Source organism: Panthera tigris, chromosome B1, assembly GCF_018350195.1.
Source record: "Panthera tigris isolate Pti1 chromosome B1, P.tigris_Pti1_mat1.1, whole genome shotgun sequence".
Classification (NCBI taxonomy): Eukaryota; Metazoa; Chordata; class Mammalia; order Carnivora; family Felidae; genus Panthera; species Panthera tigris.
The window spans coordinates 54,969,272-55,257,629 of record NC_056663.1 but is presented as its reverse complement, the minus strand read 5'-3'; the positions used below and the strand labels follow the sequence as shown (position 1 = coordinate 55,257,629).

Here is a 288,358-nt window from a genome sequence, read left to right as displayed (position 1 = left end):
CTACTGTGGATTGTTTATTGGAAAGCCACAAAAATTAAAGCATTGTGGCACTGTGTCCAGAATGGATGGGTGGGATAAATACTATATCCAAAAATTCAATTCAATTTACAATTAAATCCAATCGGGGGCACCTAAGTGGCTCAGTTGGTTAAGCATTCGACTTCAGCTCAGGTCATGATTTCACGGTTTATGAGTTTGAGCCTCACATCGGGGTCAGTGCTGACAGGCTCTTCAGATTCTGTGTCTCTCTCTCTCTGCCCTCCCCTGCTCACACTCTGTCTCAAAAATAAATAAGCATTTTTTAAAAATTCTTTTTTAAATAAATAAAATAAAATAAAATAAAGTAAAATAAAATAATGAAATGAAATGAAATGAAATGAAATGAAATGAAATGAAATGAAATCCAATGTAAAAATTTAGTGTATAGTTAGGAAAGTACTCCCAAACAATAGGAAAGAAATATATTCTTTAACAGTCAGCAAAACAAGTGGCAAACTATTTTTTTGGCTATTTTTTAATTTTTTTTTTAAATTTTTTTTAACGTTTATTTATTTTTGAGACAGAGCACGAACAGGGGAGGGGCAGAGAGAGAGGGAGACACAGAATCTGAAATGGGCTTCAGGCTCTGAGCTGTCAGCACAGAGCCCGACGCGGGGCTCGAACCCACGGACCGTGAGATCATGACCTGAGCCGAAGTCGGACGCTTAACCGACTGAGCCACCCAGACGCCCCTATTTTTTAAATAGATTAGATTCTTCATCACATATTGTATTCCAAAATAAATCTAAAGTGGCTTGAGATTTATATATACAAAATTAAAAACATTCCATTTTAAGTATCAATAATAGTGAACATTGATAAAAATCTTGGAGTAGGGGAAGGACTTTGTGAAACATGAAAGAAAAATTGGACCCCTTAGAAAGGAATAGGCAAGTATACTTCCAAAAAGTTGTTCAAAGGAAATAATTACACAAGAAAACAGAGATATATGTAAAATCATGCTTGTGGTAGTGTTGTTGATGAATCTAAATATGTGAACTAATTTAAACATCCATTAGTAGGAATTAGTGAATAAATTACAGTTCTTCCATATATGTCACTTTTAAAAATAATGCACATTTGTATTTATTGATATGAAAGACATTCACAAAATGTTAATACATAGGAGGAAGGAGAATTATTAAAACACAGCATAGAAGAATATATATATATATACCAGTATATGATTTACCAGAATATAAAATATAAACCAGAATATATATATATACATACATAAACCAGTATATGGTTTTTTTCATGCTAGACATATAAGTAAAATTGCATTTTACTTATTTCCTCCATCACAAAGCTTCCTAATACTTACAGAGCAGCCCGACTTTCTAGCATAACATTTGAAGCTCTTTACATCAAACACTCCTTTTCCTGCCTCAGGAGAATGTGCTTTATTCACACAAATCTATTATCCTGTCCCAGAGGACTGTGTGCTGTCACATTTTCACGGAGCTCATGCTGTTCTCTCAACCTGGAAGGAGAAATCTACCACATTTGCTTCTTAAGGAAATTCTCCTCATGCTTCAAGTCTTTGCTCCAATGTCACCTTTTGCTGGAAACGATCACCGAGCCCACCCCCACTCCTTACATTCTCACAGCACAATATTTAGACGCTTTCTTTACATCAGCAGTTTTGACAAGACTCCTCCACACACAGTACTGAGCTTAATGCTCATAATAGATGCTCCACTAAGTGTTTGTTTAAATACAATGCTTATAAAATTTTCATTACTTTAACAGCTTCTCAAACAAGATAAAAAACTAAATCTATTATTTTTTGGCACTCTTGTTTTTACTAATTAACAAGGAACTGATAGAAATAAAAAAAAATAGTAAACAAAAGTGCCTCATAATTTCACTCCGATCTCCCAAGAAAACCTCTATTAAGAAATGGAGCACCTGGGTGGCTCAGTCAGTTGAACGTCCGACTTTGGCTCGGGTCATGATCTCACAGTTCATGAGTTTGAGCCCCACAAGGGGCTTTATGCTGACAGCTCGGAGCCTGGAGCCTGCTTCAGATTCTGTGTGTGTGTGTGTGTGTGTGTGTCTGTTCCTCCCCCACTCGCACTCCATCTCTCTCTCTCTCAAAAATAAAGATTTTTTAAAAAAAAAATTTTTTAATGAATTTAGTAGACATCCCCTTGGGGTGCCCAGATGGCTCAGTTGGTTAAGCCTCTGACTTCAGGTCATGATCTCAGGGCTGGTGAGTTTGAGCCCCAGCATTGGGCTCTGCTCGAATAGCGCAGATCCTGCTTTAGATCCTCTGTCTCCCTCTCTCTTTGCCCCTCCCCCATGCTCGCTCTCTCTCTCTCTCTCTCTCTCTCCCTCCCTCTCAAAAATAAATATTTAAAAAAAGAAAAGAATTTAATATACACGCCCTTTCACAATTCATTGTATGTGTGCTTTAATTTTTCTACAAAAGTGGCATCATAACAGGAAATTTTTTATCAGATTAGCAGGAGTCCTCTGCCTAACCTTCTCATCAGAAAAATGTAGGATACTGATTTTCTTCAAACTTCTTCCTGCTGCTTTCTTGTATTAGACAACCATTTGCTTTTAATTTTACTCAACTCCACCTGTAAAGCCTCAATTTGCCAGGTGCTTTCGTGATATGGAGGCAATAATTCCCAGTGACTCTGCTGGGCTGTCTGGATCTATCTGTCTGTCCGTCTGTCTGTCTGACTCAGGCTTCTCACCCTATCTTAGAACCTAGGTTGGGCTGACTTTTAGACTTTCTCATTGCTAGGTTTAAGTGGTCCTGATGATGTATTAATGAGGCACACACAGAAATTGTCCAGCAACTATCTCCTGAACAGTATCTTAAAGCTTTACCGTAAGAGAACTTGGCTGGTGACCACATCCAGGGTCTTCTCGAGCTCTGTTTCCCACTATCTTTGTCACAGTGAACCTTTAGTGCCTTAGATCTCTGAATTCCAGTTTCCTGATCAATGAGTAATTGGAAGGACAGCATCAGGAATTTTCAAACTATGCTCCAAATAGTGCTAGGACCCTGAGAACATGCCCCCGAGGCCTTCAAGAGAAGGGTAGAGAATTGTTTAAATGGATAATTAATTAATTAACAGAAAAATCACAGTTAATCAATTAACCAAATATCTCATCCTAGAAATTCCTAAACATGACAAGAAAACGAAAAGCGGCATCTCTAGAACCCAGGTGGTACTGGGCATGTAGGAGAAACCCAGTATGTATTTGTTAAGGAAGGAAACTTAGGTGCCCTCGAGCCTAACTTGTCAGTATCTTTAAACTTTAAAACACATCCTTTTATCGTTGTCATTGCTTCACTTGATCTCGATACCCCTGGCCTCCAATCCCTTTCAGAGGAAGCTTTCACACCAACTCAGCCTCATCTGAGTATTCCGTTTCTAAGCATGATACGAATAATTAAAGAGGAGAAGTACTGGACTCGAAAGGGCGGGGAATCTGAATCTGAGTCTCAGGTCTGAGACCTTTGGACCTTGACCAAGTCACTTACCTCTCTGGGGCGGTTCCTTCATGCAATCACTTATCGATCAATTTGGAGCGCTTACGACATACCTACCGATACTAAAGCGTTGGGAATACTGTGATTAATATGACCCAGCCCACTCTCTGGGAGCTCATATGGTGATAGGGGAGGGCAGGAAGGCACATAAACACAGATATGCAAAAATCAGTGAGATAGCCTTGACACTGTGTGACCACAGGATTGCCAAATCCCTTTCAAACCCCAAAAGGTTACAGCTTCCTGGAAAGAAAGTAGCTCCTTCTTCATGATCCTAAATATTGTATGGGTTTCTTCCTCAAATCACTGAAAAACAGGGATAGAATTTACAAATATGGAATATGGGTTGACCAGCACCTTCTCCAAAATATCCCTTCCGAGTGTGGTCTGAAACTGCCGCCACCGATCAGACAACAGAGGTGGGGATCTCGTCACCAGGATCCAGCATGTGGGAGGGGCTCAATAAATATTTGTCGAATTTGTAACTAAGCAATGTCTAGCAGGCAGAATAGGCCAGAGCAGAGGAAACCTTCCAGCTTTTTTTTTTTTATTGGTATGGATTTAGCAAAAGCTTAGACATAAAAAACGTGACTCTGGGGGCAAGAGTGGAGCATGAAAGTCACTCCTTGGAACATGAACCTGGGCAGTTGTTACTCCCACTGATTTTCCAGCAAAATGAAAATAATAGTGATGGTGATGAGAACTCTGCAAACTTGGAAATAATTGCTGTCCTCATGGAGTTATAGATGAATGTTTCAGTGCCTGACAAAGAGAAAATTTTCCAAACATGACTATGTCTTCACATTAAGCAGGTATATCTCAGATCTCTAACTCAACATAGACATTAGTTTTTGGCAAATCGTTTACAGATGTCTGTGAGTTTCGGGCGTGTCAAGGAAGGAACGCTAACAGACTTTTCTGGGGTGTGCATCACCTAGCTCGACTCGTCCAGTGACATTCTGGGCTTCCAGGTGTGGCATCAAAGCAGGAGAATGTTCCGGCAGGATGGCAGCACACAGCAGCTGCCTGGCGAGCAGCTGTTTGGCTCAGAGAATGGCAGATAGAAAGAACACTCCGCCTGCCACAGCAGTCAGCTGGGATATCTCCTCTTCTTGCAAATTGGTCTATATTAAATACGTAATTCAAGGGCTAAAATTAAAACCAAAATGAGCCCACAATTTCTGGAACAGTCTTCAAACATTCCAGTCATAGCAGCGTTTCTTTTAATACAGCCAGCCATCTTCTGAGGCTCAAAAGGAATTTCCTCTAAGCAGAAAAGTCTGAAGAGAGTTCTTCAAAGATCCTTGAGGGAAACTCACTCTGATAGCAGGAAAGGGAAGTTCAAGATGCCTCCGAGACTACATGTGTGGAAAAATACTTTAGACTGTCAAAGCGAGAGGAATACAGTATTGGGTTAGAAATCCTGCTCAAAACTAAAGGAACAAGGGTGCTATTAAAGGCATAAACCTGTAAAGCCAGGACCCAAGAACACAAATACACATACAGAATGCATTATGTGTATTACTGTGTATGTGCATATATATTAATGCGGGGGTGGTGTCCAATGTTTTTAACAACTGCTATGCCTGCATAGGATGACCAACTGTCCCAGTTTGTTTGGAACTAACAGGTTTCCTAGGACACAGAACTTCTGGTGCTAAAACATCGGAACAGCCCTGGGTAGCTAGGATATTTGGTCGCCCCATATAAAGGCGCTAACGAACTGGAACAGATATCACTATACACACCCAGGTGGCCTTGTGGACATCATATCTGTTCTCTCATCCTTGGTGTCTGAGGATGTTTGAACTGGATAAACCCTGGGAATCCTATAGTCCTGTCATCAGTTCTCCTAAATTTCTTATACTTTCTCCTGCCTCTGTGCCTTTGCACAAACTGTTCTCTCCACCTAGAAAATCCCTGCCCAACATCTGGAACTTCCTGCAAGAAGACCTCTTGACCCTTCAAAAACTGAATTAAATACATCTCTGGGGGCGCCTGGGTGGCTCAGTCGGTTAAGCGTGTGACTCTTGATTTGGGCTCAGGTCATGATCTCAGGGTTGTGGGATCAAACCCTGTGTTGGGCTCTGCACTGGCAATGCATACCCTGCTTGAGGTTCTCTCTCTCTCTCTCTCTCTCTCTCTCCCTCCCTCCCTCTCTGCCCATCTCCACTCTCTCTCTCTCAAAATTAATAAACTTAAAAAAGATTTTAAAAAGCAAAGTTTTAAATACATCTCTGAACATCTTGCCTAGGACTCTTTATTTACTCCTATATTCAGAATTTGAGGGAAAATTTGAAGCAGAAAGACAACTCCAAAGAAGTAAGATTGTTTATCTCAATTACTTATGAACAAGAAAGAATCAGTGAGCATCTCTCTAAATCTCCACTCCCAAATTCTGAATCAGAGTAATTTTTATCACAGTTGGTAACATTCTCCAGGAAGCCACTAAAAGCCATTACGGGCTCTTGTTCATGCTGCCAGGGCCCCAGGCAGAGCAGAAAAGAATCTAAATGTGAGGGGCTCCTGGCTGGCTCAGTTGGTAGAGCATGAGACTTTTGATCTCAGGGTTATAAGTTCGAGCCTCATGTTGGGTGCAGATATTATTTAAAAATAAAAATCTTAAAAAAAAAAAAAAAGAATCTGAATCCAATGAGTTTAGGCACAATAATGAAGATCCACTGTTTCTGCAAGTCTGGACCACAGCCCTGCTAGTAAGAGAAATCATCTTCCTCAGCTTAGGTTAGGCCATGTTCTCTCTGAGAAAATAATGACTTCAAGTTCTTGAGAGGTGTAATTAGTTAACAAGGCATCAGCAGACCCAGAAGCCCTCTGGGTAGGGAGACAGAACTGGAACTGGAACTGGAGGCAAGTTTTGTACCTTCTCCTTCTCCCAAGGCCCACCACCTTCCCAACTACTCGAGCCTGCAGGAATCAGGAAAGAGCCAGAGTTGAACATTCTCCTTCCGTGCAGAGTTTACTCAGAGGGCACAGGAGCCAGGAGTGTGCACTGAAGTTCAAATCAGGTCGGGGATGGGGGAACGCCCACAGAGACTGGATCAGTTAGGCTGCCAGCAGGAAACACACGGCACACTCATAACAGGGAAATCCGAGGAGAGTTTAATGAAAGGTCAATCTACAAAGGTGTGGGCAGGGTGTAAAGAAACCATAAGGGATTAGTGTACCTCCTAGGGCTGGCACTGCAGGTGTTACCACCCCTAGACAGAGTGGGGGATGGTTGCCAGAACCCGGAGACAGAAAGTGCTGAGTGGAAAGAGCCATATGACAAGAGCTTCACACACCTGTAGTGGCAGGACTCAGCCAGCAGGCAATGAAGAGGGAGGAGAGAGCTGACCTCTCTCCCCCTTCTCCCTCCAATCTCTTGTTGGGGCGAAGGGTAAGGGAGCCATCAACACAATTCAAGGTCAACTCCTGGTAGCCAAGACAGAGTGGGAAAATGTACAGAAGATCTGGAGGACAAACAGAATATGTCCAGCACATGGACACTCACGTTGTGAAAACCTGCATCTTGTGGTCATTTCTTTTAAATGTACAAAGAAAACTCCAAACTCAGGGTCCCTGGCTGGCTCAGTTGGTGGAGCATAAGGCTCTTGATCTCAGGGTTGTAAGTTCAAGCCCCTGGTTGGGTGGAAAGCCTACATGAAAGAAAGAAAAGAAAAGAGAAGGGAGAAAAGAAAGGAAAGGAAAGGAAAGGAAAGGAAAGGAAAGGAAAGGAAAGGAAAGAACATTCCAAACTACAGTTGACCCTTGACCCTTGAACAACACAGGTTTGAACTGCCAAGTACACTTATATGTGGATTTTTTCAATAAATACTGTACAGTACTGTAAATGTATTTATCTTATTTTCCTTATAATTTTCTTAAAAACAATTTCTTTTCTTTAGCTCACTTTGTTGTAAGGATAAATTATATAGTGCCTGTAACAAAGTATGTGTTAATCAACTATCCACGTTATCGGTAAGGCTTCCAGTTGATAACAGGCTAATAGTTGTTAAGTTTTGGAGAAGTCGAAAGTGATATATGGATTTTTGACTGATTGGGGGTGGGAAGTTGGTGTCCTCTCTGACTCCCACGTTGTTCAAGGGTCAACCATATTTATAATTTGCATCTCGGCAGTGGTTAAGAACATTTCTGAGACTGCCTAGGATCTGGGGCAAGTTGGTTTACTCACATATAAAATAGGCACAATAGTAGTACATTTTCATATCGTTGTTGAGATTTAGTAAAACCTCCAACATAGTGAAAGGTAACTAGTAAGCACTTAATAAATGTTAACATTCATTTTCCATTTATCACTATGACTAGGCTTTGCTAGATATTATATATGTCGTGCCATCTGATGTTTTCCTGTTGAAGAGACTAAAGGGTCAAGGGAACAGGGGGAAGAATAAAAAAGTCTTCTCCATCCCATTCTCTCTGGCACCAAGAGAAAGAGGAGTCAGCTGACCGCTGGATGTGCTAAGACACAGAGGCCATTGTGCCAGTCAAGAAACCCAGAATGTCAGAGACACTAGAGACAATATTTGCAAGAGTGATGGTGAACCCAAACTTGCCAGTTGACTCATGTAGGTTAAAACGTCCACCCCCAGGAAAGGGTTCAAGGCTCATACATTTCTATTATACTTAAAAAAAAATAGACCAGAAAAATGAAATTGGGGCACGTGGATGGTTGAGTCGGTTAAGCGTCCAACTTCAGCTCAGGTCACAAACTCGCGTTTCTTGAGTTCGAGTCCTGCATCAGGTTCTGTGCTGACAGCTCAGAGCCTGGAGCCTGCTTTGTATTCTGTGTCTCCCTCTCTCTCTGCCCCTCCTCAGCTCTATCTCTCTCAAAAATAAATAAAGATTAAAAACATTTTTTTAAGAAAAATGAAATTAAGTTTATGTAGAACAACCTATTATTACACAGGGAAATGAAAACTCTTCAGCAATTCGGTGGTGATCTTAGCATGTGTCTGAGAGAGTGAAGAAGGCAGAATGCCTCTGACAACAACAGTCATAGTCTGCCTACACTTTCTTTCATGTAACTGGCCACAATTTATGCACCTTGGGAGAAACTGACGCCATTCAAGTGTTCTCGATGGTTTGGAAGCACAGGATTTTCTTCACTATATCTCACCATAAATAATCCTTTATGGTAAAACTTTCTGTTTGACAACCTGAAATAGCTAAGTTAAAAACAGAGAATTAGTATTGGCAAGTTAATAGCATTCTATGGATCCATGAGTCACCAAGTTCAGTGTCAGATAAGAAGACAGAAGGAGAGAAAGCAGAACAGTTTCTGCCAGGGGAATAAGAATGAATTGGGAGCCAATAACGGACTAAACACCAAAAACATGCATGGTACAGTTCCTGGACTTAACATTTTAGTCTCTCATTATCTTATCAGTTTTGACTCAAGAAACTTGAAAAAAACATTGGCAGACTATGGATCTTTTTTTTTTAATGGTTACTTGGGTTTTGAGTTGTTGGGTACTTTTAATTCATTTTTTGTTGTTGTTTTCTTTGTTTAAATAACAGCTTTACTGAAATATAATTCATATACAGTACATTTCGAGTGTATAATTTAAAGTGTACTATTTTAGTATATTCATAGTTTATATGCAACTATCAGCACGATTTTAGAACATTTTTATCACCTCAAAAAGAAACCTTATACCCTTTAGATATCACTCCTTTGTCCCCATCTTCCCCTTTCCCCAGCCCTAAACAACCACTAACTTATTTTCTGTCCATATGGACTTACCTATTCAGGCCATTTCATGTAAATGGAGTGATATGATATGAGACCTGCTGTGACCATCTTCTTCCATTTAGCATGAGGTTTTCGAGATTTATCTGCATTGTAGCATATATCAATACTTCATTCTTCTCTATACGGAATAATATTCCACTGAAGGGACATACCACATTTTCCTTGTCCATTCATCAGTTGAGGGACATTTGGGTTGTTTCCACATTTTGGCTAAGATGAATAATACTGTAAACCTTCATGTACAAGTTTTTCTTTGGACATACACTTTCATTTCTCTTGGGTAATTGCCTAGGAGTGGAATTGCTGGGTTACATGGTAACTCTATACTTAACTATTGGAGATATTACCGGACTATTTTCTAAGGTGACTGCACCAGTTTATATTCCCATAACTCCATCTTTTCTGCCACACTTATAACTATTACAATGGTAACCAACCTGATATCTAAGTGAAAGTACAAAATGCTGGGTTGGTCCCTGTTCCAGTCACATCCACAAATAACTTCTCCAGAATAAAGATTCTGTTCTCATTTCCCCAACTATTCCCAAATATATGCTGACCATCTATAGCAAGTCACCATAAATCTTCTGAGGATTCTAATAACAACCATGTAATCCTGTGTAGTATCCCTATAAGGTGAATTCATTTTATTTATTTTATTCTTGAAAAAACAAGCAAAATAGGCAGGAAGGTCATGGCTACTTCCATTAAGCGAATCAGAAAACAGAAACACAAGAAAATTCATAACCTGCCTAAGACATGTCTAAGTGTTGATGCCAGGGATAGTATCATGTGCTTCAATCTTTTCCCTCTGGTTGGAATGATAAGATATTAAGATAAATCATAGTAATGCAAGGTGTACGTGCTATGAATCAAATGGCTGACAAGTGCCAAAATGTAATACAAGTGTTGTTAAAGGTGACAGCAAATGAGGATAAGGGGATACTGGGGACAAAGGAGGAAGGCACAAGGGATATTTCCTAGGGGAAAAGGGAAGGTGCGCTGGAGCTCGGCCTTTGAGAATGTGTAGAAGTTTGAGGGTGTGATGGGTTGAGTTGAGAGAAGACAGTGCTGGCCTACAAAGCAGCCAGGCCAACAGCTTGGAAAACACAAGCAGAGCCAGGGAACATTGGGTGGTCCAGTTTGAGTGCAAAACACTCCTTTTTGTTGAGCTGAGTAGTAATAGGTCATGGGTTCAAATATAGATTTCAAATTAAGGAGTCTGGTCTTTATTCAGTGGGTAGTAGAGAAAAATCAACAAAAATTTTATTAAAGGATTTTCAGTGTGGTGCTTTAAGGATACTATTGTGGCAGTACCATATAGAAAAAAAGTAAAAGGATAATGGGAAGAGAAACACTAGTTAACAGACTACCATGATAACCCAGGTATAAGATAACAAATGTCTATATATGAGGTTCTTAACCAGGACATATGTTACCCCCCACACACACACAGGAGATATTTGCAATGTCTGGGGACATTTTTTGTTACCCACACAGTGCAGAGTCCTTCTGGCATCCATTGGTAGAGACCAGGGATGCAGTTAAACATCCTACAACATGCAGGAGGACACCGTACAACCAAGAATATCTGGCCCACAATGTCAATTGCACCAAGGATGAGAAAATCTGGTCTAAATTAAAGTAGTAACAGTGAAAATAAAAGCAAATGACAGATAATAGAATTATTTTCAAGGAAGAAGTTATAGGGTTTGAGGATTGTTTGGGTCTGGAAGCAAGAGATAGGGACTAGGTGGTTTATAACATGCTTGACAAAATTCTAGTAACAAAAACAAAAAGATTTTTTTAAGAAATTAGGAGGAGGAGAAAGAAGGAAGAACGTAATGAGTGCATGTTTTTTATCTTCTCAGTGTCCTTTTCTTTGGAAACAACCTGCTCCTCAAACTGTAATGGCATTTGGATGGGAAATATCACACCCTCAACCCGTCTACAAGCGGTACTTTTCTGATCCAGGTCTAGCTGATCAGAATCTACCACAGACTTGGCCCTGCTGAATGGTTCTCTAAGTGAGCATGTGATCCAAGCCAACCAATGAGAGCTCTTTCTTAATTCTACATATGTCACCCAAGAAGCCAGCATGTCTGAGAATTAAAGACAGAAGAAAAACCAAGAAACAGACTCTTAACTATAGAGAACAAGCTGATAGTTACCAGAGGAGGGGTGTGTGTGCATGGTGGTGGGGGGGATGGATGAAATAGGTGATGGGGATTAAGGAGTCCCCCTTTTGTGATGAGCACCGGGTGTTGTTTGTAAGTGTTGAATCACTGAACTGTATACCTGAAACGAATATTACACTGTATGTTAACTAACTGGAATTTAAATTAAAACTTAAAAAAAATAAAGGCAAGCATAGCAGAGTTAGAAGAGGTAGAGAAAAAAAAAAAAAACAGAGACAGAGATAGAAACAAAATTTAAGCGATACCTTTTAAATTCCTGGATCTAGCTATGCCTGAAATGCAAGATTTAGATTTCCCAGTTAGATCAAATCAATACATTGCCTGCTTTGCTAAAGCTAGTTAGAGTTGGATTTCTATTTCTTTCAGATGAAAATGTCTTAGCTAATAACAAAAGAATGAGATTAGCTTCAATATGCTAACAGGTGGAAAATTTATTAAGTAGGTATCAGTGAGGGAGTAGCCAGAATTTAGAGAACTAAGTTAAAAGATGTATTTTGGAAATTATTTCTTTAGAGGTGACAGGTGCCAGAATAGTTGTAATCCTTTGGACCAACAGGCCAAATATAGAAAATCTTGGCATTTCTTTTCAATCATAAATTGTTATTTAAGAAGTCTAAATTAATCATTGTGATCATTCAGAAATGGTAATCCTAACAAAGATATTAGAAACTAGTTACTTAGGAGTTTCTTTGAACTATTTGTAGTTTCACCACATGTAGAATAGCTTTGGATTTGTTCAATTCTGGCCTATCAATTGTTAATCATTCGTCTATTTATTCTTAGATTCCTTTCCTCTGCTTCTCCTGCTCCGTTCTGTACCGCAGGGGTTTGATTTCTGCAAAATACATTGCCCAGGCTTCTTTGCCAATTGGCTTCTGGTTAGTTTGGCCAATAAAAGTCATTAGCAGGAGTATGGAGTATGGGAGGTGGGGAGAAGCCAGAGTATGCCTTTCCTTCTTTCCTTGCTTTGGACAATATTTCCAGCAATGGTTGTGTCTTCTCCATGGTCCCAGCTTCTCCCACGCAGCCCTATTCTTGGTGGCCCAAGCCCCAACTCCTAAACTCTGGTGAAAGCACCTCCTCTTTCTCTTCAGCCATGGAAGTGCTGGAAAATTCTTGCTATTACTAATCTCTAACTTTACCATTTGTTGTTTGCCTTTTTAGCTCTTCCAACACTTTTGTAACTAGTTCTCCATATTAAGTCCTTTCTATTAAACCACCTGGTTTGGGTTTTCTGTTCTCTGATTCATTTGCTAAGTATTTTAGTCAGTTTGGAATGCTATAACAAAAACACCATAGCGGCACCTGGGTGGCTCAGTCAGTTGAACATCCAACTCTTGATTTTGGCTCAGGTCATGATCCCAGAGCCCTGGGATGGAGCCCTGTGTTGGGCTCATGCTGAGCATGGAGTCTGCTTAAGATTCTCTTTCTCTCTCCTTCTGCCCCTCTCTCCTGCTCACGCTCTCTCTAAAATAAAAAATAATTTTAAAAAATACCATGGACTAAGTGGTTTAAACATTTATTTCTTGAGGTTCTAGAGGCTGAATGTCTAGGATCAGAGTGCTGCATTGTCAGGTTCCTGGTGAGAGCTCTCTTTTTGGTTTACAGACAGCCACCTTCTTGCTGTGTCTTCACATGGTGGGGAGAGATACCCTCTCATGCCTCTTCTCATAGGAGCACTAGTTCCATTCATGAGGGCTCTACCCTCATGACCTATTTACTTTCCAAATGTCCCACCTCCAGGTACTCATACTGGGGATTAGTGCTTCAACGTTTGAATGGGGGGGGGAGGGCAATATACAAACATTCAGTTTATAACACTTAGTTTCCTCAAAAGGAGCCCATTGACCATTTTTAACCCTTTGATTCAATTAAATAAGATGTGTAAAATTATTATGTTTCAGGTGGATATAAAAGAATAAAATATGGTTCGTAAGGCACATGTGATGTAAAGCCATATATAAACAAAATAAAAATATAAAATAGCATAGGTGTAAGTTTCAGAGTTCACAGGACAGAGAGACTGACATTAATTGCAGGCATCAAAGGAAGGCTTAATGAAGGAGATAAGACTAGAGCTTACAGGTCATGATATGGTTTGTGACATTGAGTCCCACATTAGGCTCTGCACTGACAGCTCGGAGCCTGCTTAGGATTCTCTCTCTCTCTCTCTCTCTCTCTCTCTCTCTTTCTCTCTGCCCCTCCCTCCACAATAAATAAATACACATTAAAAAAGAAAAAAAGACCAGAGCTGAACTCCCAGGGGTGGAAAGCCAAACAGGGAAAAGCAGAATTACAGACAGCATTATTTGGAAAAAGGGTGGGGCATTAGCAAAGAAGCAGGAATAAATACACTGCCCTGCGTTCATGGAAAGTCTGACAAGTAGAGGCATTCATGGGCAACTTGGTTCAAGTACGTAAGAAAAGGTCATATTGCAAAACTCCTTTAGTAGACAGAGAACTGTGAAGTCTGCAATCAATCCCAGAAAAACTCAGTAGAGAGAGTATGTTTTTAGAAGATAAAGGCTAGAGCCCCCTTTTATCTGGTCAACGAAACACAGAACAAAGAGTCTGAAGGCTAGTTTTTAATTCCCATTTCCTGACCCATTTTATAATCTTAAAATTTTCTTAGATTTTAGGTCTCAGTTGCCTAATTGCAGAGGTGTTAATAATATGCAAGATTCATCTGAAAACTGTTAAGATTTTTGTTGTTTTTCAGGTGGCTAAGTATTTTTTAGGTATTTATCCTACACCTCATCTACTAAGCCTAAGGTTATGACGTCAGTTTTGTTTTTCCCAATGCCCACTTTCCTCCTTCATAATAAGGAAAATGACTCGACATTCCATTAGAAGAACCAGAAAGAAGGGTGTTTCTCCCAGCACCTAGCTCTGAAACACACTGAATTTAACTCTGACCTTAAAAAAACCAGACTGGAAGAAATGAAGCAATACTTCAACAGAGTCTGTTAATTGCTTTTAAAAAGGGAAAGTACACAAAAACCCAAGAATGGGCACGTCATTTTGTTTGGGGGAATGAAAGTAGAAAGAAACATTATTGCAAAGATTAATATTATTTTAGAATGATAAGTGGCTCCACTTGGCAGGTCGCTGATCAAATGAGATTCTACGTTCCATTTTGTATTAAGGCGAATTTGTTTTGTCATGTGTATTATGATTCACGTGAGAAAAGCCAGTAATCATTCTGCTGTTAACTCCACTTTTCTTGTGGGGAGAATGGGCAGAAGCAACATCTTAGCTCTTTACCCAGTGCCAGGAATGAACTGCAGCTGAAGCACAGAAAAGACTGAATTATAGCCTATAAAGGAAAGCAGGAATGTACACGTGGAAATGAAATCTTAGCCGAGACAAATTTTTTTGGAGAAAACAAAAGTGAACTGGAACGTTAGCGTTTGGAAGAAGAAATCAAATTTAGCTTCCACCCTTCTGTACGCTCATGTCAGTAAGAATTTGGTTAGCACTTTGAATCTGTGAAAGGATTTTCAGCTGAGTTTGAGGACGGTTTGTTGATTTCCTCCCAAATAGCGTTTCAGTGTTGATAAGAAAAACAATTACAGGGGCGCCTGGGTGGCTCAGTCAGTTGAGCGTCCGACTTCGGCTCAGGTAATGATCTCACAGTTTGTGGGTTTGAGCCCCGTGTTGGGCTCTGTGCTGACAGCTCAGAACCTGGAGCCCGCTTCGGATTCTGCATCTCCCTCTCTCTGCCCTTCCCCGGCTCATGCTCTTTCTCTGTCTCCCTCTCAAAAATAAATAAACATTAAGAAAAAAAATTTTTTAAGAGAAAGAATTGCATTAGATATAGCCAACATAACTTTATGAAGTAAAGACATCTGTGACTTGAGCACAGTTTACCAAAATGTATCATTTCATTCACAGCGTAAGCTGGGGGCAAAGGGCACTTAACAGAAAACACATAAAAATAAACCTCTTAACAAAAAGCAAGTCAAAACCTATCAGTCACCTAATCTTGTCATTTGGTAAAATGAGCCTGTCGGGAAACGGGGAAACATGAATCCAAACGGCGGTTTCAGTTCTGAACAAGCACATGGCGGGGCAAGTCGGCTTAATTGTTGCACTTCTATCTACGTGATGATGATACTGAGCAGTCTCCTGAGCTTAACAAGATCTTCAGCTAACCCTTAATTGTTAAGTCATTATGACAACTCCTGATGTGTCATCCCTGCTATAATTGCTGCAGGCTCTTTCCAGCACCTGTTTGGCATTTACGGTTGTATTCTGAGCCTCAGCGCAAACGTAACGTGAGACTCTTCTGTCAAGTGCACGTATGCATTTGTTACAAAACATTTTTGAACACACACACAACACAATGGGAATAATCTACTCATGTTGTCCAGATGAGACCGGTTGTTTGAGCTCTGCAGGTCAAAAACTGTGAAAACAGAAGAATGCAAACAGCAACAAAGAAAATCGTGTAGTCGATCCAGGAGCAATTACATAAAAATCTTGAAAAGAGAAGAAAGCAACGTGCACAGTTTTCTCTTAGGGACGAAGATTCGCCTCAGTATCCGCTACACATCGTCCACACCTCCTAAAAAGCCTGTTCCCCAACATTACTGATGTGGCGGAATCTGCTTCCAGCTCAACTTTGCGGCCTGTGGAAAGACTGGAACACAGAACCTGAGGAATCATGGAAAATGGGCTGCTGGAAGCAGAAGTGAGCCACTTTCTTGCCCACGTCTGCTCATCTCATCCCATCCTTACGTACCTGGCAGGCAGCTCCTAAAAAGAAAGCCCTCGGTAGCCACCTTTTCACATTCTTGAGCTTTCTCTGAAAAACACTGGTCCTTATCTGAATGTGTTTAAACCGAACTTAGGCAGAACATTTACACACGTATTTTGATCTCTACTGACTGAAAGGGAGGTTTATGGGACCTAACCATACAGCCTCAGTTGTCAAAGATGAAATACTCTTTGTTGGTAACACAGAGTAGCTCATTCCCATGACAGTTTTAAAAAGGTATGTAGGGGGCCCCTGGGGGGCTCAGTCTGGCAAATGTCCGACTCTTGATTTCTACTCAGGTCACGATCTCATGGTTTGTGAGATGGAGCCTCCTGACGGGCTGGGCTCTGTGCTGACAGTGCAGAGCCTGCTTGGGATCCTCTCTCCTCTCTCTCTCTCTGCCCCTCTCCCGCTTGCACGTGCTCGCTCTCTCAAAAAAAGAATATTCAAAGCAAAAGCTATGTATGTATCAGGATGTCCCTGTGAGATCAGCACAATCGATTTTGAGTTCTCCTTTCCGTCCATCTCGAGAGAAGCAAAAAAAAAAAAAAAAAAAATGCCTTCCCTCTGACCCCCGGCGGCGTAAAGCCACCGACCTGGGAGTCTGGTGACAGCACTTCCATGAGAATAGTTAAGTTACAGGTTGGCCGGACTGACCTGGAGGACTTGCAGAGCTCCATCCACTCCACCCTGGTCACCACCTTCATTTGATGCCCCCCGTGTGGGTGTGTAACTGATCGTCTACAGAGGGAAGGTTTTGAAATCCTTCTGGTATCAAGACTACCCAGCAGCTGGCTGGCTTCCTTCGTGCTGGCGCTGGAGTTATCTTGTTTTAGGGCTGATGTCTTTACCATGGAAGCACAGTGGATCAATAGGAGTTTTGAACATCTATACACAGAAAGATTTATCAAATCTAGTCAATTTTATCATTGCTGGAGAGGAATTTAGAAAGTATACCTTCCAACATGGACAATCTGGAAAAGAGAGAAGTTAAAATAAACTGCTTAATAGAGGTATTACATTAAAGAGAAACATCGAGATCTGTGGTGGCCATTCAGGATCTAATTTTTTTTTTTATTAGGCCACAAAAAATAACATGGAATTGTGTCAGTTAGCTAAAATAGCGGATATACAGGGACTGCGAATGTAAAGCTACAACACAGCTGATATCTGGAAGTAAATGAACTTGTGCTCCTTAAAAAAAAATTGTTTTAAAAAACCTTAAAGTTCTCATAAAGCACCAGGCTGAGAGTTCTCTGAGATTATTTTTCTATTCTTACTGTAGTAGATAAAAGGCAGTGTATGTTTTACAGAAAGAGAAATCAACTCACAGGACCCCAAGAGAAGAGAACTGTTAAAAATTCCAGAGCAAGGACATTCTTGATTTTTACTCTCCAAACACACTATTCTAACCCCATTACTGTACTGTTGTTTTAGAGGTCATTTTACCTAACAGCATGGTTTCTTTCGTCACCAAAAGAAAAGGAAATAAAAGATTCCACAAGATATATTGGAGCAGGTTTAGGTAGTAGAGGGGGAAAAAACGTTTATTGTTTGTTGTAGTTGACTTAATGCCCTATGATCTTGCTTTCTGAATGCCACAAGCTACTAAAATATATTACCTAGCGCCTTCATGGAAAGCCAGTTGAAAGTCAGCACATGGTTTCTTTCACAACAGTTTTGATAGGCACTTTTTCTGATCTCTAACTCTGTGATGGATGAGGTATAATTTTTAACACAAAAGTTGTATGGCCAACCGTGAGGATAGAAGAAAGAAACAGGTGTCAGGTGATATAAAGACACCCAAGGTCAAGTTAGACTTAAAACACCATTTTCTTTCTTTCTTTCTTCCTTTCTTTCTTTCTTTCTTTCTTTCTTTCTTTCTTTCTTTCTTTCTTTCCTTGAAAGCCAAGAAAAGGGCTAACTCCCTACAGAGAGGAGATTTTGAAGATGAAAATGCAAACTTGGGCATTTCATACTAAAACTGTCTCTCCATCATAGAAAAATGCATGAGTGTTACGGCTTTGGGAGAAGATTAAGGGAGAGATGGGTCTCTGTGAAAGACCTGTTAAGGATATGAATTGTTCAGATAGAATAGTGCAAGAGTGGCAAATTCTTCTACTCTCTGTGAACAGCATGGAGAGAGATATATAATTGTATCTGTGGACTGAAAACGGCACTCTAAAGATTTATGAGTTAAAATGAATGTAAAATATGAGTCTAGCAATGTCTGCTTCTTTGCAGCTACTGCAGGGTTTGATTTGCAAATGCATTTGATTCAGAGAAATGGAACTTTGTAATTTACCCAGTGGCAAAATAGATGATCCAACATTCATTTAGTCCCTTTCCCCACACTACTAACAAAATGTAGTATGATTTAGTAAAATTACCTGGTATTTGGAGTGGGGGCTAGGGAGATTTAGAGGTGAGAACGGGTTATATTACAGAATGATGTCTTCTAGGAAATAATCTTGCCTTAGGGTGATATAAAATGAGCAACTTGTGAAGGCAGGTACGTGTTTTGTTTTGTTTTGTTTTTTTCAGCTGAGTCCACTAAGACTTGACGACTGGAATTATCGGTACACACACATAACTATATTGCATTTCCCTTGGCTTTGCTCTCATCTTATTTAATATTCCTTCATAACTTTTCACTTAAAACATAGCAAGGAGATGTCGAAAGAAAATCATATGGGTGCATAAATAATTCATATGCACCTGAAGGCACAAAATCATGCTAGACAAAAACAAGTAGTAAGAAAAGTGAACAAGAAGTTAAATTTAAATGTTGTTAAAAAAAAAAACACCCCAGTGGAAAATCTAACTGAAGGAGTCTGAAAACTAATATAAAATGGTATTTCTCTCTCAAAAAGGATGTATGTAACCTTGCTCTTTGGCCCACATCACAGTAATTGAACTAATTCATCAGGGATTGTCTTAAGCTTGAATACCTTGAGCGTCTGTAAGATTGTTACCGTACTGAACGGCCAGCTCAATACAAAGAGATTTGCAACTCCATTTACACAGTATTCTTCTTTATTTTCTAGGATAATATTCTGAACTCTGCCTAGGCTTAGAAGCACTCGTCAACCCATTTACGAACCTCCATGGCATTATGTCCCCAGACTTCAGAATAACAAAGTTTCTGGTACTGAATAAAAGATAGTGACTGCACTCTTTTTTTAAGATTTTTTTTTTTTTTTTTTTTTTTTTTAGTAATCCCTACACTCAACATGAGGCTAGAACTCACAACCCTGAGATTAAGAGTCACATGCTCTACCGACTGAGCCAGCCAGATGCCCCTGACTATACTTTCTAGAGATAGTATATGGGTTTAAAATATGCCAAGTACTTTACAAGATTTATCCCATTTAATCCTCCTAATAGCCCTCTGAGTTATCCCCATTTTATAGATAGAGATGAGAGAACCTAGATCAGAAACTTGCTCAGTGTGATAAAGCTGATAAGTGATGGAGCTGGATTCCAACAGTCTCAAACCTGAATATACACTCTTTTTTTTTTTTTAATCTTTATTTATTTTTAAGAGAGAAAGAGAGCATGAGTCGGGGAGCAGCAGAAAGGCAAGGAGACACAGAAACTGAAGCAGGCTCCGGGCTCTGAGCTGTCAGTACAGAGCCCAATGTGGGGCTTGAACCCATGAACCGTGAAATCGTGACCTGAGCTGAAGTCAAGACGCTGACCCAATTGAGCCACCCAGGCGTCCCTACACTCTTAAACACTCTGTCATTTTCTCGGCCTGTCAAAGAAGAAATGATCACTGGTCCTATTGTTTTGAAGCAAAATTAAGATTTTGAGTTTGTCTTAGATCCTTATTAATGAATCTACACAACTGAAAGGACTTGAGTTTTAAGGTGGTTTCACTTACCAGGCAGTTATCTTAAATATGGATATCAAGGATTATGGAGTTATAATCACCTGTACAATTATAATTATCTCTACCATTATCTCCCAATCATGATATATCATTTGTTTATTCAACAAGCATTTTTTGATCACCTGTCTATGATCTGGCTTTTAAAAAATAGTAGGAAAAATGCGACAGGAAAGAAATCATATAGATGTTTTATCTAGGTAGACATCATTCAACAAATTTTATTGATATTTTTTGTGTTCACCTTCATTTAACAAATGATCAATGCTATTAATGACAGAATTATCTAGAATCCAGATCCACTAGACATTCCCTCTGTCTTCGATCATTCTTCTTTCCTTGTAAGGAAGGATACTGTTAGTCAAGAAAAAGGGAGATCATTTGCAAGTGATTGAACAGTCACATCCCTATTTAGAATTTCCTTCCCTGTGATGGTTTAGATTTTGTCTCTTAATCACCTTTGGTTTTGGAGAATGAAGATCAAGGAGATAACATTTACAGTTCCAAAATCATTTCAGACTCTTTGTGGGACTCCTAAAGAAAGTAAAGAGGAGGGGCACCTGGGTGGCTCAGTCGGTTAAGCATCTGACTTTTGATCTCGGCTCAGGTCATGATCTTGGGGTCCGTGAGTTCGAGCCTGGCATCGGGCTCCATGCTAACAGCTCAGAGCCTGCTGGAGATTCTGTCTCCCTCTCTCTCTGCTCCTCCTCCTGTGCTCTCTCTCTCTCTCTCTCTCTCTCCATAAATAAATAAACATTTAAAAAGAGACAAAGAAAGAAAGGAAAGAGGAGAGAGAAAAGGCACAAAGCCTGGGAGAACATTGGTAGGGGATAGCAAGCAGAGATGCTGGCTGGTCTTCCATGTTCTCTATACCACGTCAGTGGCAAATTATTTTAATCTCTCAAGGAAACAAATATTCTTCTTTTTTAAAAAATTTGTTACTGTTTTTGTTTGTTTTTGAGAAGAGAGAGACAGAGCATGAACTGGGGAGGGGAGAGAGAAAGAGGGAGACACAGAATCTGAAGCAGGCTCCAGGCTCTGAGCTGTCAGCACAGAGCCCGACGCAGGGCTCGAACTCACAAACCGTGAAATCATGACCTGAGCTGAAGTTGGAAGCTTAACCAACTGAGCCACCCAAGTGCCCCTAGGATATAAATATTCTTCTTAGAGAACCCTTGATTTATCAGAGTAGTTGCTATTCTAAAGTAAAAACTGGAAGTGTGTTTTTTAAAGAGGTGGTGGGGAAATGAAAAAGGTATTATGCCCTCTTTAAAAAAAAGAGGAGAAAATCTGAAAATAAATACAGTGCTTTCTCTTACACATACCAACAAAATCACATGAAATAAACACTTAAACCATTCCCCAAAGTAGGACAATCTATGGATTTCAAGATTTCTTGCTAATTGGTGTCCATTCACTTCTTTGGGAAGACTTATGGAAAGTAATGGATACTCTTTGGTCCATCTCAGTCCTGCGGTGGTGGGAGTTGCAGACTGTATTTTGATTTTTCAGAAGGAAAACTCCAGGCCCAGGCCCTGGAAGGTGCAGAATAATAGGGCAGTCTTCTAACAAAGGCACTTGTAAACTCTTTGGAGAATTATTGATCCTTCTCTCTTGGATCAAGAACTCAAATGAGCTCTTCATCCACCTGTAGTTAATCTAAAATACAAATCCCTCCTTAGAAAGTTCATGTAAGAGAACCGATATTTGTAAAAGGATCTTCTCATGCTTTTTATATTCCAATAACATCATACTCTTGAAGTTGGAAGGAAGCAGAGGTCGTCCAAACAAGAGTCTCCTCTAAAATTCCCTAAGAAGTAATCACTTGCTAAATACCATATGGGGGGAGTTCTACCTTCATGAGATTATCATTTCTTCCTTATTCTGAGGTAAAGCCTGTCTTCCTTCACGATTCCACTCATAGCTACTAGCTTGACCTCCTACAGTATTAGAATTTTCTATTCTCTCTGTCACATAAGAGTCCTTTAACATTTGAAGACACTTAGGCACACAGAAGCCCCTTATGTCCTGCTGTTTGCGGAGTAAAGAATGTGGGATTTGGGGGTCCGGCCTAGATTCAAAACACGGCTCTGGCATTTACCACTCCCATGGACCCGAATATAACACTAAATGTCTAAGCTTCGATTTCCTTAATGGAAAGGAAAAGAAATAACACCCATCCCATGTAGTTGTTAAAGGGGTTAAATAAGCCAATACGTGCAGAGTGCCTTTTATTGGAGGTAATTAATTAATTGAGGCTAGTCTAATTATTAAGGCTGTGGCTTCAAGGCCTCTCCTTCCATCTCACTTGTTTTTCTCCGGACACAACAGAGCAGAACTCCGCAAACAGTGTATCACAAGTGTGCCAAAATCTCATCATTTCCTATGGGTGCTGTGGTGATCTTGGCATGTACGTGACAGAAGCACCCTGTTCATTTGTATGTCCTCTCCTGGGTCCTGAAGAGTTCGTCAACATAACAAAGGTCTCTCTCCTCGTCATGTAAATATTCTCTCGTTATCAGCACTCAAACAACAATTTCTGTTAGAAACAAAAGACTCTCTAAGAGAAATACGTTAGTTCTTGACAGTGTATTAGTCCCTCAGGCCTAAGAGTGGCCCAGCAAGGCATTTCCCCCCGACTTGTATCCTACAAATATTATCATTTTCTGGGGTCACCATGGTATTAAAAACAAGTTCAGACAACACTGCAGTTGAGTTTATTAATGTCGGTCTTAGGGTGCGGTACTAGAATTTAACTAAATGTTATACTCCAGAAGGTTAAGAAGAGTAGAGAGCCTTCATTTGTTCTAGACACAATACAGGATTCCTCTGCTACCCCAAAGTAGAGTGTACCCCCGAAAGCTTTCAGAACCCCAAGTGACAGAAAGCAGAGAAGCAATTACCGTTAATGTCTGTGGAAAATTGTTTTGAGCATTCCCAGACCCAAAAAATAAACTCCCTTAAGCTTTTCTGATTCCTTAGGACACATCTTGCTAACGGATGCACAGAATAAATTAAGCCAAAACACAGACGCTCACCGTCACAGTTCAAAGCCACGGTGGCTTGAGGCTGAGCTGCTGAGTGTAGATCCCAGGAAGGGGTTCGGGGTGGCCACTCTTCCTCTCTGCTCAGGGTGCAAGCTGCTCCTGGAACAGCTCACTGCAAAACAAATGCCGAATGCTATTTTCGCTCTCCGCCTTTTCTGTAAAAGCAAAGTCCTCCTGAGGTTTCTTTTCTTTAGTGAAAACAGGGACAGTACCATACTACTAATGTAGGTTTTTCATAAAGGAAAAGTAGTGGAACGTGAACATTCAAAAAGTGAAAGATACCTGTACTTCTCTGACTGAAGTTTAAAATGGTATTTGGATTGTGGGAGAGCCACTTCAGACCGTGAGCTAACATTGACCTTGCAGTTAGTGAAAACTTCTAGCAAGAATATAGATTCACTCATTCATTCAAAAAATACTTAAGTCTATTTATTATGTGTACTATTCTAGGTTATGGGGGACAGAGCTTTGAACAAAACAGTGATGTTCCTTCCCTCATAAAGTTAACATAATAAAAAAAAAACCCTTAAATAAAGTCAATGGGTATCTACAATATGATTTGAATTTTAAAAACAAAGCAAAAAAAGGATGCCCAAATTGCTGCCTTGGCGCATTTCAGGACAATAAATATCGGAGCCCAAATGGAACGAGAATCAATTACTCTAAAAAATAAACTCTTAATATTTTTTCCTATGCATTTAATATAAATAAACGCAAAAGAATGCACAATAGTTGCCTGGGACATGACAAGCATTGTCCCTTTTATTGTGTATCATAACATATACCATCTATACTCCACTTACTTCACCAGCCACATCTTTGTTACATCCAAACAAACTGACGTGATTTGGAATATCTTTCTCCTAACAACTACTAGTCATTCTTCAAAGAGAATAAACACCAAAAATCTCTTTATTTCACTCTTGATAAGGATGTTTTTGCATACTTCTGCCTATGGTATCGCGGCAAGATTGGTTAGGTTGTGACACAGTGACAGACTCCAAAATCTTAGTGGCTTAAAGCATCAATTTTACTTATTTCTTGCTTCTGCTCTATTTCTAGTGCAGGTTGAAGTCGGACTCTGCCTTTGATAATCTCTCCGGGCTCCCAGCTGGCTGAGCAGCTGCCGTCTTAAATATTGTCAGTCACAAAGCCGGAGGGGAAAACGGATGTGGGGAAGGAGACACTGCCTTTTTTGCTTTCTCTAGCCAAAGAAATCACTTGCCACACCTAATTCCGAGCACACAAGGAAATACAATCCTACCGTGTGTTGAGAAAGAGAGACAGCCTGGAATATGTGAACCACCATAATGATTATCACAGGAGTTCCATTCACTGATTAGATTCTTCCCTCCCAAAGTAAGATTACTTTCAGGTATTCAGAATCTTACTTTGACATTTATGCTAATATGATCAATTGGTACAATTTATAATAGTGCATTAAGTTTAGGAAGTTCTTTTATTATCTGTCAGGTGTCATCATAAATCTTGAATATATTCTCTAATTAGACATTTCACTTTTTTAGTGTCAAAGAAGTAAATCATTTTGTACATTTAAAATAGAATGATATTGATGTAAGATACTTAGGTCCCTGAAAGGTGTGAATAAGTCTAGAATGATGTGGGCTTTTCACCTTGAGCTGGAATTTTCTCAACCGCTATAATGACATTAATTAACTGTAATAAGGGATTATTAAGCCATCTTTGGAATTTTTCTGATGCACCCCCATCCGTAAACCATCTAAACCCTAATCGTTTTAGAAAAATGTATGAGATCCTCATGATTTTTCCATAAATTCGTTTTTAGCAGTTTACTGATTGTGGATGATTTGGGTTGGTCTGAATATGCTAGGGGCAGAATATTTTTGTGAACTCCTGCTCAGTATTGTATGTGGTACTGCTGGATTCCTTGTAACTTGAACCACTGTCTGAAACTCAGTTTGTGAAGAAGTGTCTAGCTAATAATAGTCTATTCAGACTTGTCTCTCTTTTGTAAAAATTCGGTTGCAAATAACATTGCATTTTCTTTGTACCATTCACCTTCTAAGAATCTGATTTTGATCTTCCTCCCATGGTTTCCTATAGGCTTTCTGGCTGATGCTTGTTTTGTTTGTGTTGATGCTCCATTGCTTGCACCTTTGATAGAAGTGAATATTTTTTCTCTTATTCTTTGTTTAATCCAGAAGGCTGCACTGTGCACTCTCTTCTGTTACTCGAACGAATTTCAAACGGTCTTTCAGAACTCCCACATGGGGATGACAATGAAAGTAGTCAGTAATTGTTGATGAAAGCTTTGTAACTTCTGCATCATATAACAAACTGGAATTGTGAAGAACAAAAGCTGGTCCCTCATCCTTCTTTGTATTCTGAGAAGGCTTACAGGAACCTCAGGTAAAGTTTGAGTAGCTAGTCTTCCATTTAGCAAATGCAATATAAGACACAACCTGATAAAGTTAACGACATAATCTAACAAATTGAATCCTCAAATGACTAGAAAATATTATCTCTTACTGATAGGTTTGGTATTCTGTTTTTGAGATTATAAGGAGTGTGGATATTCCAGAAGTTATTTGTTGGAGACAATTGACCCATAATTGTATTCATTGCTGCCACAAAGTCTCCATAAATTATCCATTGTTCATTATGAAATTGTTATAATTTTTTGAAGGCTTGAGTTATAAATGGTTATTTGTTGGGAGCATAAATTGAATCTAATGGTTTGTTCAAATTATTTATTTGTTCCCTACTTCATTAGTTTTGATGTAACTTACAAAGATACTACAGCACCAAAAGAAAATAATAATTGAGAAAATCCAGAAAATAATTGAGAAAAATATGAATGAGGAAAATAAGGCTAGGATAGCCATTACAACCGAGAATATCACACACACACACACGCACACACACACACACACACACATTAAACTTAGAGCCCCATTCCTTATTTTGTATTATTAAATTTTATACCCAAATTGCAAAAATAATGAAGCTTATTAAATCACATTGCTCTCCATAAAAATGCTTATTAGTAATGTAATATTTAAGAGTAAAAACAGAGAGAGAGAGAGAGAATAGTTCATGATGCAGTTAAATTTTCTCATCTTTTTCTTTATGATTTGCAACATTTGTGTTTTTGATAAAGACATTCCTCCAAGGTCATAAAGATAATTTTTACATTTGCTTTTAAAATTCTTGAAGTTTTGCTTTTTACATATGAGCCCTTGATTCATGTGGGGAAAAAAATGTGTTTTTTTAGATTGTGAAGTAAGAATCCAATTTCTTTTTCTACATGGAAAAATCAATTACCCCTAGTCCTTCTAGTTGAGGGAAAACAAGTGGGAAAATGAAATTACCACTGTGGCCAAGACTGAGACAACTTAGTACCAAAAGCTGAATTCCAGCCTTAGTGAAGCATGGAGAATGCCGGGGATATCATCCTGGAAGGGTCACAAGGCGGCTGGGAACTATTGCCTTGACTCATAACTTGGGATTTTAGACTTTTCTAATTCCCTTAAACATAATAAATCTTCATTATTTGGGGCTTCACTAACTCAGACATTGTTAGAATTCACACAGCTACTCTGCTAAGTTTGACTTTCTGCCAAGAACAGTGACAGAGACTGCAAACCATCTTAGTAACATAAAGGAGGATGTTTACAAGAAAATGACTATCTTCAAATACTGCAGGCGAACTTGTTTGTCTATAGTATTATGCTTAAATATATGTTAAAGTCAGTCCATCTCTGAACTCCCACTAAGCAATTATGATATTATTACACGTTGCTATGAAAGAAATGAGAGTTTTCAGACTAATTTGCAATAGCTTTTCTCCCGGAGTCCAATATCATGTTTTTTAATAGAAACAAATACACTGCAATACTATTTAATGAGTTTAATAAAATGGAAAATAATGCTGTGGTTACACTTTAGTCCCCAAAGCTAATTGTTAATTTTTCTAATGTCCTGTTGGTAACCACTCTTAACACTTTACCCAAAGGGGACGCTTCGGAGGAAAACAATTAAGATGCAACAGAAGTGTCAAAACCCGTCAAAGCATCTAACTTACTAATCACTGACCCACCCTGGTTTTGTTGATTTCACTTATATGCCATGTGTTTTAATTATCTACTGTGTAACCAATTACCCCCAAACTGAGCAGCGCAGCTTACAACAGCAAACAGTTATCGTCTCCCACGGTTTGGGAGGGTTAGGACCCTGGGAGCGGCAGAGCTGAGCATTTCGGGGTCAGCTGTCACTTGAACGACAGTCATCTGAAGGCTCAACTGTGGGAGGATCCACTGCCAAGCTCACTCACATGTCTGCTGGCAGCCTCAGTTGCTTGCTGGCTGCCAGCTGGAGCCCTCGGTTCCTTGTCACATGGGCTGGTCCAGAGGCTGCGTGGAGCCTCCTCTCATACTACAGCCTGCCTCCCCAGAGCAAGTGATCCAAGAGCACTGGGTGTGAACCCGGAGATGGGGAATATTGGGAGCCTCTTTGGAGGCTTTGCTAGTGCACTATGGTATTACTAGATAGATAGATAGATAGATAGATACAGATATAGATGATATAGATGTAGATAGACATAGATAGATATAAATGAAAGGAAATAAAACATAATATAGGGAACCAGAGATGTTCACTCTGAAGGCTCAGAAACACACACACACACACACACACACACACACACACACACACACGTTTTTTGTATACATTCAGTATACAGAACAGTGACATTTATGTATACTTGAGTTTGCTTCTGGGTCTTCTACTTCAATCCATTGATCTGTCTGTTGTGGCATTATCACTATTCTGGTTTTGATTACCATAACATTATAACATACTGTAATATCTGGTAGAAAAAAAAACAGGAAAAAAAGTTATTTTTTAACGATAAAAAATTGTGATTTTTAAAAACTGGCTTTTATTTCTATGCTGAAAAAATTGATTCCGTCTTCCTCCCCTTGCAAATTCAGTGGTTATCAACAACTTATGAAAAACAGAAAATAATTTTATTTATTTATTTTTCTTTTAAGTTTACTTATTTATTTTGAGAGACACAGAGACAGCATGAATGGGAGAGGGGCAGAGAGAGGGGGAGACAGAGCATCCCAAGCAGGCTGTATGGGGTCAGAGCAGAATCTGATGTGGGGCTCGACCCCATGAAACCATGAGATCATGACCCGAGCCGAAACCAAGAGTTGGACGCTTAACCAAATGAGCCACCCCGCCACCCAACATAGAAAATTATTTTAAGCACTTAGAAAAGGAGTGGAGGATAGGAGCTAAATAATCAGTGGGGGGGGGGGGAGGAATACTGAGTGAAGACATGAATAATTGCTTCCAAGGACAAGTCAGCAGCTATATATGTTTGGGGAAATATGCAGAATTTGGATATGCAGACACAGGTATGTCTGCAGACACAGATATGCAGAACTTGGTTGAAGAAAAACAAAAAACAAGATGGTAGCAAGATACTCAACTATATTCGAACCTTAATATATTGGTTTAGTAAGTTTTTTATTTGTGTCTGGCACTCATATCACGTGATTTCGCTGTTGCTCTATTCATTTCCACACAGCAATAAAGCATTAGTGGCAAACTAGAAAGCAAGGATATTTGCTTTCTCATTCTCCTACCCACTATCTCCCTTTACCAACTGTATCACACGTCGTGTATTGATTGCTATGATAAACAACCCCTAACCTCAGGGACCTAATGCAATACAGGTTCATTTCCTGCTCCAGTCACAATCCAGTGCAAGTGCAATGGGAGGGAGAGGGGGGGAAATATTCCATGTACTGCCTCAGTGTGGCCTCTTTCCATCCCCCAAACCTCAGTCTTTCCTTGAATTCTGTGCATCTGAGGCTCAAAGGAAAAGACAGAACTTGGAGGCCTGTGCAAGATGATTTTTAGGGGCAAACCTACAAATGGTGTGCATAATTTTCATTGGCCAGAACTCAGTCACATGACGCCAAGAAGAGAATCTAGGAAATGTGCTAAAGTTGTATGTGTCCAGGAGGAAAAGAGGAGGGAGGAGTCTCTGTGAGGTACCACCATTAGGCTCCCTGCAGGATGTGAATGTGTGCTTCGATGAAATTCCTCTCATAAAACTCTAGTATTCAGTTTTTCAATGTATAATTTTCTGGTATTTTATGCTTTGAAACAATTATTCTTAAAATTTATAGAATTAAGAAAGGACTTTACTGAATCTTGGTTAAAACTACCAATAATCTCAGGGGCATCTGGGTGGCTCAGTTGGCTAAGTATCTGGTTCTTGACTTTTGCTTGGGTCATGATCTCACAGTTCGTGGGTTCGAGCCCGGCAACAGGCTCTGTGCTGACAACATGGAGCCTGCTTGGGATTCCGTCTCCCTCTCTCTGCCTCTCTCTCTCGAAATAAATAAATAAACTTAAAAAACTACCAATAAGCTCTGAACTGGGTGGTAGACAATAGGACCCAAATAAAGACAAAAGACGAGTCTGGAGCCGTTGTGAGTTACTGAGTGAGGTTGTGATATTATTAAAATCACTTGTGCTTAAACTCTGGGCAATCAGTGAATGCAAGTTTATGGAAACTCTAAATGGTAATGTTCCTCTTTTAACTCACTAATCCGAAAGTATGAGGATGCATATTTAAAATGATGCACAGTTTTGGGGGCACCTGAGCAGCTCAATTAAGTGACTGACTTGATTTTGGCTCAGGTCATGATCTCATGGTTCGTAGGTTTGAGCCCCACATTGGGCTCTGCACTGATGGTGTAGATCCTCCTTGGGAGTTTATCTCTCCCTCTCTCTCTGCCCCTCCCCTGCTCTCTTTCTCAAAATAAGTAAATAAACTTAAAAAAAATAAAATGATGCACAGTTTTTAAAAATGCCTACTTGTATGCAGTTACGAATTCTTATCCATAGCACCTTCTATCTGCAATCAACATTTTTCAAAGCACATGAAATAAAAACAATTTGCACTTTAAAATTTACATATATAACACAATGGATTCAATAACTCGGCACTTGAGACTGAAGAAAAGAGAAATGTAATGAAAAATTCTGATTTGTAATACCGGGATTTTAAAATTAAAGAAGCAAAACAAAATTCACAGCATCAACACAGATTTGAACTATTTTTCCCCTTGATTGATTTGCTTGTCTTATTAAGCATTAAACGACTTATGAAATCAGATATCACATATTCATTTGCAATGTGTTATTTAATTGACCTATTTCTAGGCAAGAGACATACTTTTAGTCACTAGGTGGATTTCAAAAGGGCAATTGGTGGCTGAAATATGATTTAATGCTGAATTAAGGAATTGCAGTAAGTTATTTCCTCTCGATAACATGTCTTATTTAAGATCTTAGCTTATGTAATTGAGGATTTTCTTTAGATTGTAGGGACAGATTATTAATCTCCTGTTTTCCCAACTTTGGTTAACAGTAACTGATTATTGTACAATTCTATTTATTATATTTCACTTTTCCTTTCTATGCTCTTAAATTGCTGTTCCCCAAAAAATTTGCTTAATTTTTTTCTTATTATACATTATCCATAAAGAGTTTCATGGAGAGCTATGCTTATTAGCATTTTCTTTCTATTTTTCTTTCTTTTTTTTCTTTCTTCTTCCCTCCTTTCTTTTCTCCCTTCCTTCCTTCCTTCCTTCCTTCCTTCCTTCCTTTTTAAACATAAAGAATTAACTAAGATGAATCATGGCAGTGAATCTCCTTGTTAATTCATGAGGTGAGCCTCTGTGGCATAACACTAAGTGAAAGATGCCCAGAAAAAGAGCATTTTCACACAATTCTAAGAGAAAAAAAAGAGAGAGATTTGAAAATGTTTATAAAATGCAACTTTAAATTTTTTATTAGAGGTAGTAGTAAGAAGAATGGCTAAGAAATACTTTCCATAACCATTAATCATTTCATTCCGATTTTCCAGGCTATAAACCCCTTAAGAACAGGACTTTGTATCTTCAGTCTGGTACAACTAGGCACTCAGTATTTGTTGAGTGAATGTATCAATGAAATCCTATAAGAATGGTAAGACATGACACCTTAGCATGTTTCAAACACAACAAGAAACCTGTTCGTGTTGAGATGTGAAAATTGGTGTATAGCATGTTAAGAAGAAAGCTATATAAATTCCCTTAATACTATGAATAGGTTATTTAAGTCCTTTTAAAAAAGAAGGCAAACTTGGGGCATCTGGCATATGGTTGGCACTCTTATCTTTCAGCAAAGAGTAATTTGGTACCATAAAATTGAAATTCAGGGGTAATCTTTTTTAAAAATCGAAACTCCCCAGTTCTCTTATCCTTGGATATAATCCGGAGACCAACTTAGTTGCTTATTAAAACATTAAGCCATCTGTAGAATGTCTGTTTGCAGACAGACCATCTCATTTAGTTTTGTCCTCTTTTTTCATCGCATTGGTGTAAACAAGCCCTCCCGTAACCACAGCTCTGAGAGTGTCATGAGCAAGCAGACACTCAACACATAATTCACTTACCCATTAAATCTTCGTTAGCGCCCGGTGCAAGGCGTGTATGCCTTTGAATACAGCAGCTATTCATAGACATATGTTGAAGAAGTTGAAGAAGAGCGTCAAGTAGGAGAGCACTGGCTTCTCTTTCCCCCACTCTACATTTAGGAAAATAACTGTGTGTGCATTCTTCACATTATCAGGTGAGATGCGGCCGAGGGGATCTAAGCTGAAACATGCATATTCTGGGGTATTTAGCTAATGCTAGCGCTCTCTGCGGCTTTCAATCCGTACCCATTGGCAACCTGTTTCCCTCCCTCTCCCCTCGTCTTTAGGATTACTTCCAAAGGCCTTGGTTTGGTGTAGTGATTGCCCATCCTGGAACACTCACGCCAACCTTAAGGACTTCTTTCTCTTCTTTATCTCATCTCGGGCAGTCTGCATAGGCTCCGCCCCACACCACCTCCTTGATTGGGTAACGCCCATTAGTCTGTCAGTGTTCTTTTAAACACCATGTCTTTCAGAAGGTCTTTGGATATACTAGATTAGGGATCATTAGGCGCCTCCACGGAATCATGCCCGGGATCTGAAGTATTTCTTATCATAATACACGTTATATAATTTAAAGCCTACCTCCCCTCTGGGCACATATGCTTTGCGAAAGCAGGGGATTTTCTGTCTTGTCCACAGCTGTATCTCCAGCACCCATGCCCAGTTTACAACTACTTCACTAAATTGAACAAATGAAACATGTCTTCAGCTTGAAATAGAAGTAAAGGGAACCCTGGACTGGAAGTTTGCAGGAATGGGTTCAAATCCTTACTACCAGCACAATGTGCTTTCAGGCTAGGTTACTTTGACCCTGGTCCCCCTCTTCCAACAAAGCAAGTAAAATAGCTTAATTTAGCTTGCTCGTATCCACGTTTGTGAAGGTAAGAGACTCTTGCACTCTAATAAATTGAGGAGAGATACTTTGGTGCAATGTGGCTGAGAAGACCGACAATCAAACAATAGTCTTTCCCACAGTCTTTCCCACATTGTGAGGACTGCCCTCGATCGTGCAGTTGGAGCTGCTCAGTGTTAACAGGCTGGGCTGCAGGTCTGCCTGTTGGGGATACACAGCCCAGTGATTTCCCGGCTTCCTGACCAGAATGGGCCAAGGACTACATCTCTCTGTTGCTTCCCCTGCGGTGCACGCAAGACAGAATCATTTTTGTTATTTTATTTATGAACTCTAGCCATTACCCCTCGGCACCAAAGCAACTGAAATGTACATTTGTGGGTCTCTATGATTCCCATTTAAAGTCTAACGAGGTCAGTCAAAACTGGCCAAATTCACCACTTATTATTTATAATTTACATCCTACTTCAAAAAAGACGAAGCAATTTAGAGTAACGCATGGAACAGGCTGTTTAAATCAAGCAGCGACAACAGAAAAGCTCAGATACCGTTAGACAAGAGGGAGAACAGTACACAGGACATCTGATCACTGGAACAATCAACATATAATAGGGCTTAGGGTCCAAGCATGTAAAACATGGGGTACATGGAACACTTACTGTAGGTCCTCAATCCAGAGTGTTTCCTTCCTCTATTTTCCTGCCCTTTACCTCTATCTTGTAGATGTATGAATATTTTTTTTTAGATAAGGGGGAAAAAACCAATTCGTAGTTCTTCAGTGGTAGGCCAATCCAGAAAAATTTGTATTAATTTCTTCTTAGGTGTCATCCTTTCCAGTTATTCATTTCTTGGTTCAATAATTAAAATACGCCCAATGGTCAAATTACATGATGGAACGAGTTATATATATAATGGAAGTTCAGTCACATCTAATTTGTAATAATAACAAATAGCTCAGCTGGTGTGTTTACGGTCATCAGTATTCAGGAAAGGGTTTATTCCCAAAGTCTGTGTCCCACAATGAATGCTAATGTACATCAGCCGTTGTTCTATGGAATCATCCAAAGTCTTTGTAGATGGGATTTTTGTTGAAGATTCTCATTTTCTTTTAAAAATACCAGAAAAGAAAATATTGTAGGTTTTTCGCCTTAACCTACCTAATGTAACCTACTAAGTCATTCTGCTTTGCTATAGATCTCAACTATTATTTTGCTGACTTTGCCCTGTCTTTACTTGTTCCCATCCCTTTCTTAACACTTGGCTTTAAAAAAATGAGAAACTTAATAATAATGACTACTGAGCCAGAAGTAACAAAGAAACCATGCCCTTACTTTTGAACAAGACATAAATCATCCCAAACAGGTTTCTAGCCTAAATATTTCCCCAGACATAGATTCTACAATTCCCTCTGTATTTTTTATTTTAGTGACAGAAACCCCAAAGTTTGTCTCTTGTCATTCAAAAGGAAACCTCATATAAAGTTGATTATGGACCAGCTTTTATGGCTATTGTTGTTTGTTACTTATCATCTCTGGGAATAGGATTATGATCTCAAGAAACAGATATCTCTTTTCTCATTTCAGCTATGTGCAAACCAAAAACTTATGGTCTTTAAAACATGCTCCATAGGATTCTCTTTCTCGGGGCACCTGGCTGACTCAGTTGGTAGAGCTGTGACCTTTTCTTTTTTTTTTTCTTTTCTTTTTTTTTTTAGAGAGAGAGAGCACGAGTGGGGGAGAGGGTCAGAGGGAGAAAGTGAATCTTTTTTTTTTTTAATTTTTTTTAATGTTTATTTATTTTTGAGACAGAGAGAGACAGAGCATGAACAGGGGAGGGGCAGAGAGAGAGGGAGACACAGAATCTGAAGCAGGCTCCAAGCTCTGAGCTGTCAGCACAGAGCCCGACGCGGGGCTCGAACTCACGGACTGTGAGATCATGACCTGAGCCGAAGTCGGACACTTAACCGACCGAGCCACCCAGGCGCCCCGAGAAAGAGAATCTTAAGCAGGCTCCATGCTCCATGCAGAGCCTGACACAGAGCTTGATCCCATGACCTTGGGATCATGATATGAGCCAAAATCAAGAGTTAGATGCTCAACCGAGACACCCAGGCACACTGAGCATGTGACTTTTGATCTTGGGGTTGTGAGTTTGAGCCCCACATTGCGTGTAGAGATTAAGTAAATAAAAATTAAAATAAATGTCCCATATATAACTAACTTATTCTATTTTGTCATGGGAACATTCTATGTCACACCAGTGGGCTTCCATTAAAAATGGGGTGGGTGTAGGGGAGATAGAGTATTCACTGTTCAAAAAAATGCCAAAAAGATAAGTTAACTTATATAACGATTGAACATATATATATTAAACATATGTAACGATTAAACATGGGGAGATAGAGTATTCACTGTTTAAAAAAAAAAAATGCCAAAAAGATAAGTTAACTTATATAATGATTAAACATTCACTGTTTGGTATCTATATATAAACAGAAATCACAAAACTAGTTCATAAATCATAAAACTAGATACTCTATTGGGTGGAAAAACCCTTCTACACATAGAAGCTTGAACCTAAAACATGCAATAGGAAATATAACATATGATTGGTCAGTTATTTCTACACTTGATCTTAGCCAAAGGACTGAGAAGTGATGATAGGTTAGTTATTTCTAAAGGGAGGTAGACTTGGGGGGTAGGGATAATATTTTTTATTTTGCTAATTATGTATTTATTTTAATATGTATAGAAAAATTAATACCACGGGGTGCCTGGGTGGCTCAGTTGGTTAAGCGACTGACTCTTCATTTCTGCTCAGGTCATGAGATCAAGCCCCGAGTTGGGCTCAGTGCTGAGCATGGAGCCTGCTTGGGATTCTGTCTCTTTCTCCCTCCCTGCCCTTCCCCTCTGCTCTCATTCTCTCTCAAAATAAATAAATAAACATTAAAAAACTTAATACCACAACCCCATGATTTTACTCGTATCATTGCTTAGTACAAATCTAATTTTATAAAAGTATATAATTTTAATAAAAAATATTGAAGCAATAATATATATATTACTCCAGGTATGACTAAATGGTCATATATATTACTAAATGGTGTAAACAGTACCCTAGAAAGTGTGGTAATTCAGCTAATCAGTTGCCACATTTAAATAGCATCACTAAGGAAATAACTGTTCCTTAATGTTTTATTCTAAGGCTTTTCCATTTAATTATTCCATTCAGTCATACTGGTTCAATCAATGAATATGCATTAGGTATCTACTGTGTATAAGGCCTCTGATGGGTAATTTCCAGGAATATAGAAATCTTTTAAAGACACACCATTTTCTTTCTTTTTACATTTTTTGATGTTTATTTTTAAAAGTAACACTTCCATTATTAATAATTTAGATAAGAGAGAAAAGTGTTGAGAAGATTCCCAACAATCCCACTATTCACATAGAGATCAAAATGCTAATGGGTTATTACCTTATAGTCTCATAAAAGTGAAAATCATCATTTCCCTTATTAATAGAGTTGGAACCAGGGTGCATTTACTTTTGTATCATGTTTCCCCCCCACTTAATATTCTATTGTTTCCATTTTCCCATGTTACCAAATATTTTCTAGAGCATGGTTTGAAGGACCAAATACACCATTTACCTATTCACTTACCAATAGACATGTAGCTGAGTTCTAGCCAATAAAATCGGGCAAAAGGGATATCCACCACCCCCTAAACCTGGCTTTTAAAACACCTCCTAGGCATCCTGTGTGTGCTCTTTTTACCCTAAATTACCAGCTGGATGCAAAGAATACAGTAGAGAATGTGGATGATTTAGGAGATGGTAGATTCACTGAACGGGAAGAGCCTGTATCTCCAAAGGAGATCTGCATGGAGGCAGAGTCCCTTCCTCACCCCTCAACCAACCCCCAGAGAGGAAGGGACTGTGACATGATACATTTTTATTGTCCGAAGTCCCTGAAATTTTGGAGTTGTTTTTCATAGTAATTAGCCCACCCAAATTCATTTACGTTCTTCCCCTATGTCTTGAAAACTTCCAAACTCGTGTTCCCTCTTTCTGTAGCACTTCCTCTATGGGCCTTACCTTGACCTTTTCAGTTTACTTACTCTCACTGAAGTCATTTATCTAGTGGTCAACTGGTTGCGTGAATGCACTTGATTTCACTCACTGCCACTTCTCAAATCCAAAGCAGGAGAGTAGATTGCTGTGAATGATTCTGCCCAATAAAACACATTTCCTATCAAAGATTTATCTGATAAGATACCTCAGGATCTTCTTCTCCACCATCTATCTAGTTTTCTAACATGCCGTGTCAAAATGTTCGTGAAACATACAATCTTTAGGAGGTACTCCAACCAGGTCACTGATACTACACTTGACTCCTTTATTTGAGGGGATTATACTTCCCAGGATGCAACAAATTACCACCTTTGAGGGTGAATCTCTAAAGGTTTTGTTTCAGGAGTGAAATGATTGAACTTATATTTAGAACAATTCTAGTAGTGGTTAGAATGGCTTTAAGAAACAAGAGATGGGGCGCCTGGGTGGCGCAGTCGGTTAAGCGTCCGACTTCAGCCAGGTCACGATCTCGCGGTCCGTGAGTTCGAGCCCCGCGTCAGGCTCTGGGCTGATGGCTCGGAGCCTGGAGCCTGTTTCCGATTCTGTGTCTCCCTCTCTCTCTGCCCCTCCCCCGTTCAAGCTCTGTCTCTCTCTGTCCCAAAAATAAATAAAAAAACGTTGAAAGAAAAAATTAAAAAAAAAAAAAAGAAACAAGAGATTGTAAGATGGGAACATGATAAAGAAACTGCAAGGGACACTGAATCATAGCAGCGGGAACAGATAGATGCAAAAGGAAATATCAGTGATAGAGCGGTCCTGACTTGTTAATACCTGAGTCTGGAAGGAAAAAGTGAAAGGAACTATGGAAGTTGTCTTAGAAATTTCTTTTTAAAGTGTCAATGGCTAAGTCAGGAGCCTAGGGGAAATAAGATGACTTGGTGAGAAAACAAATGAATTATACTCTGGAAAGCCTGACTCATAAGTTCCAGGTAGGAAATGTCCTGTGGTCTAATGCTCAGAAAACAAGTCTGTGCTAAAAGTTCAGGTATGGCAATTATTAACATAGTTGAAATCTTGTAAATGGGTCAATCTAGGCAAATATTAAAAACTGAGGAAACGAAAAAGAACTAGAACTGAGTTCTAAATGATGCTGTCCTTTTAGATTATAGAATTTAGTGAGCAAGACAGAATGAGTGGCTGAAAGATGGAAAAAGAACCAAGAGTTCAGAAGCCAAGGGATGAGAAAAGTCAATAACAATTCTAATGTGCTGTTCAATCCATCCATTAACTTAAAATTTTTTATCTATATTTTTTTGTTTCTGGAAATTAGATCTTTTCTCAATTTCATTTGTATTTTCAGAGCTCTTTTCATTTCTTAAAATGTATTAAATATGATTATTTTATAGTGTCCGATAATTCCAAATGCTAAATTTTTTATGCAGCATATTTTGCAGTATATTGTTTCAGCTGTGAGCAACTCATTTTCTTAGGGACCACAGGAACAGAACATTTTTTTTTTTAATGTTTATTTTTGAGAGAAACAGAGAGCGTGTGAGCGGCAGAGGGGAAAAGAGAGAGAGAGAGAGGGAGACACAGAATCCGAAGCAGGCTCGAGGCTCCAAACTGTCAGCACAGAGCCCCACAGGTGGCCCAAACCCATGAACCACGAGATCATGACCTGGGCTGAAGTCGACCGCTTAACCAACAGAGCCACCCAGGCACCCCCAGAACATTTTTCAAAGCACGAGGTAAAGAGGGTTCTTTCAAAAAGGAGTTATGTTTGCTTTTCAGATGCCTTATGACATGATTGGTCTGGGACCACTTTAAATTAAGTTCTTGGTTTGAGAATTTTCTAGGTGGTCACATCCAGGTGGTGTGAATTCTGGCTGCAAACCAGCATGATGGCTCATATATAATGACTGATTTCTTAGATAGCTGGTGTGGGATGTGTGCAGAGGAAGGTTTCTCTTCAGGTGGTAAGGAGAATGGGTTAATCCCCCCTCACCTGGGGGATGAAACCCTTTGCGGATCCTAGTTTTGGGGGTACCATTAGACTCTTCATTGGTGGGTCCTGAATTTATTTTCTGTTCCTAAATCCTTTAACTCAGCACGTAAGTGATACTCAGGCACCTCAGGTTTGGACTGAGCCCTTAAGGCAAAACACCAGCTTCGTTGTTTAGCTTACCCTCTCTCCTCCATCTTGACCTTAATATTCTCTATTTTCTTGTTACCCAAGGATGCATTAGAAAGATTTAAAAAATGTTTTACCTGGCATTTTCAGTTGTTTTCATCAGATCGGTTGGTCCTGACATCTAAACTGCCATTGTTGTATGGGAGATTTTATTTCCAAACACGAGTGGTTCCACTTAAAATATACTGTATATATGAAACTCTAGAACAAATTGCCGAGTAATTGCTTACACAGCTTTTTAAAATAATGTGTACTGCCAGAGCATTTAAAGAGTTTGTTTTACAGACTATTAATTTAACTACTTGCAGAGTCTGGAAGCAAAACAACAAGCTCGATTATTTGGAAACATAATAGTTGAAGAATCATCAAAATATATCCATATTCTGGCCTATTTTAACCATCTCCACTGTCCTAATCCTAGTCCATACTACCGGGAAGTCCCATCCGGATTATTCAAAATAGGCTCCTTCCTTTTATCTTTCTTCCTTCCCACACTAACTCCAGAAGCCAGAGGTTGTGAGACTATTTACATGTAAATTAGATCAGCCACCCCTCCACACTGTCAATGGCTTCCATATGTCTGTAAATTAAAGCCACCGTCATTACTGGGTTCTAACAGTCACCCCTCACTTTCTCAGTTATAGCTCTCCTTCGGTCCTTGCTTTTCCCAAACCGAGAGGGAATGTTCTTCTTAAGGGCCTTTCTACTTGTTGCTCTTTTGGCCTGGGGCCATCTCCCTCAGATATCCATTTCATTTGCTGTCTCATCCCTTTAGGTCTTGTTCAGGTATTGTCTTCTCAATGACCTTCTCAGACTCCTTAAAATTGAAACCTTCCCTCACTCCCATCCAGCATGATAAATCCTGCTTCCCTGCTTTAGTTCTCTCCCTAGCATTTATCTTCTGTGATGCTATCTAAATAGATGAGTTAATCTTGTAAACTCTTGGAACAATGCTTGGCCCATAAGTGATGCACCAGTTTATTGGATAATAATAGATAATGATTTACATATCTTGTTTATTGTCTGACTCCATGAGAACAGAGATTTCTGCTCTTATAGCTTACTGCTATATCCCATCATCTAGAATAATGCCTAGCACGATATATGCTCAAAAAAAAAAACTTGAATAGAAATATCCACAAATATACAATAAAAGATCACAGAAAGTGATTCAATTTGCTAAAAGTCATTTTAACACAGTTTGAGAAATAGAATGACATCCTATGAGACCAAGTCCTCAAAGACCAGTCTCCAAAAAGAAATGCAATTAAAATCCAAATTTCAAAACTCCTTGCAATATGCCAAAAGGTACCTTTCTCTAAATGACAGTATTTTGAGCTTCTCTGAAGATCAGCACTCCTGGCTCACATCTCCCAGGTGTGACTCCCCAAATAGTCATTTAATGTAGGACCACACGTTCAAATAAAGAGAAAATGTACTTACTCATTGTTCAGTTGTTAGAAAATAACTGTGAAGAAGATAAAGTTTCCAGGCATCAGTAAGATGCAGTGTGGCACAGTGGGGAAATAATAGGTTTGGAATTCCTAGATATCTACTCCTGGCCCAGCCCCTAATTCCTGGATCATTTAGGATAATCTTTCTGCATGTGTCTCTGTAGTCTACACAGGCTGTAGTAAGACTATAATCTGTAGTAAAATCACGTTATTTTTAGTGATGGATTATTCGCATGCAACGTCAATTTAGCTCCTTTGAAATGTCTGAAACAGCTTTGAGGCATAGTCCATTACTTAAAACAACCCACTTATAATTAATAAAAAAAATTCAGAATATGATGCAAAGAACTTCTTCGTTGTTCCTGCCACATGCCTTTTAGGTTGTAGTTTGCCTCAGACAAACACAAAAATGTCCCTTCCTCCTTGGTTCCTCCCTCCTGGTCTACCCATCTTCACATCCTTCTAGAGGTCCTGTTATCCAGCTACAGCCATCACGGTCAGACCAGCGAGATTCAGCAAAATGCATTGCTCAGAATCTCACATTCTTTAAGCAGAGTTGCACACACACAACCTGATACCTTCAAGACAAACTAGCCTCTGTTTCTGTAATACTGATAATGTTTCAGAGCATCGTTTTGATGCAACAGGGATGGGATGAAAAGACACTATGTCAGAAGAGGGACAGAGAACCCCACCTGTCATATGTAAAATGGGAGATTCGGCTAGACTCTAATGTCTAATTTCCCTTCAAGTGCTAAAATTTGAAATTCACTGAAGAAAGACTGAAGTTCTCAGCAGAGTGTGGTTAAATGACATGAAAGAAGCCTTTAAAACAAATCTGTGAAGGTATCACTCCAAGTCCTATTACAGTTTGTGCATATAAACCTTGGCATCAGTGAACACACAGGTAGTTTCAAATAGCTATCAGTTTATTATCTAGGAATTAAAGTACTCATTTTGGTCAGATAAAAATGTAAAACAGTGTCCCCTCCTATCCCAGCTCCCAAAAAAGGGCAAAGCCACTCAACTCTAAAAAATGCAAAAACATTTAGCTATTATCCTCTCTTGAGATCTGTTTATTAGAAATTATTAAAACATGGGAAAGAAAAAGTATCTCCATTTCTAATCACACTATCAAGCTGTACTGAAACTCCTACTAGAGATTAGGGAAAACTAAGGCAAAGATTTTCAAAGCTGAGGGGACGTGGGGGCAGTGTGTAGCAAGAAGGGAGCTTCAGTTCCTAAGATCTGTATTTTTAGTGACAGAACTACCTGGCATATTTTTAATTAGTTATAAGTAAGATTAGGTTATTTTTAGTGATGGACTATATCCAGAAGCTTTTTTCAGACATCTCAGAGGAGGTAAGCAGAGTTGCACACACACAAAAAGATTTTTAGACTACAGAGAGATTATGCAGAGACATCACCGTGAGTGATCCAGGAATTGGAGGCGAGACAAGACTACGGATCCAGTAATTAATTCCAAACTTTGTATTTCCTCACTGTGCCATACTGCATCTTGCTAGTGTCTGGAAATTTCACCTTTTCCTCAGTTATTTAACAACTGAACAATGAACAAGTACATTTTCTCTTTATGTACCTACATGCAATATCTCTTCTATTACTCAACGCGTCCAGACTTCTCTATGCCTACAACCCAGAGTGAGCATGTGAAATACACTTTCACCCATTTGCTCTCACATTCTGAGCATCTCTTGTGTGCTGGGCACCGTGAACATCTAGGACTACAACAACCCATGGAAAGAACACGGCCCTTGTCCTTAAGAAACTTGGTCTAATGGGGGTGACAGACCACTGAAAGAGCAATTACAAGAAGAGCTCTATGTGCCAGGACGGAAGATGTACTGCGTGCTCTGAGAGCACGAAGCAGGGGCCCCTAATCTCGCAAAGGGTGGGTGGGGTCTGAAGAGAACCATCAGGAGGTTTCTGAAAGAACTGATACATAAATTGAATTGAAGGGATGATCAGAAGTTTGGTAGGAAGGAGTCAGTGCTGAAAAGAGTGCTCCAGGTAAGGGAATAACACGCGCGAAGACCTAGACGTGAGAGAGAACTTGGCCTGTTCCAGAAATGGGGAGAAGGTCAATGTAGCTATAGTTTAAGTTGGAAACGCGAGGTCATTGACCAGACACGAGGCTGTGGGGGTAAGTAGAGGCAAGCTCACAAAGGTCTTTGTAATAAGTTGAGAAATCTGGGTTTCATACTACAAGCAGTGGTAAGCTGCTGAACAGGTTCCACACAAGAGAAGTAAGAGATAAAATTTGTTTCAATCACCTCTTAAATAAATGGTTAAAATCGGAAGAGCACTTCTGAATTACCGGAGTCCAAAAACAGTGCTGAATTATGAGGAGTCTGCTAGTGTCAAATCTAAGAGGGCTTCTAAATAAGCGTTTTTGCCTTCAAAATAGAAACAGTAATCCATGTCAGAAAAAAAATGTCTAAAGGCAGAATTTTACTTTGCTGTATTCACACTAGATTGAAATAAATAAATAGATTTACAAGTTTCAACCATGCATTAACATGACAGGACAGTCTTAGAATTTCAATATTGAAAGGAGTTAAAGATCATCCAGTCCAACTCCCTTATTTTATAGTTGGAGACAGTACACAGACTATTTCTCTGCGAGATAATCAGAAATAAGTAATTATTTAAGATCTGGATTCCTTTTGAAAGATTTCAGCATCTCATAATGAAAACCACATAACTGAGTCGCTACAAATAAATGAAAAAAACTACTATTCTGACCCAGATACTTGATTCCCAGTGGCTTCTGTTTTGAGGTCTCTGTCTCTTGCCTTCAGATCTTTCATTCTGGAGGAAGACAGCTGCCACGTCATAAGCAGTCTTGTGGAGAGGCCCTTGTGATGAGGAACTAAAGTTTCCCACCAATAGCCAGTGAGGAAGTGAGACCTGCCTGTTGGCTTTTTGTTTTTGTTTTTTATTTATTTTTGAGAGAGAGAGAGAGAGAGAGAGAGAGAGAATAAGTGGGGGAGGGCAGAGAGAGAGGGAGACATAGAATCTGAAGTAGGCTCCAGGCTCTGTGTTGTCAGCACAGAGCCCGATGCAGGGCTTGAACCCACGAACCATGAGATCATCACCTAAGCTGAAGTCCAACACTCAACAACTGAGTCACCCAACCTCCCCTCAATTGTCTATAATTCTGAGTTACATTTATAAGCCAATTAAACTTTTCTCTTTTTTAATTTTAACATTTATTCATTTTTGAGAGACAGAGAGACAGAGTGTGAGCTGGGGGAGAGGCAGAGAGAGAGAGACAGAATCTGACGCAGGCTCCATACTCGATGCAGGGCTCAAACCCACGACCCCTGAGATCATGCCCTGAGCTGAAGTCAAACGCTTAACCGACCAAGCCACGCAGGGCCTCTGCCTGTTGGCTTTGTGAGTGAACCTAGAAGCAGAGCCTCCAAGCCCAGTTGAACCATGCGATGACTGTAGCCCCAGCTGATTGCCTGGCAACAACCTCGTGAGGGACCCTCAGCCAGAACCACCCAGCTAAACCACTCCGGCTTTCCTGACCCTCAGCAACTGTGAAACAACAAAAGTTTGTTATTTTAAAGTGCTAAATTTGGGGGTAGTTCTTTACGAGGTAAGACATAGCTAATGGACAGGGCACAAATTAATATATTCTTAACAAACTAAAAATATCAGCACGTTAAAAATACCTAAATAGTAATTCTTTTCTAAAAGATAAAATACATTCTTGGGGTGCGTGGGTGGCTCAGTCGGTTGAACTTCCAACTTCAGCTCAGGTCATGATCTCACAGCTTGTCAGTTTGAGTCCCACGTTGGGCTCTGTGCTGACAGCTCAGAGCGGGAGCCTGCTTCTGATTCTGTGTCTCCCTCTGTCTCTGCCCCTCCCTGCTCATGCTCTCTCTCTCTCTCTCTCTCTATGTCAAAAATAAATAAAACATTAAAATTTTTTTTAAAAAAAAAGATAAAATACATTCTTGACTTAAAAGTACTATCACTGGTGTTCATCTTTGAAAAGAGGTGATTAGATTGTTTACAGAGTAGATAATAGGAGATTTAACCAGTAATTTATAGGTCACTGATTCTAATTTAACCTAAGTTATTGGCAGCCAGACAAAGTGAAAATTGAAATTTGGTTGCAGATGGTAATTGCCCATGGCTACATGTTGCCATTTCAATACAACTTAATTTCTTTCTTTTTTGGGAGGGTTGGGTGGGGGGGGGGAATCTTAGTAGATACAAAAATCTCTATTTAAATTAAACTACCCCTTTCCTTTTGTCCTGAGTGGCCCTAGTAGGATGCGGATTAAAGGGGAAGCATCAGTCTACCAGCTGCTGCTGTTGACAACATGCAAAGTAATCAGTTTTCTAATTAAATAAAACCTCTAAAGTTTTACCTTCAGAAGGAGAACCTCCAGCTAAGGAGGAAGAGCAGGTAACATAACCCTGACTCCTCATCTACCTTTCTTCTTCACTTCATATTCTCAATCCAATTATTCATTCAGCATTTCATCAGAAAATATTTACTAAACCCTTTCTGCACACTAGACACAGGAATATAATGATGAATTAGATAGACATCTATCTACCTATCTAGACATCCACCCTCATGTACCTTTTAATCTGGGAGTGGAGAAAGAAATTAAGCAATTACAATGTAGCGGTCATTCACAGCGAAGGAAAAGTGCAGGGTGCAGCCAGAGCACCTAGTAGGGTACCTATCCCAGTACATCGGTTAGAGAGGGACATGGGGAGTGGTGGGACGGATGTGGGAGGGAGCAGGGGAAAGCCTTCTATTAAGGTGTCATTTCAGGGGAACTCCTGTACAAAGGCCTGAAGGCAAGGAGTTCAAGATACATTTAGAGACTCAGGTTCAGCTTGATTGCAGCATGAAACAGGTGTGGTGAGGGCCCCGGAGGTGCACTGCACCTTTAAACTGTAGCCCAAGAATGGACACAATTCCTTCTGGTGGGTTCTCCTTTAAAAGAGCAGACACCAGGAAGAATTTTTAAAAAAATGAACAAATCTTTAGGCCCTGACCTTTTGCATCCTGTCTGAAAACACTTATTTATATGCTAGTACAGCTTGGTGAGGAGTATGCATGTAGTGGCAAGAATTTCAAGGTTAGAAAGATCTGCTTTGAACCCCAGATTGAGACCAGTAATACCAGCCACACTCAAGGGTGTGCAAAGGTTAAATGAAGCATCTTGCACACATTGGGTATTCACAAAAATTCTCTTCCCTCCCCTTACCTTGCTTCTGAGCCCTCTCTGCTGGCCTCCTAGCCAAAGGTACCATGTCCGGGCCTACCACCTGACTGAGAACAATGGTGTCTTGGCCATCTTTTATGTCCCTCTGGTGCAGTTCTAATCTCTACCCTCTTCCTCAGTGAACCCGGATTAGACAACCCAGAAGTATTCCAGCATAAAAACCCTTGTCATACAACTACTATAGCATTCATTAAAAAAAAAAAAAAAAAAATTATGCCCATATACAACTGAGACTTGTTCTATCCCACTATCCCTACATTGTACATCTTTATATTTTATTGCATATGTACTTGACCTCCATTATTCCTTTTAATAATATTGTGAAGTATTATAATCACTGCTAAGCAGATAGGAGTCCTAGGTTCAGAGAGGTTAAGTGACTAACCTTGACATAAGCTTTGAATGTAGCTCATTTTTTTTTAAGTTTATTTATTTATTTTGAGAGAGACAGAGACAGCACGAGTAGGGGAGGGGCAGAGAGATAGGGAGAGAGAATCCCAAGCAGGCTCCGTACCGTCAGTCAGTGCACAGCCCGATGTGGGGCTTAAACTCACGAAACCGTGAGATCATGACCTGAGCCAAAACCAAGAGTTGGACACTTACCCGACTGAGCCACCCAGGCGCCCCATGAACGTAGCTCATGTTCTAAACAGAGGTGTGTCAACTCTACAGAGGCTACCTCCCAGCAAATGTTGCGGTGGGCGTATACGTATGTATATATATATATATATATATATACACACACACACACATTTATTTATTTTTGAGAAAGAGAGCGGGAGAGGGGCAGAGAGACAGGGTGGGAGACTGAATCCCAAGCAGGCTCTACACTGTCAGTGCACAGAGCCTGATGCAGGGCTCAACTTCACGAGACCCATGAGATGGTGACCTGAGCTGAAATCAAGAGTTGGACACTTAACCGACTGAGCCATCCAGACACCCCAGTGCGCATATATTTTAAGGTATACTTTTAGTTTCTTTTAAGCATTGCTAGGACTCAGAGAAACATGGGCTTTTACAACTATATATCCACTTGTCGATTTCTAACTTTATGTCCTTTCACAGAAATTTTAAGTTCTCTATGTGCAAAAGTAACGGGGGATTGCAGGGTCTTCTCTGAATGCTATTTTGACCCAAGAATCATTCCCTTTACTTTAGTGAGTAATAAGTACCACTTTCAATTTGCCTATCTGCCAAGCTATGCTCATAACAGTAAAAATGAAACTTCCTAGTTTGGTAATAATAATAAACTGTCTCCTCGGACTGTGAAAATGAGAGCACAAATGAAAGGTTTAACTACTGCTGGTGGACTACAGCTGCTGATTTCAAATGGAATTATTCTCTCATGTGATCAGAATGAGATCCCTTGAAGGTCACCTGTTCTAAGCCCAGTCTCTGTCTAGGGAACTGTCCACTTTGCAAAAGGAGTCCCTCCTCCCTTCTGAGTAGCTCAAGTTGGGTCCACAATTGATCCTATTCAAACCTACATAAATCTTTCCCCAAGCACCTCTTTCTTTCACTGTTTCTCCAAAGGTGATGCACAGCTTATCTGGATCAGAATCACCTGAGTCCTTATTAACAGGCAATTTCTGGGTTGCAACATTGACCTGAATTGACCCAGCAGCGGGCGTTAGCTTTTTATATTACCCAACAGGTTCATACTTAATCAATTAAATATCCAGGTCTTTTTCACCAAAAAAAAAAAAAAAAAAAAAAAAAAAAGTCTTCAGCAAAATCTCCCTCATCTTACATTAAAAAGCAACTGGTTTTTAATTTCAGTGGTTGATAAAAATGCTGAGTCAGATGGGGATGTGTGGTCAACACTTGATCTGCCTCTTCCAGGTGGTCTGTATATTAGGCTTATACTTCAATTGTGTACAATGATTCAGCCAGACGAGAATATACCTAACTCTGTTGTAACCCATTCTACATTTCCCCATTTTGTTCACAAGGATATCACTTCAGATATTTTGTGGAAATTCTGAAATTATGGCATCCACGAAATTCCCCAATATACTAGGTAGTGTAACCCAAATTACCGAAGCACATAAAGTTAGTTTGTTACAAATCTTTTTCTGGATGATTCAAATTCTCTACTTCATTTAAAAAATTTAAATAACCAGGTTTTCCTTTTCTTAAAGTCCTTCTGATATGAGTCAACATTAGGGAAAAGGATCGACTTTTACCATCCTAAATATTAGGATAAAATATTAAACATTCTGCTCAACTTAAACAAGGCAGTTTAAGATACAGCACACTGATAATGTAATCACATGCACTTGGCAATAAAGTGATTGGCATCTTTATTGGAAGATGTGGGCACAGAATTATTCCCTCAGCGTGAAGCATTTGGCTAAACATTTGTCAATATCCTTTCCTGTATAATTTAGGAAGAGGGGTTGAAAAACAGAAATCAAGGAACCTTCATCAAGTGGCAAAAATCAGGTCTGAGGGAGGCAACGAGGGTAGAGCATTGTTTAAAAAACCCCAAATCCTCTGCCTCAGAATACAAACAGCCCAGGAACCAGGTTGATATCTATTAGCACGAGATTGGCTTTCTTCCAATTAGCTCAAGACAAAGTGAAATATTGGCTTTCCAAGTGAGTCCCTCCAGTCCAGTGATATTTGCACATCACACTTGGGCCTTTCGGTTACAAATCCACCTCCTTAAGGAGTCGTGTGAAAAAGCAAGAACAATCAATAAGAAAAAACCCTCCCAGCAATAAATCAGCCACGTGGAGCTGCTGCTGCGGCAGCGGTAGCCCTGACTTCCTGGTTTGCTTCCTGCAAGCCTTGCGGCAGGGGTCTCCGGGTAGTGGGTGTAAGAAAAGGAGGGGCAGCCGAGAGCGGCTCCCGGTCCTCTGGGCGTAGAGGGGTGGGTGGCGGCGGGGTGGGGGATCCTGGAGGGCACGGATGGTAAGGACAGAGTTATGGCCCATAATTAAACCAAAAGTTTGGGAATCTGGAAGCTTTAAGAGCTGAGCGGTGGGGCAAAGGCTAAGGACCAGACCTGGGGAAAGTGTAAGTTAGTTCTAGGGTAACAGGGAATTGTGAAGGGGGTTCTTGGGCACAGTGGTGAGAGAAGAAGGGGACTGCGGACCGGGAAGGGAGTAGGTACACAGAAAGCAAGCTTCGAAGAGCGAGGAGCGAGGCACAAGGGTCGGTTGGAGCTCTGCGGAGGCCGCCGGAGGGAGGCGGGGGGAGCGGCGGCGGCGGAGCGCGGTCCGAGCCGGCGAGCCGCGGGGAGGGGGCGGAGGGAAGAGCCCGGGGGAAGGTAGAGCCAAGGGGAGTTCCGGATCTGGAGCTGGAAAGGGCAGGCAGCGGAGAGGGCGGCAGCCGAAGCGGTAGGGGTGGGGGAGGGAGGAGGTGGAGAGCCGGAGGAGGGGGAAGGAGGGAGGGGAGAGCTGTGGCGGCGGCTGCGCCGGGCTCTGTGTCTCTCGCCGGCGGAGGAAGATGAGGCTGAAGATTGGGTTCATCTTACGCAGTTTACTGGTGGTGGGAAGCTTCCTGGGGCTAGTAGTCCTCTGGTCTTCCCTGTCCCCGCGGCCGGACGACCCAAGCCCGCTGAGCAGGATGAGGGTGAGTGACCCGCCCGCCCCCTCCGGCGGCGGCGACCTGCAACTTGTTTTGTTTGCGCGCGCGCGTGGCGGGAGCAGGGGCGGCAGGGTCGGGGCGCGGCGTTGCGCTGCAGCTCCGCAGGTGGTGCTGGCGCAGCGCGGGCCGATCTGGGGCGCCGAGCCCCGCGCACCGGGTCCCCCGCTACCAGCCGCCGGCCCGCCCCCTCGCCGCCCCTTCCTCCCGCGCTTCCCCGCCCCGGGGCTCCGCTGGCCGCGGCCGCGCTCCACGCCGGGACTGCGGGGCGGAGCGGGAGGAGAGCGGGGGCCGCGGCCGCCCGACCCCCGACTCCAGACTCCTCAGTGCGGGGACCGCCGCGGTCGCGGCCGGGGGACGCCAGGTTGGTCCAGGCTGCGGCCTGTGGCGCGTGCAGGCCCGAAGGAGGCGAGATGCTGCCGCTACCATCACCGCCGTTCGGGACCAGGCCCCTCGGTGTAGTCTTCCCTCCCGCCACCGCCCGTCCGGGATGCTCGCAGCCCCGGGCTCCCCCGGCCCGCCTGCCTGCCGGGAGTGGGAGGGAGATGGCGCCCCGCCTCCGGCTCGTACGGAGAGCGCCGCCTCCCCCTCCCAACTCCGGTCGCGGGGAGACGGGGTGCGATGTGCGGCGGAGGCCTCGCCCTGGACCGGCCCTTCCTCTCGCTTCCCCGGCGAGGGGAGGGACGGTTGGCCCCGGGTGGCTGAGGGGCGTCCCCGGCGGCTCGGGGGCCCCTCCACCGCGGTCCACGCCGCGCGGGGAAGTCCCTTCTTCCCGAGCGGCGTTGCCCTCCCGCTCGCTCGCTCCCGGCGGCTCTGTCCGCGGGACGTGGGGCCGGTTCCTCTTCCCGGGCGGTGGCAGGGCTGCTCGGGCCGGAAAACTAACTTGTGCCGGCGCCCCGCCGCTTGGCGTTGGCTGCCGCCTGCTCGCCCAGCCCGACGCCGTGGGGCGCCGCGGCGCGAAGCTCCCGGCTTCTCCGCTGGGACGCATTTGTCTGCCGCCCAAGGCGCGAGTGTTAGCTTTGACACTCCCTTGCTTTTGAGGGTTTAGTCAGGCGCCTCGGAACGTTAGTTACCGCGAGCCGCGCCGGGAAGGGGCCGCGGCGACTGCGGCTTCGCCGACCCAGCTGGTTGGCTGCGTACCGGCCTCGGCCCCCGGCCTGATCCGCTCCCAGAAGAGAACCCGTCGCACCCCTCCCCTTCCTCATCCCGGAGCCCGGAGAGCCCCCTGAGCCAGCTGCCCTTGGCGGGGTGAGACAGGGCGTGAAGAGTTCAGGGACACTGAAGCGGCCCAAGGGCCTTGGGAGGAGTTGTGCTTTGTAGTAAATAGTACCTACTTGCGTCTGTGTGATCTCCTTTATTAACTTAGCACTAACAGCATCAGGAAGTTGGGTGAGAAGGCTCTCTTTCAAGAATAAGAATGCTAGGAAGAGATTTCCGTATCAGTTTCACCCTATATGATGAAATTAGATTTACCCTTTTAAGTTTTAGTATTTTTTAGACTTCACTGCCTTGGAATCTCTTTATGGTATCTAGAGTGGATTCCTATCTGTATCATCTAAGTTAATGATAATGCAAAGTACCAAGTTTCCCTCTTCATTGTCTTTGTGGTTTCAAGCCTCTCCGATCTCATGGACCCATGGTGACCTCTTTGATTTTGCTTTCAAAATGATTGATAAAAGATAACAATATTGCAATGGAGAGTAATTTACGTCATCAAATGACCTTTTTTCCAGAGAGCTGGAAAGGCTAAAGCCCCATTTTCTGGGAGAGAAACTGAGGAAAGTTTGACAAAACTTGCCATATTCAGAATGTCTTGCAGTTCAAATGACAAGTCTTTTAAAGAGGCGGTGGAGGATCTGTACCAAAGCCTATCTCTTTTGAAATACCTTATTATAGCGGATATATAATAAGTGCCCAGCCACGATGCTAATCGCTCAGTAGCAGGTGGTGATACCTGATTTTTGGTCCAACTTGATAGTTTGTCATTGGGTCCATCGTAATTTCTATCATTTGCCAAAGACCGAAGCTAGCTTATTAAGACTTTTAAATGTAATTAACACTGAAAAGAATGATCACGTATCAGGAAAGCCAAACCATTTTATTAATTTTACAGACAAACGTTAACTAAGCAATTTAAGGCATAGCTTATAAATCATTAAGAGCATAAACAAGGGACCTTTGCCTCCTTTTACTAAGAACTGTCCTAAGAACTTCTGAGATCTAGCTCTAGAAGAACGTTTCTTTTGGGGAAGATTCTGACAAGTACTCAGATTTTGACTCCCTCCCTTCCCCCTTCTGTTTCTTTTCCTTTGATTATGATTGCAGACATCTCCACCCACTGTGAGACACCTGCCTCTCCTTTAATGCTGATCCACATGTGGGCTTTTTGGATCCCTATAAATCCCTGTAAATGGCTTGAAATAGGCTAGAGCAATCTACCAAATAAAGGTTCTGCCTCTACTCTGGCAAGCTTGTTCTCATGGCTCCACCCTGTGCCACTTTTTGTCTTGTACTTTCAATGTTCTAGGCAACAAAGTCTGTAGCAACCTGGTCTTTTTTCTTTTTTTTCTTTTCTTTTTCAACCTGGACTACTTCTTTATATCTGTCCAGCGGATGAGGTCATTATTGCAAAACATATTACCCACGGTCAGGATGAGAGACCCATTTCTTTTTTTTTTTTTTTAATATATATATGTTTTACTGTTTATTTACTTTTGAGAGACTGTGAGTGGGCGAGAGGTGCAGAGAGGGAGACACAGAATCTGAAGCAGGCTCCAGGCTCTGCTCCAGGCTCTGAGCTGTCGGCACAGAGCCCGACGCAGGGCGCAAACTCACGGACGGTGAGATCATGACCTGAGCTGACGTCAGTCTCTCCACCGACTGAGCCACCCATGTGCCTGGAGAAACACATTTCTTATTTCCTTCCTATCTCTAAGCCTTTTGCCGTTTCTCTGAGGTGAATGACGTAAAAGGTAATCTTACTGTTCAAATTGTACTGTGTTGTGTTTGACTTGATTTATTTAACAGTTTTGAGTGCCTACTATGTAGTAATGCTAGTTGTTGAGGAAATATGCCTTACCCCAAGCTCCTAGATTTTACAGCTTTGTGGGGAAATAAAAAACACATGAATAAGACGACACAAATCTGCAAATAAAAATTAATACTACATGCTGTGAAGAAAAGCCATAGGGAATAAGAAAACAGGAACTTGATCATAAAAGTCTTACCTGAAGAAATGACTTTTGAGTTGAAATCTGAAGATTTGAACAGATAGTTGTTGATCTGATGTGTGAGGAGGGCATTCCTGAGAGGGAGAAGTATGTGCAAAGATCCTGAGGTAGGAGAAAGTATGGTGAACTGAGGGACTGGAAGAAGACCAATATCATTAGAACACAGAGAGTAAGAGGGAGAGGTGGAGGGAGGATGCAAAGGTAGTATGGGTCTTGTAGACACGCTAAAGATTAGGCCTTTAGAGCCACAGGAAGCGATTGCAGGATTTTTAAGTAGGGGAGATGTGATCAGATTTGTGTTTTGGAAAGATCATTTTGGCTGCCCGCAGGAAGTAGGAATTGATTTACAGCCAAAGCAGATAGTAGGAGCCCTGTTGGAGGTTATAATAGTTCAGGTGGGACATGGTACTGCTTGGCTTGGCCGGGTGACAGTGGAAGTGGAGAATTGATTCAAGAACTATTAAAGATGCAAAGGTGTCAGGACTAGGTGATTGGTTGTGGGAGGAGAGGAGAAGGTGTCAGGAGGTTTAGGATGATGGATTAGTTGCTACACTGAAAGTTCTGAGGACAAGCACTCCTACATTTTTGTTATATTTTACTGTGGGAAGGCTTGCTTTTTTTAGGCTTTGTCTTCTGGATAGTTTCAGGTCAGCATTTATTAAGGCCATCTGTTTAGTACTTGCAAGGTGCAGAGCATTCCTTTAATTAAATTATAGTATCTCCAGACCCCATATCCCAGGTTTTAGCCGGGAGTGTTTCAAGTTGAATCCTAAGCCTCTGACAGTAAAGGTTTGTAATGGAAATATTGAGAGATCTTCAGTGGTTTGGTTATAGCAAATTCGGCGCTGATGAGAAGCTGCAGGTGTACTGATGATTCTATGTACTGCATAGTGGGGCTAATTCAGGAATCATCTCTGGGCTGAGAGGTTTTAGGTGATAAGCAAGGTAAGACCCTTTGAAAGGAGTATTGCTTGAATGAGGAGGAGTGACAGAATTCGTTACCCAGTCACAGTCAAGTTCTACCTTACCAGACCCTTTATCTCCATGGTGATTTGTTGCAACCTGAAAGAGTGCCCTTGACCTTAAGATTTTATTCCAAATGAAAGCTCCATTTATGTTATTAGGAATGGAGCTATCACTTAGGAGAAGTGTAGCGTCTTAAGTGGTCACTGTTGTCTCACTTCCCCAGTGGAAATGCCTCAGAATTGGTTTTTGTTCTGTTTTGCTGTCCTGCCTCCACACCTGCAGTGAAAACTCCCACATTGCCAAGACCAAGAAATCTGAGGTTTATAGATCTCCTGAAATTCATGCAGACTTTTATGTACATGTGCTTTCTTCTGTGTGGAGAATCAGAAGCATTCACATATCCCTGCGAACCACTGACGAGTCCCTTGAAGGCAGGATTTATGTTTCTTGGGGTAGCTCATTCCATGAGTATCTCCCCCACCTACCAAGGTGCTGAAGCATTCATTTACGTCTCCCCCTTTAGGTCTGGACATCCTAGAAATGCACAAATTCCTAAGCATTCTAAATCTGTGGATTTTGTGGAAGTGTTGCCCACCCATTGGTCAAAGGTCAGGCATCAATCCTGTTAACTACCACAATCTTCACCTCCCTTCCAGGAAGACCCCATTGGAGAATACCAAGAATACCTCAAATAAAAGTCTCTGCTGTAAAGGGATCTCATTCTAGTTAAAGAAAAAGGTGCAGTACTCTCAGAGCCTGGTTTCTTTCCTTTCTTCCTTAATCCAGTAGCAATATAAGGAAACACTAAGAGGGTTGTCACAGAATATGTTTTGTTAATAGCCAGGTCAGTAGGTGGAGAAGGTGGAGAATAGTCATCCAGGGAGTGCACAATTATTAGAAAGGGAAGAATGAGAACTGTTAAATAGTGGTTGAATTTGGATAACTATTTTGTGACTGAGACTGGCTGCATGGAATGGGAGATAAGCTGTAGGCTATGATTTGGTTTTAGTATAAGCTGTGTTAGATCAGCAATCGCAAATTGGAGACAGAAGGAGAAAGAAAATAATGCAACGTGAAAAATCAGAATTCTGAGCTTGGGCCATTTGTAAACAGAATGTTTGTAAATTCTAACTCGAGTTAGAAGAACAGCAAGATTTGAGTGGCTCTTGAATGGAGGAAAATGATTGTGATTACTTGACTTCCACCTTAGATCATTGTCTTTGTTCGTGTTTTGAATTCTGACTTTTCATCCCTGAAGAATGAATGTACAATCTGGCAGAAGGAGAGAAGTGGTTAAATTAAGAATTTAGAGTTTCTAGGATAAAAAGGACATAGCTTGAGTCTATGGAAGGAATGATTTTATAGTTGGATTTTGTATGGTGGAAGAGGGGGGATGGGTGAGAGGGTGAAATACGTATTAACGATGTGGACAGAATCCTTTAAGAATTAGGATATATATATATATATATATATATTTTTTTTTTAGCGTTTATTTATTTATTGAGAGACAGAGCATGAGAGGGAGAGGGACAGAGAGGGAGACACAGAACTTGTAGTAGGTGCCAGGCTCTGAGCTGTCAGCACAGAGCCCGACGCGGGGCCCGAACCCACCAACTGTGAGATCATGACCTGAGCTGAAGCTGGAGGCTTAACCGACTGAGCCACCCAGGCGCCCCTACGAGATGTCACGTATTTATTGTTTACTAAATGCCATCCGTGGCTTTAGACATTAGAGATGCTATACGGTACAGTGGAGAGGGTAAAATGTATTGACATAATAAAGACGCTCCTCAGGTCTTGACCTAATAACCACACAGTAGGTGTGTTCGTAATAATTGCAGTTTTCTTTTGATATATAAGGCTGGTTAATCTATAAGCCTTTTTACAGAGGCTCCCAACTTCCAACCATCCATTTGCTCAAAATAATGTGTTGAGGGCTTTCCACAAGGCACTGGGCTGGGCAGTGGAGATGGAGAAATGACAAAAGGACACAGACTCTGAGCTCTTCTCATAAGTGAGATCATCTGTGTGAATATGTAACAGTCATAAAAAGGAAGTTCTCGCCCGGTTGTGGGAGGCGGGTGTTCAGAGGCAAGAAGCAGGAGCATGGCATTGGGCTAGACCTGGGTGGCGGTGGGATTTGGGGGAGAGACGCAGGGAAGAACATTGTATACTAAAAGAATATGGTGAGACCAGAAGAAAAGTCTGGTTTTTACTGGAGAAAAGCGATGGAAGGTAAGATTGGGAAAGTAAGTTCGGGCCACATTTTGAAGGTAGGCCAAGGAACAGGGTTGGGGTGTCATTAATTCAGCACTTAGAGGAGCTTTTTGGAAAGCTTGGAGTTAAGGGGGTGGTGACATCCATTTACTTACCAACTCTCAAGTATTTCAAATATTTATTGCTTGTCTACTAAGTACCATCTATTGCTCGAGGCATTGGAGATGCCATTGAGCAGCAAGTAATAATAGCAGTGATAATAGATAACATACCTTGAATCCTTTGTGCCAGGTAAGCATTCTACCTGTATTATGTTGTTTAATTGTAACAACAGCCCTCTAATGCAAGTCTGATGTCATCATCACTTTATGGAGGAGACCACTGAGTTAGAGAGGTGAGCTCTTTGCCTGAGGTCACTTCCTTCGTAAGTGGTAGAGCCAGATTCAATCTCCCATTTTTGGACCTCAGAGTGATGCTCTCTGACCAAACACCGCAGATTTTAACAAAGTAGACTCGCTTAAGTGTACTACATTGAAAAGGGGACATAGAGACAGTAGGGAGGTAATTTCAAATAGAAACACTGAAGACAATACAGGATAACATGAAGGAGAAAGGGGCATGGGGATCGTGCAGGGAAGGTCAGGAGGCAGTGGCTGAGCAGAGGCCCAAAGAATAAGTCTCTAATGTAATTCTGAGGGAAGAATGTCCTAGGCAGACGGAACAGGAAGTGCAAAGCCCCTGAGGTTGGCATGGTGAGTTTAAAGGGAGTACAGTACTTGATAAGCTTGCAGATGTAAGCAGGGCCTTGGATTGAGTGATAAATTGTATGGCCCTCTCACTCACTGTGTGGTCCTAGATAAACAAAACGAGTAATGACTTTTTGAGCAACAGGTTGCAGTGGTGAGGCAAGAACTGTGTTAGCTAAGTCCCCTGGGTTCTGTGGGATCACAGAGAAGGCGGCATCTAGTCCGTAAGACTGGATGCAGTCAGACCCTTAGAAAGGGCATGTTGGAGGGACAAGTGTGTGAGGCCAGAGGAATGGTATGTACAAAGGCATGAAAGATTGAAGCAAATCCTGGGGAGTGTGTGGCCGGAAGATGGGATTCGGGTGTGGAAGAATGGGAGAGAGAACCCTAGAAAGACCAACACAATCTGAACCCTGGAAGACTAAATACTGTGAATGGCCAGAGCTGGGCTTTGGGGAATAATCTGGAAACAGTACAGGCTGAATTTCAGTGAGGAGAGAAATGTTTCATAGGACATGATGAAGCCTAAGATAGGAGAGGGAACAAGACAGTGAATATAAGGAGAGAGATTATAAAAGCAGACTTAGCTGGTGGGAGGAGGAAGCTTTGGATGGACCTAGAAGGGGAGGATGCTGATGCCTTTAAGGAATAGAACTGTCTAAAGCAGGGTTTTTCAAATTTCATTAGGCCTCACCTCACCTATAGGGTGTGTTAAAGTATTTGCCTCCTGCCCAGAATCAGTAGGCCTGAGGTAGGGCAGAGAATCTGCATTTGTATCTAGTTCCGCCATTGCTGGTCCAGGGATCATATTTTGAGAAGTGCTGGTCTAGAGGCTGTGTCAATTTGGAGGCTGTAACACAAAACTTTGGTTTGGTTTGGGCATGTAGTATTTGTAGGGGGGAGGGGCATGTCATATTTTGTAGGCGGTGTCTACCAGGTAGATGGAGCTCAGAATAGGATCAGGACTGGATGCAAAGTATGCAGATCAGTGGTAGGAATACGTCTGAAGCCTGAGGACTGGATTGGTAAATGAAGGGCATATGCACGGTTAGAGGAGAAAAACATGGGTAGGAAAAAAGAAACCTGGAAGATGCCTTCCTTCAGGTCCTGGGAGAGGGAGGGATGAAAGGAGGCATAGGCTGAACTAGAATGATTTAGAGAATATTGCCCTGTAGAAAACATTGGGCAAAGATAACTTAAGGACAGGACCATCAGCAATTTCAAATATCGCAACATTTGGGCGAGAATTGATCACAGTTGAGGATATCGTAAGTGGCTGTGGAAGCTCCTTTACCTGCCTGCTAAACTAACCTGTACGTAGTCCTGGGGTCTAGGGAGGGGCTGCAGTGGCCTCTTAAACAACGACCCAGGAAAACTGGTTCAGAAGGAAAACAAGTTCGAGTGTCTCATGAATAATCACCTTCACTAGAGGAAAAACACAAAAAGAAGGGAAAAGGTTTTGTTTTTGTTTTTTGTTTTGTTTTGGTTTTTTGAGAACCTTAACTATCAAAGAGGAACTTGAGACATTTTGGATTATATCTGCTCTGCCTTAATTAGGTTCCTCTCTACACCCCTCCTGCACTGTGTGTGTACTTAGACGCATCTGTACATATATATTTTAAGCTAAACCATAATCATGTGGTTGTGGTAATATATACTTCCGTACACATGATATTAAAATGATCGTAATTCATCGTAGGCATTTTTTGCACCTTTCTGGTCTGGAATCCAGTAACTTCTAAACAGCTGTGGCCAGAACAGCATTTTAATATTTAAAGTTGGAAAAGAAACTTCATCCATGGAATATTAAGTGGTTTTTGTTCATACGTTAATTTGCCTGATGTATAACTAAAGGGAAAAAACAAATAGCAAATTCCCTGCTCAGCACTTCAGGTAACATTTGTTTTTTACAGTGAGGTCTACTGTTTAATTCTAGTTCAGTCCTGTGATCCCGAAAGCAGTGCAATTTCAGTTCAGTAACGTGTGCTGCGGTTACCCAGGGCTTAAGGCTGCTCTGGAGAGGGAAGGACTAGCTTTCAGTTGCCTCATTTGCTAAGAATCCTGAATATTTCAAAATGAGAAATGTTCTCATTTCTGCTCCATTATAAATTCCCTTCTGGGCTTGGTAGCATTTTAAAGCGTTACTCCCGAGAAGCATTTAAACATGCCAACAGGGAGACCTGATTCAGTTCACCGTCTATAAGAACTAGTACGCTGAAACTTGAGGAAAAAAAATTAACTTTGCATTATCTAATTAGGTTTATAGAATTGCTGCGGAGCAGCCTGGTTTCCCAAATCTAGAAGGTACAATTAACTGCAGTATTATATCAATACCAACTAGTCTGCTAATAGGCTTCCAAGCAAAGCAATTGGAATTTGTTATTACCAAGGATATTTTAAAATGGGTGAATTAAAATTAAATCACATACTGTTGGGAGCAGTTCTGTAGGAGAATAAAATAAATGACCAAATCATTTTTTAATCTTTTATTGAGTCCCTGGGTTTAAGAATACATTTGGGCCTCAAGAGGTATGCTACTTTTCTTCAATAGTAAACTTACATGCTTCATGATTATCTGGCTTAAACATAATTTTAGCATTTGTAGTTCTTACCTTTATAAAATATTTTACAATATTCATTAGCACTTCAGTATTGAAGTACTTCAAAAACTGCTATGGGGGCGCCTAGGTGTCTCAGTCGGTTGAGCGACCGAGTTTGGCTCAGGTCATGATCTCACAGTTTGTGAGTTCGAGCCCCGTGTCAGGCTCTGTGCCGACAGCTCAGAGCCTGGAGCCTGCTTCTGATTCTGTGTCTCCCTCTCTCTCTGCCCCTCCCCTACTCCTGTTCTGTCTCTCGCTGTCTCAGAAATAAATAAACATTAAAAAGAAAAAATTACTACTACATGTTCACTGGTAATGTTAAAGAGTAAGCCTTAAGGAGACATTAACTGAGAAATTGCCAAAGCTTTTTTTAAATCACTCTTATGAGAAGGTGGGTGTGCCATGATTTTTATTCTTTAGATTGTCTATAATTATCCTTTGACTTGATTTTCTTTTTAATAGAAACATCACACACACACACACACACACACACACACACACACACACACTGGTTGATAAGGTTGATAAGATACTCTTTTTGATGTGAGCAAGGTTTACAAATAGCTTTTACAACTGTATGAATGCCTAACTCCTCCAGCTAGAACCCTTGATATCAAACTAACCCATTGAGTCTAGCTATTGAAGTGAAACAGTAGTCCCAGGTTCATAATGTAGTGTAAGAGACACTTTTGAACAGTTTCATAGAATTTTAAGAATTAACACTTGTTGAAGTAATATCATTACAATATCTTTATGCTTCTGAGAATTTCTTTTTGATAATTTTTTTAGAAGGCTAAATAGGAAAAAAAAATAGAACAATACCCAATTTATATTCTAAAAAAAAGTCCTTAAGTCATGATATTTGAAGTGCTTTAGGGGTTCTTTGTCAGCACTTACTACTGCATTTTAAATTTTATTCTGTTGAATTTAAAGTAAATATTTCATATACATTTTATTAGCATCTGTTATTGGAAAAGTGGTTCTCTTAAAACCCTTGCAAAAACCAAAAATGATCAGTATACTAAAGTGAGTCATGTAAGTGTCGTTTTGCCAGATTATATCAAAGATATCTTGATAAAGATGTTCAGATGCAGAAAACTGGGAAGAAGCATGATCTGTGGGTTCCATTTCTCTTGAGACATATAGTTTACTAGTCAGTTGTGTAAACATTTCAAAAATGACTCAGGAAAAAACTAGTAAGGGCTAAATCAGTTAGGAATTTTTTATTTGCTTGATTTTAAATGCAGCTATGGTACATATCTGTGATGGGAGATGTTTGCTTTGAAAAATTTACCATGCAATATATTATACCAACTGGAGTTTTTTTTGTCGATAACAGCCCATGTACCTATGCAATCAAAGGTTCACTTTAGCCATTTCGAAACTGGTCTTAAGCCATTTTCTCAAACAGTTGGCTTATTAAGTATAGGTTTTAATTATGCTTACTTGGGAGGACTTCCATCCAAACCTCTCTGGCAATTGAATATTTTGCTATGCGATTCTTGTTTTTTTTTTTCAAGTATTAATTTAAATTCTAGTTAACATATATGGTAAAATTGGTTTCAGGTGTAGAATTTAGTGATTCATCATTTACATACAATACCCAGGCTATGCAGTTCTTATTAGACAATTTGATCATTACCCTTCTTAAAATTTAATCCGACAGGATTAGTCTTTTAATCTTTAATACAGTAAGGTATCTCCTATGTAAGTCAGTATTTGTTACCTTTACAGTCTGTTTGCAGGATTTTACATCTTTTCTTTTGAAAGAAAGCGTTTAAAACCTCCTGTTCAAAAGAGTGCTAACTCTTGCCAGGGTGATTTAAAATGAATAAAAAATCCATTAGATTTTTGGCAAATAAGCTCTCAATTATGGTACAGAATAATGACTACAAAGTGCTTTTTAGAGTAATGGAATGGAAATGACTGAAATCTTACTACATTACACATGCAGGGTTTTTTACTATTGTTGAGTGTTTAGCTTTTTAAACTAGAAGATCACTGTCAAAATTGGAAATTTTGATTATTTAAAATACATAATTATATTTTAACATTTAAGCAAAGGATTGATGGAATGGGGAAATTAGGCATGCAGTTTCATTTACTGTTGTTCTCTGTGATGGTCTGAGGAAAGTTGAAGTCCAGTGTTTGTAAAAGAAGGTTGGGGAAGAGTGTTGCCATTGTGGTGGTCAATTAAATTTGCTTACAGTTCAGGGAGACCTTGGTGGGTGGCAAAGAGAAAAATACTTCTCACAAAGAGTTTTCTGAAATTGTCTTCTAAAAATGTGCTAAAATAGCGTGATTTCCAAATGCCTCGGTATTTTAAAGAAATACATTTTCTGTATGAAATTAGGATAACTCTTACTCTTTTTATCATAGTTAACATTTAGATTCCAAACCATGACACATGGTTTTAACCTTGTTTCTTCTGTTTTAAAATAAATGTAGAGTACAACATCTGCATGGCCTGGAGGGTTTGGGGACGAAGCCTGGAGCTGACCACGGTGGGCCCCAAACTGATAGCAGGGAGCATCTTCCGGGCTTAGATGATATCCAGCTGAGCAGAGCTCTCAGTAACTGAGAGCAGAGCTCTGGCTTGTGATAAATAAAGTTCATTTGCCTGGAAAACAAGCATTGAAAGCTAGTTTTTAGAATCTTTGTGCAAATTTCCAAAGCCATTGACTTGGCCAGCAAAAGGTGAGATAAATACATTTTTTCCACAATGAATGAATACATAAATGTAGAGTACATGTGATCATAGTTATTAACTGCAAGTTTTGAAGAGTGGTATCAAACCTGCAAAGATAATAGCGCCCAAAATACCACACCTTTTCCCAGATCATGCTCTTTCCTAAAAACTGGCATCATCGCAAGTATGGGTCAAAATACGTCTATACTACGTGGGTCTTCTCATTATTTTTTTCAGCGTCCTCTTTGAAATCTGAGCAAGGTTTTAATGAACGTGGCTTCATTTTACTCTCCATGAATTACTACCCCAGGAAGAGTGCCAGCCACTCTTGCCTGAGCAGCCTACACCTGTGACTAAACCAAAGACCATCTCAGCCAGAGAGTGTAATAAATAGTTCCACCGTGGTACGATCATGTTTCATAAGCGGCAGTTGTCATCCTTGACCTCTGCTCAATTACCTGGTAACACTAAGAGAAAAGTAAATGTTAAAATCTTTGTTCAGTGTTGGCAAAATTCACTTCCTCAAGATACAGTGAGTGGTTTGAAACATGTACTCATTTGCGTCTACTTCTTTAGCTCAAATAACAGGTGCTTATGTTTAAAAGCAAATCTATCTTGTGCAATGATTTATGACTTAGAAGGGCTGGTGAAATGAAGAAAGAGTAGGTCAAAGGAAATTGTTAGTGGCAATTAAGGAATAGATTTTTAATCTAGAAAATCAGAAACTTAAGGTGACAATAAAGGCAATCTTTGTAGTCAGTATTTTCTAATGAATTGCAATAACTCCCCTAGTATTTTCTTTCATTTCTTCATGAAAATAACGGAAATCTATTTTTTTTCTCCCTTGGGACATATGATTCCTTTTGCTGATTATGAGGCATTTGTTGAGCAATTGGTCCATTTCTTTGGGTCCCAGTGGGTGCCTAATATGAGTATGATTCCTTCAAGCTTTTAAAGGTCAGCCATATATTTTGTTGACCTTGAGGTGGCTAGAAAAACCACGCCTGCCATTTGGGCACACAGCATGCTGCTTCTGAATGATGAAGCCAGCAGCTTACTCATAGTTTTCTAACACACTGGTTGCATTTTCTGAATATACCCAGATCTTTTTAATTAAAGATAACTAAACCTTCACAGTCCTTTATCATACCTGTAACTCTTGTGGTGAATCAGCACTCATGAAAAAATAAAATCTCATTTCTCAAATAGAGATAATGAACTTAAGAAAACAACTTTTTGCTATTTCTGTAATTCCTATATTCCCTGCCCACAGTTCTCTTACGTGTCTCATTTTAACAAAATGCCCTAAGAAGCTATTGCATTCTTTGAGTATTGACTAGGAATGGAAGAAAAATCAGAGTTTTGGTTTTCATGCAGGAGATTGTTTTCAGTCAGAAGATGGCAGATGGACTTGGTCAGCATGGACTTAATTTAAAATTGCCTTATAGGGGCACCTGGGTGACTCAGTCAGTTAAGCATCAGATTCTTGATTTCGCCTCAGGTCATGATCTCACAGATTGCCAGTTCCAGCCCTGTGTTGGGCTCTGTGCTGACAGCATGGGGCTGCTTAGGGTTTTCTGTCTTCCTTTTTCTCTGCCTCCTCCTCCCTGACCCCCTCCTCCCTCAAAAACAACATAAAACAAAACAAAAAAACGAGTAAAAAAAAAAAGTCTCGTATATGCAGTGATGAAAATCAAATCAAACTTAAAATACTAGGTGGAACATTTTCCTGAAAAAACTTAGAATAGTGATGTTGATACTTTGAAATGTTAATATTTTGAAAGTTGAAGTTTCAATCTACTTTTTTCCATTCCTTTCATCCCTTATCAGGTGACTATAAGTGGTGGTCCATTTGTCAGAGTTCAAGTGGTGTAAAAAAAAAAAAATCAGAAAATTCAGTGTGAATTTAACTCAGTTATTAACTCAGGTTCCTGATTTATTTCTAGTGCCTTCCATTTAGATATATATTTACTTATTTCCTAAATTCATGGGCCAGTACTGATACTCATAGTTGTTTTTGTTTAGGATATCCCAAGTGTACACTTAAAAACATTTGTCTTTAATTTGTTAGATGACTCAAAAAAAGTAAAACAACAACCAAAACCAAAACCATCGTGCTTTCACTGGTTTGTGGTAAAGTAAAAAGCATGAGAAATTCGCTGTGTTTCAATCTGCTCAGTTATCACTTGGAAATCACCTTTGCCTTGCCCAGAGAAGACTTAGGTTGGTTGAATTCTCTTGACTGTTCTGTGAAAGCATGTAGCAGTGTGCATGACTTCATTAAATAGGTTTAAAGGTGAATGGTGCACTTAATGGCACCTGGAATCTTGAAAGGACAATGTCTGTTATATGCCTAACTTCTTGCTAGGAGTGAAGATGAATCGGTCTCAAAAAGAAAAATAGAAAAATTCCTTCTGGGGAGGGGAAGCTAATGTCCTCTAGGATTTGGATTACTACAATTTCTTCACTAAGAAAATTCCTTGATCTTCTAAGAATACGGGTACTACATTTGTGTGATTTTTATAATACAACATTGCTTCCTGTCTCAGGCAATGGAGTGAAGTAAAATGTGTTGGCTATTTAGCACAAGCTACCGCTCAGGAATACTAAATGTAGAATTTCCTACTCTAGGCTAGTTATCAGGAAGTAGGGAAGGTCAAATCTGTGCTGCTGGGGAAATTTTTTATTTCCTTGTTTGTAAGCCTTAGCCCCTGCCCATCTTTGATTTTACTGTTTTGTGAACTGTAACAGTTTCTGTTATGTTTAGGGCACGTGAGTCCAGTAAGAGAGCTAAACTCTGTTTAGGTTTGAGAAATTCAGCAATCTCATGGTTTTGGAATAATCTGATATCTTAGTGGTATTTTCTTGCCACTGTCTCATTGAGATTTTGAAAAACCTAAGTAAGTCCATAATTAATAACAATAATAAAAGATTTGTAGGGAAGGCACATTCAAGTTGGTTATAGTATTCCTTACCAGAGCTTGAGGGAAGGGCGGAGCATTTGAGCGTGAAGGTGTAGGAAGAAGAGAAGGTGTGCCATCTAAAAGGATGAGCTTTGTATATATATAGTACAAGGACATGGCTTAGGACAATCATTTGTATTGGGAGTGTGTATTAGGAAAGATGGGGATCTAAAACCACATACCTTTTTTTTTTTTTTTTTTTTTTAACAGTCGGGTTGAGCAGTGCCTGAGTGGCTCAGTTGGTTAAACGTCGATTTCGGCTCAGGTCATGATCTTGTGGTTTGTGGGTTCAAGCCCCGTGTCAGGCTCTGTGGTGACAGCTCAGAGCCTAGAGCCTGCTTCAGATTCTGTGTCTCCCTCTCTCTGCCCCTCCTCTGCTCACGCGCAAGCTCTCTCTCTCTCAAAAATATTAAAAAAAAAACATTGGGTTGTTAACTGAATATTAATCCCCATAATACTAAATGTCTTGGGGAAATTATATTGATATTTAAAATCACTGTGTGGTATGTAGTTCCTTCAAGCTAGTGGATTTAAAATAAAAGCTGATCTCCTTGTATACGAGTTGAATTCCTGCTGTAAATACTGTTAATAGCTTCAGTGAGCTTGGCCTGGTGGCTTGACTTCTCCAAGGCTCCTTTCCCTCATCTGTAAAGTGGACGCAGCACTCTTCCTGTGTTTCCATCAGGTTAAGGTTACCAGAGCTCCTAGGAGAGCATTTAAATTGCAATTTTACAGTTGTTTCCCCTTCTTTGTCTTCTTGGATGAGCATAATACTTTGTACACAGCATCAAGAGTGCTTAAAAGAAGGAAAATACTTACACGAATTTGTTATGAATTCACAACTTTGAATTATAAGTGCAAAAGGGACGAGTCTTCTCTCCTAGACTGTGACTTTTGTCACAGGACAAAAGGAAGAGGACATTAAGGGAAAAAGGAAAAAAAAAAAAGAAAGAAAGACCCGAGTTGGGAATTACAGATCCTACCTGGTTGTGTGCACTATATTTGCAAAATTGTTCTCCCACCTGCCCCTTTAAAAACGAAAAGAAAAAAACAGGTTGATTCCAAGTGTTGCTGTTTAAGTAATTTTAGGTGCTTCTGGCTAACCTACCAATTAAATGGAGCAAAAGAAGTGATCTAAGGCAGAGCGAAACTGGAAGAACAACTACTGAAGTTATTTATTTTCACTGTCTCTTCCTTATTCTTCCCCCAAGCAGAGTCTACAACTTAATTCCGAGCTGTGGTTGCTGAACATTCCAAAGCTTTAAAACTTCTGCTTAGTGGAGAAGTATTAAGAAATCCAAGTCCCTGCCATGGGTTTAATTATGAGGCTTAGTAAATACATTGTTTTCTTAATTTTATTATCTTTGTTCCTATTGTCTCTGTTGTGAAGAGTAATTTTTCTCCCAGCTGATTCAACTCAGCCACTCCTGGATTTTCTTAGAGATTATTCTCCATATTAACATTTAAAAGTTAAACTTATGCCCCTTCTTTTAGTCATCGCATAGTTGGACTCCACCTATGTCACTGAGCAGTGATAAGGCTCTTTCTTTTCCTTGAAACTTGTTTTAAGGACACACACACACATACACACACAGTTTGTTTATTCTTGTACAATATAGTAACAGTTCACCATGGGGCTGGAAATCTAGTCTGAAAATGGATTGAACATCAAATACTGACAAGGAACTTTTACTGAGATCTTACTATGCCTTCTGCCAGGTGTGTTTACATTCCCAATTTAACCTTCTGGCATTTTACAGATGAGGACATTTGTGGCTTAGCGAAATTAAATGCCTTGCCTGTCACCTGGCCTTGTAGGTAATGGAACTAGAGTTCAAACCCGGTCTGACAGAAGAGTCCACCCCTTCAGGCTGCCTTCAGTACCACCAAGTAGCATTTCCTGAGCCATGTTCTGTGAACCAAGATACATTGTGGGAGTTACTTTAAAAAGGGTTCTTGGGTCAATAAGGTTGAGAAATGTTGCGTGCAGAGATTCTCAGGGCACATCAGGATGTTAAAAGCTCTGAAAAGTCCTGTAGGAAATAAATTTTAAGATTTTTAGCTCATCTTTCACAAATTGACCTGGTAACTGACTCAGTCTATAAAGAACTCTAGTGTCCTGAGAAAAGAGTTTGCTAATAGCCGAATCAAAGTCAGGGAGTTATTTCGGTGATGTTACTGGCACATGCTGTGTGGACAGATACACCTGTCTCCAGAGGAAGAATCTAGCTGCCTGGACTGGTTGAATTCTGCCTTTAGGCTGTTACTTACATGTTCATATTTGGCACGTCCTTTTCCAACTGTCTGAATTTTACCATCCTTTAAGATCCATCCAGGTTTTACCTCTCTGAAGCTTTCTTTCTTTTTAATTTTTTTTGTTTTTATTTCATTTCTGAGAGAGAGCATTAGCGGGGGGAGGGGCAGAGAGAGGGAGACACAGAATCCGAAGCAGCCTCCAGGCTCTGAGCTGTTGGCACAGAGCCCAAAGTGGGGCTCGAACTCACGGGTGGTGAGATCATGACCTGAGCCTAAGTCGGACGCCCAACCGGCTGAGCCATCTAGGTGCCCCTCTGAAGCTTTCTTTAATTACTTCAGTCTGCTCGGATATCTCTAATATCAGAAAGGTTCCTCATTGTGGAACATGATTATAAATAACTATAATACTGGTTAGCACATAGCTGTTTCCCCAGTTGGTCGTAAGCTCCTTGAGGGAAGGCCCTGTTTTACAGTGCTCTCTTGGTTTTCTGCCAATTAGCCTCTGGTCCTACTGTCCTAGAAAAGAGAGATCCAAGTTGTTCTAGTGGCTTTTGTTCAGTTGGCAAATCCGCATTGTCCCCTGGTAGTGACCTCCCAGTGAGACCTGCATTCATTCTTAATCCTCAGACTTGAACTCATGGAATCCTCCCACACTGGCGTTGGTGGGCCTGCTCCCTGTGTTGCTTTCCACTGGGACACAACTCCATGATCTTGCTCTATTCATCAAAAATGATTTTAGTTCTGTTGCAAATTCTCAGGCACAGTAAGTATTTTATAATTGTAGAAAAATCCTACTGATCATCACCATTCGTATGGAAATGTCCAGTGCATAAATTGTGTTTCAGTTACTGGAAACTCATTTCGTATCATGAAAATATCAAAAACAGTTTCCCCCAAACCAGTTAAATGCTTTTGTAAATATTTTTCAGGCACATAAAACCCAAGTCATATTGAGTATGTTATGTGGATAAATTTTTCTGCATAGGCAAGATTGAGGGAGGCTTCTTAAAATATGAGTCTAATAAAGTTTACACTGAAAGCACTACCTTTTCTTCCAGAAACTCCCTGTAGTAATTAAGGATATTCTTCCTTTATTCCAAGCAACTTTTGTGTACAAAATTAACATCATCTGTCTTGACTGTTTTCACTCTCTATTTGGTGTGCACAAATGCCTCCGGAGGTCTTTGAGTGGTACCTGCTGGGAAACAGTGATTTCTACCACCACCCCAACCTTCCCTGGGGAAATATGGGAAGGGCAAACCAAAAGTCCAGTTACCAGTTGGTTTTGTTGGCTCTCTGTGAATTTCAAGGGATGGTAACTAGATGTTTGGTGTTTATATCAATTAAAATACAGATTTGACTTTCAGAGAAATCCAGAAAGCTGGATTTTTTTTCCCTCTTATGTAAATAGCCAAACTGATCTGGCAACTCTTCAGAGACCTATGTGATGTCATCAGGGATCCATGCCCCTTCTCCCTTGTTATTCTGTCATTCCTAGAGAGTTGCTATCCTCTACGTGGTCTGAGATTTCACCACCTTGCCCACATTCCAGTAGTAGGAAGGAAAGAAACTGAAAGGGGAGTTTCCTTCCATCTTTCCACCTGTATATAGCACGTTCAGCCACATGCCATTGGCCAATAGGTAGTCACTTTGAGGGAAGTTAGAAATGTATATTCTGGGTGGCCATCTGCATAGCTAAAAATCAGAAGTTAGGGAGGTGGTAAATAGAGGAAGAATGTTGGGAGGTATAGGAGCCTTTCCCACAAAATAGCATGTAAGTTTTTTAATTATAAAGTTATAAGAGCAAACATCAAAAGTCCCTTGGTAGCTCAACTTTTAGTTCTACTCAGCTTCTTCCCTAGAAAGATCAGAATTATCTTGGTATCTGGTATAAGTTTGGTTTTCTCACCCAAACGTAAAATGTATTTTTGCATTACTTCATTAACTGTTGATCCAAGACTCTTTTCAGACTTGTCTGCTAAACTCCTATCAACAGGACCAGATTTTAAGTTTCTCTTGCACACCCATTATCACCAAACAATGTTTATGGATGGTCAGTAATTTTATATCACGTTGAATCATGGATTATTAAAATTCTGCCTCTTCTCTTATTTGATAATAGATTCAATGGTTTCTTGCCTCTCCCCCCGCCCCACCCCCCCCCCCGAACAATGGGAACAGTCCCTACCCTTTGCATCAGAACTCTCTATCCACTGTCAAAAATCTAGAAGAGGCATGGAATTGTCAGGGTTGGTGATGTGTTGCTAAAAAGTCACTTTTGGGCCCCTTTGCTGTTTACAGGGGACCAGGGAAGGAGTATGGATCATTGGAGGAGCTAGCGGAAGTCTATAATTTCCCATAGTAACATTAAGAGGTAGGGCTCAGGGTGGTCAAGATGTAGTGGAGAATTGAAAAAGCAAAATTGGGATATAGAGGAAACACAGGGATAGTGATTAAAAGAGCTACCATCTGCAGGGCAGGTCAGTGGGGGAAGGCATGGTAAGAGGAAGAGGTTGGGATGGTCAGAATTCAGAAGCTTGCAGGAAGGCCCAGCAGATTGGATCTCTGGGGGTGGCATGGTGGGACCCTGGCTAGCTACCTGTTGTAACTCTAGAATGTAATGAGGCTGTTTGGGAGAAATCCGTAATGGAGCCGGGTTGGATAAATGCTGGAGACCAGAACCATTTCAGCTGCCCTGGCAAAATGCCTGGACTTGGACAGCAAGCAAGCAAAGGAGGAATCTGCTGTCTCCCTCTCACGACCCCTGTTGGCGAAGCCTAACAGGGTGGCAGTTGGTAAAGGAGAAATGTTTGCAGAGTTCCAAACCACAAAGAAGAATATAGAACTACATATGTCATATGTACATAAATATGTGGATATATGTGTATATAAATATAGTGGGTTTGGAGCTGAGAGACAATAGTTTAATAGTTAAACGCTATTGGATATAGAGCTAACGTACTGGATATAGAGTCTTCCTTTGGAAACTTCATGCTGGAAGGTTTGGGGCCAAATAGTACTGTGAGAGAAATTAGGTAGATCTGGACTGGACGTGATATGGATCTGACTTCTTCATATAGACAAGAATAAACTTTCTTTGCCAAGTGCTGCTTATTTGCACCCTAAGGAGAACGGTGGTCTGCCCAGTCTGAAACTCTGTCTCACAGCCACACCAGAGCTATTTTTTATGCACGAGAGCGTGGCTCCCATCCTTTTATTCTCCTGGGTTAAGGACGCAGCTTAGGTTTTCTTTTCTTTCCTTTTGAAACCCGTTATGAAACTGTTATAAATTTCCTTGAGGCTTTCTTGAGTTTATTTCTAGTATCTGTGACTCATTAAAAAACTAGACTTTTTAGGTGTCTTGCGTTGTGTTGGGCCTTGAGGATACAGAGATGACTAAGATACAGTCTGTGTCCTCGGGGGAAGTAACAACCTAGTTTGTGGTACAAGGCACTTGGGAAGATAGTAATATTACATGTTAAATATTAAAATAGAATGAATTGTACCTGGAAAGTGGAAAAGAACAGGCCTGGGGAGGAGAATTAGCTTTTGAGCTCCTGTTCAAAAGTAGGGCTTTGGCAGGCTCTGGGAGGAGCGTGTATAGGTTGGCGTGTCTTGTGGGGGAGGGCAGCAAGCAGAAGCTATGAATTTGAGAGGAAAGAAGGAAATAATTATTACAGTGGCATTTGCCATATATTTACCAGTTTCTGTACGAAGTAACATTATTCACTTGCTCTAAAAATGTCCTTGTTTTGTCTTCGAGGGATTCTCCTTGTGTCAGAATTTTGAATTTTCTAGGCATCCACCCTCCTGCCCCCATCTATTACAATTTTCTGCGCTTCAGCCATATTCTTGCTGAGATAAGCCCCTTTTATAAGCAAAGAATTCTTATCTTACTTTACTTTCAAATTGAAGCTGGCTCATCTGTTTGTATATTACTTGTCCCTCACAAAGTGGTTTTGACCATCTATATGTGGAGCCTCCCTCTATATAAAAGGTTATCTTGAGTATCAGAATCTCTAACCAGTGAAATATTGGCCCTGGCTGCTGCCATGTCACTAGAAGAGGCAGGTCACTTTTATATGTACAGTTCTCGAGTGGTCATCATTGTCTTGAAAGGGAGCAGAATTAAATTGTAGCGAAAGAATAAAAATTCACCTGCCTGAGCCTTTCTCCCTCACTATTCCTGTTTGTGCCAGTGGTTAATATTCTCTATCCTCTGTATAACATTACAATTAAGGAGATCTTATACCATCTTAAGCCACATCCCGGTCTCAGTTCTCTGTCCCTATCCGTGGCACGGAAGGGACAGGTCTGTCCCATAGACACAGGTAATCGAACAGGGGTATCTAAGCTAAACCAGTTATATTCTTGGTGCTAGGATTTTTAAGTCATGTGGTGTTGTCTCCTAAGAGATGATGCAGAGTTGGTCTGTAAGACACAGCACCATGGTCAGCTCCTCAGGCATCGAAGTCACATTTGTATGTGACTGAGGAAACCCATCACCAGAGAAAGGAACGAAGTAAACTTTATTTCTAGAAGCAGAGAAGAAAGATGTTATGGAGAGGGACAGAGAAGAAAGATGTTATGGAGAGGGACAGACAAAAATACTCTATTTCTGCTATTTCTGCCTTAAGATCCTCCAATTTCCATGAGACCTACCTGTTCTAACTACAGATTAAGTTCTGTGACATTTGCCTGAGTCCTAACTTAGAAGTCCCCTTTTACTTAAATGAGTTTCTGTATCTTCTATAACAAATGGGTACCATCATAGAAATTTCATCTATAAGCCAGAGAGGAAGATTTTGAGTAAGGCTCTTAAGTCACATACAGAAAGTTGTTTTGCCCGTGCCTTATATCTGTTGCTATCTCTGTCTTGTCTCAAATTTGTTTTTGAGGTATGATCAAGGAAGATGAAGCATGTTTTTGTACAAGAGTAAAACTTGTTTTTCTATAATTTAGGATGTATGGCTTTTTGTTTATCTTTTTTGACAATACAGTCATTAACTATGATATACAGTATGACTCTATAAGTGTATATCATAGGAAATTTGGAGAAATTTTTGTGTAAGTGAATGATAACCCAGAAGACAACAAAGTAGAAAAAAAGAATTCATAACCTCCCAAATTATTGACATTTAGTTTATTGCTGATGAGTAGCGTACTTGCTTTAATCAAAATCCCAAAACTTTACTTATTTGTTTTTTTTCTGGCTGAGGAAAAGTATCAGTTTCTTTGAAAGAAATCTGTCATTTACTAGGGAGGTATCTGAGTGGCTTATAAGATAGATGATTGTACCAAAAACTGTAGACTCGTAAGTTTTTAAAAAGACTAAATATATTCAGTTGTTAACAATAATAATACTTTATTGCTGTATTTACTCCGAGTTTGGGCTAATATAAATTTTGTTCATATGCTATGTAGTTCTAGAATTGTACTGTGAAAGCAATTAGACTTAGTTTTCAATTTTCCTATTTGTAAATGGGTTTAAGTTCTTTTTTTGTCTAGGAACCAATTAAATATTTCTTTAATAGTTCGACTAATTGTTTCATGACTTTATTACTTATTTTACTGTGTTCATTTTGCAGAATGTTAAAAGCATTAAGAGGTAATGGAATGTTAAGGAGACTTATGATATAAACTAATTGGAGTTCTTACTGTCAGATTTAATGTAATATGTTAATAAACAGTATTTATAGAGGCCTGTTTTGTACATGTCTTGGGTTGTTTTAAGGGGCATTTAAAGTAGGCAATTTACTTATCAACATGGAAAGCTTGTCTAACTGCCTGAGGGTTAGTATACAGCACAGTGCAGCTCTTTAAAAACTGGAAAACTGTTGGGAAATTTTGTTTGCCAATACTTTTTACAATCAGTCATATTCCATGGCTTTGCGTGTAAATTTAAGAATTCATTATCTTCAGAAACAAGGGAGAGATGATGTTGCCGATAATAAAATGAAATTAATATCAGGTTTTGAATCAAATTACTTTTGGGGAGGTGGTTTCATGTGAGTCTTTGATTAAGATTTTATCTTATAGGAGGTAAATGCAGTCTGGCTTTTAGCCATAGGAGCATCCAATCTGAATCCTGAAAACATCCTTTCCGTCTTTTGTTGCTATTAAGAAATCAATGGAAGGTTTTGTAAACCTGAAAACTTCTGGCTCAGATCTCCTTCACTAAATTTCAACCTAGAATCAGTGGTTAAATAGCATATGTTAATTTTCAGTGCTGGTTTAGTAATGCACTTGTTTATAAAATTTGTTTTCACACACACTAAAAGTATCTATAAAACCATTTATTTCCTTTTTTGTTTGAGAGAGAGTGTGTGCAAGTGGGGCAGAGGGTGACAGAGTATCTTTTTAAAAATTTTTTTTTATGTTTATTTTTATTTCTGAGAGAGAGAGAGAGAGAGAGAGAGAGAGAGAACATGAGCTGGGGGTGGGGGTGGGGGGGGGGAGAAGGAGCCACAGAATCTGAAGCAGGCTCCAGGCTCTGAGCTGTCAGCACAGAACCCAACACAGGGCTCAAACCCAGGAACCGTGAGATCATGACCTGAGCTGAAGTTGGACGCTTAACCGACTGAGCCACCCAGGCGACCTGAGAGGGAGAATATCTTAAGCAACTCCATGCTCAGCACAGAATCTGGTGCAGGGCTTGATCCCACAACCCTGTAATCATGACCTGAGCTGAAATCAAGAGTTGGACGCTCAACCGCCTGAGTCACTTAGGTGCCCCAAAACCATTTGGTTCCTTCAATTTCAAGACCAAAATACAAAGTGCCTTTGGGATTTGGAATTGACTGTTGGGCTTGATGAAGTATCCTTCAACAAGTTTGTCATACTTTATTTTTACTTGTATGTCCTCATCTCTGAGTATTTATAACTAAATTTAGTTCTTTCTTGAAGCATACTAAAATGATCGATAACATGGATAGGCAACAATCTTCCAAAAATGGAAAGGGATCTGAGTGAGTGGGTCTAGTTCTAGGCTTACTTTGAAGGGAGTTGTATATTTGGAACAGTTGTCTGAACCTAGTGCCTTTCATTGCAGAAGACCTGTAAATGCTTGAGTTGGTTCTCTTTGATCACTCTTCCAGGATCATAGGATCATTCTGCAAAGGAATAAAAACAACCCCTTCCCAATGACTTCAATATCTGAATATAGTCCAGAAACATTTTCTTCTCTAGGAACATTGGGTCCTGAAGATAATTTCTCAGTGTAGAAACAGAGTTGTTCTTACCCTGATGAATCTCTTTGAACAATCTGTAATTACCATTAAGAATTTGTTTCATGCCACCTCTGGGATGCAGCAAAGGCAGTCATAAGAGGGAAATGTATAGCAATCCAGGCCTTCCTAAAGAAGAAAGAAAGATTTCAGATACACAACCTAACCTTACGCCTTAAAGAGCTGGAAAAAGAACAGCAAATAAAACTCCAAACCAGAAAAAGACAGGAAATAATAAAGATTAGAGCAGAAATTAATGCTATCAAAACCAAAAAAAACCAACAACAACAACAACAAAAAACCCCAACAGATCAATGAAACCAGAAGCTGGTTCTTTGAAAGAATTAACAAAATTGATAAACCACTAGCCAGTTTGATCAAAAAGAAGAAGGAAAGGGCCCAAATAAATAAAATCAAGAATGAAAGAGGAGAGATCACAACCAACACAGCAGAAATAAAAACAATAAGAGAATATTATGAGCAATTATATGCCAATAAAATGCGCAATCTGGAAGAAATGGACAAATTCCTAGAAACATATACACTACCAAAACTGAACAGGAAGAAATAGAAAATTTGAACAGGCCCATAACCAGTAAAGAAATCAAATTAGTAATCAAAAGTCTACCAAAAAACAAGAGTCCAGGGCCAGATGGCTTTCCAGGGGAATTCTACCAAACATTTAAGAAAGAGTTAACACCTATTCTCTTGAAGCTGTTCCAAAAAATAGAAATGGAAGGAAAACTTCCAAACTCTTTCTATGAGGCCAGTATTACCTTGATTTCAAAACCAGACAGAGACCCCACTAAAAAGGAGAACTATCGACCAATTTCCCTGATGAACATGGATGGAAAAATCCTCAACAAGATATTAGCCAACTGGATCCAGCAATACGTTAAAAAAATTACCACAATCACGTGGGATTTATACCTGAGATGCAGGACTGGTTCAATATCCGCAAAACAATAAATGTGATACATCACAACAATAAAAGAAAGGACAAGAACCACATGATACTCTCAATAGATGCAGAGAAAGCATTTGGCAAAATACAGCGTCTTTTCTTGATAAGGGTTTTTTTAAAGAAAGTAGGAATAGAAGGATCATACCTCGAGATCATAAAAGCCACATATGAAAGACTAAACACGAATATCATCCTCAATGGGGAAAAACTGAGAGCTTTCGCTCTAAGGTCAGGAACAAGACGGGGATGTCCACTCTTGCCACCGTTATTCAACATAGTATTGGAAGTCTTAGCCTCAGTCATCAGACAACAAACACAAAGAAATAAAAGGCATCCAAATCGGCCAGGAGGAGGTCAAACTTGCACTCTTTGCAGATGACATGATACTCTATATGGAAAACTCAAAAGCTTCCCCAAAAAATCTGCTAGAACTGATCCATGAATTCAGCAACGTGGCAAGATATAAAATCAATGCATAGAAATCGGTTGCATTCCTACATACCAACAAGGAAGCAACAGAAAGAGAAATCAAGGTATCGATCCCATTTACAATTGCACCAAAAACCATAAAATATCTAGGAATAGATCTAACCAAAGAGGTGAAAAATCTATACACTGAAAACTATAGAAATCTTGTGAAAGAAACTGAAGAATACACAACAAAATGGAAAAATATTCCATTCTCCTGGATAGGAAGAACAAATATTGTTAAAATGTCGATGCTATCCAAAACAATCTGCATATTCAATGCAATCCCTATCAACACCAGCATTCTTCACAGAGCTTCACAAATGTATGGCCAACTAATCTATGACAAAGCAGGAAAGAATTGCCAATGGAATAAAGACAGTCTCTTCAGCAAGTGGTGCTGGGAAAACTGGACAGCGACATGCAGAAGAATGAACCTGGACCACTTTCTTATACCATACACAAAAATAAACTCAAAGTGGATGAAAGACCTAAATGTAAGACAGGAAGCCATCAAAATCCTCAAGGAGAAAGCGGGCAAAAACCTCTTTGACCTTGGCCGCAGCAACTTCTTACTGAACACATCTCCAGCAGCAAGGGAAACAAAAGCAAAAATGAACTACTGGGACCTCATCAGAATAAAAAGCTTCTGCACAGCGAAGGAAACCATCAGCAAAACTAAAAGGCAGCCAACAGAATGGGAGAAGATATTTGCAAGCAACATATCAGATACAGATTTTGGATATCAACCCTTTAAAGAATTCATCAAACTCAACACCCAAAAAACAAATCATCCAGTGAAGAAATGGGCAAAAGACATGAATAGACAATTTTCCAAAGAAGACATCCAGATGGCCAACCGACACATGGAAAAAATGCTCAACATCACTCATCAGGGAAATACAAATCAAAACCACAATGAGATACCACCTCACACCTGTCAGAATTGCTAACACTAACAGGCAACAACAGATGTTGGCGAGGATGTGGAGAAAGGATCTCTTTTGCACTGCTGGTGGGAATGCAAGCTGGTGCAGCCACTCTGGAAAACAGTATGGAGGTTCCTCGAAAAATTAAAAATAGAACTACCCTACAACCCAGCAATTGCACTACTAGTTATTTATCCAAGGGATATAGGTGTGCTCTTTTGAAGGGACATATGCACTGCCATGTTTATAGCAGCACTATCAACAATAGCCAAAGTATGGAAAGAAGCCAGATATCCATCGATGGATGAATGGATAAAGAAGATGTGGTATATATATGCAGTGGAGTATTACTCAGCAATCAAAAAGAATGAAATCTTGCCATTTACAACTACGTGGATGGAACTGGAGGATATTATGCTAAACAAAATTAGAGAAAGACAAATATATGACTTCATTCATATGAAGACTTTAAAGAGACAAAACAGATGAACATAAGGGAAGGGAAACAAAAATAATATAAAAACAGGGAGGGGGACAAAACACAAGAGACTCTTAAATATGGAGAACAAACAGAGGGTTAGTAGAGGGGTTGTGGGAGGGGGGATGGGCTAAATGGGTAAGGGGCATTAAGGAATCTACTCCTGAAATCATTGTTGCACTATATGCTAACTAATTTGGATGTAAATTCAAAAAAATAAAATTAAAAAAAATTGTTTCATGCATACTATGAATGTTGTTCCTCTTAAACAGCTATTTAAACTGATGACGTGGATGAGATAGGTAAAGGAATTTATATTTGGTTTCCTCAGATGTGCAGTCTCTTAGACAGTAGACAGACGCTAGATCTGACATGGAATCCAAAGAAGCTTTCAAAAATGTCACATGGGGTTTAATAATGAGGAAAAAGAATACACCTCACCATGTGCCTTCTGTTGACATTTTAATGTAAACCCTAAAACTAAAATGTGCATCTTATTGACATTATACAAAGAGTAACTGTCTTCCCATTGATAATGGAAATTGCTAATAACTGCAAACTGCTTACTCTACTTGCTTTCCCGTGTGAACGAGATACTTAGTTTTGATAATTTACTAATTAATAGGAAAAATGAACTCTTGGACAGTGCATTACATTATATTGCATATAACTGCCTTATAGTTTCCTAGTTCACGTTGTAATGATGGAGACATTAAGTGGGAATGTGTCCAAGTTGTTTGAAATGAAAACTTTTTATGTGTTGCGTAACACCTCCTAAAAAGAACTTGGAATTTGGAGCAGCGATAGGTCCTACTAGTTGGTAATATGAAGATTGTTGTTTGGTTGTCATGAAAACAAATTAGTTTGGTGATTATGGTGCCGTAGTGTAATAATGGCCTAATCTCAGAGCACTTTCCATGCGTGTTTCCATGTTTGTAATTTGCTTTACTTCCTGAATATTATCATCATTTATTCCTGTTGTTTAAATATCAGATTGAGGTATATCAAAGTTGGGTTCTTTGCCCAGACAGCCAGAGGTACATTTGAGAGGCATATGTGTTTCAAAGAAGGTGAAATTTTTAAAATTTTCCTCCTGCTCCTCGTCATCGTCGTCATCCTCCTCCTCCTCCTCCTCCTCCTCCTCCTCCTCCTCCTCCTCCTTGTTTTTTAGAAGGGAAACAGAAGGAACTATATTGTTTGGGATTGTCAAGATATGGATAGTCGGGATCTAATTCCATGAATGCTTTCTTTTTGCAAACTCTGGAAAGTAACCCGAGAGTTTCAGACTCTTATCACTGAAATTATATTCCTCTTAAACCAAATAATACTGCCATGCAGGATTTCTGTAATCTAAGCTTTTATAAATTTATATGGCATCTGAAGCCTATTATAACATGTTCTCTTTTTTAGAAAAACATTTTTTTTTTAACTTTACGGTGCAAGCAGAGGGAAAGGGACAGAGGGAGGGAGAGGAAGAGAAAGAAAGTTAAGCAGGCTCCACGCTCAGCCCCCTGTTGAGATCTGCACTGTATCCCATGACCCTGGGATCATGACCTGAACTGAAATCAACAGTCAGATGCTCAACTGACTGAGCCACTCAGGTACCCTACTAACATGTTCTCTGAGAACAGTAAAGAAATTTCATGTATATGGGGGGAAAGAAAAAATAGGGATAGCTTTGATAAATCCTGGACCAGACTTTTATGATAAAAGTAATTCATTTCCTAATTAACTTAATTCAGAAATGTGGAAAAGACCTTTCTCTTCTTTCTCAAATCTTGTCCTGTAAAAGGATGAAAAATGTCTGTTGTCATCAGAGGTGTTCCTTTTTTTTTTTTTTTTTTTTTTTTTTTATGAGCTTAGATTCCATAGTACCTAATGTTGTCAAATATTAAACTCTGGACACAGTTTATTCTTGTCTGGGACCCTTACACGCAGCAGCATAAGCACAAGGGGGAGACGTGATCCTCTTTCTGCTGCTTCATGGCTAGCCAGCTTCACTCGGGTTCTCCCAAATCCCAGACCCAGGGGTGTCCAGGCTCTGGTTGGAGAGAGGCTGGGAGACGAAGAGGTGGAATGTGCAATAGTGGGAGGTGGATGGGCTTTCGAGCCAGAAAATTCTGATTATGAGCCCTGGTCCAGCCTTAGTTCCTAGGTGTAATGGGAGATCTTACTTAATCTTTGAGTCTTACCCTCATGATCTGTAAAATGGAGATTGTACCACCTCATATTGCTGCCAGGAGGATTAAACATTGCTTGATGCATGTTTCCAGGTTAAGGTTCCTGGCCTCCCTTACCCCTATTGCATTCTGGGAAGTGGTTAGGGGAAGCAGGAAGCAGGTGTAACTGGGTGTAGCAGAAGCCCAGGGCTCTGTGTGTGCGAAGAAGGAAAGGGAGAAAGTGAGAAGTGGTCGGCAGGAATATAAACCCTAGCTTAACCCTACTTTTCATAACTTCCCAACTGTGGAAAATAACACAAAGAAGTGGCATCTACGAGTCAATACTTCCAGTTGAGAGGAAAATAGTCTTTCTTGCATTTAGCTATTATTAGCCAGCTATTATTTGGCTGTTCTCCCCGCCTTGAGAAAAATATCTAAAGGAAAAGCCCTCCTTTCTTTGGTTGGTTTTGAGTTTTCGGAGTAATAAAAATGTGAGAAAAGGGAAGTATATCAAGGTTAGATAAGGAAGTTTATCAAGTGGGAGATATATGAATAAGTTAACTGACTATTCAGCTTTGCGACCCCCAAATTCTCTTCCTTAGACTACTGCTAACTTACTTCAGTGATCTTACTTAACCTGTTCCTTTAGTGAAAAAAGGCTTGAGGAAAAAGCCACTCTTTAAGCAGTGTCCAGAGTCTCTCATAGAGTAGATATATCTCTGTGGTACTTCCCAGCGTGCCCTCCTGTGAGGGGCTCCATTAACAATACAAAATATTGCTAGGGCTAGATAAGTTGGGCAAAAACTGTTTACTATACCCCCATCGCTTTTATTTATTTATGACTATTTATTTTTTATGTTTATTTATTTTTGAGAGAGAGAGCATGAGCAGGGGAGGGGCAGAGCGAGAGCAAAGAATCTGCAGCAGGCTCCAGGCTCTGAGCTGTCAGCATAGAATTCGATGAACCCACAAACCATAAGATCATGACCTGAGCTGAAGTCGGATGCTTAACCGACTGAGTCACCCAGGCGCCCCAAATGTTTATTTTTGGGAGAGCAAGGAAAAGCGGGGGAGGGACAGAGAGAGGGAGACAGAGGATCTGAAGCGGGCTCTGTGCTGACAACAGAGAGCCTGATGCGGGGCTTGAACTCACATACCTTGAGATCATGATCTGATCGAAGTCAGGCACTTGACCGTCTGAGCCACCCAGGCACGCCTCCCCATCCCTTTTAAATTAACAAGTCTGAAAAGTCTTAAAGACATTGATTTAACTTTAATCCCATTATTTTAATAAATATTGTTTGAGAACTTGCCGTGCGTGTGCTGCAGACACCGTCATAGGCTGCCCCAGAGAGGGCTGGGGGAGGTGGAGAGAGACCAGTAAAAGATTGAAATGATGATTTCAGATAACGATGACTACTTTGGACATCTTAAAGCAGTGTGAGTGCTGTGGGTGAGAGGTGAGAACCATTTTTTTTTTTTTTAATGTTTATTTATTTTGAGAGACAGAGTGCAAGCAGGGAAGGGGTAGAGAGAAAGGAAGAGAGAGAATCCCAAGCAGGCTCTGCGCATGGTGCTCCGTCTCCTAAACCACAAGATCATCACCTGAGTCAATGTCAAGAGTCGGACACTTAACCGGCCGAGCCCCCCGGATGTTCCGGAGGTGAGAACCGTCTTTGAGCGATGTTCAGCAAAGGCCTCTTGAAGGTGATACTTGTGGGGCGCCTGGGTGGCTCAGTTGGTTGAGTGGCCGGCTTCCGCTCAGGTCCTGATCTCACGGTCCATGAGGTCGAGCCCCGCGTCAGGCTCTGTGCTGGCAGCTCGGAGCCTGGAGCCTGCTTTGGCTTCTGTGTCTCCCTCTCTCTCTGCTCCTCCCCTGCTTGTGCTCTGTCTCTGTCTGTCTCTCAAAAATAAATAAATGTTTAAAAAAAAAAAAAGTGATCCTTGAGCTGGAGTCTGCATGATAACTGGAATCATGCAGCTGAATAAGACTTGCAAAAATCTTTGAGGATAGAACACTCTAGCAGAGAGAAAATCAAAACAGGAATTCATGTCTTCTGAAGCACACTTTGAGGAGAATAAAGGCAAAGAGCCTACATGTGAGAAAGATTTCATAATCCCAATTTTGTGTGTCTCATAAATCGTTCATTTCTGTTAGCGTTGTGTGCTAGGTACTATGTGCTACAGACACAGGACAGTTGTTTTTTTTTAATATTTATTTTTGGAAGGGTGCAAGCGGGGGAGGAGCAGAGAGAGGGGACAGAGGATCTGAAGCGGGCTCTGCGCTGACAGCAGTGAGCCCAAGGTGGGGCTTGAACTCATGAACTGAGAGATCATGACGCTCAAGTGACTGAGACACCCAGGTGCCCCAAATACAGTTATGTTTTAAAGAGTAGAGTAGTTCAAAGGCGAAAGACTCCAGATTCAGGGGACAGGTGCTAAGATGTATGATGGAGGCAGCATGTTGTAGTGGTTGAGGCCAGAGGGAGCCTGACTGCCTAAGTTGAAATCCCAGCACTGTCTCATTCTAGTTTTATAACTTTGGACAAGTTATTGAACCTCTGTGACTGAATATTAGGGACCCTGAAGTGTCTCTTTCAGCTGATTGTTAGTTTTTGCAAAGTTCTTGGAATAGTGCCTCCCCTAATGTAGGCACCACTTGCTAAAATAGATGATGATGGTGTGATATTCCTATCAAAATCATTGCCATGGTCGTTGTCAGCATCATCAGAGGGTAATGATATCATCATCATAGAAGACTTCCTGGTGACATGGCACAGCCCAGCTGCCTGGATATCTTTCATTCCCGACTAATAGTGCCCAGGCTTGTCCATGAGTGTCCTATATGATATGATCACTCATTATGTATGAACTATTCTTACTCAGCAAAGGAGATCAAAACTTGCTTTGTCTGCTTTCTACCCAAGTTAATTTTTTTTTTTTTAACAACAAAAAGTTCTGAAGGATTCATAAGCCTTTTGGTGGGGGGGGGTAGTGGTGGGTGGGCAAGGGGAGAGTTGGTAATAGGGTTGAGGGTAGGAAGGAACAAATTAGAATCTGCAGTCAGCCTTGCTGGAAGGGTTAGGTTAGATGAGAATCCTAGTTCTGTAATAATGATGATCAAAGTGACCTTAAGACACTAAAAGATTCACCGTGTCCCTTCTGAATCAACCAGAGTTAAAATCTATCTGGAATAGTTGTAGCATTTTATTGATTTCTAAATCTTAGAAAATTGGCAATTCGTGTATAGAACAAAAAAACACCAGTTGTTGCAAACATTCATAACCTGAAGAATTCATTCCCTAACCATTTAGATAAAAATGAGAGATTTTTATATAGCTAAAGAAATTATTAAACTTCTATTTTGTACGTGGAGGAAGCCATTTAGCTAACCAATTATATATCTAACTCTGTAGCAGCCCTTGGAATTCATCTAATTGCATTCTATTGAAAGTCACTCACCTTTTGCAACATGACAATTTTATGCCAAGAGAACGAAAATGTCAGGTCTTTCCATTACAGAGAGCCAGATCTTCCCTTGCTTAGTTAAGGCAGAAAGAAAGCCACTGAGATTAATCTGTTTTAAAACTATTTTCAGCTATCTGTATGTCATACATGCTGTCATGTTCTAAGACCACTTTGTTCTTGGACACTGCTTTCTAAAATCTGTAGGTTTCTATTCTTTAAAGAAAGAAAAAAAAAACAAATGAATATCTCACTTGACATATCATTTTATTCTAGGGAATCCTAATTAACACACTAATATCAAAGAACTGACAACCTCCTACACATTTTTTTAGGGTTCCATGTGCAAGACTGTGTTGTTCTAGTTATTTGAATAGCATGTATCCTTCACAGCTTGCTAATAGCATTTTTTTTTTTTTATGCCTGTCTGGTCTTTAGAATATGCTAAGGAGTGGGAGTGAATGTCTACTCATAAAGGACGTTGCAGGAAGTATATTTTGTAGGGTAGAGTTATTTCCATATTTTTAGTACAAGATTCTGTAATCCTGAAATTCTAGATGGTAGACGGTTGAGTGTTGCTTTTTATTTCAGTGAGACAAAAGTAATGTTCGAAATGGGAAAAAGATTAGAAGAGTCTTTCTCAAATACCACTTTTGAACCTCAGCTTAAAATAGATGTATCACAGAGAATCTTAAGTGAAAGGAAAGAAAGAACATTTAGGAGACAGCTACTGTGTCCTAGGGATTATGATAGGTGTTTTCATTGAGGATTTAATTCTTACAATAAACCGTCATGATCTGTGATCCATCTCAAATTTATTCAGATTAAGTGGTTTACCTAATGGCTTTGTAAATTATTTTTTTGACTTTAATGTCTTTAAGTTCAGAGCCATTTTGTTTTTTTTACCTACCTTTCACAACTGTGTAATATCTTTTAGAATGAATTTTGTATTTTTTCCCCTGATTTTCTTGCCTTCATTTCTCCTTTCTGCCTAGTATTTTTTAAATCATAGTTTAACGAACTGTTTTTAGGTAGGTCACCTCATATTCTTTTCAGTATGAGGTAGAATTTTTAAACTAATAAATTAACTAATTACAAACTTGGCCAAAGTTACACAGATCGGAAATGGAAGAGCCAAACATTAATACAAACCCACATATGATTAATTGGAAAGTACTTGCTATTCTGAAGGCACCTTGTTGCCTTATGGAATCCGGACAAAAATAAAGAAGAAATTTTAAATGCTTTGAATGAATTCACAGCTATTTGTATGACTAGAATATGATCTATTTTGAGCAAAGAGAACTGGGTTATATTCTATTTCTATATTGAGCCAAACTAGTAGTCATTTTCAGTCTATAGGATTCACTTCAACATTGTATTAACCTAATGAAAATGCCAACTCCCATTCAGAGCATATAACCAACAAGTGATATCAAAGAGGACATTTTAGAAAAAACACCCTTCTTCTAGTAATTCCTGATTGTGTCTTACAACCTTCCCTGTTAATTGGCTTGGAGTGCCTAGTAATGCTCTGGCCAGGTTGTCCAGAACCCTACAAATATCTTTTTATCAGCTCTCATTAGGATGCCATTTTGCAGCCTTTCCTCAACAGGAAGGCAGAGAACTTTCAGACTTTGGTGTCCTTGTGCCTTTTGAAGTTTTGAGAAAAGGGACAGCCCTATTATAAATGGAGGTCTGATCTTGCGCTTCTAAAGTGAGGAAGAGAGGAAAATCTTTCTAAAAGAAAATACAACAGATCCTATCTTTATGAATTATTGATCAGGAAGTCTGATTTTCAAGTTCATAATATGCATTGATTTTTTTTTTTCTGATGGTGATTATTGCTATTTCGTAGCAGCCTTGATATTGTACGATACCAACCATTTTCCTTTTGAGAAATGGAAACACTCTTGTATTTCTGAAAACTTGGGAAGCAAACATTACTTAAAAAGTGCTTTTCCTGACTCATCCTCAACGCCAGGCTACTCAGACAGCTAGGGTGAATGAGAACTCTCTGAAAGAGAAGCACAGATTGTTGTGGGTCCAGCCCTGCACCATACGTTGTAGAAGGCAGAAACCACTGCCACCTACCTCTCCCCTAGCCTGTGAGTTGATTCCTAGTGCAGATCTACAGGGGTTAGAGCCTGAAAAATCACTTAAAGAGGGGCTGGGCCTGTCTCCCCGCCTTTGATCATGCAGTCGCCTTTTGTGCTTACCCTCTTTACTTTGTTTCCTGCCTTTTCCATTCTTAGCTAGCTGGCAAAGTCTAGTTCAAATCCTCTCCTCCAGGAAGCCTGACCTGTGCATTCCGGCTCGCAACAACTTCTTCTTTTCTGGGCCAGTTACGGCATCTGTTCCGCCGTATGATCTGGCCCTTGACAGGATGCTGCCCAGTCTCTCCTCATAAAGGCTATTGTTTTGTCGGATACACACTAGGAGCTTGTGTTGATCTCACAGCATCCTCTTGAGATTGGTACCATCGTGGCCCCAGATTTACGGATGAAGAAACAGAGGTTCAGAAAGATGACCGCTCTTGCCAGTCCCCAAACCACGAAGTAGCATTCAGAGGCCTGCTTGCTTCCACTGTGTGCATCTGGACTCTCAGACTCATCTGTAGGTTCCTCAAGAGTGTTCTGCCTTTCTGGGTTCTAAGAAATGGCAAATATAGAAAGGAATCTGGAAAGATGCGGGGGAGTTACCCTTCTCACATCTGCACAGTGTGCAGTAGCCCCGAGAGGCCTGTTGCTGGGGGTGGGGGTGGGGTGAGGACAGGTTGTCCTTACTGACCAGTCCACGGTCTCCCTCCCACTGAGTAGTTCTGGATTTAGACAACTCAGCTGGCAGCCAAGATGTGACATAGCCTCTGCTGCTGCTGTCTTTGGAAACCACTGTTGTCGTCACCTGGGCCCTCCGTGGAAGAGGGCGCTTTGCTGTCTGTCACTGTGGCCGTCCCAGCTTCTCCATTTACGTCTCCTGTCCCTGGGTCGCTGGAGTTTACCATCCAGTAAGCGGACTCCACGTCTGCTGTCTTTCTGTGTTGCCCCGTGTGTTGACTTGAGTCTGGAATGCGATAGTTTGCCCTCTCCTTCTTTCTCCTAGCTGTCCCAGTTATAACTGTTTTCAGTACCTGGGACTGTCGTAGGCTCTAGAACTTCTCCAAAGGGGACCTGTTGCCCTGTCACTGAGGCTAGTGATGTGCCTGCTACTGCAACACGAAAGTGATCCTGCCGTGAAAGTTGCCCCATCATAAATGTTTTCTCGGTTCAAAATTTTGTAGAAACTATGAAGAAGAAGAAAATAAGAATTATTAACCGAAGGTAACTTGCTAAATTTGGGTGTATATTATTCTAACATACATCTATGTATTTTTTATGTATTTTTTCATCTAGAATACATAAACACTTTTGAAAAAGGGGAGGTGACTCATTTTACATCCATAATTCAGTCTTTTTCTTTTAAAACTCTTATCTTCCATATCATTAAATACTTTTTTTTAATGTTTATTTTTGAGAGCGAGAGAGAGAGAGACAGAGACAGTGTGCAAGTGGGGGAGGGACAGAGAGAGCGGGAGACAGAATCTGAAGCAGGCTCCAGGCTCTGAGCTATCAGCACAGACCCCACACAGGGCTCAAACTCATGGACCGCAGGATGAAGTCGGACGCTTAACCAAGTGAGCCACCCAGGCACCCCTCATTCAATACTTTCTAAATTATTTAGAAGTAAAGTTATTAAGTCAAAGCTCTATTTAGGTTGTTTCCCACCCCTCTGCTGTTGTAAGCCGTTCTGTAAGAGATATAGCTCATTTTGTATACACGTTCTTTTGTTGTTGTTGTTTTAAATGTTTTGTTTATTTTTGGGAGAGAGAGTGGGAGCAGGGGAAGGGCAGAGAGAGGCGGAGACACAGAATCTGAAGCAGGCTCCAGACTCCAAGCTGTCAGCACAGAGCCTGACACGGGGCTTGAACCCACAAACCATGAGATCATGACCTGAGCCGAGGTGGTTTGCTCAACTGACTGAGTTATATGTATATATGTGGTACATAGGTTGCCTGTCTCCCCTCATCCGTAGCCTTATAATTTCCTGAGGATAAATTTCTAGAATTTTTTTTTTAAAGTTGGCTCCACGTCCAATGTGAGGCTCAAACTCATGACCCCAAGATCAAGAGTCACATGTTCTACTAACTGATCCAGCCAGGCACCTCCATTCCTAGAATTTTAATTGTTGGGTCAAAGAGTATGCCTTTTACACAGGTGTAAGTTTATTCTCTTACTAATAAATGAAAACCACATTATCATTTCATATTGTGTCTATTTTGTAGGTAAAGAAATCTTGTTTTTATATTACTAATAAAGTCAGGCAGGGGCACCTGGGTGGCTCAGTTGGTTAAGTGTCTGACTTTGGCGCAGGTCATGATCTCGCAGTTTGTGGGTTCGAGCCCTACATTGGGCTCTCTGCTGATAGCTCAGAACTTGGAGCCTGCTTCAGATTCTGTGTCTGCCTCTCTCTTGGCCCCTCCCTGGCTTGCACTCTAGCTCTCTATCTCAAAAATAAATAAACATTTAAAAAATTTTAGGTTGGACATCATTTTTATTGCTAACCTTTTGAAGTCATCTTTGGTAAATTACCCGCTTATGTTTTCCCCCATTCTCTTCCATAGATGTGTTTATTTTTTCCTAAAAATTCGCAAGAGATTTTTTTTGTGGAGGGTTGAGGGGTGTCTGGGATTTAAGACTATTAACACTTTGGTTGCCATATATATTATAAATACTTGGACAGCTTTTTGTCTTTCATTTTTATTTTTATTTTTTTATATGTTAAAGTTTATTTATTTTGGGAGAGAGCCTGGGTGCACATGCATGAGCATGGGGGAGGGGCAGAGAGAGAGAATCCCAAGCAGGCTCCACAGGGTAGAGCTCAATACAGGGCTCTATCCCTCAAACCCTAAGATCATGACCTGAGCCAAAATCAGGAGTCAGGCACTTAACTGACTGAGCCACCCAGACACCCCATTTTTTCATATTCTAAATTAAAATATTATTCATGGTTAAAGATTTAAATCTTTAAAAAGTGAAACAGTCTAGACTGTTTCTCCAATAGCATCAGAAAATAGGCAATTCTTCCTGTTTTTGATTTAACAATGGAAAATTTCTATTTGCTCCTTGATATAAAAGATGCAAATTTGACCTACTCTTTTTTTTTTTAACCTCTGATTCTAGTAAAAGTTGAGATTTTTTTAAAATTTTAATGTTTGTTTATTTTTGAGAAAGAGAGACCGAGTGCGAGTGGGGAGGGGCAGAGAGAGAGGGAGACCCAGAATCTGAAGCAGGCTCCAGGCTCTGAGCTGTCAGCACAGAGCCTGATGCAGAGCTCAGACCTACGAACCATGAGATCATGACTTGAGCTGAAGTCTAACACTCAACCAACTGAGCCACAAGGTGCCCCTAAAAGTTGAGATTTTTAAATGTTCTTCTCTTTATGACTCAAAATAACACACCTCATCTCCTGTTTTTGTATTACATTCTCAGCCTCTCTCAACCCCCAACTTTATAAAATGAGAATATTAGCATCTGTACCCTTTCGACCCACCTTCACTCTCCTGCTCATCTACACCTGGGCATTCTGAGACCAGAGCTTTTCCAGAAGTTTCCCTGTCCTCTGTAGTCTTCAAGGGACTGGCATCCATCTCCAAAGCCCCTCTTTCAGCCTGGTTCATGTCTCAGCCCTCTCTCATTTGCTTCCTGTCTTCCAGAAAGACTCCTTTCTGCTTATGCCTTTCTCTTATTACAAGTTTCCTTTCTTGTACCTATGTCTTAAATTAAATTCTCAGGAAGATGAGAATGTGCCTAGCCTGCCTTCTCCAGCTAAACTTTACAGTGGCTTTGGATATAGAGAATTAAAAAAAAAAAATTTTTTTTTTCTATAATCAAACCTACCAATGATTTATTTTGGTTTCTACCTTTGGTGCCGTGTGTAGAAAGTCCTTCATTTAAGATTGTTTTCTTTCAATACCTCTATGAATTCTTTCTTACATTTAAATCTTTATTCATTTCCAGAATTTGTTTTGGTGGGTGGAATGGTTTAGAGTTCTTTTACCCAGTTGCCCCAATATAATTTATTAAATAATTTAAAGTTTTGAAGTACTGCCTTTTATTAAATACTTAGTTCTTACATGCATTTGTGTCTGTTTCTAAACCGTGATTCATTAATCTGTCTCTTACCTACACTGGTGCCACACTTTTAATTGTTGTGATTTCAAAATCCATTTTAATATCTGGAGGGCAAGTCTCTCCCCCCACCTCCATCCCCCCCATCATTGTTCTTTTTTCTAAAAATATTCTTAGCTGATGTGTTCTGTCTTCCCTTCTATAAGAAGAAAAGGTTGCTGTATTATTATACAGTTTGAATGAGGTTGCATCGGGTCAACCCATTTCTTAGCTATTCAGTATTTTTTTTCCTGCGGGGCTGGAGAATTAGAACTTCTATGTTATACCAGTTCCTTGTCGGTTTTGTTCTCACTTGCTCCCAAGACCAGCATTGGAAAATGCAGTACGTTGCCAATAACCCTGCTCCTCTCTGATTCTGTGAACATGTACAGTGTCCCACTGACATTTTTGAGTAGTTACCTGGCCCCAAAAGGAAGATGGTCACTTAGCCGGATTTCACTGTCAACACTGCAGGTGTGTCTCCACTCCCTGGCACCTGCCAGTACTTCCCCAGCACCTAATCTGCTCTCCCTATCGCTGGCAGCCTTACCCAGCCTCCGTCACTGCCTTCCTCGGGAATGTGTAGATGACCTTGAGGCCATTTTATCAGGTTCCTTTCTCACCTCCTCTGACAGCCCACGCCTAGCCTACCTGCATAGGGTACCAGCACAGAAAGTTTTTGACCTCGCATGCCTCTGTGCCCAGGCGGAGCCGGGCACCTAACAATTCGAGAAATACTTATTTAATTATACTTACACAGAAACATTGTAGCATAAACATGACTCATTCCAGCCAGAAGAATGAGCACTTGTTTCCTGGCAGGAAGGATGCCGAGAAACCTATGCTTTGGAATCCCTGTGGGCAGAGAGCATGTGTTTGAGGCAGATAGAATTTCAACGGTTGGAAACTCACCTACATTGACTCTTTCATAAACCTACCTAAAGCAAAATGAAAAATGGTATAACCTTTGCCCAAATCTTTATCAGGAGCCCAGGAGAGCAGAAAATCACATTTATCCTTTTTATTCTTTTCCCTTTTCTATTTGCTATATTAGTCTCATCCCTCTGTTTTGATTCTTCAACAAAACATTAAAATGTTGAAAATGAAATGTTTTCTGTAAAGATACTTTATTGAAACACTATTCTGGTGCTGCCCCACAGAAAAATCAATGCACGTCACATACACGATGTAAGTTTCTAGTAGCCGCATTCAAAAGTTTTGAAAATCGAGGTGAAATTAATTTTAACATACTTTATTTAACTTAACATATCCAAAGTAATGCCAGATCAGCATGTCAATATTAAAAAATTGAGATCCTTTAAATTCTTTTTTCCTTTAAAATTTGGTGTGTATTTTACACTTACAGCACATCTCAAGTTGGGACTCGTCCACGTGTTAAGTGTTCAATAGCCACATGTGATGATTTTCTAAATTTTGCGTTGTCTTACTTTGTCCTTGTATTGAAAATAACCATTTCTAGGAGTTCTTAGCTGAGGGTGCTTGTCTACAGCCACCTCAAAACTTTTTTAAAATATGCATTCCTGGGGAGCCTGGGTGGCTCCATTGGTTAAGCCTCTGACTTTGGCTCAGGTCATGATCTCACGGTCCATGGGTTCGAGCCCCACATCAGGCTCTGTGCCGACAGCTCAGAGCCTGGAGCCTGCTTCGGATTCTGTGTCTCCCTCTCTCTCTGCCCCTCCTATGCGTTCTCTCTCTCTCTCTCAAAATAAACAAACATTTAAAAAATTTAAAAAAATATGCATTCCTGTCTGTACCCCCCCGCCCCCACTAGTTCTACTGAGGTAAAACTCTGTGTGTGAGTCTGGGCATGAAGAAGGTACATCGTTGATTATAACCTTTAAAAACCACTGAACCAGTCCTGTTTCTTCATTTTACCTGTGACTGAATGTGTCCATACGATGAGCTTTCCCACAGAGTAATGATATATAAACCTGTCTTCCACTGACAAATCGGACATCCCAGTATTCTACCACACTGCTCATCATGTCTAACATACCCGATAAGAAAGTACCATATACTAACATTGTGTGGATTTTCAATAACAACAGGGGTTGGCAACAAAATGGATTGTCAGATTAATCTTTAGTTTCTGAGGAAATTAAGTGTAGAATAAGAATACCACACTGGTGACGTGTGCAGGCATGCACACACACGCACACATTGCCTAAATACTTTTGCTAATTGAAATTTCATTGTGATGGGCATGACTGGATTTTATATGTACTTTCATTCTCCACGTCTTTTAGACGTTAGCATGAGTCTATGTAGCATCATGGGCTACTATTTTGAAACGTCTTAAAAAAATCTGTAACGAAATAGCAGTTGGATTTACTGTAATTATTTTAATGTATCCCTGGACATCATGATCCGGTATAAAAGTTCTTCAGCCTATCCATTTTCAAAGTGCGAAAAACACATTCAAGCCTTGAATTTCAGGTTAAAATTTCCTATCTTTAATGACAAGACTGCCAGCTATCAGCAGGCAGTATGGTTGACTGCTCTGTAATTTTATGGGCATTCTTTGTAGGGTGAGTCACAATAGCTTTCTTTTTTCTTTTACGTCGAGCTGACAAGGGCAGCACAAGTACTACACTGAAAAATAATAAATCTCAGGTCATCCAAAGGTAACGCCAGGATTATTTTAGATTAGTTGAGGATATGGAGAAAAATGTGTGGTTTTTAACACTAATTTTATATATGAAGTGACTGCACTTTAATAAAAGTTAAATTTTGGGCGAGTGAATTTAACAATTAAATATTTGCAACTTATTTAATTGATAATTGTTTTCTTAATCATTGTAAGTCTACAGAAATTATAAGTAATTAACAAGGACTATTAAAAAAAGTAATGGGTATCCATAGTGCCCTACAAGTAACTACTAGATTTTAAAAAGCATCTTAAAGTTCCAGGTTGTTGAAACAGTCTGTTTAAGCAGTTTTTTAAACAGTGATCAGGATGGTTATGTGGCTTCTAGTTCAGAGTCTTGAATTTAGATTATCTAGACACATATATATAGTGTATATGTATATACATATACATATGTAATAAAAGAATATATACATAAAAGAATACATACATAAATAAAAGAATGTATATATTCTTTATATAAGTAAAAGAGTGTATATATATATTCTTTATAAGTAAAAGAATATATATATACATTCTTTATATAAGTAAATGAATATATACATTCTTTACATAAGTAAAGGAATATATATACATTCTTTCCATAAGTAAAAGAATATATATACATTCTTTACATAAGTAAAAGAATATATATACATTCTTTACATAAGTAAAAGAATATATATATACATTCTTTATATAAGTAAAATAATATATATATATTCTTACATAAGTAAAAGAATATATATACACACACACACACACACACACACACACACACACACACACACATTATATAAGTAAAAGAATATATATTCTTTCTAAGGACTTCTTCTAAAAAAATTTTCTTATGTTTATTTCTTAGAGAGGGACAGAGCATGAGTGGGGGAGGGGCAGAGAGAGAGGGAGACACAGAATTCGAAGCAGGCCCCAGGCTCTGAGCTGTCAGCACAGAGCCTGACGTGGGGCTCGAACTCACAAACAGTGAGATCATGACCTGAGCCTAAGCCGATCACTCAACTGACTGAGCCACCCAGGTGCCCCAAAGACTTCTTTTTAGAGCAACTTTAGGTTCACTGTCAAATTGAGAAGAAAGTACAGAGACTTCTATACCCTCTGACCCCACACTTGCATAGCTTCCCCTATTACTAACACCTCCCCCACCAACGAGTTGCACATTGTTATAATTGATGAACCCACAATGACACATCATAATCAGAGTACATAGCCTACATTAGGATTCACTCTTGGTGTTACACACTCCTTGGGTTTGAACAATGTATAGTTGATTCTTGAACAGCATGGGGCGGGGGGTGGGGGGTTTAGTAACTCCAATCCCTGGGCAGTGGAAAATCTATATATAACTTTTGACTCCCTTAAAACTTTACTGATAGCCTACTGTTGACCAGAGGCTTTGCCATTGATGTAAACACTCGTTTGACACGTATTTTGTATGTTATAGGTGTCACATTTTAAATTTATTTATAATAAAATTAGCTAGGGAAAATAAAATGTTAAGAAACTTCTAAGGAAGAGAACATAGTTGCAGCATTGTACTCTATTAAGAGAAAAAAGTCCATGTATAATTGGGCCATGATAGTTTAAACCCTTGTTGTTCAAGGGGCAACTGTATAATGACCTGTATCTATCATTATAGTATCATAAAGTATTTTCACTGCCCTGAAAATTCTCTGTGCTCTACCTGTTCATCCCCACCCAACCTCTGGCAACCACTGATTTTTTTTTTTCTTTTTTACCATCTAGTTTTGCCTCTCTTTTTACAAATGTAAAGTTCAGACTGAGATCCAAAGAGATCAAGGGATTAACTGCAGGTCACACACAGACTCCTCTGTTCTGCCACTATCTTCTGACTCACTTCACTGACTTCTCTTTTTTATTGGCTATGATGCCCTCTTTTGTTGGAATGTAATAGCTTATTAAGATATGATTTGCAATAACAAAATGATTAAAAATGTTTTAAGATCTATCTATTCAACTTATAAACACAATACAATGAAGATAATAGCGTGACTTCAGTGTTTGAAAATTCCATCTGTATTCTGTTCATCATTGGGCATGAAATAGAGAATGATTATTTCTTCAAAAATAGGTTTCTTAAGACTGAGTACAGGAACCAGAATTTTAAAATACTTTTTAGGGAAAGTACTAAATCTTGGGACCACAACCCTGATTTTCTTTTTTAAAATACTTGCTCACTTCAGGAAGAAATCACACTGGGCAAGGGTACATAATTGTATATATAATGTACTGGGACATAAGGGTTGCTTAAGTTACTGCTAACATATTATCTGAGAATATGTACATATTAGTTTTCAGTTGACCAAATGATAAACGGAAGACACGCTGTTTGAGTGCTCTGGTGTATTCTTCATATTCAAGATCCTTAAGCTAAATAAGAAAAAAATTGATTTCTCTTTTTTACGTTGTTTTCCTATCCAGTGGTATTTTTCTTTTTCTTCTGGACAGAGTCTTTACTGCAGACTTAAAGCTGATAAACCCCATCCTCAACTCTGTGCTATTCAGGCTTCTTCAGTGAGGAACGATTCCCCACAAACCTGGGAGTTTGTTAGAAGCTAAGTATTTGCCATTTATGAATGTTAAAGAGAACTAGGCTGAAAGCCGGCAAGAAAAAAGGAGTTATTATTTTTCTGGCAGTGTTTGTAAAAACTGATCAGGCAATGAGCAGTAGTCTCTAATACAATCGAGCTGTGATGAACAAATATGAATAATCATACATTGTCTTAGAAGAGTCCCAGATTGATATTTTTATTATGCACTGTACTCCACAATCAAATCAAGGAGACTGTTTGCCCATATCTTGAAAACTATAATTTGATAACTACATGGTGATTACTTTTTAGTAATATTTGAAAGGCTGCCAACCAAGAAATTTGTAATAAAATTCAGTCTTACAAAATTAAAGATTAAATGACAAAAATACAACTGTTCCGATAAATAGTAAAGCACTGCTATGCATACAGCACGTCAAATCTAGTTGTTTTTACCAACTTTAGTTTTAAAAGTCTTTTTTTTCTTTAAGTGAATTACGTGAACATCCTTTGCTATTATTTCTAAGAAGGATTCTTCGTAATATTTCATAGTAACTTTAATTTTAGACTGAGGGCTTTTTAGAGAAGTTTAAATGGATTCTTCATTTTCTGAAATGTTGATACTGTACTTTATTAATGTTGAGTATTTTACTTTATAAAGTTAATATATAGGCTTTAACACTACTCCGGTCAAATTTAGTAAGCCTCGGTCTCTGGTTTGCAAAAAAGATCAGGATGCCTCTGAAAATAGTACACAACCCAATGTTATTTATTTTATTTTATTTTTTGCAAAGCATAACTAAGATGTAATCATTAGACTATATCCTTTATTCTTGATGTTTTAATAGAAGGTCAAGTGTTTCCTTTAAAACTGTTCAGTTCAAAAGACAGAGTACAAAGCTCTTTAAAAACTCTTAAGCGTCCACATTGTGATATTTCAGTCTTTGGATTTTGATAACCTAAGAAGCTTTATTTAGAGAAGTCATTAACTTGTGATTTGACCCAGATCACTCTGTGAGGTTATGGTGGCTTCAGGCTTCTTATCTCTAGCTAGCCTGCTCCCTTGGGCCACAAAGTGTGTTCCGAGAGCAAGAACAAGATCTTGGTGTGATTAAACGGAGTCTGCAGGGGACTGAAGGCACTAAGAAGACACCAGAGTTTAAGAAATCTTCAAACAGAAGAAAGACACAGGCCCAGATGAGCCCTTATAAGAAAAAGTGACATGTTTGGTCCATGTACACATTACGTACACTCTCAGTAGAGCTGTTCCAACCAAGAATCCAAAGCCAGGTTCTCAAGTCTGGTAGGGAGTCACGTTCCTGGCACTTGGCAGCAGAAAATTTGTAGAATACCTTGAAGGAATCGAGCAGTAAGTAGTAACCTGTCACCCTTGTCCTTTGCTTGCTCCCAGATTTGCAGTTTCATGGATTTTTTTTCCATTATATTCCTTCTGGCCCCAGTGGTTGGATGGTATTTTCCAAAATGTTATTCAACACTTGTCTAATACCAGAGGCAGTACCAACACATACTGGCATCTCGCCATGCTCGTACTTCAGGAATACCTGTAGCCTCACTGATGGCCACATGCCAGTTCATGTAGCCAAGTTGTGGTTTGGACGCGTGGACCCATTCCTTTCTGTAACCCTATCATAATTGCCTGCTTTCTTTCTCCCCCATCAGAATCTAAGCTCCTAAAAGGCAGATGCTATGACTTTTATCTCTGTTACCTCCAGAGGTGAGTCTACCAGGAACATAGCGGGTGCACATAGGAGGTTAGTTGAAGGAGCCAATCCAACTCTCCAAGAGGTTCTGAATTAACCCTCTGAAACCTGTTTTTCTCTCTTTTTTTTTTTTTAATTTTTGTTTTTAACGTTTATTTATTTTTGAGACAGAGACAGAGCATGAACGGGGGAGGGTCAGAGAGAGGGAGACACAGAATCTGAAACAGGCTCCAGGCTCTGAGCTGTCAGCACAGAGCCCGACGCGGGGCTCGAACTCACAGACTGCGAGATCATGACCTGAGCTGAAGTCGGCCGCCTAAGCGACTGAGCCACCCAGGCGCCCCTGTTTTTCTCTTTTTAATACACTTGAGTTGTAGGGGAACTGAATTAAGTAAGGATCAGAACTGCTAGCTGGGGGAGAGCACGTTGCTGACCCGAATACCTGAGAAGTCTGGGATTTGGAGACTGTTGGGCTCAAGGAATCCTTTCGAGGAGCATTCTGGGATTACAGTTCCAGCGGCGGTGATCTTAGTATCTTTTTCTAGCTGTGAGGACAGTAATCTTATATTTAAAAAAACAAGCAAAACAGAAAAAGCCTTTGTGTGAATCTGTTTCTCCAGACAACCTTACAAAACATAGGCATGTTTTCATTTATGAGAAGGATAAAGTTACATGCAACTGAAATTGATATGAAAAAAAATCAACCTTGGGAAGTAAGGTCACTTAGAGAAAATTTAATACTGCTGTAGGTTTAACTATCTTGACAGGATGCCAGTCTCAAGAATTCTTTAGTTATGTGATAGAATAAACCTTTACCTTTTAAAATCAAGAGGCTCATTTCTGTCTAATGAAATGTTAGAATTACAGAACCATCCAAAAACTGTAATTTTTCTTGTCAATTATTTTGAAACTGTTGTAGTAATTAGGTTTGATAGACAGTATCAACTGTTCTTATCTTTGAAGCTGGCTTTAATGATTACTGAGAATGATGTCCATATGCTGTTTCTATCTAAGATGGTTCAATATTAGCTCTTCCCTTTAATATTTTTGCAACCACTGATTTACTTTAGCAAACACTTAATTTGTAAAAAATTCAAAGGTAAATTTAAACCTTGTTACTAATCGACAATTCCAAATAAGTAGAATCTAAATGAATGAAGTGTTTTATCCATCCTACGTCCGTCAAAAATTCATTTTTATATCATGTGACAGTATAATCCATTAGTTTGTGTCTACTAATAACTAGTGAATATAGGCATACCCCAGAGATATTGTGGATTTGGTTCCAGACCACCACACTAAAGCGAATATCATAATAAATTGAGTCACAAGAACTTTTTGATTTCCTGGTGCATATAAAAGCTATATTTACTCTATACTGTAGTCTATTAAGTGTTCAGTAGCATTTTATCTTTAAAAATGTACATACCTTGAGGCGCCTGGATGGCTCAGTCGGTTGAGCGTCCGACTTCAGCTCAGGTCATGATCTCGCAGTTGACGAGTTCGAGCCCTGCGTCAGGCTCTGTTCTGACAACTCAGAGCCTGGAGCTGCTTCAGATTCTGCGTCTCCCTCTCTCTCTGCCTCTCCCTCACTCACACTTTGTCTCTTTCTGCTCAAAAATAAAGATAAACATTAAAAAAATTTTTTTAATGTACATACCTTAATTAAAAAATGACTTCATTGCTAAAAAAAAAAAAAAAAGATGCTAACATATTCTGAGCTTTCAACAAATTGTAATCTTCTTGCTGGTGGAGGGTCTTGCCTCAGTGTTGATGGCTCAATGTTGATGACTGACCCTTTCTTAAAATAGGACAGCAATGAAATTTGCTGCATCAATGGACACTTCCTTTCATGACCGATTTCTCTGTAGCATGTGATGCTGTTTGATAGCATTTTACCCCCACGAACTTCTTTCAGAATTGGAGTCAGTCCTCTCAAACCCTGCTGCTGTTTTATCAACCAAGATATGTGATATTCTGAGTCCTTTTGTTGTCATTTCAACAGTCTTGACAGAATCTTCATCAGGAGTAGAGTCTATCTCAACACTTTCTTCGCTCATCCATATAAGCAATTCTTCATTCAAGTTTGATCATGAGCTTGCAGCAATTCAATCACATCCTCAGGCTCCACTTCTAATTCTAGTTCTCTTGCTGTTTCCACGACATCTGCAGTTACTTCCTCCAATGAAGTCTTGAACCCCTCAAAGTCAGCCACGAGGGTTAGAATCCACTTCTTCCAAACTCCTGTTCATGTTGATATTTTGACCTCTTTCCATGAGTCATGGATGTTCTTAATGGTACCTAGAATGGTGGATCTTTTCCAGAAGGTTTTCAATTTACTTTGCCCAGATCCATCAGAGGAATCCCTATGTATGACAGCTATAGCCTTACAAAATGTATTTCTTAAGTAATGACACTTACTTCTTGATCTATGGGCTGCAGAATGGACGTTGCATTAACAGACATGAAAACAACATTAATCTCATTGTCCATCTCCATCAGAGCTCTTGGGTAACCAGGTGCAATGTCAATAAGCAGTCCTATTTTGAAGGAATCTTTTTTTCTGAGCAGTTCTCAACAGTGGGCTTAAAATATTCAGTAAACTATGTTGTAAACAGATGTGTTATCATCCAGACTTTGTTGTTCCATTTTATAGAGCACAGAGTAGATGTAGTATAATTCTTAAGGGTCCTGGGATTTTTGGAGTGGTCAGTGAACCTTGGCTTCAACATAAAGTCACCAGCTAATCAGCCTCTAATAAAAGAGTCAGCCTGTCCTTTGAAGCTTTGAAGCCAGGCATTGACTTCTCCCCTCCAGCTATGAAAGTCCTAGATGGCATCTTCTGCCGATAGAAGGCCATTGCATCTACATGGAAAATCTGTTAATGTAGCCACCTTTTCTAATTCTCTTAGCTAGATCTTCTGGACAACTTGTTCCAGCTTCTACATTAGCCCTTCTGACTTTACCTTGCACCGTGGAGATGGCATCTTTCCTGCAACCTCATGGACCAACCTCTGCTGGCTTCCAACTTTTCTTCTGCAGCTTCTTCACTTCCCTGAGCCTTCATAGAGTTGAAGAGAATTAGAGCTTTGCTCTGGATCAGGCTTTGGCTTAAGGAAATGTTGTGGCTGCTTTGCTCCTCTATCTAGACCGTTGAAGTTTCCCCCCATCAGCTATAAGGCTGTTTCACTTTCTTATTTGTGTGTTCCCAAGAATAACACTTTAAATTTTTTTCAGGAACCTTTCCTTTGCATTCAAAGCTCTGCTAACTGCTTGGCACAAGAGGCGTAGCTTTCAGCCTTTCTTGGCTTTCGACATGCCTTCCTCACTAAGCTTAATCATTTCTAGCTCTTGATTGAAAGTGTTCAATGTGTGAGTATTCCTTTCACCTGAACACTTAGAGGCCTATTAGGATTAGGGTTAATAGTTGACCTAATTTCAGCATTGTGGTGCTTAAGGGAATAGGAAGGCCTGAAGAGAGGGAGAGAGGTGAATGGATCATCAGTGGAACAGAACACACACATTTATTAGGTTTGCCCTTATCTGGGTGTAGTTCATGGTGCCCCCAAACAATTACAGTAATAACATCAAAGATGATTGATCACAGATCACCATAACAAATAAAATGAAAAAGTCTGAAATATTCTAAGAATAACCAAAATCTCACACAAGACACACAAAGTGAGCAAATGCTGTTAGAAAAATGACACCGATAGACTTGTTCATCACTGAGTTGCCATAAACCTTCAATTTGTGGTTTGTTTTTTTTTTAAATGCAGTATCTGTCAAGTGCAGTAAAACCAGGTATACCTGTATTTGACATGTCTAAGAACATAATGTTGAAGTGAAGTCATGTTTTAGTTCTGCAGAAAATTGTTTTAAAATGCACAAAGAGGGGCTCCTGGGTGGCTCAGTTGGTTAGGCGTTCGACTTTGACTCAGGTCATGATCTTGTGGTTTGTGGGTTCATGCCCTGCATCAGGCTGTCTGCTGACAGCCTGGAGCCTGCTTCGGATTCTGTGTCTGCCTCTCTCTCTCTGCCCTTCCCCTGCTCATGCTCGCTCGCTCTCTCTCTCTCTCTCTCTCTCAAAAAAATAATAATAAATAAAAATAAAGTTAAATTAAAAATAAAATGCACAAAGAAAGCAGCCTAAATCTCCTTGAAAAGCCTTATTTAAATTGGGTTTAGGGGCGCCTGGGTGGCTCAGTTGGTTAAGCGTCCGACTTCGGTTCAGGTCATGATCTCACAGTTCGTGAGTTTGAGCTCTGCATCAGGCTGTGTTCTCACAGCTCAGAGCCTGGAGCCTGCTTCATATTCTGTGTCTCCCTTTCTCTCTCCTGCCCCTCCCCTGCTCACACTCTGTCTCTCTCTCTCCCTCAAAAAATAAACATTAAAAAAATTTTTATTTTAATTGGGTTTAATATCTGCGTTGCCTAGAGATTCAGGTGGTAGTCTTCTCCATTTCTTTACCTAAATGTCAGGAGGTGGTGTTTTTGCCATTTGTCTTTTTTCTTAAACCTTTCTCCCCACGTTTCCCCGTATGCACTTTAGGGCACACAGTGAGGATGAAATTTAATACAGAACGAACTTCTGTGCAGATTTGGTGAGGCACAAATGTTTTGCAGCCTGACTTCCCTCTGACAGTCATTGAAGGTGGGGCTGAAAAACTTGCAACCTTGCTTTTTGAAGATAGTCCCTACTATTAGATACTCTGTCTTAATGGGAAAAAATGCTAAGGGTGCTGACAGTTGTTTATAAAATACTGTCATAAAGCCATCAGGCTCCAGAGGGTTCTGATTAAATTTCATAACCTTAATTTCTCTGACTGGATCACTTCAGTAAATTGTCATCTGGCTTCTGGAGACAGGATAGGAAGACCGATTAAATTCCAATACCTTAAGCTATTGGCATTGGACTTGGCAGAGTTTCTTTAAAAGTTTAAATGATAATAAAGATAGATAAACAGACTGGTTTATCTCAAATCTTAGCATACACGTTTTCTGTAGATTAGAAGTCATCTCATTTTGAATGAAATATGGCTTCTTACATTAAAAAAAAAAAAAAGTCTTCTGCAAACCCAGGCTTAGAAACAATTGTTGGAATTCAGAGGTTGGGTGAGTAGTTTTATTTTAACCATTTTCTAATTGAATAAATGTGAGACATTTTCAGAAAGGTATAAAGCTTTATTTTAAATTTGAGAGGATTTTTTTTGTTTTGTTTTCTAATTACGGAGATCAAGATAGTATCACACTTACCTAAAATTCCCCCTGAATATTTTGTGTCCTTTGCTATAGAAACTACATCTGACAGTAGCCATTGAGAAGGGTGTATGTGTATGTGCATGTTTTGAGTGCTGTTTGAAGGGAATTGTATACATGTACTCTAAGAAGATTAATTTAGGGAAGTTGCACAGCCACTAAGATTTTGTTTCTTTTTAGTTTAAGCATCACGGTTCACGTGGTGTTTGTTGATTGTAGAAAGATTGATAGTATTCAGTATAAATAATAGTAAAATAAAATTTCTGCACAGTTACAGAGTAAATACTAAAATATCTTAAGTAGAGGCTGAAAAGCATATTCTTTTAAATTTTGGCAGTTGTCTCATGATCCCATTCATTTATTCGTTCATTCATTCATTTCACTCAACAAGCGTTTACCAACCGTTGCTGTTTCTAGGTCCAGCTTGTTGCTCAATGTGCAAGGATGAATGGGTCATGGTCCCTCATCACAGGGAGCCACCAGCTTCCAAAGACTTGGTCATTTTGGTTGTTTTATTTTTACTTCTTTTCATCAGTATCTGTCTTCTTGGAGATATGCTTAGTACTAAGGATATAACAGAAAGATACAGTACTAAGGATATAGTCTCTTCCTTTATGGAGTTTTTCTCCAGCCCACTAATAAGTCAATGTGAATGAAATAACAAAGTAACTAGTACTGAGCTAAACTTTTTAAATAGAGTGAGCTATGAATAATATGAGTATACAGACCTAACCTTTTGGTGAGAGGCTAATTAATAAGTGAAATATATTGTAGGTTGTTTTTTTTTTTAAATAGGCTTTATTTTTGAGAGTAGTTTTAGGTTCACAGCTAAATTAAGAGGAAGGTGTAGAGATTTCTCATATACCCCCTGCCCTCCCCCCATGCACAGCTTCCCCCATTATCAACATCCCTCACTAGTGTGGTACATTTGTTAGAATCGATGAACCTACATTTATACATCTTTATCGTCCAAAGTTTGTAAAACAGGGTTCATTCTGGGTGTCCTACATTCTATGGGGTTGGACCAGTGTACATATCTACCATCATAGTAGCATGTAAAATATTCTCACTGCCGTAAAAATCGTCTGTTCTCCACCTATTAGTCCCTCCTGCCCCACCCCCTACCCCCGCCCCAATCCCTGGCAACCACTAATCTTTCTCCCCTCTTTATGGTTTTGCCTTTTCAAAAAGGTCATATAATTGCAATCATACAGCCTTTTCATACTGGTTTCTTTCACTAATATGTATTTAAGATCCTTCCATGTTTTCTCATGGCTTTCTCAAGCTTCATAGCTTATTTCTTTAATCAAGTTAAATAATACTCCATTGTCTGGATGTACTGTAGTTTGTTTTTTCCATTCATCTACTGAAGGACATCTTGGTCGTTTCTAAGTTTTGGCAATTATGAGTAAAGCTACTGTAAACTTCTGTGTGTAGGCTGCGTGTGGACATAAGTCTTCAACTCCTGGGTAAATACCAAGGAGCATGATTGCCGGACTATGTGATAAGCGTATGTTTAATTTTGTAAGAAATCGCCAACCTGTCTTCCAGAATGTACCATTTTGCATTCCCACCAGTAATGAGAGTTCCTGTTGTCCCACATCCTTGCCAGCCTTTGATGTTGTCAGTGTTCTGGATTTTGATCATTCTAATAGTGTGCAGTGGTATCTCACTTCTTAAATTTGCATTTCCCTGATGACATATATTATGGAACATCTTTTCATGTGCTTATTTGCCATCTGTATATCTTCTCTGGTGAGGTGCCTGTTAAGGTCTCCAGCTCATTTTTTTTCAATGGGGGGCGGGTTATTTTTATTTTTATTTTTTTGAGAGAGAGAGAGAGAGAGAGAGAGAGAGAGAGAGAGAGAGAGAGAGACACACACACACACAGAAAATCTGAAGCAGGCTCCGGGCTCTGAGCTGTCAGCACAGAGCCTGACCCGGGCCCGAACTCACAAATGGTGAGATCGTGACCTGAGCCGAAGTTGGACGCTTAACCGATTGAGCCACCCAGGTGCCCCAGGGAGAGTTATTTTTTTTAAGGGACTATTTGAAGTTATGGTACCACCAATAGAACAAAACCACAATCTAAACTAGCAGTCTCGGGGCGCCTGGGTGGCTCGGTCGGTTAGGCGTCCGACTTCGGCTCAGGTCACGATCTTGAGGTCCGTGAGTTCGAGCCCCGCGTCGGGCTCTGTGCTGACAGCTCAGAGCCTGGAGCCTGTTTCGGATTCTGTGTCTCCCTCTCTCTGACCCTCCCCCATTCATGCTCTGTCTCTCTCTGTCTCAAAAATAAATAAACGTTAAAAAAAAATTTTTTTTAAATAGCAGTCTCTAGAGGCAGACTGGGGAGAGTCTTTACGTAGCATTGCTCTCTTGAGAATTTTAATATTTCAAGAATATTTCAGTAGTATTGACTATTGAATAGTTATTAGATTAACTGTTTTAATTTTATTTTAAAAAGGTAAAAGGCAGGTTCCAGTTTTAAAACCCATCTCTGATTCAAATGTTGGCAAGTTTTGCCGTCACATCAGGCTTTACTAAATAGGCAAGGATATTAATTGATTGCAGTTACCTCAGTGGCGTGTCATTCTGACTTATCTGACTCCTCCCACTCTTTAATTTCTACTCTTGAGGGAAATTGATCTAGTGAGAGAGATACTGAAATTTTTGCATGAGTCATAGGAGGGGGCAGGCAGTTTTCATCACTTTATGCTCTCCAGTACGGCTCCAATACGGCTCCTCAAACAATCTGTTTGGGTTTTTTTGGTTTGTTTCTTTCTATACAGTCACAAATGGATACTCTGTATAATACAGTAAAAGTGAATCAATAGAAAAACGACTATTTTAAAAAGCAAAATACAAAATGTGAGCCTGAAAAGACTCAAAAAGTGAGATTGAAAAGACATAAAATTAAGACATAAAATTAGCTTAAAGGTTGTGAATGCTGCCTTTTACCTTTGTACCTACCTCCTCATGGAGCCCTGACACGGTTTCCACAGAATTGTTCTGTTCTGTAGTGTCAGTACCTCCTTAGTAGCCCCTTAGTGAACTTTTTCACGAATGGAGGGTTTGTTGCACATAGAAGATCTCAATATTATTTTAATGATCTGTACCTTATACTTAGGTTTGGTGTTGATTTGCTTTTAAATTGGCTATTTGGAAAAGTTATGGGCATAAAACAAAGATTTTTACATTCTGAGCACTTCTTTAGGAATTTTAAACTATTCCTACCCATTCTAGATTAATTTCAGTAGGACTTTAAATAAAATGCTGTCCCACAGATTAATTCATGTGATCCTCTTGACAGACCTGTGAGGTTGGATACTTATTATTTTCCCAATTTTACCAATGACTTAACCGCGATTTGCCTGAGATTATATAGCTAATTAGCGGAAGACACTGGCCAGAAATCAGGTTTCCTGACTCCTCCTTTTGAGCTGAGATTGAACTCCTTTATCATTGACTTCCATCAGTGTTTTAAATAAAATTGCTGCTGAAGTCAGAAGCACCAAACATTAGTTTCTGGCTCTGGCTCTTTTTGGCAATAGTACTATAATTTTTTTTCACAGACAGAATCATCCTTTAGGGGAAAAAAAATTTCTGTTCTAGCCTCAGCACTTCTCTGAATCCATTTTGGGAGACACTTGTACTTTTAGATGGAGCTTCCTAAGGATATAAGCAGTCTTTCAATTTTAACAAAAGGGGAGCCCTTCAAAGACATCTACCAAATGATTCTGAGAATTTTGATCATTGATACTTGCTCTGATCATTTAGAAGTCCAGTCAGACAGGGGTGCCTGACTGGCTCAGTCAGTAGAGCATGCAACTCTTGATCTCAGGGTTGTGAGTTTGAGTCCCACGTTGACGGTAGAGATTACTTTTAAAAATGTAGAATAAATAAATCAGTTAATCATTTAAAAAAATAATAAAAAATAAAAGTCAAGTCAGACAGTCTCTGTATTCTGCATAGGATTCCTTTCGTTGCTTTTTATTTATTTATTTATTTATTTATTTATTATTTTAATGTTTGCTTATTTTAAAAGAAAGTGCAAGTGGGGGAGGGGCAAAGAGAGACAGAATCCCAAGCAGGCTCTGTACTGTCAGCCAAGAGCCCAGTGCAGGGCTTGATCCCATGAACTATGAGATCATGACCTGAGCCGAAATAAAGAGTGGGATGCTTAACCAACTAACACACCCAGGTGCCCCCTTTTGTTACACTTTAAATGACGTAGTCCTTCCCACCCCTTTTTTCCTCCTATATCTTGCCTCGATCCTAACCCATGTTAAATGTCAATAAATTCAGTGAGTAAATTTAGTAGGGTTTTTTTTTTCTTATTAGTACAGCAAGATTTGTATGCTTTCATTGTGATAGTTTAGTTTTGGTCCAAGAAAAGCAGACCTGCTGGTTCTCATATAAAACAATTGTGTAATTCTTGAGTATGTCTGGTCAATAATGTAAATGTTACTGAATTAAAAAGAATTATGCAATGCATTATGTTGTGTATGCTTTTTTTTTTTTTTTTTTTAGGAATTCCTTTACTTCCCTTTTGGACTAAAACTAACACTCCCATGAATGAGACCCCCAGTCCAAAATATGTCAAACTAAATTATTCAAAAAACTAAAAAAAAAACAACAAAAAACCACCTTTTTACTCTCTAGCGTTTTATAATAAAAGTTTTCTTCAAATATGCAAGAACGGGGCAGGGGATGGACAAAATGGGTGAAAATGAGTGGGAGGCTTCCAGTTATAGAATGAATAAGTCATGGGGGTGAGAGGTCCAGCGTAGGGAATATAGTCAATGGTATTGTAATAGTGTATGTTGTATAGTATAGTTGTATGGTGACAGGTGGTGGCTACACTTGTGATGAGCATAGCAGAGCATATAGACCTGTCTAATCACTATGTTCTACACCTGAAACTAATGCAACATTGTATGTCACCTTAAATGCACACACAGGTTGAAAAAACAATACAACGAGCATCCATGTGAACACCTCTTGGATTCAACAGTTGTTCATCTCTTGACAAATTTGCTTGCTTTCTCTTCTCCCTCCCTTTCTTCCTGTATACGTAGACTTACCTCTATAGGTCTTGATTTGATTTGGTAAAACATTGTTAAAAATACTTCTTTGATGCGTGGACTTCATATTGCCTCACTTTGGGAGGCAAATTATGTCAGATGATTCCATTATTAATGATGCTATTGAATCACTTATTTATAGTGGTAGCTGCCAGATCTCTTTTTTTTTTTTTTTTTTTTTGGTAGCAAATGCATGTGAGCACTACTTTGGGACCATGTGAATATCCTTTTCCCCCAACAACCTTTTACCCAAAGGTTTCAGCATCCTTTGGTCGCTGCTGGAGACTGTTGTTCAGTCAGAATTGATGGTTTCATCTACATGGTTAGCTGGCATTCTTCTGCAAAGGTGAGCCTCCCTTCATCAACCGTGGATGGTCTATAGCTCATTCTAAAAAGTCAAGGTGTAAATGTCTAATTCTTCCCTCATAATTACCCTGTTTGGAGTAGATCTCACTAAACAAATTTCCCCATTTTTTTTTTCAGTGCTACTTTTCTTTCTGACACAACCAGGTTGACTTACCTTGTGATTTCTTGCCTCAGACATAGAATCAGCCACTTCTCCAAGCAGCTCAGTTCCTTTCAGTGGGGCATGGTATTTCGTAATCAAGTTCTAAGGATTGGGCATGTTCGTTCTTTTATATCACTGCTTTTTTTTTTTTTTTCAATATATGAAGTTTATTGTCAAATTGGTTTCCATACAACACCCAGTGCTCATCCCAAAAGGTGCCCTCCTCAATACCCATCACCCACCCTCCCCTCCCTCCCACCCCCCATCAACCCTCAGTTTGTTCTCAGCTTTTAAGAGTCTCTTATGCTTTGGCTCTCTCCCACTCTAACCTCTTTTTTTTTTCTTTTTCCTTCCCCTCATTGCTTTTAAGCCCTTTCGGCAGATGGGGCTAGGAAATATGTTTACTTTTTTTAATCATCATATTGATGTTTGTAATTAAATTTAACTTCAGCTTTTTTGAATACATTTGTGTCTCTTATTCTGAAAACTGTGGTCCTTATTAGTAGATTTGCCTACTTCCTTCGTATATATGTATGTTTAAAGTTACTGTATTAGTGGAAATACTGATACTGTGTCAGTATTATTGCTAATGATATAGTATGAGTATTATTGCTACTAAAAATAAAATTCTGAACTTTAAGATTTCTTTGCAGTTTTTCTTCTACCTGAGGAGTTGATAAACCTATTAATTCCTATACCCCCAGACCCTTTGCCTGAGAATCTTGGGGAGAAATCGGTGTCAGTTTGTAGGTGTGTGTTTGCAAATAACAAATCCAGGACCTACCGCCCCCGTCAGTCTCAGGAGTGTTGGACCGTGTGAGATCTGTTTTGCTTTGGGTAATATCCCCACTTCCATTTTCTCCTCCTAAGACATTTTCATAATTTGATTACAATGTAATGTGGAATAACTGGCACAGAGAGAAAAATGTGAAGAAATAGGGAAAATGTTGACTGGGAAGCAAAAAATGAACGATAACTTTTTTTGTATTTTCAAAGTCCCATTCTCTACAACATCTTCCCTACATTTCTTAGAAGGTTTTAAACAGTAATCCTGACTTGAAAACCATTTTAATATTTAATAATGATGTGACATTATATTGCATATCTGGTGTTGCTAGGCACTCAGTATTTTATACGTGACTGCATTTAATCTTTGCAGTAACCCTGTACTGCCATATTATTCCATTTTTATAAGTGAGGAGATGGATTTAAATATATGTAGTGTCTGCTTCTGGAATGACTTTTCGAGGAAAATGCAAGTCTAGCCTTCTGCCACAGGTTGGGTTATCCAGGAAGCCAACTCTGAGATGGAGGTTCAGATGCGGGTTCTATTGGAGAGGGTGTCTGGGGCTCAACACCTCTGAGGGAACGGGTTGGAAGCACAAATACACCGAGAAGTTGAGCTGTAAACCGTCTCTGCAAAGTTCTCAGCCAACCCCATGGAGGGCTCTCAAGCTAGGACGGTTCTTCAGAGTTGTTCCAACTTGGAGCAGGGAGGCTGGCCCTTTTAACCTCTGCAGCGACCAATGACTGTATGCAGACTGTCCCTGAAGGAGGCTTGACTTTGGGCAAGGCTGTTTCTTCAGCAGGGGTGATCCCAACAAGGGCCGACAGTGAGGGCCGTTCTCCACCAGCAATCTCAGCAGCTGGGGGAATTAAGTCCGTAAGTCCTGGAGGGGTTCTGGGTGATTATTGCAGTGTTCACAGCGTGTCCAGTGGATTTGCTATAGTTTCTCCAAAGCAAATTGTTCTTGACAAAGACCATTGTTTTCTTCCTGGCTATCCTTTTGTTTTTCCTGTTGAAGAATTCACATTCAGAGAAGTTTGTTCTCATGCCATTCAACATAAGCCTAGTCTTTTTTTTTTTAACCCAATTTAATCAGCTTTCAGCTCCTTACCTTGTATGCTATTGACTGGGCCAAAATTCTTACGTGCAGATAACTTTCATACTGTTCATTTGAGGCATCGCGTGGTTGTCGTCCCTCATTCAGTCGTCAGAATTTTACTCTACTTCACTTGGTAACCATGTTTGGGATGGTTCTCAGGTCAGTGCAAGAGATAGTCTTCCCATTAACTCAAGTTTGGGAACTCCTGAATTTCAAGGCGTTCTTTGGTAAACTGTTCCTTTTTGACGCTCAACATGCATCCGTCATCCCGTGATGTTTTCCTTGCTCTCTTAGCCTGCTCCCCAGTTGTCCCAGCAGTCTGTCCTCCGTGTGAAGTTGGAGACCGAGAAGTGGCCTGGTTCACAGAGATCCCAGAGCTGTGGATGGCAAGGGCTGGAATAGGGTGTCATTGACAACCAACTGCCACTTCCCTCCTACTGGGTGTACCCCGTCCCTTTGCGGGGGCGTAAGTGTTCTCAGCACAAGAAATGCTTGATTTATATTTGAATTAGGTCAGCCTGCCTCTGTAAGTACACTATTTGTTATCTTCTTGCTTTAGGCATATATCTGGTCTTCATTTTTGTTGGAGGAACTCGAAATACTTTCAGTATGTTCGTTCCGCAGTTTTTAAAACTTAATCATTTCTCCTTGCACTGAATTTTGGGAACCAGCAACATTTCTTTGCTTTACAGTATTCTGTAAGCTAGAAATGAAGTGCTTTTAATTCAACCTCTTTAATTTAAAAAAAAAATTAATGTTTTATTTATTTCTCAGAGAGAGAGGCAGAGAGAGAGAATGAGCAGGGGAGGGGCAGAGAGACGGGGAGACACAGAATCTGAAGCCGGCTCCAGGCGCTGAGCTGTCAGCACAGAACCCGACGCAGAGCTCGAACTAGTGAACTGTGAGATCATGACCTGAGCTGAAGTCGGACACTTAACCAACTGGACCACCCAGGCACCCCACAACTTCTTTAATTTTTTTTTAACTTAATTAAAAAATTTTAAATTTAACTCCCTTTAAAGAAGTATCTTGAGGATGAACTGGAAGCAAGAATAAGCAAGAGAGATCAATAGAGAACAGTGTGATAAAGTATTCTTTTTGAAAGAGATGTATGCATGTTCACATAAAGCACTTGGGCTTCTACCTCATGAATGACTTGTTTTAGAGGATATCCTCCAACATAATTCTTTCCTCTTTGCTTTTAAGGAGTTGATAACTGACCAAGTGATTAGTCATTGAATTCCCTGTGCTCTGTTTTTTGTACTTTTAAAAAATTTAAAGCTGTCCTTTGGTTTTGTTTTTCTTTTTTTTTAATTTTTAAAAAATGTCTGTTTCTGTTTGAGCGAGAGAAAGAGCGGAGAAGGGGCAGAGAGAGAGAGAGAGAGAGAGAGAGACAGAATCTGAAGCAGGCTCCACGCTGACAGCAAAGAGCCCGATATGGGGCTTTAACTCACGAACTGTGAGATCAAAACCCAAGCAGAGACACTCAACATACTGAGCAACCCCGGGTGCCCCTGGTTTTGTTTTTTTAACGCTCCCTAAAGTTTGGTAGTGTACTCAAATGAGAAATATGCTACCTGCACCTTGTGTATGAACTTTCGGCTTAATCTTTTTGTGATCATAAGTATTCTTTCTCTGAGCCATCTCTCAGCTGAGCTTGTAGTATATCCCCTCTTTATCACTAAATTATGCACAGTGACCTCTTTGGCAGTCAACCAGCTCTACAGTTTATTGATGTAGATCCTCCTAATGGAAAACAAAATCTCAAGTTACTACTATCAACTGTTTTTAATGGATTTTTGTCAGTAAATTTTAAAACAAGTTTAGGAGGAAACTAATAATTTTTAACAACTTTATACAAACATATGCTCAGTATTGGAAATAAGGAAAACCAAGGGATGAGAAAATATCATCTAAAATCTCACCTCCAGAGACAATCACTACTTTTAACTTTCTTAGTAGTCATTTTTGGGTTTTTTTTTTCATGTTTGAGATTATATGGTGTAAGCAGTATATATATTCAAGGTATGTATTCTACTTTTTAACATTTTATTCATTTTTGAGAGACCGAACAGAGTGTGAGCAGGGAAGGGGCAGAGAGAGAGGGAGACAGAATCCAAAGCAGGCTCCAGGCTCTGAGCTGTCAGCACAGAGCCCAATGCGGGGCTCGAACTCACAGACCGCGAGATCATGACCCGAGCCAAAGTTGGACTCTCAACCGACTGAGACACTCAGGCGCCCCTGTATTCTACTTTTTAAAAACTGACATTAAATCATAAGAATTTTCCCAAAGAATTATTTTTCTCAAACATTTGTATAGTTATAGACTATCCAGTGGTATGAAGGTAACATCATTTTCTTGGCCATTCTCTCGTTATAAACATTCTATTTGTTTCTAGTATATTTGCTAGTATATGCTGCAGTGAATATTTATGCATACTGTCTTTTCTGTAACTAGAGTTATCTCCCTAGGATATATTTCCAGCTCTGAAATCTGGCAGTTAGAGAAAAAAATGAATGTTTTAAAGGATTTTGATACATACAGTCAGATGGCTCTACAAAGAACTCTACCAACATTGTACTGGTTTTTTGGGGTTTTTTTCCCCCTAGGAGAGTGTCCAAGATCTTCATGACCCTAAAAAGATTGAGAACCACTGATATGTTGCTAAAAAGACTTTATGATTCTTGAGGTCATCACTGACTTTTAGCCTTCTAGAAGGCTAGCAACAAGCAGAGCCTGAAGAAGCTGTGCCAGAAACTTGTTGAAAATGTGATCTTAGTGAGACCTGCATGTGATCAGACCGAGGGTGCCTCTCAGAAACTCTCACATGCCTCAGGGAGTAGAGATGATGGTAACTCTTCCTTAGTGTCAATTTGAAAAGCCCTATTTTATTTACTTCATATTCGCCAGTGGCAGACAAATAGACGATATTTGAAAACGATTCTCTCTCTGAAATCAGAAGAGCAAGCATAGCAGCTCAGTTTGATTGTCTTAGGTGCCAAAGTGACTAACTGGAAATCATTTCTTTTTTTCTCTGTAGAAATAAAATCATATGAGTGTATCGTTCTAAGGTATATTACATTTACCTTCATCCTGGTATTCACCTAGGCTAGTGGGCCTCAGTTAGTTACTACTACTTTCTGAAGTGTGAATCGGATTTCCAGAAGTTTACTTCTATTAAAATAGCCCTTTCCGAACTATCTTTCTACGAATTCTTGTTAAGAGCATTATATTGGTTTTAACATAAAGGAAACTTTATTAAAATGAACTGGGGGTGCCTGGGTGGCTTAGTTAATCATCCAACTTCGGCTAGGGTGATGATCTCTTGATTCGTGAGTTCGAGCCCCGCATCAGGCTCTGCGCTGACAGTGTGGAGCCTGTTTGGGATTCTCTACCAGCCCCCCCACCCCCCCCCATGAATAAACTTAGGAAAAAAAAATGAACTTCTGAAATGAACTGATTCTAAGGAATATATTTAGGTTTTGGTATTTATAAAATCTTAAAGGTACCTACCACTTTATGTAGCTAAAAGTTATAAAGACCTTATGGATGCCTTCCCCACCCCCCACCCCCGCACCCCCCGTGAGGGTAATAGTTAATTGCATGGGCTCTGAAGCCACAGACCCTGGATTTGAATCCTGTCCCTACTGCCACCTGAGTGTATGGTTTTCAGCAAGTTACTTAAACTCTGTGCCTCATTTTTCTCATCTGGAGAATGGGATAATGACGGTACCTGGCTAAAAGGGTTATTTCAAGGATGAAAAGAGATGGGTGGAATGCACTTGAAATAGTGCTTTTAACATTGTAAGGATTCTTCAACCTCCTTCTCACCCTATCATCATCATCGTGAATTGAATCAGCATTCAATAAAATACTTCCAATGATAAGCTGATTTTATCACTGTTTTTAAAATCTGTTCCATTTTTCTGCTTAAGGCTTTGGAGGTTCTTTGCTAATTTTGCTACTTTGACAATGCTTATGACTGACACCTTAGCAGGCTATCTTTAGCAAGCTATCTTTGGATGTACTATAGTAACAGTAAGCCTCCTTTTTCCATTCATTCATAGATGCAAAGATAAATGTGTTGCTTACCTTAATTGTGCCAGGTAAAGGGAAATCTTGTTTATAGAAAAACAAAAAAATAATGACTTAGGGTCATCAGAAGGTTATGTCAAAATAAAATTGAGGTATTGGGTGAAACTTGACCATTCCAAGTACTGTGCATATTTTTTGCCACCATTTCACCTTCAGTTGCAAAAGGATCTCAGATTTCAGCTGTACTACTTTGGTAGCTTATGTGTGACCAAATGAAGTTGGTTGGAATGTGTTAGAACAGCTAAACTTAGCATATATCTGCTTGACCGGCTTCTCTCAGCTAACTGGTGGGATTGCTTCCTGTTGCTCAACAGCTGCTGTGGTGCCTTCTCCCAAAGTGCCAAAAAGTTTCTTGGGTTTATCATTTTAAGGTTTTCCAGAAAGACATGTAAGCATTACAAACATAGTTATGCTAAAATGAGAATACTGCTTTTCACTTCTAAAAGATGGTGGTGAGCAAGATTAAGAGATGGAACTGGGAAGAAATGGAAAGTTAAAGTTGACTGTGTCCTATTTTTCATGTTCTAATGTAAATATAACCTACCTCATGCTGTAGCAGAATAGGTGAGGGAAACACCCTGAATCCTCTCTGAAAGCAGTGACTTGATAAGCGACTCCTAATCCTCCTTGGAATTTCATAGTGAGCACCCTCCCATATCCTAGAAGACAGACTGTGGTGTTTGTGGATACATACTCTGGGAGGGTTTTTCCCTCCTGTCCCTAAGTGAGACCTCTTACATCGTAAAAGAAAAAAAAAAAAAAAATGGAGCTCTGGTCTTGTATCTGGGCAGCACGTCCTGAAAAATGTAGGAGTAAACTCCTCCCTGAGGGTAGAATTCTCTCTGGAACCATCTTCATGGAGCCATTTGATAAGTTTTCAGTTAGAGTAGACTATTAGTGAAGCCACAGTCACAGGCTTGTGAGGAATTTGGTTTTATTCCACGGCTTGTAGCAATGCTTTTTAGTCACAAAAAGGCCAAGAGTATTGTTTCGCGGGAGTCTGAACAGCTCAGAATACACAGTAGTACATTGGTTACAAGAGTCAGCTTAGCAGGACCAAAAATACTTCATCCCTTACTTATGAGACTGATTTAATTCTTTGTGTAAAATTAGTTCAAAATGTCTTCCCCTTATTTCACACGCTGTCAGGGGAAATCATCTAACACGTTAAAGGAGCGAAAAAGCCTTTGACAAGGCAGATCTCATTGTTTAGACTGTCAGAATGGGCCATTTCTTTGGTGTAAGAAGTTGCCAAAGGCAGACTTTATAAATGCGATGAAAAAGGAGAATAAAGAGACATTAAAGTGTCTATTAGTTGAACATTTTTAAAGGCCTCTCAACTGAATTTTTTTAATAAATTTCTAGAAAGTGGAAGTGATCACCAAGCATTTGTATGTCAAGTAGCTTAGCATTTGTGGCTAAACGCTCAGGACTCGTAGTTATGAGGGTTCAAATCCTAGATTAGTCACTAATGAATTATGTGACCTCGGACATGTCAATCTCTCTAATCTTTGACTACCTCAACTATAAAATGTGAAAATAAAATTATAGGACCTATCGTAGGATTGTTGTGAGCCCCCTGAGAATGTAACATAATTACCTATGTCTGGTTATGTGTTTTTAATTTTTTTTTAATGTTTATTTTTGAGAAAGAGACAGAGTGCAAGCAGGGGAGAGTCAAAGACAGAGGGAGACACAGGATCCGAAGCAGGCTCCAGGCTCTGAGCTGTCAGCACAGAGCCCAACGCGGGGCTCGAACTCACACACCGTGAGATCATGACCTGAGCTGAAGTCGGACGCATAACCGACTGAGCCACCCAGGCGCCCCCGGTTATTTTCTTTTTTTAAATCAAACTTTTCATTGCTGTTCACCTAAGATCCGTCTAAACCACATAAGGCAGAACTCCCCTCTAAAATACGGAACCCAGGGAACATGTTTCCTATAGAATAGGTGTTATTTTGCATATGGGTTTAAGAATAAGGAAAATAGAAATGTCAGAGAATTTAGGAGAAAGGAAGATACATAATACAAACTCTTATTGCTCAGAAGGAGTGAAAGACTAAGACTCTCCTCATCCAGAGCTTTTCATCGGATTGGAGAAGAAAAACTAGCACATGGGATAATCAGAGAATTATGAAAGTATTAAGGAGGCAAAATTCATGAGAGGGAAAATATCACTGGAACCGGAACAGATGGCAGGGATGAATCTTCATCAAAGGAATTGGAACCGAACCCTAGAGAGAACGAGGCGGGCGACAGGGCAGTGCTGGGGGCTAAGGCTGACAGCGTGAACCAAGCTAGAGGCTGGGCTGAAGATGTGCTTTTATGATCTCCTGAAAGGGTCCAGCTGACTAGAGTATGGGGGACAGCTTGAATGAGTAACCAAGAGTGACAGTTAGAAGGCCAGGCAAAGGATTTTGAACCTGATGTGTTAGAAAAAGATGGGAAGACTTTCCATTTGTTTTGTTTTGTTTTGTTTTTTGAAAGAAATCTCTGACCTGCACTGTGAAAAGCATTGTTTAGCAGAGGTAAGTCTGATTCCAGGTAGTAGAATAGGTTAGATCAGGAAGGCTGTTGGAGTAATAAAGACAGCAGCAGAGAGGGTTTGGATCCCAAGGAAGAGCAAAGTACCCGTGTCTGCACCCATTTCATCCCTGGCATTACAACAGAAGGGCTGCCCTCCGCCTGACCTGGCTAATCCCACCTCTGCTTTGGCTCCCACCTATCCCCAGTGTCAGAAACTCCCTACCCTTTGATGATTCCTCCTCTCACATGTGTTTGAATATTTTACTCTTGCCTTTCTTTTGCAGACGCTCAGGAGTTGCCCATTAAAAACAAACCAAAACCTCTCACCCCACCTCATTTCCTCCAGCCACCTCTCCATTTCTGTTCTCTTTACCGGCCGACTTTTCACAAACGTAGCCTACTTTTGCTGGTACCGTTTCCACACCTTCCACCCCACACCTCAGCCCAGTGACTCTGGGCTGTTGACTCCATTACGCCACTGGAGTGGGTCTTGCTAAATCCAGCCCTCCTCTTATGTGGGCTGCTTGGTAGTCCCACACTCCTCCACCAGTCTCTTAAGGGTTGGATTTCTCAAGGAGAAGGTCCATGGCCCTCTCCTCTTCCCATCTTACGGCCTCTCAACGAATAGACTCATCTAAGTCCTTATGTCAGTTATTACCTATATAAAGATGTCTGCCAAATGTATCTTCTCCAGTCCGGTCACTGAGATACACACTCTGTTTTTCCATCTTCTCTCGAATGTTTCAGAAGCACTTTAACGTCCTCATGTCCAAGAATGGCATCATCATCTTGAACTTCTGTCTTCTTCAGAGCTTCCCCTCTCAGTGAATAGACAGTATCCAGTTGTACGTGAGACACCTTAGAGCCATCCCTGACACTGCCCATATCCAGCCCTTCATGAAATTTCTCCTTTTCCTAACTAACCCTCATCCTCTCTGGCCTCCTTCCAGTCTCTTCTCTTACTCCCCAGCCAGTTGGCTCTTTTCAGAATGTTCCCATCTCTTGTAGGAGCATTAAAAGTGACCTGGCTGCTCAGGGCCCCATATGACAACCAAGGTCAACCACCACGACACCAGACCCCGCTTGGTCTGGCCACTACTTAACGTTCTGCCTCATCTGGCGCCAGGCTTGCCTAATTCTTTGCACTCCAGCCGCGTGTAGTCCTCCCTCCTTACCATAGACTTCTTGCCGTAAAGACTTTGCGTGGCAGGTCCTCTCCCTGAATATTCTTTCCTCTTTTCACTGACTTCACTTCTCCTCCTCCTTCAGACCTCTGCCCAGCAGTGCTTCATTCTCAAGGAAGGCTTTCCTCGAGTAGGGTGGATCAACCCTCCCCAAAAGGCTCTTACAACAGCATATTTTTATGACTAGTTCTGTGCGTCCCCCACTGGACAGAAAGCTCCACGAGAGCAGGGATGTGTCTGCGCATCACCGTAGCCCTGTAGCCGGGTACAGCATAGGTGCTCAGTACATATTTGGCATCCATCAATTAAACTATTCCAAAGGAATGTCTTGAGCAGAACAGGAGGATCACAGAAATGCCTCAGGTGCTCTGGATGATAGAAAATAGGATAGTTCCATCTGCAGCTGGGTAGGAGAGGATTGTGAGGAGTCCCGAGGCCCCTCTAGATCCACACTCCTGGGGCCTCTGCCAGCGTTGTAGAGCACAGAGCTGGTGAGTGACTCATGCTGCAGAACCGAGACTAAAATACCTCCATCGCCCGTACCTTCAGACCTTGGAATTCTCATTGATGTAACAACTTGCCTGCAGTTTTTAGCCCCGTTGTCCACTCCTTGAAATTCTCTCCTGCGTTACTTTCTCCCGTATTTTCTAAGCTTTTGTTTTTCTTCTCCCACTGAAAACATCTTGGCACCTCTTCCCATTCATTTGCTCCATCAGAGTACTCATTCCAAAATTCAGCTCTGCTCTGGCATGCTTCCCTCTCAGGGCTCCCATTTCTAAGGGGATAAAGCCTGAACTTCTTGGCAGTTCTTAAGAGGCACTCTGATACTGCCAGTATCTCAAGTCTCCTCTCCTGCCACCTCCCCATATGTCCCCTGCACTCGTTACACCAAACCATTTGTGCTTTTATGCTTTTGTGCTTTTGCCTCCGTCTAGAATAGCTGCCAAACTCCACTTTCTACCCCTGCCTCCTTGCCTACCAACCGTTCACCGTCTTCGTGCTGGGGGAGCGTGCGCTGCTTCGAAGCAAAGATTCAGTCACTTACAGCCCGCTCAGACCTCCCTTCCACCTCTGTGTCTCTCTCCGTGGTAGGGCACGCAGTGCCTGGCAGGCGGTAGCCCTGTAATATTTGGAAAACTCAAAGAACAGTTCTTTTACCTTTAATGACACATGTAAATACTAATCTGAATGCCAAGAAACACTTGGGATAAACCAGAGCATCATGGGATAAGCATTCTCCCTTGAAATCAGTAATTGATAATTGAAAAGTAAAATGCCACAGTTTATTACGTAAATAACCTCCGTCTACTCTGAATGTATTTTTCCTGTCTCACAGAAAAAAAAAAAAAAAAATCCGTTTCCTTGACCCATCCTCCTAAAGTGGATATCTAGTCATGATGTGGTAGTAAAATGTTGTGTCACGCTTTAAAATGACAGCTCCATGGAGCGCCTGGGTGGCTCAGTCGGTTAAGCATCCAACTTTGGCTCAGGTCACGATCCCGCAGTTTGTGAGTTCGAGCCCCGCGTCCGGCTCTGTGCTGACAGCTCAGAACCTGGAGCCTGCTTCGGATTCTGTGTCTCCCTCTCTCTCTACCCCTCCCCTGCTCACACTTGGTTTCTCTCTCTCTCTCAAAAATAAACATTAAAAAAAATTTTTTAAATGATAGCTCCACCCTGAAAACTTTGAGGTACTCTTGCTCTTGAGGAGATTTTTCTTCCTAAGATTCACAAGAGAAGATTATCTGACACCAGTCAAAATGTATGTGTTCTGAAGCTGTGCATTAAAGTACCTTTTCCTGAGTTGTTATGAAAGCCAAGCTTCAGGGCAATGCAAGGAAGCACTAGAGGAAAGGCTGTTGTTTTATGCATTTCCAGCTGCAGAAAGTAGTAACACTTCATGTGGGAGTGCTGTATTCATTCTAGAATTTCTCCCCTAGAGGGATAATAGGACATTGCTTTTTCAGCTTTCAAAAGGGTATTACAGACCTTCTCTCCCAACACAAATACCGCATTTGACCTCATTCTGCTCTCACTCGGTAAAATGTTTTCCTTGGTGTCATAAGAATTATTAATGGTTCTGTTGGTGACATAATTTCCAATAAAGTTTTCAGGAGGATTTGGAAATCATTATATGCTTTCCCTGGGATTGCTAGATGTGAAGGAGAATTAAGAATTAAACTGCTTAGCTTTGGCAGGTATCTGATTCTGAAGTGCATTGTACTGGAACTATGAATCAAAGGATAGGACTAAATAAACACTTTCCTCGGTTTAAGAAAAAGTGTTAACACTGTGATCCCCCAGGATTGATGTAGGGATTGCTCTTTTGAAGATGATCGAAGAAAGAGAGTAAAGAATAATTCTTAGCTCTTCTAGGTAAAAAACTAAAATTGGCATAAACTGAAAGAAGGTTCTAGAACATCAAGTGAGTGGGCAGAAGAGGAGCAGATGGGACCTCATTTTCAATCAATTCAGCTCTTAAGTAGTTCTTCCTTTCTCCACCTGATGAAATGTCGTAATGTTCTTTTGAAGGGTCCATTCAGCCTGATTAATTTCTTATTTCTTATCCCACTAAGCTATTTGGTTTTTAAATGTGTATTTCCTCTCTCCATGTGCATATATCATATATATGCGTGCATAAATTATTCATGTGTTTAAAAATCTGCACAGATTTCATTTTATAATCTTGCTCTCATTGCTTTGCTCTCATTTTTTTTCCTCCTTTTCAATACCTTTCTTATTTTTAGACGGGCCATTTTGTAGTAACAATGTACTAGAATATTTATTGTAAAATATTGACAATTTTATTAAAATATTTTATGTAACTTATTATTTGCTATTTTTAGAATGAAAATTTTTAGAATGAAAAAGCTCCTCTTAGGAGCTTTCTTTTCAAAACTCAGTAATTGCTTAGCTCCCAAACAGAGAGAGTTAAAATCTACTCTCTACATCCTTTTATGATTTCTAAGAGGTATTATAATCTGCCTTTTAGTACCTATGGGAGTTGGAGCTTTTAAATGATATTGGTGTACCTTGTATTTATAGCCTTGTCTTGACATCAGCGCTCTTACCACTGAAATGATGGCATAAACTTTGACAGCTATGGCTTTGTTCAGTATATTTTGAAATATACTGAAAAATGATCTCTTGACCATTGCTTGATATTCATGTTCGATTCTTAAAATTCAGTTCAAATCAGTTAAAGATTTAATATTAAATATTCACAAGAGAAGTATTTGTTTTAAGCCTGTAAATATACATGACTCAGTTCATGAGCTAAGGCATGCATTTTCATAAGGTCTCTGGAAAATAAAAAATATTTGGATTGCATAAAGATGTTTAAAATTCACGTTTCATAGACAGGTTACTTGTCTGGACCATTAAACAGTCTTCCAAATAAAAATGTTTTGTTTTTTGTAAAAGGATAACCAATTTGTTCTTTTCCTGTTGGAGACATTAACCTATATTTTGGTCCTTTAGTTGCTTATTTCTCTTAACTTATTCCCCCTTGAGTATTTATTATCTGATATCTTTCTGACCTGATTTAGAAGCCCTATCTTATTACTGTTTTAAAACAAGCACCAAATTTAGCTGGAAACCATTTGCAAGATAAATTGGCTTAGAGGACTAAGACGAACACCAGCAGATTTACTTTCTCGTGTTTAAATAAAGTACTCATTTTCCATGAAGTAACAAATTTCACTTGCCGACATGATTTATCCAAATCTGAAGAAGAGAAGCAACTAAAAAAAGGATTATTCGAATTTTAGATTTGCAATGTTTTTGTAGGGAAAGTAATGTTTTTAGTTATTTCATTTGGATTCTCAAAATGCTAGCTTAAATCAAGCCAAGCAGTGGCACAAGACAGTGGCTCCAAAGTTCGTTTACATTCCGTTAACATAGGAAGAGATGACCCACAGCTCAGTGTTCTCCCTTTACTCAGTCTGTGACGAACATGAACTGGGTACCTACTGTCTACCCTGTGTGGGGACACGCAGATCCACACTCACTGTCTTCAAAGAGCCCTCAGTCTGACTGGGAGAAGCATGTAAACAGATATTAAGGCAATTCAGGAAGAGCGGTGTTAGAAATATTCATAGGACTGCGGGGGCATTTATCCGGAGCCGATTCCTGAGTTTAGAACTGCTGGCTTGAACTACTGGTGCTGAATGGTCATTTCACATTTGCGACATAGAACATTAGAGATAATAGTATTCATATGGAGAAGGATTTTGCGTGAACTCTCCCTTTTTTCAATTATGGTTTGAACTTCTATGTTGAAAATTGAAAATGTTTATTACTGAGGACTTTGTACTTTAGCCTGATACCTTTAAAAATGCAATGCATTGACCTGGTTTTTAAAAGTAGATTTTATAATTTCACCAATTCAATCATTTACTTTGGTCGAGCTAAATTTTGTTTTGAATTTTGAAAAGAGCCCAAGACTTAAAATTTGCCATATCCAGATATTCTGTTGTTGACCGTGATTATTCAAGATGTGCAGAGATCTTCAGAAAATTATGTCGACGCAGAAATAACATGTGATATGCATGGAAATCCAAATCTGCAAAAACCAACTAGTTGCACAGCTATGGAGTTTATTGGGAGGCTCTTTTATAATGGAAATCTCTTTTATTAAGATGACTAAATGTTCAAATTATGACCTAGTCAACTTTTTAGGAGAACACCTGTTAATTTCAGTAGTGTTCACAATAGTACAGGATAGATCTGTATTATATACTGCACTTTGTATTTTGCTTATTTGGTTAAGGAGGGGTGGCATTTAATTGACTCAAAATGCCCCCGTATGAACCTGGTAAAATCTTTCCATTAGGTGGTTAGAACAACCACACTAACTTACCCATTTGTAACTATGGTTGCCGTAGGGTATCGTAAGTTTTGAGAGAAAATAAAAGGACTAACCATTAGCTATATGTGATAGGCTGGTCTCCACGGTCCAGTCTCGATGTTGTGGTGCCTAGGCGAAGTCTGGGTCAGTCTGGCTTACTGTACAGTACTTAGCTTAGCCTGTGACTAGTAGCTACCCTGCCAAAGCCTAACATAGTATTAGAGGTGCTGACCTGGATTTCTTTCAGTGGGGCCGTTATTGTGATGTCAAACATGTTGTTTTCTCTATTCTGTTACCTTTTGGTTTATAACCTGGCCTGGTACTTACAAAGGGGTCATAGGGGGGTAGAGAATAGAAATCCCTACTATGTGAGTCTGTTTCTTTCAGAAGGGTGATACACACCCTCACACCCTTCTCCATTTTCAATTCTACCCGAGTTGCTAACAGAGGCCTTGCCATTGGCCTTAAAATCTCTTCCTAGTTTATGGGTCTTCAAACATACTCGGAATAGGTCTCTTGCCATAAGGGAGAACCTCTTAGGAATTGAAGGACTGGTAAGGTCTCGGTTTAACCTTGGAGTTTTCTAGTTTCAGCTCTAATTAAACGCAGACAAATCACTTGACCCCTGCCCCTCCTCTCATGACCAACAGAGCCACTGACCCCACCCCCCAATGCAGTCACTATCAGTCCTCTGAAAGGAGCAAGAGTGAATGGAATTCAGTCAGCGCAAAACGTCAGCGGGGATGAGTTAGCAAAGAATCCAGCTCTAGCTAATCAGAGAGAGACAAGGATACCGAGGCTGGAGCACCCACTCTCCCACCCACCTTCTGCCACATATGATGAGAGTCTGGAGAGGTCCAGCCTACAGGCATACCCTGTGTCTTCTGAACTTAGGCACCTCCTTGTTTTTACTACCTCCGTCCCTGATCTTTGTCCCCGTTACTCACCTAGAAGGAGCAGAAGAAAGTGGAGCTAGAGAAAAGATGCTGATGTAATTTTTCTAATTAAAAGTGTTTTTTATCAAGAGGGTTTTTAAACCGTAAAATTAAATTTGACTTATGTTTTTAAGTTCGGTGGCTCATGCAGCATGATAACCAAATAGTGTGAATGTTGTTAGCGGTGACTACTTCCTAAAGCTAAATTATAATTTCTCAGGCGACCATGTGACTGCAGAAGCTTGTCAATGAGAGCTTAAGTCTTCTAGGTTCACCTATAATTTGAAATCCAAACAAGCTTATATCTCAAGACTATTTCTCTAAATCCCTTTGTATTCATATTCCTACCAAGGCATGGCCATCTTGGACAAATACCACACATAAGTAGAATCTGGGGGTGAAGGGGGAACTTTGTAAATTGTAAGATGGAAAGTAAATAGTCTGACCTGATTTCTGGTAATCCCATAGTTCCGTCTGATGATGAGTGATTATCCTTTTTAGTTTCCACCTTTAGGAGCATAGTGATCTTAAGCAGTTATCTACCGAGTCTCTTTTCCATGTCTAGTCAACAGTGATTTATTGATTTTTGACCATAGAGTAAATCAGCTTGTGCTTATGAAGATGATATAGTACCAGTGAGTCACAAAGGCATCTACTGATTCTCATTCACGCTCAGGAAGAAGTACTATGTAGTTTTCCTTCTCGGGGAAATTGAGTGTTACACTGCTTTGTGGCCATTTTTTGAATCCTATAACATTAAGACTTGACATGACTATTTTTAATTGGCTTGGGGTTAGACCATTCTCCTATTTGCTTTCAGATTTAATGACATAACAGGCTTCAAGAAGGGAGCAAATTCAGTTTTTCTGGCTTGGAGGGATCCAAGCCCCTCTTCCCCATTCCATATTCTCCATTCTCTCTTTTCCTTTTCTTCTTAGAGTCTCTCTCATAACCAAAGGAGAAATTTGGGGACTCATTAATTTATTCAGTAAATATAATTGAGGAATTATGTGCCAGGGTAAGCACTGGGAATGTGATGGTGCATACTTTAGACATGGCGCCTACCTTTTCACAGAACTTAGTCTAGTGCAGGGGTTGGGAGGGAGTGGTGGCTTTACATCCATCCTACTGCCTGTCTTTTTGTAAGTAAAGTTTTATTGGAACACAGCCATACCCACTCATTTATGTATCTGTGGCTGCTTTTGCATTATAATGGCAGACTTGAATAATTGCATTGGAAACCCTGTGGTCTGCAAGGTATGAAACATTCACTACTTGACCCTTTACAGAAAAAGCTAACTGACTCCTCCTCTAGAGGGTATGGTGAAGAAGTAAGTGCAGGCTGGACCCTGAAAACCTTTATTAACCTGGTTAAAGAATATAACTCTCCTGAGGGAAGTGGACCAGCAGTGGAGTGTTGTAAATTGGGAAGGTAACATGGTCATATTTGAATTTTAGGAAAGTCACTATGGCTGCTGTGTAGAATAAATAGTGAAGAGAGACAGTAAGTGCATGCATTAAAATGAGAAGCACTACAGTAGAGTGGTTAAGAGCATGGACTCTTGACCCAGACTTCTCGATTCACATTTTGGCCCTACGATGTACTGATTCTGATGTTAAGTAACTTCGCTGTCAGATTTTCTTTTTTTTTTTTTTTTTAACGTTTATTCATTCTTGAGAGACACAGAGACAGAGCATGAGTGGGGAGGGCAGAGACAGAGAGGGAGACACAGAATCCGAAACAGGCTCCAGGCTCTGAGCTCTGAACTGTCAGCACAGACCCCAATGCGGGGCTCGAACTCATGAACCATGAGATCATGACCTGAGCTGAAGTCTGACGCTTAACTGACTGAGCCACCCAAACGCCCCTCTGTCAGATTTTCTATCAGTAAAATAGGGATGGTAATCACAGAACCAACTCTTGGTGAAAAAAAAAATGTATATATATATTTCATATCTATATTTCATATATATATGGAATATATATATATATTTCATATATATAGGAATATATATATTTCATATATATAGGAATATATATATATATTTCATATATATAGGAATATATATATATATTTCATATATATAGGAATATATATATATTTCATATATATAGGAATATATATATATTTCATATATATATATTTTCATATACATGTATTTCAAATATATATTTTTTCCTATATATATGAAATATATATATTCCCATATATATGAAATATATATATTCTTATATATATTGAATATATATTTGAATATATATGAAATATATATGAAATATATGAAATACATATGGAATATATGAAATATATATATTAAATATATATATGAAATATATATATGAAATACATATGATATATATGAAATATATGAAATATATATGATATATATATGAAATATATGATATATATATATGAAATATATGAAATATATGATATATATATGAAATATATATGAAATATATGAAATATATATGTATATATATATGAAATACTTAGAACATAGTGTTTGTAGTCATCAGTTATCACTTTTATAGTAATCCTGTTAAGAAGTGAGGGTGGTCTGAACTCAAACAGTGGCAGTGAGGGTAATGGAGAGAAGTGGCCAGATTCAGGAGCTACAAAGACAATAGCAATTAATAGGTATTAGTGATTGATTAGATACCAGTAGGGTAGATAAAAGAGAACAAGAAGCTGCGGATGAAATGCAGGCTCTGGATCTGATCAGTTGAGTGGATGGTGCTTCCAGTTTCCAAAGTAGGGAAGACAGTAATTGAAATGGGTTTGTGATGTGAAGTAAATGTAAGTTCAGTTTGGGGTATCTTAAACTTAGGTACTAGATTGATATAAGTAGAAATTTAGGAAGTAACCAACTGTAAGATTTGGAGATCAGAAGTGTGATGTGGGCTGAGGAAATGGGATGCAGGAATGGTCAGTGTAAATCGGGTCGTGATGCTTGGAAAAGAATGACCTAACCCAGAATAAAGGTGGAATGATAGGTAGACTTCTAAATATTTTTCTCAACATTTTTATTTATTTTTGAGAGACAGAGACAGAGTGTGAACTGGGGAGGGGCAGAGAGAGAGGGAGACACAGAATCCAAGGCAGGCTCCAGGTTCTGAGCTGTCAGCACAGGGCCTGATGCGGGGCTCGAATCCATGAACCGTGAGATCATGGCCTGAGTCGAAGTCAGTTGCTTAACCGACTGAGCCACCCAGGTGCCCCTGGAATGATAGGTAGACTTCTAAGAGAACTAGAAAGGACACCAAGAGTGGAATATAAGAGAACCCTTAAAGAAAAGATCAACTTTTGGAGGAAGATAAGCATGACATTTAAATCCGTTAAATATTCTCTTGTTGGGGTGGGCGAATTTGAGAAATATTTAAATTTGCAAGTTTTGCATTAGCGTAGGCCAGCTTAAACCATAGTATGCATTTATTCACATACTATGATTTTAGGTACTATTGTGTGCCATACTCTTCCAATATGCACTTTTCCCTTTATGGAATTTTAGGCAACATACAGAGTGGATGCTATGGTTATGGATGTTGACATCCAATGACCTGTCCAATCTACTTTTCTGTATTTATTGGCATTTCCTTCTCCTCATTTTTTACCTTTCCAATTAATGACTCACTAGAGTCTTGATGTGAAAAGTTGGGGTTGGGGAGACTGTCTTTCTTCTGTACGTGCTATACTTCATTCAACATCAACAGTTTGGGTCCAGTATCTTAAGAGTTTTGTAATGATTTTTCTATTTGAATTTCCTTACAACACTGCCACAACACTTCTCTTCTGGAAAGAACCAGGAGATGAATTGGAGACATGGAACACTTTTTCCATCATCAGAATCAGTAGGGCTCACAGGTTAGGCTCCAGCTAAGTCCTTGCTCCTGAGGTGTGTGAAGATTAGAAGGCTGATCCAGAAGCCTTATCTACCTACACATGCCTGAAGAAAGGTATCACATTTCTGTAATCAGGCTGAGTGTGAATTTTATAATTAGTTTTGTGTTACAGGAGGAACATTCTGGAAAAGCTTTGAAATGTGCCCAAAAGATTACTAGGTGTACTATCGGGCTCAGCTTCTAGGTTATCTTGCCCTTTCAGTATCTTTGGGCTGTTTTACCGTGCTAGAAATGATGGAAGACTGATGGTAATGCAAAAGATTCTTGTCCACTGAAATTGAAATTGTTTACCGTGGAGTACAATTGCCTATTGCCTCATAGATATTAACCGATGTTACCAGTTTTGTGTCTATTTGTAAATTCTTTGCAGTATTCTTGATATTTTTTTTAATTTTTTTTAACGCTTATTTATTTTTGAGACAGAGAGAGACAGAGCATGAACAGGGGAGGGGCAGAGAGAGAGGGAGACACAGAATCTGAAACAGGCTCCAGGCTCTGAGCTGTCAGCACAGAGCCCGACGCGGGGCTCGAACTCATGGACCGTGAGATCATGACCTGAGCCGAAGTCAGACGCTTAACTGACCGAACCACCCAGGCGCCCTATTCTTGATATTTAGATATTTGTTCTTTGGATTCACCTTTGAACCACTTGTAACATCGTACAGGTTTCCTTTTTAATTAATGAGCCAATTAAAATCTACATCCCATGTTAAAATGTTGTGTTACATATACATATGTACGTTTATACATGCATATAACCTCTCTAGAAAGATTCACTGAGTGCTGGCTATGGTTGCCTCTATAGAAGGGGGGTCAGGAAAACTTGTTTTTCGCTATATGCCCTTTTGGATCCTTTGAATTTTCTATCATGTGCTTACATTACCTAAACAAAGACATTTTTTTTAATTCCTTTTTGACACCCCTCAAATCAATCGTTAGCCCTTATTACCAACTCTTGAACTAAGTTCACATTTGAATTTACTGGCTTTCTTTCTTTCTTTCTTTCTTTCTTTCTTTCTTTTTTTTCTTGGTTTATTTTTGAAAGAGAGAGAGAGCACGTGAACAAGGGAGGTGCAAAGAGAGAGGGGGACGGAGGATCCAAACTCGGCTCCACGTTGAGAGCAGAGACCCCGATGTGGGGCTTGAACCCATGAAGCCCGAGATCATGACCTGAGCCAAACCAAGAGTCGGACACTTAACTGACTGAACCACCCGGGCAACCCAGATTAACTGGCTTTCTGAAGAGATCTTTGTTTCTAGAACTGCCAGCAGATAGCATCTTATGCTGCAACATCATACCTAGCACCTTCTGTACTCTTTAAAATAAAGTCTTTAAACTTAACTCTTCAAGGTAGCTCTACCACTGTCGACACGTCTTGGTCCGATGGCACTAACTCGATTATGAATCTATGAAGGAATCAGATAATTGTAGTGTGCAGTGAAACGGCCGACCTGCTAGCCTATTTTGCGGTTCTAAGTTCACCTTGCCTCCCCAGCTGTGCATACTCAATAATCCTCTTGTCTAATTATAGCTCGCAGCTCTTCCTTTAAGGTAGAGGTTCTCAAGCTTGGAGGCATAGTAAAATCACTTGGGGAGCTTTTAAAACTCTGAATGCCCAGACCAATTAAATCACAAAGCCTGAGGGGTGTGGGACACAGACCTCAGGATTGTCTAAAGCCACTGAGGTGATGCTAATGTTGAGAAACACTGCTCTGTGCAAAGAACGGTAGCGATTTAGCAAAAACTTCACATAGAATAGCTCAGAAGCAGAAGCACTCAGGATTTCTGACGGAAAGCTTGGCATTGGTGATGAGGAAGGTCCACACAGAAAAGCGAGGCAGCCCTTAAGGAATATCCTGATGTGCAAAAGCTGTTTTGACTTGGGCTGCCTCTGGAATGGGGCAAACTAGGTATTGGGTGTGGTCTAAAAGCCTGAACTGACTTGCTTAGTCATTAGCGTTTTTGTTCATTTTTTTATAGTTCTGAATTCAGCTACACTCTCACTCAGTAGAAAATACTGACTGCATATCCTTGCCTTTCCCTCTGCCATTAGAGGCACGAAGCCAGCCTAGTGATGGGTGACATCTAACACCACTGCCACCATATGGCTGTATTACTGACAAATAGTTCTATTTATCATATACCAGACATCTGGGAAAACCACATATTGTACATGACCTATTAAATGTCCTTTTTTTGTCAAAGTTCCTAGAATCCCATTGCTTTAATCCATAACTATGTGCTTTATTAAGAAGTCTTTGATAGAAAGTTTGTTTTAGAAGGGGAGAAGTAAAAAAAAAAAAAAAATGCATCCATTCATTTATTTTGGAATGGTAAGGCAAAGAAAGAGTCCTTCTTGGGATGTCCTCCCCCCACCAAAAGATATCTTTTAATGGGAAGTCCTGATCAATAGCCTGCTTCTGTTTAACATTTTAAATCATTTTATTGTTGCCTCAGCCTTTTATGAACATGAAAATTCGTATCATAAACTCTGCTGTGGTTTGCCTTCATGTACTCATTGTATATCCCCCTCCCTTTTGTATAGGAAGACAGAGATGTCAATAACCCCATGCCTAACCGAGGAGGCAATGGATTAGCTCCTGGGGATGACAGATTCAAACCTGTGGTACCATGGCCTCATGTTGAAGGAGTAGAAGTGGACTTAGAGTCTATTAGAAGAAAAAACAAGGCGAGAAATGAACAAGAGCGCCATGCTGGAGGAGATAACCAGAAAGACATAATACAGAGGCAGTATCTCACATTTAAGCCTCAGACATTCACCTACCGAGATCCTGTGCTACGCCCAGGGATCCTCGGTAACTTTGAACCCAAAGAACCTGAGCCTCATGGAGTGGTTGGTGGCCCTGGAGAGAAAGCCAAGCCATTGGTTTTGGGACCAGAATTCAAACATGCAGTTCAAGCCAGCATTAAAGAGTTTGGATTTAACATGGTGGCAAGTGACATGATCTCACTGGACCGCAGCGTCAATGACTTACGACAAGAAGAGTAAGCACACATCCTCTTCTTTCTAAAACTGGGGCAACTATTGTTTTGATAGATATTTAGTTAGGTTGTTAGGATGGAGAAAATAGTTTTGCCTTTATTTCAAGGAGGTAAAAGGCTCTTCGGTCCGCAAAATGGCCAGAAGGAGGAGATCACTTCATTTATGCCATTAGATTGAAGGTATGACATATAAAATTCTGGGGGTTTTACATCAGTGCTACGCAAATGTCGCTGGACTGGCACCGGTCTGTGAATTTTTTGTTACCAATCCACAATGAGAACGTGAACTTGTACCAAAGTGTAAACCAACCGTTAAATACTTTGTTTAGTACAAGTGACAATTTTTTAATGACAAAACTTTCTTGATGTGTTGATTTTCATTCTGGATCAAGCTCCTTGTCTTGTTGTGGAATAATAACAAATAGTAACGCTGCTTTAGATGTCTTACATAATTAACTAGATACTGATGTTTCCCTTAATTCTTTTTCTTAGTACTGCAACTGGAAATTGAAACTCTTGAGCATATGCAAAAGGAGCGCCCAAACAGATAAACTTTCACATTATTTTCATGTAGTTTGATTTAAAATAAAGGATTTCCAGCTCTTAACTTGTGATAGACAGTGGTTATGGGATGAACTCAAAGCTTTTTCTGAACAGGTTCTACTCATACAGGATCTAAGTAGCCTCCATTAACATAGATGCAAATTTAATTCCATGCTACTAGAAAACTCTCAATGTATTCTGCTGTGTTGTTCATATATCCTTATCTTAAGAGGTTGACACCTTTATGCACACACATGCAGACCCTTTTGTCACTGTCACTGCATTCTTTTGTCACTGTCACTGAAAAGATTCTGTACCTAACATAGTCCTACTTAGTAGACTTTGGCCATTCATATATTTATTGGTTTTTTTTTGTTTTTTTTTTTAACGTTTATTTATTTTTGAGACAGAGAGAGACAGAGCATGAACGGGGGAGGGGCAGAGAGAGGGAGACACAGAATCTGAAACAGGCTCCAGGCTCTGAGCGGTCAGCCCAGAGCCCGACGCGGGGCTCGAACTCACAGACCGCAAGATCATGACCTGAGCCGAAGTCGGACACCCAACCGACTGAGCCACCCAGGCGCCCCCATTCATATATTTACTGTAAGAGTGAGATGGGGTGAATGAAATGTGCAAAGAAAGTTGGAGGAATAGAAGTATAGAACCATGGTGGTGAGATACCTAACCTCTTTTCCAGAGAAGAGCTAGAACATCTCAAGGGACTGTGAAGGAAGAATTCTCCTGGTTCAATTTATTCCAAATCAAAGTAGAGGCTTGCCTAGTCATAAGGTTGCCAGATTTAGCAAATAAAAATAGAGGGACACCCGTTAAATTTGAATTTTAGATGAACAATGAAAAACATTCAGCCTAAATATATCCCAAACAGTGTATGGGACATACTTATACTTTGATGTTTATCTGAAGCCTGAATTTAACTGGGTGTCCTGTACCTCCCCAGTCAGGGGCTAAGGGTGGCTCTTAACAGAGTTGGAACTGCCACGCCAGTATTCTTTAGGACCCAGAAGAGGCTCTGCAGTCCCTTATCTGGAGTGTGTCCCAGTTAACTAAAATATAGCACTTAATCATACTGTTGATCTGTGTTGTAGAAGGTTCTCTGAGAACCTATTGATGGCATTCTCATCACTGAGAAGGGAAGGGAAGGGGGTGGGCAGCGAGTAACATTTATTGACTTTCTACTCCCTGCCAGGACTTACTATAGTTTCTCTTAATTCTCACAACCAAACTGTGAGAGAGTTCTTACCTGTGTAAGTCAAGTCTGAAGCTTAGAGCTCTGACTTCTTTGTATTTGCCCCGTGGTTCAGCGCAAGGCGGTTTGGTGTGAAAGCCCTATCTTTCCACCACACCTCACCTCACCTCACCTCACCGTATGTCTTTTCACAAGTGATATGCCTCAGTGCGTTGTTACAGTCAGTGGGTGAGCTAAGTGTAGAAACAGAGATTTTTAGCACGTGAACTATTTATAAAAGATTGTTAAAAACACCAATATAAATCTAGCTCGTTTTTCCATATAAGAAATATGCTAAGAAAATCATATGTCCTATAATGCAGAAGCACACAGGATTAGAGTCTGCCTCTGTGTCTCCCTGTCCTTCACCCCTCACATCCGTTCTAATCTGCAAGGCTTCTAGCTCCTGTCACCAAAATATGTCTCCGATTATTTCTGAGGTGCATTCACCCAAGTCCTCCACCCAACTCCAAGCCACCATCGTCTCCCTTGGAATCCTGTAGGAGTCTCCTTCATGGTTTCTCCTCCTCCATATTCACACAGAAGCCAGTGTGGTATTTTGAACCACATAGATCTAGCTTATCTTCAACAATGCTTTGCCTTCCCAGTGCACTTAAATATAACCCCGACTTCTAACCAGCAGCCTCAACCCTTCCCTCCCTTGACGACCTCCTCTTGTTACTGTGCCGCCTGGCCCAGCATGCTCTAGCCAGGCTGACCTTTTCCGGTCTCTTTGATGTGTTCTTCCCTCCTCTTTGAATGCTTTTCCCCTTCTTGTGGCTGGCTCCTTGCCATCGTTTAGGTCTCAGTGGAACCTCTCCAACCATGCTGCCTAGTTGAAAATGCCATGCTTTATTTTCTAATACCGCTCTCTGGCCATTTCATTCATAGTATTTGTCTAATTTTATAATTTATCAAATTTATATAGATCCTGATTTATTTAGTTGTTTATTGACTGTCTTTCAGTAACTGACACCCAGTTAGTAAATATCTGTTGAGACCATGAACGAGTGAATGAATGAATGGAATCTGCTGGGTTCAAACCTTGGCTCCATTACCAGATGTGAGATCTTAGATCAGTTACTTACCCTCTCTAGCCCTCAGTTACCTAATCCTTAAAATGGGTCTAACAACACCTGTCTCCCAGGATTGGCACTAGAGTTAAATGACGTAATAGGTTAAAAGTGTTTTTTCACAGGCCTGGTGTTAGAAACTTAAGTGTTCTTGACTTCATTATTATGATTTTTGTATTATTGTGGTGGTACTTTCTTCAGATCACATATCTTCATGTCAAAATTTTAATGGTTTCAGTTACTATTAAGTTTGAGGTCCTCTGTTGGCTTTTTGGAAAATGTAAATGTCACACGCGGCCTTATCTTCATCTCACTTCTACTTGTACCTTCCATGATGGCAAAGCCTTCACCTCTCCTTTGATAAATGTTTTAGACACAGCAATTGCCACTCGAACCTCCCATCTCTCTGGGTCCTCCTTGCTCTCCTATAATGTCCGTCCTTCCTTCCTTCCTTCCTTCCTTCCTTCCTTCCTTCCTTCCTTCCTCTCTCTCTCTCTCTCTCCCTCCCTCCCTCCCTCCCTCCCTCTCCCTCCCTCTCCCTCCCTCCCTCCCTCCCTCCCTCTCCCCCCATCCTTTCTTTCTTGCTCTCCTCATTGCATCTGTCCTTCCTTCTTTACTTTCCTCTCCCTCCCTTCCTTCTTTCATGTCATCGGCTGATTGTTTTCCATGTTCTTTTGTCTTGCATAAGTGCTTAGAAATAGGATATTGCATGTTTCTGTGTATCATTCTTGTAAGTGTTGTGTCCCCAGTCAAGCCAAAGGACCCAAGGCTATCTCATCAAATGCTCCTAAGCCCCTCTTAAATATTTCTATGTTAGTGAGAACACCTTTTTTTTTATGCTTCAAAATACTCAAAACATTATAACCCCCGGAAACTTTTTTTTAACTGAGTCCAGATTATTTTTTAAACTTGAGTTAAAAAAGAGAGATAGGCTTCGTTCCTCTCTGAACACTGAAAATTCAGTGTAGAATAACAATTTCTAAGAGTTATTCATAAATTAGGATGTAAATAGTCTTAAGAATTTATAAACAGACCGACAACAAACAAAACATCCCTAAATTTGGCGTCTTATCCAATTTGCGTATTAGCACTTTTCTTCTTTTAGTGGAAACATACTGAAAACGTAGCATGCATCCATATCACACAGACACAGGGTCCCTCACGTGCATCCCTCACGGAAAATACGCTACACAGAGCCCACCAGAGACTGAGCCCACCAGAGACTGGCTTGGTGTTGCTGACTTTCTGCAGCTTTGGCAGATAGACCTTATCAGCCTTATTTTCTTGCTTCCATCAGACGTTTAAATGAGCCACCTGCCATACTTAGAAACCAAGCTTTGGGGCTGTTTGTCCAGCTGTGGCATCTGACCCTGTGGTTAACTTGTTCATTCTTGTGGCTGCTCCACAGGCTTTTCAGATGAATGTTCTCTACCTTAGAAGCAGGACAGAACTGCCCAGCTGCCAACATGACTCATACTTATGTATGTTACAGCTTTGAATTACATGCACTGGCTGAGTAATTTACTGGCTGTTGATTGCTCGTTAAAAGAGTGAGTAATTGTATTTTGAGTGAACTGGAGGCCTGCTTCTTTTTTAGAGACTTGATCCAAGGATGACTTCACCTGCCTTCACACGTATTTTCTATAAAAAACACATTCCGTTTTCTTCACAGTTCAACAGATATTGAGTATCTCCAATGAGCAACACACTGTGCTAACCCATCAGGAGACAAAATACAGCAAAGACAAAATACAGTCCCTGCCTTCAGGGGGCTCCCCATCTGCCCCTGGGGAGAAGGGCAAGAAATACATAGCATATGGGTCGTAGGACAGGGCTGAGCAAAATGATATGGTTCAGAGGAGTGAGGGGCATGTCAAGTTACGGGAGAGTCAGAAAAAGTTTGATGGGGCGGACACCAAAGCAAAGCCTGGAGGATGCGTAGGGTTTCCCCAGGAAGAGTTACAAGTTTAGAAGACGTAAAGGTAGGCATTGACTAGGAAGAAAGAAGACGTAAAGGTAGGCATTGACTAGGAAGAAAGAAAGCAAGTGGTATAGCATACCTGGATCAGGAAGTATATGTAGAGAAGCTGGTACGATAGGTTTGGTCATGTGTGGAAGATCACAGTGCCATTCACAAAGTCTATACCAACTGGTGGTCAGGAAAGACCCGCTGAAGGTTACAAAGAGAACTTTAGGAATATCAGACCGGTAAAAGTGTCAAGAGTAGATTGGGAGTGGAGACCTGTTGGTGGGTTAGTAGCATCAGAGCCGGAACTTCAGCGAAGATTACAGAACCAGAAGAAGGAGACTTGAGGTAGGAGAATAGAAGAGTTAGAATCAGTGGGTCTTGGCAGCTTGACAGAGTGGAAGGAGGAATCAAAGATAAATCCAAGGGCAGTAACACAAAGGATGGCACTATCCACTGCTCTGCCCAGAGCTCAGTTATCTAAACCACTTTTCCCCTCCAGCTTGCTTGCTTGCTTGCTTGCTTGCTTTATATATATGTTTGTTTGTTTATTCATTTGGAGGGCACTAGTGAGTGAGGGGCAGAGAGAGAGAGAAAGAGAGAGAAAAGCAGGGCTCACCCGAAGCGGGGCTGGAGCTCACCAGATGTGGGACTTGAACTCCCAAACCGTGAGATCATGACCTGAGCTGAAGTCAGATGCTTAATGACTGAGCCACCCAGGCGCCCTGCCCCCCAGCTTTAGATGAATTCATGCAGAACCAACCCATCAGGATGAGGAGCCTGTTCCGGGGAAGAGGTAGAAAAGTCTGTTCGATTTCCTTGAAATAAAGCTCCGGATTTTCTTTCCCCGACTATGAACTAGCTGCTGATACAAATACATGGAAATTATTCTTGCCCTTTTTCTGCCCAAGAAGGCAGACAATCAGAGGTGTATATCATCTGAGCTATTTTGTTTCAAACAAATGAATCAAATATTTTGACTTGCTGAGCAAATTCATCTGCTTCTAATATTTAACCTTTCCTCCTACCTACACACCAATTGCATTTTTATTTTGTAGAAAGCTATCTTCATTGCATTTACAAAGATGTTAAAGTGCTCCAAAAATTCTAAGAGCTATACAAATGTTAATATGATTAATTGTTAATACCTTTCTTAAGCTTGTCTGTGGGAAATTGAAGGGTTTTTTTTTTGAAGATATTTTACATTTACACTCATGACTTATATACCAAACAGTTGTCTTTTTACCTGATAGCAAAATATTCATGCTTCTACTCTAATTTTAAGGTGAATTGTGATCATGAGCTTTTTTCTTTCTCTGTTCGTGTTAACAGCTTTCACTCACTGATGTGTTTGTTTAGAATATAGTGCTATAATTTATAAAACAGATGCTATTTTGGGGGCGCCCAGATGGCTAAGTGGGTAAAGTGTCCAACTCTTGGTTTCAGCTCAGGTCATGATCTCACGGTTGTGGGTGTGGAGCCCGCTTGGAATTCTCTCGCTCTCCCTGGCTTGTGCATATTCTTTCTCCCTCTCTTGAAAATAAAACATTAAAATAAAAAATTCAGAAAAAGCAGATGCTATTTTTAAAACATTGAGTTAATTGAAATGATATAGTTATTTTTAAATTTCAGTTTCCACGTACAACCCGTAGGTTTCAGTGAGAGGTAACTAAAACTCTAAGGAGCTGGTCATAAGAGGTCAAAACGAATTATTAGAATAATATGTAAATCATATATATATTTATATATACATGTATATGTGTATATGCACATATATACCTGTGTATATGTGTATATATGCACATGTATTTCAGCACTTTGTCCCAAATTCTATTATCATAATATATGGTGGACCCCGTTCACACTGCACTGATCACAATCATTAACACGTTGTCCTTTTCTCTCATAGATGGCCCAAGATATGTCTCATTTTTCAAACCACAATTTGGCAACCTTAGATCCAGGCCATAAGAAGCACATTTGAAATTGCTTTCAGATGACCCATGATGGACATATTCCTTCTTTTTTGTCCCAAAAATATTACTTTCTAACTGGCTTGAAAATGCTTGCCCTCAGAAGCTACTTTTTATGAGTTCGGAGGTTTTCCAGATTAACTTTAAAAATAAGTTGTGCTGTGTTGCTTAGTTTCTCTTTTTCCTTTTCCTTTAAACACCTACATATGAACACACACACACACACACACACACACACACACACACACACACACACACTTTGCACTTCGGAGTTTTCTCAATGATGGTGGCACAGCTGATTTTTGTCTAAGCTCCTGGCTAACGACATGGATTTAGCCCAAGCGGAATTATTACAGAGATCGGGGGTAACTTATGTCACCCCAATTTCAACAGCAGTTGAGAAGGTAGCACGTTCATAAAGTGAGCCTACAAAACCTGGAAATGGAGGGAATGTGCTCTAAGCCACGATTACCAGAGTAGCAGCCATCTGGAGTGCCCCTCTCTCCTTGCTAGAGTCCTGGGATGGCTCACTTCCCTTGCTCGCGAGATTCTCCTGCCAAGACCTCATTTGGTTGAGAAGGTCCTTCCCATTCTTTAGTCATTTTCCAAGTTGCTCTTTTAAAAGGGGACTTAGCTTCATTTCCCTTGCCCTTATCTGCGACCCCCTCCCTCTCATCCCCACCACGAGCCTTACAAAACTGTAAGATATGCCTGATGAAAAATTATAGACTCAGGTTGCTCGTTTTTGTTTTTTCACAGCCCTCCGCCCCCAACCAGCAATTCAGAATAAGTTCCCTGCAGGCTAGTTAGAAAAATATTTATGGAGGGGCCCCTCGGTGGCTGTTGGTTGAGTATCCGACTTCGGCTCAGGTCATGATCTCGCAGTTTGTGGGTTCGAGCCCCGTGTCGGGCTATGTGTTGACAGCTCAGAGCCTGGAGCCTGCTTCAGATTCTGTGTCTCCCTCTCTCTCTGCCCCTCCCCTGCTCATACTATCTGTCTGTCTGTCTGTCTCTCTCAAAAGTAAATATTTTTAAAAAAGAAAAAAATAAGGAGGCACCACTAGATATCCCATAACATCCCAATGACAATTTCAGGAAAATCTTGCCTTTTTTTTTTTTTTTTTTTTTTTTTTGAATCCTCTTTATGATAAGTTTCCCACCCATGAGGAGCACTGCCATGGTTCAGGGATGGTTTTTGTTCCCTCTCCTACTAAAGCATCTCAGTTTTGGAGCTACCAATCATTTCAAAGTGTTTAGTCCTTGTCCTCTGCCACAAGGTTATCACTTCCTCACCAAGGAGAGTTCCAGACGTAGATCCAGGCCTGCCACGCGCAGTGTGGCTGTCAGAACACACAGCCCTTCCCGCAGAGGGTTGGCATGACCCGCTCTGGTAATTTAGCAGCTCAGACTGGCAGATGCAGCCAGGACCATTAGCTACAGCCTGCTCATTACAGCGTGTGCCTCCTTAATGCATGTGGGCTCTCGTGTGTTCAGTGAGTAAGAGAAATGGTATCAATTCAGTGGGGAAGTCCTGACGGTTCCTAGAGCTCCTGCATGTTAATGTTTGGAAGTGATCGAGGGCGAGGCTTCTCACAAAGTGGCCACCGTAGCAATATATTTATGAAGACCTTAAGAACAAAGCCGACAATCCTGCTGAAATACTTTTCTTTCGGGCAAGAAATGGGGGGTTTAATGGCTTCAAGATGCACTACACTTGCCACTATATTAAGCTGTCCAGGGAAGCTGCCGGTGCATCCAAAGAAGCTGAGAGGAAATTGATTGGTGAAGGTCCCGGGACCTACAGGAAGGAAAACACAAGCCCGTGGGCTTACAGCCTGCAAAGGAGGCCTTTGGTGCTAAGTGCACACATCAGTGGTGATTTTTAACTACACTGATTGATTTTGTTTTCCTCGGGGAATGTGGTCCCAACATTCCCTCAGTTTTGAGTGGTCTGGTCCTGTCCCTATTTTTCCTTTAAGTCCTATTTTCTTTTCCTTTCCTTTTTTTTTAAAATACACGATTTTGCAAAACAGAGTTTTACCGGGAGTTGTCTGTCTGCCTATCTAGTAGTGTAGCAGAAGTGTCTGAATTTTTACCTAAATGGTAGTTAGGGCTAAACTTCTGGACATAGAAGCATAGTATGATTGCAAAGTCATTATAAGGTGTTTCCACATTTAAGATAAATTATGTACATGAAACTGGTTAACTGCTAAGCCACACATAAATCAACATTTAAGGAAAAGAAGAACCTTACCCCTTATTTATTCTGGAAACCCCACAACCATTCTGGAAGATAGCGCTCAGTAAGGGAATACTCTCGTTGTGCCACACACTCAGGAAAAACTTTGCCCAGTTTAGAGCCAGAACTCAGGAAAAACTTTGCCCAGTTTAGAGCCAGAACTCACTACTGCCACGATAAGCTATAAAAACCACAGATGACAGCCTCACGCCTTTCACACATACACATGCAGATACCTCTGGGATATCTGATAAAAAGGACCAGTTTGGGAGAGAAGCAAAAAGTAGGATCTGGGAGAGATGACAATCTTTAAAAGTGGTTGAACCAGCTTAAAACCTTCCTTCCTCTTGATTGAGTTTCCAACTGATATCTACTCCTCAGTCTGTGGAGCAATTTTGACCACTCCCTCAGGGTAAAGACAAGTCCCTGGGCAGAGCTGTAAAGCAGGATCATCGAGTACCAATATATTTTTCTTAAGCAAGGATTGTAGAAGTAGTAAGATGAATAATTTGTTATGCAACTCTTAAAATGCATTTATAGGGGCACCTGGGTGGCTCAGTCGGTTAAGCGTCCGACTTCAGCTCAGGTCATGATCTCACGGCTTGTGGGTTCGAGCCCCGCATCGGGCTCTGTGCTGACAGCTCGAAGCCTGGAGCCTGCTTCGGATTCTGTGTCTCCCCTTTCTCTGCCTCTCCCCAGCTCGTGCTGTCGGTCTCTCTCAAAAAAATAAATATTCAAAAAAAATTTTTTTAATGCACTTATAACGTACCTTTGCTCACTTTAAGCTGACCATGTAAAAAATGCACTTAGTATGTCATGAATAGAATTGCTTTGTTATCATTCTTGCGACATGTAAGGTGGACGTGCTAAGAAGTAAAAAGCAGTCAAGGTAATTGCGTGAGTTAAATTATGTAAAACCGCAGTTTAAATTCAGTAATACCTTCTAGCGTATCACTAGGAAATGGCCCATAGTTTTGCTTTCCTCCTTATGCCATCAGACAGGGAGATTCCACTCTCCAAAACGTAGTCCACGTGTAGGAGGAAAATCACATTTTTAATAACCCAGTAACTTATTTCAGAATGAGCACTGCCATTCTAACCAAAAGAAAAAATATCCACTCATTCTTCAGGATAGCAGGTCCCAGTGAGCAAATCAAAAGCCAGGCTAAAGGGCTCTGGAGAAAGATTTGAGCATCTAAACTGCATGTTAAGACCCTGGAGATGCACTGCTGTCTCTTTAAAGGAAAGAGCTGTAAAGTCTTCACCGAAAGCAAATGTGAATGGCCGGCTGCTGTTTCATCTTTTGTGAGGCAGGAGCTCCCTCCAGAGCCCCAACACACTCTGCTACAGGGCTGCTGGTGCGGGTCCCTTCCTGGGAAGATCTTTATCCCTCTCTTTCTTCTCTGAAGGAGAGAATAGGAAAGGAGGATTGAAGGAAAACAGAAAAACTCTTTCATAGAAGTTTTTGTTGAGGTGTGTGTGAACCACATCTTATTAGGAAAGTACCATCAGGTACTTATTTAAATTTAAGTGTGTGTATTTTGAGAGAGAGAGAGAGAGTGTGCGCGCAGAGGAGGGGCAGAGAGGGAGGGAGACAGTCCAAGTAGGCTCCATGCCGTCAACACAGAGCACCACACAGAGCTTGAACCCCTGAACCATGAGATCATGACCTGAGCAGAAACCAAGAGTTGGACGTTCAGCCGACTGAGCCACCCAGGTGCCCCCAGGTCGTCTTACTTAAAATCAAGCAAAGAAGAAGCACAAACTCAATCAGTGAAACCGTCTAGATTAGATCTGGCTACTTCTTAACCTTCTCTGTCTTCTGTCATGTGACGCTAGCCTCTGCCTCCACAGTCATATGCCTGACATTGGGGGTGGGGGGCCGGGGCAGGACGGGTTGGAGTTAAGGGTGTGCTGGGGGACATACGCCATAGACCTAAAAAGACACAGAAGGGCAGGTTCCAGCCATTGGGCATTTATTTATAGTTGTTTATATGTAGGGCGCTTTTTTGTTTTTTGGGGTTTTTTTGGAAAGATTTCTCAGTCCCTTGAAATGCAGTGTAAGCATGTCTTCCACTTGCACGGAATTAGTTCTGTCACTGTGACGGTGCTTTGCTCCCTTCTTTCTCTGATGTAGCAGGTAGTGAAGACAGAAGGTCCTCATTAAATGACAGGATCAATAGCATTATTGTCCATTTATTGAGCACCTACTGGATGTCCGGCAGCGTGCTAGGGGCTTTAATGCACTATCTCCAATCTTTATCACCATATTGAAACCTCATATATTTTTTTTTTTCCACTGTATTTTTAGGTGCCATAACTGAGGCTCAGAGGACTAGGTAATCTGAAGGTCACGTAACTGTACAATGGTGGCTCCGGGATTCAAAATCTGGCTTCTAGAGCACACTGCCTTGTTGGTGATGCTCAACTAATCAATGGCCAAGGGGTTACGTTACCGGACACCACAGTGTGTTAACTTTCTTAAAGGGAAAAACAGAGAAAGTTAGGAAAAGGTAAAAGGCAAAGACTTTCTATTTCATTCTTGCAGACCTTTTTTTTTTTTCCTCTAAGTCAGGGTTTCTCAGTCTCTGCTCTATCACATTCTTTGTCACGGGGGCTGTCATTGTAGGATGTACATCAGCAGCTCTGTCACCTACCCACTAGATGCCAGTAGCACACACACCCCTGTCTCTGGTTGTGACAAGACAAACATGTCTCCAGAGTTTGCCACATGTCCCGGGTAGGGCAAAATCTCTCCCCTGATTAAAAGGCTCTAAGGTAACATGGGGGGGGGGGGGGTGGTAATACAATGGAAGGAACCAAGATCACGTTTATAGCATTGTGGATAAGAATAAGCACAGGTTGATCGAATGAGCCAAACAAATAGGAAAACCTGGTCCTTGGTAAAATGCAATCAGTTGTTAGATACTGGAGGGTTCTGTGAGGGGCCTTGGGCTACATCATGGCAGAATATATCTGAAGATGAGCAGTGGCATTACAGTAATCATTCACAGATATAGGATACCTCTTTCTCTCACTTTTTTTTCTGTGTAACAAATACCGGGGGGTTCGATGCAGGGAGCCACCCTTTATTCCACTATTTAAAACAAAACAAAACAATCCTGCCTTTTATCTAATCCCACCTTTCAGTCAGTGGTGGCCACTGATGACACTTTCAGAATTTGGTGCATTTTGTCTGAACGTTTTTCTAAGTTGCTCAACCCATTCTCCTCTTGAATTATCTCTTATTTCTATCCCCCCGCCCTTTTTTTCAAAAAATCTGGATAATTACTAATACTTGTTGGAGGGAATTATTCTAAGTAGTAGGAAAAATATTGACAATGCTTATATATTAACCTGTGAAGATAATTTTATAATATACTTATTAGGACGATTGTAAGGCACTGATACTTTCTTTTTTTAGTTATTTTTTAAAGCACTGATAATTTTAATTACGTATCAGCAGGTATCAGAATGAATGATGTAAAAGTAAAACATATAACAAAATACCTATTGAGTGACGGCCTGTTCGGATCCTATGGACCAAAAGTTCTTCACCTTTTGGTCTCAGGCCCCTTTTACATGCTTAGAAATTACTAACAGCCCCACATTATTAGGCTTTTATTACGTGGGACCTACCTATCAAAATTGACCATATTGAAATTCAAGCAGAAGTTTTATTCAATTAATAATAAACCCATGACATGTTAACACATTTCTTGAAAAATAAAATTTCCAAAATAAAAAAAAAAAGTATGATAAGAGTGGAATGATTTTGCATTTTTACCGATTTCTTTAATGCCTGGCTTCTGGAGGGTAGCTAGACTCCAGTATCTACTTCTACATTCAGTCTATGCTCGTATGTCGTTTTGGTTGAAACATATGAAGAAAATCTGGCCTCGCACATATACGTAATTGGAAAAGAGGAGTATTTTTAATCGCCTTTTCAGATAATTGTCGATATTCTTCCTTGACACTGTACCAAAACGCAACAGGTAGTAGTAATTGCAGTGTAGAATCTGAAACCATACCGGTGAACAGTAATACTCTGTTGTTAGTGTATCTTGCACGTTAGTGAGCCTTCTCCCCTCGAGTGATGTAACATCATGTGTTCGTCACTGGGAAAATACTGGTATCACAAGTAACGCAGATCTTCCAAATATTAGCATCCCGCGTAATGCAGATTTTCCAAATACTCAACTGTAATGAAATTTGACACTTTCATTATATATAGCCTCATCAGTCTCATCAGAAATGGCTTTATCTCCTGGGAGGCTGGCATAATTCCAAAATCCTAAGTTTTGCTCGAAAGCTCAAGTTTTATCCTCAGAAACAAATGATGTCAGTTGTTTTCCTTGAAGTGACAGGTTCCTTTCATTCACATTTGAGAAAATGCCAGATAACCGCGTCTGAGTGACCTTAGTTTAATCCACTGCGTCTTTCAAGTGAACATTGCAGGCTGTGAGAAAATTGACGAGTTCACCTTGGAACTCAGTTACACAGGTGCTTTTCCTTGCCACAACCATCATAGTTAGATCTGTAGCAGAAGTCCTTTTGGCATCCTTCCCGTTTTGTCTCACAGAATATTAAGAAGGCATGGGCTTAACAAAATTAATAAATTAAAACTCTAGGAAGAGTTATTGCTTCATCAAGGACATTCCGTGTAGATGGCATTGTTTTTGTTTTGTGTGTTGATGAGGAATATCATGAACACAAGTACCTTTTGGTGCCATTACCTTGATTTGTGCTGGGATGCCAGCAGTTGTATCCGCCAAAGCCCCATCACAGTGAGTGTCAACACGGTGAAAAGGGCATCGAGGTCATAATATCATGAAAATAATTTTGACCTAACCAAGCTCGTCAAAGGGTCTTGGGGACGCTAGGGATCTGTGTGGATCATACTTCAAGCAGCGCCGTCATAGATTTTAGAATAAATTAGATAAATAATAAAAATGAGCCTTCAGAAAAACAATTGTCACGTTCAAGTCTTCGGTTTGATCACTGACAGATCATAATGTTATTTTATAAAGTTAAGTTGGAATTCTTCTACCTGATTCATGGGAAGTTTCACCAGATTCCATGGTTAGTGACGATTCAGATAATTAAGATGCTTACCTAATCCAAAACTTAATTGAACGCTATTTTAATTAACTGATAAAGAAGAACTTTATATTACAGAAGTGCTAGAACATCTGCAGAAGGGTAGATGACCTGATAGTTTGAGATCCTATCACCGGACTAATTACGTGGGACTGATGGATAAAGTAATAAAAAAAAAAAATGGCCAGCCTTACCATTCCTGGGACAGAAATGTTTTTAGACGGTACGATGCAGCCAGCCTCCAAATTTGGAGTAGCTTATTATCATAATCATTTAAATGATTCAGAAATTATCTCATGGGAGTAAACAGGGATTCAGACCAAGGATTCAAAGTTCAACAATGTATTGGCCAGATACTTCATTATAATAATATTTTTGTATTGAGCATTTTTTGATATTTCAGGAATTCACAGCAGAGGGCCGAGAAGTTATTTATATTTATTAAAGTCTAGAGCAAATACTAGGATAAATATCAATACATCATCTAAGTGCATCATAAAATGAGGCCAATAGCAGTAACGTGGTAATTTCTGATCAGCCATTATACAGATGAGCTAAGTTAGCTTCCAAACTGCCAGCTCTTTGGTTCGGCACATGTGCTAAGCCATTCCATTCAAAACCTTACTCTTTAGCAAATTACTAGACCAAAAAAAAAAAAAAAAAGCCATTTTATTGGTATTTTATCCTATGTATTGTAATTAAGTTATGAAGTTAAAATTAGTCTTAGGACAAATTTTTTTAGGTTTATTTTTATTTTGAGAGAGAGCAAGTGGGGGAAGGGCAGAGCGTGAGGGAGACAGAATCCCAAGCAGGCTCCAAGCTATTAGTACCAGAGCCCAATGCAAGGCTCCAACTCACAAACCCTGAGACCATGGCGTGAGCCAGAATCAAGAGTCAGATGCTTAACCGACTGAGCCACCCAGGCACCCCAGGACCAAATTTTTAATGAGGAAAATCTAGTAACTGGAGGGGATCCTTTAATTTTTTTTTTTCACTCCATCCTACCCTTCCATTTTTGAAAGAATATCTTTTGTATAATACCTGAGTAATCAGACGGTGCTTATTATTCCTATTCTAATAATTATAAAACTTTAATTTTTTTAATGTTTATTTTTGAGAGAGAATGAATGAGTCAGGGAGGGGCAGAGAGAGGGAGACACAGAATCCGAAGCAGGCCCCAGGCTCTGAGCTGTCAGCACCGAGCCCGACACGGGGCCCAAACTCATGAACCACAAGATCATGACCTGAGCCTAAGTCAGACACTCAACCGACTGAGCCACCCAGACGCCCCATGACTGTAAAACTTTAAATAGATACACAACGAAATCAGAAAAAGCTAACTCTACAAGACAGTTGAATTAAGTCTTATGTTTCTCATCAGCGTTCATTATAAAGTACAATATATGTGTATACACTTTTGTTATTGATTCTCATATCTCTGTCCTCATATAGAATGAGTTGAGAGCACACCCCACGTAGCCCTCTCTGAGTCTCAATTTTCCTTATCTGTAAAAAGGAGTTTTCCGTGTTTTTGGCTACACAACCCCCAGAATCCTTCCTTCAAGTGACTTTCTTCATAACTCTCCGCTTTGGGTCTTTGCACCTTCTTGAAACCCCAGGCTCCTGAATTCAGTTTGGAAACCACTAAACATCTTCCAAGGCCCCTTCCCTTTAAAAATTACTTTTTTCTATGTTACTACATTCTCCCCTGGGTCTTCCACAATGTTTCTCTAGATACAAAAGCTGAATAGAACCAGCCAGCAAAGCAGCTGGTGTGCAGCTGTTCCCACTCTAGCTTAGCAGAGTGCTTTCTGTTCTGGCATTGCCTCTTCTTCCTGGAAGAGCTGAGGAGCCTGGCAGCTCCTGGGCCGGTGCCAGGTGCGACAGCTCTTCTTGGAAAGTAACAATAGATACCGGATCTGTTAGCTTAAGCGGTGCAGTAGCCAAGCAGAGGCAAGCGCTGCTTTGATTCCTGCACCTTAGCAGTATATGCTCTGTTTGGCAGAACTTGCACTTGATATCCAGCCCCTCAACGCTATGCCCAGCCTGGCAGAGAGAACAGACTGGCTGCCAGGATACCAGGCTCAGCCCTCTTTGGTTTCCCCAGGAGCAGGAAGGGGAGCGGGACGGATTAGCGAGGAGGCACTCAGCCGTTTTATTTTGCCAAACTCAACCCTGCTGGCACCTCTAGGATCTAATCCTGCTGTGCGAATGTCTCTTCCTGTTGACCTTTGTCACCTCCGGGGAGTCGGAGGAAACCCATTTTGCCACCTTGATTAAGAAGTGAAAGAGAGTCCCCTCTCTCCCATTCCAGAGGCAGCTGCTGTTTGCTGAATATTCAAGTTCTTTTCCCATACATTTATGTACATATATTCACACTTTTTTGAACCTAAACAAACAAAAACAAAAACTTGTTGTATAAGCTCATCACTCTCTATACTTCCCTCTGTACCTTGTGCTTCGGCCTCACCAGCCTTTTCTTTTTTTTTTTTCTTTCTTTTTTTTTCTTTCTTTTTTTTCAATATATGAAATTTATTGTCAAATTGGTTTCCATACAACACCCAGCGCTCATCCCAAAAGGTGTCCTCCTCAATACCCATCACCCGCCCTCCCCTCCCTCCCACCCCACCCTCCTCTCCCTCCCTCCCACCCCTCACCAGCCTCTTCTACTTGACCTAAGTCTCGTGGTACGATTAGCGCCCTGCTAACACCACGTAGGCAGCAAGGATGCGCTGTTTATGGCTGTAGCGATGGCGGTGTGGGCCCTTATTTCTCCTCCTCCTCCTCCTCTCACGCTGCCTTGGATTCCCACACACTCCCGTCCTTGGTTTTGCCCCTTCCGTCACCATCCTGCGTCCGGGTGTCTGATTTCCTCTCACGCCTCAGACGGCACAGATAAGCTGCTGATCACGACGGATGGCAGCCAAGTGCGCAAGATGGCACTTTCAGAGCCACGTGGCAGCTTCTAAAGGGCATGGCTTGGACACTTCAAGAAACATGCTCGTAAGAAACATGCTCGTAAGACATTACGAATTTCATAGACTCAAAATTTTAGAGGTAAATGGAGCCAGGGGGGTCTCCGGTACCATTTCTTCATTTTGTGGACGAGGAACCGGAAGTCCAAAGAGTACGCGTCCGGGATTATGTGGAGGCCAGGGGTGCATGTAAGTCTCTGGGATTATTTACCACACCAGGTAAAGGATCAGGAAGGTCTGTTTATCAGATCAGTTATTTTGATTTATTTTTTTTTCAATTTTTTAAGTTTATTTATTCATTTTGAGAGACAGAATGAGTTGGGGAGGGGCGGAGAGAGAGGGAGAGAGAGAATCCCAAGCCGGCTCTCCTCTGTCAGCGCAGAGCCCAATGCAGGGCTCGAACGCAGGAAACGCAACAACAGCATGACTTGAGCCGAAATCGAGAGTCGGACGCTTAGCTGACTGAGCCACCCAGGCACCCCCAGAGCAGTCATTTTAAATTTAATATTTGAGACATTTTTATAGTACTAACGTTTTTATACTTAGAAACAAAAGGAGAGTATGTTTCCAAGTTCCAAAGTGACTGTCCCCTCAAATGTAGGCGTTTAAAATCCCAACTATTTGCAACAAGGGTCTCTGCTTAAATCTAACGTAGAAGCAGCCATCATAAGGAGAGAACAGAAAGGCACCTGAGTGTGGTCCCAGAGCAGAGGAGCAGTGTTTGTACAGTGCCAGTCATTTAGATCGTGCTCCCTGCCTGGCCCCTGCACTCATTTATACTCAAATACCAAGGAGATGATACAAAAAAACATCTGCTAGAATGTCTGCAGAACTCTGGGACAGCAGATTCCCACACTCGAGGGTGTGTCGAAGCTGGGGGCAGATCATCATCCAGTGGGTCCTGAAACAACACGAAACCATGGCCTTGGAACAGCCTGGCAGGTGTCCTCGACACGTCCCTAACTTATAGCAGGTGCACCGGTGGGACCAGCCTCACAGGAGCTGAGTCCCCTTTGCCACAGGGCACCCCCTGATGATCCTAAGCTAGAGGCAAAAGGGGGCACTATGTTGTACCTGAAAGTGCTGAGCTCATGAGTGCACAGGAAGTACCTCTTGGAGATCCCACACAGAGTTGAACGATAGTTGACATCTAGAGAACCTTGCTGGCCTCTTCTAGCAAATAGGGGTAAAATACTTGGCTCATAACATTATCGTGAGGATGAAATGTGCCAAAGAACGTGAAGGCGTAAAACAGTAGGTAACATGAGCCCTGCTGCTTGGATGGAGGTCCCAGTGGTTGGAAGCCACCCTCGTCCTTGGGGGGTAAGAAGCCTACAGAAGCTTTTTCTCCTACATAGGTCTCGTCATGCTAGGTGTGCGCTCCCAGCCTCATCTTTGTCTTTCGTCCTGCCGTTCTACTGTGCAAGAGGAGGAATAGTCCTAAAGACAGTGAGAAAACATAAAGGGAGTCCCTGATGTAGCACACAGTAAAGAAGCACTTGCTCAAAAGTACTGGGTGATGAATCTATCATTGGTATCATTAGGTGAAGAAAATAGGAAGATGCATCAGGGCTGTAGGGCTTAGGTCTGTAAATATTTCATAATAATAAGCACCTTTGTCATTTCTAAACTTAGAAATGTTTTAACCCGATTTTTCTTTTAACTCTAAGCATCTCTTTATAGTGTAGACCGTCATTTAAGCAAGAGACCACACTGTTCTTTAAAGGGTAGGTTTGTCTGTGTAACAGATGCATTTCTGAGTGGCAGGCTCTTGGTTACTCCCACCGCTCAGTGGCGAAGACCTCTCTTTCTCTGACTCTGTCCTGCTTCTCTTCTTTTGGCAGCTTCCTGTAATTCTCAGGCACCTCCTTATTATATAAGGTATCCCTGAATAGTTTACAGAATGTTCCTCACTTACCCTGCCTTTTTATGGCCCTCCTGGTTAAAGTCCTATTCTCTGGCATCATCATAATTGTTTTCAAAGCATGAATTTCACTTTAATTGAGAGAATGTGATTGTCTCTGTCTCTTACATCTTTGCAAGTTGCTTGCAGTTACAACGCAGCCGGCAGCATTAGCCCATAAGACAAAAATTCATCCACCTATCATGCTTTCCCTTTATAGTGGGTGGTGCAAAGGCATGACAGACTTTATAGCTGACTTTTTGTAGCCGTCCTTATTGGTGAACTTGAATTTCTGTTCGTGTGCATTTTGCTATGCAGTCAGTCCTTGTTACCAAGGTGTTTGTGTTCTCTGAAGTCACCGTGAGCATGGGGCTAGGAATACATACAGACAGAGGCACTGCTCCTAGGGCAAGCACAGGGTTAGGTTCTTGTGAGACTCCGGTCACATCGGTTCATTAGCTGATCAATACCTAACCTTGATATATATGTGTTTTGTTTCTAAGAACACCCTATTTAACATATAGTGTTGCAGCTTAACATTGAACTCATGGCCAGCAGCGCTGGAACTCATGTCTTAAGGAAGTCAGTCTAACACCAGTATTTTCTCCATAAGGCACGGCACAGTCTTCTCACACTTCCGAGCGCTAGACGGCCCTTAACCACTATGTTTGGGAGCCATTTTAAACCATGAAATCACCAACAAAAAGCACAAAACCGAGAAGGAGATGGCCCTAAATAGACTATGAAAAGGACACTATTTTTTTTTAATTTTTTTTATGGCTGAATAATTTTTTTATTGTATATTTATACCAAAGTTTTTTTTATCCATTCATTCATTGACAGACATTGAGGGTTTCCACATCTTTTTTTTTTTTAATATGAAATTTATTGTCAAACTGGTTTCCATACAACACCCAGTGCTCATCCCAACAGGTGCCCCCCTCAATACCCATCACCCACCCTCCAAAGAAAAGGACACTGTTTACAGTTGTCAGAGTGACGACAAGAAGGCAGAGTACCCTCTAGTGTCTTCACATAGGCAACTCAATTGCAATTCACGTTTTTTTTGGCTGCTGTGCACATGTTCTCAAATGACTGTAACCATGTCCCAGGAATTGATTTGGGGGTTGAAAATAAAATTTAGGGAGTACGCAAATTAACAAATACAGATTCCACGCATAATATGTTTGAATATATTTGTATATATGAATCTGGAGCTCAGGTTATTCACAGAAATATTTCATACATCGTTAAAGAACATCGTGCTCACTATATCATTAATGGTAAATGCAAATTTCAGGACACTGAAAATGGTAATTCTAGTAAACCAAATTTTTTTACCTAATTTATGCCGGAAAGGAATTACGATAATGGCTTTTAGAAATGTCAATACCAAAAAGTATAGAATATTAGGTTTTTCTTTTTAAAGAATGGACATAAACTGGCCTAGTTATTATAAATATACCTCCACAGTTCATCTTTTTTGCCTCCTTCCCACCCCTCCTTCCCCACCTCACTCCCACTTCCTTTACTACATCTTACTACTAAAATGATCTTGGGAAGGAATCTGGAATCCTGCCAGGATGTGCTCAACAGAGGCTCCTGCAGTCAGTGGCATGGGCAATGAAACATGGGAGGTTTTCTGCACTGTTCAGAATATTTATTAGGCAAAGTGATGAAATAGTCTCTGTTGATGAGCACACCTAATCTGAGTTTCAAAGGTACTGGTGGCCATTTAATGAGATAGGACACTCTCAGGCAAGTGCATCCCCTTACCTAAATGTTTAGATGCTGTACTCAATCTGTTTAATTTCCTAATAACTAGCCTAGACTAATATCAGGAATACTTACTAATCTTATCTCCCCTCCTCAGGAGAAGTGACATAAATTCTTTCCAGGAAGCACATAGTTAAAAGAATATCACACCTGTTACCTCAGTCTTGGTCTCAGAGAAACAACAAAGTCTAAAAGACCATGGCCATGAAGTCTAATTGTAATAATGGCAGGGGAAGGAATGAATGGTTTTTGAGGATCAGAAGTAGTTGCAGGGATGATCCGGGAAGGGTTTATATACTCCTGGGGTCCAGTAAAACTAGAGAGACCTTGTCCCACAGCTGATTTGGGGGAAGTTATTGACATAACTCCTGTGGATAAAAGAACAAGATAATGTAAGTGTGTGCATACTACCAGAACCTGAAAATATAAAATGCTAATAAAATGTGCTTTGAAGTATAGTCACTAGTTTTAACAATGTCATTGCCAATAGGTAAGGATATGGATAATTTCATAGAGAAATTTCTTAAAATTAAGGTGGGAATAATTTGGAGGTAAATAGAAAGAAGTACACTTTTTTCTCCTTTAAAATATTTTTTGACGTTTTTTTTATTTATTTTTGAGAGAGAGTGAGACAGTGAGAGAGCGAGCCCACAAGTAGGGGAGGGGCAGAGAGAGAAACACCAAATGGGAAGCAGAGCCCATCGCTGAGCTTGAACTCACGAACCGTGAGATCATGACCTGAGCCCAAGACTGACGCTTAACTGACTGAGCCACCCAGGCGCCCCTTTTTTTCTCCTTTAAATTTTTTTTTTAACCTTTATTTATTTTTGAGACAGAGACAGAGCATGAATGGGGGAGGGGCGGAGAGAGAGTGAGACACAGAATCGGAAGCAGGCTCCAGGCTCTGAGCCACCAGCCCAGAGCCCGACGCGGGGCTCGAACTCACGGACCGCGAGATCGTGACCTGAGCCGAAGTCGGACGCTTAACCGACTGAGCCACCTAGGCGTTTCTCCTTTAAAAGGTGGCAGTAACCCTTACAGTTGTCTGTGCTCCCCAGAAAAAAAGCTTCAATAGATTGGCATCAGCTTCAAAAAGCAAGACTTCAGGTATCCAAGAGATTCAATTAAATTACTCCTGTAAGGTCTTGAGTTTAGCAACTGAAAAAAAAATTGCTTTTTATTTTGGCGACAAGCATTTTGTAAATAAAAATGTTAGGAGGAAAATGGTGTTCTGCGTCCTGGTATCTCAGGTAATGAGGAAGCTGCAGAAATGGCTTCCTTTCTTTCATGAAGGCTTCAGTACAAAAGGTCACCATGGAGGTTAGCACCGTGACATTAATCTGGGGCCCTCAGATGCAAGCAGGCTGTCAGCAATGGCACAGTGGATCAGAGGAGCCCTCGGAGAGTGGAGGAACTAAAAAGGCAGTCGATGTATTAAATCACTACAGTTCTTTAGATTCCTGGGAAGTGATGTCCACTCATAGCTCTAGAAAGGAATTGAAAAGCCAAACTGTTTTGCTCTTGAGAAACGTAATTGGACTTGCCTGAATTGCTTCGGAATATTCAGGATTTCTAAGGCTGTTGGCAGATTTTAAAGAGGTATCATTTTTGCACCGCGTGAAATGCTTTATTTCTGAAATGGTGATAATCAAGCATATCTAGTAATATTGGAAACGCCATACTGGAACTGAGAAGAACTGGCTTTCCTATTTAGATTTATAAACTTCCCTAAGTTGACCGCTGGCCCTCATAAAAGATTTCTTCCAACAGAGCTCTTATATCTTTGTGTTTTCCTTTCCCACTTAAGCCCATTTGTCTAGACGTAGCAGCTCTGCTCTAAGGGGGCTTTTGCTCTATCATGACATGATAGCAACTATCTAGAAGGGTTTTATAGTCAGGTGGAATTTGGTGGAGTAACCAACTAGTATCAGGAAGGAAAAAACTGGCAGAAATGAAATGCAGAGGCACCTTAAGTATGATTTGCCAATCCCTCAAATAGCCTATTATTGAATCAAAATGTAAATGGGTACAAACAGTAATGTTTTTTTTAAAATATGCCCTCACTTTTTGGAAGAGATGCATTCTGGCTACAAAGCTAGTGCCGAAAGTTGGTCTAAGTCTGTTACACAGGTAAAGCTCTGGTTCCGGGGAAAGCCTTAATGTGATAGTTTTAATAAGAAAAGAGTTATCGGGACAGACCACTTGCCCAGGGGTTGCCGATTACAAAGCTGCCAAGTAACGTTCTTTCACTTGTACTTGCTGCTTCAGTAGCAATTTTATTTGTAAAGGTTTCAAAAAAGGAAAGCGTATGTTTAATAGAAAATTTAAAAGAAGAAAATAAGAATCACCTACCCCTGGTAGGGTTTAAAAAAAAAGATTGCACTGCATGGATGACCAGAATTTATTCCACCAGTCCTTCATTTGGGGACATTTGGGTCGTTTCCAATTCCTCACTATTACAAAGGATGCTTCATTGGGCAAGCTTGTGGGTCAATTATTGTGCCCACTGCTGATTACTTCAGTTGGACAGATTTCTTTGTGGAATCACTAAATCAAAGGATTAATTGCTGTTTCCTTTTACTTGGTAGTGTTTTTCGACTCTGGAGTCTCCCCTCCATGGTCTACAGCATCCCTGGTCTATGCTGTTCTGTTGGCTTCCATCTCACACAGAACAGATTTGTTTGGCTTTCTTTTCTTTTTCCTTTCCTTTCCTTTCCTTTCTTTTCTTTTCTTTTCTTTTCTTTTCTTTTCTTTTCTTTTCTTTTCTTTTCTTTTTCCTTCCTCGCCCACCCCCTTTTTTTTTCTTCTTTTTCTTCCCCTATCCTATCCGCAGGGACTCTGAAGAGAGAAGGTAACCCATTGGTAAGAGTACGGTCTCCAGATGACAATTGACTGTACCTTACTTCTAATGTTCACATGTGTTCAGTTCTTGGGTTTCCTGCCAAGGAAACTAAAACTAAAACCAAAACTAAAATGTTTTCCAGAATTGAGGTTTGAGGTTTCCTGTCCTCTGCCGTCTTTAGAGTAGGAATTAGCATATCCTTTCAGTTCTTACTTTATAATTCTATCTCATGTTTGAGCCATCACTTTTTTCTTTTAGAGAGTGCACGAGCAGGGGAGAGGTATGTGGGGGCAGGGGAGTGGGACAGAGAGAGAGAGAGAGAGAGAGAGAGAGAGGATCCAAAGTAGGCTCCACACTCAGCGCAGAGCCCAACACGGGGCTCGATTCCACAACCCTGGGATCGTGACCTGAGCTGAAATCAGGAGTCAGAGGCTCAACCAACTCAGTCACCCAAGTGCCCTTAAGCCATAAACTTGTTGATAACTAACTCCAACTCACTTTTGGTGACTCATCAGCCTCCTAATTGACGATTTGATTTTCTAGAAAATGGCAACGAAGCAAAGATGTAAGAGAGAAGTAAAGGTAATTCAGTTAATGCAGGAAAAGAGGTAGACTACTTTAATGATTTCTCAAAATAGTATTACCAGATTTCTTCACCACAATACTTATTAAACATCTCGTGTGTCCATTACATTACATGCTAAATGAACAACCTACCTTCCTAATACCTTAAATAAGATAAATTACTGAAGAGTTAATATATTCTTATTAGCTCCAGAAATTGCATATTCTGTGAATTTATAAATGGTAACTGTTGTACATTATGTACTCTTTTCCACATCTGTAATCATAGTTTTATAGTTGAGAGTCTTTAAAAAATGATCTAGTGCATCTCCTCATTTTGCTGTAGGAACATTAGGATCAGTCCCTGTTTAAGACTTCCACAAGTAAATACCATACAGCCTATATTGATAACTCTCTCAATATCTCACAATTCTTTGTTGGGAAATTATTTACTAACTCCAACCTAAAGTTACCATGCTACCACTGTAAGCTCATACCTCTTTAGTCATTAGCAGTGTCGAAATTTGCTCTTAGAAATACAAGTCCTCCATATGGTCGATGTGATTTCCTGCTTGTAATGCGAGTACATTGAGAAGGCATATACTCACTGAACGATGAAACATGGAAGAGGAGATGACTCAATAAACATTTTAAAGAATGTTTGCAAAGTGTGATTTTCAAATCTGTGTTGAACTTAAATTCCCAACTTGGTCTCTGCACAACTGTTTTTACTAACTTGTATTTTGGTGTAATGCCATTGGTCTCCATTGACAGCCTTCATGAATAACAGCCCAGTGAAACTCACTGCTGCGTTTGCCATAAGGAGGACCCCTTAGAAAAAACTCCCATCTGGTCTTCACAGCAAGAATATTGTACTTCTGAACAACTGGTTTGTTAAACACGGATTAGACCAGGTTTCCCTGCTAGGAAATTCAAGCCAAATTGTGGCCTGTCCATTAATAAGGAGGGACTGGAAGGCACCCAAGGCTACCATGTTGGTTAGCTCAGGGCAGTGCTATTCATAGGGTATTCTTTGTGAACCGTGCCTCAGAATTGTGCACACAGGAGTCCTTGGCCCACTGGTATGTAGTTTTAACACGTTGTTCTTGATTCCTCCTTTTTTTTTTTCCCTCATTCTTTCTTTATCCATTTCCCCCCTCCTATTTTTAACATTCATAATATTTTTGCGTTCTCTGTGTTTGTAAGCTGCTCAAAGTCCTTTGTGGAATAAGGCACAGCATAAATGAATAACTAAGCCGCAAATGCAAACCTGTGTTGGTTCATGCTGTTAGTGTCATTACCCACACACTGGCACCCACCCAACTTGATCCTTACTCCTGTTACTGGTTGTTTCAGCTCAGAGGTATTGGTATTTGATAAGCTGGTGCCTCTATAAAATCAGAATATGGCATGTAAGCTCATATTTGAAATTAGAGTCCAATATAGCTAGAAACATATGGCTCACACTGTGAAATGTTCATTTTCCCTTCCCAGAGAGTTTCAGAGATATGCACATGAACATATGTCCATTCATGGGATTCCTTGCCAGGTTTTTTCTTAAATTATGGTTTGACATTTCAGATCATTAAGTGGACACATCTGTCCATGTACGTTTTCCTTTTCAAAAAAAAAAAAAACATTTGAAGACCTTTACCCAGTGACATAGTTCAGCATTCTTAGCTTGCCCTGATGTCTTATTTAGTATTCTCAATCCTTAAAATCAGGCAGAAATCTACAGAACTGTGTGCAGTCATTTTGTTAGTGACCACGAAGCCCCTGGGTATTGAGTGAAAAGAAAGAAGTCATTTCCCCCCCCCCCTTTTTTTTTTGTTTTAAGTATATATTGTGTGAGTAATCCTTTTGTAAGTCTTTGGCTTAAAGGAAAGAACCTTAAAGTTAGAGTCAAAGGATTCGTTTTTAAATCTCTCCTCTGTCACTGATGGTGACTTTGAGCAAGTCCTATAACCTCATGGAGCCTCAGTGGCCTGATGTAGAAACTGAATAATACTAACGCCTGTCCTGTGTACCCCGGAGGGTTACTGTGCAACGCAGAGGAGATAGTGATGTGTATGGTGGTGCTTTGGAAACTAGAAGAGCTGTTAGAACTACGTTTCTGGGATAAAATGAGATCACAATAATCAATAGCAGAAACACTCTTTGGCTCAGGTACTGTCCACTCTGCTAGAATTGTAGAGCCCTCAAATTCTCCCACCAAGTTCCCGGAGTCCACTGAGATTGTTGAACCCACGCTCGGGAATGAATCACCTTGGGTTGCTCAAGGTCATTCAGGTTCCTTCTCTGTGGCTCGCTGAGGTGAGGGGCTTTCCATTGCTGCTCACACAGGCCGTGCTCGCTAAATCCTTGGGCTGAGGTCCTTGGGCTAAATCCTTGGGCTGAGGCCAGCAGCGTCTTCACCAAAGGGACATACACTCATCCCTGCGGAACCACTCTTGACCCCTGTCGACTGTGACCTTCTCTCCTCCATCACCTCGGAGAGTATCTCAAAATGGAGAAAATGCCCTTCACGCCTGGCTCGTCTGTCAGGACACTCGTTGAGGAGGAACATGGGTGGAAAGAGCTGAAATGGAGGTATTCTCCAAAGCCACGCTCGAAGGTTTCCGTCCCAGGCTTTGTACATATTATCTAAGGTTGTCACAGAGACCGTACGCTGAGTGGCCCAAAGATGATGTAAGCTTTAGGAGGCCTGCGGCGGTTTTGGAGCTGTGAATTCTAACCATACTGTGGCTGTGTTTAGAGGATCACTGGCAGCTGAGCTGTCGTGGCTAATGACTGGACAGCTGTCTCCCACTAACTTGGGGTGCCAGGAAACTGGCAACCTCAGAGGTTAGAGAGAATGGAAATAAATACAGATTTATTTAGCCCTGGGTACCAGGAGCTCACAAGTGGTCTGGACAGATAGATAATGGCCCTGTTCTTTGTTACGTAAGCTATGTAAAGCAGTGGTCTTTACTAATGTTTTTTTGTGGCTTCTTGCCTTAAGAATCAGCTGAGATGAGCTAGAGTGTTTCTGGTCCTAGTCATTCTGCTCTGCCAAGAATCTCCCCCCTTTTCCTCTAACACGTTAATGGTTTAGACATGATAAAAAGCTGCACACCTTATCTCTACCCTGGGAAATGAGATCCATCCCAAGAAAAGTTTAAATATACTACTTGCTGGGGCACCTGGATGGCTCAGTCGGTTAAGCGTCCAACTTCGGCTCAGGTCATGATCTCGTGGTTTACGGGTTCGAGCCCTGCGTCAGGCTCTGTGCTGACAGCTCAGAGCCTGGAGCCTGCTTTGGATTCTCTGTCTCCCTCTCTCTCTGCCTGTCCCCTGCTCATGCTGTCTCTCTCTGTCTCTCTCAAAAGTAAACATTAAAAAAAAGAATTAAGGGGCGCCTGGGTGTCTCGAGGGCGCCTGGGGGTTCGAGCCCCGCGTCGGGCTCTGGGCTGATGGCTCGGAGCCTGGAGCCTGCTTCCAATTCTGTGTCTCCCTCTCTCTCTGCCCCTCCCCCGTTCATGCTCTGTCTCTCTCTGTCTCAAAAATAAATAAAATAAACGTTAAAAAAATTTTTTTTAATTAAAAAAAAAAGAATTAAATACACTACTTGAACAGAACTGGGGGCACTTGTCCTAAAACCTGGCACACACAGCAAGCCTGTGGGGTTTTTTAATTTAGATTGAGCTGATTGGGAGGGTGGACCTGATAGAGATTATGGGTATTCTGAGCTAAAGCAACCCATTTTCCTTTCCTTCATACCCATTCTGGTGTCCCACATTCCAACTATGGCACCATGCACCAAACTCCAAAACAAGTGTGGCAGACAGCTGTGTGTTTTCAATTTACCTAATTTAATCCTGAAAGGTGGTCTACTTGAAAAAACTTTTGTAGACCCGACCATTAATTCTGTGTTCATTGATTTTGACCTTTAACCCCAATAGAGCAGAAGTTAAAGATTATTATTCTCTTGTTCATTAATATCTAATTCACTAAGTAAGAGAATGGGTGGTATTCTGTAATATAGTACAACATGGAGAAAAGGGGTATTCCTAGAAAATTTTTTGAGATCAAATCATCCGATATGTATTAACAAAATACATGAAAATTCTGTTTTGGCTGAGAGCAGAACCTCTGACGATTAGCTGTGCTGACATTTTCATGTTGTAGATGGTTAAGGAAGAGTGGGTTCTATTATGATAGGCTTAATTTTGACCTTCAAGGGAAGAGCAACTAATACGAGGAATTGATAAGAATATTGAAGGAAAGGAAGTAGATCATCTTAGAGCTTCTAATAATCAAGGAAGGGAATACAAGCTCTTGAAGGCATCGAGGTATTCTATTGTTTAAAAGCTTCAATTTTATTGTGCCTTGTAAAAGAAAGAATACATTGCTAAGAAGGAATTCATCTCCACGGGATGAGAATAGAGGAGCCAAAGAAACTATGTGATCATTATACCCCCAGCTATCCATGGGAGAAGGGACCTGAGTCAGCCAATAGGAATTTACTCTGTTCAGCAAACCCTATTGTGGATGAAGATGCATGGAGCTTTCAAAACCAGTAAGACTGTCAGATTCCATCTCACCAAGCAACATTCCAATTGTAATCAGAATTTGTAGGCAGATTATTGTAGTGGTGACTACATTACATGAAAATTTGTGGGGTTTTTTTTCACATCAGTTTAACATATCAGCCTCCTATTTGGTTAGCATGTGTAATTCTCTTAAGCTCAATTTTGTACGTTCATACAAGTTATTTTTAGGACGTACCAGATAATAGTGGCCTGTAGTAAGGCCATCTGTACTTCATCTTTCTGTGACTTCAACAATGATCATTGAGGAACATCTCCGGTAATTTCAAATTTTAAGAGATTGATTCATTGATTCAATGATAGTGAAAAATCTCTAAGTTTAATTCTGTGAAGACATATACATAATGAACGAAAGTTTACCAAAATATCAAGACTAGCATGTTAAACATGAATTATTTGCCAGAAACCAATCTACTCAAGTAGCTTAAGCTAAAAGAAAAAAAAGGAAAAAATGGTGGAGGTGAGGGGTGGCAAGCAATTAACTGAAAGGATGTAGGAGTATCTCTTGGGTGCCTTGGGTGCCCCGGGTACCTCAGTCAGCACCCCCAACTCTTGGTTTTGGCTCAGGTCATGATCTCACGGTTCATGGGTTCAAGCCCCACATCGGGCTCTATGCTGACAGGGAGCTCTCCCTCTCCCTCTCTTTCTGCCCCTCCCCTGATCGTGCTCTCTCGCTCTCTCTCAAGAATAAATTATATTTAAAAAAATTTTTAAAAATAAAATAAAACTCTACTTTCACACATTTGAAAAAAAATTATTCTTAATGTTCTAAGTAAAATCCTTCTATTGAAGTAAAAAACAAGGAAATACTCTGATAGTATAATCGTGACTGTATCAGAATTTACAAAAATGTCTTTTGAGTGTAAAAAAATAAAATCTCCCACAAAGCACCTTTAAAAATAATAAATAAGCATTAAAAAAAGAAGAAAGGATGTAGGAGTATCTCATGGAACCTAAGGTCAGGAAATACACTTGACTGAACTAGGAAATGAAAAGTTGCGAACCAAAGTCAGATGCTCTTTCTTTCTGCAGTTCATAGACTGTTATCTCTACTTCTCTCTTTCTCCATGAAAATAGCTACCCGGCCTATGCCTCACAAGATCATTCAAGAGCCCAACTAGAATCTCAGAAGCTCAAAGTCCAGAAAGGGGCCTCTGGCCCAGCTTGGGCAAGTATTTGCTGCTATGCCTAAGGAGTGATCTCCATATTGAAAGTTTTATAACAGCATGTTAAGAGGGAATTAAATTCAAATATAATGAGCACAGAATAAGGAGGCACCTAAGTATATTAAATTTTAGTTGAGGCTTTTAAAGCATCGTCTAGCACTAGATACTGAGGAACTTACCAGATGAGTTTGAAAGGAAGTACCATCAATAATCCGGAGGTATTGTGAAGAAGAGGAGAGATTTTAGGGAACTGGAGGTGGGAAAATACTGCCTTAAACATTTTCCAGAGGAGAGAGAATGTTTGGTTCTGGAAACTTGACACTGATGGACGACTCTTAAGATCCTAGAAGAGACCACTTATTCATACTTAAAAAGTCACCTTCACTAGGTACCAGTGTGAGTCTATGAAAAGGAATCAAACCAACTAGTAACTGTATCTTAAAAAAAAAATGCGTTTACATTAGTGGACCAGGAGACTGTGTGATACCTAATTTGTCTTGATTTAGTAGGATAGCTGAGTAAAGTTTTCAGATCCCTGTGGACTAGGTAAAGAAATATAGTGTGAATGATAGTGCAGTTAGATGAAATTGATGAGTAGAGTGATAGCAACCTCTTAAGGATTACACATAGCTTTCAAGCACTATATTTGACCTTCTCATATTCGTCCATATAAACAGTGGCTCCAGAGATAGAAACCATACTAATCCAATTTTCCATATAGAAAACGAGGAAGGATGGTAAGAGAGCAGAGACTGCTGGAGCTCATACCCAACCAAAAATGCAAAATAAATATAAACAAGGTATTTTATGCTGAGTTCAACTGCAAAAACACAGAATGAGAAACACTAGGCTTAGCAGTAATTGGGGGAGAAAAGTTGTAGGGGTTTGTGAGCTAGCAGTATGATATTGTTGCAGAAAATATATCCAGTACCAGTGTAATTTTAAGTTGTTTTTGTAAAGGAATTGTAGCCAGATTAAGGGTTGTAAGATTGCACCTTTATGTCGGCAATTCCACATCTGGATTATAGCAGGCTTTTCTGGGAAATACATTGACGAAAAGAGCATATCCAGAGAATGGTGATCAGGAAGTGTAATTTATAAATTTCTTTGACGCTCAGATTCTCTATTTTGGTACGTGTAATGAACTGCAAGGAATAAAATCTACCATAGCATGTTCTTAAGGGGCTTACTTTGTGTCATTTCCAATCAAAGTACGTAGAAACTGAACACTTGGGTAAAATTCCACTCCCCCCAGTCTGTTGAGTTTGAGTGATTTGGTTTAACAGTGATAATTCTCCTTTCATTGAAAATGTATATTGGTTTCTGAATGCTGAGTTAAATTTTATATTCTACATTACTAATTTATTCAACCATTAGGTGTCAGCACTGTTTCATGTAAATCATAAGCAATTTTCCACTTCCTTTTATCATGGGAATGAGCAAAAAAGGTTTTAGATGGAGACAGGAAAGATTCTTAATTGATTTAAAAATAAAAGTAGGTAGTGTATAAAGAAAAACAGTGTTTCCTAAATTGAGAATTTGTTTCCTATGCCTAAAAAAGCATGCATATATGTGCGTGCACATGCACGCACATACACACACCCCTGTAGATTAATGATAGTTTCTGTGGATTGCAGAGGTTTGCAGCCTAAAATACTGTTTTTCATAGTCTGCTGAATTAGATATTATTTGTTGATAAAGTCTAGACACAACAAGGCCATGTATCAAACTACTGATCTTAAAAACATCTGGTACTGAGGGAATACAAGTAAATTATACACAGGCATTTCACTTTTGGGTTGAAATTTACTTTTTTAAGTTCTAGAAGAGTCACTGTGAGAATTTTTATTCCCATCTTTTCTTCTGATCGCCAGCACCTGGCCCACATAGCCCCCATGAATACTGTGTTAAATGACTTTAAAGAATAACTATAGCATTAATCACTGCAAACCCATAATCTGAATGTGAATATTTGCGACCAGAACAGTCTCTTGATGATGCTAAAGCACTACTGTCCTTGACGTTAGAGGATTTTTAAGCTCTCTTGGAAGATGAGGCGCCAGAGAGCAGACATTAGTCCAAAGTCTATAACATAACCCATCCACTTAAATGTGGCATTCTTGCTTCAGTTGGCCTTCCTTCTTACTAGAACTGATTACAAATTCTCCACCAGTAAAGTGAGAGAAAGGATGCAAAATAGGGGGTTTTATAGTACCATGGGGGCTTCTTTCAATAACAAGTCTTAACATCAAGTCTTTGTATATTATAAGGTCTCTTTCTGTATGCTCCACTCAATGGCTTCATCTCACAATGGAAAATCAGAGAAGCTGCCAAAGAGCTAAACTTTCTCATGAACCTGCATTCAGGCTGATGGTGGCCAGTGAAAGCTAGTAATTAAAAGTCACCCAATCTGCATTGGCTTAAAGGTCTCCTTTCGGCTAGTGGCCAATCAGCCTGAAGTTCAAACTCCCTCTCTGGGCTGTTTCTCCTCCATAGGGTCTCATCTCGTCTTCCTTTCTTCTGTAGCATCCAGATGATAGAAGGGTCCTGCATCCTTGAGGTGCTATGGGTACTTCTGGTCTGTTTACCCTCCATCTCTGCTGCCTTCTCCTGTCTTCCCAGGTGTATGACGTCTTTGCACTTGCTGCTGAAGGAACCCCTGCCGTAGTAACTTCTGGTCAATTCTCCTGCTGCCCTTGGGACACATGGTCCCTTCCGACATCTGCCCCACTCCAGGGACTCACTCCACATTGGCTTCCACTGATACTGTGGATCCTCTGAACCCCACGGCCCAGTCCCTGGCTAAGCCTTCTACCCCATCACTTTGCTAAATGTCATCTTACCCCTTACCATGGTGACTCCCAGCAGGCCCGTGGATCTTAACTCTAAGCTACCTTCCATGTTCCCATGGAAAGCATGTGGACATCCTAGGCTCTCTGGCTCCAACCTAGAGCCAAGGGAGCCTGCAGAGAATAGGTGGAAAAGGGAATTGTCTTTAACTCTCTCTGCCTGAATACACATCAGAATTATTTCTGTTCTGTGCTGTAGCCACACCCTGTGGGGTGGTCTCCTCCTAAAGGTCAGAACTGGAGGCCAGGCACAAGTCCCTTTCTCCATCTGCTTTTATTCCCATCTTGTTCCCTCCAGATTTTCTACCCATCCTCACTAGAAAAGCTTCTCCTTCCCTTTTCTGTGGAAAAGTAAGCAGATGGTTAAATAATGGACCAGCCATACTATGGAATATTATGCAGTAGTTAAAAAGATTTAGATAATATGATAAATCTGTACATATTCACATGGAAGAAGAATTTATACATATTCATCTGAATATGTTGTGTTTGTGTATATATATATATACTCACACATACATACTCATTTATATGCCTGCATAAGAAAAATTTACAAATACACAGCCAACTATTAACAGTGATTTCTCCTAGGATGTGAGATTTGGCATAGTTGAGGAGAGGTAAGGGAGGGAACCTCCACCTTAATAACCTTCTGTGTTGCACAAGTTATATAATGCTTTTGTAATTTTTGAGACAAATAGGAAAAGTATACACCAAGAGATGTTACTGGCACACAATCTCATTTACATCTTTGGAGTTATTTCCAAACTGTACGTAGGCAAGAGGAGATGGAGAGGCGAGACAACACTCTCTATTCCGGTTCTCTTCTCCCCTTGTCCTGTGGAAGAAGGCAAGGTAGCATGCCCAGATCTTTAAACTGTCTCCACTTATGCAGTTCCCCAGGACAGTGACGGTGCCCCTCATGGGACCCAGTCTCCCATCTTCACTGTACCTCTGCCTTCCCTCCTCTAGTCTCTGTGTGTTTTCAACTCCTTTCTGTCTGCCATTCAGAGTCCCTGTCTGCTTATTTCCCCAAGTTGTCATCTTCTGCCTTAGAAATCAGCAAGTCCCAAATGTCCTCCCATGTCTTGAATATTTTCACCAATTCTCGTGTCTGTTATAAATTGATTGGTGTCTGTGCCATCCGGTTCTGCTGTGTTAAGCCCAGTGGTTGTCCTCAGAGAAGGAACAAGGTTGCCTGAGCCTCCATCTATCTGAGTTACAGTTTGTTTTGGGGGACTGTTATTCCTACCGTGTAAAATTAGACCTATCTGCCTGGGTTGCTTCTCTCCAGAAGCACTCATCACATCTTCTTTCAAGATCTGCATTCCTCCACTGCTGTATTTTTTAAGTTGCTATTCTGAAAGAATATTTGGACCCTCTCAACTTTGGGTTACACTAGAAAGCCCTCTTGGTTTAACTTGTCGCTATAGGGTGCCATACCCCACCAGTCCTTCCCCATTCCTGGGGCCATCTCCTGGCTGCAAAGGGGAGGAGAGGAGAGGGCTCCCATCACATAACAATATGCTCCATGGGTGCCTTGTATTGAAATGATATTCAATATCATCAACAGTTCTTAGATCAGTTCTTAGCCATTCATACATAGGAATAGCTAGTATTTTTTCTTTTACGTTTGTTTTATGTTTAATAAGATTTCTTGTGAATTCACGATAGCCTAGGTTTATTTCCTGCCTTCACTACTTACTAGCTGTGTGATCTTAGGCAAATCATTTCTTTCTGAGCCTCAGTCCCCTTATCTATAAAATGGGGATATTAAGGGGTGCCTGGGTGGCTCAGTTGGTTGAGCGTCCGACTTCGGCTTAGGTCATGATCTCATGGTCTGTAAGTTTGAGCCCCACGTGGGGCTCTGTGCTGACAGCTCAGAGTCTGGAGCCTGCTTCGGATTCTGTGTCTCCCTCTCTCTCTGCCCCTCCCCCACTCATGCTCTGTCTTTCTCTCTCTGTCAAAAATAAATAAACATTAAAAAAAAATTTTTAATGGGGATATTAATAGTACTAACCTCATAGTGGTATTCGCAGGTTAAATAAGTTACTAAAAGTAAAACAGAATAGTGCCTGGCACATAATAAGTAGATGCTGTTATTTCCTCTACCGCAAATGTCCTTTGTAACTTTTCCTCTTTAACTTATGTTTATTTTTCGTATTTTAATTACATGTTCCAAAGATATAGATCTTCCAAGTTCCCATAATACCTGCAATCATATGCACACGATTCATTCTTGTGCTCTTATCTTTTCCTCCCCACTCCCTCCCCATCTCTTGGGGCTTAGTACTTTTTTTTTTTTTTTTAATCATCTTTAATCAAATCACTAGCTCCAGGGGTCCTTCCTGACCACATGTCTCGAGGCTAAGCGAGGTCCACCTGTCGTAGGCACCCTGGTTTTTGCATCAACACTCTTGGAAAGTACAAATATTTGCTCTGTGTCTTAATTCCCTTGTAGGACCATGGCTTCGTAAGGGCAGAGACCGTGCTGTCCTCTCAGTGCTGCAGCTCTGGTGTCTAGCTGAGAGCATGAGCATAATGGGTAATTAATACTCCTTTAATGAGAAAATGCAGATATAGGAAATAAGATTTAAGTGGATTACCGGACTCAATCTGCATTTGTATAAAAATCAACCTTTAAGAACATAGATAATTTAGAACAATTTTGAAAGGAAAATACACACTTGGAGAAAAGGTTGTTTCCATCTGAATCAGACCAGGACCTATTTTAAATAATGGTTCCTATTCTAATTCCCAGTATAGGTTATCAAGCTGATAAGGTTAATTACTGCTTTTATGGCTTTAAATTTAATCTTGGGAACAAGCTTATTTACTTCGTGAAAAGCTTTGGCGTTAAAAAAACAAACAAATATAAATGTGTGTGTCTATGTACACACATATATACGTATATATGCTTTGTGTGTGTGTGTGTGTGTGTGTGTGTGTGTGTGTGTGTGTGTGTGTGTATTTTTTGTGAAACTCACTAAACCTTCCCTGGCTCCTTGAGTCTTTATCAGGCCCTGTTCTGAGTTTCCTTTCAATTAGAAAAAGGCTCCTGGCAACTTTATTCCTACTGTAGTTGTGTCAAATAGTTTTGTGTAAAATAGCTAAATATCTTCTTTAGCTAATCTAATAACTAAACGTTTCTAGGAATTTTATTTTTTTTCAAGTTTATTTATATTGAGAAAGAGAGCAAGCACGAGCGGGAGAGGGGCAGTGAGAGAGGGAGAGAGAGAACTCATGAACCATGAGATCACGACCTGAGTCGAAATTAAGAGTCGGATGTTTGACTGAGCCACCCGGGCACCCCAGATTACTAGGATTTTTAAAATTCATTCAACAGTTAATTTTTTAATGTCTGCTATATGCCATAGGTCAGCCTATTTCATTTTTTTTCCTGAGGGTTTTGGCCACATTAGAACAGGACAGCTTTCAAATCCAGCTGTGTGGTGGTTCATACACAGCAAGTGAAATAAATCTGTGCACTAGAAACTCAAGTTTTAAAAAGGAAAGTAAACTGAGATCTAAGTCATGGGGGGGGAAAAAGCCCAGCTCTGATTGCTGTGAAAATCTGGAGTGCCCCCGGCGGGGACGCATACATTCAGAAATTAATTCTCTTTACCACACAGCAAGTGCCAGTGGTTAGGGAGCTGCTCTGTGAGTGACTTCATCTCGTAACATCTTCTCTCTTCCATTTTGCGTTTCTGTCAAAATGTAAAAGGTTGCATTTCATCCGCTTCCCTCGTTTAAGTCAGTAATATTCAATCCAACCAGAAAACCTAATCGCAGTGAGTTTGCAGAGGCATTACCAATTGCCTCTAAATAAACATGACTAAATGTTCCTTTCACAGGTGCAAGTATTGGCATTATGATGAAAACCTGCTCACTTCCAGCGTTGTCATTGTCTTCCACAACGAAGGATGGTCAACCCTCATGAGAACGGTCCACAGTGTCATTAAAAGGACTCCAAGGAAATATTTAGCAGAAATTGTGCTAATTGATGATTTCAGTAATAAAGGTAATGGCTGTGGAAAATTGACTTTCTGTCTATGAAATAAGCTAATTATGAAGACTTGCAAAGTGTGATTTTAAAATAATTAGTCTTTAAAAATTAACAATTAGCATCTATTGATAGCATCTGGTACCAAGCTGGCACTGTGCCAGGCATCATACATAAATTATTTTGTTTCATCCTGGCAATAATCCTTGAGATGGATACTGTTGTTATCTTTATTTTACACAGGAGCCTCAGAGATGTTCAGTAACTTGTCAAACGTCACAGAGGTACTAGTTAACAGATCCAAATCTACAGGCTCATAAGTCTGTGTATTTAACTGCCATCTTACACTACACCAATTCTTTGGGCCTTGGATTTTGCAAAAATGGGGCCATGAAGATCATTTATTGAAAGACTGAAAAGGGCAATTGTGTTATGTTGTATTGCTACGAGACGCTCCATCCATAGCCGTCAACCTGAAATCCATATACCTATTTAATAGCCTAATTTTTGCATTTGAACAATGATACAAATATTGAATTTGACCAGACACCGCGGACCATTGTTATATATAATAGAAGTATCTACTAAAGCTTATTTCGTTCTGTATTTGATTTAGTATGTTGAATAAAAGGAAATTGTGTTGTATTTTTTTCTTCTTTTTAAGGAGCCAGCTATTATAGCGTTTAGGGAGGTGTTGGTTAACCTAGGTTCAACTTGGCAAGAGAGAGATTGAGCAGTGGTTTCCCAGATAAGTGGGTTTTTTAAATTAACATTTATTGTAAGCGGAATATATCTTCTTAATGGCACAAGTATTAGAAGATAGATAATGTTATAGTTCAGGCCCCAAATCAGCATGCTAAATAAGAAAAGGAATGGTGCTGCTGAAACCCAGATCTGGATATTTATTTACTAGTCTTTGCTTGTCATAAAACTGAATTAGATTCTTTGAAAATTGACCAAAGCACTCAGGCTACTCAATAACAACAAGGTATTTGCTTTTTTTTTGGCAAATAAGTCTCGCAGAGAATTTTTGTGTACAAGTGAATATATTAGAGGTGAAGACAGACCATGGGTAGCCTGAAAATACCATTCAGAATGGCTTTACACAAGCTTTCTCCAAAACTTAATTTGTAACTCTCACAGTCTAGATAAACCTCTGCTGTTTTTGCAAGGACATGATCGGAATATTGATCTACACAGATGTCAGCACGGAGAAGAAATAGAAATAAGGCCTATTTCCTTTTCCCCTCATCTTTGTACAACTAAGCACTTTTTTCAACTAATCACTTTTAATTACACTAAAAAGTGTAATCTTTTAAAATGTTTAGTCCTATCAAATGCCCTCTACCTTAGACATCTTGACTGCAATTTTCTATGACAGGAGGGCTTTCATTAAGAATACGATTCCTGTCTCAAGATAAATATTTGAAAATACATTTTGAAGTGATATTGTTGGTACCAACAGTGTTTTAGATTTACGAAAACCTACATCTACAAAAATGACTTTGGGAAATCTCGTGTATGTGATTATGTGGATTTTAAGAAGCCTTATGTTATTAATACAAGCAGAGGCTTAGCATATCCTTTAATAAAAAGTGCAGATACACCAAAATGTGTTCCCATCCTAAAATAACTGCTTGGCTTCAGGAGAGGAGAACAGAATTTGGACTTCAGTTTTTTTGTCCATTTGACTTTAATTATTTTGTGTGATTAGTGCTCTAACATTCAGCCTCTTATAACGCAGTTTAATAGCAGTCAAGTGCAGGACCTGCTTATCTTGCAGAGTGCAGAGAGGCATTGTTGGCGCTCCCCTTGAACAGAAGTACAGAAGGCCTTTAATTTTCCCCATTTCATAACAACCGTAAAATTTGTCAGCCCTATCCTTAATGAGCGAACATTTGGTTTGTTCTTTCCCCGATATACTCAGAAACTAAAAGTTTGAGTTACCATTTTTCCTTTAAAGACAAAACACTTTACTAACATCAAACCTCACAAGGAGCTGGCTGCTTATAACACTGGGGTTTCTGGAAAACACAGTGTCCTCTCTAAACAAGAGTTGGGGCCTTTAAATAGAGCACACTCCTCTATGCTTGTACGTCAGCCAGCTGAGGCCAAGTGGGGCCGAGGTAAAATGGGTCTCCACACTCTCAGTGGCTCATGACAACACAGAGTTATACAGTTCTCTGGCTCATACTACGCATTTTCTGTGGCTCAGCCCCAGCAATGCCCCACACCTTCACTGCAAGGCAGCCTGAACTCATGCATTGCCCGCCTCGTGCAAAGGAAGAGAGAATGGTGAAACACTAGTGGGATTTTAACACTTCCGCTCACAAGTGCCTCACATCATTTTGTCCACAGCAGGTTGGCCATGGCAAACCACATGGTCTAAGCCTACTTTCAGCAGGCTGGGGAGAATAATCATTCCCCGAGGAGAGGCGAATGTTTTGAACATGATTAGAATCTACCACGGTGTGAGATCCCAAAGAAGCCAGAAGTCATTTGACTGACCAACTTACCTTTTGGACCATCTTGACTAAGAATCTAAATTTGAAGCACAGGCCATCAACTCATTTCTGGCCATAACAATTTATTTTAAATTTATTTAGATTGCATAGTCAAAAGAGCACTGAAATGCAGAGAGACAAATATCATATGACTTCACTCATATGAAGACTTTAAGACACAGAACGGATAAACACAAGGGAAAGGAAGCAAAAATAATATAAAAACCGAGAGGGGGACAAAACATAAGGGACTCTTAAATATGGAGAACAGAGGGTTACTGGAGGGGTTGTGGGAGGGCGGATGGGCTAAATGGGTAAGGGGCACTAAGGAATCTACTCCGGAAATCATTGTTGCACTAAATGCTACTTAACTTGGATGTAAATTTTAAAAATTTTTTAAATTAAAAAAACGTGGAAATGCAATTCAGAGGGTGCTTTTAAAAAGTAATTTAGGATTGTACCAAGCTGAAAAAAAATAAGGTAAGATTTAAAAAAAAAAACAGTCACTTAAATTGAAGGGAAAAATTACCTAGATTATTCTGGGGAAAAAATATAATTCAGCGTGAGAATTTTATTTATACTACTCATGAAAACTGGATGCCAAAATAGAAAAAGGTTGATTTTTTTCTTCTCAATCCTGAATACCCATGTATAAGTGTATTGCTCCCTAAAAATGAGTCAAGTATTAAGTGTACAGTCTGACTAGTTCATCTCTAAATATATCTTCTTTGTTATTTATGTATTCATGGTCCAAAGTTTTAAACAACTTAAAATAATTTTTGTGTCCCCAAGAAACATCTTTAGAGATCCAAGAGCTAGTTGTGGCTGTGATGGACCAATTTCAAGGGCTCATAGTGACACAGACAAGTTATTCTCTTGCTGGGAATTCAAGCTGGTGCAGCCACTCTGGAAAACAGTATGGAGGTTCCTCAAAAAACTAGAAATAGAACTACCCTACGACCCAGCAATTGCACTACTAGGCATTTATCCACAGGATACAGGGGTGCTGTTTCGAAGGGACACATGCACCCCCATGTTTATAGCAGCACTATCAACAGTAGCCAAAGTATGGAAAGAGCCCAAATGTCCATCGATGGATGAATGGATAAAGAAGATGTGGTATATACACACAATGGAGTATTACTCGGCAATCAAAAAGAATGAAATCTTGCCATTTGCAATTACGTGGATGGAACTGGAGGGTATTACGCTAAGTGAAATTAGTGAGTCAGAGAAAGACAAAAATCCTATGACTTCACTCATATGAGGACTTTAAGAGACAAAACAGATGAACACAAGGGAAGGGAAACAAAAATAATATAAAAACAGGGAGGAGGACAAAACAGAAGAGACTTATAAATATGGAGAACAAACTGAGGGTTGCTGGAGGGGTTGTGGGAGGGGGATGGGCTAAATGGATAAGGGGCACTAAGGAATCTACTCCTGAAATCATTGTTTCACTATATGCTAACTAATTTGGATGTCAGTTTTAAAAAATAAAAAAAAGTTATTCTCTTGCAACTGGGAAACCAAGGTGGAAACTTTGGCAAATGTGTCTTTGTTTTGACAAAGTTTCCTCTACCAGATTGCAAATATATGTATATATTTATTTGTTATACATAAATCTTATATTTAAATATTTATGTATGTATACATGGTAGTTATATATATACATACACATGTACATGAAGCCATACATATACTTGTTGATACCCACAATACAGAGAAAATTGGATCCTTTGGTTATTATTTGGCAACTTGATGACTATATTTATCACACCAAGACCTCAACCTTCACCACTGAGTATAGCTAGAGAAAGATGGCCCGGAGACCAATTTTAACGTATACCCTATGTAGATTCCAGTAAAGTTATATAATGTTGTTTATAGCCCGTGTATCTTCAGAATTCTGGAACCATTACTTCTGCTAAAGTAACCAAAATGTTTGCCTGAAGGATTTTAGATATGACATTAATATGCAGATTTTTTTTTTTTTAAGTTTTCATGTCAGTTGACATAGTCATCATATGTTTAACATTTGGAGAGGTGTTTGATGACTGTCAGGCTAACCAGCTCTCTGTAGGCATATTAAGCAAAAAATGAACTCAAATAATACACTTTACCTTGCTTCCCTGTAAACATTCAATCTGTTTGACCAGCTGGACTGCCCAAAGTACCTGTTGCCTATTCCTGTTTTTTGAGAAAATTTAGAGTTTAACCGGTTTATGTACATAAATATCATTTATGTTGATTGAATTCTTTTATCCATAGAACACTTAAAAGAAAAACTAGATGACTATATTAAGCTGTGGAATGGCTTAGTGAAGGTATTTCGAAACGAAAGAAGAGAAGGTTTAATTCAAGCACGAAGTATTGGTGCCCAGAAGGCTAAACTTGGGCAGGTAGGAAACATTCGCTATTTCACAATGTTAACATCTTGGATTTGGTAACTAAAAGATCGTATCCGTTTTTAAGTACCCTTCAGATTTTTTTTTTTTTTTAATTGAAACGAAATGCTGGCTTTATTAAACCGATACCTTCTATGTCAGAATGGACTCTAATGCTAATGTATTACTAGCATCTAATGTTAAATTGCGTGTGATATGCAATGTACCATATGTGAAGAGTGTTCTTTCTCCCTGCCTCTGTTTTTTAAGGTTTTGATATACCTTGATGCCCACTGTGAAGTGGCAGTTAATTGGTATGCACCGCTCGTAGCTCCCATATCTAAGGACAGGTAACGTTACTTGGCTTTTTTTTTTTTTTTTTTCTTTCCTGGGTGAAAAGTAAACCTTGCCCGAGAAGGACAAATAATATTCTTCTCCTTCTCCTGATTCTAGTTCCATTCAGCGCCTCAAGCGCTGCGTTTTAAGCATTGTCATTCGGCCGGTGGTTCTCTGGGCTGGAGCCAGACGGATCCTTTGGGCTGATTCGGATGCAGGCAGTCCAGCATTCGGGATAAGTGTAGGGTGTCTCACTTAAGAATCATCTTGTGGTTGGGTTAGTGAACAGAAAACCCTGTAGCTCCAAAAGCTTTGTCTGAGAGTGACGTTAATTGTTCCCTCTACACTGTGATAACAGTGCTAAAGACTTGAAGGCGCATGCTTTGAGATGATACCTCTTGGTTTCTTATGCCTTTTTGAATTACGATTTTAGATACAAAGGAGCAGCTGTTACTCGTGTCAAAGCTTTGGGTTCCTGTAGAAACTTTAAAGTTTAGAAATAGATAGCCATGCGGTAGAAATGTGGCGATGACCACATTTACAGAAGCGTCTGAACAATAGAAGGCAGCATTAATCTCCTAGTTCCAAAAGCCTTCGCTGCTTTTAGTCCAGAATTCTGACTGTTTCAGAATCGAGGGAAATAAAATCTGTCCCTGGGGCGAATGGTGTGAATCAAAGGAAGAACTTTGGGGGGTTTAATTATCCATGGATTTGGTCTGAAAGCCTGTCATGAACATTTTTCACACGCTGATTCAATCTTCACAGCACCTCTGCAAGATAGATATTATTAGCTCCATTGTATTGAAGAAGATACTGAGGCCTAGAGGAGTTAATTAATTTGCCCCAATTCAAACAGCCAATGAACTCTCAAGCCGAGATCTCTCCGGCTTGAGATAAATAGCTTTACACTATTTATTTAGAAATCTGAGAATCGTGAGAAGTAAAGAAAGATAACACACCTTCACCTCTTCAGGTGAAAACGAGCAGTCCTCAGGCACCATAAGGAGGTGGTTTTCCGCAGGGTCCTGTGGCATTCCCACATACGCCCCGGTGACCCCCCACCCTCACCGTCCCATGGGAATCCACGGTCCGCAGAGAATACCGCATCTGTCTCAAGTCCACTTCCCCCATGTCAGAATTCTATAGGTTTTTCTCTTCTCCTTGGTTTCTAAACATCTAAAAAGCACCTTAACATGGTTATGTAAAGCTGTAATCTCTGTTTGGGGAACTGCATGTTAAAATCCTTTCTGATAGGATGACTATTGAAACAAGCCAAATTGTCTTTGCAGACTTGATCCTCCATCTAATTAGTCGTATAGAACTAGCATTTTATGAAGCCCAAATATAAGATATTTTTTTTGCTCCAAGTTCTCAGGCCACTACTTAAGTTTGTCAGCAAGTTTTAAGGGTTTTTAAGAGTTTTTTCCCCTCTTCTTTTTTAAAAAATGCAGGAATATAATACAGTAGTTATTTTGTTTTTTCTTTTTTCTTTTTTCTTTTTGGCAGTGTTTTTTGTTTATTGCAATAAAAGGAGAGGGAAAAGAAGATCACGTAAAGGAACAGGAACAGGTTTTCATAGTAACTGTTTCCAAAGGAATAGAAAGCAACAGAAAGTTGGGAGAACCACTAAGAACATAGTGGGTTTTATTTCTCTATGCACACACTCATTCACACACATTCGCGCTCACACGCATTCACATTCACGCTCATAGTCACGTTTATATTCATTTTTTTTATTTAAAAAAATGTTTTTTAATGTTTATTTTTAAGACAGAGAAACAGAGCATGAGCAGGGGAGGGGCAGAGAGAGAGGGAGACACAGAATGTGAAGCAGGCTCCAGGCTCTGAGCTGTCAGCACAGAGCCCGACGCGGGGCTCGAACTCACGAACTGTGAGATCATGACCTGAGCCGAAGTCGGACGCTTAACCGACTGAGCCACCCAGGCGCCCCTGTATTCATTTTTTTTTAATGGAGGGATAAGGAGGAAAGTAACAGTCAAGAAAATCTTGTAAATAATGCAAAACCACCAAGAGAAAATTGCCCACAGGACCAAAGTAAATATGAGAAAACATGATTAACTTCAGCATTTGTCTGTAAGCTGAGAGAAAAATCTGCTGTGTCCTTCCGTTACAGAAAAGGGCTCCTTGACTTTTAAAGACATTGATTTACTTCTGTTTCCCATTAGATATTAAAGTTCCCTAATGGGGGAAAAAAATCAACAGTAAAAAGAGATAATACAGCTAGGCATGCTAAACTAGTCAGTGTTGGGTTCTTAAATGCTTTTTCATTTTCTGTAAATGTTTCAGAACTACATGTACTGTGCCTCTAATAGATTACATAGATGGGAATGATTATTCCATTGAACCACAGCAAGGTGGGGATGAAGATGGTTTTGCCAGAGGGGCCTGGGACTGGAGTTTACTATGGAAACGTATTCCTCTAAGCCACAAGGAAAAGGCCAAAAGAAAACATAAAACTGAACCTTATCGGTAAAGACTACTACTTTATTTTCTTATGTGGAATGTCTATCTAAGTACTTTTTTTTTTTTCCTTCCCCATGTACTTGTATAAATATGTGGGTCCATACATACCTTCCATTTCATCTTTGCTGCCATCATCAACACAATACAGAACCATTTGCACTGTGCCGATTATAGATGTCATAAATGGCAACACATATGAAATTGTACCCCAAGGGGGTGGTGACGAAGATGGGTATGCCCGAGGAGCATGGGATTGGAGTATGCTCTGGAAACGGGTGCCTCTGACCCCTCGAGAGAAGAGAATGAGAAAGACAAAAACTGAACCATATCGGTAATCACTAAATCACTTACATGTTTTTCTTTTCTCCAGTTGCTGCTAACCTATTAACCTTTTGCCAAGCTAAAAAATGTGTTACTAACACTGTAGGTGCTGTCTCAGATTCTGTAACAGTTTTTCCCCTAACATTAGTTCTGAAGCTTGAATTCACCTTTACTACTTTGTGATTGTTTTTTTCTCTAAATGCAAGCTCCACTTTTGGGGGGATGGCAGGGGGAGGTTATATGGCATTAGTTGCGAATACGAGTGAAAAAAACTTTAGCCCTCCTTTCCTAGTAGACTAGACATCGAGTTTTATTCTTTTGACCATAATTTCATTCTGTAAATTTAAAATGCATAAATTACTTACAATCCTGGTTTTATGTCCACTTTGATCCCTTGGTTGTAGCGTTAACAATGAAAGAGAAATAGCAAGAGATTTCTTTGGTTTTTTTTTTCTTCTTCTTTGTGTTTTGTATGCTAACTCGTAAATACTAATTTTGTACCGGTTAAATCTGATGAATAAAAAAAAAAAAAATACATGACTTTGGAAAATGTTACACGAAATCCTTTATCACTTCCTTCTCAGAAGAGCACTTGATTAAAAGGAAACTTTATTCTAGAATCAGCTTTTGTCCCTTCTTACGGGATAAAATAGAACAGTTCTGCTGCTTTATTCGTTTGGTCTCCAAACCGAAACATTTTACGGTCCTTCAAAGTGACTCCAAATGAAATGTTTGGTCAGATGTTAGCAGAGGCTTCTAAGTGTGTCTAATTTTGTTTTTCTGATCTTATGGTTCTGCTTTTGGTCTCTCTCTCCTTGTTATACTACTGATGATGCTAGAACTCTTTTGGGAAGGTGTTTCTAATGTCATGCAAATGCTGCTGGGATCTGGGCATGCCGTGATACAAGATACTGAGATGGCAAACATAAGGAAATTATAGAATTTTAATCTTTGACACTTTCCAAATTTCTCTTTCAAGTTCTGTTTTGAAACAATTCAGGAATTTACTGCTTACCCACTTGATTTAACGAATACTTCTGGGTGTAAAAAATAAAGGGTAATGATTATATTTACATTTCTGCTCATTCCCTGGGTTTAGCTAATAAAGACATTTTTTTTTAAGTGGTTTTCATGTTAAGATGCATTTGAAAAGATATACTGAGATAAGTGGGGATATGTTTAAAGATCAAAAAGGCATAGTTATAATAATTGTAAACGACAGTTAAATAAATGTGACAAGGAAGTAACCAAGAACATGTTGGTGCTGCTTATTACCAGGTTAGGCAGCATGTCTTGAGAAGAGAAGGCATAAGAGAATGACTTTCACTTGATGTGATTTCCATGCATATTGAAAGTATTACTTGATTTATTATTTATCCACTCAACAAATATTTAATGAGTACTTACTATGTGCCAGACATTGTTTTCCGGGGATAAACTTTTAAAAAGTATGTTCTCTCGTGGCACCTAAAGTGTAATGAGCGAGACAGAAATTAAACAGATAACTACACAAATAACTCAGGAACAGCACCTGCAGTAAGTCACGTGAAGAAAAATCCCAGGGTACGTGGAGCTTCTGGGAAGGAGAACCTCATCCAGCCGGGAGGAGCCAGAACAGCCTCCCTGGCAAAGGCCCCCCTGCAGGCTGAGGCTTGAAAGGTGAGGCGTCAGCCCTGTGGAGAAAGAGGAAGAACGTTGCAGGAGAGCTAACAGCAGAGGTGAACCCCTGAGATAGAAGAGAGTTGGTTTTGTTGGAGATGTGAGCAGAGCAGTGAAGAACTCAGGACGAGGAAGCCCACTCAGGAGTCGGGAGAGTCTGGCATCACCTGGGCCCAGCTTGAGTCCACTCTGCCTGCTGTATGATTAGATTGGGATGGGGGCAGCATAGAAGAAAAGACCCCGTCGGGGTGTTCCCGTAGCAGTCCAAGCAGTGGTAGCTTGGTCTAGGATGGAAGCAGCAGTGATGTTGGAAAGTAGAACACGGGCTCAAGATAGATGTTCAAGGTAGAATCGGTAGGATTTAGTGACATTAAATATCAGGTGTGGCGAGGAAGAAAGTACTCTGACGGAGAGTCTACTTAAGAGCCATGATACATAGTAATTAATTGGGGGTGGGGAACAGGATGAAAATGATTCCCCTTATCACTTGCTCTAGTGATGAGAATGGCTCGTCCCTAGAAAGTGCCCAATTCAAGATTCCATTCAGGAAGCTCCGCAGATCACCGTTTTGCATTCCTGCCTCCTGACACAGTAAATAGCTAATGTCTAATTCCCTGGTGTCGTTTCTTTGCTACATTTGCAAACTCTGAATGAACTGTGGCTGTTCCACAATGATTTACACCCTTATTTGGCATGCCCCTGAGCTATAAAATTAAAAAATGACAGACTACTTCCATGGTCTATGGTTTCACTCATCCTAGAATGACTCATAAATCATTGTAGGAGCAGTTAGCAGGCCATGGTTGTATGGCTCGGGATTTTTAGGAGTGAAAGAAAATTCTGTCTTAACTAACTCTCAAGGCTTAATTTTCAAACCAACAAAGGAACTAAGGCACCCTCTAATGGCAAGATGATGCAACGCCCTAATTTGTAGTGAACTATCAATTGAATTTCAGACAAATTGTAAATTCATTAATGAATTATAAACCGATTATTTTGTGAAGGCTTTGTAATTTCTTAATGTTTGGCCATCAGTTTTGTCTCTTCTGTGCATTACTTAGACTATGTTCCAAAAAGGCTTGTTGTCTATTAGTGAAGGGATTCTGAGATTTATCTTTATTAGTTATTGCACTGTTTCTTTTCTTAGGTCCCCTGCCATGGCTGGTGGATTATTTGCCATTGAACGAGAGTTCTTCTTTGAACTGGGTCTGTATGATCCAGGTCTCCAGATTTGGGGTGGTGAAAACTTTGAGATCTCATACAAGGTAACGTTTTCTTTAAACAAATGCAGTTTTCTACGTAGTTATTACTGACTTTGGTGACTTTCAGATAAGGCTGGTTTTTCTGGGAAAAGATCTATTTAATGCATTTCTCCGAATTACAAAGAATGACTAACAAAAATGCATGCCTTTGGGGGGAAATAGGGCAAAATGCAAAATCCAGACTTGTTGCATATTTATATGGCTCATCTCAACATTGAGGCCAGCAAACTTCAAAAATGAAAATACCTCCTCCTCCCACTCCCCACCTCACCCCCCAGGCTTTCTGTGCATTAAAGTCTTTGTTTGTTATAAAAGCCCTTTGGAGAACCTGCACTGTATGGGAGCCACATTTGACCATCCACTGACACAGTTACCCTTTACCTCTATGGGACATGATGATTCAGGAAAGAAACCGATCCCAACCATGACTTTGCATCCTCAGACTGACCCTGGAGCTGCCTCCCTGCAGCACCCGCCCTGTTGCTGAGGCAGCCCTTGAACAATGATACCTTCCATGCTCCGACCCATCCCCACCCCCATTTCCCAAAAGAGAACTGTAACTGGGTTTAACTGGGTTAAATAGATATTTATTGTCTCTTGTCTTAAATGTCCAGAGACGGAAGAACAACTCAGTCGTTGCTCTCAAAGAACTTAGAGTTCATAAGAAGAGATTAGAATTGTACTCAAATTCATAATATGATGAGAAGGTAAAGAGCATTCAATTGGTATGATTAAGAAACAGCATTGTGGGGGCACCTGGGTGGCTCAGTCGGTTAAGCGTCCAACTCTTGGTTTCAGCTCAGGTCATGATCTCATGGTTTATGAGTTCAAGCCCCATGACGGGCTCTGCGCTGGCAGCATGGAGCCTGCTTGGGATTTCTCTCTCCTCCTCTCTCTGCCCCTGCCCAGCTCACTCGCTCTCGCTCTCTCTCTCTCTCAAAATAAACATAAAAAATTTTCAAAATGAAACAGCATCTTACTGGAGGTAGCATTTGAGGCAAACTAGAAAGGCGGGCATGGTATTGATAAGCAGAGATAAAAGGAGAGGAGAGAGACCTGGGAGCAAATAGAATGGGGAAAGGTACAAAAGTGGGCACATGAAGATTATACTCAGGAAACAGGAGCAGTTTAGCAGAATCAGACAGCATGGAGAAAGACATCCAAGAAGATAAAGTGGACAAGTATGTTAGGACTGTATGGAAGAGAGCCTTTAATGCTGAGCCAAGAGATTTTTACTGAACTTGATAAGTAGTGGCAACCTATTGAAGATATTAAGCAAGGGAATAACATGACCCAAAGCTGCCCTTTAGCTAGAATAATCTCTTACTATAAATAAGGATAGCATTGAGTAGAGAGAAGCTGGAGGTGAAGAAGCCAGTTTGGAGGTTATTATACCAATCACCCAGGTGGGAAATACATTAGCAGTGGAAACAGTGAATAGTATCAGGAGTCAAGAATCTGCGTGACTTTGAAAGGTTATGCTGGGGAAAGGGTGTTTAAAGCTGCAGGTACACAAGAGGCCCTTAGTGGCTGAACGTGACTGCATTCACGATTGCATTCTTCGTTATTATAAGAGTTTGAAAAACAAGCAAATCACTTTAGGACTTATTTAGTTTATGAATTCCCCATGGACACTGTATCTAATTTAGATTTTATATTTACCTTGATAAGACAAATTTTCAACTATATTTTATCATTTGAAACAACTTGCGTGTTTTTTTTTTTTCCCCGATAGATATGGCAGTGTGGCGGCAAATTACTGTTTGTCCCTTGTTCGCGCGTTGGACACATCTACCGTCTTGAGGGTTGGCAAGGGAATCCTCCGCCCATTTATGTTGGGTCTTCTCCAACTCTGAAGGTGAGTCTTTGGGTAAAAGGAGAGAAGCCTAGGGAACTTTGTACCACACGTGGCACATTTATGTACCACATGCTGTGGTGGTCACTTAAATGTCAGCTCCCTGAATGGGATAAATCGTTTAAGCACTCATGCTGGTTCCCCCTTTTAATTTAAGCTGAACTTATTCATGAAACACCTTATTGTTTTGTTTTGTTTTGTTTTGTTTTGTATTTATTTGAAGTATGGTTGACATATTATATATATTTGTTTTATATTATATAAGTTACCGGTATACACAGGCATTCAACATTTATGTACATTATACATTATGCATTATATATATTATGGAATGATCACCACAGTAAGTCTAGCTGCCATCTGTCACCATATGTAACAGCTACCATCTGTTACAATAATATTGTAATAATACAATATTATTAACTATATTCCCTGTGCTGTACACACAGGCTTCCCCTTCCCTTATTTTACCCATCTGCCCTCCACCTCTGGTGATCATCAGTTTGTTCTCTGTATCTATGAATCTGTTTTTCTGTTTTGCTTTGTTTGTTCCTTTGTCTTTTAGAACCCACAGAGGAGTGAAATCATATGGTATTTGTCTTTCTCTGCCTTACTTATTTCACTTAGTACAACACCAGCCATGTTGTCCATCTAGGTCCAGCCATGGTCTCACAAACAGCAAGATTTCATTCTTTTTTGTGGCTGAGTAATATTCCATCCTGTGTGTGGGAGAGGGGAGAGAGAGAATATATCTATATACCCCACATCTTCTTTATCAATTTTGTCAATGGATACTTAGGTTGTTTCCATATCTTGGTTGTTGTAATTGTAAATTGTATTGTAAATAATACTGCAGTGAACATAGGGGCACATATATCTTTTTGAATTAGTGTTTTTGTGTTTTGGGGGTAAATACTCAGAAGTAGAACTGCTAGGCTGTAGAGTAGTTCTATTTTTAATTTTTTGAGGAATCTCTGTACTGTTTTCCACAGCAACTACACCAGTTTGCATTCTCGAAAACAGCCACATGAGGGTTCCCTTTTCTTCATATCTTCACCAACACTCGATATTTCTTGTCTTCTTGACAAGAGCCATTCTGACAGGTGTGAGGTGATATCTCATTGTGGTTTTGTTTCCCTGATGATTAGTTATGTTGAATATCTTCTCATATGTCTGTTGGCCACCTGTTTGTCTTCTTTGGAGAAATGTCTGTTCAGGTCATCTGACCATTTTTTAATTGGACTGTTTGTTTTTTTATATTGAATTGTGTGAGTTCTTTATATATTTTCGCTATTAACCCCTGTTTGAGTGGATCGTTCGCAAATAAATATTCTCCCATTCAGTAGGATGCTTTTTCATTTTATTGATGGTTTCCTTCACTATACAAAGCCTTTTTAGTTTGATGTAGTCCATCTGTCTATTTTTCTTTTGTCGCACCTGCCTGAGGAGACAGATCCAAAAATAATATTGTCCAAGAGCTTAGCCCTGTGTTTTCTTAGAAATGTCATGGTTTCAGGCCTTACATTTAAGTCTTTAGTCATTTTGAGTTTATTTTGTGCGTGGTGTAAGAAAGTGGCCCAGTTTCATTCTTTTGCAGGTAGCTGTCAGTATTCCCAACATTCATTGAGAAAACTGTCTTTTCCCCTTTTCCTTCTTTGTCAAAGATTAATTGACCATATAAGCATAGGCTTATTTCTGGACTCGCTATTCTGTTCCATTGGTGTCTATATCTGTTTTTGTGCTAGTACCATACTGTTTTGATTGTAACTTTGTAGTGTAGTTTGCAGTCAGGGAGCATGATACCTCCCAGTTTGTTCCTCTTTCTCAAGATTGCTTTGGTTATTTGGGGTCTTTGGTGGTTCCATGCAAATTTTAGGATTATTTGTTCTCATTCTATGAAAAATACTATTGGTATTTTGATAGAGATTGCACTTAATCTGTAAATTGCTTTGGGTAGTGTGGACATTTTAATAATAGTGATTTTTCTAATCCATGAGTGTGGTATATCTTTACGTTTATTTGTGTTGCCTTCAGTTTCATTCATCGGTGTCTTGTCTTTTTTTTTTTATTTCAAGTTTTTATTTAAATTCTAGTTAGTTAATATATGGTAAAATCATCAGTGTCTTATAGTTTTTGGAGTATGGGTCTTTCACCTCCTTAAATTTATTTCTAGATTTTTTTTTGATGCAATTATAGATGGGATCGTTTCCTTAATTTCTTATGGAAATGCAACAGATTTATGTATATTAATTTTGTATCCTGCATCTTTACTAAATTCATTTATTACTTCTAATAGCCTTTTGATAGAGTTTTTATGGTTTTCTATGTAATATGTCATGCCATCTGCAAATAATGAGTGTTACTTCTTTTCCAATTTGGATGCTTTTTGTCTCTTTCTTGTCTGATTGCCATGGCTAAGACTTCCAATACTAAATTGATTAAAAGTGGCAAGTGTGGGCATCCTTGTCTCAGATCTTAGAGGGAAAGTTTTTGGCTTTTCACCATTGAGTATGATGTTCACTTATGGGCTTGTCATATAGGGTCTCCATTATGTTGAAATATGTTCCCTCTATACATACCCACTTGAGAATTTTTATCATAAATGTTGAATTTTATCAAATGCTTTTTCTGCATTCATTAAAGTGATTATATGATTTTTATCCTTCTTTTTGTTAATGTGGTGTATCACATTGATTGATTTGTGGATGTTGAACCATGCTTGCGTCCCCAGAATAAATCCCACTTAATCGTCATGGATGATTGTTTCAATGTATTGTTGAATTCAGCTTGCTGATATTTTGTTGAGGCTCTTTGTATCTATGTTTGTCAGGGATCTTATTATTTTTTAAGATTATTCATTGTATCCCACTCAGATTAAGATTTCTATATTGAATGCTCTCCACAAAGACATCTCAAATAAATTGAAAAAGGACTACCACTCTGTAGGAAAGTAGTTGAAACGAAAATATCAGCTTCTATTATTCACACTTGAGTAAAATATTATTTTTGTTTTGTTTAAAAAAATTAAAGTAATCATATTAGAAGTTTGTATAGTAAACAAAATCAAATTTTTGAACAGTGCTTGCAAAAGATTAATATCTTTTGTCCCTCAAACCAGGGGCAAACCAGAAAAGCTTCACACAGAGGCTAAGAAGATGAAGTCCTTTATTCTCGACCAAACAACTTTGAAGATTTTTTAATTGTGCTGTTTCCATAAATTCTAAGAGCGTAGGACTCTGATTCCATTCATTTTCTGGAGCCCCTAACCAAGTCAAAAGGAAGTCAGAAGGAAGTTTATTATTGGCTACAGATGCAACTTGGGATAGTTCCTTAAAGGGAAATAGATAATCGAAGCAGAGATGACAAGGCTTAAAGAATGAACAAAGCTTTCTAACCAGCCAAATTATCATAGAAATGGCCAAAGGGAGCCCCAGCCAGAATAGGAGATGAGATTAAAATGTCCATGCTAAAGCAAAGGGCACCATATTAACACCAGGCCTGACTGGCATTACAGGAAAGAACTTGCCCTTGGATTTGGACCCATAATCACGAAGAATGAAAGATCACATTGATTCATGAAGGCCTGTGCTACAAGGAAGAGAGATGTGAGGGAAATATTTATCCACTCTAAAAATGAACTGTACATATCATAAAAACTATCTGATAAATGTAACATTCAGTCTACACTTAGTGAGTGCTAGAGTGTGCCAGGTGCTTTTTTTCCCTCCAGCTTTAACATCATCCACTTCAACCACAGTGTGCTAATAATGGTTTATGTCGACTTATTCAGCTCGTGTGTCTTCTCTGAGCCTCAGACTTTAATGGTCAGTTGCCTCTCAGAATTATGTTCTCAGATGACCCTCAGACATTTCAAACTCAATGGAGTCAAAGCTGAACTTTTTAACTTTTTCTCAAAAGCATTTCCCTTTCCTATATTCTCTGTTTGCCCACGAATGAAACTTACGGGGCATGTTGGGGTAGTCCTCCCTTCCCTCCCACTGAACCAAGCCCTGAAGAGTCTACCTCATACATTATCTCCGAAATCCATTCCTTCCTATACTTAGTGCAGGTCCTCAGATCTCTCCCATATAGATAATTGAATTGCCTCCTGTTTGGCTCTCCACCATCAGGCTCAATCCCCTTTAATCTGTCTTCCACTCACCACCAGTGTGGTTCCCCTGATCATTAAATCTCATACCTGTACCTGCTTAAAACCTTTCGATGACTGTCAGCCAAAAGATAAAATTCAAAGAATTTTAGAAAAGAATAATAATCATAGCTAACACTTTTTGACAACTTATTATGTACCAGTCACGAATCTAAATGCTTTGCTAGATGAACTCCTTAATTTTCGCAAAACACAAGGTAAGTTGTGGTAAACTACTTTTAGGACTACAAATGCACCATGATTTGCCATACTTCATTTGGGTTCCTCTTTGCCCTGACTACCGTTCACACAGAATTAACCACTCCTTCAAGACACAGCTGTCCAGTGCCCTTCCATGGTGGCCCTCTGGATTTCTCCATCCCAAACAAATAAATGCTCCTTCTTTGTGTTGCTATAACCTTATGTATGCACGTTTCATTCTTCGTGTTCATTAGTATTTAGCTTCGTGTTCATTAGACACGGGCTGTGTCTAATTCTGGATGAATTTGCAAAAATTAAAAATACTTAGCAATGGGGGCACCTGGGTGGCTTGCGCGATTAAGCATCCGACTCTTGGTTTTGGCTCAGGTATGATCCCACGGTATCATGAGTTCGAGCCCTGTGTTGGGCTCTGCGCTGACAATGCAGAGCCTGCTTACGATTCTCTCTCCGCAACCCCCCACCTCTGCCCCTCCCCCACTCGCGCTATTTCTCTCTCAAAAATGAATAAAAAAAAATTTTTTTAAACATATTCAGCAATATTACACATTTAAAACTTTTTTGAACCCATGGGCTTTTGCAACAGCATGCCTGTGGGAGCATGTTCGCCTTTTGGTAGTTATAGCCTAGGAGAATTTTAGTCTGAACGCAAGGTATTTTCTACTCCTGATGTAACACAGGGGTCAGCAACTATGGCCTTTAGGCCAAATCCAGCCCTTTTCAGTAAATAAAGTGATTGCTATTGGAGCACCACCACATCCTTTTGTGTGCGTATGGTCTCCAGCTACTTCCTCAGTACAACAGGGCTAAGTAGTTGCTACAGAAACTGTATGGCCTGCAATGCCAAAGGTACTTACTCTCTGGCCTTTTACAGAGAAAATATGCTGATGAATAACGTACAAGACCAAGGGACTAGATTGAGAATGCACTCAATCTGTCACAACGTTCATGCCTACAGACATTTGTTCAGTTAAGCCTTAGCAGATAGATCTTTGTCAGTTATCACAATATTAACTTATTTTATTGTTCTTTAGTTGCTTTCCCTTAAAGTGCATCAACTGGTGAAAGTATCCTATAAATTCTGGGTTATAGCAAAATGGTTCTAGTACAGTCATAATGTGACCAAAAAAGCCACTTGCAAACAAAATGTGTTTTATTCAACAGAGCTCTTGTTTTTCACGCTGGTTCCTGAAATGAGCCTTTTCCCTACACATGCTGGTAGTGTGGTTCTAAATGAAAGAGATTGTTCTGAGCAAAGGAGCACCCATTTTCCGCCAGCCTCCCCTAAACCCTCTCTGGGCTTCACCTTCTTCCTCTAAAAGCAGGATAGAATATATGATCTTAGAATATGCGATCTTACAGCTCAGTGACGTCAGATTCTGTGTCCATCACTTCTTAGTTGAACATGCATCACATTCTACCCTTAGCAATTGACATATTAGAGTCGTTAACTCACTTGCGTTTGTTTTATTAAATATCAGGTCCTATTGAAATGAGTTTATTATACGTTGGTCATATTTAATGTGTCTAAGATGGGCTGCTGACAGCATTGCAGATCTTTTCCTTTCTCATCATCTTTTCTTTTTCACAGAATTATGTTCGAGTTGTAGAGGTGTGGTGGGATGAATATAAAGACTACTTCTATGCCAGTCGTCCTGAATCAAAGGCATTAGCATATGGGGATATATCTGAGCTGAAAAAATTTCGAGAGGATCACAACTGCAAAAGTTTCAAATGGTTCATGGAAGAAATAGCTTATGACATAACTTCACACTACCCTTTGCCACCCAAAAATGTTGAATGGGGAGAAGTAAGTACCAGCTGGTATTCAGATCTCAAAAACTATGTGTGTTTGGAGACTTGAGTTTGGGAGAAGGCAGAGAAAGATGGAAATGTGTGAGTGAAAGAGAAAAATTCTTGGGGAAAAGTTTCTCTAAAAACTGTCCTCCCCCACCTTTCTACCAGACTGTTAACACCTCCCCTGACCACCTGACCACTGTGTCCCCTGCTCTCAGCTTTTGGACTCCTGGCTCTCCATCCTGGAGCACTGTCCACTCCCTGCAGCCTCTGCCACTTCCCTGCCCCTCACTCTGACTCCTTTTCCTGACCAATTCCAACTTACCCTATTGCTCGCAATTTAGAGAGCACCAGTTCTGAAAAGCCACTCTTATCCTTCCCCACTCTGTCAGAAAAACTGAGTTCTGGATCTTTCCATGGGTTCTCATAACATTCAAAATTGCCTGTCTCTCAGCCAGTCTCTCGACCCAGGACCTGGTTCACCATTGTGTCCCAATGGACTAACACAGAGACCTCCCCATACACAATAGACACTCAAACAATGCTTGTCAAATAAGTGAATGGATTGATGGTAACTGAAAATAAGTAAGGTCAGGCATTGGTTGCTGTTGTCATTTTTTTGTTTCTTCAGACTTGCGTTTGTAATCTCATTTCTCATGTCCCCCCACCCATGAGCCTAATGCTGCTGCCTCATGGGTATATTAAACATGCCATGAACTTTCAAACTTATGTATCATTGTGTAATTAAGTATTCAACAAATAGTGGTCAAGGGCCTACTATGTACCAGTCACTCTTGTAGACATAAGACAAGCAGGTCCCTTTCATCAGGTCTTTCCCCTTGGGGGGAAAAAGACAACAAAAGGGAAACAAAGAAGATAATGGCAGATGGTGGTAAGGACCTCAAAGGAAATAAACAGGTGATGGTCAAGAGAATTTAGGGACAGATTAAGGAAGCCACCTTTGAAGAGGTGACATTTAATCTGAAATCTGAGTGATCAACCAGAGAGCCAGGAGGGAGTGTTCCAAGTAAAGAAAATGGTGAGGTTGAAGGCTCTGAGTCAGGAAATGCTTTGCCTTTATGATAATCAGAAAAGAGATTAATGAGGAGGGAGGCCTTTATCCTATAGGTATGGGAAGCCGTGGGAGGGTTTTAAGCAGGTAACATAAGTTGATTGATGCCTTGCTTTTTAATCACCCGGTTGTGAGGATTTAGAGTAGAAACAAGGATGCCAATTAGGAAACTAGTAGAGTAGTTCTGGTAAGAAAGGACGATGGTGGCTGAGACGAGGATGTCAAAAATGGAACAGAGACAAGCCGACAAATGCAAGGTACATAATTTATCTGGAGGCAGATCGCTGACAGACGGGTATGTGAAGGATAAGGGCCAAGATGACTAGTTGTGTTTTTTTATTTGAGTAGCTGATTCGGTGGCAGCTGAGATTGGGATGCTGATGGAGGGGATGAGGGGGAAGCATGGGGGAATAGCAAGTTCTTTATTGGCTTTCTGATTGTGGGAAGTGCCTACTGGACATCCAGGTGCGGCTGTCAAGTAGATAACAGACTACGTGATATTGAAGCCCAGAAAAGAGGCAATGTACATTTGGAGCCATCAGCGGGTAGATTGTCTCATGAAACTGAATGAACTCACCTAGGGAGAAAACAGAGATGGATAAAAGAAGATGGGATCCATCCCTAAGGAACCCTGACATTTAGAGTTTGGGAATAAAAGAAACCGACACTTACGCTGTGCACATCTTGATTTAATACGTACCTCCCCATACTCTTTATTTCATCTCTATGTTCTATCATAGCATATTATAGCAAACTGTGTTACCTTCTCAATGAGAACTGCCTGCCGTCCCCCAAACAGTCTTAGCCACCACCTTTAACTTGTTCTTTTCTTTTCCCCCATGGCACTTACTGCTTCCAAACGTGTTTGTGTTTTTTGCTTATAGTCTCTTTCCCTACCTAGAATGTAAGTTCGCTGGGGCGAGGACCTTTTATCTATTTTGCTCACTGGTGTATCAAAGCCTGCCACATGCCTGACACAGTAGTCACTTAATATTTGATGAATAAAGACATGAGTGAATGGATAGATGAAATTTTCTGTTCTCCCTTTAGAAGTTCACCCCCAAATATAGCTTCACCCTAACCCCTATCCCCATCCTGGCCCCTGTACCTTACACCTCACTTCTCAGCATTCCTTCCATTTTGCAAGGTAAACCCCTACCCGTTTAGACCGCATGTCCCCTTGAGGCAGTCTTTAGAGTTCCTCCAGGCAGGGCAAGAGCCTCCTTTTTTCACATGCCCAACCCTCCATCCTGATTGACACTTAGCCTTCAGTCTCTCACGGACATGAGGGTCCTGGACCATGACTTGATTCTCCTTGTATCTGCTAAAGCACTCATCATCATAGGTGCTCAGTCAATATTTGCTGAAAGAATAAACATTTTTTTTAACATTTTATCCAAATACTATAGTAATTTATAATTGAGATACGAATATATAGTGTTTCCAAGAAAGGAAAAAAGGTGATTTTTACACAAAATGTGCGTCCCAAAGATGATCCCCTGCGTTTGCTTCTCACCTACATTATTCACTGTCAGGGAAAAGTCTTACTGCCTGGCCCATTCGCCATAATCTTTGCTCCCTAGGCCCCTTTGAGACAGCTGCCAAAATTGTCACAGAGCCATTTGGAAGAGTTCCCTTACATACTCAATTCTGGGCCAGTGTCTCTTACCACTGAGGTAATAGGTAACTGTACTCTATTTGCTTCTCATCCACACGAATCAGCATGAATCTGGAATTGTATTTAATGATATCTTTTTAATTTTCTTTCCTCTGTGGTATTTTATCGAAATCTATAGACCAGTGCCCATAGTTGGGATGAGCCCATTCCAGTGTTGACTTCAAGATCATAAACGATTTCAGAGATGACTGGTATGCTGTAAACTACTCCAAGACTGATAGTACCGTCAAAACCTGGCATTACACACACCCAGATTTCCACCGTGAACAGCAGTATTTAGCATGAAACCCTCTTTCTCTGAAGCTAGAGTGCATTACAGCTAACCTGTTGCCTGCTCTTTGGCTCTTTGTTCATTTTTGTAGATCAGAGGCCTTGAAACTGTTTACTGCATTGATAGCATGGGGAAAACAAATGGAGGCTTTGTTGAACTAGGACCCTGCCACCGGATGGGAGGGAATCAGGTAAATAACCATATTTCTATGTTTTTATAGGTCTGCTGCATTGGAGCAGAATGTCTTACTGATCACGGGGCTTAGTTTGCTTTTTAATTTGATAATTTTGTTTGGGTAAAGTAAAACATTGTATAAAAAAAATTGACAGTGCTAAAACATTTATTTAGATGAGGAGGATGACAGCATTATTGGTTTTCACAGAACCAATCTGAACCTAGAATTTATGTCTGATATAAGAGATTAGAATATATTCCTGTGTGAGTATAGAATCATGTAAGCCAACTCTCTGAACAATTTTATTTGCAAATATTGTTCAGTATTCCACATTTCCCCCTTATAAGCTAGGATGTTACTGCCAGTAAGTATATTTCACTAATATATTTTATTTCCTTATATGGGTATTGTTCTTGTCTCTGACTTAGACTGTGAAATGTCATCAGCTCTGTTTCTACTTTTTCATCTGCTTACATTGTTGGTACATAATAAATATGTGTTAATGACCCATTCTATATCCAAGAGGCTAAAGAACATAATCCTTTAGGTGTTAATAGGAGTCTTCGTTAATATCAAAATGAATATAGTTCTTCTCTCTGGACTTAAAATTCTGAACATACAGAAAAATTATAGAAAAGTAAGATAGTCACTGAATTTAATTTTGAGTTAAGTCTTTCTTTCTTTCTTTCTTTCTTTCTTTCTTTCTTTCTTTCTTTCTTTCTTTCTTTCCTTCCTTCCTTCCTTCCTTCCTTCCTTCCTTCCTTCCTTCCTTCCTTCCTTTTTTTCTTTTAAATAATATATATCTGGGGCACCTGGCTGGCTCAGTCAGTGCAGCATGAGAGGCTTGGTCTCAGGGTTGTGAGTTTGAGCCCCATGTTGGTTGTAGAGATTACTTAACAGTGAAATCCTTAAAATAAAATAATGTATGTTAGAAGAGAAAGTGCCTCTGTTACTTTATTTCTTTTTTTTTTTTAATAGCTTTTTCGAATCAACGAAGCTAACCAACTTATGCAATATGACCAGTGTTTGACAAAGGGGCCTGATGGATCAAAAATTATGATTACACACTGTAATCTAAATGAATTTAAGGAATGGCAGTACTTCAAGGTATTGTGCGTTTCAACTCCTGAAATGATATTATTTGTGATTTCATTTTAATAACATCTACCATACGAAATTTAGATGTATAAATCTTAAAACCTGAATTCAGGTTGACTTGCATTTCCCTCTAGTTAGTCATTTGTTTTCCTGAGCATTGAGTGACTCCTTGTTCCATAATGAAGCATCACTTTCATTCTCTGGTATAACGTCCTGTAATGAGGTCACAGAATGTCTATGAAGACCCAGTGCTAATTTCAGTAACACGGGAAAAATCTGTTCTGTGAGGCAGTAATCACCATTGTTCTAATATCGAAATCTTATTTGTTAAATCTAAAGGAGTCATTCATTAAAGTAAAATTATTTAAAAATTACATATGTAATTGAAATTATATGTATGTAAAATCTTTTAAAATATTGCATTTATATTTCATGTTGTCCAGCAGGTGGAGATAGAGACAAACAAATAACACTTGGAAATCTGGGCCTTCGTGACCTCTCTTTATTAGCGTTATTTGCTAAACACAACTGGATAAATATTGCCTATTGCTTGCTTAAAGGTCATGTTTAGTTATTCACTTGACACTGCAGGAGCAGTTTTGCTCTTTCACCTGTGAATATTCAAAGCTCTTTGCCAAGTTGAAGATTCCAACATATTAATGGATTGATGTATAATTTTCAGAGTCTAGACTTGACTAAATTTATTGAGAAACACAAAGTTGGGAAAGCTGCCCCAAACCAAAAGAATCTGGCAACTCTCAACTTCATTTGCTCAGTTAGTAGTTGTTATCGTACCATGTCTGTTAGGCAAGCCCTTATTTGCTATGTAGTGACGGTATTATGACCCAGCTTAATATTCTCAGTCATCATCATTCCCAGATAATTACCATGAAGTGGTAAGTGTATGTCAGTTGCTGATTTTTTTCTTATAACAAGTTAGGAAGGAGAACATGAACATAAATCCTGAAGAACAGAGCATTTGTTTCCACAAAGATGAATAATAGCAATAAATGATAGGGTATTAATAAAATGGTATTAGTAAAATAGTAAAAGAAGGCTCTAGCAGACCAGAAACTACCATCCAAAAGTAGTTTAATGGATAAAAAATGGAATGTATATATTTTAGGTTAACAAAGAAGAGATTAATAGGAGGAATTATTTCTGACAAGTTTCATATAGGAAGTATTATTGTTCCAGGTCTTGAGATATAAAAAGGCTTTTCATGGAGGATAAATAAGAAGACTGGGTGAACAAAGGCATGGAGTAAAACTGTAGAAAACTCTAGGGATCATGTTTAGTTTGGTATCCCTGAATTGGAGTCCACATGAAAGAACATTCAACTTGACTTTGTAAGTTTTGGAAAGTGAATGACATTATTTGAGGAACACAGTGATAGGAAACAGTGGATACTTTTAGGAAAATAATTCTAGAAACATTGTGCAAAGTATGGACTGATAAGCAGATCAGCTCAGTCAGCAGTTCTCAAGCTTTCCGATCTCTAGATTCCCTCTACACTCTTGAAAATTATTGAGACCCCCACACGCACGCAGATTTTATTTATCTAGGTTATAACTAACAATATTTTCTGGGTTGCAAATTAAACCTGACAAATTTTGTAAGTATGTATTTTTGTTGTATTTGTATGTATGTTTTCATTCATGTAAAAGTAATAATAACCCTACTACATATTCATATAAACAATTTGAATGACAAATTACAGTTTTTCAACAAAGTGAGAAGAATGGCATTTTTTTATAGTTTTTCAAATCCCTTTAAATGTCTGGCTTAATAGAAGACAGCTGAATTCTCATATTGTTTTCTACCTTCAATTTGATGTGATATATCGTTTTAGTTGAAGTATATATGAGGAAAATCAGACTCAAACATGCAGCTGGAGAAGAGAGGGTTCATTTAGTAGGCTTTTCAGGTCATTGTAGCTGTTCTTTGATGCCACCCCACAACTAGATAAGTGGTAGTTTCTTAAAGATCATTTGCAGTATAGACTCTGAAACCATATCAGTGAACATTTTGCCCTATATTACATTAAAATCTATTTTACCCATGTCTGCTTTTGTAATATCACGCATGCACTGCTTGTTTGGAAAATATTGATTCACCAAGTTATGTAGGTCTTCCATATGTTGACACATTTCATCATACAGTATCAAAAAAAAATCACAGATATAACCACTGATTTCATGGTAAAGCTGTCAAGTTCATGGTGGTGGGTACACGTTTTCCACAACTCTAATTTTTGCTTAAACCTCAAATTCTATCAGTGGCAACAAATACTGTCAGATGTGTTGTTTTTTAAGTGACAGGCTTACTTCATTGTCCAGAAAATGTCTACCCAGTCCCAAGTTTGAATAATCACAGTTTGTCTAGAGTTTTCCTTTCAGGTCAAAATGACATTACATGAAAAAAGCAGCTAGTTGGACACTCAGGTCAAACAAGTGCCCACGTGTTTTCCTTTTCCTTCAGGATAACCATTGCACTTCACTATATGGAAGTGCTTTATGCCTATTTTCCATTTCAGCTCAGAATATTTTTAAAAGTATACTCAAGGGTCAAGATTTAATAAAACTTAGTCGTTTTACTGTTTCATCATTAGACATCCTGAAGTAAAACTAGCATTTTCTTTTTTAGCTTTGGATGTATGGCCATGAATAAGGAGACTACTAGAACACTTATGTCACTGCTTGACTTATGCTAAGGCCCCAGCACTTATACCTGCCAATGCTTTTGCACCATCAGTATAAATGTTAGTGCAGTGAAAAGGCAAATAGGGTCTTTGTGTTATTATGAAAATAGTTTTGATCTTACGGGCCCAGTCTTAGTCTGAGGACTGCAGTATGCGAAGCCCTGAGTTATATTGAAGAAATGCACAATAGATGATGAGGGCTAAACTAAGGCATATGCAGTGGGTGTAGGAAAGGAGATAGATCAGAGACTTTGCAACTATCAGTCCTCAATTGCTGCTACAAACAGAATGAATGAAGGGAAGTGTAGCATGAAAGGCCTCTGTCCTGAGGACACGAAGGATAGTTTTGTCATTAGCCAGGATGGGAACTGAAGAAGTTTGTATACCATTGAATTTATGGTACCAGCAGTACATTATGACTTAACAATAAAAGGACTTAGAAGACTGACAATCAGGAAAACTCCAAAGTCTGAGGAATGTTTAGCTTAAGCCTGTCCAATTTTCTAGAACCATCTCCTTGTGAAAGCCAGGTAATGACTTCTTCTAATGTCAGTGATATCAAAAAAAGTGCACATTTAAAACTCCTTTCTCCTTTGTTTTCCAGAACCTGCACAGATTTACTCACATTCCTTCAGGAAAGTGCTTAGATCGCTCAGACATCCTACATCAAGTGTTCATCTCCAATTGTGACTCCAGTAAAATGACTCAAAAGTGGGAAATGAATAACATCCATAGTGTTTAGAAAGAATAAAAGAAACCAATAACCTACCTACTGACACATAAATTTATACAGGACTGAAAACCGCCTGAAACCTGCTGCAACTATTATTAACTCTGTACAGCTCCAAACCCAGAACCTCCTGATCAGTTTGAAGGATGTTGATAAACTGTGATTTTACAATAACATTATCATCTGCAGTTACTGTTTACAAAACTGCTTTTACCTTAAACTTTGTAGATGTTTACATCTTTTTTTGTTTTGTTTTAAGATGATGTTGGTAATTTGTGCATTTAGCTCTGTTTTAATTAGAACAGAGTTAAAAGCATTGTTGTCTTCTTTGGGATTACACTCAGGGGTCTGAAAGGCAGTTTGATTTTTTTTTTTCTTTAACACACTTGAAAAAAGGTTGGAGTAACCAGACTTTCATATATAACTTGGTGATTATCAACCTGTTGTGTCTTTATTTAATTTTACATCTTTATGAAGCACTGCCACAGGTTCTTAGCCAAGGTGGCCTTCCTTCACAGTCATGCTGCTTTTTTGAAAGGTGAATTTCAACACATTTAGTGCCTCTTTCATTTCTCAGTATATATTTCAAGAGCTTTTGATGAAATTTTTAGGATGGTATTGATGGAATTGTCATCTGTATGAGGAATACATTTATTACTCAGAAATGAATTTACATGCTACCATTTGCTCTGAAATTGAATGTTGTGCGGCTTGAGAAAGAAAAGTATGGAACATCCCAAGGCTATTTCATAGGGTTGAAGATTGTATGGCATTAACTTCCTTACATGCTGGCATTCCCAATGCTCTCTGTTGATACTGACTCCCAAGATCAGTCAAGAGGGTCTACCAACTAGAGAAAAATTGTCCACTGACATCTGGGATTTACTTTTCCCCAGTACCTGTCACTATAGAAAACTATAAGTAATTCTCAGTTTCGAAATCTTGAAATATGGGGGTAACAAAAATAACAAAACACCACTGTAAACACATCAGAATTTCATTCTGACCAACGTAAGAATTCCCAAGCCCTTTTTAGATTAAGCCTTACAAAAACTCCTGTGCATTATTAACCTAAGCTGTGCAACCTATGAAGCCAAGAGTGAATGGATGTTTCATGTATATCTTCATCCAAATGAAATTCCCTACACATTTTTTAAATTAAAATCTATTTAAAAATACAGTTCATTAACAAATATGAACTTCTGTTAGGTTAGGTTTTGGTTCTCTAGTGTTTCTTAATTTTTTTTAGGAAGCATATTCCTATTAGTATTTCTCCAGTGAAAAAGAAGACTTGTTTGGATTTAAACATTTATTAAGATAGGACTTACTGTAGGAAAACCAAACAGTGCAAGTGGTCAATTCAGTTTTAATTTCTAAATAGTCTTTTGTTACCCAAAAGATTAAAATGCTACATTGAGTTTAAAAAAAAAAAGAAAGAAAGAAAGAAAGAAAAAGGATGAAATGGGGAATGGCAAGTAAATTAAGCATTTTTGATCCTGTAATCATGATATCATTACAATGAAAGGAATTTCACAAACTACTGCCAGAGGGAACTATTTTTAATTACAGCTTAAAAAAGGAAAGAAGAAAAGCCTACAGATTTCTTTCTTCCAAGCTTAGCTCTTAAATTTAGAGAGTCAGATTTAAACATCCTGAATGGAATTTTATTTATAATTTTGAATTGTCAATTTGTATTTTGCTACTGATCTGTGATCAACCATTTTAACTTTCATTCATCTCTAGGGATGTTTAAAAAGGAATACATTTATATATGCTTATATAATTGCAAAATCAACTATAAAAAGGAAACTAAGACAATTGGTACTTCAATTACTTCTATCTCTGCAAATAGGCTCCATTTTCCTTGTTGAATAGATTATAACCTTGCTAACTATGCATAGGCCTAAGAAAGGTGGCACATAAACTGTGCATGTAAATTTTAAATGGGTACTTTGTGCAATTCGTTAATACTCTATGAAAATGATTCTATATATTGAAATCAGAAACTGTACCAAACATGAAAAACATCAGAAGCTGCTGCCATAGGACTATTTTCTACTGTAGGCTGCTTTGGAAATAATTCCCATATCCTTGCTTTGTAAGTTGATAATATCACTATGCATTTCTACACATTTTATAAATTTGATTTATGCAGATTTTGATACACTGTATGTTTCTGTAGAAATTGTATAAATATTCAAATTTTATTAGGGATAAATTTGAGAAGTTTATGTATATCTTAATTCTGGGTTGCTTGTTTTTTAGGTGAGAAAAAAATAAAATACTGTATTTTAATCCATGTTTTTTTTCAGTATTTGTAATCATTTCTAAATCCAAACACTGCATGTTTGAAATAATTATTTTATTGTTTACCAGATACACTAACATAATAGCTAAAATATATACCATAGTAATATGTTGACTATGTGCTTGAATGTTGGTTATAATTCTGCTTAGAATGTGCTTAGCATACCCGGAGCTTACCTATCTGTAGGAAAGAAACAAAGGTTTATTTTCGCCTCTGGTTGCCTATGTATAGCAGTTTTTTTGTTTTTTTTTTTAAAGTCACTTACCCAGGGTGCCTGGGTGGTTCAGTCAGTTAAGCGTCCAACTTTGGCTCAGGTCATGATCTCGCAATTTGTGGGTTCAAGCCCCACATCGGGCTCTGTGCTGACAGCTCAGAGCCTGGAGCCTGCTTCGGATTCTGTGTCCCCCTTTCTCTCTGCCCCTCTCCCACTTGTGCTGTTGCTCTCGCTCTCAAAAATAAATAAAAAATATTTTAAAAATTAAAACAAAAATCACTTATCCAATTATAAAAAACCCCAGCAACATCTATCTTTCTTGGCAGTGTTTTCTGTTATCTGATTGCCTATTGAAAGTAAAAATTTCTTTAAGTCAAAACTCTTTGCAACGTGACAGATAAGTGAGTATAGAGAGAAGTGAAGCCTACCAAAAAATAGGCCATAGGACCTTTTGGCACAACAGGCGACATCTCAAAAGAGGATGTGGCTGCTCACATTCCAGTAAGTCGTAGAGTTCATTTGGGAAACTTTCTCTCAATTGACTTGGCTATTGTCCCGTCCTCTAATTCTCAGCTGCTATACCATAGAAATTTTAAAAAGTCACATTGGACCAGACTGGAGTTAATGGGAGTTCATTTATTTTTTCAGAAACAGTCTCATGGGGATCTTGGAATATATTTCATTTCTGGACAGAATGTAATCGAAAAAAAAATCCACTTATAATTCAATGGAAAACATGACAGATATTTGACCTGAGCCAGATACCTAGTAGGCCAGTCATTTGGGTATGTGAAAATTAATCCATGTGAAAGCAGATTTAAAAAGTACCGAGCACTATAAAAATGCATATCGTTCATCAGAATTGGTTGCAGGAAAATGGACAGAAGTCAGAGAATGATTTTTGTGGACCGCTATTCCTGGAATTGAGGTTAAAGGAAGGACTGAGTCTAAGCTAAATCCAATAATTGCCTTGCAATTCTCATTTTTAAGATTTTGAAATGCCCATATTTGACCTCACATCTGAGCCGAGGTGGTATGGGAGGTTCCTTATTTTCATAATAGAACGATATTACAACCTGCTCATCTGAATGAATATAGTATGATAACCAGTCTGTTTTGAATCTCTGTCCAACTACAAATTACTCATATGACCTTGGAAAATTATCTATGCCTCAATTTCCCCATTTGCAAATGGGGGAAAATAACAGTGCCTATTTCAAGGAATTTTATTAGGATTGTATGAACATACATAAAGTGGTTTGGACAGTTCCTGGCATACAGTCAAGGTAATATAAACATTAGCTATTATCTGGCTTCAAAGTCTTAAAATTTGTTTTTAATCAGAAGACAGCTACACTGAAAACCCTACATAAAGGCTATTTGTGTGTACCTGTGTTTCATATAGAAGCTAACATTTACACTTTACAAATGAAGAAATGAAGCTCACTAGTTAAGCTGCTTCTTAAGTTGGGGGTAAAATGGTTTCTCAATACCGGAAAAAATGATCTTGACCTCACCTCCATGCGTAAAATGTAATTTTCAGTGGTCTAATTTAACCCTCAGATAGAACTAAGTGTGCCTTGAAGCATGTTTAGGATAATGTAGTCTTTAATTATCTTTAAATGAAATTTCTCAGGACACCTAGATGGCTCAGTTGGTTGAGTGTCCAACTTCAGATCAGGTCATGATCTCACGGTTCGTGGGTTCAAGCCGTGCATTGGGCTCTTGCTGACAGCTCAGAGCCTGGACCCTGCTTTGGATTCTGTGTCACCCTCTCTCTGCCCCTCCCCCACTTGCACTCTGTCTCTCTTATAAATAAACATTAAAAAAATTTTTTTCAATGAATGAAATTTCTCTTGGACTTTTCACATGGCCAAATAAACTCCCAACTGTGTTAATGCTTAAACATAGAAAAAAAACAAAACTAAAATTTTGAGTAGAAGATACAGCTGAAAAGACTTCCATTTCTGGCCATGACATGTTTTGAGGAATTGGTTAATAGGCAAAGTAGACTATGATACTCAAGGGAAAGGAAACATGCAAGGTGAATACTAGGTTTACCATGTCTGTCTGCCTTGGAGAACTTTTGTGATCAAGGTACAGGAAAGTGGAGCGCAAACAGTGGTGGTATTGCTGAGCTGAAGAGGCAAATAATAGAGTTGGGCTGCTGGGACAGCTGGAATTTACAGGGCAGGTTACTGGAGGGGAGGGAGTGCGCTTGAATACCAGGAGACTGGTACAGGAATTTTTAAAGCACTGCCATTTACAATAGCAAAACCTCCAAGAACAACCTAAATACCCATCAACATTACACAGCAATGAATCTGAATGAAGTAACTATAAACAAATCAGTAAGATAATGTTAAGTGAAAAAGGCAATTCCCAAGACATCAGCAAACACTTTCGTAAAATCAAAAGCAACTGAAACAGGAAGTCACACATCTATATGTGATAGATTAAATAACTTGTCCAAGCTCAAATTTAATATTGGGAGTCAAGGACATAAGGACATAAAGGCAAGGACATAACTCCAGTATCAGTACCTCCAGAACCACGTGGGAGGAATTTGTTTTCCATGTAACGTTTTTCTCTCTACCTTGAGTGTCAAAAATCTCAGAACTGGGTTCCTGGAAAAATTTAAAATAGAACTACCCTATGATCCGGTAATTGCATTACTAGGTATTTGCCCAGAAAAATACAAAAACACTAATTCAAACGGATAGATGCACCCCCATATTTATTGCAGCATTGACAACAGCAAAGATACAGAAGTAGCCCAAGTGGCCTTTTGTAGACAATTGGATAAAGATGTGGCACTTACATAATGGAATATTACCCAGCCATAAAAAATAATGAAACCTTGCCATTTGCAACAACATGGATAGAGCTGGAGAGTATAATGCTAAGCAAAATAAGTCAGAGACAAATACCATGTGATCTCACTCATGTGGAATTTAAGAAACAAGCAAAGGAAAAGAAATGAGAGAAACCAAGAAACACAACAAACTGATGGTTAATAGAGGAGAGGTGGGTTAGGGGATGGGTGAAATAGGGGATGGGAAGTACATAGGGAGTACATTTATCATGATGAAAAAAACAAAATAAAGTGATTTGAAAAATCTCAGAACTGAACCTGATACTATTAGCCATAGCAACTATATTAACCCATACCTACATGCTGTTATGTATACTTTTAGCTAATATTTATTATTTACTATGTCTTGCCACCAAGCTAAGTGTCTTAAATGTATTACCTCATTTAATCCTCAAAATTTCTTATTTTATAGATAAGGAAATTGAAAGGTTACATGACTTGTCTGATGCTATCAAACCAGTAAGAAACAGAGACCTACTCAAACTCTGAGTCCCAAGGGTAAGCTCCTCTTCCTCATAACCCTGTTTTTCCCTTTGTCTGTATTTTTTCTTTAGTAATCTGTATGCCCAACGTGGGCTCAAACTCACAACCCAAAGATCAAGCATCACATGCCCAACCAAACCGAGCCAGCTAGGTGCCCCCTGTATTTTAATTTGTCCTTTATATAAGCCATTTCATCTTCATTGGGAAAATGTTAAGAATCAAAGGATAACATAACAAATATAACTGGATTAGTGTTTTATTGTCTTACCTGATGCCCTAGGATATTATCCTCGTTGATTTCCATGTCTTCTTGAGGAAGGAGACTGGATCATTTGATATAAAGGTCATTTCCAGTTCTCAAGTTTGATGCTACATGTTGCTTAAAAGTTATTTTTCTTTTCTTTTAATGGACAATTTTGCTCCTGAGCCCACTATTTAATTCCTAGGAGGAGGCTCACTGAGGGAGTCCGCACTGTTAAGTCCAAAAGAACAGAGAGGCCCAGGAACAAAATGGAATTCCACTAAGACCTCAGAAACAATGTCTATAGGTACCTTTACTACACGATAAGAAGCTACAGGAGTTTCCTATCAGGGTGAGAAGGGTTTCTTATACAACTACAAAAACAATGCTCAGCTGGAAGGCATACATAAACTTTTATCAAGAGGTCTAACTCAATATTAGTAATAATCTTACATTTACCTATTTAATTTATAGAAGTGGCAAACTGTTAACCCTTTGGTAGAATCTTACCTGTAGATGTTTTCTTTGACCCTGTTGAATTCATTGCCAACATTTAGGATTCACATTTCACTTAAAAAAAAAAAAAAAAAAAATCTAGATTTCTGTTTCCACTTGAAATTTTAGGGTATTTGGGAATCTTACACTCATATTTCCATAACTTAGTCCATATTTCCAGGACTAAGTTAAACAGTAGCTGCCTCTTCTTGGGCATTTTGTTTATAAATATTTATAGAAGACCTACTATGTTTCTGGCACAGGGTACCGAGCATTATACACAAACAAAAAAATTAATTGCCTTCATTGAGCTTACTTTCTTGTATGCTCATCACTTCAACACATCCAGCCCTTTTCCCTGTGTATGCTCTATACATCTTTGCATTTCTTGCCAATATTCTTTCTCTGAAAACGCCATCGTCTCCAATAGTTATCTTATGAAAACGAATCCAAAAATGGGTTATTTCTAGAGAGATGTCTTATTTTAAAAGGACTGGATCTTATGCAGGGACCTAACAGCTCCTTTATATTTCTTCTTGCTATTCCCCCAAAAATAAAATCATTGCTGCTTTGTAAAGTATTTTTAGTGACATATGTGGTAATAGTCAGGTTTAAGATAATGCTGTATTTGTACTAGTATTAAGGCAAGCTTATGATTTACTACTTAGTAAATAATGCAGTTAAAATAATTACAAAAAGGCATGCTGTCATCTATGGAGCAAGTTTGCAACTGATTGCATTGATACATGAGAAACCTCAGGATCTTCTAACCCACCTTTTACAAATAAAAAGACCAAAAGTAGTAGCTGCCATCTGGAAAGAAAGAAATTTGAGCCACTTAAGTCCTTAGCCAAAATAAATTCCAGAAGGATCAAAGATTTAATTAATAATTTTTTTTTAAGTAAGGCAGATAATTTTCTATAATCTTTGAGTGGGAAAGGCCTCCCCACACCACTAGAGTAAAATTGCCTACATAAAAATAGATTCTTGTGGAAAGAAAACATAAAGTCAAAAGACAAATGACAAATATTTACAATGCAGGTCACAAAAGGGTCACTTCCCTTAATCTTCACAAATCACTAATACGAAGACCAGTTAGAAGACCAAAGGACATAAATGGCTCTTAAATGTAAAACTATGCTCGAACTCATAATAGGAGAAACCATTTTTTATATATCAGAATATCAGAATAGTTAAGATTAAAAAGTTTGATAACTGGGGTACCTGGGTGGCTCAGTCGGTTAAGCGTCTGACTCAGTTTCGGCTCAGGTCTTGACCTCATAATTTCATGAGTTCGAGCCCCACATCAGGCTCTGTGCTGACAGTTCAGAGCCTGCTTGGAATTCTCTCTCCCTCTCTCTCTGCCCCTTTCCTGCTCACCGTCTCTCAAAACAAGTAAAAAAAAAAAAAAAAAAAAAAAAAAATGGTAACTGTTATGTTGCTGAGGTGAAGAAATAGACACTCTAAAACATTCATTGCTGTGGCATATTAGTACAATCTCTATAGAGGGCAATTTTGGCAGGCTTTAGTAAGTTAACAGAACATAAGAGCAGTTTCTAGCATATACCAAGTACAGTTGACCCTTGAACAACTTAGGTTTGAACTGTGCATGTCCACTTACACGTGGATTTTTTACAGTACAATACTGTAAATATACTTTATGGTTTTCTTATGATTAAGAAACATTTTTTTCTCTAGCTTACTTCAAGAATACAATACAAAATACATATAACAAAGTATGTTAATCAGCTATATTACCAGTACAGGTTTTGGTCAATAGCTAGAAGTAAAGTTTTTGGGGAGTCAAAAGTTGTATGCAGATTTTTGACTGCATTAGGGGCAGGGGTTGGTGCCCATCACCCCCATATTGTTCCAAGGGGTACAGGTTCTGGCTATTATACTCAGCAAATCTTAAAATGTATATTTCTTGAAATCATATAAACGTATTCACAATATTGTTCTTTAAAATACTTTTAGGTAACTGATTAAATTATACTGTATCCAAGGGGATACCATGCAGCTATCAAAAGTGGCAGCTGTATTATACTGTTATACTGTGTTATCAATACAGTGTTATACTGTATTGATAGAATCTCTAAAATGATAGTAAGGGACAGAACAATACATAAAGCTTCCATTTGTGTAGCATTTACATCCATGTATATGCAGGATTCTTTATGCTTAAGTCTCTACTGAAGGATAAATTATTGCATTATTGTGGTTGCCTCTTGGAAGAACCAGGTAGTTGGGAATCAAGTAAGGGTATAAATTATCCATTACATAGCTCTTTTACATTTTCTATCAAGACACAATCTGTTTTTTTTCTAATTAAAAAAAGGAAGGGGGTGGAGTTTTCATAAACACTTCCAAGTATCAGCAGGTCTGGGATGGAACTTAATTCTTAAACACTATTTCAATGCTTTCCAACATAACCACTCCTTGAAGTCACCTAGTCTTGAAATTTTACTGATGTAATTTTACAGAGGTATTTGAAATTTTGATCCACACTTAGAAAATACCAAACATTACTCACCCCAAATCCTGAACCTACTGCGGAGCAGTTCTTAATTACAAGAATGAGTTGTTCACAGCTTAAGACACATGAGGTGTTTTTATACTATAAAGTACAGAACTGAAGCAGTCAGAAAAACCCCGAAAAAGATAACAAGAAATCTGATATTATCTGCTTAATGGGTCTAATTTAGACTTAGAAATCATTAAGAAAACAGACTTTTACCCTATTTCAGTTTTAGAAGCAACTATTTAACATCTTAGATAGGTTTTGAATAGTTTTAATGCTTTCCTTTAATATTAAAATGCTGTGAAGTGAGTATTGGTAATTGAATGTTGGCTATTTTAAGCTTGATAGGTAACCAGGATTGTCAGATTTAACTATTTAACAAATAGATTTGTTCTGTGATCACTTGGCCAACAGGTCAACTTTCATTAGAAGTCTCTGATTATTCAAAATAGCTATCTAAATTCAAATAGAAACAATTGTTCCCTCAAATGAGCATTTCTCAAATAACTGCTCTTCCTAGTAAATACAAATCCTGAGGAAATTTAGTCATGGCAGATCACAATAACCACCTTGAAAGCTTTGTTAGGTCACCCAAAATTCTAAAGCTTAAGACCGCACCAATTTTGAAGACTTTGTTCAAAATTCACTCTGGTAATCTACTTTGAACTAGTTCCTAACAGAAAACTTAACCTGTTACTAATGAGGGTTTTTAAAAGTTTATGTTTTTAGGTATGGACTCACTATATACCAGCTCCTCTGCCTCATTTTAAAGTTTCCCTAAAGATAGTCAGTTAAAAAAAAAAAAAAACAACCCAAGGGACAAGTTAGCTAATAAATGAATAGCAGTGTCAAGAACAAAACTTAACTCATTTTGTAAAACCGCACCAATTTTTGAAGTTCATTAAATTCCAGTTGTTTTTAAAAAAACTTTGTAAGTCGGAATATGGGCATGTTTAACTTTCTTTTAAACCAAATATTTTACTAAATCAACTAAATCAATGTGTTTAAGAACTATTAGGCAGAAATACAAGAAAAAGTCAACAGTTCCAGACCATAAGTATTTTTAAAGAGAAAGCATAGCACATTAAGACAAAGACAACAGAAATAATATACATAATTTTATTACAAAATTTTTTTTAAAAAACAAAACGCAAAATTCTAAAAAACCCAAATTTACTATTGATACTAATTCCTACAAGTTTGCTGTGCTACAATACACAAGTCAAGAAATTAAGAAAACCATTAAATATTTAGAAACATTCAACATCAGAAGCTTTAAAATCTAACTGTATGTAGTAGCCCCTCAAAAAGCTACAACCTGCATTCTTAAAAAAGTATTTTCTCTACAAAGAATCTTATCAGCTATACAAAAATCTGTACAGTTTTTATACTGAAGCTAATATTGAGCTGCACTTGAATTCACATTCTTAGCAAAACAATTGCCTGAGCACACACGCACACTCCACACATATCATTACAGGATAGCCATTTATTCTTCATCTTCCTCCTCTTCCTCATCATCTTCATCTTCCTCCTCCTCCTCCTCTTCCTCCTCATCCTCTGGTTCATTCTTCTTCTTTGAACCTGTAGGCCTACCAGGGCCCTTCTTTCCCGCTTCACTTTTGCCCTTGGCGCGATATGCAGCAATATCCTGAAATATTGTCAAAAAAAATAAAATCAGCATCCGGTGTCATTACTCAACTGTGAAAACCACAAAGTTATAAACAATTGAAGATTATTGACCAATAACCCTGTCTAAAAAGGTATTCAAAGTCTACCTCAGTTGAGAGCATTTGTTCCCTCTAGGCTTTAGAAGGCTAATGATTTAAAATGATGGGGTTATATATACAACATGTCAGAACTTTCACTACCAATATCCATTTAAAACCTCACATCTCAGACACATCTACATAAAACAACATATCTCTTCCTCCGTTTCTTAAAACTAAGAGACCTAGAACTACACACGAGTCCATACACAGGAATCTACCAACGCTACCAACACCGGTTTCAGTTAAAAGAAAGGAAGTTTCAATTCGCTTATGTTAAGTGTGTTATTTTTCACTAGACCTTCTCCATAGGCAGCTGACAACCATAAATACAAGATTAACTAAACTTCCTAACTCTGTAGTTCATACCCATTTCTAAAATCCTTATTTGGAAGATATCTTACCTTAACCTTGGCTTTAAAAAGGTTAGGAACGTACCTTTTCATACTTCTCCTTTAGCTTAGCCGCCTTCTGTTCATATGGTTGTTTATCTTTGGCTGACTGTTCAGACCACATTTCACCCAATTTTTTTGCAGTATCCCCAATGGATAAACCAGGGTGTTCACTTTTGATCTTTGGGCGATGTTCAGAACAAAACAGGAAGAATGCAGACCTGAAAGGAAGCCAACAGTGAATATACTGAATGGAAAATTAAAGGGGCAATCTGACTGATTTTAAAATGAACTTACGGAGGCCTTTTAGGAGCATTGGGGTCTTTCTTCTTTCCTTTCTTGTCACCTTTGGGAGGAACATAATTTTTCATCTCCCTGTCATAGCGAGCTTTGTCACTTTTTGCCATATCTTCAAATTTCGACTTTTCCTTCGCAGACATGGTCTATGGGCATGAAAGGAGCAGTCAAAGTACAGCAAAACCGTAAGCTACATACATCCCAAAAAAAGCTCGAGATCATCCTTAAGGGCCACATTTTCCTTGGTTAGCAGCCTTCTACTTTTAGCAGTCTTAGAAGCCAACAAAAACCTAAAGCCATCTGCCCAAAACTCTAAATAAAGTATCTGGGCGGGTCACCCCCCACCCCCCCCACCCCCCCCGTAGGAAAGTTGAAGGTGACAAGTGACCTACCTGGTTAAGGTCCTAGCCAAGAAAACAACACACCTGAAAAGCCCTTAGCTCTGTCCGAATTCCGGTCTCACCTTCCATCTCTCGGAACATTTCTTGGAGAATTCGGCGAAATTGACCGAAGAGTCTGGGTGTTTCTTCTTGTGCTCTTCCCGGCAGGTCTGCACGAAGAAGGCGTACGAGGACATCTTGCCCCGCGGCTTGTTGGGGTCTCCTTTGCCCATGGTGACAGACGGCGTCTACCTAGCGGGGACAAGACGAGCGGTGGGCGGACGCCGGCGGGGCTCGGCTTCCCGCCCAAAAGCGCGCCCGCCCCCTCTCGCGAGGAAGGCGGCCGGCGCCCGGCTCCCCCGCCAGCCCGCCCCGGGCGGCCGCCTCCGCGCACACGCCCTCCTCCCGGCACCGACCGGGGCCGCCGCGGCCGGGCTCCTCGCGCGCGGGCACCGCGTCTCTCCCGAAGGCCCGAAACGCCGCCGCCCGGCCCCCGCCCGAGGAAGGGAACGCCGGGGGCGCCGGCGAAACACCCTTCCTGACAGAAACGTTCCCCCGGCTTCCACGTCGCCGGCCCCACTCAGAGTTGTCGCCTCGCGACCGACATTCAAAAACAAAAACAAAAACACAAAAACCAACTGAAACCGGGCCCGGATGAGCTTCCCGCCCTCCCGCCGGCCCCGACCGCCCGCCCGCCCTCCACAGTCCCTGGCCCTCACCGGCCCGCACCCCAGATTCCGCTCGCCGGGTCGAACCCCCGAGAGCCACAGCACCCGGCCCAGCTAGAAGGGTAGGAGGAAAGGGGGAAGGGCAGGCCCACCAACACGGAGGGGCTGAAGGGGCTTCTTGCCTGGTGGTAGCTTTTCCTCAGAGTCCCGCGGAGGGGCCGGATCCAACAGAGACGCTTCCTTCCCAGGGCTCCGGCGTGAACTGGTTTATCGCTAACGCAATCCTCAGCCTCTTGTTTTGCAGAGTTCTCCGCGCCACGGTAACTTGACGAGCCGGGCCACAGATCACACCCCCGCCTCTCTGATTGGTTCTGGTGATTATTCAAACCCTCGCAGGCCCCGCCCCCACGCCACAGAGGCCTCCGATTGGTCAATGTCTCGCCAGGCCCGTCCCTCCAGCCCCAGCCTAGCAGGTTCGGTGGGTCGCCCAGGTCGTTAACTCCCAGACCCGTTAGAACCGGTCAGGAGAGGAATGTACTGCTCGATCCTGATTGGCGGCGGGAAAAGGGTTTGAAAAATGGCGGGCCTGACTCTGACTGGCTGGGGCGGTAAACGGGGGGAGTGGTTGGCCTGAAAGGGAAAGCCCCGCCAGATTTAAAAATACTAAGTCAGGAAACAGGGTTGTCCTCCAGGGGTCTGCGGCGGCGGCAAGGTTTCCAGGCGCTAAGGTAACAGAAGCAGCCTGCCCTCCCCCTTCTCCGACCACTGACCAGGTCCTGTCTCCTCAGCCCCAATTAGGCCCTGCAGCGCTGTCTCCTGGGCTGTAGTCACTGGGCCGTGTGACCCCCGCAGGGTCCAAAAAATAACAAACAGAAGCTGAGGAGGGAGCCGATTACCTAGCTCCTCCCGTTTTCGCTGAGGCTAGGGTAGAACCCGAGACCGGAGGTAGGGGGTAACCTGTGGGTGGGCGCGGGGGTCGCGGGAGGGTGGCTGTTCCCCCTCTTGTAAGGTGTTACGAAACGATTTTTGAGCGAGGCGTTTTCCGCCGGTAGAGTTTCCCTCGGCAGGTCCCTCCCTCCCCCCCTTTGTCTCGGATGCCCCTTACCCGGAGGTAAACAAGGGCGCCCTGGGGTCCCGAAGGGTTGGAGGTGGGAGTTATCGCCCCTGGCTCCGCCCCCCTCTCTCCGGGTCTGGACTCCCGGCTGGGCCGGCCTGGCTGGCCCCGGCTCAGCCTTTCGGGAGCGCAGCGCAGAGAAATCGGATTCCTGGCGTTGGCCCAACCCCTTCTGCCTAGCCTAGGTGTCACCTCGGTATTCACGTCTTGTGCCTCTTAGATGAAAATGTAAAAATTGTTTAAAATCAAAGATCTGTCGAGACGCCCATAAAAACAATGAATGCTCCGCACCCACCAACTGCTTATATTCGCCAGGCGCGTTTTGCAGCGTTTTACAAACTCTTCCAGCCCCAGGTTGAGAATCTTCGTTTCAGTTAGAGCGCACCAAAGCTACCTTACTGCTTACTAGCATCACAGGCTGCTTTCCCCAAAGTAGCAGGACTTTCACTGACATCTTAGTATGCTACTTCTGTGTCGCATTTAGTTTTGAGGTCTGTTTTTTCCTATTGGCCCACGTGTTGCACTGTTGGGTTTCAACACATTTTAAATATTCTCTTGTTTTCTCAGTAAATTCACTGGCTTTAAATGTTAGACTGTGTCTGTTTGGTTTTATATACAGCAACCGTAGTCAATAATAACTCAGAACTAGCAGCTCTTTACCTAGATTTACTATTAAAAACTAGATTTTTACAAATGTATTTTCCTTGGAAATGGATGCTGGTTGCTAACGTTTTGAGTGTACTAATGCCACTGAATTTATAAATAAATTTTTACAGTGTAATGTTTATTGCTCTTTGAATAATGTAGTATGATTTGTTAAGTTGGATTTTTATGTGCTTTTTATAGCACAGTTCTGGCTGTGACCTTATTTGAAAATAGGGTCGTTGCAGATGTAATCAGTTAAGATGAAGTATATATTATATATGGAGGTGAACAGGCCCCTAATCCAATGAGTGGTGTTCTTATAAATAGGGGAATCTGGACCCAGAGAAAGGCATAGAGGTTAGACAATGTGAAAAGACACAGGGAGAAGTTAGCCATTTACAAGGTAAGGAGAGAGGCCTGGAATCTTCCTCAACCCTGAGAAGGAACCAACCCTGCTCACACCAATTTCCATTCTTTACTCCCGTCACAGTGGAGAACAGGAAAACATTTCCATATTCAATTTACTTTTAATTTGGATGCTAAGACTTTATTCTTAGGCTGTACTTCCTGGCCTAGAAGTAACATCAAAAAGCACTGGAAAGTGATAAATAAAATTTAAGTGAGATCTACACAATTGTTGGTTACAGAAGCACCCTTTTCTTTTTTCTTTCTATCTTTCTTTTTTTTTTTTAATAAAACCTATACACAGAATCTGGTAGCACACACACACAAAATCTAGTCCCAGTTCTGTAAAGATGAGTTAAATACTCGAGGTTTGGTTCACTATTACAAATTACCTGGTATACTGTTTTGACTTCATCAGAAAACTAAAATGTCCTATAAATAGGTAATACTGAAGGTCTTTCTCTTGTTTCTACTCTTGTTATGGTTCTAAATAGGAAAAGAAGGTTGTTTTCTAAAACTTAAATTTAAAGACATTTCTTTTTAGGAACACATCAATTTCATGTATTTAAAAAATAATTTTCTAAATTTATTATTATTAGTATGATGTATCTTCCTAAAAGATGATGAAAAGGAAAGTGTTTATGTTTTTCAAAAAGAATGCATAACTTAAAATCCAGCAAGGGCTTGTGATCTTGAACAGTACACTGAACATTTCTAGGCTTTTGATTGACAAACTATAAAATGAGGTTTCAGGGATAATCTCTAAGGTACCATTCAGCTCTTAAGTTGTATGATTCTATAATTCTGTGAATACGTGTTCATAATGTGGGAAGAAATACTTGAACTTTTGCAATTGTTAGGTGGTCAAGAGATTATAATTAAAATTTTAAAAGATAAAGAACTCAAGTTTTAGGAAATCCTTAGGTTATGAGTACCAATTAGTAGTGAGCCTAATTATTTCAAAACAGTATTTGATGAAGAGTTTATAGCTGTTCAAATGTAATAAATTATATAAACCAAACTTTAGATTACACAATATTAGTCACTTTATTCTCCTGGTAAATTTATTTAACCAGGGGTTTTTCTTTCCCCCCAAGACAATGCGAATATATAACTTTATTTGCCAAACTTTACCTGAGTTCAGCTTCTTACAATTGTAACAACTTATATATTTAGCAATAAGCTAATTGTGAGGATTGAAGTTGTTTCCAATGTAGTTTCCTTCTAATATATAGATATATAGATAGATAGATAGATAGATAGATAGATAGATAGATATAGATAGCTATTTCTGTAAACTGGAATTCATCTAAAATGTCAATCTAGCTAAAAATATCTATCTAAAAATAAATCTATCTAAAAATATAGATAGCTATTTCTGTAGATAAACTGGAATTCATCTAAACTGGATTGTGTAGCAATGCACTGAGTTGTGCTATTGAAATTCCCATCATTTTTTCATTCAGTTATCCTAAAAATTTGGACTTTTTATAATCTAGTCATCAAACCAGATTGGGAAATCCTGATAAAAGAGAATATTATATACTTTTTCCTTTTTTTTTTTTTAATAAATTCCCTCCCCACCATACACTAAGCAGTAAATAATAAACTCAATAATTATTTTTTATTTCTTAATTAACTCCTACAGTTAGCTAAAATTAAATATTCTCTACCATAAGGTTAGTTGCATATAAAATAATTCTTATTCCCTCAAGTTGCCAAGTTAATGTAAAAAAACTGAAAACCACTACCCTGCACACACATTAGTGTCTTAAAGATTACTCTTATATTGAAATTTAATATTTTTAGGTTGTTTTTAAAAGAGAGGGGAAGGATAAGCATATTAGAGTATTATCAAGCAGGCACATCCACTTGTGGGGAGACCACTGGTTCTGAGGCCTAACTGTATACTGACTCCAGAGATTCAGTTTAGTGATGTAGTTCAACAGTATGTTCTTGAAGAAAGGGAAATGCAGGTTAAGTCTTTCATTCTACTGCCAGCATTTTCAATAAAAAATGGTAAGAAAACAAAGTTATTCTGTTTTTCTTCAAAAAAACACTATTGACTATTTTTATGAATCAATATGAACTAGATGTCTGCCATAAAGTAATTTATTTTCTAAAAGCCTCCACTGCCACAATTAGGAAAAAGGACAAACTGCAAAAATCATGTTTTTAAGTACATTGTAGATCTATCGAAGCAATCAGAAAATAATTCAAACTAAAATTCCAGACACAGAAGAGCTCTTTTTAGGTGTACTGATGATTTTTGAGAACAATTTGTAGATTTTCAGTGTGGAACTGAGGATCAATCGGACTCATCCCAGGTTGAAGGGCTTTTACTAAGGGAAAGAGAACCCAGCAAGCTTTTGGCAGCTGTGTGGGGTTAACACAGTTGGAAACTAGAGGACCCCTAAGTATACATAATGACCTATTTTCTACCTACATGGGCTAAATTCTGAGGTGGTGTGGAAGGCTAGAAAATTTTGCCAGAGGATTCTAAAAACAAAGTGAAATCTCCCAAGGTTTTATGGTGCTTACTGGATAAAAGTCTGGTGAGAGGGAGAGGTTCTGTCACAAACACAAGACTGATCTCCTCCTGAGATATTTGCCATTTTTTGAAACTGTGTAGGTGGGAAGGTAGAGAGACAAACTCAAAGCCATCAAAAAGCAGAAATCTTCCATAGTCTCTCAGGTCTCTCAGACCACCAAGCCCTCAATCAAAAGCAGTGAAACGATATCTGAAGAACAGGAATGAGCCAGAGGTGAACTGGGTCTTACTAAAACTTTACAGCATAGCCTGGATACGTACAGCTTATTCCTTCACTGGATTAAGATAACTCCTTATCCTTCTACCTATTAGAGGGGTTGATTCTGCCTAACAGAGGAAAGGTCAGATCCTCTTAGTATAAGATATCATCTGGCACACATCATAATAAAAAATTTGAAAACGGGCCCTTGCGTAGCTCGGTTGAGTCCAACTCTTGGTTTCAGCTCAGGTCATGATCCCAGGGCTGTGGAATCAAGCTCCTTGTCAGGGTTCACACTAGCCTGCTTGAGATTCTCTCCCTCTCTCTCTATCTCTCTCAAATAAATAAATAAATAAATAAATAAATAAATAAATAAATAAAATTTGAAAACTAAAGACAAACAAAATCTTAAAAGAGCCAGAAAAAAGAGTAAATTTTAGAAAGCAGTAAATCTGGATGCTGACTCTTCCATAGAACTATGAAATCCAGAAGACCACGGAGTTACATCTTTAAATTGCTAAAGAAAAAAAAACCTGCCAACCTTGTTTTATATCTAGGGGAAAGCTTTCAAGATTAAGGCAAAATAAAGTTTTTGGACAAACAAAAGCTGAAAGAAGTCACTGCCAGTAGTTCTGACTGAGGAAAATAATCCTATATCCTCAGGGGAAAAAAAAGAACACAAGCAAGGGTAATTATATAAATTTTAAAAGACTATTACTTGTTTAAAATCACAATAATAATAATGTCTTGGTGGTTTTTTATAATCTGTGTAAGTAGAATATATAACAATAGTGCAAATGGTAAGAGGGATAAGGGTCTTTCATTATTCAAAAAGTGATAAAAGTTAATATGTATAAAACCATATGCCCAGCGAGCTATACCTTGGGATGCTAGTTACATAGATATGTGTGTGTGTGTGTGTGTGTGTGTGTGTGTGTGTGTGTGTGTGCACGCACGTACATGCAAAAACTCCCCCTTCTGTACATAGGCTACCAGGTCTTAAATTAGTCTATGCTAAAAAAGCCAATGATGAATGGCTATTAAGCATACTGAAATATGTTTAACATCATTAATCATTAGGAAAATGCAAATGAAAACCACAATAAGATTACCACTTCAGACCCACTATGATGGCTGTAATTTAAAAAGACAGAAAATAACAAGTGTTCGTGAAGATGTGGAAAATTTGGAACATTCATATATTATGTATGTAATGTAAAATAGTACAGTCAGCATATAAAATAGTTTGGGAGCTTCTAAAAATTAAAAATGTATTTACCCAGCAGTTCCACTTCTAGGCATCTACCTAAAAGAAATAAACACCTATGTCCCCAAAAAAACTTGTATGTGAATATTTACAGCAGCTTTATTTGTAATAGCTCAAAACTGGAAACAATCCAAATGTGCACTAACTGGGGAGTAAGTAAACAAAAATGTGGTATATTCATACACTAGAATACAATTCACTAATAGAAATGAGAAATAGAAACACTAATACAAGCTATAACATGGATGAACCTTAAACACATGCTAAGTGAAAGAAGCCAGACACAAAAGCCAGCATACTGTATGATTCCATCTACATGAAATTTCTAGAAAAGGCAAATACAGGGGCACCTGAGTAGCTCAGTCGGTTAAGTGTCCAACTCTTGATTTCGGCTGAGGTCATGATCTCACGGTTCATGGGTTTGAGCCCTTCATTGGGCTCTGTGCTGACATCGAGGAGCCTGCTTAGGATTCTCTCTCCCTTTCACTCTGCCCCTCCCCCGCTCATATTTTCTCTCTCTCTCTCTCTCTCTCTCTCTCTCTCTCTCTCTCTCTCTCACACACACACTCACACTCACTCAAAATCTTTAAAAAAAAGAAAAGGTAAATATATACACTCAAAGCAGAAGAGTGTTGCCCTAGGGCTAGAGGTGGGAGCAGGGGCTGACTGTATAGAAGCATGATGGAACTTATTTAGGTGATAGAAATATTCTAAAACTGGGTTACAATGATGGTTGCACAACTATATATATTAACAAAAAAAATTCATTAAGCTGTACACTATACTAGGTAAAAAGTATGTACATTTTACCTCAATAGAATTTTTTTTTTTAAGTCAGTGACTTGTTTTTCTATTAGCAGAGCACTATATCAAAATGGTAAAAACTTCAGACTTTAACAATGAGAGCTGCAGAAGACAATATGAAAATGTAGGGATCACTTGAGAGGAAGTGAATACTACTTTTCTATTTTAGGAAATAGTAGTTAAGAGTGTCAGCAGCTCTTGAATTATAATAGCATTGTTACTTTGGCCCATATTTGCCTGAATATCTATGGCTTTCATACAATAGGAAAATACTTCTTTTGTAGATTCTTTTCAAATTATCTACTTTTTTGTAGGTGTTTCCAGTTAATTTGTGGTATATTAATACTATACTGATCTTATATATAGCCAATGATAGTTTTGAGTTTGGTAATGACTAAAATTTCATATTAATATGAATATAAGTGTGGCATAATTTTGTCCTCTAAATCATTTTGTTACCAAAAAAATAAAAATAATTTTGTTACTGTGCTTTGTAGTTCGGTCGTATTTTTTTTTTAATTTTTTTTTTTAACGTTTTTATTTCTTTTTGAGACAGAGAGAGACAGAGCATGAACGGGGGAGGGGCAGAGAGAGAGGGAGACACAGAATCTGAAACAGGCTCCAGGCTCCGAGCTGTCAGCACAGAGCCCAGCACAGAGCCCGACACGGGGCTTGAACTCACAGACCGCGAGATCATGACCTGAGCTGAAGTCGGCCGCTTAACCGACTGAGCCACCCAGGCGCCCCAGTTTGATCGTATTTAATAATCTATTACAAAGCAACAGGTTTTCAGATGTAGTTTTATAAATATCCATCTAAATTTAAAGCTAGAATTCTAATTAGACTGAAAAATGCACTAATGCATAATTGAAGATTGGACTAATTAATAAAAAAAAAAAAAAAAATACAGGTTTCCCCTATTATCCAGTAGTAAAACGTTCCTATGAAACCTTCCATAAGCTGAAATAGTATACAGGGAAGAGTATCCCCTACTTTCCAAAAATTCAAGTTACACCACTTTACTTTTATGAAAGGCTTATGGGATAGTAATTGCTTTTTTTGTAAAGTGAAAATCCCCTTAGGGTTTCTTTTGGTCGGTGAAAATAGGTACTGATGTAGGTCTTTCCTAAAAGTGAAATGGTGTAACAAACTTTCATAAAGTGGGGGATACCTGTACAAACTGTGCCTAGTAAGACAAACTGAAAGTTTACAGCACAGTAAAAATCGAAGTGACCTTTTTGTGGACAACTTCAACAACCATTCTAGGAATTTCTGTAACCAGTTCTCTGGACAATGATCCAACCCTTCTAAAGACACAGCAGTATTTTGTCTGTCCAGTAACGTCTAGGCCTATCTCATTCCCACATTTTTTTATTTTGTTTTCAGGGGGGATTTGGTCTCAAGGATCTTGGGAATGGAGTAAAGGTAACCCTAAAATCTGAGTCTGCTCTCCCTTTTGAGTATGAAATAAAAAAACAAGGCTATTCTCAAAATCCCAAAACAGTAGCCAATGAAATAATTCCATACAAATGTAAAATAGTCTTAATGTGGACAAGATTTAACTAAAAGAATCTATTTCTCAAGCATTTCTGACATCCCACTCTGAAGATTCAGGATTCATCTTCAGGTTCTAATACTAGTCTTCCACTGCCAGGGCCACTTCCTGCCCTGCATACCACACTCAGCACTGCACATCTTAAAATACAATAACCTCATAAAAAATTTAAACCTATGGGACTCCAAGATGTCTATGTCATATCTAAAGCAAATGAGAGAAAAAGACACTGAAAAACATACATGATTTATTAAATTTTTTAAAATATTTATTTCCGAGAGAGAGAGACAGTGTGAGCAGGGGAGGGGCAGAGAGTGAGACACAGAACCTGAAGCAGGCTCCAGTCTCTGAGCTGTCAGCACAGGTGCGGGGCTCAAAGCCATGAACTGAGAGATCATGACCTGAGCTGAAGTCAGACCCTTAACTGACTGAGCTACCCAGGTGCCTCCATACGTGCTGATTTATGAGAGAAGAGATGAGCAAAGATAGGGCACAGAGGTCACAGGTAGGGAAGTGATAGTGATAAGTAGTAATAACAAGGGAGGATCATGGGGCAGGGGGCACAAAGTGACAGGTGCGTACAGAGGGACATCAGATTTTATACACTTAATGGCTAACACCATCTGTATTTAACAATAGCATATGATACACAATACCATTTATTTAACATAGTGTCTGCTTTCTGCCAAGCACTGTTCTAAGTACTCTAAAAACATTAACTCATCTAATCCTAATAATGCCAATGAGATAAATACACTATCTATCTTCATTTTTTTAGAGGAAGTCATTGAGGCAAAAAGTTACTTGCCCAAGGTCGCATGATCAGTCAGTATCCAGTCAGGAAAAGAAAAACCAAAATTGGTATTTCAGAGGTAATGTTATTACCTCTATTATTGAGAGAATCTTTACAGAAAGTCTGGAAGAGTAACAAGGAGGAAGGTATTATTATCCAAAGGGAACTGCAAGCAGAGCCAGCATCCTACCACTGGAGGAACCAAGAAGACAGTAGTATCCAAAACCTACACATACTGTGCTTCTAAGGCATTTGGAACTTAGCTGTTGCATTATTAGGACTACTATTTCTACCTGCTTCCCGAGAAGCTAGCAGCCTTCAGATGCACACACACCCCCCCACCCCCACCTCCTGGGCCAGAGTAGAGGAGCACAGTGTTGCTGAAGCTGCTGGAGCCCAAAGAAAGGAAAAAAATGCCTCCATCCTCTTCTTGCCTTTTAATCTCCCGTTAGCAGAATGGAACTGGAGACCAACTGGCAAGTGAGTCTGGGAAATGATTTTTAGGACTCCAGTACCCTTACACTACAGAGGAGAGGGTAGAAAGAGCTGAAAGACAACAGACACACCAGCACAGTTGAACCACTGGCAATTGGCAGAGCTTAAATCTCACGTATTCTGGCTCCTGAGTCCCTGCTCTCAACTGCAATACTATGCCATAACACTGTGATCTACCAGAAGAGTATTTCATACATTTTAAAATTAATGTCTGGTCATAAATGCAGCTGGCAGCAAAGAAACTATAGGAATTGTATTTCTTAAATATTCAACGAATATTTAGCAAGATCCTACTTTTATACCAGGCACTGTCCTGAAAATACGATGGGAAGAAGAAAAAAAAAAGAGGGAAGAGAGCTCCTTTCTCCCTGTCTCAGATTGAACAAAATTCCCTGAGAAGGATTCCAACCGGCTTGAATCGTGTGTCCACCCGCTGAACTAAGCATTTTAGCTGAGGCGTGGGTATGGAGAAAACAACCTGGTGGAAATGCCCACGATAAGCCTGAGACAAGGATTTGGGTGCAGGTAGTTTATCTGGAGGATTCAGGAAACAGCAGCAGGAGGTGGGAAAGTAAGACAAAGAAGGGAAGGCAATAAATAGAGGGTACCTTATCAAGCCAGCAACCACACTGGTAATGACTGAAGCATAATCCCATGGGAAAACTGCAGGAAAATGGTATGAAACACATACCTCAAAGTTATCCCACCTGGGGGGCAAGAGGGCTGGGGTATCATTTGGTGAGGGCTGCTGAGATGGGGAGTGAATAACTGTCAGGCATTTGCAAATTGCCCTGACTACACGGGGACAGGGCTGCCTTCCATGCTTGGGAGAAAAGAGATCCAGAAACTGGCAGCTACAAATCTGCCTGAGAACACTGAAGTGGTAAAAGCCAGAGAGGTATGGGCAAGAATCTACAAGGCCTACTATTAATTTCTTCATCAGATAAAAGTTTCTTTTGCACACAGTTGTTACGATTTCAAAAACAAATAAATGACAGAGTTTTATAAAGAAAGTATGATAGAAAGAATTATTGTTTAGAAGTTTCTTGGACCGGGAATGTGTATCTTGTTTTATATCCATAGGACCTGGCACACTGCTATCTAGATGTTCTAGGCTTATAGATTTACGGAGTGAATTTGTCAATTTAATGAGTACCTGAACATATTATTTCGTAGGTTTACAAAGCTGGGATTATTTTTAGCTGTCATTACCATCAATAAATAATTTGTAAACTTTTGAAAGAATTTTTTATCTGTTTCAAGAATTTTAAGCAGCATGGTCTTGTTCTATTCCTTCTTCTATCACTCTTCTTAAATCAGGTCAATCACTTCCCATTGTACAGAACTTTTTAATTGCCTACCCAATAACCTTCTTCCTTTAAAAAATATCTTGATTACAAATAGGGTATTGACATGGCTGGTTCAAACCAACCATGAGAATGCTAAATCATGAGAATGCTACTCTGATTAGCATGAGGGAAAGGCAAGAAAATCGTAGATGCCAACCCGGACATTGTTGAACTGCTGAAGTAACACCAGTAGCAATCTTCCCTCAGCCTTATTACATCAGAAAAATAAACTCCTATCAATACTGTTAAATATTAACGGTTACACCTAGCCAGTGTTTCATAACTTTTTAAACAACATTTTTCCCCTTTTGCATTGCAACCCCAAGCAAGACAAATCTTATTTCTGGAGTAACTTATTTATGATAAATTCACCAGAAAACCCAGAGGAGCACTAAGTGTTTGGCCATTCTAGTTTTAATCCTCCTGGATTCCCCTCTGAGGAAAGATCACAGTATTCCTCACAGCCTTCTACCTATGCTCTCCCCTTCAATATTCACTTTGACATTTTAAAACTTACATCTAAAGCAGCTCAGGAGGGCTATATCACTGAGAAGGTTGTCGTGAGATGATGGCCTTTCAGATATGAGTTAATGTAGCATAACTACTTAGGTGTGATCTCCTCCTACACAGCCACTTTGCATCCTCAGCTATATTTTTAAAAAAAACACATTCTCTGTTCTCCCTCCAGAATATATTCTCTGAATCTCTCTACTTATTTCCATCCCTGCTATCACCACACAAGTTCAAGTTCAAGCCACAGTCATTTCCTACCTAGAATATGGCAACAGACTCTGAACTAGTCTCCCAGTTCCAGGAACTCTTGGTCGTCACAGTCTATCCACCACAGAATAGTAAGAATGATCTTCTCAAAACAAATCAGATCAATCACTTCCCAGCATAAAACCTTTCAATGGCCTACCATTTACATAAAACAGAATCTAACACCTTATCATTCATTACCTGTGATCTGCCTTCTTCCCATCTCTTCAACTTCATCTCCAATCACCCTCCCTCTCACTATGGTGTAACTCTGTAGATAATCTTTCAGTTCCTCAAGCACTTCAAAAAATTTTTTGCCTCAAGGCCCTTGCACAAGCTGTTCCTCTGTCTAGAATGCCCTTACCGTCTTTCTCATCATGGCTGGCTCCCTCACTTCAGGTTTAAGCTTGAATATATAAACATCACTGCCCAACTTTCTCTCATAACACTTATGACATTAATCACCTCCTATAATACTATATGTATTTGTTTGCTTATTAGTTCATTAGTTAGTTCATTATTAGTACATATGCTGTCAACTAGATCCCAAGAGGGCAGAGACATGGTTCCTTCTCCTCCTTTAACAGCATTTGCCACTTAAGTGCTTGTAAATTTGAATTAAATGAATTGAATGAATTATTAGTAGTGATTTTACCTGAAAGCAATCCCCAGATCCCAAAATGGATTATTTGCATCTTTCATGTAAAAGAGGAACATGTGATTGCAGCTTTCTGTATTATGATAAACTAGATACTTGGGTATTTTTACATTCCTCCAAAAATTAGTTATTGGTAAATTATTCTTTTTAATGCATTAGTTTGGCAAAAAATGAAGGAAATATCTAAGGAATTTCCTCCTGCCACCAAAATAAGGGCCAGGGAGAGGCACCAACCATGAGCTAAACTCAGAATTGCTACCTTTAAGTGGTAAGTAAATCTGAGGACCATGGGAACAAATGCCCAAAGCAGCAGTTTACAAAACAAGGGAAAATGAAGTGGGGACATTAAATAAAGAAACTATAATGGTAGTATGTCGGCAGCACACTTTTTCTCTTGGCAGAAACATATGAAAATCCTCACTATGGAAAATAGCCCAAATTAACCTTAAGAGAAGAATCACAGATTGATCAAATAAATATAACTACAAAATCAGAGATGACCAAGCACATGAAGAAGAAAGCCAGCACTGAACACCCTAGTAATTCAGATATTACAATCATTAGATTCAGAATAGTAAGAATACTTTTTTTAGTAAGAAAAACGGTGAAGTTATAAAGATGAGGAAACAACAGGTGTCTATCAGGAATGATAAGAAAGATCTGAAAAATAACCAAATGGATCCTTCAAACATAAAGAACATAATTGTTGAAACCTCAATGAATGGGCTAAACCAATTATAGCTGAAAACAAAATTAAACTGGAAGATATTATTGAAATTACCTAGAATGAAGCACAGAAGAATGATATAAAAATATAAATAATGAAGCTGAGGAAGTTTGAAAATAGAACAATGTTTATCAATATTCCAAAATGGTTAGTCCTAGGAAAAAAAGACTAGAGGAAAGCAAGAAATGGTATTATTTTAATTTTGTAGCTGAATTTTTAAATAATGACAGGGGTGCCTGGGTGGCTCAATTGGTTGAGCATCCAACTCTTGATTTAAGCTCAGTTCACAATCCCAGGGTTGTGAGATCAAGCCCCATGTTGGGCTCTGTGCTGAGCATGGAGCCTGCTTAATATTCTCTCTCTCGCCTTCTGCACCTATCCCCAGCTCGTGCTCTCTCTCTAGAATAAATTAAATAAATAAATAAATAAATAAATAAATAAATAAATAAATAACAGGGCGCCTGGGTGGCTCAGTTGGTTAAGCGTCTGACTTTGAATCAGGTCACGATCTTGCGGTCTGTGGGTTCAAGCCCCTGCGGTGAGCTCTATATTGTCATAACAGCTCAGAGTCTGGAGCCTGCTTCAGATTCTTTGTCTCCCTCTCTCTCTGCCCCTCCCCAGCTCTCTCTCTCAAAAAAATAAATATTAGAAAAAATTAAAATAAAAAATAACATGAATTCAAAATTAGGAAGCATAAAGTAACTCAAGTAGTTTAATAAAAGGAAATCCACAACACAGATACTGCATAATATCAAAGAGAAATGATTTTGAAAAAGGCAAGAGAAAAGAAAGCTCACCTACAAAGGAAAATAGACTGATAGCAGACTTCTCAATAGCAACAATGGAAGCCAGAAGACAGTGAAATACCTGTCAAATGCTGAGAGAATGATCCATCCTAGAACTGTGTGCAACCAGCAAAACTTTAAAGATAAAGGCAAAAATATTTTAAGATTAAGGAAAATTGTGAGATCAACAGACTAGCTCTAAAGAGAGACTTCTGAAGTAGGTACTATAAGGAAAATAATCCTAAAATAAAGTAGGAATATAAGAAAGAATAATAAGCTTTATTTTATTTTTTTTAATGGCCACAAGTTCTTTTTTTTTTTTTTTCAAGCCTGTTTATTTATTGAGAGAGAGAGAAAGAGCATGCAAGCAGGGAGGGAGGGAGGGAGAGAGAGAGAGGGAGAATCCCAAGCGGGCTCTGCACTCTGAATGTGGAGCCAAACATAGGGTTCAGTCCCACAAACCATGAGATCATACCCTGAGCCAAAATCAAGAATTGGATGCTTAACTGACTGAGCCATCCTGGCACTGTGAATAATGAGCATAAAAAAAAAAAAAAAAAAAAAAAAAAGGTAAACAGTGTCAGTATGAGTAAAGGAAGATAGGTAAGAAGAAAATAACCGGTCAAAAGCACAGAGAGAAACGAGGAAAAGTGTAAAATACAGAAAAGAGCATGAGAGATAAATGTGACATCGTGGAAAACTCTAACATTCATGTAACTCCAGTCTCAGAAGGCAAAGACAGAAAATGGGGGAAAGGTATATTTGAAGACACAATAGCCAAGAATTTTGCCCAACTGATAAGAGACACCCATAGATTTAAAAAAAGAAAGGGAGGGGTGCCTGGGTGGCTCAGTTGGTTAAGCATCTAACTTCAGCTCACGTCATGATCTCATGGTTCATGAGTTCAAGCCCCACACCAGGCTCACTGCTGTCAGCTCGGAGCCCACTTTGGATCCTCTGTCTTGCCCCCTACTCCCTGCTCTCTCTGCCCTTTCCCACTGGTTCTCTCTCTCTCTCAAAATAAATAATTAAAAAAAAAAAAAAAAAAAGAATGAACCTTAGCCTAAGTGTCACACCTTATGCACTTAGGCACAAATTCATTCATTTTGGATAATATAATTAAATGTAACATGTGAAACCATACAACTTTTAGGTGAAAAAAAAAAACACACACAGGAGAAAATCTTTGTGATCCAGAGCTAAGAGTTCTTAACACCAAAAGCACAATCTGTGAAAGGACAACCTGATAAACTGGACCTCCTGAAAACTAAAAAAATTTGCTCTGTGGAGAACATTAAGACAGGATGAGAAGGCAAGTGACACAATGGGAGAAAATACTTGCAAACCACATATCTGACAAAGGACTAATATCTATAGCACATAAAGAACTCTCAAACCCCAACAGCTTTTTGAAAAATCCAATTAGAAAATGAACAAAAGAGACGAACAGGAACTCATCAAAGCAGGTATATAGGTGGTGAATAAGCAAACGGAAAGATGTTCAACATGACTAACCATTACGGAAATGCAAATTAAAGCCACAACGAAAGATCACTACACACCTATCAGAATGGCTAAAATAAAAACTGACGACACCCAGTGCCGACAAGAATACACAGAAGCTGGATCGCTCATACAATGCTGCTGACAGTGTAAAATGGTACAGCCACTCTGAAAACAGCTGCAGTTTTAAACACCTGAATACGAAAATGCAGACAGCTTAGCAATTGCACACCTGGGAGTTTAGCCCAGAAAAACGACTTGTGTTCACACCAAAACCTGTACATGAACATTTATAGCAGCTTTATTCATAATATCCCCAAACTATAAAGAATCCAGAGGTCCCTCATCAGGTGAATGGTTAAATAAACTGTGCTACATCCATACCGTACTACTCAGCACAAAAAGGGAAAAAATTATTGATATGGGCAACAACCTGGTTGAATCTCCAGAGTATTGTATCGAATGAAGAAAAACGATTCCAAAATGTCATATACTGTATACTTCCATGGATTTTTTTATATTTTGTTTTGAAATGACAAAATTATAGAAATGGAGAACAGCTTAGTGGTTGTCAGGGGTCAAGGGGGTGTGGCCATAAAGGACAAGATGAAAGACCACTGTAATGGAAACATTCTGAATCTGTCAAATTTGTGTCAATATTACTAGAAATAAAAAGAACATTTCACAGAAGAATCAACATATCAAGAGAATGTAAAGATCCTACACATTAAAAGATAAACCTCATGTTCAATCAACTTGAAAATGTATATGAAATGGACAAATTCTTTGAAAACACGTCTTAACAAAACTGACAGGTGAAGAAATAGAATATCTGAATGGTTTTGATCTATTAATAACTTTAGTCCCTAATTACCCTTCCCATGAAGAAAACTCAAGGCACATATTGGTTTACCGGTAAAGTCTATCAAGCATTTAAGAAGTTCACAAATTCTTCCAAAGAATACAAAAAGAGGAAACACTGTGAACTTGTGTTGTGAAGTAAACAAAACAGTGGTAACTAGGGCTGTCCAGTTAATCTGAATTTCAGATAAACAATGAATGATGCTCCAGTGTAATATATTGCACAGGATACCCACATACTCTAACATTTTGTTTATTTGAAATTCAAATTTAACTGAGTATTTCCATAGTTTATTTGCTAAAACTGGCAACTGTATTGATGATAATACCTGGTAAGGGCTTTACAAGGAAAGTAAATTACAGGCCAGTGTCTCATGAATATACATGCAGCAATCCTAAACAAAATATTGACAACACAGAAAAAGGGTAACATCATTAGTTTAAACAAGATTTAAACAAGATTAGTTTAACATTCAAAAAAAAAAAAAAAGTAAAAGAACTAGAAACAAATATAATATGTAATGTATAATAAAAAGTTAAATTTTACATATTGTTTAAGAATCCAAATTGATTTGTAGATTCAATACAAGGGCAATAGAAGTCCCAGCTGGCTTTCAAGGTGAGGAGTCCTAGTATTGCTTTCTTGGTTCCCTCAAACTTCTAAAAGGATGGTTTCAGAGATAAGATGATCCCACAGTAGGGTCTGAAGGATGAATAGGGTGGAATAGTGTAATAGGAAGGGATGGCAATTGCCACAAAAAGGAAATAGCAGGTGAAAAGCACACATGCTTTAAGCAGTATGGTTTGCTCAGGGTGGCTGGGTAATGCAGAAGTATAGAATGTAACGTGAAAAGTGGTATCAAAGAGGCTACAGAGGCGGGCAGGGGCCAATTTATAAAGGGCTCAGACCATCTTGTAGATCACAGGAAATAATGGGGATGGGGAAAGGAAGAGGAGTTTTAAGCATGGGAAGTAATGGGAGGCAAAGACTACTCTTAAGGAGCTTGACTATTAAAGAAATCCAAGAGCTTAGTTAAATATCTAGACGGCCTCCTAGAGGTAAGGAGGGGTATTAGCTTGTATGGGGTCTTTGTTTTAACATGGGAGAAACTTGCAGCTTGTAAAAAGAGACTGAAAGAAAAAGGGAAAGATAATTAATGGAACAAAAAACTGTGGGAGAGGAGAGGTAATAAAATAAACAAAACAAAATAAAACAAAGAAGTCTGTGAGATTTGTCAGAATGCAGATTGTTTTGTTGGTAGGCACAAGACAACCAGGGAATTTCTGATGGGTAGCATCAATTTTCTTTGTTAAATAGCAGGCTGGTTTTGGGGTTAAAACAAGATGGCAGAAAAAGTATTGACAACTGGATATTAACTAGGGATGGGTAGAAGAACCTGCAGTGAAACACTCTGGAGGAAATGGCAGGCAACTAAAATTGGACCGATACAAGGTTGATTTTTGCCAAGCAGGTGGAAGGTCTTCAAGGGAACTGAAGGTAACAAAAGTGGCTAAAGTGACAGAACACAGGAGAAGAAAAGGAAACTGGTAAAGAATGTTAATTTCTCGTTATGTCCATATATCCTGAAGTCACTGTTGCTAGGTATAGGAGTGACACTTTCTCTAGCTAGACTGAATTGTTAATCTTACACACCAATGGCAAAAATAGACATATTTTATCTTTTTCCTTATCAGAACAGTATCATTAATTTGCCCTCATTTTTTAAAAATTATTTTTGAGAGAGGGCATGCACGTGCACATGTGCATGAGCATGAGGGGGTGGGGCAGAGAGAAGGGGACAGAGGATCCAAGCAGGCTCCCTGCTGATAGCAGATAGCCCAATGCTAGGATCGAACTCAGGAACAGCGGAATCATGAATGAATGGATAACCGACAGCCACCCAGCCGCCCCCGCCCTCATTTTTTTTTTTTTTTTAAACAGGCCTTTTAATGGACCAAACCTATTATCTATATCAAAGATAAGATAGGATTAAAATAAATGTAGCAAGAACTATCGGTATTACAAAAATTCACAGAAGCACACAAATAGTCCACACGTACAGTCATCAGGGTCTGTTCCATATAAATACAAAATATACCCTATCACTAGGCATGACTTACAAAATCTAATTATATGCTTTGTGGCAAAAACTTCAAAAATTTCCTGCAAAGTTAGGGAAGAAGTCTATATGAGACAACCTTACTCTGATACCAACTTCATATTCAAGGTTCCCAGGATCACCCTTAGGTTTGATAATTTACTCAAAGGGCTCAGAGAACTCACTGAAAGCTGTTACACTCACAGTTATGGTTGCAACAAAAGGATACAGATAAAATCAGCCAAGGGAATTGGTGCACAGGGCAGAGTTCAGCAAAGTTCCATACGTGGAGTTTCCAGTTGTCCTGTCCTTGTCAGTTGTGGACAGTGTTACTTTCCCAGAAATGCTGTGCAACAATACATAGGAAATACTGCCAACCAGGGAAGTTTATCTGAGCTGTGGTTTCCATAGTTTGTATTGGGGCTCAACTACGTAGGTGTGGTTGACTGCCCTTGTGGCAGATTTTAGCATTCAACCCCTCCAGAGGTAGAGAGGATTCCATGTGCCCCAAAGCCCCCATCATAAATCACATTGTTAAACTGTCCAGTGCGGCCCAAAGCTCCGGGTAAACAAAGCCACTCTCCTTGGAGATCACCTCCTAGGACATGAGGGTAAAGACCAGACCTCTTCTCTGAGTAAAGTTAATTCTTTACTGTGTATTCCTAAAATGTCAAAATAATCAATTCTCTGATTAGATTCATATAAAAAGTAGACATTAATAACCTGTTTTCTAGCTCCCTGCTACCTGAGTCTTATCTTTATCACTTCTTTGTGATTTTTACTTCACAGGATGAATCTTTCAGTAAGTTTTTCAAATTCACGTTGGGATATAGAATTATAAATTTCATTTATAACAATATTCTGGTAAATTTTCATCTTCTGTAGGAAAACTGTCTACTCTATCTCACAGTTTTCTCACTGTATTTTTGAGTGGATGTTATGCAGGTGACTTTCATAACCCTCGTATTTGAATGACTTGAATTTTCCTGGACTATAATCAGGAGTAGAAAGGCAGGCCAGGGTAGCTTTATGGAAATCATCTTTCATGGGTTCTCTACTGTTGCTATGGCAAAAGACTATTTCTTTAAAATATGGCAACTCTATGAAGCCACCCTTACTCTGCTTCTCATCACCTAATCCGGTTCTGAAGGGGTTCCACACAGAGTCCTTGACTTCTTGATTTATTCACAGGCCACAGGGGGACAATTTGCCTTCAAAGATATTATTGCTTTTAGAAAAGTACTTTACTGGTGCTTTCTAAGATCTCCTATCTCTGATTAGGCACTTTCTATCCTCTGTCTCTCCCTCGTCAGTGTTTGGATTCTGCTCAATCTCAGTTCTTTCTCAAAATGTTCTCTTGACTTCCTTCATGGGCTTGCTGCCTAGTGCTTCTAGTCTCACTTGCCTTTTGTAGCATTCATGGAATTTTGGAGTTTGGGGTTTTCTCCAGCTGTTTGCTGAAAATTCAGTGTCTGTGAATTTATTTGTACTCTCCTTTCTGCTCTGGGTTGGTCACAGGAGAATGAATGAAAACGTTCAGAACTAAGCAGACCCTGTGTTCTTAAAGAAAGCTAGTATAATAAATTTTTGTCCCATGTTTTCAAAAGATTTGAAGAAATTCTCCGAAAGTACTATGATTATTGACCTCAGTAATGAACAAGAATGTTACAGTTGTCAGTAGCCAAATTAGAGCCAATTATTTAGATGTTCACATCTGCTATGACTTTAAGACTATGTGTAGAAATAACGCAACGAATTAGTCTTGATGAGAAATTTGAGGCATACAGTGTAGAAAAAATTTTAATGGAAGAATCTCAGACAGAAGTAGCACTTTATTCTGTGGCTAAAAAAAAAGAATTTTAGTAAACTATTTTTCCTGAACCCATGCAACTAAACAGTGTACAGGAACATTTGAGATCTTATTGGATTATGGATGAGGGGATGTTCCAAGAATTCTTTTCTGATCCTGGGGATTTAAAGCTATGTTCAGTCCCTTTTTGATGATTAATACCATTCCATCTTGGTAGTAGTCAGCCACATATATTTTTGTACCCAGAGCAAGCTCCAGCATTATCTGGGAACTACGTTGCTTTCTGTATGCTTCATGCTCTGGTAAGAAGAAAATCACAGTGGAAACAGCAGTGATATGCTGACCAAAATGTTACACTCTAAAAAGTATCAGTGAATGTTGTTTTGACATAAATATCACTATTTACAACCAAGCAACTTAAGGAGGTGAGAGGAAAAACCAAGCACTTGGCAGTCACACGGATCTAGGGTTAGAGTCCAATATGCAATAACCCTAGTGAAAACTCCCACTCTATGATAGGACCCCAAGAAGCATAGTCCAAAAATGGGGATATGGACTGGAATCATTTGGTTGACTCAGAAATCCTCAAGCATTGATGCAGGACTATTGGCACCCTTATGGACCTGCAAAAAGGAAATGAAACTCCTCTCTGGAGAAACATAACATCATCCAATACTTCAAATTATTTCTACAATTAATTTTTCAAATAAAATGAACAGCAAACAATCAAAGATAATAGGATGCAAGAAGAATCAAGAATGAGCCAACACCAGTAGAAACAACAGACAAAAGACACGGACTTAATAACAAACATTATCTAAAAAATCACTCTGCTTGCTATGGTCATGGAAGAAAAAGTCAAGCTTATAAATTTTGTCCAGGAACTAGAACTACAGAAGTTGACACATTTTAACCAAAGATAAATATAAAGTAAAATAACAGAATAACTAAAAGTATAAAAATTGTGTATAAATTTTAAAGTGTATCTAAAGAGAATGAGTAACTGCAAGATAGGCTAAAAGAAACAATACACAATGAGGGAAGCAAAAAATAAAATTAAAAATTAAAAATATTAAAGATAGAGTAAGAGACATGGAAGATACATTGGGATACACTGGAGTTCCAGAAATGGAGAGAATAAGGGCAGAAATTATATGTGAAGAGATAATAGCTAGAATTTCTGAGAAGTGATTAAAGATATTAATCTGTAGGGGCACCTGGGTGGCTCAGTTGGTTAAGCATCCGACTTTGGCTCAGGTCATGATCTCACGGTCCATGAGTTCAAGCCCTGTGTCGGGCTCTGTGCTGACAGCTTGGAGCCTGGAGCCTGCTTCAGATTCTGTGTCTTCCTCTCTCTCTGACCCTTCCCCGTTCGTGCTGTCTCTCTCTGTCTCAACAATAAATAAACATTAAAAAAAAATTTTTTTAAAGATATCTGTAATTTAAGAAGCCAAATGAAGTACTTTTCTTTTTAAAAAAGAAAAGGCATATTATTGAAGTAAAACCACAAAAAATCAAAGAGAAAAACTTAAAAATAGCCTGGGTGGCTCAGTCACTTGAGTTGATTTTTAGCTCAGGTCATGATCTCGCAATTCCTGGGATCAAGCCTTGCGTAGGGCTCCATGCTGTCAGTGTGGAGCCTGCTTGAGATCCTCTCTCTCCCTCTCTCTCTCTCTGTCCCTCCCCTGCTTGGACTCACTCTTTCTCTCTCTCTCTCTCTCTCTCTCTCTCAAAATAAATAAATAAACTTTAAAATAAACAAATAAAACAAAAGAAGCCGGGGGAGGAGGAGGCGGGGGGCGGGGAGGAGATGATCCTCAAAAGAACCTTGTACTTTCTGGAAAGAAGGCAAAGTAAAGATTAATATTGGGCTTTAAAAAGTAAGGATATATGCTGTACCTGTTAGGATCAGAAGAATAGAAAAAGAGTTTATAACTTCCAAATTCACTGCAAGGAAACTGAACTATTTTAAAATACTCCAAAAGAAAGCAAAACAAGTAGGAACAACAAATAGAAAGCACAAAATATGATGGATGATGGTAGGTTTAAACCCAAGTATATCAGTAATTTGTAACTATAAATAGACTAAATGCCCTGGTTAACACAAAGATTAGACTAGATTTTTAAAAAATGCAAAACTATGTTCTCTAGAGACACATTTAAGTTAACAGGATACAGAAAGACTGAGAGTAAAAAGATGAAAAAATAGTTGATCCTTAAGGAACGTGGGTTTGAACTTAACAGGTTCAATTAAATGGGGATTTTTTTATAGTACAGTGCTATAAATGTATTTTCTCTTCCTTATAATTTTCTTAATAACATTTCTTTATTATAAGAATACCGTATATAATACAAATACCCATACAAAGTATGTGTTAATCGGCTATTCATGTTATCACGTTATCAGTAAGGCTTCTGGTCAACAGCAGGCTCTTGGTAGTTAAGTTTTGGGGAAGTCAAATTTACACACAGCTTTTTGACTGCATGAGCATGAGGGGTCAGCCCCCTAAACCCCACATTGTTCAAGGGTCAACTGTAGTGTATCATGCAAACGCTAATAAGTAAAAGGCAGGTGGTGTAACTCTATTAATACCAACCAGACAAAATAGAATTTAAGGCTAATAAAACCATTATAGAGATAAGGAAGTTCATCTCAGAATGTTAAAATATTCAGTTCCAGGTTCATATAACAATTCTAAATTTGTGTCAGCTAAATAACATGGTCTCAATATATGTAAAGCAAATATTGACAGAATGAAAAGGAGAAATAAACAAATTTACAAGCCTGCATAGGATATTTTAACTTACTAATTGGTAGAACAAGCAGACAAAAAGTTTCTAGGGATACATTAAAGTGAATAGCACAATTACTAGGACCAATGGACATAAATAGAATACTAACCTAATAGGAGAATATAAAGTGCTTTTAAACACAGAATGTTTTTAAAAAATCAACCATATTCTTGGTTAAAAAGCCAACTGGAATAAATTTTAAAGGATTTAAGTCATACATATTTCTATAATGACAATGCAAATATGTTAGAAATCAGTAAGGGTAGCAGATTATCTGCATATGTTTGGAAATTAAGAAATGTACGTCTAAATAATTATGCATCAGGAGACTGGGTGGCTCAGTCAGTTAAGTGTCTGACCCTTGATTTCAGTTCAGGTCATGATCTCATTGTTTGTGGGTTCAAGCCTGCTTGGGATTCTCTCTCTCTCCCTCTCTCTCTGTCCCTACCCCACTCATGCTCGTGTTTTCTCTCAAAATAAATAAACATTAAAAACAAAATAACCATGATGGATTTAAATAACATTTTGAGCTCAATGATAATACATATCAATACTTGTGGGATATAGGCAAAGGAGTATTCATAGGGAAATGATATAGCTTCTAATTCACATATTTGTAAAGAAGTTGGTAAAAGAACAGCAAAATAAACAAAGTAGAAGAAAATAATAAAGAAAGGAAAAAAAATAGAAACTATGAAGAAAACTAAAATTGGTCCTTTAAAAGGCCTAATGAAATTGATAAAACACTCTAGTGAGGTCTGTTTCAAAAGAGAGAGAAAGTATATCCAGAATGAAAGGAGAAACAGCAGTACAAATCTTGTGTACATTAAAAACATAAGAGAATATTATGAGCAAGTAAACAGTATAAAAATTTAGAAAAAGACAAAATTATCTGTCTCAAACACTATATATATATATATACATATATATATATGTATATATATATATATATATGTATATATATATAGTAGCAAAACACAGAAAATCTTTCTTTTGAGACTGAGAGCAGGACAAGGATGCCTACTAACACTTCTTTTCTAATACTGGTCTGGAGTCCTAGCCATGTAGCAGAGTAAGAAAGAAAAGCAAATGAATTAGAAATGAAGGAACAATACTCAATATTTGCAAATTATGTGATTGAGTGCACTGATAATCTAAATGAATATATAGGTAAATTATTATGAGTAGGAAATTTCATGAATAGGAAAGTTTGCTGAATCCAGACATTATTTTGGGGGGGGGGGAAGCAGCTTAATTTCTATACATTGGCAAAGAAAATGGAATATTAAAAAGATGCTACTTATAATAGCATCAGAAATATCAAGTACATATGGATAAGTCTAATAAAAGATATACAAAACTTGTGCAAAATGACAAAATTTTATTAAGAGACATTACAGAAGATCTGAATGAATTGAAAACTATATCATGTTCATGGATTAGAAGGCTCAGTACTGTAAAGATGTCTATTCTCTCCTAGGTTAATGTACAGATTCAATGCAATGTCAACCAAAAATTCCACAAAGTTCTTTTTTCTGGATGCGGGTAGCAGTTATATAGATGTTTATTTTTCCATAACTACTTAAACTGGACATTTATGTTTTATGCATTTTTGTATGCTTGCTTTATTTTAATTAAGTAAAAGAAATCATGGTGTAAAACAGTGTAATAAAATAGAATTATTGGGGCGCCTGGGTGGTTCAGTCCGTTGAGCCTCTGACTTCAGCTCAGGTCATGATCTCACAGCTTGTGGGTTCGAGCCCCATGTGGGGCTCTGTGCTGATAGCTCAGAGACTGGAGCCTGCTTCGGATTCTGTGTTTCCCTCTCTCTCTCTGCCCCTCCCCTGCTCATACTCTGTCTCTGTCTCAAAAATAAACGTAAAAATTTTTAAAATATAAATAAATAAATAAATAAGACCCCTCAAATTATAGAAGTTTGAAGCTCCCCAAAACCTGATTCCAACCTATGCTGTGAATACTTAAAGGAAGGAATTCTTACCTGCCTTGAATGTGAAGATTTGTAGAAATAAACAATGAACTATGGTTGTTATGAAAATTTCTTTGTCTGAACAATAGAGTCACTTGTAGATATATTTTAAATCAGGCATTGAGAATTGACAGTTCACCTACTCCAAGAATGCTTTCTACTTGCCAGAGATGAATTATTGCCTCCTGTGCACTAAATTTGTACCTTTTTCTCATTTTATTGAGGCATATGTTTTAGTCTGTTTGGGCTGCTATAAAAATTACACCATAGACTGGGTGGCTTATAAACAACAGAAATGTATTTCTCATAGTTCTAGAAACTGGGAAGTTCAAAACCAAGGTGCTGGCAGGTCTGTGTCTGGTGAGTTGGCTTTCTAGTTCATATATGCTATCTTGTCACTTGTGTCCTCAGAGGGCAAAAGGAATGAGGGAGCTCTCAGGAGCCTCTTTCAGGAGGGCACTAATCCCATCCATGAAGGCTCGACTTCCTGGCCTAATCACCTCCCCAAGATGCTTCCTCTGAACACCATCACACTGAGGATTAGGTTTTAACGTATGAATTTTGGGAGGACACAAACATTCAGTCTTTGGCAGCATGTCTACTCTACTAGACAATGAACTCTAAAATGGCTAAGGCCCTGTTTCAATTATTTTTTTTATCCCAAGGCCTAGAAAAGATCCTAGTATGCAATAAAGGAGTGTTTAACTGGGTCTTTTTAAAACTGTATTGTGTGTAAAGGAAGCCTAGCCACAAATCATTACTTCAGTAAAATTCATATGAAACTGATACATTGTTAAACCATACACATATGCATGAATTAACGTGGTCATATTTTGCAGGAGACAGATTATAAACTTCTAAGGGCAAGGACCAAACAACATTATGAATTATTTTAAAAATAAAAATGTAGAAATCCAGCATCCTAACACATTTGTTTCAGACTTTTTTAATAGATAAAAACTTACAAATATAACAGACCCCACCTTTAAACCATTCCTAGATAGTATCCATGGCCTCTCTCCTGAGAGATGAACCCCACCCTGAAGTTGGAATGTATCCATCCTGTTCATATGTTCTCATTTTTAACCACTTAAGAAAATATATCCACGAACAACAGATACTAGTATTCTATGTTTAATAGATGAAGGCAACATTATCTAATACAAATATGTATGACGTATATATAAACATTTAAATATCCTCGTAGCCACATTTCAAACCATAGCAACCAGTAAGATTTATTTTATTTATTTATTTATTTATTTATTTATTTAACGTTTATTTATTTTTGAGACAGAGAGAGACAGAACATGAACGGGGGAGGGGCAGAGAGAGAGGGAGACACAGAACTGGAAGCAGGCTCCAGGCTCTGAGCCATCAGCCCAGAGCCCGACGCGGGGCTGGAACTCAACCAGTAAGATTTATTTTAATGTTATATCTCATTTAAACCAGTATGTTCAAAATATTATCATTTCAACATGTAATAATATAAAAGTTATTAATGAGCTTTTCAATATACTTACAAAAAAATTTCTGGTACTCAGTCTTTGAAATGCTGCTAGTAGTTCACACATCACATCTCAACTTGGATTCTAAATTCAGATTTCACAAAATTTAAGTTGAAAAAATATATCCGTATACCCAAGTTGTTCCAAACACACTTAAAGGTTTTCCAATAACTGAAATCCGTTTTTAAAATTTAAATTAGTTAAAATTAAATTAACAATTCAGCTTTTCAGTAGAAATAACCACATTTCAAGTGCTCAATAGCCACATACGGCTAGCAGATACCGTTAGTGCAGCTTAAAAAGATAACACAAAATGCCATTCAGCATCTTTTTTTTGCCCATTCAATATCTGTAATATTTTAACGCCCCCCCCCTTTTTTTTTTCCTTTACCATATTCTAGAAAGGAAAAGCAAAAATGGAATAGATGACTTTGAATTTCAGGGCAGCTGACATTTACATTTTTAAAAATATGATTTATCACTAAATTCACTCAGTAAATCTAAAAGAACTTTCAAAAGAACTTACTGCTTCGTATTTTTTAACAATGGGATTGCTGAACAGGATACATCTGATAAAAATAATGACGCGCTGTAACCAGCCAAAGCGCAGCTTTCGTATCCGCCGCTCTCATTCTTCTACCCTGCCCTGCATAAGCACGCGCTCACAGGCACGCACGCACATACACGCAAAGGCGCACACATACACGTACCTACACTCACGCACACACATACCCGCACGCTACACGGTCTAGCCCACAGGCGCTGGCGGATACCCAAGAAAATGCGGTTTCTTTCTCCCCTCTCGCTCCGCAGAGCGAACGCCGGGGTTTCTGAAGAGCACTCATGCTAACTCGGTATTGGTGGGGGTTCCATATCCTCTTTTAAAGAGACTGGACTCCGCCCCATTAGAGGAGAAACTGCAAAGGTTGGAAGTGGAGGCGGAAAGAAGCCCTGTTATTAACCAACTCGTCAGCAGCTCCACCTCAGGAAGCGGCCGACTTTGTGTGCGCCCAAGAATGAAACGTGTTCCTTGCAGGAATGTGCAAGGATTTAAAAAGGGCCTTAAGCTGAGGCACTTGGGAAGAAGCCATGTCACGGTCGAGGTCGAGATGGGCGTTTTCGCCTAAGCAGGCGCCCCTAAACAATCTGATGCGTCAATGAACGGAACTGTTATCCAGCAGCCGGGTTAGCGGCAGGACCTCCAGGACCCGAAGAGGGCCAGCTTGCATGAATTTTCCTTGGTTTGGGTTTCCCACAAAAGCATGACCACACCAAGCCTTTTTCCACAGATATGAAAAGCCCCGAAACTTTTTTACTCCACACCTTCACTCTCCTCCCCTCTTAGCCCCAGCCCCCGGCATTTTGCGCTTCGTCTCTGGAGCTGAGTGACCTCTTCCTCTAGAATGCCAACTCTGCAAAATCCCGGTAGCTAAACACAATCCAACCTCGCGGGAGGGACAAGAAGCGAGAAAACATCACAACCCTCAAATACACGCCCCCTGTTTTCCCCATGCTTTAAAAAAAGAAGCAGCAGCAGCCCAGTCCGTCTCTACGCGATGCATGCTAGGATTAGTAGTTCTCCCAATCCCTGAGGCGCCGAGTCAGGGAAGAACTCAGGTTGACTCTCCCGCCGAGAACTACAATTCCCGTGGTGCCCTGCGACAGAGTGGAAGGGGCGGGACAGGAGAGGGCGCGTCGCGCTTGCGCAAGACGAGGGGCTGGAGGGAGGCGGAGGCGCTCGGGTCCAACTGCTGAAGCGTCTCCATGTGACAGTGAGTGGGGTCCTAACTCTTGGCGCCGCCTGACTCTGGTTCTTAACCCAAAGCACTGTCCACTGTCCCGACGCCAGCAGATCCCAGCAGGCTAGGGCGCTTGGTGTTTGGTCGTGCCGCCGGAGGAATTGTCGCCGCCGGGTCAGGTGCCTGAGAGACCCCGCGGAGACCCCAGAGTCTCCGGAGAGAGGCGGAGCGGCGAGGCGAGCGGGGATTTCTGTCAGCGCCGGCGTCCCAGAGCGCGGAGACATGAACGGCTTCACGCCCGAGGAGATGAGCCGCGGCGGGGACGCGGCAGCCGCTGTGGCCGCCGTGGTCGCTGCCGCCGCCGCCGCTGCCGCTTCGGCAGGGAACGGGGCAGGGGCCGGCGCCGGGGCTGAGGTGCCGGGTGCCGGGGCCGTCTCGGCGGCTGGGCCCCCGGGAGCGGCAGGGCCCGGGCCCGGACAGCTGTGCTGTCTGCGGGAGGAAGGTGAGCGGTGCGGCCGTGCGGCAGGCAACGCCAGCTTCAGCAAGAGGATCCAGAAGAGCATCTCCCAGAAGAAGGTGAAGATCGAGCTGGATAAGAGCGTAAGTGACGGCGGGACGGGACGGCCTTCCCCTGCCCACCCCCTTGGGGCTCCGGGAGCGGTGCAGACGGGGGTTGTTGGGCGGAGGGTTCAGGGGTCCCCCTAGACCTGGCTGCAGTGGGAACCCGTTGTGTGGTCTCTGGTAGGAAGCAAACAACAAAGTCGCTGCAACTCTGACCTCCACCCCCACCGACACACTCGCATTCCGTGATTCCGCTCCTCCCCCACCCCCCCTGCCCGCGCCCCACCCCCACCCCCCCGCGCGCTCCACGAGTCGATTCTGTTCGCAGTCTTCCCCCTTCCTCCTTCCCTGAGATCGGGAAACGAAACAAAGGGACCGCCGCTCGGAGGGCCCGGAGTAGTTTTCTTGCAACCCGGCAGGCTCCTTCTGGAATGGAGGCGCCTTCTTTGTTTTGCTGCCCTCGCTGGCGTTTGGCCCCAGGGAGCAGCTCCCCTTGTGTAGGGAAAGTGGAGTCCTGCCACGACCAAGGACCTGATAACCTCAGCAAGAAAGACCCCTTTCCCCGTTCGTCCGAGTACCGTGTGAGGGAAGCGGAGCTCACCCCGCGCCTTGCGGGGAGCGGGGATTGTGAACGATGTCAGCATCTAGCGCAGCTGCTGGGAACGTGGGGAACACGTAGCCTCTGCTGTTTTGCCATCCGTTTGGCAGCCATCGGGATTTTTTTTTCCGTCCTTTCTTCGCACGTCTGGTGGTGGTGGTGGTGGTGGTGGTGGTGGTTTTTGACCCTCTATAAGGTTTTTAGAAACAAGCGTCGCCACTTTTAGGAGTTCTGGCTGGCAGTAAATGAATCACAAGATGCCAGAATCTAGTACGCATTCTGTATATTTTTAACTTGGACTTAGTTTAAAAGTTAATTTAAAAGCTTTAGGCCTTAATGATTTGGTTTTTTAAAGGAGTTTAGTTTAGTATATGAAGCTCAATATTTCACGTGTTACCATGCAGCTCTCAAGACTACATTTAATTGAAGCTTTTGCAAAGTTTATTTGTGATACTTTCTGCCTGTTAAACAGGTAGTTCTTGGTCATGCTCATGAGCAACTTTTCAAGTAAACTTGAATTTCACATTCCTTTGGTTGGGAAAACATATTACAGATAAATGCACTCATTAAATATTCAAGTTTATTATTCAAGTTTAAATGTAAGTAGGATATGAAATCAATAGCTCATTTGTAAAAATGGATAGTTCTGTATCTATATGATAATTTGGGTGTTGAGAAAGAATCGAAAGCATACATCATGCTATTAAAATGCACTCTTTGAGTAAATACTATGAAATAGCAATTTGTGGGCAACGTCATCTTTCCCCTTGATAAAAAAACAGCATGACCTAGTAAATCTAGTTCAGCCTCCCTGCAATTTAATGACAAAATCCAGAGAGTTGAAATTTCTCATTCTGCCTTTCTGTCTCCCTTCTCTCCTCTATTTACACCACTCCCCACCCACCCCACCCCCCAATCTTCTTAACTGTACTGCTGGACATGGTATGTTTTAACTGGATGCAGGACTTAAGCATAGAAACATGCTGTTGTCTTAACAGTGGCCTGTTTTGACTGTTTTTATTTTTAATAATTCACTGTGCCCAGTGTATTTTACTAATACATAGGTTACATAATCATAAATAGTCTGTGAAACTTTTGTTTCAGGCAAGGCATCTTTACATTTGTGATTATCATAAAAACTTAATTCAGAGTGTTCGAAACAGAAGAAAGAGGAAAGGGAGTGATGATGATGGAGGAGATTCACCTGTTCAAGATATTGATACTCCAGAGGTAGATAAAGTTTCTGTATGTTAAATGTAAATCCTAAGTATTCCATTCTGTAACTTGTATTAAAAGATATGAACGCCTTTTAAAAATGCTTAAAGCAAAAAATCTGAAAATGAAAGTAAAATTAAATACAGCCAGTTTACAAGCAGTTACACAATTTAACTTGTGTTTTCAGTTGACAATGCTTATAGCTCTGTTGCCTTCTAACTTTTTTTTTGCTCCCAGTTTTCAATATTTATCTTCAAAAGATTAAAATGTTTAATACATTTATAGTTTTGATTATATAAAAGGGATAATGGAATGGACTTAAGTAATGTAATTTTTGTCGTTTAATAATGGAATTACATTTTTATTGTGCCAAAAATTGAAATGTTTTTGTATGTATCAAAGATAACTATTTTGAAAATTGTATGAACTAATTCATATATGTTTAATTTTCCTAGGTTGATTTATATCAATTACAAGTAAATACACTTCGGAGATACAAAAGACACTTCAAACTGTCAACCAGACCAGGACTTAATAAAGCACAACTTGTTGAGGTATTTATGAGTTTTAAACTATTTACACTTTAAATGAGCCTGTTCATACAAAAAAGAGGCATTAAAGGCTAATGCAATTGTTAATGTAGAATATATGCCAATGCATTTTAGTTGGATCAGTTAATAAAAGATCTATTGTGGAAGAATCTAGTTTCTTAGAAATGTCTGTCTGCCTCTTAAATTTCTGTATGTTACAACTACTTACTGGATTGTATGTAGTTTTCTAAGCATCTTCTAATACTGACTCTCAGAAATATTGGGTGATAATTTTTAAATTCTCATTCTAGAAATCTGTTGGTTTTAAAATTCTACTTAGTAAACATTTATTGAACACCTAATTGAGGCATAATAAAGGAAATTGATAAGCTTTGATGTTGTCATTAGAATTTATTTTTTGAAGTTTCTGATTGATTAGATCTACAGATAAACCCATAAATAGTATTCCTATTTGTTGATTTAACTTGTTGATTTAACTATTTCAGAATTTGGCCTTATTGATGTTTGTTTTATTTGAGGTGTCTATGCTTTCGTCACATCTAGAAGATGCAAAGACTCTTGTCCAACATTTTACGTAGTTTTTGCTTTGTTATAAAACTAACTTCTAGTCCTTTGGTAAATTTTGAAATGTGTGTGTTCTCAGGAATTAATAGAACCAAGAAATCTGTGAATCCAATTAAGGTGTCTATAGATTTATATATTTATACTTTAGTCATTTTACATAAAAATGCTTAGTCTACTAGACAGAATAGAAATATAAACATATAAATCAGTTTTATCATATTTTTTAGCTTGGGGGTTTAGTAAGGCAACGTTTTCTAAAACATGCACATTGAATAAGGTAAAAGATACAGAAAGTATAATTCTTTGGCAGAATGCTTTTTAACATTGTTGAGATCTAACATATTGACTTTTTAGCCAGAATTTCCTCTTTCCATCTTGCCACAAAAATTCAGTTTTTCTTTAAATTTGATACAACAGAAACACAGATATTATCTATTGTGATGAAACTGTATCCATATATACTGATACTGATCAAGTGGAAGTTACTTTTGTTTTGAGACAAATGAGAACCAGAGAACTAATTATTTCATATGTTATATTTAATGTATGGTTGACCCTTGAATGACTCAGGGGTTGGGGCACAGTTAGAAATCTGCATATAACTTTTGATTGTCCAAAAACTTAGCTACTAATAACCTACTGTTGACTGGAACCCTTCCTGAAAACATAAACTGTCCAATTATCATATTCTGTATGTCTTAGGTATTATATATATTCTTATTGTGTTAGAATAAAGTAAGCTAAAGAAAATGAAATGTTATTAAAATCATGTGGAAGAGAAAGTATATTTATAATACTGTACTGTATTTATTGGGGAAAAAAAGCATGTAAATGGACCCTTGCAGCTCAAACCTGTATTATACAAGGGTCAGCTGTATTTTTTTTTTTTTTAATGTCTAAGTCACAACTCAAATATTTGCTAGTCTGATCTTTAAAAAGTTATATTATTTCCAGAGCTATTTCTTCTTTAGAAATGAGAAACAATCCAAACAGCCATGAGTGTTATAGTTTACTTAGTCAGAAATGCAGATAAGTGGTAAGTGATCCCAGAGTCAGATGACTGTCCTCCTTAAATCTTATCATATGAATAACTTTTTCATTAAGAAGTTTTATTTTCTACAATCTAGATAAGCATATCAACACCCTAGTTTAATCTATTGTACTTCTATTCGTAGTTGCAGTGCACATGTTAGATTAGCATAATGAAAAGGCCAGAGGGCAGATAAATATTCTTCAGTGAAAGTTCCTCTTTCCCCTCTCATTTTCCATGAATAATACTTATTCAGAAAAACTTTCGAGGAACTTTAACAAAGAGTACTGCCAGTACCAAAACTTTTTCAACTATATATTTATCCTTTTTCTGTGAGTAGGGTCTACATTCTGTTTATTTCATTGGTACCTAAAGTTTAAAAATATTTACTTACTAATGTAGATTCTAATTATAAAATTTAAATACATCCTAAATTAATGTATCTTTAATTGAATGGGTTGGAGGGTCCTTTGAAATCACACTATCTCTTGCTCATAACATCTTATTCTGATGTGCTTTTCATCTTGCTGGTATTTTGTTAAACAGTTTATTTTTAAAAAGAGGTAGCTCTTATCACATAGCACATTTTCTTTTAATTAAAGTGTTTTTTTTTTTTTTTACCTAGTATGAAATCTGTTAATATCTATAATTTAATTTCAATTTTTTTTTTTTTTTTTATAGATAGTTGGTTGCCACTTTAGGTCTATTCCAGTGAATGAAAAAGACACCTTAACATATTTCATCTACTCAGTGAAGAATGACAAGAACAAATCAGATCTCAAGGTTGATAGTGGTGTTCACTAGGAGAGATGGAATTGAGACTAAGACTTGGATGTTCAGATGTTAAGACTGTTTACTGTTTTTTCACATGTAGAAATGTTCCTTGTGTATTTTTTTACAGAGGATTTTCTCTGATTTTATTTTCTTTGTTTCTGACTCTAATAATTAGTTGGAAACTCATGTAAAATGAGCTTTCCTAGATTAAAAAATATTTTAAATAAAGGTGATTACTATTATAGTTGCTTCAGTGTATTCATTTTGTGAAACTTGATTTTTATATTAAACTGATTAGGTACTAGTTTTAATTGAGAGTTTAATGTAAGGATCATTTTGTTACCACTTTTTTTTTAAGGTTAAGGAGAAATAACAAATGTAGTACATTTGCTTTCTCTGGGATGATCTGATTTGGAATCAAGGATATCCTAATTAGCATTATTTTTTAAAGTGCTTTTTAGTGCTAACAGGTTTGAAAAATAGACTTCCATTGAGGTGCAACTTCTTTCTTATTTCCATTATTATTATTATTACTACTACTACTTGATAAAGTATTAGGAAGAACAGTTTAATTTATATACCTACCTCCTTCCAAAGAAGACTTAATGTGTCAGAAAAGATTAACACAATGCTGAAAGTTGAAATAACACAGAATTAATTTTGTTTCTTTAAATTTTGTCTTAGAGAAAAGATGTTTATATGGAATGAACATAGAAGTTCTGCAGTGCCCATTAATTTTCATTCATGCCCTATATTGTTTACATTGCAAATTAAAACTCCTAAGTTGGAGAGATCTAGAAATCAAACAGGATCTTTAAAGTCTGGTCCATATGTAGCTCTGACTTGATTTATATCCTATTTTCTTTTACGTTTCATTCTCGGCCCATTTTCTGTTAAAATTCTTATAATTACAAATCAAATGTATAGTTTATGACAGCAAAACAAAACAATAGCTTCAGTTAATGTCCTTGATTATGGTGCAGATTTTAGGCTGGAAATGAATGGATCAGAACATTAATGTAGCTCAAGTTTTCTCAAGGTTGACATTTGGGCCTTTATTCTTTATTGTGGGAGATGTCCTATGTGTTACAGTTTTAGCAGCATCATGCAGGCCACACTAGTGCCAGTGGCACTCCAAAGGTGTGACAACCAAAGCTATCCCTAAATGTTGCCAAACATGCCCTAGGAAGCAAAATTACCCATAGTGAAGAACCATGATGTAGCTGAATCTAAAGTACTGGTTTGTTAGAAGCTTCGTCCATGTATTTTTAAATGTACGGAGTGTATTGGCAGCTACAAAATATGGTGAAAAGTAAAGCAACTATTCTTGGTTCTTGCTGTAACTATTTAAAGATTTATAGTTGACCCTTTAACAATGCAGGGACTGGGGTGGCAACCACTGACTGCATGGTTGAAAATCCATATACAACTTTGGACTTTCCCCAAATTTAACTACTAATAGCCTACTGTTGGCTGGGAGCCTCTTTGATAACATAAACAGTTAATTAACATATATTCTGTATGTTACATATATTATATGCTGTATGCTTATAATAAAGTAAGCTAGAGGAAAGAAAATGTTATTAAAACCGTAAGGAAGAAAAAATACGTTTTCAGTACTGTGCTGTAAAGAATCTGAATATATGTGGACTTGCACAGTTCAAATCCATGTTGTTCAAGGGTCAACTGTACTTTATTCATGGGCAGAGACTGTGATAATTGGTATTAACAGAATCCTGTCATTTCTGGCATTCCAGAAATCTTTGTGAGAAGTTTTAGCTATCTGAAAGTGAACCACATAACTAGAACAGGATGGTTTATTTGAAGAAAGTAATAACTTCCACATATTTTTATCTAAATCTATAAAGTATAAAAAGTTAATTTTTTTAATGTTTATTTTTGAGAGAGACCGAGCATGAGTGGGGGAGGGGCAGAAAGAGAGAATCTGAAACAGGCTGTAGGTTCCAACCTGTCAGCACAGAGCCTGATGCAGGGTTTGAACCCACGAACCGTGAAATCATGACCTGAGCCAAAGTCAGACACTTAACTGACTAAGACACCCAGGTGCCCCAAAAGTTAATTTTTTAATAAAACTTGACTGTAGGGTTACTTTTTCCTACAAAAACACTCCATTCTTGTGAAAGAAGCTTGAAATAATTTGCTTACATTAAATTATCTGTTTATGATGTAACATTTGACTAGCTGTGTTAATTTCATATAGTTAATTATTTGCATAAAATGTAGTTGGATAAAAAGTGAAAAGCGTTCTGGATGTTAGTTATCCAATGAAATTAAATCCTTGTGAGAGCAATTTAAAGCATGAAAAATTGAGAACTTCATCAAAGCTGAGGAACTCAAGATTCTGCAGTTTTATATAAGATTTGTAATTATTTGCTATTAGGTTTTAAAATTTAATTCACTAGAAATCTTTTTCTGTGTTTATATCTGAACCAAAAAAAAAATCGCATATCTCTGTAAGGGCATAGGTTACTTCTAATGTTAGAGCAACAGAAGAATCCAAAATTGGGATAAAAGGAAAAAAACATAATGAGTAGCAGGTATTCAAGAAATAAGTCAGTTATTTGGTAGAACTATCTTTTATTGAGCAATTTAGGAAAAGGCTAAAAATTAGTACCTGAAATATATTTCTTTACAAAAACAAGCTCTATATATTATTTCTACGTACAGTTTTTTTTTTAATTGAGGTAAAATTTATATGGTAGTATTCCATTTTAAACTATATAATTTGGTGGTATTTAGTGTATTCACAATGTTGTATAACCACCCGTTCTAATTTCAAAATTTTTCATCACCCCATAAAAACACTCGTAAGTAATCAATCACTTCCATTTCCTCCTCTTCATCCCCTGCTAACCTCTAATCTGCTTTCTGGCTCTATGAATTTGCCCATTATGAATATATCGTACAAAGGGATTCATATATGTCCTTTTGGGTTTTTTCACATAGCATGTATGTTCAAGGTTCGTCCAAGTTGCGGTATATTCATCAGTACTTTGTTCCTTTTAATAGCTGAAGAATATTCAATTGTGTGGTATGTGATGTGTTTGTATGTGTGTATGTGTATCACAATTTGTTCATCCGTAGATGTACATTTGGGTTTCTACCTTTGGCTATTAATAATGCTGCGATGAACATTTCTGTACGTGTTTCTTTTTGAACATGTTTTCATTTCTTTTAGGTATATACCTAGAAGTAGAATTGTTGAATCATATGGTAATTCTAGATTTAACTTTTTGAGGAGCCTCCAGATTTCCATAGTAGCTATACCATTTTACATTCCCACAGCAATGTGCAAGAGTTTCTATGTCTCCAAATTGCCAATACTGTATTTCCTTTTTTTTTTAATTAAATTCATCCTACTGGGTGTTAAATGGTATCTCATTGTAGTTTTGATTTGCATTTCCTTAATGACCATTGATACTGAATATCTTTTCACATGCATGTTGTCCACTTGTATTATCTTCTTTAGAGAATATCTATTTAAATCCTTTGCTTATTTTTTTTAATTGGATTGATTGTCTTCTTGTTGCAGGAGTTTTTCTGTATATGGATATTAAGTCCATATTTGATACACAAGTTGCAAATATTTTCTCCCATTCTGTGGATTGCCTTTTCATATTCTTGATAATGTTCTTTGATGCACAAAAGGTTTTAGTTTTTATGTAGTCTAATTTATTTTTTCTTTTGTTACTCTTTTGGTATCAGATCTAAGAATTCATTGCCAAATCTGAGGTTATGAAGCTTATAACTTCAGGACTTAAATTCAGGTCATTGGCCTGTTTTGAGTCAATTTTTGTACATGGAGTGAGGTAGAGGTTCAACTTAATTGTTTTGAATGTGGTTATCCATTTGTCTCAGCACCATTTATTGAAGACTGTTTTTCACTGAATGGTTTTGGCACCCTTGTCAAAAATCAATTTGCCATAGATGTTTGGGTTTATTTATGTATTCTCAATTCTATTACATTGGTTCATATATCTATTCTTATGCCAGTACTAGAATCTTTTGACTGTTGCAGCCTTGCAGTAAGTTTTGAAGTCAAGAAGTGTGAGTTCTCCTACCTGTTTTCCTTTTTCAATATCATTTAGGCTGTCTGAGATCCTTTGTAGTTCCATATTGGTTTTTCCATTTCTTGCCAAAAGGCCTTTAGAATTTTGATGAAGGCTGTATTAAATCTCTAGATCACTTTAAGATTGCCATATTAACAATGTTAAGTATATCAGTCCATGAACATGGGATGTCTTTCCATTTATTTTGGTTTTTAAAAATTTCTTTCAGCAATGTTTATAGTTTCCAGTTTCCATGCCCCACACCATCTTGATTAAATTTATTTCTGATATTTTATTCTTCTTGATGCTACTGTAAATAGAATTATTTTCTTGATTTCTTTCTGTGTATTGTTTATTACTGGTGTAAAGAAACACAACTGATTTTTGTGTGTTGACCCCTACAACTGCTGAATTTCATTTATTACCTCTAGTGGTATTTGTGTATATTCTAGGAGGTTTTCTATATACAGACTCATGTTAACTGTGAACAGAGATAGTTTTATTTCTTCCTTTCCAATTTGGATATCATTTAATTATTATTATTATTATTATTATTATTATTATTATTATTTTGCCAAAATGCTCTAGCTAGGATTTCCAGTACAGTGTTGACTAGCAGTGGTGAAAGCAGGCATCCTTGTCTTGTTCTTTTCTTTGGAGGAGATGTTTCAGTCTTTTACCATTGACTATGATGTTATCTGTAAGTGTTTCATAAATGCATTTTATCATGTTAAGGAAATTCCCCTCTATTTGTAGTTTTCTGGGTATTTTTATCTTGAAATGGTGTTGAATTTTGTAAAATACTTTTTCTGTAACTATTGAGATGATCATGTGTTTTCCCCCCTTTAGTCTATTAATGTGGTATATTACATCAAATGATTTTCTTTCTTTCTTTCTTTCTTTCTTTCTTTCTTTCTTTCTTTCTTTCTTTCTTTCTTTCTTTCTTTCTTTCTTTTTTTTAATTTATTTATTTTGGGCACCTGGGTGGCTCAGTCACTTCAGCGTCTGACTTCAGCTCAGGTCATGATCTCACGGGTTTGTGAGTTCAAGTCCCATGTCAGGCTCTGCTAACAACTCAGAGCCTAGAGCCTGCTTCAGATTCCATGTCTCCGTCTCTGTCCCTTCCCTACTCTCACTCTGTCTCTCTCTCTCAAAAGTAAATAAAAATTTTTTTAAAAATTTATTTATTTTGAGAAAGGATGGGGGAGGAGCAGAGAGAGAGAATCCCAAGCAGGCTCACATTATCAGCATAGGGTCAGACACAGGGCTCAAACTCACCAACTAGGAGATCATGACCTGAGCCAAAGTCAGACACTCAACTGATTGAGCCACCCAGATTCCCCTCAAATGGTTTTCTTATATTGAGCCACCCTTGCATTCTTGGGATAAATTTTACTTGGTCATGGTATATAATCCTTCTAATGTGCTTTTCGGTTTGGCTTCTTAATATTTTTTTGAAGAGTTTTGTATCTATATTCATAAGGGATATTGGTCTGTAGTTTCCTCAAATTATCCATGCCTGACTTTGGTATCAGGATAATGTTGATACGGGTTTTTATTTGTAAAATTCTTTGAATATTGGGGCTACATATATGCCATATATTTCTCTCTAGATACACCACTCTGCAAAGTTGAGTCCATCATGGTGATATCATTCTATAGAAGTAAATTGGAGAAGCTAAATCAGTGTCAATTTACTATAATTTTCTAATATGAATTTCTCTTCAAATCTTTGAGAGTAAAGTTTGGGCTTAGGCTCTTAATGCAAAATGATTTAGAAATATATGAATTTGATTATTTTTTCTTTTTTGGGAGAATTACTTTAAAGCCTGTAATGCTTTACTGATGGGATCGTTTCCATTTTATTTTATTATTTTTTAATGTTTATTTTTAAGAGAGAGAGTATGCATGTGCAACCCGGTGGGGGGCGGGGGGGGGGGAGAGGTAGACACAGAATCAATCCAAAGCAGGCTCCCGGCTCTGAGCTGTCAGCACAGAGTCCAATATGGGGGCTCCAACTCACAAATTGTGAGATCATGACCTGAGCCAAAGTTGGACGCTAAACCAACTGAGCTACTCAGGCACCCCGGGATCATTTACATTTTAAAAGCACCTGCCATATTTTGCAGAAATGATTTTTTTTTAAGTTTATTTATTTTGAGAGACAGAGCATGAGTGGGGGAGGGACAGAGAGGGGGAGAATCCCAAGCAGGGTCCATGCTGTCAGCACGCAGAGTCCCATGTGAGGCTCAGACTCACTAAACCATGAGATCATGACCTGAGCGAAATCAAGAGTCAGGGACTTAACCAACTGAACCACCCAGTCGACCCACAAAAATGATTTCTTTTGGAAAGAAGTCCTGTGTACCTGTGAGCACCTATACAGAAGTTAAAATTCCAAGATGATCTGTTGAATGTTCTTAATTTGTCCTTCCCTTCCTCCAATGGTTGTTGCTCATTGTTTGGGTTCTCCATACTCAATACTGGGTTCCAATACTCAAATAATCTTTTAGGATTAGTACTTAATCCCAGAAAACAAAAATATTCAAGGCATTCCTATGGATTATGATGAGGAAAGGGGAAATTTTATCAAGAAGAGATGAGCTATTAGTGAGTATTACTGTCAACTCTGTGCTCAGATTCCTATGGAAAAGTATATAAAATATCAAAGATAAAAAATACAGAAATTGTTAAATCAGGAGGCATTTAGTTTATATGAGCTAGCTGAAGTGTACAATCCTGTGTCCCGTATCAGTAAAGGTTTGTTTTCCTAAAAAGGAAATAGATTAGATGATGCTATTAAATAATGTAGTGGTTAAGATTCTAGATGCTAGAGTAAGACTAGCCCTATTCAGAACCTGGCACTACTTCTCTGATAATGTAACTTCAAACTATTTAATCTCTCTAAACCTTGGTGCTTTGCGTATAAAACAGGGATCATGACCATACCTACCTCATTCATTTGTAAGACAGTGTTAAGAAAAATAGTAAATTTTTAATAAGAGCTTTATTGTCTTTTCTTGTAGCTAAAAGCTATTGACAAAATAACGCATCTGTTTATGAATGTGATTGAATGAAATGTTTGCTTTTAAAAATACATTGACCTAGTTGGGAAAAACTGCATAAGGTAAGTTGTGTGAACATTCATGTTTTTATATTTATTTGGTAATATAAAGAAGAATGTGTGCTTCTGTTATGCATTCATTTCTAAAAGACTAATTTAATTTCATATTACAAAAGTTATTTTCAGAAAGGGGAATATATGATGAATACTCATAATAATCTATAAAATTCCACTAAATATTTAGCTTTTTTTCAAATACTATTTTTCTCACCACATTTCATTTGCAGTAATAAGGAAACACTTCTTCAAGAGCCATTGTTGTCTTACTGATGCCCTCACGCTGATGTATCATTTATAAATAGAGATACTGAATCTTTAACGCTTTTTTCCTCCCTCAAAGAGGGTCTATACCAAGTAGAAAATGAAACAGGTTTACTGATGATTTTCTTATGTACTTATTCTCTGCACTGTTTCAGAAAGGATCTAACACTTATATTATTTAGTCTGATTTTAATACCAATTAATTCAGTGAAAAAAGCCCTAATGAATTGTTTTGTTTTGTTTTTTAAACAATTCTACTTCTTCATGCATTTTTGTAGGAGGTCATACCATTAAAACACTGACTTATTTTTGTGTAGATTTTAAGGGGAACTGAATTCTGACTACTTCAAAATTGTTTGCTCCAGTCCAGTAACACTTACTGGATACTAAATAGAGAACAGATACTGTTCTGGGTGTGGTCCTCAGAAACAGATCAGGGACCTCCAAGTACATATTTCAATTAAATAATGTCACTTTTATTCACAAAATGATAGGTCTACTGCATGGTATGGTACTAAAGTTTTCCCCATAACAATACTTTGTATTAGCCTCTAAACTTCCCCTCTTTGGCAGGCTTCCCATTTATAAGTAAGAATTTTTTTTTGTAGTTATTAAACTTTGTTAGAATACAAGTTCCAAGAGGAAAGGTCCATCTTATTTATTACTATATCCCCAGATATAAATAATAGCTGGTGCTTAGCAAACATTTAATACATTTTTATAGAATGAAGGACTTTCTGAAATTATCACTGATGGCCACTAGTCAATGCATACCTCCCGAGATATGGGGCATAGTCTGAAGCTGCCTCTATCAGAAAATATCTTTGAAGATTTACCTTTAACATTCATGTGACTTTAATCCATTACAAATTTCTTTTAATATGTTATTCTCAAGAAAAATTGATACATCAGGGATAAACATAATTTTGAGAATAGAGGGGCGCCTGGGTGGCTCAGTCGGTTAGGCGTCCGACTTCGGCCCAGGTCATGATCTCATGGTCCGTGAGTTCGAGCCCCGCTTCGGGCTCTGTGCTGACAGCTCAGAGCCTGGAGCCTGTTTCAGATTCTGTGTCTCCCTCTCTCTCTGCCCCTCCCCTGCTCATGCTCTGTCTCTGTCTGTCTCAAAAATAAATAAACATTAAAAAAATTTTTAAAAAAAATAATAATTTTGAGAATAGAGCTATATGTGTGAGTGTGCAGTGTATGGGCTTTGGAATTAGAACTCTGTTCAAATTCTGCCTTGATTTTTAGCAATTATCTTAAGTTAGCATCTGAAAAATGGGTTTAAGAATACTTACCATGAAGGTTTTGTTGTTTTTTGGGAGAGTGAAGTGAAAATGGACTTGAAATATTTGGCATACATAATAATATGTACTTAAATATTGGCTCCCTTTTGTCTTTTTTTTTTTTTTTTTTTTAAGTAAACTCTATGCCCAACATGGGGCTGGAACTCAGGACCCTGGTCTACCAACTAAACCAGCCAGGTGCCCCAGTCCTTTTACCCTCTTACTACAAAACTTCTAGATTCCCTTCTAAGAACTTCAGTATATATCTGATTCTTTCCATTAGGTTTACATGGTCAGTAACTATCAACTAAGAACTAAAAGTTCTCCACCTTTGAGCCAGGATTATGGCTATTCAACTATTCAAAAATTTTTCTACTGAGCCTACTGAACACCTCACAATTGAAAATTTTCTAGGCAAAATTTTTCTTTTCTTTGTTTGTTTATTTTTTTTTTTTAAAGTAGGCTTCACACCCAGCACAGAGCCCAAACTTACAACCCTGAGATTACTAGACCTGAAATGAGATCAAGAGTCAGATGCTTAACCAACTAAGCCACCCAGGTGCCACTCTAACCAAAATTTTTAACCAGTATCAACAATCTCCACAGAGAAAATTCAAATTGAAATATTTTTTATTACTACTTATTTAACTCAAGTTTACTGTTTTAGACAAGTAAGAATGTATAGAATCTGTGCTTTATTGCACTGGATAGAAACTTGAAATGCAGTTATGTTGATATAGTGCAGTATGTGGGAAATGAAAGATGATGTTCTCTGGAATACATGAAGATTCTCAGTGATTGTTGCAAGGAATCACAAAAGAGATCTTTGGTCCAAAGAAGATATCCCTGAAAGAGAGTAGGACACAAGTTAAATTCAGCTGAAAACTGAGATAATAGATATCTATTAATCTTTTCTGGATTAAAAATGGACAATGATTTCCAGGATTTCAGATATAACTATTCTTTTTAGGGAATAAACTACAAAGCGAATGAGTGGGAGGACTTGCCACAGAAGCAACAAAGACCAAGAAGGTAATCAATTCTCCTACTTTCCTCCCATTTGCCATTGATATTATGCTATCCTTTACCTATAAAGAAAAGGAAAAATTAAATGATTTCAAAACCTTATGATCATACCAAAAATACTATTTTTCTGATGTGAGTGGGGATGGGCCATGAAGTTTAAATCTACAGATAAGAAATATAAGGTTAAAAAATTCTTAGAAAAGTCAAAAAACAAATTTCTAGGCTTTATAGGGAAAGGACAAATGTTAAACTATTCAATCCTACTGTTGTTGAAAAGGTCACAAAAGGTAAAGTATAAAAATGCATGGGATAATATAAAATTGTATTACAATGGCTCATTAGAAATACACTTCGTCTGTAAACTACAACATAAGTATAGTTTACTGTGCTGTGTCATATATTTGAAAGTTGCTAAGAGAATAAACCCTAAAAGTTCTCATCACAAGAGAAAAAATTTTTTCTTGAGGTGATGGATGTTAACTAAACTTATTATGATAATCATTATGTAATAGATGTCTATCAAGTTATTATGCTGTACACCTTAAACTTCTACAGTGCTATATGTCAATTATATTTCAATAAAAATGAAAAGAAAACAGGATGGCAAATTAAAATTTGTGTTGACAGTGGAAGGAAAAAGGAAATAAACTTAGCAAAGTAAATCTGTTGGGACTGGGAAAAAGGTAACTAAAATCAGATAGAAAGTACTTTTGTATGTCCAGACTTCTGTTCTCATCCATTAACACAGATGATGACAAAATTATATCATAAAATAAATACAAATACATTTCAGTTAATTGGCTTCAAGTCTTACAATTACAAAAAAGCGAAAATGGTATTTCAATATTAAATGGCATTTCATTTGTGTAGTCTGGGAAAAATTAAGTCATTTTAATGCATCAGTTAACTCAAGTTCTTGATATTTAGTACAAGTGATTCTCAGACTTTCAGCAGAATCACCTACAGGGCTTGTTAAGTCATAATTGCTATGCCTTATCTCCAGCATTCCTGATTCAGTAGGTCTGGTCTAAGGCTCAAGGATAGACATGCATTTTTAACAAGAACTAGGTGACATTGAAACTGCTGTTCTGGGAACCGCACATTAAGAACCAACTGCCTTGTTAAAAAAAAAAATATCTGGTCCAAATCAGAAGACCTGGATTTTAATGTCAGTACTGGTATTAACCAGTTGTGTGGGATAGTGCTGGTCATTTTACCTCTCTGCACCTTTTCTTGATAGGATGATTATATCTGCCCTTTCTATGTCACAGGTTTTTTTTAGAAAAATGAAAATATGATGACCTATGTTGTAAGTAATTTGAAAGAGCTAATTTCAGTATGAAATAGCCAAGATCATAGATTTGAGACTCTTTAGTAACCCAGAGGAAGACGATTTTAAGAACAAGAACCAAAAAAAGTTACTGATTTATCTACCGTTGTATTATACTTAAAATGTGCCTACTTTCCAAATCAGTAGCTAGTTTTTATTTAGTTCATTTCTAGTTAACTTATATATAGAGCTAGAAACTTTTTCTTTGACCATTACCACTTTTCTGCCCAGTTAATTGGTCCTGTTCAGTAGGATCTTTTATCTAAAGCCTTTTATTAGTTCACATTGATTTAAGATATCAACCTTGAAGTTGACCTCTGCTGGCATTTTTTTTTTTTTTTTTTTTTTTTTTTTTTTGTGGTAAAGTCAGGGAATTTAGAATTTAATGTATTGGAGTGTTATTTTCTGGATTTCATTTAGTTTTATTAAAATCTGCCAAACTCTGTTTTTTTAAATGAAAACATTCAGTTCCGTATACAATGGTGATGATTCTAGGAAAAACCTGAGGGGCGCCTGGGTGGCGCAGTCGGTTAAGCGTCCGACTTCAGCCAGGTCACGATCTCGCGGTCCGTGAGTTCGAGCCCCGCGTCAGGCTCTGTCTGGGCTGATGGCTCGGAGCCTGGAGCCTGTTTCCGATTCTGCGTCTCCCTCTCTCTCTGCCCCTCCCCCGTTCATGCTCTGTCTCTCTCTGTCCCAAAAATAAATAAAAAACGTTGAAAAAAAGATTTTTTTAAAAAAAGAAAAAAAGAAAAAAAAAAAAAAACCTGAGATTTAATTAGGATTTTACTAAAGAAGGGTGGTTAATTTCAGCAAACACATTATAAAGTTTGTCTTAAAAAAAGAGTTGTTGTGCATACATTTCATAGCTATATACTTTGCAATTACATTTCCTTACTTTGGGCAGCAGAGCAATTCGCTGAAGTTGCAGTAACAGATCATCTCACATCCCTTCCCATCCCAGAAATGATCCTGGACATTTACATCCATCTTTGTCAGGTCAGCTACTCCCTCTGGAAGGTTGTGACAGTTGCGATCTTGGAGTATCTTTCTGTAGCAAGAGAGGCGATTTGCAGGCATGGCTTGGACTCCTAGCAGCAAAGTTAGGCCAACAGTGACAGCAAGAACTATCAATTTCATTTTGGCTCTTTGCCCTGAGATAGAAAAAAAGCAAAATGTGTCAGTATTTGTTTCTTTTAAAGATGGAATTCATCTGAACATGAAGTTCTGTAGCATTCTCATAAACACTTGGATAGAAAGATTGGTAGTTGATCTTTTCTACTCTTTTCTTTGTGTTTCTCAGTGTAATTTTATGACTACTGACAATAAAAATCCCATAGAATAATTGTTTAAAATCAAATGCCTGGGTTCCACAAAGAAACATTAAATATGAAATGCTGGGGACTGGGAGAGGTGATAGTAAGAGCCAGAATCCGCAATTTTAAGTATTCAAAGTAATTTTTTGTTTTTGGTACATTCAGCAGAGAAAAACTGCTCTTTAAGGTGGTTAAACTCAAGTGAATTTGTAGGACAAATATCATCGAGTTTACTGGTTCTTGATTTGCATATTCTAACAACATTGTCCAAGAAGTTGGGTTCCAGCCTGCAGGAATAAAAAAACTATCTATTCTGACATTGACAAATGATAGTCTACACATATATTTATTGCTCAATTAAGTTTTTTAAATCCAGCAGAATTATTTTGGGGCTCATTTTTGTTGCAAATTTTTAGTAATATTGTGAAGTTTTATCCCACATAGATTACTTCATCTTCACCTTGGTTGAAAACAGAGGCTTGAATTCCCCCTGATAAACATTTAGCCTGTTCTTGAACACCTACCATGCTGGGGAGCTCATTATTGACTAAGTCAACATAAACTCCACTGATGCAGTTCTAACATTTCCCTTACTGTAAAGTATTTTTCTGTAGCTCCTACCAAACCAGTCCCAGTTTGAGTTCTTGGGGTCATACCAAACAAGTGTAATTCCTCTTCCAGGAGATAATTCTTTAAATACGGTATTTGCATACAACTGTGGAATAGTCCTCATCTATTTAATCAGGTTTCTCTGGCTTTCATGTTAGACATGAAAAGGTGAGGCTATTGTAGTAAAGGAAACTAGCAAAATAGTGGAGGAATCAGATCAGAATCCACAGCCATTCAGATTTAATCTTGATGCCAAAGTATCTTTCCTACCATGAAGTATTAAAAATTGGGGAAGAGGGGCACCTGGATGGCTCAGTCATTTAAGCGTTGAACTCTTAATTTTGGCTCAGGTCATGATCTCGTGGCTCAGGGAATTGAGCCCTGTGTTGGGTTCTGTGCTGACAGCACAGACTCTCTCTCAAAATAAATAAATTGACTCTCTCTCAAAAGAAATACACAAACATTAAAAAAAGAGAGGAAGATATATATGTATATCGTACTTTGAAGGAAAACAATGTTGTTGAAAGGAAATTTTGTATGAAGTTTTCAATGGTTAGATACATCTCAAAGGTGAATTAATTTAGGTAAGATTATGGATTTTACAGAAGGACAATTTTAGAGTAGTTTTTGGTTTATAATAAAATTGAAAGGAAGGTACAGATTTCCCATATACTCCCTGCCCTCACACATGCATAGTCTTCCAGATATCAACTTCACTCACCAGAATGGTACTTTTTTTTTTCATTTGTTTTTAAATGTTTATTTATTTTTGAGAGACAGACAAAGCATGAGTTGGGGAAGGGCAGAGAAAGTGAGGAAGACGGAATCTGAAGCAGGCTCCAGGCTCTGAGCTGTCAGCACAGAGCCCCATGCAGGGCTCAAACTCACGAACCGTGAGATCATGACCTGAGCCAAAGTCGTACACTTAACCAACTAAGCCATCCAGGTGCCCCCAGAATGTTACTTTTTTTCTTAAACCAATGATGAACCTACCTGGCACATCACAATCTCCCCAAATCCATACTTTAACTTAAGGTTCATGCTTGGTGTTGTACATTCTTTGGTTTGGACAAATGTATAATGACATTTCTCTATCATTATAATATCATACAGAGTATTTTCACAGCCCTAAAAGTCTTCTGTGATATACGTATACATCTCTCCCTCCTTAACCCATGGCAGCTATTGGTGTTTTTTATTGTCTTTATAGTTTTACCTTTTCCAGAATGTCATATAGTTGCAATCATACCATATGTAGCCTTTACAAATTGGCTTCTTTCACTTAGTAAAATGCATTTAAGTTTCCTCTATGTCTTTTCGTTTCATGACAGCTCATTTCTTTTAGTACTAAATGATATTCTATTGTCTGGATGTACCACAGTTTATCCATTTACCTACTCAAGGACATTGGTTATTTCCAATTTTTGGCAATTATGAATAAAACTGCTGTAAATATCTATGGGCCAGTTCAACTCCTGTGGATAAATACCAAAGTGCACAATTGCAGGTTATGTGATAAGAATATGTTTAGTTTTACAAGAAACTGCTAAACTGTATTCCAAAGTGACTGTACCATTTTGCATAGCCACCAGCAACATTTGAGAATTCCTGTTGTTCCATACCCTCACCAGTATTTGGTGTGGTCAGTGTTCTGGATTTTGAACATTCTAATAGGTGTGTAGGGGTATCTTATTGTTGTTTTAATTTGTATTTCCTTGATGACATATGATGTGGAGCATCTTTTCATACATACATTTACCATCTGTATATCTTCTTTGGTGAGGTGTCTGTTAAGGTCTTTGACCTTTTTTTTTTTTTTTTTTTTTTTTTTTTTTTTTTTTTTTTTTTTTTGAGAGAGAGCACACAAGCAAGGGAGAGGGGCAGAAGGAGAGAGAGAGAGGGAGGGAGAGAATCTTAAGCAGGCTCCACACTCAGCACAGAGCCCAATGTGGGGCTTGTTCCTGTGACCCTAGGATCATGACCTGAGCCACGATCATGACCTGAGCTGAAATCAAAAGTATGACACTCAACCAACTGAGCCACCCAGGCACCCCATTTGGCCTATTATTTAATCATTGGTTGTTTTCCTATTGTTGAGTTTTAATAAATTTTTGTACATGCTAGATAGCAGCCCTTTATCAGATGTGTCTTTTACAAATATTCTCTCCTAGCCTGTGGCTTGTTGTCTAATTCTCTTGACATTTTCTTTCACAGAGAAATTTTAACTGATATATAGTTTAATTTATTAATTATTTCTTTTGTGGATCATATCTTTGATGTTGTCTCTAAAAAGACATCACCATATCCAGAGCCATCTAGGTTTTTTTTCCTGTGTTAATCTTCTTGGAGGTTTATAGATGTGAATTTTCCTATTAGGTCTGTAATCCATTTTGAGTTAAGTTTTGTGAAGGATGTAGAGTCTGTAGATTCATTTTGTTGCATGTGGATGTGCAGTTGTTCCAGCACCATTTGGGAAGACACTCTCTTTGCCCATTGTATTGCCTTTGTTCCTTTGTCAAAGATCTGTTGACTATACTTTTGGGATTCCTTTTCTGAGCTCTACTCTGTTCCGTTAAACTATTTGTCTATTTTTTTTATCAGTATCACACTGTTCTGATTACTGCAGTTTTATAATAAATCTTAAAATCAAGTAGCATCAGTTCTCCAGCTTTGTTCTTCTCCTTCAATATTGTGTTGACTATTCTGGGTCTTTTGCCTCTCCATATAAACTTTAGAATCATTTTGTCAGTATCCACAAAATAACTTTTGGGGATTTTGATTGGGATTGCATTGAATCTGTAGATCAAGATGGGAAGAATTAACATCTTGACTATATTGCATCTTTCTATCCATGAATATGGAATATCTCTCCATTTAATGCTTTGATTTTATTCAACTGAGTTTTATAGTTTTTCTCGTGTAGATCTTGTATATATTTTGTTAGATTTATACCTAAATAGTTTATTTTGGGGGCACTAATATAAATGGTATTGTGTTTAGTGTGTTTAGTTTAAAATTCCACTTATTCATTGTTAGTATGTTGGAAAGCAATTGATGCTTCAATATTAACTTTATATCCTACAACTTTGCTTTAATTACTTACAAGTGCTGTAAGTTTTTTGTTGTTGTTGTTGTTGATTCTTTTGGATTTTCTGCATAAATGATCATGTCATCTGCAAAGATAGTATTATGTCTTCTTTCCTACTTTATATGCCTTTTATTTCCTTTACTTGCCTTATTACATTAGCAAGGACTTTCAGTATGATAGAGTGGTGAGGGCATGTTCTTGCTTTGTTCCTGATCTTAGGAAAGATTTGAGTTTCTCACCATTAAGGATGTTAGCTGTAGGTTTTTTGTAGATAGTCTTTCTCAAATTGAGAAAGTTCCCCTCTATTTCTCGTTTACTGAGAGATTTTATTATGAATGGGTATTAGGTTTCCTGAAATGATTTTTCTGCATCTACTGATATGATAATGTGATTTTTCTTTTTTAGCCAACTGATATGATGGATTACATTAATTGATTTTCAAATGTTGAGCCAGCCTTGCATACATCAATCACTTGATTGTACCATATCATTCTTTTTATTCTTGTTTGGATTCAATTTGCTAATATTTTGCTGAGAATTTTTGCATCCATGTTCATGAGAAATATTGGTCTTACTTTCTTCTCCTGTAATGTCTTTTTCTGGTCTTGGCATTATAGAATGAGTTAGAAAATATTCCCTCTGCTTCTATCCTTTGAAAGAGATTGTAGAGAATTGGTATAATTTCTTCCTCAAATGTTTCATAAAATTTTCCAGGGAAATCATTTGAGTCTGGTGCTTTCTGTGTGCAGAGATTATTAATTACTAATTATTAATTAATTAATAATTAAATAATTATTGATATTAATTATTATTAATTTCTCTCATAGATATATATCTATTCAGATTGTCTATATCTGTGTGAATTTTGGCAAACTGTGCCTTGTAAGAAGTTGGTTCACTCATCTAGCTTAACAGATTTATGGGCATAGAGTTGTTCATAGTATTGCTTTATTATCCTTTCAATTTCCATGGGATCTGTAGTGATGTTCCTTCTTTCATTTCTGATGTTAGTAGTTTGTGTACTCTTTCTTTTCTTAGTTTGCTTGGCTAGAGGCTTGTTGATTTTTTAAATCTTTTTAAAGAACCAACTTTTGGTTTCATTGATTTTCTCTATTGATTTCCTGTTTTTAATTTCATTGATTTCTGCTCTAATTGTTTGTTATTAAAGTATTGATTTTTATTTTCTTTTTATTGTGAAAAACTTCAAGTATATACAAAAGTAGAGAAAACAATTTAATGAACCTCCATATACTTCTCTGCTAACTTCAATTATTGTCACCCCTTCACCTCTCTTATTTCCACCTATACCTCCACTTTTTTTCTCCCTCAGTTTTGGGTACTTTGAAGCAAATTCTAGGCGTCTCATCTTATCTACAAATATTTCAGTATATTTCACTAAAGGTAAGGACTTTTTGAAAACATAACACAATATTCTTTATCACCAAAAATATTTAATAATTTCTTCATATCATCCAATTGTTTGATATCAAATATCATAAGTCATTGTTTAAATTTTTCCACTTCTCCTAATTTCCTCCTTTTATTTTTTTATTGAAGTATAGTCAATATATTATATTAGTTTCAAGTGTATAACATAGTGTTTCAGCAGTTATGTACATTATGAAATGCTCACCATGATAAAATGTAGTTACCATCTGTCATTATACAAAGTTATTACCATATTGTTGACTATATTCCCTATACTGTAATTTTTATCCCTGTGACTTATTTAATTTATAACTGAGAATGGGTTCACAGAGATAGAACAAATAATCCTAAAATTTATATGGAACCAGAAAAGACCCTGAATAGCCAAAGCAATCTTGAAAAAGAAAACCAAAGCAGGAGGCATCACAATCCCAGACTTCAAGCTATACTACAAAGCTGTAACCATCAAAACAATATGATACTGGCACAAGAAGAGACACTCAGATCAATGGAACAGAATAGAGAACCCAGAAATGGACCCACAAACGTATGGCCAACTAATCTTTGACAAAGCAGGAAAGAATATCCAATGGAATAAAGACAGTCTCTTCAGCAAGTGGTGCTGGGAAAACTGGACAGTGACATGCAGAAGAATGAACCTGGACCACTTTCTTACACCATACACAAAAATAAACTCAAAATGGATGAAAAACTTCAATGTAAGACATGAAGCCATCAAAATCCTTGAGGAGAAAGCAGGCAAAAACCTCTTTGATCTTGGCCGCAGCAACTTCTTACTCAATACATCTCGGGAGGCAAGGGAAACAAAAGCAAAAATGAACTACTGGGACCTCATCCAAATAAAAACTTCTGCACAGCGAGGGAAACAGCAAAACTAAAAGGCAACCAACAGAATGGGAGAAGATATTTGCAAATGACATATCAGATAAAGGGTTAGTATCCAAAACTATAAAGAACTTATCAAACTCAATACCCAAAAAACATAATCCAGTGAAGAAATGGGCAAAAGACATGAATAGACACTTCTCCAAAGAAGACACCCAGATGGCCATCTGACACATGAGAAAATGCTCAACATCACTCATCATCAGGGAAATACAAATCAAAGCCACAATGAGATACCACCTTACACCTGTCAGAATGGCTAACATTAACAACTCAGGCAACAACAGGTGTTGGCGAGGATGCAGAGAAAGAGGATCTCTTTTGCATTGTTGGTGGGAATGCAAGCTGGTGCAGCCACTCTGGAAAACAGTATGGAAGTTCCTCAAAAGACTAAAAATAGAACTAACCTACGATCCAGCAATTGCACTACTAGGCATTTATCCACAGGATACAGGTGTGCTGTTTTGAAAGGACACCTGCACCCCCATGTTTATAGCAGCACTATCAACAATAGCCAAAGTATGGAAAGAGCCCAAATGTCCATCGATGGATGAATGGATAAAGAAGATGATATATATATACATATATGTATATATGTATATATATGTATATATATGTATATGTATATATATATGTTTATTATATATATATATGTATATATGTTTATACACACACACACAATGGAGTATTACTTGGCAATCAAAAAGAATGAAATCTTGCCATTTGCAACTACGTGGATGGAACTGGAGGGTACTATGCTAAGTGAAATTAGTCAGAGAAAGACAAAAATCATATGAATTCACTCATATGAGGACTTTGAGAGACAAAACAGACGAACACAAGGAAGGAAACAAAAATAATATAAAAACAGGGAGGGAGACAAAACAGAAGAGACTCATAAATATGGAGAACAAACTAAGGGTTACTGGAGGGGTTTTGGGAAGGGGGGATGGGCTAAATGGGTAAGGGGCACTAAGGAATCTACTCCTGAAATCATTGTTGCTCTGTATGCTAACTAATTTGGATGTAAATTTAAAAAAAATTAAAAATAAAATTTAAAAAAATGTGGAAAGTTAAAAAAATAAATTAAAAAAAAATAACTGGAGAATGGGTACCTCTTAATCTCTTCCACCTATTTTGCCTATTCTCCAACCCCTCTCCTTGGACAACCACTAGTTCTCTATATTTATGAATCTTGTTTCTCTTTTTTGTTTTTATTTTTGTTTTTGTTTGTTAGATTACACATATAAGTGAAGTCATGGCATTTTATGTTTCTCTGACTTATTTCACTTGTTTTCTCTTTCTTTTAGTTCAAAATATTCTAAAATTTCTCTTGCAATTTCTTTTTAACACCAATATGTTATTTAGAATTATGTTAATCTCCACCTATTTTGGGATTTTCCAGTTCTCTTTCTGTTACTGATTTTTAGTTTAATTCCATTATGATCTGAGAGAAGACACTGTACAATTTGTGTTCTTTTCCATTTATTAAGTTGTGTTTTATGGCCCAGATCTCTGGGCTGTTTTATGATCTCTGTCTTGGTGAATGTCCCATGTGATTGTGAGAAGAATGTCTATTTTGCTATTATTGGGTGAAGTAGTCTATAGATGTCAATTATATTCAGTCCATTGGTGGTGGTGTTGAGTTCTGTTGTGTCCTTACTGATTTTCTGCCTGCTGGATCTGTCCATTTCTGTGGGATATTGAAATATATGATAAATAATAGATTCATCTCTTTTTCCTCACAATCCTATCAGTTTTTACCTAGTGAAGTTTGATGCTCTTTTGTTAAACACATACCCATTAAGAATTGCTATGTCTTACCAGAGCATTCACCCCTTTATCATTATGTAATATCCTACTTTATTCCTGATAACCGTCTTTTGGTATCTACTCTGTCTCGAATAAATATAGCTGCTCCTGCTTTCTTCAGTTAGTGTTAGTATGGTGTATTTTTCTCCATCCATTTACTTTTTATCTATATATGTCTTTATTTATTTTTTTAAGATTTTGAGTAATCTCTACACTCAACATGGGACTTGAACTCACTACCCCAAGACCAAGAGTCACATGTTTCTCCAACTGAGCCAGCCAGGCACCCTTTTATGTGTCTTTATACTTGAAGTAGGTATCTTATAGAAAACATACAGTTGGGTCATGTTTTTTTTTTCTTCTTTATAACATCATTCTCAATTCTTTACTAAAACTTATAATAACTACCACAACAAGATACCACAGTTTGGATATAATATCAAAATGGCTTTGGATAAGCCACAGTTTCTGGCTTAAACAACAGAAATTTATTTCTCACTGTTCTGGAAGCTGGAAGTCAAAGATCCCAGCAGATTTGTCCTCTCTCATTGGCTACCAGCTGGCCTCTTTCTCAACGTGTCCTCACATTGCTTTTCTCCTGTGCATACGTGGAGAGAGAAAGAAGTGTCTGGTGTTTCTTCCTTTTCTTCAGTCCTATCAGATTAAGACCCTGCCCTTATGACCTCATTTAATCTTAATTACCTCCTAAAAGACCTTATCTCTAAATACAGTTACATTGGAGGTCAGAACGTCAACATACGAATTTGGAGGGGGACACAATTTAGTCTATAGCATTTACTATTCAATAGGAAAGGTACTTAAGAACAAACCTTTAATGTGGATGATCCATAAAATCTACCAGTCAACAATAGTCAACCAGCATGACGAATGATGAGAATTTTGTTGGGTAATCTATTTTTAAATTTGTAATACCATCAATCCTACTTTAGAGCAAGAGCTTCTACATGATTTTTAATTTATTTGTTCAACCAACCAACTAATCAAAAGCAAAGATGAAACAAAACCAACCTCCCTCTTAAATATTACTGAATTTTTCAGTATGACTTGAATTTTATCACTAAAACAAATAAAAACAATTATAATCTGGTCATGCTTTTATTCAAACATCATTGCTGCCTTCAGAGATCCTTTTATTATTTGACCCAGAGGAGGATTGTATTTAAAGATGTTAGAATGGCACAGGTATAAACATAAATAATTAAAATGGGAAAAAAGATATAGATATGAGCAATCATTTTATTTTTCTTAACCAAAATTCAGCGCAGAGAAGTGGAAGATAACAATTTGAATTTAGAATAATTGAATCTAAACATTTCATGAACTTGAGGAAATGTTCATAAAATGGGGAATATTAAAATAAAATTATCCTGAATGTATAGTTTTCACGTATAAATAACAAAGCACAAAAAATGGTAAATATGTATATACATATACAATGGGATATTATTCAGCCATAAAAAAGAATGAAATCTTGCCATCTTCAACAACATGAATAGAGCTAGAGAGAATAATGCCAAGTGAAATAAGTCAGTCAGAGAAAGACAAACCCCATATGATCTCACTCATATGTAGAATTTAAGAAACAAAACAAATGAGCAAAGGAAAAAAAGAGAGAGAGAAACCAAGAAACAGACTCCCAACTACAGTAAACAAACTGATAGTTATAAGAAGGGAGGTAGGTGGAGAGATGGGTGAAATAGAAAATGTGGATTAAAGAGTACACTTATCTCAATGGAAAAAAATAATTTAAAAATGCTTTTAAATTATAAAGCATTATATACAAAATTTAACATTGGGTCATGTTTTTTAATCCACTCTGATGATCTGTCTTTTAATTGGTACATTTAGACCATTGACATCCAAAGTGATTATTGATATATTTGGGCTAATATCTACCATATTTGTTTTTGTTTTCTATTTGTTGCCCTTGTTAAATGTTCCTATTTTCTCTTTGACTTTTTTTCTGCCTCTTTTTGTGGTTAATTAAAACCACAAAATGATTCCGTTTTCTCTCCTGTCTTAGCTTATCATTTATACCTTTTTTATTTTACTTTTTTTTTTGAGTGGTTGCCCTGAAGATTGAAATATACATTTGCAACTAATCTATGTCCCCTTTTAAAAAATACTATACCACTTCATGAGCAGTGTGAGTACTCTATAATAACAAATTACCTTAATTCCTTTCTTCATTCCTTGTATCATAACTGTCATTTGTTTCACTTACATATAAGCATAATAAGTATACATGATATATACATAAACATGAATAATTGAATACATTATTACTATTATTTTGAATACACTGTTACCTGTTTGATCAATTAAGAACAAGAAGAATAAGTTTTTCTTTTATGTTTACTTATTCTTTATTTCATGCTCTTCCTTTCTTTATGTAGATCTGAGTTTCTGACCTATATTATTTTCCTTCTCTCAAAAGAACTTGTTTTAGCATCCATCCATGCTAGTTGCAAATGGCAAGATTTCATTCTTTTTGATTGCTGAGTAATACTCCATTGTATATATATACCACATCTTCTTCTTCCATTCATCCATCGATGGACATTTGGGCTCTTTCCATACCTTGGCTATTGTTGATAGTGCTGCTATAAACATGGGGGTGCATGTGTCCCTTCGAAACAGCACACCTGTATCCCATGGATAAATGCCTAGTAGTGCAATTGCTGGGTCATAGGGTAGTTGTGTTTTTGTTTGTTTGTTTGTTTTTGTTTTTGTTTTTGTTTTGAGGAACTTCCATACTGTTTTCCAGAGTGGCTGCACCAGCTTGCATTCCCATAGCTGGTAATCTTTGATTGGATGTCAGACAGTTTAAATTTTGCCTTGTTGGGTACTGGATATTTTTGTATTCTTATAAATATTCTTGTGCTTTGTTCTGGGATATAACTAAGTTCCTTGGAAACAGTTTAATTCTTTCAGGGCTTGCTTTTATGATTTCTTAGGTGGTTCTGACTCAGCCAAGGGCTAATTATTCCTCACTATTGAAGCCATTTCTTCCTGAGTATCCTATCCAATGGTCAATGAGTTACAAGTTTTTTCAGTCTGTCTGCAAGTATGCCTGGCTTTTTGTGAGTGTCATAAACTCTGTTGTCTAATTCTTTCCGATTTTTCCCCCTGACCACGGATAGTTGCCTCATTTGCACACACATATCAGTGTTCTGAATTCTTCAGTGGGGCCCTCTGCAGACATCCAGCATTCTCTATGTATCTTTCTTCTCTCCAGTACTCTTTCTGTAAATTGTGACTGCTTTGGTCTCTCTGACTCTCTGATCCATTTCTCAATTCAGGTAGTCTGTTGGATTCTGTGTTCCCTCTCCTTTTATTTTTTCAGCCTGGAAATTCCTTTAAGGGAATAGACTGGGGGAAATTATACCTTATTTGTTTCCCATCTCTTATAGGAAGATGTCCTTCCCTGCTTTAAATCCAGTATTTTGACAGAGGTTGTTTCACATGTTTTTTCTGGGGTTGTTGTTGTTGTTGTTGTATCAGAAAAGTGAGTAAATCTGGTTCTTGTTACTCTATTTTGGGTAGAAGCAAAGCTTTCCATATTACTCTTAAATACTATTTGCAGCTATTTCAGGAGGCATATGAAAGACACATACCCAAATCTTACAGATTCTAAAAATGAGCTATATGGTATTTTGATAATTTTAATCCTTAAGCCAAATTCTCAGAACGTTGTTTCTTCCTTCTACAACCTTTCCCAATTTGAATTAATGGTTGCTCTGACTCTCATCTGTTGGATAGGGTAAGTAGCTATTGAGTCCCAAATTACAACAAATAAGACCCATTATGGTTTGCACAAGGAGCCATTCAGGTTGCTCTTCCTACTTCTGGAATGATGCTTGTATATTTTGTTCTAGATTATTCAGGCTGCTGAAAAGTAGCCTGGAATCATTCTTTTATCTTCAGGCTCAAATCTTCATATACTGCTTCAGGTGACTTAGAAATCCTCCACCCAAGGGGCGCCTGGGTGGCCCAGTTGGTTTAATGTCTGACTTTGGCTCAGGTCATGATCTTACGATTTGTGAGTTCAAGCCCCACGTCTGGCTCCACGCTGACAGTGCAGAGCCTATTTGGGTTTCTCTCTCTCTCTCCCTTTCTCTCTTCCCCTCCTTCACTTTTCTCTCTCTCTCTCTCAAAATAAATAAATTTTTAAAAAGTTAGAAAGGATCGGGGCACCTGGGTGGCTCAGTTGGTTGGGCATCCGACTTCAGCTCAGGTCATGATCTCACAGCTCGTGAGTTCGAGCCTCGCGTCGGGCTCTGTGCCAACAACTCAGAGCCTGGAGCCTGCTTCAGATTCTATGTCTCCCTCTTTCTCTGCCCCTCCCCTGTTCGTGCTCTGTATCTCTCTGTCTCAAAAATAAATAAAAACATCAAAAAAATACAAAAAAATAAAGGATCACTAACAATTATTTTGGGGGCAACTGGGTGGCTCAGTCAGTTAAGGATCCATCCCCAACTCAGGTCATGATCTCACATTTAGTAAATTCAAGCTCTACATCAGGCTGTCTGCTGTCAGCACAGAGCCTACTTTGGATCCTCTGTCTCCCTCTGTCTCTGCCTATCCCCTGCACACGTAAGTGTGCATGTGCTCTCTCTCAAAAATAAAAATAAACAAACAAAAGAATTCCTCTGCCCACACCAAAGACCAAGCTGCAAGGGTATCCAGGAGAAGAGCAGCCAATATTGGGAAAGCGAGGGAGTCAAAGAATAGCACTCATGTAGGACTCACTGATACAGTAATTAAGTAATTATGTAAGAAAGAGGAAAACAGGAGCAAGCTCGTTTAATTTGGTTCAATGTAACAGACATTTTTTTAGTGCTTCCTTTATGCCAGGCACTGTCCTAAGTACCAGCAGTACAGAAGAATTCAGAAAATATTAACTAAACCTATCCTCTTCCAATGACTCCAATTCCTTCAACTAAAGCTAAAGTTATTGCAATGGACTCCATATGCAATCTGGCTCTGGTATCTTTCTGAAATTATCTACTCTTCCCCCTTGGTGTTCCTGTTCTAGCTAATCCTCAAATTGCTAGACACCTTATTGCCTTAGGGCCTTTGCACTGGTTAATTCCTCTGCTTTAAAAGCTCTTGCAGGGGCATCTGGGTGTCTCAGTTGGTTAAGCATCGACTCTTGGTTTCAGCTCAGGTTGCGATCTCATGATTTGTGAGATTGAGCCCCACATCTGACTCTGCACTGACAGCATGGAGCCTACTTAGGATTTTCTCTCTCTCTCTCTCTCTCTCTCTCTCTCTCTCTCTCTCTCTCCCCTGTTCCCTGCTTGCATGTTATCTTTCTCAAAATAAATAAATTAATTTAAAAAAAAAAAGAAAAGCTCTTCCAACAAATTAATGGCATGTCTAACTACTCACTCTCTTCAAGTTTTTGTTCACTCTGCTCCTCAATAAAATCTATTCTGTTTAAAACTGTATCTCCCCTCACATATTCTCAATCTGCCTTAATTGCTCTACTTTTTTGTGGCATTTGTGAACTTCTAAATTGTTAAAAATATTATGTCTACCAGAACTTGAATGTAAGCTCCAGGAAGGCAGGGTTTTGTCTGACTTTAAAATGCACTTCCCTATTTCTGTTTTATTTTTTCTTTTTTATCAAAACTATCATTTATTCCAATCAGCTCATACCTGACTTAAAATATATATTTATATGTGTGTGTACTTTTATTAGAAGATTCAACAATAACAACAAAGATCACTTCCCTTTTTTCTAGCCTTTCCTACCAAATTACTCTCTATCAAAAAATTAAGTGTAGGGAGAGAGGTGGAGGGAGAGTTATAAATTCTTTGTAACTTTTTTGCCAATTGTGTTTGAAGAATTTTTCTATTTTATTAGTCAATAGCATTTTTCATATAGTTTTGGTCTCCCTAGGGTTTGTTTTGTTTTGTTTACTATGCAATCATGTTCTTATTTTCAGTGATCTAGCTTAATTTTGTCTAATCCTTGTGGCTTTTGGAAAAAGTTGTGCATTTATTAAACTTGGGCTCTGATTACCCTTTATATATTTCATGCATGTAGGTGTAGTTTGTTCCTGAGTTCATTTCATGACTGTTAACTGCTTAAGCTTTCTTTCCATTAGATAGTTCTAATTATAGCCAGAAACCTGATTGCAAATATTTTTTTAAATACTTAGTAAAAAAGTAATAATACTCAGTATAAAATATGGAAAATAAAGAGAAGAAAAGGTAGAATAAAATTCAACTAGTGTCCACGTTGAGATAAGTGTTGTTAGCATTTTGGTGTCTTTCTTTTTGGTATGCATAAATGAAGGTATTAAGAAGGAGAAATTGAGATGACCAGGGACAGAACACTGGGAAACTAACATTTGTGGACTGGATAGAAGAAAAGTCAGAGAAAGATCTTATAAACCAGGGAAGAAGTTTGAGAAAGAGGTACAGGGTCATAAGATAATGAGAAAAGGTGAAAAGGATAAGCGAGTAAAAAGCTGAGGGCAAACTCATCACAAAGATTGGTAAATATATTCCTCAGAGTATCTCCACTACACCCTGCTGCATAAAAGCAGATGAATTCAAAATCCATATACCACCATTCCCATTCCTTGAACTCTTTTACACGTCTGTGTCTCTGATCAGATACATGATATTGCCACTCAGATGATATTTAATACTGTTAAAATATAAAGTCAGGTAAAATACAGGATAATCAGTTGAATTTGAATTTCAGATAAGTAATAAATAATTTCTAATATAAATATGTCCTAAATATCACATTGTTTCCTTCTCTTGAGTTAATTTTGATAATTTATAGTTTGTTAGAAAATAGCTCATCTGACCCACTTAAAAATATTGCAATAAACATAGAGACCATTTCCTTATAATTAAATAGAAATCCTTCTTCCTCCATTAGGATTTTTATACATGCTGCCTCTCTGCAAGGAATGCTTTTTACTTGCCTGGCTTATTCTTGACTTTCAGGTCTCCATTGAAATATCATTTCTTTAAAGGCTTTCTCTGACCATCCAATCTGAAGTAGTTTCAACTTGATTCTGTCACAGTGCCCTCTTCGTTTTCCTAATAATATTTATCACAATTTAAATTATATACTTATGAGCTTACTCATTTTATGTCTATCATTTCCATAAGACAGAAACTCCATGAAGGCAGTCTGTTTTGTTCACCATCACATACCCAGTGACTAATACAATAATGTGTGGTCCATATATGTAGTAATACATGAATTAATCTCTGAAAACACTTTTTTTTTTTTTTTTATCCTAAGGAAGATCCTGCAGTGGTTCCATGGTATCTAAAATGTGGTGAACTTCTTGGGATTAATCCTAATGCTTTCCTTCCACTTTCCCTCCACATCTACCATTCACCACTGCTCAGTGAATAGAAAGTCAGACCAGTTATCTCTTCAATCCTATATGTGTCTTTGCCTTGTTGTTCCCTCTCACCTCTTCCCTTTCTTTTAATTTCTGACCAAACCATCTATTAAGTACAAACCTTAAACTCATCTCTTTTAAGAAGACTTTCCTGATCCAGCCCATATCACTCTAGTAGCTCCCTTGTTCTATGTGCCTATAGCAGTCATGTGTAATCCATTCTTTTAAGAACTGTGAATTTTATTAAATAATGCCCATTAATGATAGAGAATATGGCTTCAGTTGGAAATGGGAAATTCACTGAAAGGCATTTGGCCATTGAGTAAATTGGTCACTCTGTATTTACCTAGAACCAGGAAGGAAGAGATGGAAACATCATAAAGGGCCTTATAGAATATGATGAAGAGCTTGGATTTTACTGACTATATTAGGAAACCATTGGAAGATTTTTTTTTAAGTTTTATTTGTTTAGAGAGAGAGAGAGAGAGGGCACATGAGCAGGGGTTAGGCAGAGAGAGAGGGAGAGAGAGAGAATCCCAAGCAGGCTCCATGCTGTCAGCATGGATTCAGGGCCCAATCCCATGAACTGTGAGATCATGACCTGAGCCAAATTCAAGAGTTAGACATTTAACTGACTGAGCCACCCAGGTGCCCCACCTCTGGAAGACTTTGATAGAATAGTCACATGATCTGATAATGTCTTAGATAATCCTTGATTGCTCTGTGAAGATGTGTTGTGGTGAGATAAAATTGGAAGAAGAAAAAGGCTATTGGTGAAAGTTGATGGAAGATATGGGGCAAGAGGGAAAAAATCAAGGATATCTGTTAGGTTTTTGACCTGAGTGGTATTAACATTTGTTGAACTGAGGCAGAATCGGTGGGGTCAATTTGGGGGAAATTTAAGAGCAAATTTTCAGACAAGTTAAGTTTGAGATGCCTACTAGACATCCAAGTGAAGAGGTTGAGTAGGCAGTTGAGTATGTGTCTGAAGGTTAGGGCTAGGAATAAAAATTTGAGAGTGATCAGAATGTTTATTGATCATATTTATAGCTATGGGACTGGCAGGGTAGTGAGTATAGATTAAGAAGAGAAGAGGCAAAAGACTGAAACCTGGAGCAAGCCAACATTCAGAGGACTGGAAGAGGAGATGCCAGCGTCATGAAGGCGAGGGCTATAACTACTACATCTTTTGCATCTCTCAACAGTGCCTGCTTTAATACTGGGCTCACAGTAAATGTTCCAAAAACATTCACTGAAAGAATGAACAAATAAATTGCTGGAAAAGTAAGTGGGTATGTTGCCATACCATGAACTTCTTCTGACTATGTCCATGCCAGAGCACAAAATAGTGTTTCTGTCACAGTCTCTCAGTCACATACTATGATGGAAAGTTCCACACCTGGCAAGCACTTACTGGTAGGTTTGTTGTTTTTTTTTTTAAGCACTTTATAAATTACATGTTTGAACTGAAAGTTTCTCTTCTTCTTTTACTTGAGTGCAGATAAATAGCTTTAACTTTTATTTAGCAAGTGGAAAAATGTTTGACCCAGTATGTTCCTGTGATACATTGATTATTTTTTTCATTAGAAGACACCAACCTTAATCCTTGGCAATCCATCAAAACCATATATTTTCATGTGCCAACAAGAGCGAAATGACTTTGGCAAATTTGAAGCAAACTGCTCTATTTTTTTTTTTTCTATTTCAGTTGAAGTACATGCACTTAAAATTCCTCTTGGAGTACATCCACATTACAAAAGAAAATAAAGCTAAAAACTGAATATTTAAAGGAATAAGCAAGATATCCTTAGATAGCTATCTGTTGATTTTTTTGGATTCAAATTTATGTAACTAATATTGTTGCTAAAACTATATGATACTATTCATATCCCAATAGTGGCATAATTTTTAAATGATCAAGGCAGAGGATATAGAATCATGGGCAAGATATTTCTTTCTTTCTTTTTTTTTCAATATATGAAGTTTATTGTCAAATTGGTTTCCATACAACACCCAGTGCTCATCCCAAAAGGATGGGCAAGATATTTCTAATTAAGCAACAAATCATTGCGAGAATCATATAGATAGGGAATTGCAAATTCTGATTGTGTGAGGGTATTTGGCACCAGAAGGCTTTTGAATGGTTAAGTTAAATGAAGACTTAAAAAGAAAACTTATCCCATTTAATGGCCAAAACTAACAGGGCTATGCAGTTTAAGTGTTCGGAGATTTATGGTGCAATACTCATACTGATGTCAATTCTGGGAACTGGTATTAAGAGCAGTGGAATGAAACACAGTTGATGTATTAGACAGAAAGGGCAGTCCATTTTCAGATTTCTTTCAAAACACAGCAAGAGAGAAGCAAAGGCTGTAAAAGCAAACGACAATTCCAGCCCAGAATTTGACATTTAAAGTAACAAAGATTATAGTTGGAAGAGATTAAAATTGCCATCTAGCCTGTGATGTTTCCCATTCATCTTTCTTTGATGATGGAAAAAACACTGTTATTTAAAAAAAAAAAATCTTTCTTTCTCATTAACTGTGTCAGAAGAGGATTGTGGTAGAATGAGCTCTGGAATGGAACTTCTTAAAGTGTGTATTAAAGAAGAGGTGATATTAGTAAGTGGATAAGCCCTTCAAACATCATTAAAACAGATATGATCAGCTTAAGCACCCAAGAGACCTTCATCAGTGGAAAAATGAAGTTCACATCCTCCCTGAAAATGATCTTCCTTCAGGCCTCTGGGAGAATGCTATAAGATGATATTAATACTCAGTCTTGCACCATTCTACTTATTTTCCTGGCCACAATAGATCACCATCGCTGGAGAAAAGGACCCACATTTGGGAGAGCTTTTTACAGCTTGCATAAACTAAGTTAAGGAATTTTAAAGAGGAATTTTTATAAGCCCAAGAAGGAAAAAGTGTTCCCTTTATCTTAGTAGTACAGACACTGTAGTGTGTTCCATGGTGGGAACGCCAAGGATGAATTCAGTGAATTCGCTCTTTGTATCGCACATTTATACCAGTGCCTTTTTAGGAATCAAGATTTTTTAAAAGCAAAAACATTTACTTTCTTAGACATTGCAGTTAACTTCACGTAGAAATAGCTGCTGCATTAAAAGACTAAACTTATATACTCCATCATTCTCACATAGTTCTGAAGAGGTGGAATAACAAGGTCTTGTTACATGGGATCAGATTCAGAGTGGACACGGGCATTAATCAGGAATAACAGTGAGGGAGCTGTCTCTTTTTAAACCTATGATTAAGCGACTCTCCCAGTTAAGGAATAAGCATTTTCTAGTTCTTTTTAATCTGATTATTTTCCTTTATCCCAGGAGGTATCACCTTTGTCAAAATACATCCATCTCCTTAGAGAATGTCTTTCTCTCTGCATTTCTCTTTTGACTCAACACATAAATACATTTCTGCTTTAATCTATAGCAGTAATTTGGAGACAATATGTACTACAAAATTATTTTTAAGGAAAAAAAAATACATACCCTTTCTTCTTCGTTCCTTTTGGTCTTCTTGGCAGAAGAATGTTCTTAAATGCTCCAATTCACTGGGAGAGTTTGGGCAAAAGGAGGAAAAAGGAGGTGCTAGAAGGAGGTCCTTTACAAATAAACCTTTGTCTGCCTTGTCTCTTGCCTAGGATTGACAGACTCACTGCTCCAGCCAGGACTGGGGGAGGAGGGGAGTGGAAGTGAGACAGGGCTGCAAGAACTGCCTCCTTTGGATTCTTCCAAACCAGGCAAGGATGAACTGAACAGCTTCTTTACAGAGGGAAATAACTAGTCTGAACAAGAACCTCAGGGAGGCAGACTCTTGGAGTAATAAAATATAAAACCTGAAGAATTTAGAAAGAACACAGAGAGAATAATTTTAAATTTAAGACGTGTGTGTGTGTGTGTGTGTGTGTGAGAGAGAGAGAGAGAGAGAGAGAGAGAGAGAGAGAGACTGAAAGACAGATGGGAATAGTGGAGAGAGTGGGGAGAGAGAGGAGAAGGAAGGGGAAAAATGGCTAATGTGATTTAGGCAAATAGCTGAGCACCTCTTCGTCTTTCACAATTTCTTCATGTTTTTTTCTAGATACCATCTACATATCTTATAACATTTTGGTTGAAGATGTATTCCAACTCTCCAAGTCCTCACCAAGGAGTCATTACCAGTCAATGGAAAGTAAAAAAGAAAATGACTAAAAAAGAAACCTGTACCTCAAGTAAAGGCACAAAAGGAATTTCAGTCTGTTTTTTGAGCAAACTGCACTGGAATTATAGCATCTGTTAACTCTCCTTTAATTGTTGGTTAATTTTTAAAACTCAATTTGGACTAGTGTTGCAGGAGTCGGAAAAATTATAATAGGGATAATCTAGAATGGAGGGAAGGGCATTCTGGGTTGTACAGAGGAAGGCATGACGGTGAAGGAGAGGGTAACAACTTTGGGGGTTACAAGTAGTTCAGTGTAGCTGGAAGTAGGGATGGCAGGGGAAAAGATTAGAGGACTAGAAAGAGGCAAGTTGATGAAGTACCTCATATGCTACACTGAACATTTTGTATTTTGTCCTGAAAGTGAATGGAAAGATGACGAAAAGTATTAAAAATGATAGCCCCTGACTGCAGTGTGGAATAAGGATGATGTGGGAGGAAGGAAGCTAGAAACAGAAGAGGGGCTCTTGCAGTAACCCAAAAGAGAAGATAGTTAGGAAGCAGAACTGAAAATATTTGGTAACCAATGAGGTTTTTATGTTTAGGGTAGAGGTAGTTGAGAGAAAAGGGAGACTTTATTAACTCTCAAAGACTTGGAGCCTTGGATGAATAATGCATTACTTATCTTGGAAAAAGAATACAAAGAGAGGAGCAGTTTGGGCTGGAGCAGAGGGGGAGATAGAAACGAGTTAGTGTATTTTTTTCCATTGAGTTAGAAATGTTTTTATTTTTTTATTTTATTTTAATTCCAGTATAGTTAACATACAGTGTTAAATTAGTTTCAGGTACACAATGATTCAACACTTCCATACATCGCCTGGCGCTTATCACGAGTACACTCCTTAATCCCTGTCACCTATTTCCCCCATCCTCCCATCCACCTCCCCTCTGATAACCATCACTTTGTTCTCTAAGAATCTGTTTCTTGGTTTATATCTCTCTCTCTTTCTCTCTCTCTCTCTCTTTTTTCCTTTGGTCATTTGTTTTGTTTCTTAAATTCCACATGTGAGTGAAATCATATAATATTTGTCTTTCTCTGACTAACTTGTTTCACTTAGCATTATACTCTCTAGCTCCATCCATGTTGTTGCAAATAGCCAGATTTCATTCTTTTTTATGGCTAAATAATATTCCTGTGTGTGTGTGTGTGTGTGTGTGTGTGTGTGTGTGTGTACCACATCTTCTTTATTCATTCATCAATCAATGGACACTTGGGCTGCTTCCATATTTTGGCCCTTGTAAATAATGCTGCTATAAAGATGGGGGTGTATATATCCCTTTAAATTAGCATTTTTGTATTTTGAAGGTAAATACCCAGTAGTGCAATTACTGGATCATAGGGTGGTTCTATTTTTAACTCTTTAAGGAAACTCCATACTGTTTTCCACAGTGACTGCACCAGTTTGCATTCCCACCAACAGTTCAAGAGGGTTCCTTTTTCTCCACATGCTTGCCAGAACTTATTTCTTCTGTTTTTGATTTTAACCATTCTGACAGGTATAAAGTGATATCTCACTGTAGTTTTGATAGTTTTGATTTACATTTCCCTGATGATGAGTGATGTTGAGCATCTTTTCATTTATCATTTAGCCATCTAGAGGTCTTCTTGGAGGAATATCTGTTCATGTCTTCTGCCCATTTTTAAATTGTATTATTTGTTTTTTGAGTGTTGAGTTGTATAAGTTCTTCATATATTTTAGATACTAACCCTTTATTGGATATGTCATTTGCAAATATCTTCTCCTACTCTGTAGGTTGCCATTTAGTTTTGTTGATTGTTTCCTTCACTGTGCAGGGCCATTTTATTTTGATGTAGTCTCAATAGTTTATTTTTGCTTTTATTTCCCTTGGCTTAATAGACATATCTAGAAAAATGCTTCTACAGCCAATGTCAGAAAAATCACTGCCTGTGTTCTCGTCTAGGATTTTTATGGTTTCAAGTCTTAATTTAGGTCTTTAATCTATTCTGAATTTGTTTTTGTGTATGGTGTAAGAAAATGGTTCAGTTTCACTATTTTGCATGTAGCTGACCAGTTTCCCACCATTTGTGGAAGAGACTGTCTTTTTTCCCATTGGATATTCTTTCCTGCTTTGTTGAAGATTAATTGACCATATGATTGTGGGTTTATTTCTGGGTTTTCTACTCTGTTTCACTGATCTAAGGATTTTTGTGCCAATACTATTTTTGTGCCAATACCATGCTGTTTTGATCACTACAGTTTTGTAATATAATGTGAAGTCCGGTATTGTGATACCTCCAGCTTTGCTTTTCCTTTTCAAAATTGCTTTGGCTATTCAGGGTCTTTTGTGGTTACACATAAATTTTAGGATTTTTTTGTTCTAGTTCTGTGAAAAATGCTGTTAGAATTTTGGTAGAGTTTGCATTAAGTGTGTAGATTGCTTTGGGTAGTATAGACATTTTAGCAATATTTGTTCTTCCAGTCCATGAGCAATGGAATATCTTGCCATTTCTTTGTGTCATCTTCAGTTTCTTCCATCAGTGTTTTATAGTTATCAGAGTACAGATCTTTCACATCTTTAGTTAGTTTTATTCCTAGATATCTTAGTATTTTGGGTGCAGTTTAAATGAGATTGTTTTCTTAATTTCTTTTTCTGCTACTTCAAGAAGTGACTTAGTTTATGAATGTTGAATTTGAGGAGTCCTAGATGCAGCTAGGAATGGTTAGTAAGCACTTGGTTAAATGGACTTGGAGTTCAGAAAAAAGTATGGGCCAGACAATTAGAGTTTACTGATTAATCAACAAAATATTGACTAAGTAACTAATCAAGTTATTCAACTAAATGATAGTTGAAGCCATGGCTTTACCCGTTAAAAGTTACCAAGTATTTTCTGTGTGCCAGGCACTTCACATGTCTGAAACTCATTTACTCTCCTTTATGAGCCCATGAAGTAGATACTATTATTAGTCCCATTTTATAAATGCGGAAACATCAGAGATTTTAAGTAACCTGCCCCATATCTCACGCAAAGCCAGAAAATGGCAAGTCCCTTGCAATGTAGTTCTAGTGTCCATGCCCTTCACTATTGTGCTTCTCAGAATTATAGAGTAAGGATTATAGAGTAAGAAGAAAATAGGGCTAATCAGAATCAGAATCAGAATCTTAGGGACCACTGGCATTTAAGGGATGACTAGAGAACAAGAAGCAGTGGAAAAATCAGGAGAGTATTATCATGGAAATCAAAGAAAGGGCATGTCAAGAAGAATGGAGGTAAGTGAAAGGCCCCTGTTGACAGCTGTTTGAGGGAAGCCATACATGCACACCCTGATATGGAGGTATGTAGAGCAAAGCGTAGAGAAAAGCAACAAGACCAGAAGCAGTTGTCAGTCCTAAGAGAGATCAAATCTCTGGTCTCCGTTTTATTGAAGCTGGAGCAAAAGGTATGGAATTCAAGAAAAGAGATGAGAGGCATATGTGCAATTAACTACATACATTCTTTGTGTATTTATAAATGTGTTTCCTATGACACTGGCTAAAAAAATACTATGCCACAGATAGGGTTAATTTATGTGTATGACTTAAAAGTATAGAAATATGTGCATTTGAAGAGGAAGATGGAAACTATACAGCCTTCACTCCGTCTTGTGAGCTATCCATCTTGTTTACCCCATGTCAGTCAATCTAGACCAGAAGTATGGTGCCAACAACAAATTGATTTGCTTGTAGATGAATTCTCTCTTTTCCTCTTTATTTTACTGTTATTTTCCTGTGTGTTGATTCTTTTTTTACATTTCTTTTATTGCACTGCTCATTTTGTTTCCTTGCATTTAATTGACTTTTAATTTGGGATTCAAATCTGAAACCACTGTTTGTCTTCTTATATATGGAGACTTAAGACATCTTGTTTGTTTTGTTTTCTCTCCTGACAGCCGGTTACTTAGAGCTCATCAAACCCTGGTTTATGTTGCTCTGGAGGCCATCTCTCTCTTCGAGACAGTCTCTGGAGTCTCCCAAAGTAAACCTCTTATGTGTGGTAGGTGAGGACATTTAAATATACTGCCCATTTTCTAGAAAATACTCCCTGCTATATTTTTATGTGATAGTATATGTATGTGTATGTGTGTGTGTGATTTATATAGGTGTATCTTATCAACCTAATGTCCAATCAGATTTGTTACAAATAGAAAAGCCCCACAAATTAGTGACATAGTCAACTCATGAGTAGAAAAAAGTATGATATAGGACTTAAGCAATTTTGTTAAAAGTATTGGTATTAAATTTAAAAAGCAAGCTGATTAGTATTTTATAAACAAACAAACAGTAACAACAACGACAAAATCCTTCCCATCATTTGGAGTTTCGGGAAATGTCTTAGATATAAATAATTTTAGGCATCAGATATCTAAAGCTTACGAAAAACTGGAAACCCACATAAGCGCTTCCTCTGATTTCTGGGATCTCTGGGAGCTCATGCATATGCCCTGATTTAGAATCTGCTGCTCCACTGTTCCATAATTGACCCCTTTCTCTCATCTCCCTCAGGCTTACATCCTTCTGGAGTCACTGAGGGTGGCAGTGTGGGGAAAAGCAGCATCTGGTTTTAACCTTCACAGTTTCCTCCCAAGAGGGAAACAGGACCTGTTTTATGTGAGTATCCTTGACAAAAGGAGTTTCAGAATAATCATGCTCATTGTAAACTAGTTTGCAGTCTGTCTGTTGCAGTACTAATGAGCCACAGATAAAATTACTTTCTCAAATCCCTTTAAAGTCTTCAATCAGTTAAAAAGAAACAGTTAACCTGTTTTATTAACTTTTTTGAACTTGATAAAAGAGTATTCTTTTTTATTAAAACTATTTAAAGTTTCCCTTAAGATGTCCTCTGAAGTTGGACCACTTGTGCTTAGCATGGTTTTTACAGCTGGGTTGAACAAGATAACCTCTATTACTGAGATGTAGCTTTCTGCCACTGACGTGGAACTTATGAGAACAGACCCCACTGAGTAGTCTCAAGTGAGGCCCCAGAGGAGGCAGCAGAAGTACCAAGAAGCTGTTGAGTAAAGTGTTCAGCTGATGCCATTACAACTACAGGAACAGCACCGCTTCCAAGAGGCATTCCTATGGGGGTGCAATTTCAAAGGGCTGATGTACTTGGCAGCTGCTAGGATTCCCACACAGGCAGCCGTGGCTAGAATGGGAATTGGAGGCGGAGACTTCTTGCTCAGAAACTCTTAGTCAGAATAGCCAACACAAGACCTCTTTTACCTGGGCATGGAGAGGGGGGCACCACCCCCGCTGGGTGTGCTGGGCTTTTGCTCAGCGTTTATACACAGAGGTTTTGAGTAACGTGATCTTTAAATATGATAAAAATATGATAACATATGAGCACCTTGAATGATGTGATCTTTAAATATAATATTAAGTATGATTTAAAAATGAACATCAGGGGAGAAGTGTATCAGGAAAAACTATCCACTTTTAAGGAGCCATGGAATATTTAGAACGAATGATAATATTAACATAAAAAAAAAAAAAAAAAAAAAAAAAAAACGTTGGCAGGAAAAGAGGCCAAGAAGGAAAGGAACTTGAAAATAACCCCTTTAGTTTCCTAGCAGTCTAAAAGAGGCACTGGGCTGACAGTAAATAGAATCATAGCCCAAATCCCAACAACAATTCTGTGGTTTGTTAGAAACAACCCACTTATTATACCTAGAAAAAACGAACGATTAAGTGTGCCAGCGTGTGTTCTCTTGTAGACCCTGAGTTATTGCCCTAAGCCTCCCACAGTTATTTCACCGCTACAAGCATCTGGTAGGTTGGTAATGATAACAATAATAGTAATGATATTAGGAATAATAATGTCATTGCCAAGTGTGTTAAACACTCTAGCAATGTTGGTTTCTTTAACCTAAGCAACATTCTTTTATGAGGTAATTTTTCAGATGAGGGAACTGAACCTTAAAAAGATGAAGTAGGTTGGCCAAGATCACGCTCACAGCTGGCGAGAAGTGGAGCAGAAACTGGAGAGCAAGACAAAACTAGGCTCTTAGCTTATTGCTTTCATAAATAGTGAAAGGAGTAGAATGAGAGATCGGAGATCTGAATACCGTTCAAAAAGGTCGTAGCCCATGATTTGAGTGTAAATGGACCACATATATGCTCTCGTAAGACTCCTAAGAGCCATCGTTCTCTTAAGGTGTCTCCTCCGTCTATTTAATGTTAATACTTGGCTTGCAACAATTCTTCCTTGGATACTTAGAAACTTAAATCAGCTAAACAGAGTTTTCAACAAAGTCAGATATGGAAAATGGACAAAATGTCATTCCTTTGGATACAGTTTCTAAGTAATTATAGTTCTAGGAGTAAAAATTATGATACCAGACACTCAGTAAATATTTGTTAAATGAATGAATGGGTTAATAAATAAATTGAAAAGGGGCGCCTGGGTGGCTTAGTAGCTTGAACACCTGACTTTGGCCCAGGTCATGATCTCGTGGTCCATAAGTTCAAGCCTCAAGTCAGGCTCTGTGCTGACAGCTCAGAGCCTGGAGCCTGCTTCAGATTCTGTGTCTCCTTCTCTCTCTTCCCCTCCCCCACTCACACTCTGTCTCTCTGTCTCACACACATAAATAAACATCAAAAAAATTTTTTAAATAAATAAATTGAATGGACACAACATTTGGGTAGAAGGTAGGTTTTTGGAAATTATTCACCATTCAGTAATTACTTATCATCTGTCACATACTATGACTAATGTTATAGTGTCCCTGAGAACGAAGTTCAGCAGCTAGCCACCACTGTTGTCTCAAGGACTTCTCCAAAGTGCAGGCTACTAAGTTCCACTATACATCCTCAGTTTTCCCCCTTGTAAATTAAAGGGTTTAATTGGTAATTTTTATGGTTCCTTCTATTTCCCACTTTCTATAATTGTATGATTCTCAATCTTATTTTAATAAACTTAAAATGTTAGAATAGTTTTTACACCCAGTATTCTCTATTATTTCACATCTCAGATTATTGTGGTGCATTTGTTACAGTTAGTCAATATTGATACATTACTACTAACTAAAATCCATACTTTATTCTTTTTTTTTTTTTTAAGTTTGTCCCTAATATCCTTTTCTAGAATCTTCTCCAGGACACCACATTACATGACATCTCCTTAGGCTTCTCTTGGCTGTGACAGCTACTTAGACTTCCCTTGTTTCTGAGGATCTTGACAAAAAAACCATTTTTTTTTTTTAAGTAATCTCTACACCCAGTGTGGGGCTTGAATTCATGACCCTGAGATTAAAGGTCACATGCTTTCCAACAGCCAGCCAAAGTACCCTGATCTTGACAAGTTTTGAAGAGTATTGGTTGGTTTTATAGATGTCCCTCAATTGAGATTTGTCTAGTATTTATCATATTATTAAACTTGGGTTGTATGTTTCAGGGAAGAAGACCATAGAGTTAAAGCGCTGTTTTCATCACATCATATGAAAGGTACCTACTATGAATGTGACTTATCAGTGTTGATAGTAGCCTTAGTCAGCTGGCTGAGGTAGTGTTTGCCAGGTTTCTGCACTGTAAAGTTGTTCTTTTTCTCTCTCTCTCCATACTGCACTCTTTGGAAGGAAGTCACTATGCTCAGTCTACACTGAAGGAGTGGGGGAGTTATATTCCATCTTCTTGAGGACAGAGTATCTACATACATTTTTTGGGATTCTTCTGCACATGAAATTTATCTTTATTTATTTATTTGTATCGGTATGAACTCATGGCTCTTTACTTTATACTTTGGATTATAATCCAATATTACTTTTAAAGTTTTTTGTTGTTCTAATAGCTCTAGCTTTGGCCACTGGGAGCTCTTTCAGCTGTATCCTGTGTCCTTTTGGTATACGCCCTCATCAAGTGTTTTCCCAGTCGGCATGCATTAAGATTCAGTTTTTGTGTTGTAAGGTTTATGGGTTTTGATGAACACATAGCATCATGTATTCACTATTACATTATGATATAGAGTAGTCTCACTGCCCTAAAATATCTCCTGTGCCTCATTTACTCAGTCTTCCCCTGCCTGGAACCCCTGGCAACCATTGATCTTTTTACCATTTCTATAGTTTTACCTTCTCCGGGCTGTCATATCATTGGAACCATATATTATGTAGCCTCTATAAATTGGATTCTCTCACTTAGCAATATGTATTTAAAAGTCATATTCATATTTTTATGGTTTGATGGTGTATTTCTTTTTATCACCGAATCATATTCCATTATATAGATATGCCACAGTTCATTTATCCTTTCACTTGTTAAAGGACATCTTAGTTGCTTATAGTTTTTGCAATCATGAATAAAGATGCTATATACATTTGTGTGCAGGTTTTGTTTGGACATAAATTTTGAAACAAGTTAATATCTTTTTAACATTTATGTTTCAGTTTGTAATTGTTGGTTTGTAATCATCTAGCTTTTATATGGCTTCTCACATAGAGCTATTTTAAAAATAATGAACAGTTTCACATAATAAATCTGTTCAGAATCAGGTACCATCTTTTATAAAGTATAAACAATAAACCCATTAATATTTTATGGAATAAAGGGAACTTTAAATATAGGGCACTTTAGAAATATTTACATTTAATGTTTTTTGAAATATGAGCGGACCTGTGGTCTGACAAGGCCATTTCTTTCATATCACAAACAGGGACATTTATAGGTGTTAAATTAGCTGCAAAATTGTTCCTTTATTTCTCCCTCACTAATAAAACATGTTAAAAATTACATGTTTGGAAATCCAAATACAAGGATTTGTAAGTTGAAGTAATAAATATAGCACTATATTAGATAACTAAAACCAGCTTCCTTTATGTGAATACCTATCAGATAGGACACATGAAATGCCAAGCAATAACAAGCAATGGAAATATTCTCCCTAGATATTTCATCTCTAAATGCATGAATGTGTTACCTATAGTATAATCCTATTAAAACATAACTCGTTATTCCATAAGATATGGCTATATATTAGAGTGGGAGGCAAATATATTCACTGAAAGTCTAAAACATGGTAACAATTCTACAAGGAAGGAAGGAAGGAAGGAAGGAAGGAAGGAAGGAAGGAAGGAAGGAAGAAAGAAAGGAAGGAAGGAAGAAAGAAAAAAGAAAAGAAAAAAGCCTTTCTATAACACTTTTATCAAATTGCAAGTTAGTCTTTGTCTTTAATACTAGTATTCAAAGAGAGTTCCTTCTTTGGGGATGAATTAACAAAAAATTGCCCCCACATTGTTACCACCTTATAGAATTTTCACTATATTTTCCCACAGTATCCTTGTGCTGACTGGTCCAGCAAAGCTGAAATATAAAATATCCTGGCATCAAGAAAGCTTTAACATTGAATGTTGTATTTTATGTCTTAAGTTAATTGACGTAAAATATTTGAAAAACTGGAAAAGATCAAGTACTAGGAGAATGAGGGGCTTAAGAATATACTGGCTTGGGGCACCTGGGTGGCTCAGTCCATTAAGCTTCCAACTTCGGCTCAGGTCATGATCTCACAGTTTGTGAGTTTGAGCCCCACGTCAGGCTCTGTGCTGACAGCTCAGAGCCTGGAGCCTGCTTCAGATTCTGTGTCTCCCTCTCTCTGCCCCTCCCCTGCTTGTGTTCTCTCTCTCTCTCTCTGTCTCTCTCTGTCTCTCTCTGTCTCTCTCTCTCTCTCTCTCTCCCTGTCTCTCAAAAATAAATAAACATTTAAAAAGGAATATATTGGTTCAATATATTTCTCCTCTCCATAGGAATTATGATCTTTTTAGTATCAGAAAATTAGTGAGTCTAAAGCCATGTTGGCAAATGCTGGCATTCCCTGACCAAAGGTTCTGAGATTTTTCTGTTAGGAACTTGACTCACTGAGAGATGAGGACTGGTTTACCAAGAAGCCTGGAAGATTTTAGGGCTTTAGTTCAGTGGAAGAAATTCAGAAGAGAATTTTTGGGAATCAGATTCTCTCTGAAGCAGAACAAACCTTATGATGCATTGCTTGGGGGCTTCTGTAGATACACTAGCCCCCATTACTACTACCACTATTATTATTATTATTATTATTATTATTACTATTATTTTAGAGAGAGAGCATGAGCAGGGGAGAGGGGCAGAGGGAAAGAGAGGGAGAATCTTAAGCAAGGTCCATGCCCAGTGCAGAGCACAACATGAGGCTCGATCCCACGACCCTGAGATCATGAACTGAGCTGAAATCAAGAGCCGCATGCTTAACTGACTGAGCCACACAGGCACTTCGCACCTTTTCATTACAAAAAATAAGACAAGGAAAATCCTTCTCTTTCTCTCCCCCATTTAACAGGGGGCCCTTTAGATCCTTAGTGCCTCCATATCGTAGAATCTTTTTCTATCCTTTATTCCCATGAAACTTTATAAATGACATGCTCTATATACTCCCATGTTTTAGCTACCTCTCAAATAAGGACAAATTATAATCAATAATTTTTAAGTGTTCCAACTTTCCAGAAACATTCATAGTGATTTGAAACTTTGTTTGTTTATCTGGAGAAGTGGCAAGATAGAACAAGACATTTACTTCCTGGATCTTCTTTATAGTTCCCTGAATAATCTTAATTATGCCAACATGAAGTGAGTTGATATACATGTCTCTGGGGAAAGGAAATTTACAAAGATTGTTCTTCCCACTTTCCCCGTGATATGCCAAATTAAACTTACCTAGGGCCAAAGATCCTCCAGAAAGAAAGGGATCAAGACCCTATCCCCTACCTTTTGGAGATTAGAGCTTTCTGAAGGGCTGAGAAAGCCCTAACAGAGATCCCATGGCAATAGAACACACTGAAGTTACCTCAAGAAGAAAGAGGGAGTCTGGCATAGTGACTTAGGCTCAACACCAGGGCCTAGAGGTTTGTAGGGACAGTGTATTTAGGGACAGCATGTTTAGATACAGTGTGTAGCTGTGGTTAGAAACCCAATTATACCTGGCCACTTTGGCAAAGCTGTCGGGTCTAGAGAACAGTGGCTGATTATATGAGTATAAAGCCAATAAGCTGTCATCTCGTGAACCCACGTCCTCAGTGCTACCCTGCTGCCTCTACAGGGTTATTCAGCTTAAAGGACACCCTTATAGCAAGCCAGGGACTCATTGGAAACTTAGGAACCAGTTTTCAACAATAACACCACGTAGGAGTGATTAAAATCAGAACTTTAAGTGGACTGATTAGTTCTTTCCACACAGAACGTTGAAGCAATACTGCTCCCTTTGGACTAAGTAACTTCCCAGGGTTCCTGGACAAGTTGAAGAATGGTGAGTCCTTGAGAGCGAGAGATACCGAATTACCTACAATCTGGAGGAATGGGGGTTTAAGCAAGTAATTAGAAAAAGAAGATGCCCGGGAACCCTCTTGCACTGTTGGTGGGAATGCAAATTGGTGCAGCCACTCTGGAAAGCAGTGTGGAGGTTCCTCAGAAAATTAAAAATAGACCTACCCTATGACCCAGCAATAGCACTGATAGGAATTTACCCAAGGGATACAGGAGTACTGATGCATAGGGGCACTTGTACCCCAATGTTTATAGCAGCACTTTCAACAATAGCCAAATTATGGAAAGAGGCTAAATGTCCATCAACTGATGAATGGATAAAGAAATTGTGGTTTATATACACAATGGAGTACTACGTGGCAATGAGAAAGAATGAAATATGGCCCTTTGTAGCAACGTGGATGGAATTGGAGAATGTGATGCTAAGTGAAATAAGCCATACAGAGAAAGACAGATACTATATGGTTTCACTCTTATGTGGATCCTGAGAAACTTAACAGAAACCCATGGGGGAGGGGAAGGAAAAAAAAAAAGAGGTTAGAGTGGGAGAGAGCCAAAGCATAAGAGACTCTTAAAAACTGAGAACAAACTGAGGGTTGATGGGGGATGGGAGGGAGGGGAGAGTGGGTGATGGGCATTGAGGAGGGCACCTTTTGGGATGAGCACTGGGTGTTGTATGGAAACCAGTTTGACAATAAATTTCATATATTGGAAAAAAAAATTCCGTGGGGAAAAAAAAAAAGAAGATGCCCAAATTTGGAATCCAAACTGGTGGAGGTCATACAGATTATATTTTGTTAGTTTATTGTGAATCTCCAAAAGATGAAGCGTTTGCCAAATTTATTTAACCACCAAACATTTTTTCCCCTAAACTAGGCACCTCGAGGGACTAGATTCCAAGGAACACTTGTTGGAAAATGCTGCTCGAATGGTAGAATTTTCTCTACTAAATCATGACAAAGGAGCAGGAAATGGCACCCACTCATATAATCGCTTAACAGTTCTGTGGTGTCAATGACAATATTCTAGTAACTCTAACTCAAGGAGAGCAGAGTGCACAGGGAGAGGGTGCTGAAATCATATCCACAGCTTTCTCCTTGACTCCATCTATCCTTTGCCTTTGAATAATGATCACCACCTGCAATCACTTGTGGGCTCCATGAGTAAGGATTTTCATCTCACTGTGTTAAGTATCCTCAGTGCCTAGAACTTTGTTTGGCACCATGTAGGTTTTCAGTAATTTGTTCAGCTATTTGTTGAATGAATGAACTTCTGGCCTTCACTAGCAAATTTACTGAAAATTTAAATAGCCTTTTTCTTTTTTTCTTTTTCTTTTTCTTTTTTCTCTTTTGCATAGCTTACACCTTGCGGCTGCAGAATAGATCCTTCTAAAAATTCAGGAAGTATGAGAATAGTAATGACTGGGAAATCTTGACTAAGTTCAGTAGGCCCAATTCTCTAAAACAAATTGAAAATAACATTTTATTTCTAAATCAAGTGAAATCCATATTTACCCAAGTCAAACCAACCTGGGATTGGGGCAAGGGTCCAATGAAGCCATTGGACCAGTTGAATCACTATTGCCCCAAGTCCACATTGCCCAATCTAAGGATGATATGTAACATATTTAACAACTGTAAGTCTTATAAATAAACTTAATTTAACTCAATAAATCAGTATATAAGGAAAAATATTTAAGAATTACCCCAATTTAAAAAAAATTACCCCAATTACCACAATGTGCATAATGACATTGTTCTATGTCTTGACTATTGTAAATACTGCTGCTATAAATATGGGGATGCAGATATCTCTTTGCCATTCTGTTTTCATTCCCTTGCCATATATGCCCAGAAATGGAATGGCTGGATCATATGGTAGTCCTATTTTTATGGAACTAAAAATAGAACTTTGCCCATTTTTTTTAATTGGATTATTTATCTTTTGTTTGTTTGTTTTGTTTCGCTATTGAGTTGTATGAGTTCTTTATATATTTTAGATATTAACCCCTTAGCAAATATATGCTTTACAAATGCTTTTTGTCTTACTCTGTAGGTTGTTAATCATTTGTTGTGCAGCCTGTGGATTTTGACACTCTTTTTGTCCTGGGTAAATTTTCCCCCAATAGCTTGAGAGCTTGAGAAGAGATCTTTGATTCTCAGTAGTTTAGGAGAATTGTTCTCAACATGGCTGTGCGTCAGAAGCAGCCAGTTGTGTGAGACGAAGGCACGAAGACCGAAAACTCCGTAGGTCAATTGGGTCTGCATCCAAGGTTGGGAACCCTTAGCTTAGGGGTCTGTTTTGGCTCCAAAGCAAATACTCACTCTTCCCCTCCATTTATTAGGCCCACTGCCAGATGTACCCTCATGCCTCAACAGGATTAATTCTTAGGAAATTCATAAACAGTTCGGCTGTTACTTTGGGATTCCTGCCACTCTGTGAACCACTCCTATGAACAGTGATGCACAATTTCCTTTAAGTTAATTCCATAAGTTGCATTTCAAAAAAAAAAGAAAAGAAAAGAAAAGAAAAGAAACAACCTGTGACATCACAAGGAAACCACTTTTAGTTGCTCCATTTCCTGGAGCCTACAGCTGGCAAAATGCCTGGGACAAGATGTATTCAATTCAAGTCAAAGCAGAGCTGTGTTAGGAGAAACAGATGGCCCACCTAAGGTGAAAAAATTACTTTCTTGGGGGAAAAGGCAGGGTGGTTTATTCATCTCTTCCTCTAGGAAGGCGGGAATGTGCGCAGGCAAAATAAACAAAACACATTACAAACACATTCCACAGAGGAACACAATAAATGGTGCTGAACAAGCCTATGGGAGGCATCTTCCTGCCTCCAGGCAGGCTGTAGGAGCTTGTCGCATGTACATCAAAGTGCCCCCCAAATCTGAAAATCATTCTGTCAGAGGAAATAATAAGAACCAACACATAATTGAAGAGACAGACCATCAGTGACCCTCCCTAAGAGCTGGTAATGGAAGACTGAAAAGACGGGAGAGTCAAGATGAGCCAGATACAGGTTCAGGAAAATAGCTGAACAGAAAACAAAGCAGTGGGAATTGGCTTGTGCTCCATTTGAGGAAAACTGGGATTGATGTGGCTAGAGGGGTAGTAGATAGATCATCTGCATTTATTTAGAAAAGGGGAGACTAGGCAGTGAAAATTTGTTGCCCATCATTTCACATTTTCCAGGAGAGAGAGGCACTTTTCCTGGAGGCTGCCAGTGTTCAGATCACCTGGAAAGCACATTCCCCTCAGAAGGCTTTTCTAATACCCAGATGAAACACTCCTTAAGTTTATCCAACTCATTTGTTGGATATCCAACTAGTTTAGAAATGTGTGTTCAACAAGTAACATTCTGATTATGAATTTGGTCTCTCTGCCCTTAATAATGGGCAGGATTGAGGCAACAAGTTTGGAGGTCACTGGAGAGATGTATTATATACCTGTTACAAAGAAATAAATTTGTGTTTTATTTGATATGTCAATCTTTTGAGGGTTTCGTTAGCATAAGTTAGTTCTGCAACCTAATTTCCTAGAACTGCAGACAAAATCCACTCTTTGGACCTGCAGAGCTGAGTATGAGACCTCAGAACACTGTGACCACTCCCCCATATTGCCATCACGTAGGCTTCACTCATGAAGCCTTAAGCCGCCTTCCTGAACATCTGTGCCTCTCTCTCTATTCAACACAAACCATCCCCAAAAGTTATCTCCTTACTTCTTTAAAATCAGCAGAGGATAATTCTAAATTATGTTCTCTGTAATGCATTCTAGTGTCTCACAGCCCTGAACCTTAGGAAACAAGTCACATTATCTGTGACCATGTAGTTTCACTGAATACACTGTAACTATATAGTTTCACCAAGTAGCAAACTTACAGCTTCTTGTGGGCCTTGCTGTTCTCTTCATCTCAAGAGGGTGGGCCATGGTGAGGCTGCATGATCATGTACTGAAGGTCTTTCAACAAGGGGTGGGAAAGGAAAGACTACACTATCAAACACTGTTCCTACCCGGACCCCCTCATGTGATCAAATACAAGGGACAAAGTAATTTGAAAGGGAAGGTAATTGGGTCAAATGAAGAGAACGTAGAGTGTTCTCATCCAAAAGCACAGAACTAGGGGCGCCTGGGTGGCGCAGTCGGTTAAGCGTCCGACTTCAGCCAGGTCACGATCTCGCGGTCCGTGAGTTCGAGCCCCGCGTCAGGCTCTGGGCTGATGGCTCGGAGCCTGGAGCCTGTTTCCGATTCTGTGTCTCCCTCTCTCTCTGCCCCTCCCCCGTTCATGCTCTGTCTCTCTGTGTCCCAAAAATAAATAAAAAACGTTGAAAAAAAAATTTTCAAAAGCGCAGAACTAGAAGGGTACTTCTTTCTGTCAGCTGTGCTCACAGTAGCTGTGGGAGAGTGTGGAGCTTTGCCCATTTCTTTCTATCAAAGAGAATGTATGCTTCTATGACTTGCCCGACATTGTCATCTCTGGCTCTTATAAAGCTGGAGCACCAACCCTTCAGGTACTCTTGCTTGGTTGTCTCTCTCCTAGGCAGTAAATGGTTGACACTGTTCACCCCCTTGGTGGTTACTGCACACTTGTTTGCTGTAGGGCATTTGCCCATTGGTCTTTTGGTGATGAATAACTTTTGCCTGTCTCCAAAATGAGATGGAGGCAGCAATGACCCAACTCTGGAAAATATCTGTTAGTCTTACATCCCAGAAATTGTCCTGTATCCCTTGAAAAGAGCAGACTGTCTTCCCTTTCAATGCAAAATAGAAATATTAACGTTGCACATTAATTTCTTTTTCTTCCCTATTGGAGAGTCGGCTGAAGGACCAATAATGACGACTATTGTAAAAATTCTCTCAAAATATTCATTTCATAAATAGGGTAAGAGATACATTCACTAAAACTGAGATTTAAAGGGTTCTGTGAGGTGACAAAATGGGGTTTGCAATTCAGGATGTTTATTGCTCTCAGGGGCTATGGCTAGTCCCTTATGAAGCAAAGTTTCAGTTGGGTAGAGATTGAGTAATTAGAACACAGATGCATTGTGTAACTCCTTCTTCCTCTTTATTTACTGTGGACCAGTGAATATTTTAAGCCTCGAGCTCTAGGCCAACTCAATAGATTTAATTTTTTGGTATCTTGTATCACGAGAGCTCAGCACTTCTTATACAAAGTGGCTACAGATTACGAAGGCCATTATATGTCTCTGTACTGATACTGAATTCGTCTGACAGAATTCACATAAGAAGATCCTAACAGCTTTGTCTTTAAAGGGAAAGAGAATGGACATTTACTGACTATTGACTCTGTAGCCACAATACCTTTATTGACAAATCTCTGAGATTGATACTATTTCTCCTATGTTATGAATGGGATTGAGACTCAGAGAGATTAAGCAATTTGTTGAAGATAATAGAGTACCTTAGAAGCCTAAATGGACATGTTCTCTTCTAGCCAATATTACACAGAATGGAAGTGATAGTACTGTAGTCCTGGACTTTAGGATTTAAACCCAGTCTCTCTAACCCCCAAACCACTGCTCTTTTCTATACCATGCTGCCATATTAACATACAAGAAGCTAGAGAATTGCCACAGAGTTTGTTCTTTCTTCTTTGTTGGATTTTACTGCCCCATTTTTTTTTCCATTTTGTTTTTGGTGTATTAAAGTACATATAACATACAATTTACCACCTTAACCATTTTTAAGGGTACGGTTCAGCGATATTAAATATATTCTTAAAGTGCAACTATCTCCACCATCCATCTTCATAACTTTTTTCATCTTATAAAACTGAAACTTTATACCCATTAAACAGTAACTGTGGGAGGTTTCCCCCCACTCCTTGGCAACCATGATTGTACTTTCTATTTCTATGAATTTGACCAATCTAAGAACCTCATATAAGTCACATCATACACTATTTGCCTTTTTGTGACTGTCTTATTTTAGCATAATATCTTCAAGGTTCATGCGTGTTGTAGCATATTGTAGAATTTCCTTCATTTTTTAAAATGTTTATTTATTTATTTTTGAGAGAGAGAGAACACAAGTGGGAGAGGGGCACAGAGAGAGAAGGAGAGAGAGAATCTCAAGCAGGCAATGTAGAACCTGACGTGGGGCTCAATCTCACAAACTGTGAGGTCACGACCTGAGCTGAAACAAGAGCCAGATGCTTAACCAACTGAACCACGCAGGCGCCCAAAATTTCCTTCATTTTGTAAAGCTGAATAATATTCCATGTATATGTGTATCACATTTTGCTTGTCCATTCATTTGTCGATGGACTCTTTGTTTTATCTATTGTGAGTAATGCTGCTATGAACATGGGTATAAAATATTTCTTTGAGACCCTGCTTTCAATTCTCTTAGGTATACACCTGAAAGTAGAATCGTTGGATCGTATGATAATTCTACACTTAATTTTTTGAGGAAA

At 39.0% G+C, this 288,358-nt stretch overlaps 4 protein-coding genes and 1 non-coding gene across 19 annotated transcripts; 3 read left to right on the top strand and 2 right to left on the bottom strand.

The window, feature by feature from the left end:
- Positions 1–6,077: 6,077 nt before the first annotated feature.
- On the top strand, positions 6,078–6,150 carry TRNAK-UUU. Its single transcript has one exon. It is a non-coding gene; the product is annotated as a tRNA-Lys (tRNA).
- Positions 6,151–48,916: 42,766 nt separating this feature from the next.
- On the top strand, positions 48,917–193,878 carry GALNT7 (polypeptide N-acetylgalactosaminyltransferase 7). 5 transcript variants are annotated; one of them, XM_042983615.1, is made up of 12 exons: positions 48,917–49,178; positions 128,465–128,925; positions 165,581–165,747; positions 170,505–170,635; positions 170,891–170,970; positions 173,589–173,771; positions 176,568–176,685; positions 178,418–178,540; positions 184,495–184,713; positions 187,813–187,911; positions 188,875–189,003; positions 192,300–193,878. In XM_042983615.1, the coding sequence occupies exons 1-12, from the start codon at positions 49,053–49,055 to the stop codon at positions 192,435–192,437; spliced, it is 1,974 nt and encodes a 657-aa protein (XP_042839549.1). In that variant the 5' UTR covers positions 48,917–49,052; the 3' UTR covers positions 192,438–193,878. The 5 variants fall into 5 exon arrangements, with proteins under 5 accessions (XP_042839549.1, XP_042839550.1, XP_042839551.1 ...); XM_042983616.1 differs by lacking the exon at positions 173,589–173,771 and adding an exon at positions 173,264–173,446; XM_042983617.1 differs by lacking the exon at positions 48,917–49,178 and adding an exon at positions 53,937–54,124.
- An 8,789-nt stretch (positions 193,879–202,667) lies between these two features.
- HMGB2 (high mobility group box 2) lies at positions 202,668–205,411 on the bottom strand. 2 transcript variants are annotated; one of them, XM_042983614.1, is made up of 5 exons: positions 205,251–205,411; positions 204,484–204,648; positions 204,021–204,166; positions 203,770–203,944; positions 202,668–203,213 (listed from the first exon to the last, which is right to left on the bottom strand). In XM_042983614.1, the coding sequence occupies exons 2-5, from the start codon at positions 204,631–204,633 to the stop codon at positions 203,052–203,054; spliced, it is 633 nt and encodes a 210-aa protein (XP_042839548.1). In that variant the 5' UTR covers positions 204,634–204,648; positions 205,251–205,411; the 3' UTR covers positions 202,668–203,051. The 2 variants fall into 2 exon arrangements, with proteins under 2 accessions (XP_042839548.1, XP_042839547.1); XM_042983613.1 differs by having other exon boundaries at positions 204,484–204,652; positions 205,251–205,410.
- A 28,029-nt stretch (positions 205,412–233,440) lies between these two features.
- SAP30 (Sin3A associated protein 30) lies at positions 233,441–278,730 on the top strand. Of its 10 annotated transcripts, XM_042983602.1 has the most exons (10): positions 233,441–234,074; positions 235,738–235,863; positions 236,304–236,402; positions 248,479–248,540; positions 256,205–256,275; positions 270,084–270,182; positions 270,521–270,610; positions 274,528–274,631; positions 275,141–275,245; positions 278,031–278,730. In XM_042983602.1, exons 1-10 carry the CDS (start codon positions 233,757–233,759, stop codon positions 278,043–278,045), a joined length of 1,089 nt encoding a protein of 362 aa, XP_042839536.1. In that variant the 5' UTR covers positions 233,441–233,756; the 3' UTR covers positions 278,046–278,730. The 10 variants fall into 10 exon arrangements, with proteins under 10 accessions (XP_042839536.1, XP_042839537.1, XP_042839538.1 ...); XM_042983603.1 differs by lacking the exons at positions 275,141–275,245; positions 278,031–278,730 and having other exon boundaries at positions 233,444–234,074; positions 270,521–270,650; positions 274,528–274,616; XM_042983604.1 differs by lacking the exons at positions 256,205–256,275; positions 270,084–270,182; positions 270,521–270,610 and having other exon boundaries at positions 233,448–234,074.
- SCRG1 (stimulator of chondrogenesis 1) lies at positions 248,121–270,058 on the bottom strand. Its single transcript, XM_007097149.3, has 3 exons — positions 269,932–270,058; positions 250,760–251,015; positions 248,121–248,354 (listed from the first exon to the last, which is right to left on the bottom strand). The coding sequence occupies exons 2-3, from the start codon at positions 250,999–251,001 to the stop codon at positions 248,300–248,302; spliced, it is 297 nt and encodes a 98-aa protein (XP_007097211.1). The 5' UTR covers positions 251,002–251,015; positions 269,932–270,058; the 3' UTR covers positions 248,121–248,299.
- Positions 278,731–288,358: the final 9,628 nt, after the last annotated feature.

Excerpts from the sequence above, each read along its gene's own strand:
- GALNT7 (XM_042983615.1), top strand. The coding sequence starts at position 49,053 with ATGAGGCTGAAGATTGGGTTCATCTTACGCAGTTTACTGGTGGTGGGA. Across the intron at positions 176,686-178,417 it reads ACTTTGAGATCTCATACAAG|ATATGGCAGTGTGGCGGCAA; the intron begins GTAACGTTTTCT and ends TTTCCCCGATAG. Across the intron at positions 178,541-184,494 it reads GGTCTTCTCCAACTCTGAAG|AATTATGTTCGAGTTGTAGA; the intron begins GTGAGTCTTTGG and ends TCTTTTTCACAG.
- HMGB2 (XM_042983614.1), bottom strand. The coding sequence starts at position 204,633 with ATGGGCAAAGGAGACCCCAACAAGCCGCGGGGCAAGATGTCCTCGTAC. Across the intron at positions 204,167-204,483 it reads AATGTTCCGAGAGATGGAAG|ACCATGTCTGCGAAGGAAAA; the intron begins GTGAGACCGGAA and ends TCATGCCCATAG. Across the intron at positions 203,214-203,769 it reads TAAAGGAGAAGTATGAAAAG|GATATTGCTGCATATCGCGC; the intron begins GTACGTTCCTAA and ends ACAATATTTCAG.
- SAP30 (XM_042983602.1), top strand. The coding sequence starts at position 233,757 with ATGAACGGCTTCACGCCCGAGGAGATGAGCCGCGGCGGGGACGCGGCA. Across the intron at positions 234,075-235,737 it reads AGATCGAGCTGGATAAGAGC|GCAAGGCATCTTTACATTTG; the intron begins GTAAGTGACGGC and ends CTTTTGTTTCAG. Across the intron at positions 256,276-270,083 it reads TTCAGTATATTTCACTAAAG|GATTGACAGACTCACTGCTC; the intron begins GTAAGGACTTTT and ends TCTCTTGCCTAG.
- SCRG1 (XM_007097149.3), bottom strand. The coding sequence starts at position 251,001 with ATGAAATTGATAGTTCTTGCTGTCACTGTTGGCCTAACTTTGCTGCTA. Across the intron at positions 248,355-250,759 it reads GAATTGCTCTGCTGCCCAAA|GGATATCTTCTTTGGACCAA; the intron begins GTAAGGAAATGT and ends ACTCTCTTTCAG.